The sequence below is a fragment of the Melozone crissalis genome, unplaced genomic scaffold (assembly GCF_028551555.1).
Source record: "Melozone crissalis strain CALT ecotype California unplaced genomic scaffold, PUWL_Pcris_2 ptg000023l_1, whole genome shotgun sequence".
In the NCBI taxonomy this organism is placed as follows: domain Eukaryota; kingdom Metazoa; phylum Chordata; class Aves; order Passeriformes; family Passerellidae; genus Melozone; species Melozone crissalis.
In genome coordinates, this window is record NW_026535801.1 from 17,437,252 (window position 1) to 17,725,609 (window position 288,358).

The following is a 288,358-nucleotide window of genomic DNA, read 5'->3' on the forward strand; positions in this document are numbered from 1 at the left end:
TGGGTGAAGGTAAAATAAGATTTGCCCCAGGAACACACACTGCTTTCCAGCTCTAAATGGTGGTTGATCCAAGGGACAGGGTCAGTGCTCCTCTGGGGTAAATCCCTCTGACACACATGGAAAAGAGGCATCATGCCCTCAGCTCCATAGAGTTACTCCTATTGCAATCCGTTGAGTAATTAACTGAGCTGGGAGTTGACTGGGGTAAAAATCCATGTTTCCCAGGAGAATAACTCTGAACAGGGCACTTTCCGTGGAAAAAAAGAAAGGAACTGATGCAGCAAGTGGATATTCACTGTTTTATTGAGAGCGTGCTCTAACAAGTTACTGAGAATTATGAAAATGTCACAATATTCAAATTTTCTAGTAATATATTAGTATAACATTTTATAATTCATGTCCTTTATTTTATACTGTGTCTACTGTGGACTTAGGCCTAAGGGCTTGCCTGCTGGTTTGATGAAATGAAATACTTAAATTGTAAGAAAAAACTCATCTAATTTTCTTACCTTGGTCTGCATTAAGCAGGATGCAGATCAGAAATTCTGTGTCCATCACAGTTTCCAAAGGTTTTGAATGAAGGCAATGGAAGGAGCTTTTCAGAATGTGCACTTCATGGCCCGGCTATATCTGGCAGACTTGGATGACATGAAATATTACAAGGGGGAAAGGTTTATTTAGGCTGAGGTGGAAGGGACCCCAAAGTGCACTGGATAAGCCTTGGTAATGAGAGCAGAAGGGAACAGTTTTTCTGTGGTTTTGGAGTTTGTTTTTTTTTTCCCCAGTAAAATACTGTTCTTTAGGGGCCAGTGAAAGCATTTGAGTATGATGCAAGCTGTAATGAGGTGCAAGAGCAGTGCAGTAGCAGAACCCCTCATGTTCCTGGTGAAATCAGCCTTTGCTGATGGCAGGAGAGGCTACAGGAACTCTGCTGCAACTGTGTCCCTTTTAGACTCAAAAAATGTGGTTTTCATTTAAAACTCATGCTTGCTCTACTTCAGGGAAAAGAAACCTCTTGAAGTAAAATACCTCTTGTGAGAGTCAACCTTGGGAGCTTTTGCTTGGATCCATCTTGTAAACAGAATCTGTATGTTTACATGGAGTTTTGTGGCCCTCAATTTGACCTGGCCTGGACCTACTTGTAACAGCAGTGGATCAGTTAGTGGGGAACAAAAAGATGAAAAGCAGGAAGAAAATGTGATGTAACTCAGACAACTAAAACAGGCATACAAAAATAAACGTTTAAGGTATGTCTCAAGATATACTTGAGGTGCATAATATATGAAGATATAATGCAATATAATTGCAACTTTAATTGCCAAAGTATAACTGCCTTAACCTTAGAATGTTTTGATATTTTTAGAGGCCCATGTAAGGCATAAAACTTTGGATATTTTAAAACTGTTATTGCAGTGATGGACTATGAATGTTTATTTACTTGAAAAGAAACTGAGCTTAGTTAGGAATCCAAGTGTATTGCAATAGTTCTAGCTGGATGTACACCTTTTCACTTATGTCAAAAGAACTGTTTACACAGATGAAAATATTTGTTCAGTTAAGTACTATTTTAGAATTTATGGGCAGCTGAGTTTGGAAAACATTATTGCAGAGGCAATATGAAGTGTTAGAACATCATCAGCAAAAGTCTTTGTAAAGGACTACACAGTGTTTTAACTAGCCATAAGGAGCAAAGTGCTCTTTAGCAGATGGGGCAGCTGAGTTTTTCTTGAGAAAGATTTGTTTTGTTTTGTTCCTTTCACATCCAGCTATGATGAGGGTTTGCAGGAGTGTTTCCAGATCCTCCATGTGAGCTATACCGTGTGTGCAGCTTGGAAAGTCCAATGTCTGCAAGTGTGTCTGAGTGTTCCAGACAATGCTGGATTGGCTTTGCTGTGGGATTCTCTTGGAGGGACACAGATTGAATTACAATGAGTGAGACAGGAACTTGGAAAAACTTGGGACAATCTGAACATAGGGAGTCTTCAGATTTTTAGGACTAGGGATTGAAAAACCCCAGAGAAACCAAAAAGCAGACAACCCCCTCTGCACCCCCCAAAAAACTCCCCCCCCACCCAAGAAACTGAAAAACAGCATCAAAATCCGCTCCAGATGTTATGCATACCAGATAGCTGCAAAAATGCCTTTACTGGTTGTTTTGGCATCCTGATTTCCCTCTCCCTCTTTAAAAAACTTGCCAAGGAAGGGATAAAAATGTTAAATACTACACCAGCAAACCTATGATGGGACACATGCTTTGTCTTCGCTTCCTGAAGGGAAGTCTCAGGCATGGGGAAACTGAGTTAGGCAAGGCCATACAGGCAGTGCATGACCAAAATAAATCCTCCAGATTCTCAGGTTGGTGTTCTTAGGGTGACACTTAATTCCACTGTGCTCATTACTAAATACATTTCTCTGAGAAAATGGTATCACTGGTAATGTGTAAAAATTAAAAGATTAAGTATTTCAGGAGGCTCTTAAAAAAACTCATGGTAAGTTAATTGTATTTCTGTAACAAATTGTGTTCAGAGACCAGAGTATTAATTAAGTTCTAGGAAAAGTTACATCCTCAGTATATAAATAAAACCAACTACACATAAAATGGTACTTTTTTCTTTTAAACCTAGCAGATCTGACCAACTTACTAAGTGTAATCTAATATAACACTGTAATATCAATATAATACTTTCAGAAAAATTAATCACAGCAATTCCAAGTTCAGGTCTCTATATCAGGGAGTATAAAGGAAATTTTATGAAAAATAGTTGGAATATATTCTTAGGATATCACATCTATTCAGCAAATGATTTTGAAAACTCCTTTGTGTATGTTTGCATTTAATTAGACTAGTTCATAAATGCACAGTTAATGTGATACTGAATTTTCATCTGCCAAAGCTATACTTTAAGATACCTTTTCTAAAAAATAAAAAAAAGCAGTTTGCTCTTCTTAGCTCTTACTCAGTGTTGCTCCAAGTGTAAACTCACCTTGATTAGAACCTTCAGTACATTTCCTGTATTCATGTAGTTCAGAACAAACTGTATGATGTGACATGTTATGTCATTAATAAATCTGTGAAGCTAATAAATCCAGTTTGTGGTTTGGAAAGGAGAACACTGCACTTCTTTCATAGAGCATGTTTTTGTCAATGGAAGATAGATACAGAACTATCAGAATGTTTAAAGGATAAGAATTATTAAACTTGTAGTGTTATTTGCATGGCTGATGTCCATGGAGACAAGTGGTTACAAAATCAGTTTTCTTACAAAATCACTTGATTTGAGTATTATAAAAAGTGATTAAGAATAAAGAGGGGTAGTCTTTCATGTTCTGTCAAGTAGACACAGGGGTTATTTTAAATTTTTGTCACAGGCTTAACATTCACACAGATGTCCTTATGCCAAATTTCTGTGTGCCAGAGTGAATTCTTAGTGAAGTATGTGTGGCTTGTGTGGATATGTGATAGAATAGATTATTTGAAATTAATAGTTTTTCTCATTTTATACAGTACATCACAATAAAAAATGTACTTAAAAATAAGAGACTTGGGCAGAACATGCCTTTGTGCACAATTTAACAAAAAACCAGGAAAATTCTATTTTTGCAGATTGCAAGTAGTTTTGGGATGATGGAGTGCAAGCAATTTCTAACAGGGGCTTGGGGTTTGTATTTACAGAAGCCAAGAGCTGGACTCGGTCATCCTTGTGGGCCCCTTCCAGCTCAGGAACTCATAGGATTCCAAGGCTACATATCACACCTCTTTAAATAAATAGGTGACCAAGCAGACAACAATGCACAATTAAGTCTTGAAACATTAGTGCCCCATTACGTCCATGTCCTTTTAAATGCTACATTTTGGGTTATGTAATTCAGAGAGTGCTCTGCAGCTAGCTGACAGAGAATATGGAATATACAAATGACTTTAGAGGATATGTTTTATTATTTGTGCTACCTTGCTTAAGTCAAGTTTTGCTCTCTGCAGCTGTTTATGATTTTAGACTTTATTTCCTTTGTCAGATTGACTTTCTTGGACAGTATAAAAATGCTGCCAAATTACTTTTGCTGGTGAACAAAGTATCTGATGGTTTGTTAGGAAGAGTAATTCATCTTAGCTTTGCTTTGCAGTTATATTTTTATGGCAGGGACAGGGTGTTAGTACAAGTCACATTTCTGTGTACTATGTACAAAGAAAATAGCACATGGGTGATTTCTTGTCCCTCACTGTCATTTCTTACAGGATTGTATCATCACTGAGTGATCACTTAGCATTAGTTTGTTCCCTTTTAAATTGTCAAATGAGTATTAAATGTCTCCTTTCATTAAACCTGAACAGCGTTGTGTTAACTAGTCAGAAGGACATTACAACTCTAATGTGCTGGTTCTGGTGAGTTCCTGTATATCCTTGGCTGGATCTGCTGTGAAGTCTTTTAGGATTTTGGTCTGCACATTCATTGAACTTCCATGCTGTCTTTAAAGGAAAAAGAAGCCTCTTGGAATTTTATCCACTGGAACTTCTTTTAAAAGCTACTTATTTTAAGACAAAATGAACAGTGTGCCAACACGTTGATTATTAAATAGTCTTCTCTGCAATAAAGTGTGAGCAAATGGTATTCCCATCTGTGGTCTTCACTGAAGACTAAATAAGGGACAACTTACATCTAAGAACATTTTATGGTGCATTTGCTTTTGAAAAGGCTGAGTTTATGGAACTTTGGTATTGCACCATTAGTATTTGGAAAACATGGAGATTGTAGTGAATCACGTAAATGAGACTGCAGATAAGAATGACTGGCAACTCTGAGTAAAATAAATTTGAATATCAGTGTCCCATTGCTATGCTAAAATGTTTTTCATTTAATAGCTCTAAATCCCAAAGGTTATCTGTAGGATACAGGTACATTGAATATATCCCATGCATTACTGTAATTTTGTTCCAAGGATTCCTCTCCTGTGTTCATTCCCATTTTTAAATTCTATGTGACAAAAAGATGATCTATTTATTTCTATATGGAAAAACAAAAAAGCAGAAGTATAGGGTCTAATTTTCATGGCTCTCAGAAGCATAAAGCATCCTCAGTGATACCTAAAATCAGTGAGATTTTATTGGTAATTCCCACAGTCAATGGCTTAGCTAAGGAGCCAGATTGCTGTAACTTGTACTAACATAAAATGTTTGGTTTTTATATAGGAATTTTAAGAAGCAGAATGTATGTGCTGCATTTTCCATATAATAAAATTTTAGGAAATATTTTTTGTTCTATGCCAACTTAAGAAACTCCCAAGGTAGCTTCAAGTTCACTCTGCCTTACCTTGAACTGGGACCACATCTATGCTTTTCTAAGCTTCAGTTTGTATTTCATGCGTGTTTCCAACAAGAAACATTTCCATCAGCTGATGAAAAATCTGAAATATATGTTCTAAAACTTATTTGCCTGTTTACACTTTTTGTTCAGAAAAAGGATTCTTGGCCTGGGACCAAATAAGTGGTTTTTATGTAATTAAATCCTAAATGCACTTATGTAAGAAGGACAAAAATCAAATGAGTAGGAGGATAAAATGCAAAGATCTAATTTCTTTGAGGTCTCAGTTTGTAAGTTCAGCATTATTCTTGATGTTCTTGCTTTTAGAAAATGCCCAGTTTGATTAGGAACTCATTATTTAGAGAGTACAAGTTCTTTGTTGGAACGCTCTTTCTAGATTTAAACTCCATGGGGTTTTTTTTTGATTTTGAAAACAGGATTTTTTTTTCCTTTTTGAAGACACTATTTTACCCAAAAAACTATCTATGTTAGTGTGATCAGAGTGATGAATGTTTTGGTTTTGTGTCCTGTTGTTTGTTTTCTTTGTCATTGTCAGCTTATTTTTGCTTTGTTTCTTTTCAATTGGATCTTCCCAGCATCTCTGTACATTTATTGCAGCATCCTTTGGGATGCCATTGGCTTAAAGTGATTTTTGGATTTGTCCACTTTTACTTATGCTGAATTTGCAGCAAGAATTTTGAACATAAACCTTTCAGACCTTTCAGGGCTTTTTTTCCCTTTCAGTTTTAGTGCATTACAAAAGATCTCTTTAAGCTGCTGTCTTCATCCAAGTGGCAGAAACCTTGTACACAAAATAAAACAAAAAGCTGCTTTGGAAAATACATAGAGATTATGAGAAACTTGAGATACTACATACTTTTACATTTTTAAATCAAAAATATTCAGTTTAATCCACCAGATACTTTCTATTAAAAGCATCTAGAGAATAGGGACAATCAGAAATTCTGGACTAAATGGATTCCACAGAACAAAATACATGTTTTTATAAAATGCCACATTTTGTTTGAAACTTAGAGCAGCTCTAAGCATAATTTTATTGGTATAGCCCTTGGTGCCTTGGCCTGGTATTAGGTTATTTTGTAGGTTATAGAGTGAAAGTTGGTCTTTATTTCTTCTCTTCTGCATAACTTTGTGCCAGAAGCACAGCCCTTTTATCACATGCTGTAATCTGTTACTTTTTCCTGAGTTTGACATAGACTATGTGATACCAAGTATTTCACATCTGTGAAGATTCAGGCTGAATTAAAACTTTCACCTACAATGATTGATATAAAAATGTGTTAGAAAAGGTTTTAAAAGGATGTAGTTATGCTAACTACCTGTTCTGACCTGTGTCTCGCCAGATACACAAAGAAGCAATAAATTATATATGGATGTATATATAATTTGAGCATATATAATTTGGAAATATATATGAAAAATTATCAAATAGGCTGAGGTTGTCCCTGGCCTTTCTTGGCTTCTCCCGTTATGGGCTGGCACTGTCCCCTGTGTGCTGCTCCCGCCTCTCCTCCCGTCAGCAAACACTGCCCCACGAGCCTCCAGCTGCCCAGAAACCCTCAAAGGGTGGGACCTGCCCTCATTCCACATCCTTACAACTCCAAATCCACGACTTTTAAAGGAGATCGATTGCTTCGTGTCTGACATGGCTGAGCTTTGGTATCTGACAAAGTAATTTGGGAGAGACTTTCTGGTGTTCATTTGCATTGAATGAAGACTATAGCCTGCTTTATAAAACAGTTCTGACCAAGCAGATCAGGCTTGTTTTTGAAACTCAGTCTCAGTTATCACCTTCCTAAAGTTCATAATTACCTCAGGAAATCTAAATCTGTGTGTTTGATCTTCTTTTTATTCTCCTTCTTTTAAGAAATGTCCTCCTCTCCTCCCCCCAGAAAATTCAAACAACCAGAGAAAGCACCTCAACCAAAATGCAACCAACAAACACACAGAAAACAAGGAAAACAAACCCCACTCAGGTTATTAGGGCTATTGGTAAGGTAATATAGAATAAAAACCTATTGAGACTGAAGATCCACATTTAGGAATTTGGTGTCATGTAGGAAGAATTGCTTTTATCTGATAGTAATTGTACAGGGCAATGTTCGGAGATTATGTTGATTCTGTTAAGAAAAGAAAAAGGTGTTTGCCTTCTCTGTACTCAGTGTAACTGTGTTCAGTGACTTTGTTAACATAGGGTATATTCATAGTCCACAAAGGGATTGAATGTATCTGTTTTTGTGTCTTTTAGATGTTTCCTTCTAAAATACCATATTGTAGTATACAGTCAGCTATGGTGTTCTTACACACAGAAATTTAATTTGAAGGTTTTTATTGATGGTAAAACTAAGGAAACACTTGTAAGCAGGTTTTTCACCGATGAGCTCTTTCTTTTTTCAATGATCAGCTTGGAGGCTGTGGGTGTGTTGAAGAACCTGATGCACCGAGTGAATTAGCAAAGTTTGCGGTTTTTTTGCGTGATCTCCAAGCTTCTATCTCTAAGGAGTAGAGAAGAATTTCTAAAAGTTCCTAGAATTGGATTTTATCTTTAAAGTTTTATTTTGGGGTGTACTTATTTGTTTAGCAATTGTTCCTATGAAGGATGAAGTTGAGGAACTGAGAAGAGAATGAAGAAGGAGAAGAGTTTTATTATTATGTCCTTGGCACCTTTGTGACATGTTTTTAAGTGCTATAATTTAAAAAAATAGAAAATAATAGAGCATGTGTACGTTTCATTACAAATGAAAAGTATTTACCCTTTCAGATACTGACAAGTAGATATCATAGGAACTATACAAATGCATACTAAAGAGGGTTAATGAGCTGTTATCTAAGTTAGTATTTAATTGATTTGGCTAAATATCAGTCTGTAGGAAGAAATGCAATTTTTTTTTTCATGCAAGTAATGGTTTTTGCATATGCAAATGTATGTGATTGGAGCTGTGTCAATCCCCAGCAAATTCCAGTGTGGTCTTTTGTAAGATTATAGAAACCTCTGCCAAGTGTTCTTTCAGTTAATTTTTCTGAGTGAATTTGGAACCTAAGATTACCCAAGAAAGCTTCAACTCATGCAATTTCCTGCCAATTTTGTGAAGTCAGTAACAGGGATAAGCTAAGTCCCCTTTGACATCTGTCATTAAAAGTAGTAAAATACTTTTTTATAATAATACTTACCTTGGAGGCAGATTTTTTGGGTAAAAAGTTACTACATTGATGTGATCAAAGTGATGAATCTTCCTTTTACAGTTGTCACAAGTTTAAAACATTGCTAAATGTCATGGCAGTAGGCCTTGGCAGAGAATTTCCTCAGCTTGTATTTTCTTTATTTCTCTGCCTTGCTTATGTCGTACATCTCTCTTTAGTAGTAAGTACACTTTCACCTCAGCAAAATATCAGAATTCATCAAATTTTGACACACAGGTGCCTGTCTAAAAAAAAAAAAAAGCCATCTAAAGAACTTTGAACTCTCTGCTGATACTACTAGGAAGGGCACAAGCCATGCTCATAGTAAGCAACATCCAATAGAATGCTGTTCCAACGCAATTAAAGATATATTTTTCCTATCCTTAAAGCTGTGTACAGAACCCATATTTGGTTAAGTTACTTTTTATTGTTGTCAGTAGATAAGTTCAGTCAGATGGGTCAGAATCTGCAGAAGGCATTACTTTTACTAAAGCTTCATCGAAATTAAATTTGGAGTTTGAATCAATGCCCAGGAATGATGTCAGCTATAGCAGATTAAATTTGCTAACGTCTCTTCATTTTAATTGTGTTTTTAAAACAAAGCAGATAATTCTTCCAGGCTTTTGCCTTTTAATGTTTTCAGCCTTTGTTTGGGCTGAATATTTTGGAGCATTGATTATTAAATTTTAAATCTATTTTGCAGTGCCTCTGCATACAAAAACATTGATTTAGTAGACACGTTTCAACAATAATTTGTAAGTAGTAAAATATTCAATATTTTGTCAGTCTTTTGCATACTGTCTTAGTTGTTGTTTTATATTATGGAGGAATGAGTAAAGGGAAAGGCAGAGAAATAATTACTGATGTGCAGTATTGTCTGTTACTTATGCTGAAAAATCAAATACACAAAATAGTTCTTTAAATCCTATAATATTAAAACAAATATATAACCTGTAGGAAAATAGTTAAATAATTCAATTTTCTGTCTCTGATAGTATTGTGTATTATTTTGTATTATTGTAACAAGATAATTTTGCTTTTGTTCTATCTGGTGATATGCATATGGTCTGACTACAGCCTGAGAATTGCTAGCCTTTTTATTTGTGTCCTATGTCACATTAATAACGATTGGAATTATTTTTATACTTAATCTGCTAAAAATCTTAATAACATAATTAAATCAATTGCATCCTGCAGCAATGAATTCTGCAGGTAAATTGTATTGTCTATATCCTGCTGCTGGAAACAATGTGAAGTGTTCAAATTTCAAGTAATTGGAAATGAAAAATCCTAATTTACTGGAGTAAGCTTTCTCCACAGTGGCAGTATGTTAGAATCCTAGAGCCCCAATTTTAACTGCTAGGGAGTTCTGGAGGTCCTGTAGTCAGACACGATAAAGGTACTTGGGGATGTGTCCGGCTGAGCCTTCAACACTCGCAGAATGGCAATTCCACAGCCCCAGTACTTAATTGCTCATAATGAAAGTTCTTTTCAAAATATTGGATTTTCCAGGGGTGAATTCTTCCCCCAGATGCTGGAATTTCTCATGTTTCTACTTGCCTATTACCTCTTGTCTTGTCAATGTGCACCTTTGTGGATTATCTGCCTCCATCTCATCTCTCTCCTTTGACGAGGTGCCTGTAGCTGTAGCTGGGGAGCAGCAAGGGCTCCCCTGAGCCTCCTCTGCTATGGGCTCTCCAGTTCCCTCAGTATTTCATAGGTGGCAGAGAGCAGCTTCACAAGGACCTTGTCTGTCTCCTTCAGCGCCTTTGGATGACTCCAATCTCATGGATTCGCTTATGTCCAAATTAGTTAAGGGATTCCTTGCCTTCATCTCTCTACAGCAAGTACTGCTGTACTCCCACAGCTTGTGCTGGGAGGCTTAGGGGCTCAGAAACCCTCAGGACAAGCCATTACATGGAAAAGTAAAGTATTCTTTTTATTATTTTTAAATGCCTTCCACATAACGTACTTGGGAATCTTTACCATCCCTTCTTTTCCGCTTTTCCAGATCCTATCTTCGCCTCTGTGTGCACTTTTCTTTCACTAGTGCTAGTAACCATCCCAATACTATGTTAATTTCTTGGCTGAGACCAGTCAGTAAGGCAAGGGGAATAGGTTGCCATTCTTGCAGAAACCCTGGTTGCCTAGGTTGCACCTATGGAACTTCAGTCTCTTTTTTTCTGTGGGATATTGACAGGTGAGGATTCACTGGTGTGTATAATGTTGAAATAAGGAAGTACAAAGACAGCCTTCATCCTCCTGTTGCATCTTTCTCTCTCCAGACTTCCCATTATGAAATAGTCTTTATGTGATTTGAGCTATTATTTAGTAAAAAAATTAGACATAATGGGGCTTTCTGGTGTGAAAAATATCAAGCAGTATGTTGTTGATGCCAGAAAAATGTTTGTTAGGTTTCCTAATGCAATTAATCTTTGATCTCAGAAATGGTACATGAATACCGTTTCACTCTCTTAGAAAAGCAGGAGCAATGTTGGTCTGACATCTAAAGACAAGTATAAGATGAAATCTTTGTCTTGTTCTGTTCTTAAACTTGCACTGCTACTTTTTTGTCTTGTGTACTTGTCACAGCACTTGGATAACCTACATTTCTTCTTGTTTATCTATTTTTCTTCTGTTTGCCTCATGGTTTAATATAACTTCCCACACCAAGAAACTAGTTATGAAATTCAGAACATCAGGTACAAAGTTCTCAGTTAAATTCTAGCTGTTTTTTATACAAGGTGAGTATATATTAGAACTGTCTTAGAAATTATGTTATCCCCTACTGCTCAATTTCTCTGGTTTTCTTTATCAAGACTTTCAAGAGACAGGGAAAGTGATACTAAAGAAATGTTCCTGTGTACATAAAAATTGTGTAAACCTCTTCTAATTTTAGCAACTCTCTTGAGCAATCAGCCTCTCTAGCCCCAGAAGCTCTTTCTTCTTCAGAACTCATTAGTCATATAACTTGGTCAAGTTTTAACTGGTTTGGAAAGATGCCATAACACAGCAAAGTTCATGGTGAGGAAATTTTACTCTGAACACAGCATTTGCATGGCACTTGAGCAAGATTTTAGCACTGGACATCTGCAGAGGGGATGTTTCTTTACCTGCTTTTTGTGCTCTGCTGCAGCTTACATTTTGAGCCCAGAAGTGGTCTCGCTTTCCCTGAGAGTGAGTTGTAACCTTTTTGCTTCTGACTGCATACTCTTCTGTGAGTGGCAAGCAGGATTTGTGGAGAACTCCTTTACTGGACAGGTGAATGGGAGAAGGATAACACTTTACCCGAGTGGGAGGTGCTGGAAAGCATTGCTGCTCAGGGTCCTGTGTCACCAAACAGAGCCATGTCAGGCACTTGCCTTTTGAAATGTCCTGAGGACTCATAAACTGCTTGCAGCTTCCCAGTGACAGTCTCACTCCTGAGCTGTGTAATTTTAAAATACCCATACTATTGACAGAAAAGGATCACTTGGTAATTTGAGAGGTTTAGGCTTCCTCCTAAAAATCCACTAAGCCAGTATTTTTTTTATGAAACTGCATAGTTTGGCTTCAGTTACATTCACTAGTATACTTCTATCTTCACAGAATGCAACTCAAACTTTTTGAATGCATCTAATGATTTTGCAAAATTATTTTCTCTATGAAATGCGATCTTTCACTGAAAACTTTGTTGCATAACTATGGGAAAGCATAATTTCTAAAATTCTATGAATAATGCAGCAATGATTCAGACAGGTCTGTAATGGCTGATCAGTGTTTAGGAATAGACCTATCTTCTAATACTGCAACGATAAGCAGATTTCAGTTTAAGATAGGCCACAGGGACCAATCAATGTTTTCCAAATTTGAGGACCAATATGTAATATGTAGTTTAGGTACTGGGAAGGTCTTTGGTAAGCAAAATGAAAAAAAAAATACTCATGCTGCTGATTTTCTCTATCAGCTTAATAATCCACTCAATGTTTAAGGTGTTTAAAAGCCAAAACATGGAAAACATCTTGCTGAAATTAAGGTTAAAATCCAGAATATATTAAGAAAGGGCTTTTCCAGCTGCCCTTAGATTTCAGATTCTGCAGCAATTTGCTGAAGTGTGGAGGTTTGAGCAGACTAATTCTGAATCAGGTATTATTGTGCATATTCCAACATGTACAGAACTGCACCAAAAGTCAGGGCAATACTTGGGGTTGTGATGTGTCTTTGTCTCAAAGAGGGTGAGACTCTGCCATTCTATCCTGAAAGCTCAGATCGGCAATTAAGATTTTGAAGGAATCCTGTGTGGGGTGGGATGATTTGATTCCTCCTCTTTGGGATAGCTACTAGTGGAAAGTTTCTGTACAGTAAAAATAGCTATAGTCAGGGTAGCTTCCCAAGTTGATCTCTTTAGTTTGAGATGAAAATAATTTTTTCTCTGCTGGCATCTGCTTGATATTATAAATATCAAGAAACATTTTCTTGTTGCTGTGGTCCTTGTGTCAGTAGTGTTTAGCAAAAGGAAATTATTTTCTGGTTTTCTTTGTGGAGTGGCTCAAAATGATTGCTAGAAAAATCTCTTTTAGACAATTATTAGCTGGAATGACTCCATGTTGTTCTATATCTGCACTTATTTCCAGCATGAATTAGATATTTTCTTTATAGCTGGTGTAGTTCAGTAGGATATACTGGTAAATACTTTGTCATATCTAGATTTACCATTTCCCATTGTTTGGTATTCCCTATTCTTTCTTTTCCAGTTACGTGCAGGTACCATTAACTTGGCAGTTAGAGTTTTTCACACTTAACCACAGCTTTTGTGTTCAAATGACTTTTATACCTTACCACTACCTCTTCTGTACACGATTATCAAAGGTATAACACCTCCTAGAGGATTAATTGAATGCATCCAAATTGTGAGGAAATAGGCAATGGGCTCTGATAAAAGGAGCCTAATTAGTTTGAAACATCTGTATTTATTCTACAACTGTTTGTGCTTCACTATGGGAGTAGTCTTGCCTTTCTGACATTGTTAGGTATCAATCTCATGTTATTATGAAGTACAACATCACCCTTGCGATTGTGGCAATTTCAGTCCCTCTTATTTCAATGCTGACGGCAGTTCTAGATCAGTCTCCTCTCTTTGCAAAAATTAGCACATTAGTTTTGTAGCTAAGTTGTTTCCTAAGGAGTTCTTAAAACCCTCTGTTTGTTCCATGAATGTCACTCCTCCATTTCAATTCATGCTTTTCAATACCAGCCAATTCATTCCAAATAAAGAAGTTAAAAGTCACTAAGCCTTACAAAAATCTGTAATCTCTTTTCTTCAGTTGTGCTGATTGCCCTCTGATACTGTATGAGCTATGTGCAATTGTTGTTTTCAGAAAATGTATTCCAATTGTCATAGCTCTCTATAGTAGTCTTTTATTTCCTGAAGTACTGCAATTAAATACTAAGAAGTTATAAAATAGTCACTTTTGAAGGGAATAAGAGTGAAGAAAATCTCAAAGCTGGTTTGTACCGACTGTGCTTTGCTCATTTTACATCTGTTTTTTCCCCCTGTGTGTGAAATAATTATCTTTTAGCTCAAATTACTAGTGAATTTCTGCTGACCAGTTTAAACATACCTGGAGAAGATGTAGATGCCAACTGAGCATCTGTCTTACAAAGCAGGTCAAGATGTTTAATCACCCTGCCGTGAACCACTTTTGTTTCATTTCATTCACTGATATGCAATACACTTTCTACTGAACATTTGGTTTCTTCTTGATTGACTGCAGTCTCTTTTGAAACTTTGGTTCTAAAGCCTCTTTCCAGGTCCAGCTGCTCAAGACACACTGTTTATCTTATTCTGTTTTTTCTGCTCAGGGTGCAGTAGCAAGTTTTCATCTGCAGTTCTTTTTTTTTCAGATTATCCGTAACACATCTCTCATGTATTATGTATCTTGGCAATTACTCATTTTTTGCTCTCTCTCCATCTTCTTGAATTTGTCAGATTGTTTGGTTCACTGAAATCAATGAATGATTCTATGGTTCTAAATTGAGTGTAAGGTCATATTCAAAGTATACTTAAAGATTGATGTGCTTAACAGGGTGCCTGAACAACTAAATTCTGTGGACTGCGGTGAGGTCCAGCATGGGTGCAGATTTCAGACATTTCCCTTAATAAACCTGACTTTACCTGGCACTGAATTGGTCTGTGAACACCCACACAGTTGTGAGAGGCTCTTGGTGCTGGTTGCTTCTAGTAAGGGGCAGTATTGAACAATCAAATGTGATAAGGTCTTTATGTGTCATAGGTAGACTTGCAGATATATATCTCTTTGTGCCCTGAGCTTTTTAGCTAATTTGCTTGCAAGCCTTTGTGGGTATTTGTTTTCATTTTTAATTGCCTAAAAGCTTTGATAAATCTGACACCATGTTTGTTACCAATATGATAGGATGTGCACGTAACAAACAAAAAGGTGTTTTTTCTCATAGCTAAACTTAAAGTTGATACTTGAAGGACACATAAATGAAAATACATATTTTAGTAATTATATAAACAAGCCTAAAATATGGTAAATCAGATGTTGCAAAAAATACTAAAGTAAAAATAAAGGGGAAAATGTTTCCTATTTGGTCTCCTTATATAGGTCATCTAAGTAAGCACTGTTAATGTATCAAACCCAGCTCTTTTGCCTACTTAATTGAGTCAATGCCAATACACTGAGTAGACCATATGCATAACTTTATCAAGTTGCTATTCCTCAATTATGTAACTGTACTAATTTTGTTAATATATTCTGTGGAGAATCCAATAGAATCTTGGAGAGTCCAAGATTACTGTAACATCAATATTTTTCCATTGGCAGATTGCTGGAGACCTATGTATTTAAATAAAGTCAATGAACTTTAATAAGACCAAATATTTCTTCTTCCTCTGCTGTGCTTCCTATTGAATAATAATTCAGATATTTGGACATTGCAAGCGAGAGGGAAACTCTGCTTGTGCAAAAGAGGATTGTATATCACAAATGAAAATACATTTTATTTTCATGTGGAGGGCAAAAGGAGAACACTGACTAACAAACCATTCCTTTTCTGCAAGGATGGAATTTGAGTGATGAGATGTCTCTGCTATCTTAGGTTCTGTTCACAAAGCACCCTGTAGCACTCGAGTCCACTGGCAGGCACTTCTTCAGTGGTTTAACTGTTATTTACAGTGCTGTTGAACCCTGTCTTACCCAGCAAATGCATGCAATGCTTTACCTGCTAAAAATTAAATGTGTATTAGTGCTTGGCAGAGCAGGGCCAGGACATACAGTGTGCAAATCTAATACCTGCTGTCACAATTACAATAAACCTATCTTATCTTTTTGAGGATTTGTTTTGTTTTGTTTTTTTCCCCTATGTTTTCAGATTTCTTAATTGGTTCATGGCTCTCCTGCGGTTCCACCACAGGGAGGTTTGTGTTGTCACGTTTGGAAGCATGGGTATTAGCTTGACAAGTCACCCTGCAGGTCTCTTGATACTTTCTTATTTTCCATGTGTCATGAATTAGATGTTTTGAAGATTAATTTCAAACAAAACAGCAAACAGCGTATTTAATTTCCCTTCAGGAGCAGAGAATGTCTTTAAAATAAAGCTCTTATTCTCCTCATCAAAATCTGCATGATCCCTTTCCTCTTCTTATAGCTAATTAACTGGTGGAACTGCAGGATTTTCCCAGTTTCAAGGTAAGTTTTTTTCATTGCAACTGTTTGATTTTAGCATAACTGTAAGTGTCTGTCAGTAGTCAATATTGAAAAGACAATCTGATTTCTTTACTGGTGCATATATTTTAAAATGATTTATTTGCATTGATATTACTACTGGAGTGTATTACATCTAGATGAAAAAAAATCTTAGTTTAAATTTCCATTAAGTGTAGCTTCTTATCTGAGGATTATATGTCACTGGGAGAGTTTTCTTATCACCATAATTAAGGGTGAAGAAGTCAATTATTCCTGTTTTAATGTGTCTCCATATTGAGTAATAGAGGTGTGTGTTGACTTTATAATGGAAGTTTTAAACTGAAATCTAAAAATAACAGAAAAAACTGTGGACAAAGTACAAAAAAGAGGAAAAACATGGAGTACATGGAACTACATAGCAACTACATGTTGCTACATGGACTGTAGCAACAACTTGCTGGCACTGTAGCACAAATGATGAGTTAGGTAAGGCAAGAACAGAAAACTGGTTCAAGAATAGGAAGTGGGAAGAAGAAAACTGAAGGATAATTTTTAATTTCAGATACTAGCCCTCTTGACTGGCCTTGCTTTCTAAGGTAGCTGCTCACAGTTTAGTGTTCTGTACCTTTTGAGCTGCTCGTGCTGCAGGGCAGGGGTCAGTGTGTCTGGGCAGGCAGGGCTGGCTGTGGCTGCAGGAGCTGGGGAGGCACTGCCTTGGCCCTCTCATTCTCAGCCTCGTGTGCCCTGCACTGAGCCAGGGGAAGGATGCAGGCTCAGCTGCTTCTTTCTCTGAGCCTTATTCACTGAAGCTAAAGGGAGGAAAGGTCTCTCCTTTCCCAGTGTTTCCACGGGGGCTTTTTGCTCGTGTTTTCCAGATAACTTAAAAGTTGCTCTTTTGTTTTAGATAGTTTGTTTCTGTCTCGCTAGGGAACTACAGGACACGTTCTGGTAAATTTCTTGGTTTCAAATCCCTTATCTATCTGGTTTTTTGTTTCCTGCTCTTTAACTTTAAAAGATACAATTTCATCCTTTAGTGTCTTCTCTGGTGGCTTGCTCTATCAATTCTCAGGACAAACCTTTGGAGCAAAGGCTGCTGTGTTTGTCTTTTGCTTAAGCCATGCTGGGTGCTTCTGCTCTTGGAATTTCTGTTGTAGTAGTGGCAGGGTCCTTCAGGGAGCAGAGGTTTTACAATTTTCCTTTGTGGAGTTCTGGTGACATTGGCAGGTGTCTCCATTTACAGGGATACTGTTTGGGTAGTTTGCACCTTCCTTCCAGGAGGATATCGCCTTCTCATTATAGTGTTCTCCAGTAAATCAAAGCAATGTATCATCAACTACTGAATTCCTTTTGAGGGAGGGAGAACAGCTTGCAAACCACTGTTTTTTCATTGTAGAGTTGGACAACAAGAGCTGGAAATACTTGTAGAGGCCCTTAAAATTCCACACTGTCCCCGGAGGTTTATGTGGTTTCTATAAATACTTAATTTCTTTGCTTTTCTTCAGATATTTGGCAGTTAGAAGGCAGGGAAGAGCCCAGATTAGTGTGAGATGTTCTTATTAATTATTCCATGGAAGAATATTTATGCTCTTTTCTACAAACTTCGGTTGGACTCCATGCAAAAGAGGAGTGGAAACTTTGGAAGGTTTTAAATTGTTCAAAGGTACTGCTGCTGCATTTGACCAATTAAATGCCTTACAGCTGTTGAAAATACATATTTGCATTTCTTCATTTTTGTCCTAATGTTTGAAAATTCTAAGTGATTTTAGTCATCCAGTGACTGCTTTTCAGAAATTATTAGTGAATTTTATGGGATTGACTCTTAGCATGCAAAAGATGCAACTCAAAGTGGTTTATCACTCTCATAGGGTGTAATTTATCTCTATAACATGCATAAAGGTTGCCATAGAGGAAAAAAATTGATTAGGAAACTGTGAAATGTTCATATTATTTCAAAGCTGTGAGCCCCTTTTTTTATTTTCCTGTGAGAACCTGAGAACTTAGTAGTAATATCCATTTCTGCCAATTGCATCAGACAGGAATGCTCGTTATCTCACTCTATTGCAGAATTTAACACAGATAAAGCTGTTTAGTTATAACCATACTGAAATATTCCTCCCTCGCCCTTAGGCTTCTTCCAGTCACCATCTGAGGACTCTCATCCTGACTTCTCCAGTGTGGACCCAAAGCTCCTTTTCCCAACTGGCAGTGGCACCAGTAGCTGACAAAGCTGACACATTTACTCCCTCTTGGCACACTGCTCTTGCCTGGCTTCTTGCACTGCTCTTAGTCTGATTGAAACAAACATGATCACTGAGACAAGTCTGGGGTATATTTGATTATTTGGCTGCTGATTCAGAACTGAAAATTTTTTACTCACCAACCAAGACAGGTGCTGTTTTCAGAGTAGAGAAGCGCTGTGCAAACTCAAGTCTGTGACTGAGCAAGCAGCAGGGAAATCTCCTCCTTTGCCCTCTCCCAGCCCTGACTTCGGCTGTACAGACAGGTTCTCAGGTTTGCACTTGGAAGGCAGAGCAGGCAATCTGCTGCATGGCTCATGTACTGATTAATCCTCAACCCTTTTGCTGTTTGTATGCACTTAATTGTTTTTCTGCTGGCAGACACACAGAGTTCAGCATCAGATTTTGACACACACATGCTGCTGTCCCGGAGGACTCGCAGAGTGGGCTGTCTTGCAGCTGCTGCATTTTCCACCAGTAAAATTGACAGTTACCTACTGAGTGGAGTTGCTAGGAGAAGGTGAACAGTCATCATTACAGCATATTCCTTCAATAACAACCTGTAGCGCTCGCTGATTTCTCTTCTGCAGGGATTTAGACGTGCCTTGCTACTGACTTAGCATTTGTGCAGTCATATTTTTATTGACAGGCTGGTAGATATTTATTCAATAAGAAACAACTCAGGATCAGCTAAAGAGAGGAAAGCTCTGGCATTTGAATATACACTCTTTTTCTAGGGTGATGTGGCTGATACTGGCATCTACCATCTGCTTTCCTATTGCAGCCTGTTTCTCCAACCTGCAAAGCAGAAACCAGCCTTTCTTTCCTTCTGGATTGTTAAAGCCATTCACATTTATTCTGCATGGCAATGAATTATAGTCCATTTTAAGGACTCTTTTGTGCTTCTGTGTGTATTCCTACAGCAGAAAAAGTGCATGAGAAAGGAGCTTGAGCAGTCAGTAGTATAAGTAGCTGGCTCTCCCGTATGGATTAGACTTGTGAGGTCAGAGGAGCTGTGTGTACTTGCTCTGTGCTTGGGGGGGAAGAGTGGATTTGTCTGTCAAAGTGAATAGCGATTCAGGCAGGATCGTCCCTCAGCTGTTGTAATTCTGATGTGTTTTGCCATGACAGCAGCTACTGTCTAACATGCGTGGATCTTCTGACATTTGTAGTGGACTAAGGACTGCTTTTACTTGCTGCTGAGCCTGACTGTAACTGTATCGCTGTAGGACAATAACGATGGGGGCTCGAGCGACAGAAACAACTCGGGAACTGGAAAGCGCCTCTGTACAGTACCAAATAGGAGGGCATGCAGAGAAAATGTGGCAACGACTCAAAGGAATGTGAGTAGCTTGTCTCCTTGGCTTTTTTTCTGTTCCTTGGGAAAGATAATTTTCTTCTGTTTGTTAAAATGTCTAATTAGCGAATGGGAGAGTTATCTTTAAGCTGTGAACAGTATTTGCTCCCACAATACAGTACATCGTTCTGCTTTACAATGGTGCTTAGATTAATGTCAGACTCTCTATTAGGTTCAGTCATCTCATTTAAAAGATGTATGATAAGTGAGAGTTATTATCCAAACTGAAATGCAGGTAAGTCCTTCCAAGTTAGCACTTCCATATCTCTGATATGATTTTGTAAATGTTATCTTCAGAATCAGCATTTCTGGAGCTGTTTCATCATTGTTGTCAGTATGTATGGGTAAGTATATTATTGCAATTCTATAGGAGGAACTAATACTTTCTCTTTAAGACTGAAGGTAAAGAAGTCAATATTAAAAGGTGCTTAGCTATTAGAAAGCTGCTCTGTCTGGGTTTTGTCAATTATTTTGGTGTTCAATAATGCTAGAAACTATCTCAAGGAGTATTTGAGGGCATCACTGTGTACCTGCTGTGTCTAATTCACTGCTCTCAAATGCAATTTTCATTTCAGTGCAAATGATCAGTAAATAAACATCTGCAACCTGTCAGAGTAAACTCTATCAAACTAGTGCATTCTAAACCCCTCAAATGTCAAAATCTCCTTTTCAGTATTTGCCAGGTTTTTGATCTGAAAGCTGATGTCAGGATGTTACAAATAAATGCATGTTACGCTTGTTGAAGCAAAGAAATGGCACTGTTATTTTTGCTGGGAAGATTTGTAATCCTGGATTTCTAAAGATATTCCACAGATGCTAAATAGTGCTTCAGCTGTTGAAGGTGAACAGGTTATTTTAGTGTGGAGGATTAGATGTGTCAGCTATGGCACTGCCTGTTTCCCTTGTGCATTGGGTAGAGACTCAAAGTGGCTGTGGGGAAGGGGATTTCCACCATCTGCTTTCTTTAAGGAGAAATTGGTTTGCTTGATTGGAAAGTCACTTTTCAGGTGTGCCCAGGGATTTATCATAACTTCTCTGTGATATGCATTTGAATATTTGCTCCGAATCCTATCATCACTCTGTTTATCGCATTTTTGGGAAAAATGTCCCCATAAAATCTCCAAAGTGTACACAGCAGAGCAAATATTTTGATTGTTTGATGATGTCACACATTTTGCCCCTGAGTTTCTGCTGCCAAAGGCCTCCATCAATTTGTGTTGATTTCCATTAGTGTAGGGTCTTAGCTGCTGTTTTTGCTCTGTAAGTTCTCTGTTACCACTAGACTCTTGGGTTAAAGCGTTTCCTTTCAGCTGCCTCTGGAATGGTACCATTCAACAAACTAATGCAAATAACTAAATATTGGTGACACAGTACAAGACCTCCAGGAAATAAGGTTTATGCTTTTTTAGGAGTAGTTAAGATGATATTTACATTTTGTAGTGTGTCAATAAAAAAAGAAACTTACCTGTTTGGAAACTCTGCACCTTTCACAGGCAACCTCATGAATGTTGCGACAAGATGATGCTAAAATAAATACGTGCATTTAAAAAGCAAGCAGGTTATATTATTAGATATGTGCTCAGCTGACTGTTTTTCAGACTTACCGATATTCCATTTTAATTATTCACTAGTCAATTGGAAATCACTGACTAGTCGATATTATGAACATTATATGGGGAAATTTCAAAGAATTGAAATTTCCGGAGAAGATATCTGGGCTCACTTTATACTATAAGCATCAATCATTAAGGAAAAGGATTAATTTTTTTTGTGGGCAGATATCAAAGCAGAAGCATGTTTATATATGGTAGGGGAGAGGGACAGATAAGTGGAACTGCCAGATAATCTGACTTGGGAGGAATTCTTTTATAAACAGTTGGGAGAATTGTTTCATCTTAGAGATGGGAACTGTTAATGTAACTAGATATGATGACAAATTATTGAGCTTTTAAAGTAGTGTGCAGTAGTATTTTTACACTGAAGTCAGGATTTCGTGGTTTGAATTATGAAGCTGAATCTGTTCTTGCTGATAGAGTCCATAGACCTACATAATGTTCATGTGATTTCAACACAGTTTTACAGTATTTTGCCAGTCAAGAGTGCTGATTATCCTCTTGCAAGCAGGTCATTATTTCTGAAAGAACATTGGATTTAACTTAGGTAACTATCTGAATAGTGTTCAAAAGCTGTACAATAGACCCTTATTAAAAATCAGCTTTAATTTTCTGCTAGCATTACATCTTTTTTTCATAGTAGACTTTTAATTAAAAATTTGGCAGCAGAAGTCCATTTAACCTTGTATGTCTTGGAGTATTTTTGTTGTTAGCTTGTTGGCTTTTTTTTAATTCATTTTTATGAAATAGAGGCTATTCTAGAAGATAGGTGAGTTGAATGCACTTAAAGCTAAATGAAAATCCTTATTTGAATGCCCAGTAAGAAAAGCTGTCCACTGTGGAAGCTTGAGTGAAAGAACTTTTTATAGGTTCTCTATTCTATAGGCTTTCATAGATCTTGCTAGCCTAAGTGTTGCAATAAAGACTGGGATGTTTGGAATAAAATTAAAATGATAAATAACTTTTATTTGGTTTATGATGCTTTACAGCCAAGTTCTTACTTTCAGATGGCAAGTAAAAATCCCACTCTGTTTTCCTTACACTGGAATTGCAGCAGTGCTGCAACCAAGGACATTATCTGTCAGAGAAGATATTTGAATTTCATAACTTGATCCTTAGCATTGGTGCTGATTTTATTGATGCCTGAATATAAAACACAAGCTCAGTGAAACAAGAAGTGTGAAAGAGTCGTGTAAATTTGTCTTGACTGTAGCTTCTGGTTTTTGAATTGAGATATTTTCAGTATGCAGACTGCAAGCTTCTAATGTTTTGTAGTTCATGGAGAAAGCAAAAACAAATAACAAGGAGCAGCTAAATAACTTATGTAATAGTGTGGCTTTTATAATTCTCTGCTATGCAGAAGAATAAAACCAAAAGCCATTCAAGCCACTGCAGGAACTCCAGCTGCCTGACTGAAGGGGAGTGTTGTATATCTTCCACTTCAAAAAACACCTTGTCACAGCCCAGCCAAGGGGTTCCTTTTCAGCCTGTTTAAATGCCACCAGTTACACCTTTTCTCCCACAAACACTTATTCTCCATTGGATTGAATCTTTCTTTAGACAGTAAATAAACTGCCAGCTTAAATGTATTATGGTGTCAATAGATCCAGATGATTTGCTGCCTAGGAGAGTTTGTCTTCCGCTGCTAGGGAGCTCAGAAAAAAAAGCTGCTTTTTAAAAGCATTTTGATTTGGAATGCAGAGAACCAGGAATAAAGCAGATGTCTTTATGCCTACTGGCCTTGCAGTGTTTGGTATTCTCCTTAATCTGCACGTAGACTTGACTTAAGTCTGTATTGCTCCTTGGTGTGTGAAATCGTGTGCTGTCTGTTTTGTCTTTTTGCCACTTCACTCAATGCTAATGCAGAACAGGCAGACATCCCCCCCACCATCTTTTTTTTATTTTGCAAGTAGACATCTTAGGCACCTTTGCAAGCAGGTTCTGCTATCCTCAACACTGATGGACATAGTATTAGGGGTGGGCTCCCTTTCTGAGCTTTGAATTCATTAGTGAGTAATAAACTTGATTTTCATAAATATCTGTATTTGCTAGAACTGTCTCTAATTGGCCAGAAAAATGTCTGAATGAGAAAAGTTAAAGTCCAAGATTCCAGGAACTTGGGGACTGGAAGTTCACATGTGGTTGGTATAGACTACTTTATGAAATTTTTACTGCTTTAAAATGAGAATGTGTTATTGCCATCACTGATTAAAACTAATTTGTGATAACCTCTGCGGCAAAACGGATTTGAAAAACAGTCATAAGCTTCTTTCCTTACCTTGTTCCCTTTCTTTTCCTCAACATTCAACATTAAGAAACCCTGATTTCTGCAGGAAGGAGAGTCTAAGTTGTCTTAGGTACTGAAAGGGACAGGCATGTACACCCAGTTTGTTGATCCTGCAATGCTGCAGTGACAAATTGCATGCATACACATTTTGTTGAGACAAAAAAGGAGCCCTAGTCACTCATTTGGGGAAATTTGGCTTGATGTCAAAGAAAGTAGAAAAATGGCTTCCCATGCACCTGCTGAATTATCAGAAGATAGCATTCTTTTAAAGACATTGAATAGAATCCAGATTAGCAGCCTAGTTAGGTCTAAAACAGATTAGAATGGGTAATTTTATTTAGAGAACAGTCTTTCCTTCACTAGGTCCATGGATACTAGTGGAACAGCAGTAGAACAGTTTCCAGATATGACAGAAGTCTTTCTTTTTTCAAGCTGCTTGTTTACAATTTATTTTATACTGTATTTCATGTTTGCTTATTGCCCTTGTTTCTGTGGTCTATTTACTTCAACTATAGTAGTTCAGTATAGCTTAACTGAAGAGATTACCAAAACAGAAAATATTATGATACAAAAATGTATAAATTTGTGAGTACTGAATAAACAAAAAGAGGAGAAGAGACAGAATTACAGGTGCATACCTATGGTAAAAAGTAGTGAGACAGATTTTCACTTACTGCTGACTACTTCAGGAACAAATGGGTATATAGTTCAAGTACTTTTTACTTGTCATGTTACCTATTTTTACTTTCTTGTAATATGAAAACTTTCCTATGAAGTCATAAGCTCTTAAAAGTAATCAAAATTACAGGTATTTCTAAGGGGTCTTTAAGTAAAATTAAAATTGATTTCAGAAATGCTCTAAAAAGAAAATGGAAGTTATATGATGATATGATATGTTGATTGATATGCATTAATTGCTATAAATAATAAATATTGATATGCATATGATTGCTATAATTACCTAAGAATAGTTTCATTATAAATTGTGAACATCTTCTTTTGCTTTTGAAAGCAGAGTGTGTTTCTGCACCAGAGCAGTCAGGTTAACAATTTATAATTATAATTTTGTAGCTTATAAACATGTATCTAATTAAACATAATATGAAAAATTTCAAATTTTCAATAAGTCTAGATGTTAAGCTACTTAACATTAGAAATTTAGAGAACTTTTGTATCCAGTCTTATTATTTTACTGTTAGAAAGGTATTTCCATTATTATAATATAGATAATAGGCTTAGAATTAATTTTCAGGTTCATACTAAGTTCTTCTTTCAATTTCTGGCTTGTACCAATGCTGCTGATGGTTTAGAATAAATGCTGATCTTCCAGTTTACTGTGAGTAGGTGAATTGCTGTGCCCATAGGAAGCTGTACTAGAAATGATTGCAAATTGAAGAATTGTGCACAAATGTGTGCACAAACCATATTTTGCCTATGATACCAGTAAGAACAGCAGCAGTGTTTTTACAGGTGTCTCTGAATAATACAATAAAATACTGAGATTCCCCATTAGAGCTTTAAATGAACATGTTTATACATCCCTCACATTGGTGTCCAATTAAAATTAAGTATTATATCTAAGGACAATGAAAAGGAAATTAAAGATAACTTTTTACGAAGCTGACTACTAAACTACAATTAAATCTATATATTCTCTATTTTTTTTTAGCTTAGACATCTGACTGTACTTATGTTACAACTGAGACTGCTAAAATTTCCTAAAAGATACTTTCTGTGGCAATTCGCCTTATAAGTGTTCTATTCAGATCTCTGCTTAGAGAGAGATTGCGTGTAGCTGACTACACAAATAATGACTTTCCTCTTGAGCTCCTGCCAACTCCTTGTGCAGGGGTCCTTGATTGCTGTCCAATTTTTACAAGCATTTCTTTAAAAACTTCATTCTCTAATTTAGCTGTTGCCCACTGAGGCCTGCCACAGTTTCTCAGAGCTATGGGTCAAAACCTCAGAGCTCCTACTGCCCTCCCACATGTAACTCCCGGGTTCTGCTCCACCTCCACAACAGAGTGAAGTCAAAATATCTGGATAGGAGAAAAAAAGGCCTTTTGTCTTGCTAATTATATAGAGGTAGAAAAATGCAAATGCCTAAATACTGAAATTACATAGTTACCAGTGGAAGCTATAATAAAAATAGGCATTCACTTCATACATCTAAAAGAGAAACATAACCTCAGGTTTATCAAAATTGTGCTTGACAGAATTTTTCCTGTAAGATGTCAAAATAATCCTTTAGGAGTGAACCCATTTAGTACTGTTCCATTTTGTTTGTGTTTTCTCTCTGATCTGGCTTGCTCCTGGTATAATCTCTGGAGAAGGGCTAGAACAAAACAGTTGCAATTATTTCTGCTACCGTTTACTGGAGACTATTTGACAAATAAGACTGCAAAAAAGGTGTAAGACCTACTCTGGTAGCAAGTCCTCCAGTACTACTGTATTGTATCTAACATGAAAGGTTTATTTTTGTCAAAACCCCCTCCAGACATTCAAAGCCTTCCAAAAGGAAGAGAAATAACCAACTAACCAGCTAAGGGGCAAATGGACTAGGCTTGGTCCACAGACTGCACAGTGACAGAGTTCTTTACACCTTCTCAGACAACTGCAGGTCTTTGGATTGATTTTTTTCCTTTACTGCCTTCCCATACAATTTCATTTCATACTTGAGGTCACCAATGCAATTTGTGGAACTTTTAAAACAAGGCCTCATGAAGAGGCTCTATAGAGGCAGTCAGAACTTCATACAAAGTAAATCCTTTCATTTTACTAGGGAGATGGGGAAAACTGAGCAGTTGTGACTAAATGGAGAGAAAATTGCACTCTGCTGTGGTTAAGGAAAGCTAAACAGAAATTGGGTACATCACTTACAAAGTTACAGCTGACAATGAAATGACTCAGTTTTCACAGTCCATAAAGCTTTGCAATTAGTCAGGCAGTGCTGCAGACTGAAGAAGCCAGCATCTCCCTGACCTCTCTTTTCTCTTACAAAGATGCTTAGATTTGTAAAGAACTACTACATCCAGTTTCTGTTAAAGGCTGCAGCTGGTCACAGCACAGACACACATTTCCTGAACACATACATGCAAGGAATAGTGATTTTAAAGGAGTATGTGACTTGCTCCTAAAAGCTTCTGTGATTCGGACTGTTGGCCAGCTGATGTAATTTTATTTGTGAAGTCAAATGCTGTTAACATGGTATTTTACTTATTCCTGTGGATTTTGCTAGAAATGTGATTTCCAAAGTGGTTGGTTTTCTGTGAGTGGAGTGAGCTTTTCAGATGCAATATCCATAAAAGGTGACCATTTTCTGCAGTTACTGTGGGTTAAGTTGTCTCCCACAATACATTCTTGATTCCCAACTCTCATTGCTTACTCCATGCTCTTGTGGGTTTTTTGTTAGCTGTTCTAGTGTGACTGGTAGTGATACCACCCAGGGATTTCTTCTGTGGTAAGAACGGCAATAGCTTTTCTTTTTTTTTTTTTTTTTTTTTTTTATTGGCTCCTGGGCTGGATTCCCTCTGTGTTTTCATACCTAGTTGCATCCTTACAATGGAGAGAGTTGTCTGGGTTGGAGAGAGTTGGCTGGGACTACCTGAAGTTAAAGAAGATGGTCTCACTTAAGCAGCTCTCTAAGAAAACTATAATGGTCTTGCATTTGTTATGTTTCAAGTCCTTGATTCTATGGTATTGTCAATCTCGTCCTAGGGTACCTAATATTGTAACAAAACATGACAGAAGATGTTGATCCAATGTGAACTTCTTCTGAGGGTTCAATTTTGTTCTGGTGTTTTTGAAAGGTTAACTTTGAACTAGCAGGTTTTATGAAGATCAAGCAGTGCCCACGTCACTGCACAGTTATGATGCACAGATAACATCTGTGCTTTTGTAGCCTACAAATAGCTGGCCTGAAAGAAGGCCAGGATAAACATCCGTGTTGTGTGCTTGGGCTAATTCAGGACAATTGCAATCATTTATTTGCACCTCAGCTGAATCAGTGAAACACTGCTGGGTAACCTATAACCAGGCTGTTTGCCTTGGCTATAAGGCTTTTTGCCACTGCTGGCAATATCTCGTGAATCTGCAAATCAAAAAAAAAAAAAATTGAAAAGTGCTTAATTAGAATTTTTATTCTTGAAGTGAATGATCTGAGAATGAATACTCATTAGCTACAATTGTGCTGCTTATGGTCTGTACACAAAGCTGGACTGTAATGAGATTTAGTGTGGTTTATTTTGAATGAGTAAGAGAAGTGTGCTCATCTGAGTCAGTGTCGTGAAATGACAAAAAGCATTCCCAAATTGCTTGTCTCTTTGACAATTTATGCAAATATGTCTGATTTTAGATGTTCCAGAAAAGCCATTATACCTTGAGGTATCATGTGCTGGAAAACATTAAAATAACATGGATGTTAAAGCTTTGCTTTTTTTCAGGATTAGCAGTGCTATAAATATCACTCCAACATTAAAAAAAAAGAAAAGTGCTTTTTCTTGTCTTCACTGATCTCATGTTTGTAGTCATTATCATTTAGCATTTTTGCATGATTGTGTTGCTATGTATTTAGTAAGTTTCTCAGAATGAGACAGTTGAATTCTAGCTGTTCAACCCTCCAAGCATAATGCAGATATTATTTGAAGCAGTGTTATTTAACTAGGAGCGACCTCAAGGAAGATGTTTGTCTGTACAAGTGCTTATGCTCCTTTATCTATTGTTTGACATTGGCTGCAGTTTGTTTGACCTAAACGTTCTCCAGACTTTTGGCGCCCCAGGAAAACAAGTAGCCTTCATAAATATTATGGAGACATTTAATTGTTGTGAATTTCTCTGATAAATAGTGTTTGAAGGCAGCTACATTTGAATTGTTCACTGTTAGTGTAATTTACACCAGAGTAAAGAACAAACTGCTGGGTAGAATTTACTTCTTTATTCAATTGTTCTACTATATAGAACTGTTCTACCTGGGAAATTTGAAATGAAATAAGTTTTTTTTCCTTCTGTGTTGTCGGCAGAATTTATTAAAGAATTAACACCTAACATCTTGCTTACCTGCCATTATATATTTTGTATTTTTATTTACTGTGTTTTGAATAGTTTATTTTTTTGGTTTGTTTTTATTTTGCAATACCTTGGACACCTCTTAGTAGAATTCTGTAGCAGTTTCTTTTGCCATTTTTACTAAAGGCTTGATGAAGGTTTGAGTATTTTTCTTCTAAACTGAAGATTTTTTTATTTTTATCACTGTATTTCCTAATCTCAAATACATTAGCTTAAGGGAACTCAGGTACCTGCTTGGCAGAAATGCCAGATATACCAGGCTCAGCTGGAGATGCGAATTGTTGTCTCTTTTGACAGTTCCTTTATATCTTCAGTGTGTGATTTTCTGATGCACAGGTAACTGCACTGCAAAAAGCATTACACCATTGGCATTAATTTCCATCGGGCTGGGCTGGAATGCAGAATTCCTGCTCTGAAGAATATATAAAAAAACCTTGGAAAAGGCCACCAAGATTAAAAGCTCAGAAGAATGAGTAATCTGAATACTTTAAATGAGTATCTCTTTCTGCCTTTTCAACTTCCAAACCCTTAAACTGCTGCAGCCTGTTTACTTGAAAGCCGCTTGTCCTAGTCCCTGTGCTGCAAAGATGTCCTTATCTGTGAGAAATCTAGAGAAACAGTTACCTACAGTCAAGAAATCTCTGAGATAGATATAATTTTATAAGCAAAGTTAGTTGTGCGTGAAATCTGAAATTTTCCACTGAAGAAGTTAAATTATAAAATTACTGACCAACTCTGATTTACTTGTTTTCAGCGTAACTAGAAAGACCTTGGATTTTATAGGTGATTGAAAATGAGATGCTTCAGCAGTTTTCTATGAAAGAGAAGCATCAAAGAAGGTTCTATGTTTCAATAGCTACCAGGACATGCTCGCCAGCCATGATTCAGTTAAAGTTGACAGGCCAGGTTTATGGGATAAATCTGTAACAGTCAATGGCAGTAAGACACAGATAACATTTTCCCTGGCATATGCTGCTGTGACAAGAAATCCCCTATCTTAGTATTGTATCTTTCTTGATACATGAATGAAGACATTATGGGTCTTCATTCTAAATAATTGGAACAAAGATGAGACTTCAAATTAATTTACCTGTGAGTATTTGAAATTTGTCTCCATCTCTTAATGCAATGCATGTATTTTGTGCCTTTACCACGTTTTATGTATATGGCACATTATTATACTATGCTGGAAAGTGTTGAGTCCTTGTTTCTGTCCTGAAGACTCCTCAAAACTACCAAACTATCTTGATTTATTGAGTGAAATAGCACACTTGCCTCTGGAAGGAACACTGCAAGCATTGAATGATAGTATCACAGTAGTGTGTGTCTATGTAAAAGGAGTGAAAAAAATTTATGATCTTCAGAATAAGTTTATTTCTACTGCATCTGATTGGTATAAATTTTGTTCTTAACTTAAAATGCGAGAAATAGAAAATTTGGCTTATTTTGACCTTTTGATTTTGAAGTTCCTTTCTAAGCAGATTGATTTAATACTGCTTGTTTCTCTAAAATATTAAAAAAATTTGTCAAAGACATGTCAAAATGAAGAGTTGTAATAACATACACATGTAAATAGCAATAATTGTGAGGAGGCTTTGCCTTCAAGAGGGAAATATTTGATTCTGTTTGTAGTTATTTTCTTGGGTAGTTATTATCTTTAGTTATTTTCTTCAGTTAGCCATTTTCTACTTTGTGTGAGCTATACTACGAAATGGGATTCCCTCTCCACTTGATTGATAGAAATTCCCTACTGTTCCAGAAACATTTAAATATGTAATGTTTGGAAATAACTAGACATGAAAGTGTTAAAATGTTTGTTTCCATACACTCATAAACCTATATGGGTAATTGTATTCCTGGCTTTGTAGTTAAAAAAAAAGCTTGATGAATACCTGGAGACTGCTTGGTAAGAAATAAAAAATTGGCAATAATGTTTCTGTGCAAGAGAAATTACCTTTCCAAGAATGCCAAATGGACAACTCATGAACACTTGGGGCTTAGACCTTATGATCCTTAATTTTAGTTTATTATACCAAACCTTTCCCTTTTCCTTCTCCACTGATGTACTAAATGTGGTTCATATGCTGTATGAAAGTGAACATTATCTAGAAGTAAAATGGTTTGCATTTATAGCAGATAGGGACAAACCATTTTGAATCTGATCATACAAAAACTGCAAATCTGTTTCTAGAGCTGGATACAAGGTAAACACAGGATATGAGGATCCCAAATGGTTATGGGATTTGTGAGAGTTTATAGCTCCATCCAAACTTTGAGTTGCTTCTATCACTGTGAGAGCCCAAGCCAAAGTTTGTGTTAAAACAAGTGGAGCCTTTTAGAAGACTAAATTGTGATAGATGTAATACAATTTGATCATTATGTCTACTGATATACAAAGAAAAAATAAGTATGGTACTAGAATTCTTAAAGAAAATCTTGCTTTGATTTAATGCTTTAACAAGAGCAAACATGCCCTAGGATTTTAATATTATCAATTCCTGAAAAAAATAGTTGGCTCTCGTGGACATAAACAAATGGAGCCATCTATTTTCCTGTCTTGACTTATAATCAGCTTTGACAATATAAATTCTTGATACAGGAGAGAGTGAACCTTGTCTTAGAATGAGGTCATATTTAGCCTTCTCGTACTGTGCTCATCTTTTCTGTAAGACAAAGAGCTGCATCCAAAACGCTGTGTTTGTGATATGAAAGGATCCTTATGTTCCTGCGGAAGTTCAAAGCAAAATGTAGAGTGGAGAACTAGTTGCTGAAAGTATATAATTTCCTATGAGTTTTAACTAAAACTATTTAGTTAAAAAGTTTGGAATATTCTCATCATCAGTTCAGTCTTAAAATCATCTTGGTTTCAGTTCAATCCTAATATCATCTTGGTTTAAGGGAAGACTCAGGAGTTGCAGAATTCTTGAATTGTGTTACAATTTGGGAAAACATTGTTATTAACAGAATTTAATTTTTAAATCCCTTTCAATGTTTATGTATCAAATGCATTTTTAGGTTGAATGATCAAGGGAATAGCATGAAACTTTGTGCTTCAATTTCTATATCAGCTTCGATAGAGGAAAGCAAAGAATCTCAGGAAAAGGAAGAATTCATAGTGGTTTTAGAGATTAACTGTAATCTTTTCATTCCCAGTAATGAAAAATGGTATTGCAACTTTACATATGGTAACTGAATTGAAATAGACTCAAAAAATCCTGTGTAAAGCTCTATAATGGCAATGTAAAGTGACAACAGATGTGATTTCTCACACTAAAATGCATTCTTATCGTTTGACAATGATTCTCATTATGATGATACTCCTGGCATGGAACTAAAATTTTTCTACATTGTACAAGCTATATTAAATCTGTCTTTAGCTGGCACCCATGCCTTACTGAAGTTGGCAGAGTACCACATGTATGGGATAAATTCTAGCTTTCTATATGGGTGTGATTACAAAAATCTACATATGATGCTTCACTTCTGAAAATTATTTGTTTTTTCACAAAAGGGCTGCTGCATATTGTAATTCTGAATCTCAGCAAGAAGTACTTCATGGTCGGGGTATGGCTCTATTTGTTTAGTCATCTGCTTTTATTCAGTCTATTATGATCTAATAATATTTAAATGCACTCCAGTTCCTGGCTGTATTGGGGTTTTGTGGTTCAGTCTGAAAATCCTTTAGATTTACAAGACTGCAGTTCAGAGATGTAAGAAAATTTCAAGATCCAACAATCAATTTTTCCTTTAGGTACAATGTATGTTTTACTACAGGTTTTTCTGAAATGAACAGCATGAAAATGGTTTGGGGTCTTTGAATGAATAATAGAAAAGATATGTAGTAGTTTTTGAGGAATTAAGATAGTAATGTTCAAATTGTGCCTGTAGACCATAGAACTTCAGCCTGTGATTTCTCAATCCAGTCAATAATCAAATAAAATTAGCCTGGTTCTGGTCTCACTTAAACCAGCATAATTGGACACTATTGAATTACAACACAATAAATGAGACCTCAAAACAGATTTACTTTATTGTGACAAAAGAGCACAGCATTTCATGGATGCTGTGAAATTTGGCTAAGGTAATTCCTTTTTATGAACACTGGGCTATGTCAGGCATGTTATAGTTTTCAGTGTTAGTTCTTATTGGATATGATTCTTATTTTCTTAATTGGTAAGTGAACAAATCACCTGATAGAAGGATTCCCTGAATTACCTTTTTTTCCCTTTCCCCTTCTCCCAAAGGAAAGAACCATGTTTACCTCCCTTTGTCTATCACTTGGCTGCAGCTATAGTAGTAACACAGAAACAGATTGCACTGAATTTGCTATTTATTGCTCTGATTTTGGATTTTTGCCACTCTCACTAATGAGCTATGTTTTTGCAGATAGACAAATTAAGGATGGGCTCCTCAGCTCACATGCATTCAATTGTATCCCAGTTTGTCATTAAATTTATTTTTAACAATAAAATCAGCAGATTGTAATTTGTATTACGATTATCACAAAAAGATCTCACCACATTTAATGGAACTGTGAAGCTTTAACAGTTCAGATGAGGGGAGTTAGACCTTGAAAGAAAAAACCAGTTGCAAAGCATCATCTAAAATTTTATGTTGGCAGTTTATCTGTAGTGATTTGGGGAATGGGAACAGCAGGAAAGGGAGGGGCCAACTTTATCTAATAACATCCTCACTCAAACCAAATAATTACACTGCATTCCTTTCTATTAGCATGGCAGGCACAAGATTGGACAGTATTTGGTATAGAAGTAGAGGTATCCACCACATTAAGTGATGAAGTCTTAAATGTTGTGCTTGCATTTTTACGGGTAGCTGAAGGATTCTCTGTATACACTCATCACTTCTAAAAGTGTTTAATGGAAGTTAGAAGTTTTGTTTTTTCTTTGTTGAGTTGCCTCAGAAGAAAATGGCAGAAGCACAAAAGCCTTTGTTGCTTCACTTCATGATTAAATACAGCCTTCCCTATTGAAAGAACTCTTTTATTTTGCATTATTATCCTTTACAAAATGTCTATTCCCATCACAAATATTTCAGTTTCCCCATTCTTCCCTTCATAATTAACACTGAAAGCCTAACGTTGTGAGGCTAGAAGCTGCCATTTCTTCATGTGCAAAGATTTAAGCTCAGCATTTGCATATGTAAAAAAGGTGTTTTACTCAGTAAACTATCACATTACCAAAAGTAGACTACTAATAAGCAAATGTAGGCTACTATTTTTAATTTAAATTTTATTGTCCATAAGGCATCAAGTAATACACAGGTAATTACAACTACCCAGATTGCCTTATCTTTGTACATGGATTACGAAATTGAAAATGAGGTAAGGTGTTATCTGGGAAACAATATATTTCCAATTATAGTGAAGTGACTACACAACTGTAACGCTTCTATTCAGGCCTTTGTACTTCAATGGAAGGTAGCTTTTATTCTGTTCACATTAACACTTTCTTAAAAGATTAAGTAATCTTAAAAAGGTCACGTTTATACTGTTGGAAAAATTAACACCAGAAATTATCCCACTCATCTGTGGCAGCTTCAGTTCATAGCCTTGAATTCAAAGACATGTGCTTGCTTCAATAGTCAAGCTCTTTGCTTCTCACTTACTTCTGCAGTCTTTTTTGGCAAGGAGAGTTACCTTTAATCCAGATTGTTTGTAGGAATCCATGTAATTTCAAGGATCTGCCTTATTAGCATGGTTAAATGGATAATGGATGTGGCATGGAATAGGAATGAACTATCAGAGCTGGGGTGTTAGTATTAATTCACAGTCATAACTGGTGTGCTGAGAAATGAAATGCCTAAATTGTATCAAGAAGATTTTCCCTCAGTGAAGCTGAAAAACACAAGGAAATGTTATGCCAGTACTGTTCATGGCAAAGCCAGTGCTGAAGCACTGTTAACAAAACCATGAGATTGCTTCCCTCCCCCAGCACAACTGGAACAATGGAAAACACAGAATCCAAGATGCAGTGCTTTATATTTGCTTGGCACCATGCTAACTTAATCAAGAATGAACTTGCTCAAGGATTTTTTCCATAGAAATAGGACAACAAGCCGTTCTGGTACCACTCCCAGAGTGTGACTCACAAAGAGAAAGCAGCAGAGAAAGACAGCGGTTTTTTTTCCTTTCATGAAACCACTCACTTCCCTGCAAGGTTATGCACTTGTTTTGTTTTTAAATGTGTTACTTTGATTCTTTTCCTACTGATGTTTGAAAAATTAGTCTTAAACATAGATTATGTCAGTGTTGATGGAGCAGGTTGTCATCCCCCTCCATTTTTTCTGAAAGATGGATGCTACATTCTGTGTTTAGTCACTTCAATGCAATGTGAAATCCTGACAAGAATGCAAGTTCCTGTGGCTCCTTACCAATTTGTTTGTTCAAGCAAAACAGACCAAATGATACCAATAAATTTTCTCTCATCATTCATTCATTAGCCTTAAGAAGAACTGTGATACTTTTGGAGTGGATGGCTCTTCGCTCCGTCCTCCAAACAAAAGTCTGGATAATGGCCAGACTTGGAAAGTAAGTCTATAGGGCTCACAAAAATAGTATTTTAGTCTGATATTTCCTGATCTGCTTACAAAGACAGTCTTTGCAGTAGGGAGTTTTTGTAGTGGTTATATGTGGGTGCACCACAACCTTCCACCCTCTGCATACTCACGTAGACTTCCATCTCATTACTGTCTAGCTATTAATTGTATGTGTCTGTGAACAATGATGGCTTCAAGCACTCAGCTGTCAATATGACTTTCCCAGATGAACATCTGAGTAGGCGTAAATGTCATGATAAGCATGCTGCCTTCATGGATCGCACAAAGTTATTACCTCCTTTTTGCTGATTCTTATGTAACTATACTTTTGGCTGATAAAGTAAAATAAATAGGTTTTCGTTTTCATAATGAGCTATGTTAAACATATATATATATATATACACACATACAAGATCTGTCAAAATTCCTCTTACTGATAGTGGTATTTTTTCCTTCCAAATACTTGTCAAATCTGACGGATACTTTCTCATATTCTTACTTAGATGAACTTGAATGCTGTCAAGAATTTTGGTTATATACACCAATATCAATTCAAGTCACCAACACCAATTTGCCCTCAGAAACCATGGAAAAAGAAATTAATTGAATAATTCAATTTACTTAAAAATAATCTTTAGGGGCAGCATCACTGCATGCCCCTGAAAAAAATGTATCTGAGGGGCTGGATGCATCCATGCTTTTGGATAAATTTATATAGATTTTTTTTTTTTTTTTTTTTTTTTTTTACTGTGGGTTTTCCAAAGTGAAATAGTGCTGGAACTATAATAAATAGCAGGAAAATAATATAAAATTATGACATGGAATTGCTACTTTAGACAAAACTGACAATGCCCTTCAGAAGTAGAGCAATGCAATCTCCACAGTTAAGACAGGTCTTGTTAATGGAGAACAGCACAGAAAGATATTTTGTAGCAAAAAAAACCCCAAAACCCAAACCAAAACCAGCATGATCAGAAAGCTCCTGTAAAAGCACATGTTATTATTAATTACAGTAGAGCATGCAAAAAGATTTGAGTTTCTAGGGCTCTGTCCTCTGGGCTGTTTGGGTTCCAGGCTGCTGGTGCAGCTGATAGGCTGCTCTGTTAGTGGTGCTTCTCCCTGTGAGTCCAAGTCTGACATATGTGATGAAATGCAGAATACTGATAACCAGAAAAGAAAACCAAACCCAGAGCTTAAATGCAAGATGTTTGAGGAATTCATATGTGAATATACAGGCTGCCAGTACTCATTTTATTTAGCATTTACTGCTACTCCAAGCAGACACTTCTAAAATAAATTCTTTATTGCAGTTTTGTGAGGGGTATTTGTGTCAGGGTCAGGAGCTTGAAATTTCTAATTTCTTGTTAGACCAGTGCAAGAAAAAAACCAAGCAATGTTGCCTGCTACTTTTAAGCCTTTCAGGGAGCTGCTTTTCAGTGGCAGTTGCAGAACGTGAATGTGAAAATGTTTAAACCAAATGTTCCCTAGGCATCTCTCAGTGTCTGTATGATCCTCAAGTGCTTCAAAGCTTTCAGAAAAAGCATGGAAACAAAAATATTTCTTATATATTAATCCTTTGTAAAAGGTGGCACTGATTTTGTCTATTAATGCAGTTGAATTAAATAGAAAATGCTCCTTTGCTTCCATTTAACTGTTCTAAATCAAAGTTTCTGAACATTCTTCTCTTGATCTACCTCAGTGAAGAGCATAGTTGTGTGCAGGGCATAAGAAACTGTGCTTGGGAGTGACTGATGGTTGTTGTTGACATCTCAGACAAAATAGAGAAGTGAAGGTTGAGCTTCTAGGAAGTAATTAGAATGTTTAAGTGCCTGGACCTGAACTTTTGATGGACTTTAATGAGGCTTTTAATAAGACTTTTGATAGTCTTGCCTCAATATGTAGTGCTAATAAATTCCACCATTTAAGATTCTGTTTGGATAATGGACATAACACGAATTATGTTACTGGAGTAGCCATTTGTCACAAGAAACAAATGCAATCTGCTGTTGTCTTCTTACCCATTCCCCTCTTCTTAGCTCCATTTACATGTGTCTGTGTTTCTGCAGATCTTTCATCATAACTCATAGCTTAAAACTCCTCTGAGTTCTTGTTCAGCAGTTTTTTCCTAGCGTTTTATTTCAAGTTTTCTCCCATACCAGTGTGGAAAGTTTAACAGTCTGGCAGTTAAAGCAGAGTCTCATTTTTCTGTGTCTGTTTTAACCCTTGGTCTGGAAAAAAATGCTGCAGCTTTTTGGGCATGTGCCAAAATAAAGAAGGAAAAGTGCCAAGTTCTTAGTTTTAAAATAAGACCAGCAAAAGTGTATGAAATGATTCATCACTTCCTGGCAAGTGTAATTATCACTGCAGTCACCAATCTCTATCTACTTGCATCCTTGAAAGATGTGCTAAATGTTACTGTAAGTTCCAAAAGTTATTGTTTCAACTGAATCAACTTAAAAGAATCAAGAGCATCACAGGTGTGTGCTTTAAACAGGAAATGATGCTGATCTCTGGGACTCTCAGAGCTGCCTTCCTTTAGATTGGCCTGCAAGAAATGTGTCACATTTCACATCAGTGTAAAGGTGGAATATGCTGAGTTTACAGTAGCAGCTATACAAGGGAAAGGATTTCAACTGGTTTAGCTATTGTTTGTCATTGTTGGAAGCTGACTGCTCAAATTTGAAACCAGTTCCACCTCTTACCTGGGCATTTATTCTTTGCCTGGACTTGGACATTGGAGATACAGTAATTATGTTTAGTATTCAGCTCATGTACTTTTTTTACACAGTTTAAGAAAATCACTTGTAGCTTCACTCCTATAGGTGCTCCCTGGCCATTACCTATAACAAAAGAATCTTATTTTGACAAGGTATAGTTGTAATTTCTCTGTGCTTTGAACCTCGTAAAAATGACTCAAAGCATAATTGATTCTGCCTATAAGTAAATTGGGATGTGGGATGCATTCTCACCAGTCACTGCCTGAAGTCTAAAACAAAAATCAGACTTGGTAACATACCAATGTACTCATTTCTCACATAACATATGTTGTGAGAGCTTTGGGGTAGCAATGAGCTTTTTTGTTCAGTTTGTATAGCAACTACACAGATGGTCTTTATCTACCACTGGCAAATTTGGGTAGTATCACAGCAAACAAATGTTTAAAATACATTGTTTAAAAGTTTTACAGTACAGGAAAAATTTTTCCAAGTTGTTATGAATGATTTCTGTGTTAGTGAAAAGTTTTTGCCTAACAAATAATGCTGTTATTTAGTATTTTAGCACTTATTTTTTGCATGTCACCTAACCTCAGCTCATAACTAGGGGACTGGTGCAAAGAGCTGCCTTTATTCTCCAGATTCTGTGGCATTCAACTCTAGCTGAGGGTCTCTCCTGTGACCTTGTGTTGTTGTATGTTAGAATCAAAGCCTTCCCAAATGTATCTCATCCTGGAATGCTGCTCAAAATGGAGGAATCCAATGGTGTGTAACAAAAGAAATATTAAGAGCAGCAGAAAGGGAGGGGGGAATTACTTCAGTGGAAGTAGCAAGGGAGGGAAAAATCCGCAGAAGTAATAGCTGTGGAATGGCCACGACTCACACTATCTGAATTCCTTCCATCACTTTGCCCAGCTGGGACAAAACAGAATTTCAAAGTAGGTTTCAGCTTTAGAATGACTGAATTTATTTTCTGCCTAGGACTGTCAATGTGTGCATACTTTTCAATACTTTTACATCAGGAGAATGAATGGATATTTTGTGTATTGTGATATTCTATTTAGAATCTTGGATTTACCTTTTAAAATTTCATGGTATCAGAAAGTGCTAGAGCTGGAAGTAGATTTAATTTCTAGATTTACATTAGAGTAATTAGGTAGCCGGGAAGGATGCCAAACACCTCCTATGTATCCACATATTCTTTAGAGTCCAGATTAGTTATCTTTGACTCCTTCAGGAAACCTGTATGAAGCTGACTTGGGAAATTCCAGTACTCTTTTTACTAACTCTTCCCTCAGTCAAAGATGAAGAGTCCTTTAAGAGGCTGAAACAGGATACCCTGCTTTAGTTCTGTGCTTGTAACTTAAGGGGAGTTACTCACAGATGCATTCTTGCATTATAATGTTGCTTAACTTGAAAGATTGCATTGTGCTGAAGAGAAAGGGTAAGTAGGTTTGCTGAACTCCAGATTGGACTGAAGATTTTTTTTCCCCTAAAACTAGGATTATGTGTATGCAACAAATTACATGTATCCCTATGATTTAGTCAGTCAGACTGGTCAAGTGTAGTGGCCTTTTCCAAGGTTCTTTAGTATTTCTCACTGTGATTTGAAGGTTTATTTGCATTCCTTGACTGAGCAAGTGTCTGATATTGTCAATAGAGTTTGTCAGCAAGTTGGCAGAACGTAAGTTTTCCTTTCTTGGCACAGATAACATTAAGAAGTTTATCAGGGAATATTATGCAGACTCAAAATCTGTCAAAAACATGAATGACAGTGTGACAGAAACCACCTGCACAGCTCATGATATTCTTGGATCAAAGTACCAGCAGGAAATCACTGCAGTATTCCAAATAGTAAGTATGGTTTTGTAACAAGGCAGAAATCTTGAGAAAAAAGTAGATATTTACTTTTTGTCACTTGCAAGCAGTTCCTTAAAGCTTGTACAAAAGGACATACTTCCATGTGTGGCAAGTGCTAGTAAGAAATAGTGAGTTACATATCCACAAACTAACAAGCTCTGTCTGAAACTAGGACACCTGCTATATAACAGGTACAAGAAAAGATGCTACTAGAAATGACTGCATAGGAAAGGGGTTTTAGAAAAAGCTGTTGCTACTTGAGTCACTGAAATGAAAGTTTGCTTCATATAGGAAAAGAAACAAAGGTAGAAAAAATACCTAGTGTTGGCAAATACTTTTAGTCCATAAAGTAAAACAGCTTTTGAAGGGAAGAAATTTCACGAGAAAGTTCAGTGCTGAACTTAGGCAGTCTGAGTTGAAAGTGACCTGTCCAAGATCACGTCCATGGACTCATGAAAAGCTCAGGGCTCTTAGATCCCAACACAGAGTCTTATCTGTCAGTCCATGCTGTTTAAATTTGTATAAAAAGGAAAAATAACCAGGTTATTTTTGCCATTAATCTACTTTAAATGCCACTCACATCACTTAACAAAGGACATTCTGTGAAGTGATCAGCTTCCACCATCAATATGGCATGAGTGTGCAAGGCTTTATATAATATTAGCAATAACAAGCTCAATTTCGTTAAGTTAAAATTGAAGCTGCCTAGTATGTATTTAGATGTCAGTTCAATGTCACAACTTTAGATAAATGTAAGAAAAATTGTGAGGATGATTTACTTACCAGTTATAATGTGTGTAAGTTACCAAGGTGGCTTCATAGTTGGGAAATATCCAATCTATATTTAAATTTTAGTTGTCAACATCACTTTGGATAGATAGATCCAAGGAAGGATCATTCCTTAAAATAGTTATCAACAGAAGGATATTTTCCTGCAAATTTGAAGGTATGATTTTGATACTAGTTGGTTGAAATTAGAGTACAAGGGTGAACTGTTTGCTGGGTGGTGGCTTTGCCTTTAAGACATAGTTTTTCACAGCTGTGGTCTCTGTGAGTAAATACAGTGACTTGCTTCATCACCTCTGTTTTTCTCTGATTCCTTGAGATACATATCCATATAATTGGTTTTAGGGCTCAGAACAACTTTCTAAGAATCATACACTGGCTGTAAAGTGTATTTGGCAAAGAATTATCAAAGAGGTTTTTTTGTCAGAAAAGAAAGATGTTTCCATGGCTCTGAAGACCTCTGACATGGGTGCATTTTTCTTCTTTGGAATAACATTAACTTATAGAAAGACCTGTAAATAGAGTGAGAGACAAATTAGAAATCAAAATTATCCTAAAACACGATAAAATTGTCATCCCTTTGCCATGTTTATGTGGCAGTAATCAGCTGTACAAATATATGATGGGGTTAAACCAGCTGCACTGCAATATCATGGAAAAGGATCAGGGAGGAAATCAAAAACTTGAACAATAGTGAAGTGTCCTGCTGTTATGAAAACAAGTAAAACATCATGCTGGGAGATATAATCTCTGCTAGCACTTGTGAAAACTGACACAGGCATCTGGCTTGTGCAGCTCATGCTTCTCTTTCCAAACACTGATCATTGTCTTGGATTGTATTTTTTCTCTTGGTTGCAAAACGCTATTTATGTATCCCATTTAGAGCTCTACATGTCCATCACAGTGCTGTTCTTGAAAGGTTTTGTACCCTTTTTAGTGTTTACAATGTCAACCTGAAATGCAGAGTGTTTTTTATTTGCAGATCAAACTTGTGAAGAGCAAATGCAGTATTTCAGCCTATAATTCTGAAATATTTGTCCCAGATTATCATAGTATTTTGTTTGGTTGGGGTTTTTTTTGGTTTGTTTAGTTTTTTGTTGTTGTTGGGTTTTTTTTTTTTGTTTGCTTTCAGGGAACTGGACTACATGTTTGTGTTGAGTGATTGGATCTTCCCATTTTTATCCTTTTCAGGAATATGTGTTTTCAGTTTTGAAATTTTCAGTCTTAGATGGAATGAAATTTTCTTCAGCATCTGCAAATGCAGTTTCATAGTGTCATATTTGATCTAACAGGAACATGCTGAGATGTGAAGTGTATCAGACCCAGTTATTCTGAGAACTAAACTTAATTTCTGTCTTATTTCCTCATGGCTGGCAGCCATTGCTGGAAGAGACCAATGAGGACACCAGATTATGTAAATCTGCAATTATTCCTGGTGTTTCCAGAAAGCTGCAGGTCTCTGAGTTTTCAGTGGCTCCCTCCTTACAGTCATGTTTCTAGCTTTTGATACCCTGAGTCACTTGGAAGCTCACTTCATCATTATGCCAGATCATTATTCCTCCAAGGCTATGTAACATGAGCTTCTGCATAGCACAGTCACTGACTGTCCTGTGAATCCCTCCCTGAAGATATGGTTCCCCAAACCAGAAACATCCAAATCACCAAAACAATGATTTCCACACGGGACACGAAAGACAGATATTATCAGAAATAGAAAGCAACATGGTTTTATATAGAGATGTTACTGGCATTTCCTTGGTCTTCCCTTAATTTTCTTTTCTAAAAATGTTCACACCAAACTACCTTAGCAGAGTTGACCTGAGTAGCCCGTGAAATTTTCCTTGAGCTATATATTTTTGAGAAATGGTTTTCTTAACCGTGGTTTATGAGCTGGTCTGTATAACAACATTAAAAGAATAATTTCCTTAAGATTAAAGAGTGTCATGGAAGAATTCATATAACTAATCTCGATAAGGGGATAATTAAATTGCATTGATCCAAGTGAAAAAAAGTTTGTAGTTGTAATGGAAATTTTACTGACAAATGTCCTGTGCACACAGATGCTCAGCTGTATAGAATCAGAGTAAAAACCAAACTCATAAGTGCCTCACACTTTAAGAAAGGCTGCTAAATGGACAATTATATTTTAGCACCTGTCATACAGCCATTATTTATAACAAGCTCATTTCATTTTACATGCTACTTAAGTGCTTACCATTGTTAAATACTTTCTTGTTTATATATATCTTTAGGGTAAAGTCTCTCCACTGAACCAAACCAGAATCATTCTATATCATTGAATTTAAAGTCTTTAATGCACTATAGTGGCCTTGCAATAAATATTGTGGGTTACCTCAAATAAAACTGAGGAACAAGAGCAGTTGTTTCAATCTGAACACAAACAATTAACTGAACACAAGAAGTTCAAGCAATGAGCATCAAGAGAGCAGAATCAAGGAAAAGGGTGCAAGCTCAGTCTGCCCTGTTTGTAGTAAGTCACAGGGAGGGGAGCATTGGCCTCTAAAGGGTTGCTTGGACCCATACCTGGTTATCTCGGTCTAAGGCTTGCAGAAGATTCTGTGCTAAGGCCCTTGATCAGGGCTCTTCTCTAACATTTGGGTTTCTGAGCTGTGCTAGTGCTGCCATCAGGCTATGTGGAGACATGTTTAGCATCATCATGGCTGATACAGCTGTTGCTTGAAAGGGTGCAATTCCTCACTTGGGAAATTGCAGTACATTTTGATAATATATCTAGAAGAGTATCTGACAGGTAATACCCAAATTCAGGACTCTTGGGCATGAAAAGTTTTAAAATTCAGTGGAAAGTATGTTTTCCCTTAATTTCAAGAGCTCCAAAACCTGTTTGTTTAAAGAAATAGTTTCTTCCTAAGTCTATCTCAAAGCGCACATTTTATTTGCTACTGCAGTTGTCCTGATTAGTTAAGACCTATCATAGCTTGATAGGTCTGTTAGTTGGGAGCATGATTTACCACGTAAAACAAATTTAATGAATATTGCTCCATCTGCTCCTTGAGGATCACACTGATTGTGAGTTAGTCATAGTGAATGCTACTGACATTGGTGGGACTGATGTTACAACTTCTCTCCAATGTGAATGAAAGATGGTCTGTTTTTCAAAAGTCCAAAATGAGACTTCTGCAACTCATGATGGGAAATGCTGAAGTAATTACGTTTTGTTTAACTGTTTTGATTATTCTTAATGAACAACAGTTACACCCCCTGGCAGTGCTACAGGCTGGGAGTAGTGGCTGGAAAGCTGCCCAGCAGAAAAGGACCTGAGGGTGCTGGTTGGCAACAGATGAACATGAGCCAGTGTGTGCCCAGGTGGCTGGGAAGGCCAGTGCCATCCTGGCATGTATCAAGAATACTGTGGCCAGCAGGACCAGGGCAGTGATTGTCCCCCTCTACCCAGCACTGGTGGCGCCACACCTCGAGTTCTGAGTTCAGTTTTGGGCCCCTCGCTACAAGGAAGACATTGAGGTGTGGGAGTGAGTCCAGAGAAGGGCAGCAGAGCTGCTGGAGGGGCTGGAAATGAAGTCTGGTGAAGAATGGCTGGAGGAGGTGGGGCTGTTTAGCCAGGGGAAAAGGAGGGTCAGGAGAGACTTTATCTCTCTCTACAATTGCTTGAAAGGAAATAGGGTGATGAGGTGGGTTTTGTTCTCTCCCCCAAGTAACAAGCCTAGTACTTGATCAGATGAAATGGCCTCAGGTTGTGTCAGGGGTGGTTTAGATTGAATGTTATGAAAAGTTTCTTCACTGAAAGGATTATCCAGCTTTGGAATACCCTGCCCAGGGAAATGGTAGAATCACCATCCTTGGAAGAATCAAAAGACATGAAGATGCAGTGTTTATTGACATTGTTTAATGCTGGACTTGGCAGTGTTAAGCTTGCAGGTGGAGTCAATGACCTTTAAGGTCTTTTCCTACCTAAACTGTTCTATGATTACTTCATGGATTTATGGTGTTACCTGTGCTCAGCTGCAGCCATCACCACTGGTTGGGGCTGCTTTCATCACCAGTATGTCTTATATTGTTTTTTTCTATATGCATAAGTTTGCCTCTTTTACCAAGTGGTCTGCTCTGAATATTCAAAAGCATAGAGCAGTGGAAAAAATAAGAGACTGATAATAGCAGAGCTGCTAAATGCTTGACATTCCCTATAGCATCCTGCTGGGCTTCAGAGAAAACATCAGTTTGTGATACACAGGGTAGTATGTGTTACACACTGTTTGACTGGATAGGATGTTGTTATCCTGGATAAAATAATTCCACTTCTACCTCGTCTTGTCAAGATAGAGGCAGATAACTTTAATCAATGTATGGATCTCCCTACTTATAAATAAGTTCTGCAACAATTTAATTAAAAATCTGCTGTTTGGCAATTTATATAATTAATTTTAAATTAGTCTCATTATACTTCTTGACAATAATCGCATAACAAAGGAGACTTACTGTGCTTATGGAAATGGTATTCAAAAGCTGTTGTGTATATGTGGTTTATAGTAACAGGAAAATATTAAATATTTGGGGAGAGCTGATTTTATTACTCATAAAAGTTAATTATTATGGTCAAAAATTTGATAGGTAGAAGAAAGTAAACAAATACTGGTGTGAAATGTACTTGCTAAAGAAGAAATTAATGTCAAAATGACCACTGTATTACACAGTGAAGTGGCAACTTTTTATTTTGTCATGAGAATTTGTAAAGAGTAAATCATGGAAGTGCACAATATTTCAGTGTGCTGACAGAGGAACCTTGAATCTCCTGGGACACAACAAAAGAATCTTGCGCCTTTGTATTAATGATATTCATCTGAATTGTGGTTCAGTGGTTTAGTTCAAATTTCTGCTCACTTGTATATGATTGTAGTCAGGAGGTACCCACATAACATAGCTTCATAGAATCATAGAATCAGAACAAATAACACAACTTAGCATGTTTTTTGTTAAGTTTCAGAGGAAAAGCTGAGACGGGGTGTGAAGAAAATCAGTTTATCTTTCCATTAGGTAATGAGAGGAATTGAATGACAAAATTCTAAAAAGAGTTACAAAATTGACACCTTCTGAAGGGACAAAAACTACACACAGTCTTCAGATAACATAAAGCATTATACAGCAGTCATTTTTTCAAATCTACGTCTTATTAAAATTTATTTTTCAGCTGTTGCCAAGATGTGATTACACACTGGAAAGCCTTTTTCTTACTGAATATTGTGGTTTAGCTTGCCGTTCAAGAGTAACTCACAAGAAGTTTAATAGTTCTACAAAAGACATCATTGCACAGATTATATTAAAGTTTCTTTGTTGCTTTTAGTTCAATTTTGAGATTTAGTATTAAAAATGGCAACTCATTATTTGGTCTAGGTAGACACAGACAATACATGAGGAGTTTAACAATGCCCTGGTGACTACCTTGTTTCTTTAGTAGATAATGGCAACAGCTCATTCTCTGGGGCTGGGAGCATAGCCATTACCTGTACACCAAATTAATAGGGAAATAATTGCATTGGTAATGAAGTCAGCTACATTGTACCCACATTCAAACATCTTGGAGAATTTAAGTAGCAAAATTACTCTGCCTCAGCCTTGAGTTCAGACAGAGTATGGTATAAAATGAATGCATATTCAAGTTTTGGTTAGGCTTGTAGCTCTAATAAAGCTTTGAGATTAATTTTTCTGAAATGGGATTTCTAATGTATGAATAAAAAAGAGGTGTTTCCATGAAGAGGGGAAAGTGCAAAAAATCTAGGCAGACAGTAGGAAATCATGAGTCATTTCTTGTTTATAAACTGTAATGTTTGGTGTGTTTCACATTCTCTCAGGTTCTTTTTGTTTTATATCTCTGACTAACTTTTTACCCTTGATGAAAAGTGTGAGCATTGAGCTACTTTTAAGCACCATTTTTTATTTTTAAAATTTGTTGACTAAACAAGGGATATACTCACATATTCATTGTAGATTATCTGACTATCAAAATTTATCCCACAGAGTCCTGAACTTGAGCACACTAGGGAACCTTTCCTGAGGATAATTACCAGTTCATTTGAAATAATTTCAGAGTTTTTCTCATGCCTAGACTACAATTAGCAGGAGAGCCTTGTTTTAGTTAATTTGATCATCCTAAGCATTAAATAAATGGGGTGGAGAGAGAGAAAACTCTTTGATATATACAATTCTACGTTTCTCCTTTGCTTGTTGCTTTTCTTCTCTGGAAATGCTGTTGCCAAATAACAGAGTGAGTTTTTTTCTTAGTCTCCAAAAAGTTTTGCTAGAAAAGATAAACTTCCTGCTAATCTCCTCTCATGAGTACACATATACTTGGCATGTTTGGAAGAATGTCATCACAGTGAGTAGACTTGGGAAGAAGTGTGTGGGATGCTGGGGGGATGGTGAGCTGGGATAAGGAGGAAAATAATATAGGTAATATAGTAAAAGGAGAATAAAAAATTGTGTGTCTTTCTATCTTAGGAAGACAGTACTGTGTATTGCAAAGGCCATAATAGAATCTAGATAGGAAGAAAAAAAATAGATCATTGCTGTGTACATTAAATTTTATGAGTATCTTTGTAACAGAAAGATAAGAATGATCAAAATGTTATTGTCTTAGAATAATAGATTTCTGAGTCATGCATGAGATGTTTCTTGTCTATGGCCATATTAGATATCTGAGGATAGAGCTGAACCCAGAATTTCATTTATCACTATTTGTAAGACTTAAAAATTATGAATGTCAGATTTCACGACATCTATGGAGAAACTGTTGTTTAAAAGCAATTTTTCATAATCTGAATGCAAAGACAAACAGTTTTATAAGATGATTTGTTATCACCTGTAGCATTTTTGCTGTGCCATCTTTTTTTGTACCTATCCAATGGCAATGTGAGCAAAGAACAATTAGCTGATTGAAGAGATACTGCAACAAGTCTCAGATACTGCAGATACTGCTGCTTTTCCCTAGGAAGTGCAAGGGTTTGTACTTCCAGATAGTTTCTGTGTCAGTCAAACTGGGTGCCAGTAATCTGATGATGAAAACCAGAAAATCTCAATATGCACAGACCAGGGTGTTTTAACCAATTTTAATGAAGCAGGTTTCAGAAAACTTTGAAATACATAATCTTGGAGACCATGATGAAAGACAGAGCAAAATATTTTCAAAACCTAAAATTAAAAAAAAAAAAGGTTTTCAAACTCTGCCACCTACACAGATTTGATTGTGACTTACAAAGAAAAAACTGTAGTGAAGAGGTAGCTAATGATAGATTCTTGCCTCTTTGTTCCAGACATTCAGATGAGAACTGTTGTATATAGAGAAAATTGATGGAGTCTATCATATACCTTCTAATTCCTTTTAGAATAGCCTCTTCCTACTAAGTGCCCATATATTTTCAATTCAGCAGAAATTCTTTTGGTCATGATTTTAACATTGTCCAATAGCCACGCTTAACAAATGGCACAGTTAGTCATGTTTTCCTTTCTGGACAATCTTGGATTTCAAAACTTTCTTTTTCAATCTGTAAGTATTGTAGCAAACAGTTATCCTGACATATATTTTAATCATTACCTTTAAAGTGTTTAGCAGTTATCTTTTGTTTGATTTTATGCAGCCCATCTGTACTAAGTTCTGAGGGTTTTATTACCCTTTTCCACCCTAAAGAGCAACAGTGAGCTGCATCAGTTGCTCAATTGTCAGTGTATAGTTGCCACTATATGTATACATTTAGAAAACACATGGCACATCAATTACAGTGTTTTCTGATAGAGACTGGAATTCCATCAACTGTGGCCAATGATAATATTGCACTGGCTCAAAACCAAAGAATGCCATGTTTTGACTTGTGTATCTCAGTGCTAGTTTAGCATCATATATCCCAAAGGAATTTCTTTCTTCTCATTTCCCCTCCCTTGCTTTCCTTCTCATCCCCCTCTTTCCCTTAACTGGAGATGCAGAGTAGAAAGTCCTAATAGGTAGAATCCAATAAAACACAGCTATGATACTGGTCACATTCTTCAGAAGAGTTTTATTAATCAGGAAAATTAATGTTCCCAAAAGGCATTGGTATTTGTATTTTTTTTGTATTTCTACTTATTTGCTTGAGTTTTACTCGAACTTTGATGATGCAGTAAAATATAAAAGCACAAGTAAAGCACTGGGAAGCTTCTTAAGCCAAGTTCCTGTGCTCCAGTCTGAGCAGGAAAGTCTTAGCAGGGAAATTAATCTCCTGCATGACGGCATTGACGTAAGTCTCTGCTCAGTTTGTGTGTGCATGTAAACAGGGAAAGTAAGAGAGAATAAGACTATTTTATTTAGGATTTAATTTACAATTCGTTTTACTTTGGGAAGGTAAAAAGGGAAAGCAGAACTTAAAGGCCTACAGAACTCTTTTCACAGAGCTTTAGCAAGCATACTACAGTAGATCTAGTGACATTTGCAAACTCTTGTATCTGCATTCTGAATGAGTCACAATTCTCTTTAGTTCTGTCTGGTTTCTCAAGCTTGGAGCAGTCATTAGGTGAAGTTTTAGAGTGGGTTTTGCTGACGTCAACGTGAGGAAACCAATTGAGACTGTCCTACACTGCTCAGAGTGCAGTAAGATTAATGCAAACCTGGTATAACAGCTGGGTGACAAACCACTCAGCCTGATCCTTAACAGGATCAATTGTGCCAAGGAATATGAAGAATGGGGTAACTATAATTCAGCCCTTAAACTATTACACAAACACAGTTCTAGTAGGTGGTATTATTTATCAAGCATGACATGCTTGTGATAAAATTACCTTTTGCATGGCAGGCAGTCACAGCATCTCCTTTAGCAATTAACCTGTTCCTGGGGACATCAGACACCTGAACAATTTTATTACCTTGCTATAGATAGATTTGGAGACCGTGCATGGAGATTGGAAGCTGGTAAAAGGCATGCTGAGAGGCTTATCCCTCTCATTTTAAGGGAAGGGAAGGTTCTGGAAGCTATTCTGTCTTGTAAAGAGCCTTGGAAGACCTTGCTGAACTGACACTGATGGTATAGATGGATTTCACATAATCCCCTCTGGTTTCTTATGCACCAAGTTTGAATCTTTATTCTGTACACAGCCTTTATTGAGTGAATTTATTCCAACAAGCTTAGAAATACTTGAATAAAAATGTTGTTTGAACATTTGGGGATTGGTTGAACAAAGTATGTTGCCTTTTTACTATATAGTTTTTTCTTCATGCATTACTTGGTCATTTAATTACATTACAAATTTCCTAACCAGTAAACTGGTGCAAGGTATTGTACTGTAAAGTAAGACAGCATTCTTTTCACAAGTTCTGCTTTAGATTTTTATGTTTCAAGCCCATAAGAAGAGAAACGTGTAGAAATATGCTGCCTTTTTTTTTAAAAACTTCATTAGTGCAGAAAATGGATGTACAAAACTTAGCTCTTCACTTGTTCTCTTGTTGCTTGTGAACAATATGGGAAAACATCTGACCCCTTACATAGGGAAGCAAAACAAAAATGGTGTTTAATGGAATAAAGCTTTAAGTGACACTCTTTGTTGCCAGAATTAAGGATGTAAGTTCAAAATTTAGATTGTGGCAAACAAGTGAAAGATTGAAAAGTCCAAGTGCTACTGATAAATGGTTTAATGCACACTAAAATCCAAAACTAATTAGCAGCTTAAGTTAGAAGCTGATAATAGCAGTTGGTTACCAAAGAATTTTAGAACTATGAGATTGGATGATGTATTTAGAAATTATTTGATCTATATGCGCATCCAAGTCAAGTCTGATAATTTCTGACACATGTTATATAGCCTTTTAAAAATGCATGCTTAGGAAGCCACTCATGTTTCCAAGAACAGATTCCCTTAGCAATTAATGTCCTTATTACTTTCCTTTAAAAAGTATTTTTTCACCACTGAATCTTTATTACCACAATTTACAAGACCATGAGCTATTTTGTTATTTCTTGACCACAGAGGTAGGAAAAACAGTTTGTTTTCATAAATTGCACAACTATATTTATGTTCTGGAATATTTTTAATTAGGCTCTCTTTTCCTTTTCCTTAGGCTACATTGTGTGACCTTCTGTCTTTACTCATGAGATGTTTTCTAAATTTCTGTTTCGTCAGGGTTTAGTCCCGTGTCTGCTGAACTGTGTTGTCCCAAAGCAAGAAACAATGCTTCAGGTGAGCCTTGGGAACACAGAGAGTGGCAGGTTGCTCTTCTCGACAATACTCCTTTTATATCTTCCAGAATCAGGCTTGTTTTTGCCTGAGACTGTGATTGTTTAGTGTGTTATTCACTGCTGCTTCCCATGCATTTTCCAAAGAAATGCTGCTGAGCCAATGGCCCCTTGTCCTGCAGATTATTCCCATGTGTATGTAGAGCTTGGTATTTTTTATATCCTCTTTTTTTTTTTCTGAACATTTCTGCAGTTTGCCAAGGACATTCAGAAAATATTACTGGCTTAATATCATTTTGGAATAAGAATAACTCCTTTCTCCATCCAAACCATTGAAGAAAATATTGAATAGTGCTGGCCTTGAGACAGCAAGCTTAGATAAATTATCTTTCTACTTTGACAGAATTACTACTCTTACAGAACAGTTTGCCAGTTATTTTTCTCACTGATATTCCAGCATTTTTATAAAGGTAATTTCTTTTTCACATATATGGTTCATAGTTTTTTTGTCTCCCCTTTCTGTTGATTCTCTCACCTGTATGTCTTTCTACACAAGTTGAAGAGGTCTTAACCCCAACCAGCAATGTTTACACATATCCTCATGGCCAGAAGGTGTTTTAGCTAGAAAGTAGAAAGCATCAAGTGCCTGGCACATACAGATTACTGGTTCTTAATTTTACCATCTTAATTGCCCACAGCTTTGAAATCAAAGCAGGAGAAATAATTGCATTTCCACACTTCTGGCAAAGAGCTACAGATGAATAAGAAATATGTGGCATTACAACAAGCAGATTGGAAGGTTTTGAGTTCTACCTCATATGTAGTCTTTTGCCCTGAGACGTAGTATTAAATGTCAAATTACTTAAATATTGCTATAGATATTGAAGTTTGGAAAGCTCAGGTTCTGTGAGTAAAGGATTACAAGGTTTTGGTCCAAAAAGTCTTTGTTCGCATTAACATATGCATAGGATGTGAAATACAATAATTTGCATCATGTGCAGTCAAGGGCAGTGGTCATTGGTTCAGATGGGCAAACAATAACAGCAATAATTGGAAAATGAATTGAAAAAAAATAATTTAGATATTTTCTACTTGATGTTTTATTTTGTTGTTTTCCAATGTTGGAAAATTAAATAAGATATCTCTAGAGTATAATTTAAATAGATTTTTACCATTCTAATTAATCCTAAAAAGATTAGCTTGAAATAAGAAATATGATGAAGCTTGTCTAAAGAGGACTTTTAAAAATTATAATAATGCTTTCAAGGAAAAACTCATTATAATTACACTTCCTCATTATGATTAATGTGCACCTCTTCAGTGCGTTCTGTGTATCAGGTCCAGCATAGCCTACAATTTGGAGTACTTACAGCCTACAGATTGGAGTAGTATTACTCCAATATGCTCCAATTCTGCTATCTGCAGAGTGGTGAAACTTATACATGTTATTTTTCCAGGGGGACTCGGGCTTCAGGCCTCAGTCTAGTTAATCTAGCACATGTTTCTGAAATGCCCTCTATCAAAGGGCTTGTGTGAATACTTATTTAACATGGATAAAAATGATTTTTGAATATTATAAACAAGTCAGTGGGTAGTTGCTGTGTTGAATGAAAAAAATGGTCAAAAATGTCTCTTTGCAAGATCAAACTAATGCCATTAAAGTAATGTTAGCATTTCCTATTAACAGTACTTTTTTTCAAACCATTCTTGAATGAAAGTCCCATGAATAACAATGTACATAGAAACTGCCCAGAAAAATTTAATTTTAAGATGTTTGCTACTTTCAGAACCAATAAAACTGTTAGATAAAAGGTTTGGGAGTTCAGTGGAAACATATTTGGTAGAGCTTTCATTGAGAGTTTGGAGAAATATTTTTTTTTCTTGTAGCTTTCTAGATTTTTACCCTGAGCTACAGAAAATCCCTCTAAATAACAGAAGTATAGCAATATATGCATATAATGTGGAACAGAAAGAAAAGGGAGATTTCTTTGTGATTTTTAGCTTTGTGTACTATCAGTGAGTGAGCACACTTCAAAAAGTAGCAAATTATTTTTAAATTCTGAAACCCAGAGCAAGAAAACTATATGAAGGAAATAGTAAATCTTGGCAGACAAGAATGAATGAGATGATGACTAGATGAAGGTCTTTAAAAATATGACAGCGCTCTGAATGCTGCATATTGTTGAATAAAGATCTTCAGATCCTTCAAGATCTTTCAGTCTGACACAGGTATTTTTTTCCTGGTGAAGATGTATTTCTCTCTACTTCTCAGAGGAATAGAAATAGTGGGGGAGATGAAACTGAACTACACAAAATAACTGCTGATGACAGTCTGATAATTTTTTGTTTAGATAGCTCCTCCATGGCTGTGTCAAGAAAATAGTTTTATATGGTGTGGGAATCACTTACTGGGTCCTTTCAGGCTAACTAAACTTGACACCATCACTCTGTTTTAAAAGCAGTATATTTTACCTCTAGGAAGAGACTTTACCTATTTCAATAAAACCCACCCAACTCCTAGGTTTTCCTTTGTGAAAATACATGTTAATAGAATATGTGTTATCTCTGCTATATAGATTTAGTTCATGAAAATATTGTTAATTGAATAATAGTTTCTGCATAAAGTAATGGGATCTTTCACGGTTATATACAATCTAAGACACATCTTACTTCCTTATCTTGCTTCAAACTTTGATATTGCCGGTGTTATGCACTAAACTCTGTAAATCTGCCCCTCTTCTCCTCTCTGCCCAAGCACAAATGCGATTGCAGAGGAATCCCAGCCATCCTGGTCCTGCTTGGCCCGTGTCAGGAGCTCCACCTCGCCCACACCGAGGGCTTTGCCGGAAGGGAGCGCAGGGCAGCTGCAGTGCTGGGTGCAGGGCAGGGCTGTGGCAGGACCGTCCCTCCCTGGCAGGAGGGGGCACACGGCTCTGGGTGTGCAGCTGCAGATGTGCTGCTGCCCTGCTGCTGGTTTGCCGCTCCTCTGGCTGGGCTCCATGTTTCCCATCAGGACCTGTGCCAGCACAGGTTAGTTATGAGCCCTCTGACGTGTGTGGGTGATTGTGTCTCACCTGAAGCCCTCCTGATTCAGTTCACTGAGAACCACAGTCAGCCGCTTCTGCTTTATGGCTTTGTTTACAGCCTGTGCTCGCTGCGGTTGAATTCTTCCTGATTTATGTCAGCGTGATGTCAGAGCAAGACTTTCAGTTTGGATCTATGTTGAAGTCTTATCTTGCAAACAGTAACAGTTTGCTACTGACACTATCTGAACTTGGTCATTTTGTTTTCCTCACTGATGTAGATTTGCTTTGGTTCATGTAGTTGTGGTCCTACCAGCTGCAAACACCATATTCTGCTTCAGCCAATTCTAGGTCATTAGGTTATGTGTGCTAAAAATTATGAGCAGCGCTTTAATTTGCATAGTTATATCCACACATCATCCAGAGTGAATAAAAGCCAGATTGTAAAATAATTACAATCTCTTGAAGTAGAGCCAGCCTTACAGACCAGATCCATCCGTCTTCATTAATTTGTATACAGTTTTTTTTTTACCAGAGCAAATTTTCTGAAGGTACTCGCATGGGAATGCTGAAACAGCTGCACAACTTTTATTTTGAAGAAAAAAAAGTTGAGCCTCGGAACAGTGTGTTTTGGAGAGAGAGAGAGAGAGTGACTCTGCATTTAAGACTTTGACCAGTGTGTGTAAGAAGTGCTCTCATGGCTGGGATAATCTAACAGATTTTTACCTGGGTAGCGCTTGGCAGAGCTCCCCCCTTTTCTTGCACAGTTGAAAGGAATCCAGTGCAGTTCTGCGCCTCGATCAACTTGACTCCAGTTGTGCTCAGCCTGCCCGGTTTGGTAGCGCACGGCTGTGCCTGGCTTCTGTGGCCTCTATGGCCCTTTTCTGCTCCACTGTCAGAAAGAGGGAGGGAGGCTTCCCCCAGCACCAAAATACCATTCTGTGTGCTCTCTGCAGCACAGTAGCTAAGAACAAATTTCCTGATTACTCCCTGGGTTTTTTTGGAGTTATTTGCTGGAAGAAGTCTTTTCCCCCACTTTAAATGGATGATTGTGTTACAATCAAGAAAAAGCATCTCCAAAGACCAATCTTTAGGTAAGTGATGCTATTATTACTTTGAACTGAAAATGTTATGAACTTTACTCTCTAGTTCTATTTGTTAACTTGAAGCTTGTATGCAAGCGCACAAAAAGTTGTTGAAGATATAGGATTTAATGTTGCATAGCCTAGTAACATATTAGGTGATTTTGGTTCTCCGAATTTATTTTTTTACCACTTTTATTGAGACTTTATAAAAGTTATTTTTCTTCTCCTCTCTGTCCTCTGCATTCTCTAAAGTTTTGTGTGGGATTGTCTTTATTATGAAAGAGAGGCGGAGTAGCTTTTGAAAACTTTTTTGTGTGTTCTGTTTTCCTACATCTCCAAAGCCCCTCAGTGTATTCTGGAATTATAAAACTTTAAAAGTGGAACACGGTTCTTGGCTGGTTTTGTCTGGATGGCAGAGTTTTAATACTTGAAATGATACACCTTTCAGAGTAAAGTAGCCTGCTTGCTGGGATGTGCAGACAAGTGCTTAAAGTCTAAATGATCTGTAAGACACTTCTGATAGTAAGGGTTCAAGTCTAAAGAATAAGAAGTTGGAATTTTACTGAGGTGATCCTTCAAAGCATCTTCTATATATTAATTTGATCTCTGAAACATCTTTCTGATTATTTTATATTTTAAAGTAAATTGTAGAGTTCCTTTACAGATCAGAATTAGATCTAGTTTACTCGCGCTTTCTACCACAGGGGACCCCCTTTTTTTCTCTTATCAAGTCCTAGCTTCAGGCCAAAGGACCTTGAGTGGGAAATAATATTTCTCAAACTGCTAGGAATAAGGCTGGAAGATTAAACAAATCTTCAATAGTTCACACTTCTGTTTATGGCTGGTGACAACTTTAACAAAATCACAACTCTTACTGGGTGACATCAGTAGGATATTGTAACCACAGTGTTGATATGACAAGTAAATATAAGGTTAAACATGGTCCCAGAGTAAATACAGGATTTTTATTTATTGGATCGCCACTACTGATGTCATAAATGATGGGAGTGCAGTAACAGTTGGCATTGCAGCTCCAGAGTAAGTTCAGACAGGTAGTCATGCCAGGATTATGTCTTACTAACCTTAAATGTGGAGAAATCTTCCAGTACTACTACAGTTACAGGGCAGAAGGAGAATCTGGACACTAAAAGGTTACTATGGAATTGAAATGACATAACTATTAACCTTAAGTTTGAATCGCCAGTGTGTATCTGCTATGCAATTTATATCATAAAAAATCAAGCATTTTGCACTTCAATAAAAAGGAGCTAAAAAGTTCTTTCACAGAAAGCTTTTGACTGACAATCAAGAGATGTTTGATATTTTCCAAGTGATGTATTTTTATTTAAGTTAATAGTTTAATGGAATATAATTGTTTGAATATCAGTAACTATTTCCAAGGATCTGTGATAATTATCCTATAAGCTGCAATTTAAAAAAAAAATTCAAAATGCGCATTCTTCGCAGTCTTTTGGGGCCATTAGAATTGTGGGTGAATAAATGCATATTTCCTGATGTTTGGTAGTGTGCTATTGAAATCTGCTGTAGCTGGTGTAGTACTGGATGTCTGCAACAGCTTTCTTAATGGATGTTTCCCTAAATTGTCTTGTGGGAGTGAACTTAAGTCAATGAAATACAAGAAGTTTCAACATTTCTTACCAAAATCCATTCCATCAAATCAGTTCTAAATACAGAACGGCAACTAAATACTGTTGGCATGCTTAATCCAGAGTGAGAAAACCCCTAATATGGAAAGCCCCCAAAGAGTCCGTGGCTCTGCAGTGACTCTTCTGGCAAAAGATCCCTGTAATACTACAGTAAATGCTCAAGAAATGTTTCCAAGGTCGAGACCAGCATAATATTTTAGGTGGCTCAAACAGAAAAACAATCTCCGTATGTCATAAAGATTGTATCATGTACAGTAAATACAGATGCTATCCTGTATTAAAGAGCTGGTTTTTTAATGCATGTTCTTTTTCCTTATGACTTTGGAAAATATTTCTCTAGTGAAAAAGTGTTCTCATGCAAGAATTGTGAAGATTTAATCTCAGTCCTTTGAATCCTGTGGCTTTTTTGTCCATATAAGCGAAATGGTTTTACTGGGTACAAATCTCACATTAAGGTAACTGAATCAGCAGTCTATCCAATTTTTTCCTTGAAAAGAAGAGAAAAAATATCCAAAATTTGATATATATTTATATTTACCAATGTTTTGCTGACAAACAACACTAACTATAGTTACACTTCAAAAATACATCTTTCTTGGGAATTAAGTTGCAACTCAATAAGTACCTATGAGTATCTTCCTACTTAGCAAAGTTGCATTTACAGTGGATCTGAACTTTTACTTGTTGCTTTTCCAGTAATGTAGAAATTAAATATCTATTCAAAATTATCCTTTCAATATTGCCAATACTCTACATAAGAGTGGGATGGGTGTTATGTGTCAAGATGTGAAACTCAATGACAAGATATTTCTGACTTAGTTACAATTTTTTTGCAAGTTCTAAATTCATGAAGTAATAAAAATAAAAAAATAGTGGGAACTAATGTAATGTTTGGTACTTGCTACCCAGCAGGGCTTGGAAATAACTAAATTAATTCAGAAAGATAACTTTGTAAAAAAAAGCCAAGCTTATGAATCACATTCAACTGATTACTAAAGTACTAAAGCACATCAATTAGGATAAAAATTTTAATTGCATCAGAAAAGATTGCCAAATACTTACAGATTCCTGCATTCATTAATATCAAAGGAAGAATCTACTGCATGCAAAGATATATTTCAACAGAATGTGTAGCCTGGATATTCACTGTCTATTTTAATGCTAACATAAATTTCTGAGGACATTCCATGTTTTTATTAAGAACAACATCTTGAGCATATTTGCTGTGACTGGATACAGTGAAATTAATTCAAACAATAAACAAATCAACTTTCTCAAAGAAAGCAATGTGAGCCTCATGGCTCCTAAATTTAAAATGAAACTGAATAAAGCCATATAAAATATACTTTATGAACAAATTTGTCTCTGTCAATCTAGTATGCCTAGATTAGATGACATAATAGGTGTTCTAGTGCTCAAATTTCTATGAATTCTGTTAAAATATGAATCTACACGGTCATTAATCAAAACTTTTACTGAAGCTAACATTTTTCTGCACTCTCTTTCAGTCTTTAGGGAGTGGGTTGGGTTGTATGACTTTGGCTTTCCTGCTCTTGTCTGTAAATGGAAGCAAAAGGATCAGGGTGTCACAAGATAAGTTGTTCTTTGGGTGTCTTTGCCTTGTTAGGGTCCACAAAAGCCTGGAAATAGTTCAAGAAACCCATGGGCTTTGAGATTTCCAGATCAAAGACAGCTGGATAATAACAAAGAATTTGTCCTTGCTGTGTAATGTCTTTGATTTAAGGCTCGTAGTGTGCTTAAGAAGTATTAATGCGTTTGCTTCAAAATTTTGTTCCGCACATTTTCTCTTTTGTTCTGCACATTTTCTGTGGTTTCATGCAATATTGGATCAAGGGTTTTCCCTTTGAGTAAGAGGAACAGGAAAATAGGGGCTGACAGTGCTGAGAGCCAGAGAGAGAATAAGGTGAAACCCATCAGTTTTCGTGCTCCGTAGGGAGCTCTGGTGTCACCTTCTCTCTGGTGTCACCTTCTCTCTGGTATCTGCACATGAGAGGAGCTCCTCGCACTGTTGCTGCTGTTCCAGTGCCTTTGCTCATTTATGTTTACAAATGCTGTATTAACTGCAGTTAACTGGACTGGATCTCTCTGGATCTTGGAATTCTTCTTCACTAAGAAATGCCCCAGTCCAGTCCTTTGGTCTCTAGTCCCTCAGAATATATGTAGCTGATTCATTATTTTATTTTACACTAAGATTGGATTTAAATACTATGTGCTGTTGTCTACTGTTATCAATTGGTAGAAGCTATTCTGCCATAGAGCACATAGGTAATTATATACTGTACAGAATATTCTTTACAGACACCTGATTTCCAGAAGATGTTTATACTGCTGTAATTTGTGGAGTAAGAGGAATCCATATCAGTAATATCAGTTATGTTTGAGTTTTAATTATAAATACAGTAAATAATTATAAAGTATTCTGCAAATTCTAGACATTTAAAGTTTTTGCCAGAGACTCTTTTCTTCTTGAAAAAAATATACTAACGTGTCATTTTTAGCAAAAAAAACCAACCATCAGAGTAATACCCTTACTTGGCTTCTCCTTCTTTCCCTTTTAAAAATTATTTCCTCTCCTGAATGCTCGAAATATTCAGGAGTTTTACCAAGTGCAAGATATGCATCTTTATACTGTGGTTCTATTTGTGAGTTTTATCTTACTCTCGTTATACTCTGGTGTCAATATAGCATGCACTGAAGAGGCATATTTATGTTTTGCATGGGTATAGCTGCTGTTGGCACCTTTTCAGTTTGTGTCTGTGGAAAGGTACCAAATCAGAATAACAGATGAATAAGAAGCAACTTAGTAAACAAGTACCTGTGGGTAGCATATGAAGTTGTAGACTTTAGCTGCCTGGAAGTTTACAAAAAAACTTTCTTGGTGAACCTTGCAGACACTCCCAGGTCTGCAGATGAAAGTCAGAATTTTAAATATAGGATGTCAGCATTAGAATTGAACTTGATGATGACTATGGCGGTGAATATGTAAATATGAAAATCAGTGGCTTTAGTGGCAGAGTAGCACTGAGAAGTTGGGTAGGAGTTTTTGGAATTGAGAAAGAGAGAATGATGAGAAACTTTATAGAAATAATCTGAAGCAAAAAAAAAAAAAGCGGTGAGAAAAAAGGAAAAGAGAAAAATGAAATTAAAGGAAAATTAAAAGAAGAAGAGAATGAGTAACAGAATATAATGAGTAATGTGGAAATGTAAAGAAAAGCAAGGTGGTAAGCTGACAAAGAAATTAATGAGCATTTGGTCATGTTCAGTTTTACATTCTTACTCATTACTTAATACACTAAAACATAAATTGTGCTAATTACTCCACGTTATCTGTAGGTAGACTACAGAGAGTGACACTGTTGAAATTTATGGAATATTTAATGTTGGCTTGATGATCTGTTTGGGACACTGCTGATGCGCTGTTTTGTAATATTCCTAAGCAAACTTTTCTAGAGTTAACGATGAATTCAAGAGGCATTACAAGATCAGTTGCTGAGACATTTCTCAATTGGCATGAGTGAGCTTTGTAATATTTTTTATTGTCAAAAATGTCTGATTTTCAAGGTACTTTAGGGGATCTGGAAAATCCATTTACTACGTGGATTCTGGTGGGGTTGTGGGGTTTTTTTTCAGCTTGCAAAAATTAGGTAAAACAATTTCCTGATCACCAGAAATGATGATAGATGCCTTTCATCCAGATCTTCATCTAGTATTTGAAACATTGCCCAACACAGAAATTAAGCCTGAATCTGAAATTGTGGCACTTGGGACATGGTGTAGCGGCACTTGGCAGTGTTATGTTTAAAATTAGACTCAATGATCTTAAAGATCTTTTCTAACCTAAATGATTATTTTCTTCTATGATACTGTTCTCGAGTGCTGCCATTCTGCTTGCTGGAGCTCAAAAGCTTTCAGCCAATGATCAGACCTTAAAGAATGTTCCTCTTGCTATGTCATGGTGATTGTTATGGGATTTATGTGTAAATGTTTGTACTTTTGGAGAAAATCAGTTTGATTTCCTGGTGGCACCAACTGAGAAACATTTTGTGCTGAGCTCATCTTTCTTAAATTATGAATCTCCTAACTTTAGGAAATTTACCTTTCACAACTAGAACAGGTCCTGTTAACATCTCATTTGTAAACTAGATGTGTGGCTTTGCACAGACAAAGACTGGAACTTTTGTTTCATGTAAAACAGGTAAAATGCATTGGTGTAAAACTAAGGTATTGCAGTAATTTTTTCTATTAATAATGGACAATTACAAGGGGTTTTTAAAATGTCGTTGTAAAGCAAATATTGGCTTCCTTAATGCTGGAGAAAAGATTTCAGTGCTGTAACATGTTTTATTAAAATTAAATTAATATAATACCTCACTAATTGGGATATTATTTCCAAATAATTATCAGTATGTTGGTGTTGTTCTGAGCAGAAATAAATTACCAAGTTCCCATAAAAATGTATAGAGATTTTAAACTATTTTCAAGATGACTGATCTAGCCAGAATGATTGTCCCTTCAGGGCCTAAATTAAAATTTACTGTTGTGTTGCCAGGTCTCCCTTTTTACATTCCATCCTCCTGGAATGTGAAAAACAACTTTAATGATTCTATTACCTGATGTAAAACCAGGCTACATAAAGGTTTCCTTAGGAATCCTGAAGTCTGTCTTGGCACAGGCTGAACTCCTCTGCTACTGACTGCTTCTACCTCCTGACTCAGCTTCTCTGCATATTCTCTGTGTGTGCACTGCAGTGAGGCAGGCTGAAAAACATGCCCAGTTTGAAATGTTTGTTTCCTCAGTGCATGAAGGAGTGGTTTCTCATCAACTTCTTAGTAAGAGCTTTTTCCTTGTGTACCTCTCTGCCTTCAGTCATCTCTTTGCTTGAGAAAACGAATCCTTCAGTACTCTCCATGGGACAGGGCAGCCCTGGCTGTAGGGACAGACAGCCAAGTGAGAGGCTGGAGAGCAGCACCACGGAAAAGGGACCTGGGGGTCCTGATTGATGGCAGCCAGGAGGGACAAGTGTGTCCTGGCGGACACCAGGGACATCAGCATCTCCAGCCAGGCAAGGGAGGGGATTGTCCCTCTCTGCTCTGCTCTGCACTGGGGTGGCCTCACCACCACAATATAAAGTAGGTGCAAAGCTGTTAGTGTCCAAAGGAGGGCTGTGAGGATGGGGAAGGGTCCAGAGCAGAAGCTGGATGAGCAGTGACTGAGGTCACTTGGTGTGTTCAGCCTGGAAGAGTCTGAGGGGAGACCTCACTGCAGCTACAGCTTCCTTGTGAGGGGAAGAGGAAGGCAGGCACTGATCTCTGCTCTGTGGTGACCATGACAGGACCTGAGAGAATGGCCTGAAGTTGTGTTGGATTGGATATTAGAAAAAAGTTCTTCGCTCAGAGTGTTTGGGCAAACAAATTATTTAGGGCATATATATTGGAAAAACGGTATGTGCTGTTGTGTACACAGCTCTTTCTTAGATCATGTTGCTAAGACTTTCAGTTTTGTGTTATCATCAATTCTTACTCATGTTATCATTCTGAATATACTTTCCACATTGTTTTCTGCATTGTTGCTGCCTCATCCATTGCCTCCATCTCCTTTTTAAAACATTTTTAAATTGTCTATATTAAATGTTTTGTTGTGTGACGAAGAGCATTACTCTAGATGAAATATTTACCTAACCTCCTATATACTTGCAACTTTATATATTCTACTATCCATAATCCCTTACCACTGAGCTTTATTTCTTTAAGAGAATATGCAATGGATCTGAGCTGGTTCTTATGATACCCAGCTTCTTCTTAGGCAGTAAACAATTGATAATTACTTATTCAACCACAGTCATATCCTTATCTTAGGTAATTTCATCAAGTTGTATTTCTTTTCTTTCTTTATGAGAGAGTTAGTTAGGACAGCCGGAAAGACTTTATTGAAATCAATATATTTCATAAGCACTTCCTCCTTACACATTAGACCAGTTAGTCTAGCAAAGAAGAAAATAGAAGCATTTTGACATGATTTGCTTTGGGCAAATTCATTTTGGCTGTATTTTATTATGTTTTAAATGTGTATGCTCTTATAAATGGATTTATTAGCTGTGAGGTTTTTTTCTTTCAGTGAATCACAGGAAAGAGAGAGATCTGTTTCCCATGTACTACTTTACCTCCCCAAAGACATGTGCCTTTCCTCAGCCCTCTAATACACTCTCCCCATTAGCTTGTGAAGCTCTAACTAATGACAGAGCAACACTCAGCTAATTCATCAATTATGTCATAGTGAATTTCATCAGGCTTTTGCCTATGCAATTCCATGTTAGTTTCATTCATTTTATGCCTCAGCTTTTTTGTTTTAATTCCCATTCTCACTCTGTTTCTTCTGCTCCTTGCTTTCTCCTTCCTTTTCCTATAACTTTAGGCTCCAAGATTTCATCATTTTAAGCAGAATTTGTTTGCACTTTCCTATCATGTTTTTATTATTGTGCATAAAACTGAAATAATGGCCCATCATTTCTCTCCCTCTGTAATTATCTCTACTTCTTGAAACAGCTAGTTGTCTCCAACAATGTGCTCTGCCACGTTATTTTATTGAAAAAATCCTCAGAGCTCTGGTCTCATTATCTTTCTGTGCTTTTGGCATTTTCTGTACTTCCTCATCTTGGGAGTGCTCTGTAAATTTACTTCATTATTTGGTCTCTGCTGTAGTGACTCTGTATATCTCTATTCTCTTTGCCTGACACCATTTGTCTGCATATTTATCTATCTCTTGTGGGCCTTTAGTAGGAGATAGAATGCTTGCTGTGCTGCTGATTGCTTCATGGCTTTAAGGATTGTGTCTGGCAGTGCCAGCAGCAGGGACCAGGGGGGAGCAGCACCATGTGAGAATGGATCACGTGCCTCAGGCAGAAGAACGTTTTGACCACTATCTTGTACTGACTCCTCCTAGCAGGAGAGTGAGGTGTGAATTTTCTCACCAGCGGGAATTACTCCTCTTGCTAGAAGATCTGGGGTTTGGGTGTTCTGACTTGCAGTGAAGGCAGAGCACTGGCATGAGTAGGCAGTCTGTGTGGCTGCTGGTTTAACTGCAGCCTTCACTAGTTGGCTAATTTCCTCAATCCATGCTCTATATTCGTCTTGATGAAGTCCATTGTTCCGGGAAATGTCACACTGGAACAGGCCCTCCTGCTGCTCTCCTGGACTGTGCAGGGACATCTTTGGCAGACATTTCCCAGACTGAGTGGCAGTTCTGGCCAGCTTTCTTGGGCAGGAGCACAGAGTCTGGCTGTTAACATCAGGGCGGATGTCCACAGCATCAAGATGGTTTTATGGGCTAAGACTTACCAGATGCAAACTGAAAGGACGGTGGTGTTGGTACCATTTTGCTTTCCACCCACTGTGGTTTTACTCTGTAGCATGTGAAATAGCAATGGAAAGACCTGCCTCTGTGACTATTATCCATAGGTGAATTCAGCAGGCCATCTCAGTTTGTCTCTCAGATTCATTAGATTCCTACTGCATGCCAGATTACTATGACCTGTAGACCACAGTAATGTCTAAGTATACCTTATATCCCACATTATGTATGTGCTAAATCTCACCATCTAGATGGAGAAAATAAATTAGGGCTGCAGTACTGATCAAAAGGTAAAAGGTAGAACCAATTCTCCAGTCAAAAGACTGGGAGGACAATATGGTGGTTGCTGTGTCTTTGCCGTTAGGAATTATCTCCCAGAGGGAACCCAGTCGCAGCAGTAAGTTCTCCTTCAATATAGTGCAGTCAAATAAATTAGTTTAAATACTTGCCAAAGGAGGTTGAAATTAATGTTTGACTTGGCTCTGGAAGAACTGCTCACATGGGCAATGAAGCCAGGAGTTACCACCTCTCATTTAAAGATGGAATGTGATTCCAGCTAAACTTAGTGTGGGGTAACACACTAATTGCAAATTTGCATCTCTTCTGCTGGTAAATAAGCTGTGATTAAATTCAGAAGTGAAAGCAAAATTAATTAACCATGCTGAAGACAATCTGGAAAAGTGTCTTATGAAATTAAGTGAAATACAATCTAGTAGAGAAACAGCATAGATTACATACATTGCAAATTCTTCATGTTTAGATGTTTAAAAGCACACCTGCTGTTCTGCATGGGCTGGTTTAAAACAAGAGGAAGGGAGGTGCTCATATGTGAAACACTCCTTATTTTGTATAGTGAATATTCACAGAATATAAAGTGACTGAATTAACTGGATTGCTATCATCACCATACCAAGATGCTGTGTAGGTCCTGAACAGATCCATTAATGTATTTTGTAGGCTGCAGCACAGATGTCTGAAACTTTATGTGAAATGGCCTTCAGAGATTGCCAAATAAGCTCTTATAGAAACTTGCACACCGGTTTGGTAAAGAGGTTTGATTTCTCTATAATCATATTTTTTTCCTTCAAGGTGTTTCTTTACTTAAATAAAAATGTGGTTCTACAAATACTGTGCCCATTAGAAGTAATTATAAGTGTTGTGAAATTGAGGAAACTGTGCATAAGGAAACTTAGGGTTGAAAACGGTCGACACAGGGTTTCACAGTATCAGTTAATGTAAGGTAAATAAACATTTTGTCCAACGCTGAATTGGATTGAACACAGAGTTATTTTTACTTTTGATTCTCCTACCAATGAAAAAATAAAAACATTAAGATATCTGTCGTAGATGGAATGATAATCTAATTACATTTAAATATAAAAAAGTGTAGTGGTTTTAGTTCTAGAATTTGAGGTTTCTTGGCCGATGCACTAATTAATGTCACATTTGTAAAGAAGTTTGAAGGAAGTTAGTTAGCAACCTGGACATATTCATAAACAGTTCTCTTTAAGGCCATGTCATCAAAAGTTTGAATAAGTGTGGTATATGCAACAGTTGTTGAATCAATTTGCAAAATAACATTTCTTTAATGTGAATACTTTACTTTTAAAGCTCTACCATGTAGCTCTGCAGAAGCTTTAGCCCAGATTCTGGGACATATGCTGCTCTGTGTGAAGACCAATTGAGAAATAATGCACTATTGTTAATATTACCTTTGTAATATACATGATGCAGTACTTCAATATCAGATTATATACTGCAGATGGAATCTGAATGTTAAAATTTCACAGTGTGCAGTAATTTTAAAAAAATTTGAGTTTTTGCCCCCTAGCTAGACAATGCAGACTTCTGTATTTTATATATGTATATATACATATATATGTGTGTGTGTGTAGACACATATATATATCTCTCTCAAGAAATTTTACTCTAAGGCATTCAGAACCTTATATTCATGGATTTTCTCTCCTGTTGTGTAGCCAGTTTTCAAAATCTTCCTTCAATTATGAGCAGCTGGTTGGATACTGGTGTTCAGTGTTGATGCCCCCAGGGTCAGATGCAGAGGTATAGCACTTCTACATCTTCTTCATTCCCTTGTTATATGTCCAAAATAGTACTTGATTCCCTTTAAGTACAATATTCAGATGATTCATTTTTGCATGGCATCCCTCATGATACTTATGGAAGACTACATGTGTATATCTGTTTAATTGAAAGCTTAAAAAAAATAGATCTACTAAATTTATTGAATTAAACAAAATGACTTTGTTCAAATGATTTGACCTGAAATGACACAGCTCCCATGCTGATGTCTCAATCATTGGCCAAATAACTTAGCTTTGTGATTCTTTCAGGAGTCAGCAACAGATGAAAAATTGTAAACTTTAATGATCAGGTGGAGTTTAAACTGCGTTGATTGTTCTAAGTATTTATGAAATCTCGTGTCATTTTAATGATGTGAATTTTGACACATTTTAGGAATCAAAATAGCTATTAAAATCATCTTATTAGTTAAAAGCAAATGCATACTTGTCAGTAAATAGTTTTAATTGAATTTATTATCCAGCCTTCTAACCGTATGTGGCAGTCAAAACAGATTTGTAAGACAAAGTGACATTGCACTCCCTTCTGCAGTTCCTTGCTGTCTACCTTGATGCTTTGCAAAAGAACTAGGTTTATTGCAATACTCATCGGATTTGCAAGGCAACAGAGAGACTTTACACTTCAAACCACATGGATCCTGTCTCTCTGAAGTTCCCTGACACAGACATGTTTAATTTCCTGCTTACAGGGAACCTTCTGTCTGGGCCTCAGCTCTTCAAGTGGGATATCTCAAAACTCCATAAGGTTTCACCACAAAGACCATGAAAGACATATTTATTCCCCCTATTGCTCAGTCTGTTACTGATCTGGTTCCCTTGGATAAGAATTTTCAGGAGGAGGTAGAGCAGATGCCAGTATATCTGTCAGCACCAGCTGAGCCAGCCATCCTTTAATCATACTCTTTTATCCCAGATGATTAAAAATCCTTCCAAAATCTCACAAGAAAAGTTGCTTGACATCTACGTGGAAGCTGTCCAGGAAAATCCTTACAATGCTGGATGTATTGCACACAGCTGTACCTACATGGATAGCTTTACCCATTGGTGAAGAATTCTTGAACATGGAGAAACTTGGTTGGCAAGCAACAGCTTCCTTTCCAGCAATCTCCAAGAGAGCAGCTTCTCATTAGTGTGGGCCTTCATGTGAGCAGTTCTTATATTTGTCCTCTGATGGAGTATTTGGTGGAAGAAGCAATGAGAAGGAAGTCTAACCAAAGTAGTTTAAATCCCATCCGTATGTAAAAGTCCAAATGTAATTGTTCTGTAAACTCCAAAACTGGATCCACAGACTAATTTCATGAGGGCTTGAGGGAATTTTAAGCTCTTTATGAATAATGCTCAGCTTGTAAACAGAACATCACTCAAGAGCCTTTGTGCTGATTCAGTAGATTGTCACATCCATTGCAACACTTATCTGACATTCTTCAGCATTTGAGACAGCTCCTTGAGGATTGCAGTTTTACTGAAAATAATACAAATGTTCATGATTAACTTTAAAGATTCCAAAGTGATGGCAAGGATGTTGAGAGTCAGATCTTCATCATCACAGGGAACATGATGTCAAAAATACTTAGGCAGGCTCTGCAGTTGTCCTTGTGTGAGAGCTACTTTGATCCACAATCATCTCATGGCCCTTCACTGGAACAGTCTTGCTGCACTGCTGTGGAAATACCAGGCACCTTCTGAGCTCAGTGGTGTGGGTACCAATTCCTGTGCCCACAATTCCAATATGTCATTTGCCAGATATTAACTGTATCTGATACAAATCCATATGAAATACTTCTGGAAAAGTAATAAAAGACCTCCTATAAGGATTGCCATTCTATCAGTTTCGTAGAACTTTATGAAAATCCAGAATGTTCTCATATTACCAAACCTGAAATTTGACCAGAGAGACCCAAATTGCATCAGGAAATACCATATGTGGAATATCAGGTCCAAATAGGAACATGTTTTGTTTTACTTAGTTTTTTTGCAAATATGCAAACAATGGTTTATGGGAAGTAAAACTGTCTTTGGTCCCATACTTCTGTCTGACAGCATGAAACAGGCCATTGCAGCTTCACAAATATTTTTTTTTTAGCTCTAGCTTGATAAACATGCTGTCAATTGTAGAAAGAGTGATTTGTGGTTCTGTTTGTTTATTTGTTTTTAATTTGTTCAATGTTCAAGATGTGAATTAATGCTGGGCAGCATTGTGTCAGACTTTCTTTTCTGCAAAGTGATCATTAAAGATGTCTAGTGGCTTGCAGTTTCAGGAGCAGTATGTTTGCTGTGAAATCTTATAAAAGTGGTCCATTTTTCTGTAATTTAATATTTGTCAATGAAGTTTTGATATATAAGACCTGCAGTTAAAAGTGTTCCTTAATTTGAGCAGAAACCAACAAAATTATAGATGTTGGAAAGTAAAGTTGCCTTTTAGGGTAAAAGGAAGTTATAAATTTGCAAGACTAAATGATAAAAGCTAAGCTAGGAATTGATATATCAGGCTTACAAACGTGTGCTTCACTTTGTGTAAAATGCACTTCCTAACTTTTTGAAGTTCTTTCCATTTTCTGTGTTGAGAATATTTGGCTTATTTCAAACATCTGGTACTAATGTTTCTATTGAGCATACTGGAATCATAAACTCTAGGAATACCAGAGGAAGCTGACAGGTGGTTTCTGTGAGGATGTTCTGACTATTGAATATATTTCACATTTCCTTCCAGAATAAGCCCTTCAGCAACTCCTACAAAAATTTGTGTCCCTGGCAGTAAATAAAAACAGTAAAATATCCTCACAAAGGAGGTGTAGAGACATTTAGAACATGCTCAGAACTTGAAATTTTTATACCTATATGTATTATTGAGAATCATAGATTTTTTTTTCACTGTATTTTAATTTAAAATGTGTCAACTCATAATTAAAATATTTAATCTCTCTCTGGAGGACATACAGACTTTGTTAGGGATGCCTTTAGCCTATCTTATCAGAACTTTTTTTCTTTTGAATACCTCTTCACACAAATAAATAATGTCCCATTTTTATTGCCCTTTTGGAGAAGAGCATCTCAAAATACTTTTGGTTTTTAAGCTGGAATCACAATATGGAAATCTTTGATAGTATCTGACCTTGAGTAAAGTGAGGTTTTTTTTTGATGTGGTGAGTGAATATATAAAAAATAGTTTCTTATATGTTAAGCATTGTAAGTTCTTTTTTTCCTGGGAAGTATTTTATCCTTGGGTTCTGGGTACATTACAGATATCCAAAAGTTGGGATTTCTTTCCCAATATTTATGGAACCTTATGCAGAGTACAGTGATTGCTGGCTGTTATAAACTGATTGAGGTGGACAGAAAAACTTTGTCTCATTTCAAGTGTATGCAGTCTACTGTTTCTATTCTGCTTTAGAGATGAGGTGCTCTATCTTCTAATCAAAATATTTCACAATAAAATATTGAGTGGGATTCAAAAATTCAACAAACTGGAGAGCATTTGCAGAAACAAATTGCTAATGTGAGTATAACTTGAAATAGCACAGGACAGCTACCTGTAAGAAAATGGTATTTAAAAGGAAAAGAAAAAAGTCTTAATTTGAAACAAATTTATATCCTTCGGATAACATTTCTCAAATGGGAGGTCATGATCTTCTAACACAATGATGCCTGATCTGTAGCCCTAATAGGAGCCAGTGCTGTGTTCAGTGCTCCTGCAATATTTTTAACATCTGCTGCAGTAGGTCACTGCAGGAGATGGGGGGACTGAGCATTTCTGAAAGAAAAACAACTTTGGATGCAGACAGAACTCTGGGCAGTAATGCAATTCAAGTGGGAAATGAAGACAATAAGATATAAATATAGTAGAAGTAATAGAAATTGCAAAATGCAGTTGGGTCAACGTTACCCAATACTTTGCACTTTGGTTACAAAGATCTGCTTCCTTCATTCATAACCTTGCCTAACCCACTTTGAAATCCTGGTGATTTTACTTGAAAGTGGTTTTTAGATTTCTTCGTACTTGAAATGTGACAGAGAGGTCATTTTGTCATCTGTTTTGTGTCTTTTATTGGCTTCATGAAGTTTTATGTCTATTTGATAGTGAAAACCTTCTATAAAATTTTCTGTTAATAGACTGGGTTTTTAGCTTGGTACGGTTGTTAAGCCCAGTCCCCAGGGGATTCTGTCTAACTCAGGGAGAGACTCTGTCTTCACAGCTCCTCTGTGCCAACTGGGTTGGATTTGAAATTCCAAAGTAGCTATGCTAAGGGGCTTTCCAAGCCAGTCACATTGTTCTCCAGAGTGCTTTTGTTAGCAATTTTGCTATGAGATTCCTGCAGACCTGAAGCTCAGGGCAAAAAATCAAGGTTGTCAAAAGAATTAAAACTACAACTGCTCTATAAAGCTGAGTAAGAATCTGCTCAGTAAACCATATCAAAAGCACTTACAGATTCTGGGTTTTATTTACATTCATGAGAAAAAAAAGTAAAACAAAAAACATCTAAATTTTGATGCCAGCGCAATATCAGCATATGTTCTGGTTGCTTTCTTCCTGACAGCTCAATGTACAATATAATACAGTTAGACCAGAAAGCTGAAATGCTGGCCCATTTTTTGTGCCAGATTTTTCTTTGTTGATACTCTAAAACTGAAGTCCTGCCATGCACAGCTTTCATAAAAGGGTAGTTACCTAATTACTTTTCTGCATAAGAAAACATCCCCTTTCCTCTCCCTCTTCCCCCCAGAAACCTTTGTAGAAATAGAACAAAGTGAAACATAAACCAGTGCTGTTGAATATTTCCACGATCTGTTCTGGCCATGAATTAAAAAGTATTAAAAAATTTGCTGTTAAAGAGGAACAAAAAAGGAACGTAAATTTTACCTATTTTTACCTTTTATTTTCACTAAACAATAAAAATATGATGCATTCTCAGGAAGTACATAAATCAGAAATACACCAATAAATATTTGATACTGCTTTTAGTATTTGTTTTAGTTATGCTTCTCTTGATACAAGTTCATTAAATTCTTTCTTCTCTCTCAAGAGTTACTGCAAAGCAAACTTCTAAAATCTGTTTTACTATGAGAACGCAGTACCGTCATCAAGGCAACGCGAGTGCATAAACAGTGTCATTGCTTGGCAAAGTCCCCTACTGTCCTACCCCCAGCTCACTTGGTAATTTTTGGTATGATGTGACCATCTGAGTTTTCTCAGATGAGAAGGTTTATAGCATGCAGAGAGCAAAAAGCTCATGGGAAAATTCCTTTAGTTTTCTCTGTTATTCTTCTTGACTTCTTCTCAGTCCTCCATTCTCATCTGTGTAAATGTGTCTGCCATAGTACAACTCTTATTTATTTAGTTGCTGTGAAAGTAGAGTAGAATTCTTCATAAAATTAATTCAGTAATGCTTCTGTTTGATGAAAAGGGGAACTTGAATTTCTTTTAAAAAATCTAATAGAAAAGGGATATGATCTTAAGATAGTTTAGCCTTGTAATTTGGGACTTAATTTCTGTCTGACACAGAACAGGTGGTCAGCCTACAGTTTGTTTAGATGATCTTACTTTTTTTGATATTAAAAAAATATTTAATTTTACTTCCTTCCACTAAAAGAATCTTACACCACATTCTATAAAAAGGTTTTGATTGACTGATGTATACCATTCTGTTAAACTGCAAATTTTAAATAGCAATCAAAAAGCTTCTGAATCTTTGGCTTGTTCCTCACCATTTTTATATTGTGTTTATTTTTGAGTGTGTCCACAGCCTCCTAGGATTCTCATGCATTTTGAAAAAGGAGACAAAGACTTTCATTTTGTGGGTTCAAAGTAGCACTTCACTAGGATTATAATTTCATTCAAAGCTGATGATTGCTCAGGTCCCAGTCAAGGCAGACTTGAAAAGCAGTGATGAACTCTTTTGGAGTGTGGGCTCTCTGTTAAGTCTTACCCTGTCTGGACTAAGGTTATGATCTAAAAATTTATTATCCTGAAAAAAGGCCTGAAGATTTCTCCTTTGCTTCTTATTCTGCTTTGAACATGGATGTGCATGCTCAGTGAACACTGATGTCTTCAAGTGTTGATCATATCTTCAGATATGCTTTTAGAAATAAATAAGGGCTGTCATTCACTATATTGTGAACAACATTATGGTAAACAATGTAAAAAAGAGATTTTTTTTTACTTAAAAGAATTTTCTGAAGAGTTTTCATGTTTTCTGGAGAGTTTCCTTCTTCCTTCACCTTTCTTCTTTTTATGTTTAAACTAATATTTGATCATGAAGGGTGAAAGGTTACAAATAGTTTCTGTAACATACCAAGTTGCCTCTATGTTATGCAACCCTCTTCAGAGAGATGTGGGCAAGAACTGTGTTTGATCATTAGTGCATGCACAGGTAAGGAAACAGTTACATGGGAAACTGTACTAAGTCATGGTTTTCCATGCTGGGCCTGTCAGCAGTTTTGAAATTTTCCCAGGATAGAGGAGAAAGGTACAAAATGGGTAAAGAAGCAGATTCACTTGTAGATTTACCAGTGCTTCAAAACACACTCACCCCATGCCACTTGGTTTGGAGAGTCCTTATACTGAAAAGACTAATGGGAAAATCTGGGCTGCAGCCTACCTCTGCTGTTTCTTACATAATTTATATAAAATTTGCTGAAGGTGTCCTTTTGATCTCATTGATTTTAATCAGTTTAATGCTTATATTTTAAGCCCTTGTTGCTCTGCTTAATTAAAGTGATGTAGATTCTCTCAATATCAAGCTTTTTCCCTTGCAGTTAATTTATTTACTAGCTTCTCTTTTGCCACAACTTTGTCAATCTGTTATATTTCTGTGTTACCTTTTTTCCAGGCAGAATTTGCTTTGTAGCTAATCTGAGCTACAACATACACAGAGTCAGTCCTGCACATCTCAAGGCTCTAATGTTTAGTTAAACAATCTTTCTACAAATATAGGTACAGAAAAGAAATATTTCAAGACTAGCACTGAAAACATTCACTGCAAGGTTCTCCTCTACTGGGATCAGAAAATTTACTCGGCTAATACAGTGTTTTCTCATTCTGACGTTAGGTATGACCTTGTGCAAAGGTTTCCAAACTGTTGATTTTCTTTCAAAATACAGTTTCTGGCTACATCTAAACTTACTGGTGTCTCTTGTCTCAGTCCTTGTGTAAAGACCACCTGAACAAAAAAACATAGTAATTCAGATCTGCTGCTGGAAGTAAACAGAGTTCTGAGAGTTTGTACAGAGTTGCTCTAATGTGTAAAGGTGAAGGTGATGAGGCATCAAACTGGGTGGCCTGTAAGCCAGAAACACCTCTCAGTTTCTTAGTGTGTTGGTTTGTACTGTCATAGGAATTCAGAAGGTACATAATTCTCCAAAAGAAAACAAGTATTTGGTTGCAGCAGCCATGGGACTCTCATTGTACAACACACACTAAGGATGCCAAGTGAGCTTCTTACTTGTGATGTCATTAAAGGTCAGAAAAACACAGCCTGTGTGCTCTTATAGGCATAGCTTTGGTAAGGAGCAGCCTATCTTGTGTTCCACTGAGACTGGAATAACAGCCTGCAGTGTCATTGGGAGTGAAGCCTTGGCCTGCAGCTCCTCTTCACTGCGGTGCCCTTGGCTGCGTTTCCCTCCCCTCCCTGCCACAGCAGGATGCAGCAGCAGCCAAGAGGTGAGTCAGTGTAGGCAGGTGAGCTGGGGAGAGCCCCGTCCCTTTTTTGTTTACTCAGATTTTGAAGAGTGCTTTCATTTCCCTCAGGCTGCTGAAGTGACTCAGCTTGTGGCCACCCCAGCAAGTCCCTTCTGGAGAAAATCAAAGTAGCACGTGGAGGATGGGAGAATACACTACGGTCACTGCACTGGGTGTCATGTCAGGCACTTTTACCCTCATTTGGTGGAATGGGAGGTTAGGTCTGTTTGAATGGGTGAAGAACAGTTCTGTGTAAAATAAATGGGCAAAAGTTGGCCCTGATATACCAGATTTATCACTGTAATCAATAGTTCACACAGATGCACTACATTCTTAATAGTCAAGGCCAGGAAATTATCTCAAGGATGGGTGCCTTTCAATATATTTTATCACTTCTGTGTCACTAATTTAACTTCCCTTGTATATTTAATTATGCTGATAATGCTGAAATTCCAGTCTGCAGTGAAATTAAGGTCAGTAGTAGACCTATGACCATTTAAATTCCACTTTCACCCCTAAATGACAGGCGAAGTTTATTTTGCCTTGTGCAGAGAGGTGCATGTCTGTTGTACAGCAAAAGAAATCTGGACAATGGCCTTCACATCTCTTGGCCATTCTGGGGACATGACCCTGTAATGGCTGTGTCACAGAATCATTGTTCACAGTATAGCCTGTTCCTCTCTGGTTCCATTACTGCATGTTTTTTTTAGCTGAAGCAAGTTTGCATAGTGTATTGGAAATATAAACAGAGCTCTAAAAGCCACAAGGCATCCTTAACTACAGAGCCATCAAACCTTCTGCTTCACAAATAAGTATCATGTTTTCTTTGGACTTATTAGCACTTTCTCACTATTACTTTTTCCACCAGTGATACTATTTTAGTACATCAGAGTGAATTTCAACAGTTTTAAAAGGTACAAAATCACTGTATTGCAGCAATACTCTTCTTCCTAATTGTCCTCAGAATGAAAAGCTCTTTCTTATTTAATAACTTTTTAAAAAAGGAATATTTCTTCCTGTTATGTGATTTGTTTTCTCTGTAATCCTTTTTCATGATAGTTGCTGAACACTGCTTTAAATATTTTGCCAGTTCAGATTTGTTTCTCAAACAAACAGGAGGTTTTTATAACTCACCCTGAATCAACCAACTAATTTTGGAAAGCAAAACATTTCCATGTTACAAAGATTAGTCGGTAAATGAACATTAACTTTTGTTTCTCTGTGACATAAATTACAGGCAGAACAACTTTGTTCTGGGCATTTTTTTTCACGTTTAGGACATAAAGGGTAAGATTTTTTTTTTAGTGGTTAAAAATTAAATTAGGAAAGTATCTGCAAAGACATATTGATAAGCTGTGCAACTTGTTAAAACATTCTGGTTTGGGACAATCACGGTATTTGATGGCATCTTATTACATAGCATGGTTCTTAACTCACTGTGCCTGCCTTGCTGCTCTGTGGAAGTCACACCTGTGCATTTGTGTTAATGTCAGTCAGGTTTATATGGAAGTTAAGCAAGATCAGTAATTGGCACTAAACATGAAATATTCTGTTTGAAAAGAAAATAATGGGTGCAGGAAGGAATGAGTATCAAGAGGGTTTGAAAAATTTTGGCATATTAAGAGGAAATAGTTGGCAATAGGATTAAACTTTAAGTTAAAAACATTTTTCCACTGGCTTTATTAAAAATATCTCTTTAGATTTTAAATGAGAAAAAGACACCTATAGACCAACTGTAGTCACCATGACAACAACTTAAACTCGCAAAACACATAGCAGAATTACTTGGCAGCATAGTTACTTACAAGCTAATACATCAAATCAGCAGAACATAGGCTAACACTCCACCTAAAATAATTTCTTTTTTTTTTTCTTTCTGTTTTATATGGGAACAAACTGTAGAGCACAACAAACATGAGCTCCAGCTCTGTCTTATTTTTGGAATGATTTTTGTGAATTTCTTTTGAATAACTAAAATATTTTCTTTCAAACGCAGTGGAGTTTTTTGCTTTGGTTTGGGGTTTTTTTGGTGTTTTTTTTTTTGTTTTTTATTTTTTTATCTGTGATCATCTACAGGGGGGATTTATTTATTTCAACCAGAGATGGCAATGGCCTACCAGTATCAAGTAATATATCTTTTGCCAATACAAAAACATTCCCCTACACTGATTGTTATTGTCTAGTCTAGTTTTAAAAGTTTGAAGCTATGTGGATTCCATTGTTTCCCCTGGGAGTCCAGTTTGTTTCGCTGCCAGGAAGCTTTCCTGATACTCAGTCTCAGTTTTTCCATGTTTAATTTCAGGCTATTAATATGAGAGTCTTATACTGAATAACTGCTCTAGTTTTTGTTATGATCTTAAAATACTTGTAGATGCTGTTAGTCCAGTCAAATGTGAACCAATCTATACTTAATTATTTTTAACTTTCCTCAACCGAGTATTTAAAGCTCCCAGTTAATGCTCTCTTTGAGCAATTTCTACTTTCCATGGATTTTCTTTGTTATAGGAAAATTTAATTCCATTTATTTTCTTATACCAAAGTAATATGAGAAATAATGCCCTCTTTCTTTTCCAAGATGTAGTTAAATATATCCAGATTGCAGAATTATTTTTAATTACACACTAGCATGAATATTGGTCTCCTGAAATCTATCTCAATAGTATTCATTTTCATCTCTCCCCTTGAAATGCATATTGAAATATATTCTTTCACCTTTTTGTCTGCTTCCAGTGCTATGAGATTATTTTCTTAACATTGTTTTCTGTGCATTTGCAATATCTTTAAAATTGTCTTTGTTACCACCTGACTTGAAAACCTGAAAATTCCATTAATGTTTTTCCATTATTGAAAAATAAGTAAAAGAAAAAGGTTTTAGTCCTGAATATTACCAAAGACACAAAACCTCATCCTGATGTTACTGCGTTTATGATTTTCATGCCAATTTGTAATTCTCAAAAATACCTCCCTTTGTGAGCCAATTTGAATTACATTACCACGTATTCAAGTGTCTAAATCTTTCTGAGAAATTGGTGATATAATTTCTACTCTACTTAATCAATCTACTTGTTTTACTGTTACATCAAGAAGACACTTGAGATTACTTGGTTCAGTCCTTATAAAAAGCAGAAAGTTAAATTGCTCACAATTCCATTATTCCCCAACTAATCAGCATGTTATTCTCTTACTCTATGTTCTGAATTACTAGGGACATGCAAATTCAAATTACTCATTGATAGCCAGCAATGTTACAGTTTACTTCCTTTGGCTATCACTTTGTTGTTGTTGTTGCTAGTTTTCTTTTCCCTTTTTTTGTTAGGACTCATTGGTATGTATGAAACTCTTTCCTATGTAAACCTGTTCATGATGGTTATTGTGATTAACTACAAAAATCTCAAGACCTTGCTTTTAGCAAGTGCTTATAATGAGGGTGACTTCAATTGTCAACACAGTTTAAAAGTAGGGGTGGGTTTTTTAATATTTGGATATAATTGTTTGTATCCTGGCAAATTCGTAACAGTCAGTTATATAAGACATTGCCTTTGCCAGCTACATTTGGACCACCTCAGTGCCTAGAAAACCTTTGTAAATCTTCCCTTCAGAGCATACAGAGAAGTTAGTTATCTCAATACTGGAGTAATTCAAGCAGCTGTGCTGTGGGATTTGCTCTCTGCATAGCTTTTGGACCTAGTGAGCTTAATAAACGAACTTAGGGTTTATGCAACTCTCTATCTGATGTATTAGCTCAGTTCTGATTTGACAGATCCCTTTACCCCACTCCTCAGTCAGTGCTGCCTTGGATGCAGATGGAGTTCCCTCTGAGCAGATCCCTGCTTCCTAACCTGATGGAAATGGTGACACAGGGGGATTTCCTTAGCAGGGCTGTAGCAGTCACCAGAGTGCCAGTATGGACAACAAAAAAGTTTCTTCAAGAAGATGGCAGCTGCAGAAAGTATCAGGGAACTATTTTGGGACTAAAGGAAGTAGTCAAATGAAAGGCAGACTTAAAAGATCAACTAGATCTTTGTGGAAGAGGCATTCCTGACACACGTGAAACAGATAAAGATAAGAACTTTGTTTTTTAAGAGTATCTTAACATACTTCTTGTGCTGGAAAGGAACATAACATCTTCTGATAGGAATCCACTTTAACATATAGTACAGGGAGCTTTATACTCCCAAAGCAAGATGTTAAACCAAAGAGCAACCTTCTTGAATATATTGCACACAGTTTTGTATTCTGTAGACAAAACCTTTTGGTGACTTGCACAAGTGGCTGTGGGTTAAAGTGGACTAGTATTTTGCTGCTGCATGTAGTGCCAACAGGGTTTCAAAATGTGAATAATAAATATGTTCAGAATAAATAGGAACAAGAAACAAAATTACCAAGAAACAAAAAGAGAGATCATCATGACATTTTATGAATAAATGATAAATGGTTCTCTGCACATCACAATATACTGAGGGATTCCTTGACAAAGGACATTGTGGATGCCAGGAATGTATAAGAGTGCAGAAAGAGACTGAGAAACTTCATAGAAGAGTTATTTATTTCTAGACACATAGAAAACACCTCTGTATCAGGGAGTCCTTTACCCCCACATGGCCAGAGGCTGGCATGCTGGCAGTCCAGTATCACTGTACATTATTTCTGCTCTTTTTCTCTTCCCTGGACATCTGTTTTTGCCATTCTCAAATGTATATGACATTGGACATTTTCAAAACTGTATATGAATGAGATGGACTTTCATTGTGACCTAGTGTAGATGTGCTTATGTTATCAGGAACAAAAATAAAAGCGTTGGAGATCAGCTTTGCTGCTAAGTTCATAAATGAATAATATTTCATTAGAAATGCTCAAGAAAGGTAAATGGAAAGGGAAAAGACCAATATTGCTTGAATTAGGAAAATACATTTGATCTAACATGTAAAACTCATAAAGACTCAAGATATTTACCCAGCAGCATAATCAAGTGAGCAAAATTAACACTTTTTTTTTAAGTATGCAGAAGCCAGTAAGAACCGCAGGGTGATTAAAGGAGCTCCGCTGTGATTAATAACTAAAAGGTAACCCATGTGATAAGGTATGAGTAGTTATCACATCTTTAACTTCATTGAATTAAGTGGATAAATAGCTGTTTAGTATTTTCTTTTTCAAGGTCCCAAGCTTGCTCTAGTTATTGCAGCTTATTGTAATGATTTTTCTTCAGTAAAGGTAACTTTACAGTGTGAGAAAGGAAAATGTAGTCCTGATTTGATAATCAGGAAGAATGAGTTTTTTTGCAATAGCCTTTACTAGATCATAGGGGTGTAGAATAAATTAAGTTGGAAGGAACCTCCCCAGTCTGATTTGATTTTTGCAGGATATTATTAAGCTGAGTTTGGAAGAGCTGGGTCTATTCTTGGAGTTCAAGGATGGAGATAACGTAATCTAGGATTATTCTTTTTAAAATATCTGTCAATAGCTAAAGAACTCTGGCTTTATCACCTGTTCCACAATTAATGCACGTACTTCAGCTGAGATGTTGCCATGAAACATGTTTATCAGAGAGCAAACATCATGCCTACTGAATTCTGGGCCATGAACTTCTGGGACAAGTACCCTGGTTCTCTTTATGGAGAATAATGTAACATTGTGTTGAGAAAGCTTGGCTATTTCTCATGAAGTAATAAAAAACACAATTGGACAAAAGCTATTGCACCATAAAGCATAAATCAACGAAGTTTAAAGAAAACTTTTTAAAGTTTTTGGAATAAATCCTCCAGAAGTTTAAGTAGTACAAAAAACCCCTTGAAGAATTACAAATATTTCAATCTCTGCATATAGTTGCCCTTATATATTCTGAATAATCTATTCTAATATTGTACCAGCTACAGCATGATATTTAAAGTTCAGAAAGGGGTGTAAAGCAGCAATCACCACAGGGTTTTTTTGGTAATTCTCAAGATCAAGAGACTTGTGTCACACTACTGTGTTCTGTAAGTCCTTTTATGTGGGGATCTCGTGAGAGGACACTGAGGCACAGTTCTGATATGCAAATGAAAAGCAGACAGACACAGTTTTCTGTGACGTTCTCCTGATGTGACACCAGGTACGTGTGTGCCTGTGGTCAGCAGCTGATGGGGCTCTGTGCTCTGCCTGCCAGGGCTCTGCAGAAAGTCACCAAGAAAATCCAAGGCATATCCCTGCTTGGAAAAAATGCTGGGGAGTGGGGAGGAAGCAGGCTGGAAAGGGTTGGTGATCACTGTTAACTTTGGGTAAGAGCAGCTCCAAAACCTTGTGCAAGTTGTCAGAGTAGGTGGGTTCAGCTGTGTGTTCTAACACCCAGACCTGTGAAGTTTAAACATGGAAATAGGCTGTTAGCTGAAATGGGCTGGGCACGACCTTACAGCCACACTTATGCTTAAATAGCCTGCGGGTGGAAGGGCTAATTCTGTCTTTTGCTTGCTGATAGCTGCCCTGGTCTGCACGTCAGAGAAAGCTAAGAATTTAAGTAGAACATTTGGTTATCAAGCACTTGAACTCTGTCAAGCAATATGCATCTCTGAAATAGCAGGGAAAATGTGTTTAGCATCTGGGCAGACTGGATTAGAGAGAAGAAGGCAAGAGGCATCTGCTTGAAAGTACTGTGCCTGCCTGTGATGGCTGCCCACATCCCTAGGCATGTGGGACACTTCTGATAGTTTCAGGAAGCTACTTCTTCCACTAGCAGCTTCATGTGCCTTTACCATTGCTTGTGGGTGGAGTTTCCCCATCTGTATAGCAGATGAAAATTTTGGACAAGCAGTCAGCACAGGAGATCTTAACTGAGCTGAAAAATATCTTATTTTGGAGTACAAAAACTTTTCAAGATCATAGTGAAATAAGGTATATATTTCAGTTTGATTCTGAGGAATTTCTTTGTAAATGGGAACAAAACCTGAGGCAAATTGTGGAGCCTTTTCAAAAGAAAAATGTAGCTAAATAATCTGAGTTTCTTCATCACTACCTTTCAGTGGCATGTAAATGCTAAAAGGAAATTAAATGTTTTTAAAAGTATGACTTATGAATGTTCCTGGGATTAGTAGTAAATAATTTAAAATATTGTAAATATTGCACATGAGAAACACCATCCCTCCATTCTCTGCTGTAGAATTGTTTCTTCAGTAAACTGGCTCAGAAATGTTGTCATATTAAAATGTGCTCTCTCTCCCAGTGGCTTACAAAGCAGTTCTGTTTCTACATAACAAAATTGCTTTTTATGTTATGAAATCTTCGCATCAATACATCTCTGAACATCTACCCCAAAATATGGCAACTGATTTTAGTACTGAATAAATAATAGGCAGTAATAGTCCCCTAGAGTGGCTGTTTTCTAAGAAGCAGTAGAACTGGCAATGGGGAATTCAATCACTGTGTATCAGAGACAAATTTAGAAAAGATGAAACAAATTTAGGATATGTGTCATTTAATGATACTGGAGTATGTATCTCATCCTGTGGGAGAACTTTGGAAACATTACACAATTATTCTCATGTGGTTTGAGCAAAATAAAATGTTATGCATTATTGTGGTTTTGAGCATAAGACTTATAAATGATTTGTGGATGAAGAAAACCCCATTATTCTTGCTTATTTTAAAAGCAAAAACCAGTCATTTTGGTAACAAATAGCAGCACTGAGTTTCACAGCTAAAGGTCGCTTGGAAACAAGGATGTTTTCCAAATGGGCTTCCAATGAGCCCAGCTTTCATGAATGTAATTTGAATTTTACAATATTGAAGAGTTACCATTAGTTCCACAAATTTGTCAAGAACTGAAGCACAACCTCATGATCATTTTGAACAGGATGCAACTGAAAATCAATACTTTTTTGATCTGACTGATTATGGGTTTTGACACTCTAGAATCCTCTTTCTTTAATTTAAGATTTAGATAAAATAATGAAGGTATTTTTCTTTACAGTGGGAGATTGACTTCATAGATTTATGACAGATTCTCCAATATTAGGAATATATTGGATAGAAATATACCATAGTGTCTGATGTGATTATTGTCATGTACTTTTGCTATTCTTCAAATTTCCTCATTTAATACTCAAATGTTGAGTATTAAATTTGCCTTACCTGGGCTACTAGTACTTCTGCACTTTGAAAAAATAATTTAAAAAAAAAGAGGAAAGTCAAAATAAAAATGACAGGTTTAAAGCTTGCAAGATTTGCAAGTTGATGCACTTTTTCTGTTTATTAATCTTTGATTTAATTGGGAGAAATCTGCATTAAGCAGCACCATAGAATGTAGCAGGAAACATGAAATTATTGCTTTAATCGAGTACCTTACTGAAAACTTCAACTTTTTTTTTTCCTTTTTTTTCATAACTGATATTAATATTGTAGTTTGTTAAACAAATCAGTTATTTGCCTGCAAATATGCATCCATTGTATTGTAAGAGTTGCAATATGACCTCATTTTATCATTTACCTATGCAGCAAGGAAAGAGGAGAGGTAAAATATGTAACTTTCCAAAGTAATGGAATGTTTGCATTTTAAAATGACTCAGGGCATTTTAAGTGGTCTCTTTATTCCCATTTAACCATCTCATAGATTTGGAGCAATAAACTCATCTGAAACCATTATCTGTGGTTTTTAAGCTAGACAATCTTATGACCGTGTTAAATAAAACAGAATTCAGCAGAATGAGGAATGCAAACATCAGGACTGGAACCTGTAGGAAAAGCCTTGACCTTGGTTTAGAAGCTAGGTTTGGCCAGGCAGGTGTTTCCAGTCACTGTGGAGCCTTGAGGCTGGAGATCTGGGCAATGGAACTAATCCCTGCTGGATTTTCAGCATGCAGGAGAAACACCAGGCACGGAGTGGCAGGAATTAGCCTGGGAGCCAAGAGAATCTTGTCCTGTTTCCCATGACCCCTGGTACCTATCTTCTCATGTTCCTCAGGATCCCTATTTGTAGAACAGAGATAAAATTTGGTGTGCAAGTCTCAGCTTGTTTATAAAATGTCACAATATCCTTGGATAGAAAGTGCTATGAAAATATAATCTATTCTACTAAATACAACCCCACATTACCAGGCTCTTTTGCTTTGTCTTAACATTTTAGCCCAGCTAATTTTTATGGAAATAAAACATGATAGAAAAAACAAAGTTAATTCACAAGATATTAAGTACTTTGTCATAAATTGCCATAATGATGGAAATTCCTGTGTCTCTGACAAACAGCTTTATAGGTAAGTTTGCTCCTAGCTTTGAGTGCATGCCTTGGGATTGAAACACATTTAGTGGATAGATTTTTATTTTTAAATTTTCAGCAATTAAAGGAAAACATGAGGAAAGCCTAGATAACCTACTGGTTATATTTATTCAGCATAGAAACTCTAAATCATGTATTCATTATAAAATATGAAGAACCACTTATTACTGCATTTATTTATATGAATTGCTGTCTTTTGCTCAAGACTGAGTAGAGAAGCAAGGTAGATATAGAAGCTTGAATTTGCAGGAAGATAACAGAATCTCCTTCTTTACACAAGTACAAGAAATTGGTTGGAATCCATTAAATTTATAGTAGATTATTAATGGAGTCAGCTTTTCACATTACATTGACAATAAAGCAGCCCTTTCCAAGGTGGCAATTTAGGGTGAGGACAGAGTAGAATACACAGGTTATAAAAGAAAATCAAATAGCTTGATTCTGTAGAGCTTTTAGCTTCTAATTCTAAATGATAAAATGTGACAAATTACAGATTACTTCTAAATGTATTTCTTTCAAGGCATTTGATGTTTGATAGATTTCTATTTTTATGATTGTTTTCAACAAAATGGTTTCTTTTGCATAGCATATGTTTTATTTGTGAGAATGGGCTTGCATTTTTTTTAATCCCCTCTTTTAAGTTGAATCTTACTTTTGATTTTGGAAAATTCAAAAATGAGATTTTACATTTTCCATAAAATTATCGACTATTTCTAAAAGTGCTAAGTAACCTAAAATCACCATATTTTTATCTCTGTTTTTCAAATTAACATTAATACTTTCTAAATTAAAACTAAGCATAAAGCAGGTTTTTGTCTTTCTCTTTGAAAGTCATCAGGTCAGATTCATAGTTTTAATGTCACAACCTCTCCTTGTTCAAACTGATGAAAATTGCAAGATGTGAAGACAAGAAGGATAAAAAATTTCCCTTGCACTGAATGTCCTTGCTTAGTAACTGCAAAACATGAATGTTAGGGTTATTTTTCCTTGTTCCTGACGTAATTTTTTGTATTTTACCTTCCTGTTACAAAATTCTTTGTGCTGGGGAATGTGCAGGGTATGACTGTCCCTGACCTGGGAGGGAATTCCTTTCAGGACTCATGAGACTTCAGCCCTTCAAGGCCTTTGCAGCTGCCCTGTCCCAGCTGAATTGAAGATTTTCTGGGCAGCCCAACAGGCTCAGTCACAGTAAATAAGTAAATGCATCTTTCAGCAGAAAGTGTGCCAGAAGTGGCAGGGCAGTTAACAATTAAATGGTGCTGGTTTCTCCTGTGTCAGGAAACAGCTGGTTTTTCTTTCTCTTTTTCAGGTACCTGTTATTATGACAAAATTTCAGTAATGCCAATAGTATCTGGTACATATGCAAAGCTGTAATAACATGAATATGCCCTGGTGGGTGAGCCCTGAATGAGCCCTTTGGTCTTATCTGACTAACAAATGACTTTTTAACCTCTAGAAAGACGCTCAGAGATATATTGCTGTGGAGAATCTTTTCAGAGGTCACTGAGTGGTAAGATGGATTTGTACAGCCTTTGGGAGTTTGTTGACAAGGCAGAATCACAAGTGAAAAAAGAATGTCCTCTTAACCTTTAGGTCTCTCAGCTGGCACTCAGTGAGCTACAGCTCATGTGATGCACAGAGAAAGCATGTTGTTCCATGTTGTTTCTTATATTTATCCCAAACATACAACCTTTTCCAAATTCAGTGTGACTATAGGGGCTAATAGCCAAATTTAGATAAAAACATTTGCTTGGAATAACTTTGGAACTTCTTAAAATTAGCATTATAGGGCACTTGGGTTTCTGGGAAGGTTTTATTTTAGGCTCCAGTGACGTGATATGGTGTGCTGTGCAATTCTACAGCAAAATAACGGGCATTATTTGAAAGGTTTAGTAGTATTTTCCATTGTTCACAAATGAGGCTTCCTGATTTAGCAAATAGGGCTTCCTTCCTTTGCAGAACTGCAAATATTCCAATTACAAATTTGCACCAGAGCAAAGTGTTCTCAGAAGCGCGGGCTGAACAATTTTGTCTCAGTGCTGTCACAACTGTGTTCAGGTGTCTGCTGTGCAGCTGCCCCCCTGTGTGGGGCCAGGGGCTCTTCTGTTGTCTTAGGTGGGTAAGAAATCTCAGAAAATCATTGGGATTTTAAGAGTTGAAACAGTTATTGACAGGCCAGCTTTTTTTCTCAGTTTTATAGACTCTTAATATGTTTGGATAGTTTCCTCAAAAATAAAGCAAGTAGTCTGATTTTAGTAGAATAGATTGTATAAAAATAGAAGTATTTATTTGTATTACTTTTATGATGAGTTTTTAGGAGAAAACTTCTATATGGCAATAGTTGTGCCATAGGCCAGAACCAAGTCAAATAACTTCTAGTAGCTGGATTCTCTCTAAAGCAGCCTAAGATAGTTGTATCTCACTTTTTACAGTGCTGAGTGAATGGAGGTGAAAGAACAGAATTGCCATCTTCTTTGATGAGAATCTCAAAACCAGCTTTGTGTGGGCATATAAAGCTGCTACATTAAACACTTGCATAGATATCACAGATGTTTTCCACAGCCTGGACACATTTGTTTTCTAGTTTGTAGTGGATGAAGTGAAATTGTGTTGACAAATGCTGTTTTCTTTAAAAAAGGGGGAGATACTAAGTCTTTATGCATCGGGATGTTGTATGCAATGGTATACCTGTTCATACCTGCATAATGATTTTCAGAACATTGGGAAATGGGAAAGTCATAAGCATTGCTGGTCATCCCTTAAAGAATGGTACTTGTACCATGGTCATGGCATATAGCAGGGAGAATGTTGAGGTGGCTCTAAATTCTACATTAAAAAGATCTTAGGAAAGTTACTGCAACTGGTTTAGTAAGTTCCTCTTATTGGCCTGTGGTATAAAGTATCCTACAGAAATTATTGTCTGTAAATGGAACTGGAGCTAAGGAAAGTTAAGCATGTACCTCCTGTCAGATAGACTCTTCAAATCCCTGTGGTCCTAGTTAGAATAGGAATTCAGATGCAGTGTCATTAAGTCCAGGCAGAATTTTGGTAATTAGCCATTTAAATGACCATTCAGTTGTTTGGGTTTTTTTTTTTTGTCAGATGCTGATTCTTTTCATAGACCTAAAAATTGCAGTTGTTAATGATAAACTGTTTTTCCATTATTTTTGGGTTATTTTAATATAGGTTACGTTGATAAACTATCTTTTAAGATACTCTCATTTTTTGTAGCATTTTATTATTAGCTCATTTCTGAAAACTGGCTTTGAGATAACCATCACATTTAAACAAGTTTGTCCTTTAGTTCCTTTTCTGCCGTCACGTGAAAGTAGATGGGTATTATTTGGAAGGATTTTAAGGTCAAATGAACAAGAGAAGGAGAGGTGAAAGGCTGAATTCCAGCTTTGTGTGTGATAAGCAGTGATGTCAGTCGTGTTGGAGGGGTCAGGTACCATCTCACACAGCTGACTGTGGAAAAAAATCTCAGCTGGTCTCTCCCCAGGGAACCACAGTGTGTGTCCCTCCTTTTGGAAGGGAGAGGGAAGCAGCTGGGAAGATTCAGTACTGGGAGACAGGAAAGAGGAGGTGGGAGCTGTTACACTGGAGCAGTCACATGTTCCCTGGGTAACCTGGTAGTCAGACCTAGTAACTAATAAACTGGATACAAAATAGAGCCCAAGATCGGAGAACAGAGATGATTTGAGAAAATGAAAACATTGCCATAGATTTTATCTCATTGGTTTGGTTCCCATTTATGTTATGGCCAGTATGTTATTTGCCCAGCAGTGGAGATGGACTAAATCTCTGCTCCTTTAGTACCATTCTGGTGGTGTAAAAATGTATGTGGTGTTAAGAATGTATGTTGCTTTCCTATTCAGATTACTTAGGCATCACACTTGACTGAGAAGTGGAGTAAAACCTGGGCATGGTGGTAGGGGTGGTAAGTCCTTTGCTAAATCAGGTTGTAATCAGTCACAGAAGGTGAGGAACTGTACAAAAAAGGGGTAACTGTGCTCCTGACATGTCAGAAGACTGCAGTATCTATGTGCTTGCTCTGTCTGTGGCTTTCTCTCTTTTTCTGTTCTCCTCACGACACATGTACGAGACCAGGCTTTTTATGTCATACTGCAGCAGTGGCACCATCCCACACACTCTCTGTCTCTGAGAAGTGTAACCCTTCTCTCGCTTGTCTTCAAGTAGATTTCTGAACTGAGTATCTTCTGCCTGAAGGAGTGTGTCTGCTTACCTGTACAGAGCTGACAGCCTAGGCTTGCATCAGTGGCTCAGATACAGTATCTAGTGCCATTTGAGACACCCGGGGTGCCTGAGACATCCACCCAGGGCTGGCAGATATGACCCAGGACCAGCAGGACACCTGCGCTCTTCTGGAGCAGCAGCTGGCGACCAGGTGAGATACCCCAGGGCATCTCCACTGCAGCAAGATGCCTGTCTTAGGGAACTGATTTGAGCCTCCTGTTTCTGGGCATGCTGTATGATAAGTATGTAAAATGACTAATTAAGCTCCTGGTTTTGTTTTTGTTTTGTTCTGAGGCCAAGTTGCACAAATCTGTAATTACATCGTCTTCCTCTGGCTGCTAATGGAACTGCTTGTACACGTAATTGCTGACTGCTGAGGGTAAAATGTACAGAGCTGAGCTCTCCCTCTCTGAGTGCTCTGCCTAGGCAGCTGCTCCTCTTGACAGGAACTTTTATAAATGACAGACCATTCCAAATTTGTCTTGTTCACAATATTACGGAAACAAAGCCACACAACTTCTTAAGCTGATAACTAAAAATGAGCATGTGTATTTTTGCACAGAAGGCTTTGCACTTTAGGGATTGTAAAATCTTCTGTCAATTCTGGCAGCATACAATTTGAAAGAAGCAAAAGACTAGATTATACAGCATCTCTTTCTGAGACCAGATTTATGTTTTGTGTGCCAGAACTACATTAAGCAAATCCTCTTCTTCCTTCTAAAGGAGCTAGCCAGCTTGTAGCTCTCAAGAATTTTCTTTTTTCAGGGATAAACATTACTTTGAAAACTTTTCCATGCACCTGGGTGGTGACCAAAGACAACAAATAATGGAACAGGAAACCATAATTCAATTCTTTACTATATAGAAAGCCTTTCAGATGACCTAACCAGCTTTTTAAAGAGATTGATTTGGTTTTTTGGCTGCTGGAAATGAAAAATCTGTCTCTTTTATTGTATTGTGTGTGCATTTAATCAGTTTGTAATCCTCTCCTTAGTTCTGTGCCTACACTGCTTTTCTTTCTAGTTCAGAAAACGAGACAGAAAACCAGGCTAGAGCATTCCCAGTGAGATGGCTTTTGAACATACAAAAGTTGCAGGCTGAACTGGTGGCATGGCTTTAGATGCTGAGGATTTATAGCAAAATCAGTAGAAGAGGGAGATTTCTGTTATTCCTTAAGCATTTCCTGGCTTGAGAAGTGTATTGGTAGCAGTTGTGGTATATAATAGCTTTATTATGAATGCTGCTTCCCCCCCATCTACAGGTAATTATCTATGTTGTTAATACTTTTTCAAGTCTCATTTAAGGTTTTGTTATAACATAATACCAAGAACTGAAATGTGTGCCAACCCTCAAACCTGAAGACAGACTGGATTGCCCTTTAAGTTGGCTCCTTTCCTTTGACCTCACTTGAGAAATCAGACAGGCAGCAAAGTGATTTCTGGCACTGTTTGTTAGGTCACAGGAGGAAGCCAATTCCTCCAGTACGCCAGGTATAGGCAATGCCTTAAAGAAAAGGCATTTTAAAAAATTTAGATTTACTGTGGCAGTGGGTTTTATTCTTTGTTGGTGGTTTGGTTTGGTTTTGGTTTTGTCCCAGATATTTCCATCTTTGTGAGCTCTGCAGCTGGTGCCAATGGCCAGCCCTCTGTATCAATAGACAGGTTAATGTTCAATGGAGCTTTTGGCTTCATGCCAGTTGTGATTCTTCAAGCAATTTAACATAGTGTTTCTTCCTTTCTGATATTTATAGATATTTTCAATTGATGTCTGCCTCTCTGGAGAGAAATAACTGAACTGAAATTTTCTGTCATTCTATCAAAAATGACTGAACAAAGCAGGAACAAAAATCTGTACTCTGTCTTTAGGAACCTTTACAATTTCTACATAGTAGATGCACTATGGTTCAGTTCTCCAGAACCTTTACTTTTTTTAACACATCCAATAACCTCATCTAGAATATTTGCCTTTTAAACATACATTGGCAATATAGGAAAAATATTTGCTAAATATAGTAATTAGTATTTATTGTATTTCTGTGAAAGAGGTATAAAATGCAGAAATCTGAATCTGTTGGGTTGAGCAGATCTTTCAATCAGGTATTTTTGTACAAGACAAAAGTCTCCAGCACAAGACATCTGTCCTGAGATGGCAATTTTGTGTCTTGTATAGTTGGCTCCATAGAGTCAAATGCAGCATTAAGATTAAACTTTGAAGGAGATAATTATTCTTTTCTCTTAGAAATTGAACTAGCTGAGGTATTATAGTTGTAATGCATATATGTTCTTTTGTAAATAGCTCTTTTTTAGGTGGTCTGAGCTTAAAAAATATGGAATTTGTAATCCTTTTTTGGAGCTGAAAACATGTTCACAGTGGTTTAAAATAATGTTAATAGTAATTTATTACTTAGCTGTAAGAGGAAATTTAATTTTATTAAAAGAAACATAAATGGGAACTTTCTATGTTCATTTCTTTTCCTTGTCAATTCTTACATATATGATTTCTGTTCCTCCTTCTCTGTCAGTGCTTTACTCTCTGAAAAGATGGGTAAATTGCCTTAATTATGTGCATGAAGAAGGTACAGAATTGTGAATTCATATGCTTATTTTCATAGCTGGACACCCTGGCTCTTATTCCATTCTGGTGTCCTGGTCTGAGAGTCCCTGGGGCAGATTACCAGATCAGTAAGGCAGGGAGCTGGGAGCAGACTGGGGGCTGATGTTTGTCTGCTGAGAGTTCTCCTGATAAAGCAGATATTCAGGAATTGGCTGATCTGTATTACGTCAGCTGAGCAGAGGTCTCTGCACTCAGTGATGTAGCGCAACAGAACAGTCCTTATCAGATGGTCCTTATCAGATGATCCATGTGAGAATCAGCTGCTGAAGGCATAAAGTGGTTCTTGTGTCAAATACCACTCTGAACATTCAGAAAAAAAGTAAAGTGACTGCAAAAGGCTTCCACTTTCTGTGCTCTGCTGATAAGTTTTTTGCCAATATACATGCTTAGTTTCCATAAGGAAATGCTAATTACTCAAACCCAGAAGCTTTTCTGATACTGTACGATTTTCAGTGAAATTTTGCTTGAGAAAAACATCCATTCTCGTCCTAGCCTACTTGATGAAATCTATATTATTTGGAAATAGCTTTTTTGTTTTCTTCCAGGGATTTATTGAAAGGTCTGCAAAACTTTTGTGCTTTTGTTTTCTGTATTAAGTTATATGAATGCCTATAGCCTTAATTGTAAACATAAATGTCAAATACTACAATTGTGTCAAATCTGAATGTGGAATGGAACAGGTAACTTTAGGAGAACCACTGTAACATTAGTACAAAATTAGACATTCTCATTTTAAATTTTAGAAGGACAGCAAAATCCAGTAGCTAAATAAAAGTAGTCCTGTTCTATAGGAGGCTGCTGTAAATGTTCTTACAGATCACATAATTGCATTGTGTAATCCAACAGTAGAGTAACTGCTGAGACTTTTTTGTTATTGTTAGAGAAAACACAACACCATTAATCCATCTTACAGCAGTGTTTATATTTTTAATAATTATGAGCTGCTAGTCAAATGTAATGACAGGTCTACCAAATAGAAAATCCATAAGCATAATGAATAGGATTATCATGATATTTTTATCTTATCTTCTTTTTAAAATTCAAAATGTCTAAAAGGTCTGAAAATTCTCTTAAATGACTTTTATGGAGCTCCTATAATCCTATTTGTAAAAGAAAAGATTCCAAGTTCATTCCCTGATGTAGGTCTGCAAAATACTGTTTAAAGATTTTTCTGTTTAAATAAGATTTAGGAGACAGTATGTTTTGGAAAAGTGCCACACTTGTACAAATGTGGCATTGGGAAGTGCTGACAAGATTCAGAAAGGCAGCTCAAAACTAACCTTATTTATCACAAGAAGACATTGGAGCAAACCTAAAGAAAAAGTAATTATAATTTCCAAAGCAGATCTAGGCCTAACATGTATTAAATTTACACTGTTATAAGAGATGCTACTGAAAAACACAGTGAGGCTTAAGGTAGCATTTATTCCACCACCAATGAATGGAAAATTTGATTGCTTTATGAGACACATAAAACTGATAGTTTAAGACATGTTTTTTTAAACCTTCTGCTAGTAGATATCTGTTGGAGTTAAATGGTGCATGCATTAAAAGATTACAAAATCAAATTATTATTTTGTTAAAGATTATGTGTTTTTCTCTAAGGACATTTCATGTAATTTCAAAATCATTCTGGCATGTACCAAATGTAGAACTTGGAGCTTGTAAGAGGCTCTCCAGCATTTCAACAGAAACCAACTATCCTGGTCAAATTGGTTCTTGGGATGTAACAAGAGGAAAAGGGAGGTACTTCCCAATGAAGGTTAGTGCTAAGTCACAAGTTCCAAGAGTCTGGATGTGTAGATGTGGGTATAGTAAGAGACAGTTTGGTGCTTGTGTTGTTTGAGGAATACTTGTGTAATGAATCCCTCCTCTGTGTGTGGGAGAGCTGTTGTGTCTTGCAAGTCCCAGAGTCCTGCCTTACTGGCACCAGTCACTTGGCTCAGCTGCTTTGGGTATTTTCAGGAGTGAAATGCTTCTGAAAAGCACTGCAAATTAGTTTGGTGCATTTGAAGCACGAACTGTGCGTCACTGGTGACAACAGTAAAATGTCCCTCATGAACTGTTAATCCATGCATCTTTATCATATGCATGAGGTATTAATGAATTCTCTCTCTGATGACTCTTACCTGTCTTCATAACTGAAGTTGTTAATAGCTTTGTAATGAAACTTTTATATATAAAAAAAGTGCAGGTACTCTTCACTTAGAAAATATTAATTTTGTTTTTTCATGCCATTATACCAAAATGTGATCGAAGGCGCACGTGCTTGTGTGAAGTAATTGAACTCCTCTGTGTGCTGTGAGATTCATGCCACCTAAAATGCTGATCTGTGATGCCTAACAGAAAAACCTGTATCATTGCTAGAGCTGGACTCAGCAGACTGATCTGTAGCAAGCTGCCCTGCCTAGTGACCTGACTGCTATATACTTTCAAGGGTGTTTCTTGTAGATAAATATGGGAAAAAAATAGATCTTAAAAACTTACAGTGAAGATGTGTATTAATAAAATTCCTCACTGTGGGAGCTATGCAGCTCTGTGTAGGATATTTTGTAGTTGAAAGGCAAGGTGAATGAAAATGCCAACTTAGTGATGCTGCTCTTCAGTTCACCACTTTGGCATGACTGTGTGAGTGCAGAGAGTTGAATGGCAGGAAAAAATCTCAGCCAGACACGAAGAAATGAAAATAGAAAAGGTCAGGCTCAGTTTAGAGCAAAAGGAACACAAGTGAGGAAGGCCTATAGGGGCAAAGTCAGTATTTCCCATGTCTGGCCCCAGGATTAAAAGGAATGCTGAAGAGGTTAAGGAGGTTTTCATGACTGGAACACGAAAATGCAGTGTGCATTCATGAGTCCTGGCAGGAACATGTGGAGAGAAGAGGGAGCTGCCTATGCCCCATCAGAGCTGGAGGCAGCTGGGAAGGAATGAAAAGATGAATGGCAAAGCAGATGAAGATACAGATTTTGTTGCTCTAATCTTTGAACTTGTATTTATGTGTCCTTAGGATAAATGGAACAATGATCATTGGTATTTTCCTCCTATTAAAAAAATGTCCATCTCTTAACATCTTTCATAGGCTTCAGAAGAAAAGGGACTGTAGGTGCACGGTGCAGTTAGACTTGTGAGGTTGGTGCAGTTAATGAAAAAGAATCACAGGCTGGATTTTTAGCCTGAAATCGTTAGGACAGTCTGGTTTGTAGTCAGAGGGGATAAATCACTAGGGTACAAGTCAGAAGTCTACCTCATAAAGGAATGATTTGCATGATTAAATTGTATGTTGTCATATTTGGGGGCTAACATCATGTGTAATCAAATATGTATCTGCATGTCAAGCTATGCTGCCTCTGAAATTAATTAATGTCATTTCTGTAAGCATGTTTGGGGTGGAGGTGCCCAGATCTCTTTTTTCAATATATCAGAATCTAGCAGAGTCCTTGTGGTTGAGTAAGAGCAGAAATTAATTGAATTTTATTTTGATTAATCCTCTTTAAGAGTTATTGTAATTTCTGAGATCATTTTGATAAGGTTTATTTCTTTTAACTGTAAGAATATTTTACTCTGCTCTTTTGTGTCCTTTTAATGGTGCTCCAATATGAATTTTATTAAGGATATTCCAGAAAAGAGTCTGAGATTAACTATTATGGATTAAAATTTAAACTAAGTACCGTGATGTGACATCAAAATAATAGTCATTCAATAATGAATGAAAATCCTAAGAGTAGACAACAGTTATTTTATGGCAAAGCATATTTTAAATACTCCCTGGATTAACTTCACATTAAATGTGATTCACCATGATACAAATACCTTTCCTTAATACCTGATTTAGGATATACTGGGGGAAAAATTATTGTATTGTTTTTTACTTACATTTCTTCTCCATGTGAAATACTAACATGTATCCAACAGTAGAATATTAGAAGATTTTAAGATATAGGCTGATGTATGCAGAGTTAGGATCACATTTGTCAGAAAGCAAATTGCAAAGATTAAGAGAACTGAAGATTAATACAAACATTACAGAAAATACTAAAAGTCCTTTGATCTCCAAACAGTTAATGCCATGGACTATATGTTTTTCTTTGGGTGCTCCTATGCCTACTTTTTTGTCACTGTTAGTTGTTCCTGCATATATCACTCTAATTGAATGTTTCTGGGCCTTTAGCAAATTTCTTCATAAAAATACATTTTTGCTAGTGTAGTTACTGTATGAAATGCTAATGTCTATAATTTGTCTTGTTCACGGTTCCTTCATGTTCCTTGGGTTTTTATTTTAGAGGGGATCTTTTACATTATTTTTTTGTATGCTCTCAGTTAATTAATCAGGCATTTCAAACAGCTCTCCTAGAAAGGATGCAAATACATGTTTTAACAGCTTTTGCATCTGCCTTAGATCTTAAAAAGATAGATATAGATCTCTCCATTGCTTGATCCCACAGCCCCATGGGGAGAGCACTTTTTCTACTTCAATTTATATGTAATGTATTTTTATATGGGAATACTTCTAATAAGTTTTTTTGCTATGAAGTTTTTAATAAGCTGGAGCAAAGTTTTCAGCTGTATATTTACCTTTCATTTGAGAGTTTTACTATATCTTTGTTTTTCTGTACTTTTTTTAGGTGTATCCTCTCAATGTTAAGTTGAGAGGGTTTTTTTCCCTTTCTTTGTGCATATCACTGCACAAGATGGAAACCCTTGATTACCATTGACACTGAAATCTCACACATTTTTCAGAATCATGTCCTTGAATCTTTAAATCCATTTAAAAACCACAGAGTCCACAGAAATGAGTGTTGAATAACTGAATCCCTAGTTATCAGTTGTGAAATATGCCATTAAGAAAACCTCAAACCCCACAGAAATAATGAGCTGAGATATACATAAAATGGCTTAGAAGGCTCACTTGCTGGAAGGGTCAAATACAGGGAATATTCTGAGCACTGCAGAGGAGATGGCCAGGCCCTGCCCTGCGGGTCCAAGCCAAACAAGCACAGCAGCCACTGCCATTTGCTGACCTAGGAAAGTGTGGTGACTGACCAAAAACATGATATCCATCTGATTCATCATCATAATTTTCACATTGTCTTTCCAGAGTGAAATTGCAGAGAGGCTGTAAACTCTCTCACTAGCCCTGAGCTCTTACTTTTGAGCTGTGCTTGGCTAAGGCATAGCTGTGAGCCCGCATTGGCCAGAACTGAGCTGTTCATTAGCCTTGCACTTGGGTCCCTTGCTCCACCATCCATCCAAGAACATCCTGCATTGCATATTCATGGCATCATGTAGGTATCTGCAGGTGAAACCAATGTGTTGGTAGGAGACTACTGAACAAGGCACTTTCTCATTTGCATTAATTTTAGGAAATTTAACTGCTGCAGACTTTGCTGTACTCTTTGTCTCTGGTCTTTCCTCAAGCACTCCCTTGTGATCAATGCCTGGACTGTTTGCTGCTGTATTCAAACTGGCCTATACTCCTCGAAACAGGCTTACTTCTCTGAGTATTTTAGATTGAAGTGAATAGCTTGATTTCAAAACTGAGAATTCCAATTAAAAATATGCTGCAGTAAATGATCTGAAAAGTAATGGAAAACAAAACAATGTATTGTTTGAGAATATGATAGGCAAAAAGTGTATGTAGTTACACTTTCTAAGAAACTGTTTTATTACCTATTTTGCTTTTGTACACGCAGACTTCTTCCTTAGTAAGTGTGTAAACAAACATTATAATATTGAGTCAAGAACTGACTAGTTTTCTATTTTAAAATTAAACTATAACTATTAACTTGAAAGGAATGGCAATGCTTTGTAGAGAACTGAAGGATAGTGATTCATTCAGTAGAGTTATGAAAAATGAAGCAAAATTTGGGAATGTTGTTAGTCATGACAGTGAGTTGAGCCTTTCAGGTTAGATTTCACACCCATTGAGAAGAACATTTAGGGATGTTGTACTGTCATCACTTTGAAAAAGTCACATTTTAATTTCTGCATTCTCAAAAGAGACAGACATTAAGGATAGAAGGTGGGTTCATTAGAAGGTGGGTTTGAAATTTTCTTATCAACAAATTCTTGCTAGACTCCCAGTAATTTTCCAGCTGAAAGCTCTTTCTGGTAAACAGAACATTTTCAAGCCATTTCACAAGTAATTAAACATAGCTGGATATATTAGTTCTGTGGTTAATTTTGAGACCAGTTTAGGACTTCTTTTAGAAAGTAATGGGGCAGTGTATCATTTAGCAACTAAGATGCTCCATGTTGATTACATCATGAGTATTCTATGATCAGTTTGAGAACTAGGTTCTAAATTTTCAATTGAATCTGCTTATAATATGTGTAAAGTGTATATGAAAGGGCAAATTTAAGTTGTCTAGGTATGCTAGATTTTCTCATTTTAAACAAAACAAGAAAAATAACACTTTTGCTGATAGGTTCTGGACTACACCTTCTGAGGGATGCTGTATTTCAAACCTGGAACATCAACAAACTGGAAACTATGAAAATATGATCCCTATTTAGTCAATAGGTCAATAATCAGGTTGCTTTAAAAGCATATCAGGAAAGCCAATGTGATTAGCCTGTGAGGTTAGTACATCTTGTTGAAGCAGAGGAGTTGAAGTGCTTTGTGGAGTGTGTATGAGCACAATCTCATCCAAGTCCTGAGCACAGTATGGAAAACAAAGGCAGTTCTGGTAAGGATAGCTGCCTGTCCCTTCTTGGAGTCCTCTAGATTAGAGCCATGTAGGAGAAACTCTTAGATGTTGTGTGACTTAAGGCAAAAAAATACCCTGCAAGAACTAAGGGATGGCCTCTAATCCCATCTGCCTTCCAGGCCTACAAACCTGAACCCTTTATACTGAAGTGCCAGGCACTCTGCAGGCTGAGGAGAATGGCAGCTGTACACCAGCATTGGCCACAAATGATATTCTATATGGTTTGATACACTTCCTGTCACAACTGTGTCCAGAACAAAAAAACAGTGTGCATACAGACCATACATACTTTCCACTTGATAATTGATTTAGTGTGATATTCTTCAGGAATTACTTTTTAGGAAATATTTTTTTCTGATGAAGTCCAGGGTCTTTTATCTGATTAAGGCAACTAATCCTGAAGTATTCAAAGATGGAGCTATTCAAGAACAGTGAATTTCAGTTTCTTATCTTCCCCTGATTCAAATTTAGTATCCCATGTACAAATCCTAAATCAGGGTCCCATGTATAAAGAAGAATGGCCATGTTACATTTCATCCTATTTATGACCATTCTTACAAAATGTAGGAAAAAGGTTCACCCCCTTGATTCTTTCCTCTTTGAAACATTTATATTGCTCTCAAGTGTTTAAGCTAATCTGATGTTCTACTTCTCATTACCAAGACCTGCTTTGAAGTACTTTATTTGGCAATTCTTCAGCAGAACATTTATTTTTAACAATTCCAAATGCCAGGAGTTAGTTTCACACATAACATAGAGTGCTGAATTCTAGCATCTCCTATTTTTTCCCTACATTTTAATTGCAGTATTGAAGTTTTAAATAAAAACCCTATTCATATTTTTACGTTGCCATATACATTACATGTACTTTATTCTTTCTTCAGAACCACTGAGATGGTAATGACTTTACAGCAAAATTGTACTGTAATTACTACAGCTGTTGTGCTAAAGCATTTATGTCTTGCTCTGTCTTTTGAATGAAAAATTCTTTTAGTGAAAATAGATTTGTTGAAGCTGTTAATTATTAAGTAGAAAAGACAACTCAATAAAGGTGGTGATATTTTTCTACAATAGTTTAGGCAGACTAAGATAACTCTTAAATGATTTCATGCAATAGTCTGTAATAGTTCATAATGCAAATATTTGCAACTTCTACATTTAACAATTTTATTCCAGAGATACAGGTCTGTACTTGGTTCCTCAGAACTCATGATACATATTAAAAATAAAATTCAAGATAAATTGGCTCTGTCGTCCCATCTGGAAGGTGTGATGTTATATTAAAAGTAAAACTTTCGTACTTTAGTATTTCAAGTATTTAAGTTTAGTTATAAGTAAAAAAGGAGGACTTTCAAATCCACTGAAAAGGGAGAGCTTGGATCAAAGTAGGATTATCTTGGTGATTATGTTGCTCTGTTAGTACAGCAGAACCAGCTACCCTGGTTCACCTGATAGCACAGCTGCACGTGCATGGGACTCCCATCCTATCGTGCAGACAGACTTCAGTAGAACTGATGTGAAGGACCTTGAAGGTAAACTGGATTGTTTTGACAGCATCAGGTTGAAGAGATATTGTTACCCATACCTTTGTGCTATCAGATATGGGAGCGGTGGGGCAATTTTTCCCAGAAAAAGGAGATGGAACGGATCATGCAGCTATGGCTGGGACATCACATCTGACCTTTTCTTAGACCAAGTATGGGGGACTGCCATTTCAAAAAACTCTTCTTCTCTACTGCATTTTTATAGAGGCCTTTAGGTAACCTCTGTTCACTTGATATATTATCAGCTGTCAGCTCTGTGTGTGTTGAGAGACATGCAAGTTGGCAAGAAACAACTGGACCAGGCACTTGGTGCTATGGTTTAGTTGGCAGTGTGGTGTTGGGCCAAAGGTTGAGCTTGATGACCTTGGAGGTCTTTTCCAGCCTTAATGATTTTTCCAGCCTTAATGATTCTGTGATTCTATTGCATACTGGGCAACAAAATACTTCATGCTCTGTCCAAAGAAGTCAGCAGGTCAGAAACAAATATAAAATACTTTATAAAGAGGTGCAGAGTCCCCATATTACTTACTAGGATAAAGGTTCCACAGTTGCAGGTTTTTGATGTCTCAAAAAATCTGTAACTATTAAGCAACAAATTTAAGAGTTACCAGAAGTGTTACCTGTTAGGATTTAGCCACATTTATAAAAGTTGACCTGTGGTTTGCAGCAAGGATATTCTGTCCTGGCTCTAATTTCTTTCTCAGGAAAATTAAGATGTTAATTATATACAGATTACATAGTATTCACTGTAGTTTGATTCCACATAGAAATCATAGAACAAACTGTCATTATTTTCATGTTTCTGTATTATTTGCTCATATGTTATTTTATCAAGTAGAGGGAAGGATACTTGTGCTGTCATAGTTGAAGATTCTTTGATCATGGCTGAAGATTCTTTAATCATTGGGCAATGACATTATTTTACTGTTGAACACTTACCAATCTTGTCTCCTTAATGGCTGCAGAAATTGCACCAAAAAGGCTTTCAAAAGCAATGACAGCAATATATTTTCTAAGTATTAGCATACAAAATATTTTCAGTACAAAGTTACCAGTTCTGTTTAATGCAGTTTTAAATCAAAGAGCTTCAGTTGGGTTTTTATATGGTAGCTTGTTATCAATATTTTTAGAAGGGCTTTTTTACTTCTTTGCATGCCCTTTTCAAAGGATGAGTATCAACATTTATCAACCCACATTTTCTGGTCCCATGGTCTGAAGGAGATAATCTGCCTTTTAGCAGCTTTGATCACTGTGCTCAAAGCTGCCGTCTGCAGGAAAAATAAAGCTTTTTAAAGCACTATTGGAAATAAGGGCTTTGTGCCTTTTCTATGTGCTTATCATATTAGCTCCAACAAGTTAAACATACCAAAGGTTGGCCATCATCTTCAAGCATGATTTTTTGATAGATGATGAGTTTGCATTTGATTTTCCAGCTTGTTAGTGAATTCAGCAAGTACATGATGAAGATATTGAGACATCTTGTAGCATTTGGCAACTTCAAGGTGAAATAGCTTTGGCTAGGACCCTATATAATGTATAGAGAATTCGGGAAAACCTTGTGGATTTAATGTCAATCTTCAGACAAAACATAAATATTCAGCAAAAGCCATTAGAAGAATAATTTGAAATTTCCAAATCACTCCTGTGTATTTTGATTGCCTTTGATTTCATGGATTGATTGTGAAATAGAAATGTCAAATAATGGAAATAGTAATTGAGACAATAGAAAGAGTTAAAGTGTTTAGGGTAAGGAGACTAGTTGGTTACTTGTTGGATCTAACAAAAGACAGAGAAAATGCCCAAATGTTTGTACATACTAAGTAATTTGAAGTTTGAAGATTTTTGATTAAGCTTCAACCCAGAAAGGAATTGAATAGCAGAATCAAATAAATATTAGAGATGGTTCTTTAGCAGAAGTGAGAGAAAAATTTGAAAGACATTTAAAGCTTGGCTAAGTTCATTCTGTAGCTTGGGTGTGCACAAAGGATGGTCAGAGAAATTCAAATGTGTGAGAATTCGTGATCATGAGATATAATGAATCTAACGGTGAAAGTGACTTTTGGGAAAGGATGAGTAACTTGGGGAGGCGTGAGACAGCAGGGAAGAGCAGCAGGACCAGGGCCCCAGATGAGCCTCCTCCTCTGGGGTGTCTCAGGGGAGCCAGAGATGATGATGGAGGATGGTGAAAAGTTCCAGCGCTGCAAATAGCAGATTTTTGGTATCACTGGGGTCAGGACACTGTGGCTTCTCAGGCACTTGACATTTGTTTTATTAGGTTTGTTGAGAATTATGCAAAAGTTAAAAAATGCCTTGAATTGGTTTATGGTTTCAGGTGGAAAACCTGTGGAGTTTCCATGGTGTTCTGTGATTTCAGCTGGGTGCTAAAGCAAATGTGGGAATTTCGACTAAATGTTTTAAAAAATGTTACTAAATGAGACACAAAAGATAATATTTATGTACTGTTAGAGTGGTATATATTATATTTATAGGATAAGGTAAAAGGAATTGAAGCCTAATAGAGAATTCCTGTTTGAGGGAAAACCATTTCATCTTGCATAAAAATAATATTTGAACAACCAAGACAATTAGATCATCATGAAAAAGCAGAGTATCATCATTAAGAAAATGTAAAATTCAGTGTTGCTATATAGCTGCACAACTTCTATTTCAATTCTTCAATATGGGATTGAAGTTTTGGTATATTAAAATGTTGTCTGAATTACCAGCATGATCAATATTGATTTTCTAATGACTGAATCATAATTACAGATCAGCGTGTACCACTTAAATGCTTAAAATAATCATGAAATACATGTGATTCATGAAACCCTTAGCAACCACAAGACTTCCTGTGCATAAGCTCAGACACAGCAGTGGCTGAGAATTAAGTTCATAAGACACATTTGCAGCAGTGAAAACACTTTTTTGTATTTCTCCACTGAAGGGTTTATTGAGAGCCTCTCTAATCAGAAGACATATTAACTGCATTCGGAACTGCATTTTTTATGATTTCAAGGAAGTGAAACACGAGCTCTGTGTCAAGAGCTGCCAGTTCTAACCCTTAGTCCCTATTGATATACTGGCCTTGCCTTGCTGGGCAAAATATTTCAATATCAGCTTTTGTTTCCCTGACATTAAGTAAAATACCTTTACTTCAAGGTTAGCCATCTTGAAGTTGTGATAACTGGCCGCTTTGTAACTGCAGGTAGGAGCAGGGAAAGAGGAGTGGCAGCCCAAAGGGGTCACTCCTGAATCTTTGCTACCATATTGTGTATATTTCTTCAGCATCTCTCATCTATTTGAATTTGTTGGATGGAATGGTGTATTTATACAAAGATTTATTTTATACATGCATGTTCTTAATAGAAAGATGTAAAATTCCAATTCTACCAATTCACATAAAAATAATTGGAATCTGGGCAATTCCTATAGGGGTTTGGAATTGTTGGATATTGACCCTTTTTAAGAGCATTCATGTTTGAGCGAGGATGTAATTTCTGCCTTGGAAAGCTGAGGAACTCCTGAGTGATGCTTTCTACAGGTGAAAATTATTCAACAGATTCTTACAAGAATCACTACAGGCAGTAGAACTGGTTTGTGGTTTAATTACAGATAACTTTAGAGGAAAATGTCCCCCTTCTCCAAAGTTTTGAGAAACTAGTGGTGTTTAACTGTCCATATTGTCAGGATATTGTTACCCTCCTCTTCTTTAGTTTTAATTTCACATTACACATCAATCCAGTTTTACTTTGTGATGTTCATTTAGAGGGTCAAATCACTTTTATAATAAAGTTGACAATAATCCACCTAATTTTATTGTTCAATATTAAATAGCCCAAACAGAACATGAAACATTTGTTTACAGAAAAAAATATCTTTTTTCTGTCCTTAGACTTTTTCACACATTGTCACAATTGTCTCAGCTAGGCTTTTCTCAATTAGTTCATGGGAAGGTAATGATTTACAACTGGGAGTTGATCCAAACAACACAGATAATTGTTTTTACAGCACTGTGAATATGAATATCAATAATAATTTCCCTTTAATTGACAATAGCCTCTGTCTATTATTTTCAAAGAATTGCCAATGTGTTCATTGCCCCTCTTCAACAGTGATTTTCACTAATTTCAAAATGTAGAAGGAAGCAAGGTTAGTTTATAGTTTACTTTTTACAGTTTATTTCACTTCCCCTTTAATAGGATCTGTGGCAAAAGCCAGCTTTTTTTTTTTGTTCAAAGTTTCCAAAACAGTTTTAAGTGAAGTCCAGATGTGTAAGCTAGAAAGTTGTTTCTCTGCAATTCTCAGTGGTGGGGAGACTTATGAGGAAAATAAAGGCGGTTTAAGGAAAGCAGGCAGAGGGTCTTTCTCTCAGGTTCAGAAGTTAACTTCAGGCTGAATTTTCCTCTTCTGGTTCTTTAAGACTCTTAAACTGGGCCTTTAACACTGATTTATTCTCAGTGATTGCTAGTAATTTATTTTATCTTGGAAATAAAAGTGGCAGTTTAATCTGAAATTGAAATTGTCCAACTTGTCTGCCTCTCTACTTTAAAATACCCCTTCTTAAGTAATGCCATCATTGCACCTTTCCTTGTTAGCACTTCAGCCTATGTTTAGGACTGTTATTCAGTATCTCCAAACATACTTCTCTCATTGGAATTTCTCCTTGGTTCCATAGAAAAGACTTTCTCATGAGGACATCGAAAAAAGTCATATTTGATCACTGATTTCTTACCTTTTAAAAATTTTTCTTCTTTTTCCTTTTTGTAGTAACTGAAAATGTCATAGGAAGCTTTTTGAAATAACATCATAGCATCACAAAACTATCCTCAGTTATTTGGTATAACCCCAGAAAGCTACAGTAGATGTAACAAAACTTTAGTTCAAACATGGGAGAATTTTAGTGGGGCAATTGGAAGCAAGTGAGTTGTGGTTTTGATATTGTTAATCAAGAAATGATTCTTCATCTCCCAATAAAGTCCTTGCTTCCTCTGGTTCTGCTGGGTGGGCCTCAGGGGTTTTTGCCCACAGCAGGACAGTGGCATCAGCTGCACAGAGAGGTGAGGGCTGGGGAAACACAGGCCCCAGCAACATCACAGCCCTATTATTGAAGAGAGACGGGTGCAGAGTGCATTTGGATTGTCCACAAGAGCATTTAATCCCACAGCACTGTTAATGATGTTTACCCAAGATGACAGAAGATGGTTCTCCACCCACTGCTTTTATTAATTGCAGATGTCTCTTTTCTCCCTTACAAACTGGGGCTGCTAGTTTTTATAATGCAGTTTTCAGGTGTCCTCAGATGCATAAACTTTTTTTCATGTTTTTTATCACATTAGTTCTGCAATTATACAATTTTCTTTGCATCTTAAACCAGCTCAAATAGTCCTTTTTTCTCTTTCACAAAATAGCTCCTCCAGTTTTTTCTCTTTGCTGTCTATTATTTCTTAGTAGCACTGTTCACAGGCTGGGTGTGAACACAATTACTTCGTTTTAAGTGACACTTCAGGTTTTCAAATAGTATTTCTAATGTTCATTTTCAATTTATGACAATTGAAAGAGAACAAACAAATAAAAATCCTCCCAATACAGCTGAAGAAATAATTATTTTTAATTACCTTTCCTTGTCCTTTTCACAAGTTTCTTTGTCTTGTTGAATGGTGGGCTACAGGTGTGTTAATTCTTGTTACTTAGTCTTATAAACTGATGTTTATTGTTTGCTAAATTATTAGTTTCATTACTAAAATGTCAGCTCCTGTGGCTATTCACTTTAATGCAGAAGATATTGAGTGTGCTCAGACTGTCCATATGCTGCTATAAACCACTTAATTATGCTGTGTTGAATATCAGTTTTTCTAACTTCTGGGGTAGCCTTCATTAGTGTCACATGAGAAGTGTCTGATCAGTGACAAAATGGAAGGATTTTATTGCTGTGTCCAGCTTCCTAGTGGGAAGCTGTACCATAGGCAGAGGCAGGTTTTTCTTGGAACTGCACAGCAAAGTTTGGGCACGCAGATTGCCACAAAGGACACTCCAGTTAGATGTTGTGAAAACGTGATGCACCATGAGGCTGATTGACCATTTAAACTGGTTTTTTTCCAAGAATTTTTGAAATCTCCATGCATTCAAAGCTTGAGCACAAATACTGTGAGTAATTTTATCTAACTTTTTGAAGTTATCCCTATCTTTGAGGTTAGCCCTGTCTTGAGCAAGAGCTTGTACCTGGTGGAGGTCCCTTTAACCAAATTATCTCTTGATACTATGATAGATCTGCACTGGGAGAGCTAAGGACTCCTGAGGACATCTTCCCAAAGAGTCATGCATGAGAAAAGGTCACTTGTGTCCTTCTGTGAATCTGCAACATCTTCAGAATCACTTCAGATTTGCCTGAGCAGTGTTTCCAAATCATCTGGTCTGTTACTGTGTTCTGCATTCCTCCTGAGCATGAGCTATACCCACAGGGCAGGTTACCTCTGTTGGCTGTCACCTGTGCAGCGAGACATTGCAAGATCATTGTGCCTTAAAGGCTCCCCCAGGGACTCATTTACATCTACAAGCATAAAAATTGTTCCAAATACCTGTCATCTGATCTATTGCCTCAGATAATGAGGAACCACTGGAAATGGTAGGATTTGAAGCTGCTTTAAGCTGATATTGTTCTACCAGAGCCTGGCCCCCTGCTGTGCAGTGTTAAAAATTTATTTTTGTGTATTTGAAAACAAGTTTTCAAATTTATTTATGCTCCCACTTTGGAAAGCGTGATTTGGAGATGTGCTCAGTCAAATATGGAGGGAGCAGTGGAAGTGCCAGAAACACCCTACAGCTATTTGCAAGCAGTGGCACTGAGGCTGCCAGCCCCACCTGGGCATTTTGGCACTGGTGCTTAGTGTGTGTTTGTGTGCAGTAGCGAGGAGCACACACCCCAGGAGATACCTGTGTTGGGTTCTGGGAGCTGCCTGTGAATAACCTTCTGCAGCTACAGGTTCCTCTGAAGTGGAAGAAGTTATGTACTGGAAATGTCTCCCATGCATATGGTTATTTCTGTGTAGGAGATGAGCTCCCAGAGTATTTCATCTGCCCACTTCATTTCTCCAAGAAAATTTCTTAACGCTGCGTTTTCCATTCCACTGATATGCAATGCACTGTGTAAAATACCAAGTAAATATGGTTGCTAAGAGCCTTATTTATTGCATGTGCTAGGCTAATTTGAATTGAATTAAGGCTTTAGAGAACTGAGGAGGTTGGTCTTAAAACCCCATTTGCTAAAATTACCTTTACACGCTTGAACATAACTGTACTTAGGCCAAAGAAATATGTAGAAAAACATGAAAATGATTTTATGATAGAACAGTATTTCCAAGTCTATGATTTTTTAAAAATATCACTTTAATTTTGTTTTTTATATATTTTAATTAGATCCAATGAAATAATATACGCACACAATGAAAATAATTTATAGTATATATATATGAAATATATTATTATCATAGAATCAGAGTAAGGTGAGTTGGAAGGGACACACAAGGGTTATTGAGTCCAGCTCATGGCCCTGCACAGGACATCCCCAAGAGTCACACCATGTGCATGAGTGTGTTGATCAAACACATCTTGAACTCTGCCAGTCTTGGTGCTGGGACTATTTCCCTGGGCAGCCCATTCCAGTGCCCAAACACTCCCTGGTTTAAGGATCTTTATCTGATATCCAACCTAAACCTCCCCTGACACAACTTCAGGCCATTCCCTTGGGTCCTGTCCCTGTCAGCACAGAAGAGATCAGTGCCTTCCCCTCCTCTTTCCCTCATGGGGAAGTTGTGACTGCAGTGAGGTGTCCCTTCAGTCTTCTCTTCATATAATATTTGCATATTTTATGTATGCTGGTGTATGTCACAAATATGATCTTTTCCTGAAAGCAATTGTCTTAATGCTGAATCAATTTTATTGCACTTTTTATCTAAATGGCCATTTCACAATTTTTCCTGCATGTAAAGAGGATTATTTACTGGAAGTTATGTAACAATAGATATATCCTTAGTTACAGAAATCTTTATCTTACTTGTTACAAAACGGTAGATTATTTCTACTCAGAGATAGGGCACAGGAAGAAGGAAAATACCTTTACTTTAAGCATCCATTTAGTCACACCTCTAAGGTTTTAATTTCACTCTAGTGCTTTATCTACTCTGTATGGTTAAATTGAGCAGTGTCAGAAGTGTTCTTGTCAGCAGTTTAGGAAAAATCTAGTATTCAAGGAGTGTGTCTGTGGAAGTGTACTGCTGCAGAGACATGAGTTGGTGCATTACAAAATCCCCTTTGGGCGTATCCATATTTGTACTGTAAAATAAAATCCTCAAAACTAAAAGTTTAAAGCACACTTGGGAATATTTGGATTTTTCTACTGCCATGGTATAAGCACAGACACAACAGACTTCCATATTATCTCACACTAATAAGAGTATAAATTCTGCAGCAAAAACATACTGGAGGCCTAAATAAAAACTAAAGACATTTAAGTGAAGAAAAAGCAGTATACCATGGTTATAAAAATGTAATTAACCACCTAAGCATGGAAAAATTATAGTGAGACAACACCCTAATTTAATTTTTTTTTTTTTTTTTACACATCAGAGACTGAGGCATAATAGTAATGTCATAAATAAATAGGAAATTGCTTTGATGATGGTTAAAATGTCCTCTCTGACTTTCCGGAATGTATAAGCCATTTTTTAGTACACCTTATGAATTTAGCGAGCTATAAAAATATAAAACCAGTCAGTGTTAAGTGCATTCTAAAGCAAGATTTCCTTAAACCAAGACAAGAGATGGAGTGATAGCCCTTGGCTCTACATTGTTTTGTTGGTTCCAATGTTTCAATTAGAAAATGAAGTCACTAAATTTGATAGAATTATCATACTGATGTTTTTATTTTATTTTTTTCCCTACAGATTAAGATGCTTGGTAAAGCAGCTGGAGAAGGGTGACATTAATGTGGTGGACTTAAAAAAGAATATTGAATATGCGGCGTCCGTGCTGGAGGCAGTTTATATTGATGAAACCAGGTAAGTCTGAGGGGAAAACAAAATGAAAGAATGTTGCAAATTGTATTTTAGAACTTTCGTCTTTGCATGCAATTGTCGCTGACATGAGCTGAAGGTCTGTGCACATCAGAAGAAGCGTATGTAGCTCTTGGGTCCTTTATGACAAAGTTAAAGCAAGTAAGATTCCAAAGGTCAGATGTAACTGTTGTCTGGAAAGAAATGCTCACAGAAATGAGTCAGACTAGCTGGTCAGTAAATACACAAATGAATGAAAAGCTGTGATTTATTTTATAACGTTTGATGCTTGGTTTCTGTTTATTGTTGGCAGTATTACTGGCAATCATGTGGGTTAATTCCAAGTAAAATAGAAGTTCTAAGTATTTGGTTTCTTGAAAGAGTTTTAAGATATGGACTGTATTGAAATTAGCTGGCCAACTCACTGGTTTTATTTCTGCATGCTGGCCTTTCTAAGTTTTTTTTCTAAGCAGAATGGTCTCACAAAGATGTCTGTCCAAACTTCCTCGGTACCACTGGAGTGTGCAGCACATGTCTCAGTTCTACATTTGAGAATTATTTCATGGACCTAGCACTCTCTCTGTGGCATGTGCCTTCCCCTTGCAAATCTGCACAGATGATACAGAGCTTGAAGTCTTGCTTCAGAGATAAAGCACTGGTTATTCCTCCATACACCTCCCAAACACTGGGACTAAATGGGTGTAGTATTCATGGCTCTGTCTGAGCAGTAGTGCCAGGACCAGGAAAATAAATTGAGATTTACTTAGTTTCTAAACTGAGGCAGCTTCTGTGCAGATGAACAGTAGTGTCACAATGAGGAATCCAGTCTTTCTGGCTCTGTGTGGGAATATCAAGACAAATAGCAGGCATTTCATGCTCAGAGAAAACAGCTACCACTGAATATACATAGGCTCTGGCAGCAACAGGTGCATTGCTTTTGCTGTAAGCAAATCTTTAAATTAGCTAATTGCCCTCATAGAACTTGACATCAAGATTATTAAAATACCCTGAAGAAAACAAACACATGTAATTTTATAGTGATTGGAAAAATTTTCATAATCCTCTGATTATTTTCTTAATTCTAGGACCACTATGTCCTCGTAATGGTGACTGTTTTCAAAAATGCTAGTTCAGTGTATGAATAAAGTTTTTCTGTTCTGGAGCTCACTGCACAACGATGTCTAATCATATTTATTTATTGCATCCAGTATTTTACAGAATATTCTGATTTTTCAATGTACTAAGGATACACTTGAGACAGGTATCTTGTTTTGTTCTTATTTGTTGAATACCTGTGTTCACCAAAGAAACTTGAGAGTTTGTGGACCTACCAAATTTTGGTAGCATCACTCATATAGATATGCATTAAGCATACATTTTATGTATATCTTTCCGTACCTGTGTCTGCATTTATGACGTATATATGTAGACATATAAATCTAATTCTGCTCTAAATAATAGTTAAAAGTGACACTATAATGAAACCTACTTTTCCGCTTTTATTATTTTAATTTTAGTGGTTTGCACTTCACTGTTTTACCTCTATATTGTTCCTTTTGGTTTACAGTATTTGATTTTGGTTTTGATTTCTCTTCCTTGGACTAATGCAGTCTCCATGAAATTCAGAATCAGTATGATGGGGTTTTTTAACCTGGTGGTTTTTGTGTTAATTTTATCCTATAAATGTAGACTGACCCTCCATATCTTAGTTGGACATGGGTTAAGTATGGGTCTATTTTAAATTTTGACACTTCCCCATTAAAAACAATTGTAAATGGTAATCTGTAAAATTTATAATTTACTGACAATTGCAAATAGTAAATTTATTGTGAGGCTGGAAAGCACCATAGTTGTGACTGGTACTTTCACAGTAGCACTCTTTTCCATGGCAAGCTGCAAAGTTAATTATGTTTTAAATAGCATGGCCGTTATTCTGTAACCTAAGTCACTCAAAAATGTAAGCACACAAAAAGGGTCTCTTGAGTTCCTGGGAAGCCAATCCTTAAGGAACAAAGCAGTGTATGTATCACTGAGTCAAATGGAGTTAGCTGAGTTACCTTGTGGGGTTGCATTTGTCCTTGTTCCCACCAAAGAATACAGGTTCTTTGTTTTGCACAGAGCTACTTCTGTGGGAGTCTGGAATTGAGTTAATTGCACTCATTAGTAGATTAGAAATAATAGTTTAGATCATAAGCAAAAGGGCCTGTTCCTGCTGAGCCTGAACATGCAATTTTATACATCACAAAGTTCAAATAACTTCAGTAAGTTTCTTACATATTAATTTCTGTTCAGTGTTTGCAACTCATGTGAAAATACCTGTGCTGTTTTAAGACAAGTATTGATCCCTGGATTTTGTCCTGATGAATTTACTGACCCATTGCTAAAGCATCCAAGGAGAGGAAGACCTCAGCTTCAACCAGCAATCTAAAATGGCATCCTGTTTGTGGTCTCTTCTTCCCCACTTTTTTGGGCAACAGACCTCAATATCAGCTGAGGGAAAGGTCATTTAGATATCTTTGTAGACAGGAATAGCAACCTCTACAGATTAAGAATAGCATTAAACACAGAGTTTGTTACTTGAATCCTCTTATTTCATCTTTCTGTTCTGATATATATGCTATGAAACAGGATGATAAAATGCTCCTGACAGTGGTCCCCCACCTATTGCTGAAGGACCTTCTGCAATTCTTCACAGGCACAGAGAAGAAAACAGCAAAAGGAAAAGCCAAAGCAAAGGTCAATAAAGAGGTCCAAGTATGACATATCTCACAGAACTTGGTCAGTAAGGTAGCCAAGGATCAAGGAAGAGCCTTGTCTGTTCCACAGCTCCAGGAAACCACCACTACTTAAAAAATGAATCCCTGGCATTATTCTGGCAAAAACATCTTTCTCCTTATAAGACTGAGGGTTTTTTCAGTGATCAGTTCCAATTTCTTTCAGTAGAAGATACCCATTTCCCCCCCATATATCGTTACTTCATTTGAGTTTTTTGAAAAACCTGTATCATATTATAAAGTTGTGTGTGAACATGGAAGAACATTCAAACATGAATGTTGATGACATATTGAATCTTTATTTAAAGTGCAACAATCAGGTTCAAATAGCTGTAGAATTCACACCATTTAGCAGAGGATGAAACATTTTTTCAGGTCCCCTGACTTTCCCTTTGTCTGTTCCTTTGTTTCTTTACACTATAGCCATTTATCTGAGCATTTTTTGTAACTATTTGCCAATACTCATTTCCATTCTTGAGCTTTCTAAAGCTCTGTGGATTTGGGTTAGGGCAAAAGCAGAGAAACAATACAACAGATTTTATTTAAGAAGTTCTGAGAGTAGACTTCTTAGAAACAGGGATAGGCACTAGGGATAACCTTCCAAAATGAGGAAAAATTGGTTTGGGGCAGTGACTGTCGATATCTCTATAAAAGGTTCTGAGCTGATGGCAAGTTGTAAAGCCCAGACACCAGGCATCAAGTAAGTGCTGCTTTCCTATGAGCTCCATTATCTGTGGCCCCAAGTCACTCAATTAGCTTGTTTAACAAGCTCCTTTTTGACTGCTGCATCTTTCAGTGCTGCACCAAATTCTTCCTCGAAAGAGATCAAACACTCTGGTAGCTGAAGCTGAGATCCATCATCAGCTGAAAATAACCAGGAGACTCTCACTGTTCCAGCCCCTTAGATTTGCTCTGTGGAAGAAGTTCAAACTTAATAGATATTATAAATAATTCTGACAAATCTTGCAGAATTTTCTCCATTAGTACCTGCCACTTGGCTCAAGGCAATGGAAGAAGGATATTTAGAGTCAAACAGGAAATAAATACAGCCTGATAATTCAGTCATGACAGATGTTCTGTTCCTTGTAAATGCAGCTCTTCATTCATGCTAACTGAAAAGAAAATAAGTCAAATTAAATCTAGATAAGCATTACAAGATGAAAGGGAAAAAATGTATTCCAAAGCTAAATAATAAAAGTAGCAATAGTAATAGTAAAAATAAGAAAAAATCCGTATTGTGGAGACTACTTTTATGCTGTTCAGTATAAAATCAGAATAGTTTATTCCAATTATGTTTTATTTTTATATGCCTCAGTATGTTAGAAAATAGACTTGATTTCAGGGGCACATTTATCTATTCAGTTGCAGTTCCATACAGGATTTTTGCTTGTTTCAGACTGTATAATGCCCTTTTAATAAGGCTTTAACTACTTGAGAACTTTTGACTTAGAAGAGACTGCATTTCTGTAATGCATGAAGTAGCTCTGTATTATATACTGGCAGGATCTTTTAGCATCTTTGAGTCAACAAGGCATAATAACAAATACAGGTTCATGAAGAAAAAGGTGATGTCATTAAGGGTGACATTGTAGCAATATATATTTGCATGAGAGCTCTGGAAATAATATTTCAATGACACTACAATGGCAGACACAGTTCTTGTACTGTGCCTGAACATTGTATTGTAAGGCTTGAACAGAGCATTGTAAGGCTCTGAGCTAGCAGGAAACTCCCAGCAGGAAACTGTTCCTTGACATTGCAGGACCACTGGCACTCTGTTCTCACCTGTGGCACACCAGATGGAGCTGACTGCGAGTCAGAGAGTTTCACTGGCCCTAAGGCTCTGGTTATGGAAGGAATTATGCCAGTTCAGGCACCAATAGCTATTCAGGGACACCAGCAGAGGTGGTCACACCAGCAAAGTGTCTTTGATGGTGCAAGGTCGAGAAACTTAAATTTTCTTACATCAAAGAGATGTACATATTTTTAAAAACATTTATCCCATATCTCTCAATCTGAAAAGACAGATTAATTTGCTCATTTATACATGAAGGTGAATGTATCATTCACAGAACAGTAAGGCATTCAGTCAATAATGTAATTTCTTTTGAAAGATCTAGAACATATTTATCCTGAAAATTACCTTTTTGAGAAAAATCTATGAATATTAAAGAACATAATCTGCCTAATGCCAAGGACAGAACAGGTGGAATGGGGTGCTCTATTTGGTAATTATTTACCAGATGAAAAATACGGTCTGTGATTTCTCTCTCAACTGGCCTAGCTGGGGAGATATTTGAAGAGGCAATTATTTAAGCATGAAGTTAAATTTTAATCTTGAATATTCAGTCAAGTTTGCTGAGCATGTATTGCTGTCCTCCCTTGCCAACCCATGGTTAAATGTACTTTGCCCAAACAACAAAATGTACCATTTGAAGTGAATCATTCAGTTTATCCACTAAGGGAATCTACAATTGATACTTTTGCAAAAGCTGCTATTGAGAAAAAGCTTATTGTGTTGAGATGAATTCAGTACATTCCACCCTTATAAAAGTTTAAAATAAGCCTTTGAAATCTTTTGTACTAACCTAACGTGGTTTGCTTTTTTGGGGGTTTTTTGTGTTTTTTTCTGAGAGGAAAGCTTACAAGAGCATTCAAGTTGCATAAAACAAATGCATTTAAAATCACTGAAAATCTATTAAATTCTGACTAAGCTTCTCAGTTCAGTTAGGGTATTTAATAAATAGCCAGCATCCCTTTTCCAAAGTTATTGAATTTTTCTGTTTCAAAGTTTTTGCTGTTAATTTCTAAATCATGCCCTGAATTAGTTCTTGCCCTATAGAATTCCCAGAATACTGTATCAAAGGGAAAGGAAAGGAAAAAGAGAAAAGACAGTGGCTCACATCTGTAATCTGAAAAATGACATTTTTAAATCATGATTAGCCTGAGCCAAACCTTAAGATTGTTGTTTGCCTTTGGTGTATATCTCTGCATTTCTGAGTAGGTAGCACATATCAACAAGTGAAAATTTCAGTAACAGTGGTTCTTCCTACATTGCTTCTCTTCTGTTGTATTTCCTGCATTTATTCCAAATTATTTTCAGTTTATTTTATTTAATTGGTAATTCTTCATATGTGGACAATACTTCTAAGAATGTGCCAATTTTATGACTACAACAAGTTGGTAAAAATCATAATTTCCTTTGGAAAGACCTTTATGTACTAAAAATGCCCCTCATTTGTTTTTGCAGTTTGTTTATCCTTATTGGGAGTCAAGAGAACCTTTTAGTGGATGTAAGTGGAAGTTGTAATGGACTATAGAGGATGGAAATATTGATTGAATATATTGATTCATGCTTATTCAGGAAGATAGGAGGATAATAGAACTAAATAATTGGTAAAAATGTGAACTGACTATTTAGACTGTAAATTCTCCTGCATTCTAGGCATAGGAGAGGACTTTAATTCACTCTTAAGGGCTTGAATAATTCAGTAATTAGAGCAAAGAGCTAGTACCACCTTCTCAACCTCTTCTCTGGAAATCTTCCACTACCTCTGCTCGGCAGCATGACTGATCAACAAAGATGGAATTTTTTTCCCCATAGCCATTATCTAATTTTAATTTTTTTCATTTTCTTTTCTTTCTTCTCCTCCATAGTACATCTGATATATTCCTAAGGGAAAAGAAATACACTTCTGACTAGTGCATTACTATATTTAAAATTCTGATTAAATGAAAAGAGAGCTAGAAATTATCACTACTTGAATTTTGAAAAATTATTCTTGGCAAAAAACACAGTACTGCGACAAAAAAGATCAGGTTATTAGTTACTATGACTGCAGTATTAATTGATTGCTAAGCTGAAATGCCAAGGGCCATGTCTTACTTATTCCCACAACTGTCAATGAAAGTTCTACTCATGGAATGAATAGAATTAAATAACCCAAGCCTCCCCCTCTCCTTCCCACGCATATCTCTTCCTCGTATTGCATCTACTTAGCAGGCTGATGATACATGAGCAAAATAAGTGTATGCAACCCTGAAATCCTGATTATGTGTTGGAAAAAAAAAGTATTTTCTGTGGCACGTTTTAGTAGAGCTCTTTTTGTTGTTTTGTTTTTTAGCATTTTAGGGTGTTCCTTTGCTTTATGGAAGAAAAATTAAAATATGTGCCTTGGCATCTATTAGTATAATTATGTAATTCAATTGGGATATTTGAGTTCATGCCTCCTGGTTCAATGAAATTTATCTCAGCAGAGTTTTACTCAAGACTGATTATGGAACAACTATCTAGCTTTAAAGTACCCACAATATCTTATCTTCAGGTTGGTTGATTAGGAGCATGAGGCTTTGAGCCTTTTAGTCACTACATGCCAAATACTTGCTAAGCCAAAGGCTGTAGCCTTCTGTTTGACAGCCATAGCCACATGTCTATTACTTTTCCCATTAATTTTTCCATGAAATTTTTGAACCTATGTGGTAGTTTAAATGTTTTGAAATGTCACAAAATTCTATTACAGTTTACAATTTATAATTACAATTTAGGTTGCAAAATCTTGCAAAAAACCCTGTAATATTTCATAGGAAGTTAAGTGTTTGAATGTGTGCCTTTGTTTTGAACCTGTCATTTGATTTTATTTGATCTTCATCTTTTTTTTTTAAAGGCATAAAGTGCTAGAATGGGTTTGAGTGAGATGAATGACTAGCCTTTGTTTCCTCTCCTTAAATGTTGTTTCAATTAGGCACCTGAAAGAAACTAATCCTTTTTGAAAAGTTATTAATCTTACATGATGAGGGATCAATAAGATTTTGTGCTTGCAAATTAATTCTGTGTTGCAGTTGCTTTTCTTGATATTTAAGTTAGAAGCAGATCCACTGAAACTCTCTCTTCCCTGGCAAGTTATTCAGCCATCTCTCATCAGAGAGCAGTGGCCTCATGAAAATGACAGATAAATGAACACTTATTTCAAATACTACCTTCTCTGTTCCATCTTCATGAAATAACTCCTGCTTACTGTCATTTACAGACTGAATAGTTCTCCTACTTTACAGATGAATGGTTAAAAAGATGAGAGAGACTGCAGTGTGTTTTTCTAGTCTTAATTTGTACTCCAGTGGCTCATATCTGCAGAGCTCAGATCCCAAATTTAGATCTGCATCTTATCATAGCAAACTGATGTAGAACCCTGCTTCCTGCTGCACAGGTGATGTGGAATATCCTGGCTGCAAACTCTGAGGTAGCCTAATGCCCATGGCCCTCTAACTGTGGGAATATTTGCATCTCATTTGAATAAACGTTGCAATAGTTACAAAAATATGTTTTAGGGATTGTAAGGTTTTTTCCCTTGTTATACAAAAAACATATCAAATGTCAAATATTCCTCAGAAATATAAATGTACTGATTTCTCCAGGAATATTTAATGACAGTGTTAGACTAGTATGGATTTAAGTGGACTATAACATAGGTTTTAGTGTGGGCAATAAAGCCAACTTGTAGCCTTTGACCTTTGGCCAGTCTCAGCCTTGGTTCAGTTTTGCAAGATAATTTGCTCAAATCCTTTCCTCCACACAAGTTCTCCTCTTCCAAATTAAGTTTCTGATTTTTGGCTGTTGTCCCACTGCCAGAAAATTTCATAATCCTTGTTCATTCTGCCCTTCTTTTACTCTATTTTAAGAAGCCTTCCTAGCCTGATAATTCTATGCCTCTGAAAAAATAAGAATTTTTCTACTGTTCTTTCAGTAAACCAAGGAAGGACAAGGAGCACATTTATATTTTTTAAACCCCAGTTGAAGAATCTCAGAAAATATACTGTCAATCAGATGGGCTACTGAAACAGCACAAATATGCTATGCTCACAGTTCACCAATAATTAATATGATTCTTCTGACATGTTTCCTATTACTATAATCCCTCAGAGAGGATTAAATTTATGTGGAGATTCTTTTGAACTACACCACACTCAGGCTTTCTTTATTCATCCATGTTTCAGAAACGCAGCACAATAGAAATAGACCTATGCAATCAAATAATGCCTGCAATTCAATTGGTATCACTTTCAAGAAAATATTTTGAAAGGGTGGCATGCTGTATATATATTCAGGTCACCCTACTCTGGGGTTTCTTGCATAACTGAATGAAAGGAAAATTGATATCAGACAAAATAAGGGATTTGTTTCCTGGAAACCCCAGCACTCTGAGTGATAAGGGCAAATAACTGTAAGAAAAAGATTTATAGAAGTGTGGAACGGGAGTGTTGAGTCTGTTTAAAGACAGTATTTAGTTAAAAGTTTCTTCTAAGTAAACTGATGACCTCTAATTCACTTTTATTGAAGTGAAGATTCTTTTTAATACTTCTATTTTGCAAGAGTTATATATAACTTTTCTAGCTGTTTGATCTGCTAACAAGTTTGAAAGCTGACTTGCAATACAATCTTGTATAATATCTTTACTGCTATGACTTTTTTACCCTGCCTTCAATAGGAATAGAGATCTCTACATAGAAGGAATTAATTCTTTTCAATAAAGGAATTAATTCTCTTTAATGCTTTTATTATGCTGCAATAGCAGGATGAGCATGTGTACGGGGCATTCACTGACATGCACACCACATCATTGCTATGTAACATCATTTACTTTTGTTTGTAAGCATCAAAACACTTCTTGTACCATTTTGAGGTACAGATCAATAGACTAATGGGGCTCTCACTTATAGCAGCAACCCTGCTGACAGTTCTGTCAGTTACTGTTTTAGAGGTGGTCTTGGGATTTTACAGCTCATTGATTACTCTTCAATCCACCACTGCTCTGACAACTTGGTAAAAAAATCTTTTCTTGTCTTCAGTTGAATAAATTGCATTTTATTGTCTTTTAACTTCTGGAATGTGAGCAGTGGGAGAGAGAGATGATATCTGCTGTGCACAGCTTCCCCTTGGTGTCAGTCCATCTGCCAGAGAAGACATTTTGTGATGTGCTGAGTTGCTCCTACAGTCAACCTCGGCTCCTCTTAAATCAAGTTTTTTAGCTGTTCACGTGTGAGTACTTCCTCTTGTTAGGTCCAAGGTCTTGTTGGTTACCTTGTATTATTTTTTTTTTGTAGGAAACTTTTGGACACTGAAGATGAACTCTCTGACATCCAGTCGGATTCGGTCCCGCTGGAAGTGCGGGACTGGTTAGCTTCTACATTCACGAGGGAGATGGGAATAGTGAAGAGGAGACCTGAGGAAAAGCCCAAATTCCGAAGCATTGTGCATGCTGTACAGGCTGGGATTTTTGTAGAAAGGTGAGAGCTTTGTTTTCTTGTTACTGCAAGCACTGCATTTAACCACCATCTGCCATCCTTTAAATGGTGGAGTGAACCTGGAGCAAATCTTTGAGCCAGAATTTATGCTTCATTTTCTGCAACCACTCCATTTTTCTCTACAGAATTCCAGATGAAACCTTTCATTTTTAAAATTTCTTAAGCCTTGGAAAATTCTGGGGATGAACTCAATGTCTTTGTAACTTCTACACTAAATTGCACCAATGGCTGTTCTAATATTACAGAGTAATATACTTGCAAAGGGGATTGTCTCATAGCTTCATAAAAGATTACATAAATCTTTGGGGTCAGAACCTTAAATAGATTCGTGTTACTTCACAAACTCTGAAAGAAAAATTAAAAGATAAACTTTTTCAGTATGTTTTTGAAGAAGAGCTATTTCTTAATATTTTATTTGTTCTTTTAGGATGTACCGGAAAACTTCAAGCATGGTTGGTTTGGCTTATCCAGCAGAAGTGATAGTCACATTTAAGGTGAAAGAAGTTTAATCATTGTGGAAGTTGAATGTATTTGCACTTATGTTTAGTGACTTTTAGGGTCCAATTAATATTTTTCTACTGAAGGTGCCCTAACCATAGTTAGTACTACAGAACTGAGCACAAAGTACAGAGAAACGAATAGTTAAAAATTCAGAAATAACATATGATTCTGATTAATTCTGACTTAATTTAGATCCTATTAGAGTAATAGAATGAAATTTGTATAGAAGTTCTTATCGAAATGTGAGACAGTTTTACCAGCTCCCAGTGGTATCCTAATCAGTGTCTCAGACAGCAGCATTTGTTTCCTTTTTAGGCAAGAAAAAGGAGATAGTATTGGGATAGAACTAACAAAAGAAGCTGAAGCTTATGGAACAAGTACAGTATTTGCTGTATATTTAAAGTATTACTCTAGTTCAGCCAAAAGATGATCTTTTATAGTAAGCTGAGTTCCTATGTCTATTAATGCAATTATAAACTGAGATTTCTTGAGAATTAAGTACCTCCACTTTTCCCCTGAAAGCCAAACAATTATGTTATTCTCAAGTTGCTTTATGTTTAATGACATCAGTGTTAATGACCTTGCATAATAGCCTGTTTGAAGGGTGATATTCAGAGTATCTTCATGAGGTTGTATAGACAGTTTGTACTGAGCAAGTTAAACTTGGAAGTTTGATTCAAAGCGTGCAAATGGCCTTGATCAAGTTGCAAGTATTTTATTAATAACTGACAGAATTGTTCCCATCATCAATATTGTAGTAGCCATTAATATGTTATCTACATTAGGAATTTGAAAGAGTTGGGTAATAAAACCACCAAACTCTCCCACTTCCCTCTAGATACAACCCAAATGGATGGAAATGTAATATTTTTTTTTCTTTTGTTTTTTGTTGTTTTCCTTTTCCCTCATCTACAGGATGTTGATAAGTGGTCTTTTGACGTATTTGCCCTTAATGAAGCAAGTGGAGAGCACAGTCTGAAATTTATGATGTATGAGCTGTTAACCCGATACGACCTTTTGAGCCGTTTCAAGGTCAGGAACTAAACATAAAGAAAAATATGGATGCAAAAATACATGTGTCGGGTTTAAAATACAAGAAAACCAGCATTGAAATGTTTTTTTATTGTATGATGCAGTGTAGAATTTCAAAGAATATGGCAAATGAAATATTGAAAAATGCCAATTGTTCTACCAAATGAAACTTCACCCAGAACATGCAAATTTTTCTGCAAGCCAAAAAATGGAAAGATATGTAGACCCTTGTCATGCCTTTTGTGTTACATAAATAGATACAGGCTATTTACTCAGCAGATCTGAACCAGTGTCCCACCATTATAGACCAAAAATTACCAAAAAGGCACAAAACCATAGTTAGTCCTAAATACTTTTTTCATGGTCTGGATCACGCTGTTGATCACCAATGTGCAGGGGGTTCAGTTGAACCTTCCTCTCCTGAACAACCTGGGGGATATATAAGGAGAAAAATTGCTTTTCCAAGGTCTTTGTAGGGTTTTTTCAATACTATATGTATTGATATGGAGTCATTATAGCCAACTTTGAAAAGCTGAGATAAAAAAATGAATCAAAAGATAAATTTATTCTTATAGTACCAAATGAAAGTTTTCTGATAGTTTCAAAATCTCTTCACTGCAAAAACTCTGTGTTCCTTTTGAAGAGGATGTCTCATCCTGAAGTTTCTTGAATATTTTAATTTTAGGCTGGCAACCCATCTTTTCCCAACAGGCTTCGTTTGCTTGAAGAACCACACCAGGACCACCATTATAACACAGACATGAAGTACATAATGCTACTGGCAGAGTAGGCTTGAGCCCATTCTCAGTCCCATTGTTTATGTTTCAGGGTTTTTAAATAAAGAAAAAATTATTAAGGGATATGTAATTTTATTAAAGTGGGTGAAGTGGTTTATCCCCAGGCAGCAAACAAGCACCACACTGCCACTCACTTGCTCACTCCTCTCCCCAGAAGGATGGGGGGAAAGAGAATTGGAGGCGGAAAAGTGAGAAAACTTGTGGGTTGAGATATGTACAGTTTAATAATGATGGTGGTAATAATAATATAGAAAATCAATATTTAAGAGAGGAATCAAACCCAGGGAGAAAGGCTGCAGATGAAAGCAATTGCTCAGCAGCAGCAGCTGAGTGCTGCCCAGGCAGTCCCCGGCAGCAGTGCCCAGCCAGGCTCCCCCAGCCCGGGGCTGCAGCCACGAGGCCGTGTGGAGCATTGTCCCCTGGTCAGCAGGGCCAGCTGTCCCAGCTGTGTCCCTGCCCCCCTTCCCGTGCACCCCAGGCTGCCCAGGGTGGGTGGGATGGGAGCAGAAAAGGCCTGGACTCTGTGCAGTCTCTGCTCAGCAGTGACTAAAACATCCTGGAGTTACCAGCTCTGTTCACTGCACAAATCCAAAACATTGGCCCATACCAGCTACTATGAAGGAAATTAACTCTATCCCTGCCAAAACGAGCACAATGCAAAAATGAGTGGGACCAGATAGTACCTGTAGTTCACACAATGTCTGGAGGAAGGGAAGTTGTACTGTGACATTAAAGCAGACCTTGTCTGAAGCAAGGTAAAAGCAGTGAAGAAACGGAGATAATCCTATTGTTAGACTCCTATCTGCCATGCCTGTGTTATACGTGCAACCTCTGCATCCCTGGTGCAGACAGACATACCTTGAAAACCATTTAGCTAAAAGCTCTGCAGTGTCTTGTGCATGGTGTATGAAGAGAGATACAACACTTACGGAATTTGTGTAGAGGCTCATTGGTGTATGTATGATACCAGGTCTTCATATTTTAAATTTTTCTTTTATTGTTTGCCCACTAGATCCCATGGTATATTATTTGTGATTCATTTATTGCATGCTTGACTTTGCAGCTGTTGCAGGAAAAAACAATTATTTTAATGTTTTCTTGTCTGTAGATCCCTGTTCCCAATCTTATTTCTTTTGCTGAAGCTCTTGAAGTTGGTTACAGCAAATACAAAAATCCCTATCACAATTTGATCCATGCAGCTGATGTTACTCAAACTGTGCATTACATAATGATTCACACTGGCATCATGGTAAGAAGTATTGTGAAATTCAACTTCTTTTCTCAGACTCTGCTGTTTTGAATAAATGTGTACATGTTTCTTTTCTAATGGAAAAAGCTCAGCTGAAAATTTTTGCAGAGAGAGATTCAAGGCTGTTCAGGCTGTGAACTTTATTTCATTTTAACAGTTCTTCCAGGCTGAACTTCTCTTAATGCAGAGGGAAAAAGGAAGAAAAAAAAAAATGTTTAAATCCTTTTTGCTTTTCATCGCCTGAATTTAGGTATTTCATATCGTATTTAATGAGATAGATTTGCAGGAGTGGGCAGGTGAGAATTTTTTTACTTTCACATCAGAGCATGGGAGGTGTGATCAGGCAGGGAAGCTTTGGTATCTGCAGAGGTCCTGGCTGTTGAAAAATGTACTGAATCAGTGCAGGCTTAGAATTATATCATCACCTGAATCAGTGCAGGCTTAGAATGATATCATTGTGGAATGGCTTGGGTTGGAAGGGACCTTAAAGACAACTCAGTTCCAGCCACCCTGCCATAGGCAAGGACACCTTCCTCCAGACCAGGCTGCTCAAGGCCCCATCCAGCCTGGCCTTAAACTCTGAAACTGCTTTTTCTTTCCGTTTTTAACCTTCTTTAGCATTGCTCTTGAATACTCTATGTGCCCGTGGTGGGCAGGCTATTGCATTTGCCTTGAAACATCACAATATTTTAAATTATTTATTTGGGAACTGAAATGAATCTGTGCAAGCATTTTTATTTCTTAACACTTAAATTAAATACCAGCAGTGGAATTCTCCTCACTATCAGCTTACTAGGCAAAAGTAAATACTGACTGAAAGAAAATGGAGTTTGCTGTCAATGGCTTTTTGATAATTTGTCTTCACTGTGAATGCAGTTGTTTAAAAAAAACCCCAGCAAACCAAAACCCAAACAACAAATGAAACAGCTGGGAAGAAATAATGTCTGATTTCTGTTTGCAGAACTGTGAGACAATTCCAGAAGACTTTGGATAGAAAAAATTTAGAACTGACTCTGGATGGTTTTGCTGCTATATATACACAATAAATGGCAGTCAATCACTTATGTTAAGCCTTTTCTCACTTAAAATGCCCTTGGCTTCAGGGTGGGCAAGGAAAGGTCTCCAGGCACTGCCTGCTTTTATTCTACTGTTTGAAGGAAGTATTTTGCTTGTAAGTGTTCAAGGCTATATTTTAACTCTAATACTACTTAAGTGAAACCTGGAGTCTTCAACAGCCAAGGTTCCTTTTCAGATTGAGAAGTTTTCTTGAGAAAGCACTTCCATATCAGACTGAAGAGGCTAGACAGCTCTTGCCAAGAGAAGTCCAAACCAAAGTTGTTGTATGCAAAATACTTATGAAAATACTTTTTTAGTAAAGGAAAATTCTTGAGAATATTAGATTAATTGCAAGAGTTAAGTGATGTGAGCCATTTCTTTGTTGCAGGTATACACCTGGATCTTACCAGGAGGAAAATCCTTTTGTTTTATTATAAACATCCCTCTGGCCCGTTGTATCTGCCCTGCTGCCCTTCAAAAAAACAGTAACATTCAGATTTTTCTTGTGATGCCGGGACAAAGTTCCAACTTCCAGAACTGTCCTAGTAATTTTGGGACATTTAGCCATTGTTTAAACCACTTTGACAGACACTTTGTGTATCTCTGAACACTGAATAACTTTGTGTATCTCTGAACACTGAATAAAGAAATCTGTTTAATATTTGAATATCTGCTATTTCACTGCATGCAATGCCATGAGAAAGGCCTTTCCATCCTTATCAGCATCTTAACCTTCTGCCTTAGATGTGATTTGGAAAATGATTTTTAAAAAAGTTTAGACTTTACCACTGCAGAATCTCATTAGTGTTGCAACACTGCTACAAAATATTTTTATAAAATTAGCCCAGGTTTAATTCACATTGTAATTGCCAAATTGAGACATTGAATTGTGATATTTCTCTGCCTGTGGCAGGGGGAATTGGAATTAGATCATCTTTAAGGTCCCTTCTAACCCTAACCATTCTATGATTCTATGGTGCTATGATACTGGAAAGTTCTTGGAAAGAAATCTAACTAGGACACCACTTAGTCAAGAGTGCCTTCAAACAGATGTACTTGCCAGGCAGAAGGAACATTTATGGAAATCAGTGTTTGAAAGAGGGCCTAGTGATTCTGCAGCTTGCAAAGTATTTCTCTCCCAAATGTCACTTGCAATTTGAGAAAGTATCAGTAGAATGAAAATGTTCTATTTAACTTGCTGGATTTTTTTTCCTGTTGCCTGGTTAACCCTCCAGTACCTTACTCAATAACAATTTGGAGTTTGCTTCTCAAGCCAACCGTTTTCAGACATGTTCATTGTAATCCTTTTTTAAAACTCTGCTCTATTTCTAATACCTGGATTAGAGTAAATATGATGCAATTCTAGATCAAATTCCTGTGGTTTATAATTTGTTTGTTTTTTTTTATTTTTTTCCAGATTGGTTTGCAATTTGAGGTTTTTCTGCTTTCATTTTCTCTTAAGGACCTGGTACTCACTCCAAATCTTGCAGAGTTGCTGTCTTCCTTGTTTATTTCTGAAACACATACTGAAGCAAATGTTTCCAAAAGCTGGGATTTAGGAAATCTTTTGCATGATTCCTGTTGTTGAGGTCATATGTTTTGTACCTTTTACAGGAATCTTCAAAACAGCCCTATTTCCACATTTGCCAAAAAATTTTGGCTAATCAGAGCTTATGCTTCTCCACAAGCCCCTAGAGAAATTCTGGTGAAGAATAAGACATATCCAGAGCTGCTGTTAAAAAATGAAATAATCATTATATTTTTCAAAATTTGCTGTCTATGTAAAGAAAGAAGATCCAGCCACCTCAGATCAATGTGTTAGAATGTTAAGTATCACAGATGGCAGACAGTCTATTAACCTTCCCAAGAGACTAAATCCCAGATGATGCAACTGAAATGTATAAGTCAAGCTTACATTCATGAAGTTTTCATCTTTATAAAGGTTTAAGAATCCAAGTCCCAGGGAATATCTCTTGTAAAGAACTTCTGAGTCATCGATCATCTTCCCACCATCCCTTTTCTCCTCCCACGTACCTGTATTGCTCAAAGTAAAGGAAAAAATGCCTTTACTGCCAATAAGTGCATTGTGAGACTCCATTTCTTGCTCGGTTTTTTATCCATCACTGTAAAAAAAGTTTCAAACAGAACTCATAAGTTGCCATGTATCTCTTTAGATATAAGGAATACATAATACTTCCATAGAAGACATAATTTATATTATCCGTGACACCCACAAGACATAATATCTTTCAGGAGGGAAGCATGTTTCAGCTCTTCTCAGTCTTGCAGACCCCCAGATACTTGTTTTTCCCTCTCACTTTCAAAGCACACTTATTAACTGTCTCTGTAAGAGTATTTTTCTACTTCCTTAGAAATCTTTTAGCTAAAGAAGTTCTCTGGTTCTCCAATTTGATTACTGATCTCAATTTTGACTATACCAGTGTGTGTAGAATACTTGCTCTTCTCTCTTACTGTATGAAGTCTCTGTGTAGCCCATAGATATTGTCTGTGAGGAATGTTCTTCTGCTTATGAATGCATTGTCTAGCAACTATTTTATTTGCTACAAAAGCTGACCTTTGAAAAGGCATCTTAAAGAACAGTTTATGTTTAGCTTTCATTACACTTTCTGTGTTTCTGTTCTGTTTGGTATGTTGAAAACATTGTGAGAGCCAAGACTGGTCATGGCCTGGTTTCTTGTGACACACAATATGATGAAGGTCATGGTTTCCATTTTTAGAACTGCTTACAGTACATTCTCATTCCTCTGCCTGTGACCTTTCTAAACCTATACTGCTTCACCAGCAGCTAGTACTTGTTCCTCAGCAGCCCTATTGTGTCACTGAATGACCTATTTAATTAATTATTCTTACATTGCTAATGAATCTTGGCTCTTTCCTTTCTTCTTCTTTGAAAGATGAACTACTATTGGCAACTTTTACTACATCTGAGAACTTATGCATTTCATATCCATTCATGCACACACATGCACATTCATCTGTGCATATTGGGGTGTGTGAAGTTGAAATCATTCTTTGATCCTTTAGTACAGAAGCTTACTTGTACACCAAAACCATCCAAAATATGTGTGGAAATGCTTGACTGGCATTTGACTTAATCAGTCCTATGACTGTGGGGGTTAATTATCATATGATTTTTCTGCCCCCATCTTTAGATGGAGTAAGTTTTCTCCTCAAGGACTTTTTGTCATTCAAGAAATAGAACTCGAAAGAAGATAACAGAGGTTATTTTACAAGCTGTGCTATACAGAACAGCCTCATTTAGCAAGAGTTATAAAAGGCCTCAAAACTCCAGGGTCTACATTATTTTGTATACATGACCTATGTTACCTTTTGTTCTGTGTAACTGTATACTAGCCTTCTGCACTTTTTAAAAGTTTTTTGGTTTTCATCAGTACAAAGTACGATCAAATTTAGAACAGAGAAATCTCCCATGGGCCTAATTTTAGTGCTATGTACGCTGGTAAAATATAGATAATACTAATTTTGTACCTTCAACTTATAATTAACTGTATATATAGTTTACTAAAAGACAAATTATAACCTAAACTTCATATAAGACTTTGGATTAATATACTGTAATTTGGCGAGTGCCACATGTGAGCTAACAGAGTAGATACTCAAAGGAGTCGTAAAGTGAACTGTGTAATTCTTTTGATAACTTCTTATATTTTTGGCTGCAAATATTTACTTTGCTAGTGGCCATAAGGATTTTAACTTGGTCTCGGAGAAATCATAAGTACAAGGACATATTTTATTGTATAGTACTGAAGTGTTATGGATATATAGTTATCTGGAGTTAGAGGAAAGTTTGTTTAAGTTGAAAATAATGCATTGAAGGTAAAACATTTTCAGTACTGTAGGGTTTAATCTGAGCTAGGCTATTATTGAAAATGTGACTATGATTTGTTTTTCATTTCCCAGCACTGGCTCACAGAACTGGAAATTTTAGCAATGATCTTTGCAGCTGCCGTCCATGACTATGAACATACTGGGACCACAAATAATTTTCATATTCAGACAAGGTAAGTGATGCAGTCTCATAAGAGTCATATCTGGAGTTTGCATTTTATTCGGTTCATTGCTGAACTGTTTAATAACTCTTTCTTATAAAGCCAGGAAGCAGCCAGGTCAGTCCTGGTTTTACAAATTGCTTCATCAACTTCTGTCCAGTTAATGGGATCAGTCACATGGTCAAAAAACTGTGGAAAAGTACTAAGACAGCTCCATAATGTCTGAAATAATTCCATTTTGGAGCTGATATGTCAAGAGGAAGTTTGAAAATATTCAGAACATGCAGAACATGGACTTGAAAACCGTTCACCCCCTATTGTTCTCTAAAATTCTGATACTACTGACTCAAAAACTTCTTTTACTGTATCCCCATAAAAATGCCTTGTCACTTACAGCAATGTGCTTACATCTTGTTTCACTTTGTATATTGAACTTAGAGGGTCCTGGTGTAGAGGGAGAAACTTTCAAGTAGAGCTTTAGAAACATCTACCATAAGCCATCTCCTAGCATGTTTTGAAAGCAACATCTCTAGAAATGAAAAAGAAATCTAGGAAGGAATCCAGCTTGAAAGTTAGGCTAGCTGTGTTCTCCTGCAGGTGCAGCATATCATTCTAGCTACTGCTCCTGTACAACAGCATATAGGTCTCTCCCTTAAAATATTTTCATCTTATCACAGGAAAATCCCTGACCAATCCATTACTGAGTGAAAAGTGGTATATCTGATACTTAACCTACTACAAACCATCTTATTTTTCTCGTACACTGAGCTATACATTGTTTTTAGTATCCTCAGTTGAGGAGTTTGCTTTGGCTGCTCTTTAAAAAAACTCAGCATAGCACTGGCATATTCTAGTAAAACAGTTCAGTGCTAGAAATATTATTACTTTGGACACAAACATCCTCACACTCACTTATATGGATCAACTGAACAATGATTACATTTAAATTAAATCTATAACATCGTTTTTCTCCAAGATGTGGCTTTCAGTGATGAAAAATGCTAGATTTGCAGCTAAAATAAGGACACAATTCTTTTCTCCTTCAGCATAGTCTGGCTAAAAATAAACTTCAGTTAGTAGTTCCAAGTTTATATTAATTTTCTATTTTTGTCCTTAATATTTTGCTATGAAGTACTGCAAGAGTGGAAAAGTAATTAAGCTGATAGCCTTTGAGTTTTACTCAGGCATACTTGCAAACAGGTATTTGTTATGTGATATAGCTTGTTCTTCTCTCCTTGTGTAACTTGGCCCTGATGTGGCATCCCAGACTGTGATTCCAAGTGTCTTTTGCCTGAGGAAAATGGATAGAATGGCTGCCAAAATCATAGCAAATTTTAGCACTGCTTAAACATAGTCATAAGTGGCTTTGTTGATCAAAGTGTGCTTCATAAACATATGTGATTGGCATAACACAGATTTCCCCATGATTTCAGTTTGATTATGGATGTAAACATATTGATTATTTAGGCTGGCTATGGTTTGTTTCCTCTAAATAACCTTTCCAATCCTATTTAAATTATTTATATTCCTTGGTACCATACATGGCAATATTTACTGTTGCTCAACCGAACAAGAGGTTTATTTAGCTTATTGATGTCAGAGTGAGCTGCACTGCTAAAGCAACACACCTTTCTTCTAGTACAGACTTGTCACTGGACCAAATTGAAATATTCAGAAATAGTTTTATCAGAACAAAATTGCAGCAGAGAGGTGTCTCCTGAGATTGATTGCCTAGCAGGTTAGATCAGGTCTCGGGGGAACAAATTTCCCAAGAATTAATGATGTTTGAAGCTAAGTATGATAAATCCACACCGCATCCAAATGTGTGAGTGTCTCAGTGTAATTTTGGAATTGTACTTTAGTCTTTGATTAAGAAGGAAAGGAGTTTAAGTTTGTTAAGTTTGCTAACATTATGGTACGAGTCTGTCTTTAGGAAACGCTTGAGTGCTTCCAAATTGCAGCTTAGCATCTCTGCCATCCCACTGTGATGAGGCTCAAGGTTTCTCTGTTTTTCTGAGAAAATATGGTGGCTGTTCAAAACATATGAAATTTTAATACCTTATTTTTTTACAGCATTTTCTGATAATGAGTAGCATGGGCCAAAGCACATCTCTTAGAGCAGGGGGGGTAACTTCCTAATACCCAAGCTATGTGTGGACCCCCGCTGTTGGTGAACACATTGAATTTTAAATGGGTGCATCATGTAAGTGTACTCTTGTAGGCTAATTGGAGCATTCTGATGCTCTGTGATCCTGTCTGCAGTCAAGAAGCTCAAAGATCTCATGAGTTTTTGCCACAGTTAGGTCATATAAATGAAACATCGCACATTTTAAAATATTACTTTCCCACAAACAGCGTATGCAATGGTATAATGATAATTTTTAATGCATTTAAGATGGAAAATTTATCAGTATTTGATAGAATATGAACAAATAAACATCATTTGATATATCTATCTCTATATATGTACATATAGTCAATATTTCTGATAGAGAGCACATACTACCTTTCCCAGTGCCATCATTGGAACACTATTACAAAATCTGCCTCTTTTTCCCTACACTAGGTCAGATGTTGCTATATTGTACAACGATCGTTCTGTTCTTGAAAATCATCATGTAAGTGCTGCTTATAGACTCATGCAGGAAGAAGAGATGAACATCCTGGCTAATCTAAACAAAGATGACTGGAGGTAAGACTTGCTGTGACATTAAAAAATACTCCCAGCATTTAAAAATAATAAAAGCCACCAGGCCTTCCCTGAGGAGTCTATTTTAAGAGTTCAAATTACAGGAAGTTGACAGTGGAAAGAGTGATGGATGTTTAGAGCCTAGGGAAGGCTGCTGTGGTGTTAAGAAGTACTGTTTGGGAGATTCTGTGTAATTTTCCAAGTGAGGCTGTGCATTTAGGAGGCACAGTGCTGGAGTGTGTGGACAGAGTTTCAGGTGAAATAGCTCTTCAGGAAAACCACAATGCTGCCTGAGCTGGGTTGCCTTTGTCCAGCATAAGCAGTGGGCTGAAATCACAGTGCAGAGTCACACTCTGCTGCCAGCTTGGGCACTGCTGCTCCTGGGATCTCAGCAGGGTCACGTCTTGGTTAAGCATTAAAAAATGAATTGTGTGGACAGTCCAAAAATAACAAAGGGCCAGAAGTGCTACAGAGCCCTTTTCTTTTTCTTCTTAATTTTAGTGTAATTCCTGAAGAAAATTTGACCAGCTGAAAGATTAAGTATCATAATTGATATATCACAAATAATAAGACCTGTAAGGCTAAAATTCTAGTGTTAGAGTCTCTCTGTTATTAAAAAGGGAATATCATCTTTGTGTCTCATTGATGGATACATAATGTATTTAAAATATGAATCTTCTGTGTTTCTGTAAACACAGATATTATTCAATGGCCCTAAAAAAACCCCTTGGAGACAGGTGGACTGTGAAGTTCAGAGAAGTATGTTCTGCTAGGGGAAAGTCTCCCACTGTGAATGGTGCTACCATTAATAACAAAGCTAAACTCTGCTTTATTTGTATTTTCACAAAATTATACATTTATGAAGGAATATGTGAACATCAGGTCATATTTTGTTGAGGTGTATATTTACAGATGGACTGTTTTACATGGTAGATTTACATGTCTTAATTCATTTGCATGATGAGAAAACCCCTAAATAAAGCATTTATTAAATGTGAGTCTGCTGGCCCTTCTGGGTTTCAATTAATTATTATTCTGTACCTGTTTTAAAAAAATATTTTAAAATCTATAATTTTTAAATGTAATACAAAGTGAGAGAGGAAGCATACCATTTTTAGTTCTCTTAAAAGAATTCTTCCCAGAGGATACTCATTTAGATTTAGTTATCAGAAGGTTTGTGTTGTACATTTTGTTCTGGAGAAATTTCTCCAGAAGTAATTTGTAAACTTCATTGATAACTGTCTATACACCTAGATTTTCAATGCCAACAAGAGCCAGCCTTGCTCCTTGTGAAGCTGTTTTGGGGCTGATAGATCTCTGTGACCCTGTTTTTGCTTGTTCTAGCTATTGAGTATGAAGAAGATTATTGTGCCAGTATGCAGCTATCAGAAACTCATATTCTGTCTTTTAAAGCCATAAATTTACAGGGAAAATTATTTTCAAATCTTCAGACATGTTGCCTTGAGTTTATTTTTTTTGAAGTGGTGTTGTTTCATATTGCATCCTACCAGAGGATGCTTCCAAGTAGAAAGGAGCTGAAATTCTTCAGCTGAATTTCAATCCAGGAGTGTTCCAAGGATGGCTTGAAGACACTTCTGTTCATCCCCAGTCCAGGCTTCTTCATCACTGGACACCACCATAAATCAGTGTAGTCTGGGAATCCCTGCAGCAACATAGAGTGGCTCCAGCTGATAGAAATCTGGCTGCCAGCTAGTGCAGTTTATCCCAGTCATTCCCTTCTGTTATCCACTGAGAAAAGGAATGTCAGGGTGAAACCCAAATATTTGTGAGGGGAAAGAGAGACCTGTGATTTCCAGGTTGTGATGTTCATCTATACTGCTCTGCTGGACTGCAAACAAAAGAAAGGGGGGAATGTGATAGGCTCTCTTCTGAAGCACACTCTTCTCTGCATAGATTGTTTGGGAAGGTCTTCCCACAGTTCTTTGTCCAGTTCAGTTGTGGAGCATTTTGTCTAACTTTAGCTGCATTTTATTTCTCTGTGGTTTTTGAACCTGTGATAAGCTGCCACATTCTTTTGGAACTGGCACAATCACACTCTGGCTCGGCTTACACTTCCTTTCCAATCTCTTCTCTCTGTAACACAATTATGTTTTCCTAGAAGATCTTACTTTAGTTTTGCAAATTTTGCTTGTGTAGATTACACAGATTCTATATGCAGCCAGTTTGAAGCTGGTGAGTTTTGGCAACCAGAGAAAAGTAGAATTTATCATCTCTTTTTGAGTATATTCAGTAAAATGCAGAAGAAATGTATGAATTGACTAATAAGCTCAAGAATCTAAACTAGGACATTCAGTTCCATGTTTTGTCACTCAGCTCAGCAATTACATTCTGTTCTTTGAAGCAAGCAGTAAATTCCAAAGTGCCTGTCTGTGCCAACCTGCACAACCTGTTGCAATGTGATACTTCAATTTAGAGGGTCATTCATGGAAATGACAGTTTCCTGGTATTCATTTCTAATACCCAGAAATTCTTGTTACCCTGCCTTTTCATTGGTGCAATGATGGATCTGGTAGCCACTTAACAGACACAATTTTCTTATTATTGCTGGAGTGATTTTCTTGGATCTATACTGACATTCATGCTGTTAAACTAACAGTTTTGAAGGGGTTGCATTGAATCAAGTTGTCAGTAAATTGAAATGATAATCTGCTCAACTTTTCAATGTACTTCCTGGCACTGATTAATTTCTTTACTTCTGTCACATCTATTTTCTTTAGTTGCAGCAGTTTCATTTTTCAAAAATTTAACACTGCTGACTATTTAAACTGAGGTTCTGCTAATTATTCTAGCAAAATGAAGCAAAATGACTGAAATTACTTTATAGTATTCAATTTTCTCTTCTACATGTTAACTTTAAGAAGATAAATGTGCTAATAAACTGCCAGCTTCAATTAAGTTTAAAACTTAGCCTTCTAGTCTGAGCTGGGGAGCACTGCCAACATTCTGAGGATGATGTCCTTTGTGGATAGTGCATGTGACATTCATAGCAATTTTTCACTCTTTTCTTGACTCTGAAAATTTGTTCCAATCTTTGATATTGTTTTGTTTCTTTCACTTTGTGCCCTTAAATAACTAAAGAGGGATCCTTGTTTGCCCCCTTTTCTCCTTTGATTTAGCAGGTTCCCAGTGTTCCAGCACCCCATGCATAATGTCACTGTAGGTGGTGGGGCAGTATTAATGTCTCAAACCACCCCAGTCATAAGGCATACAGTGATTTATTCCCTGATTATCAAAAAAAGAGACAGAACAGTATGTGTTATGTATAATGCAGAATGAACAACATTCTTTCACAGAGCCCCTTGAGATTCTTCTGTCTAAGGATTCCTATAACCTGAAGATGAGGCTTATGTCTTCAGTTCTCACCTTGCCTTTGCTCATCTTAGTCTGTTCCTGCATTTTTTTGATTAGTTTCTAGCTGACTAGATGTCTTTGTCATGGACAAATCCAGGTAAAGCTAGTTTCTATTTCTTGGCTAACTACTTTTTCAAGAAATAATTGTGTCACTCCTTGTCTCTTTATTACAGCATTGTTCATGTAATTTTTTCACATAGTCTTGCATCTATGTTTTTTACAGTATCCTATCTGTAGGACTTGTGTAGAGAAGATGGCTTATAAAGGATGCCAGCATAGAAGATGACAATTTACTTAAGTAAAGTGGAGATGGTGGACTCAAACCCAGTAATTTTCTGATATGGGGCCTGAAAGATTGCCATGTGCTGTATGTGAATATTGTTACCACTCCCCTTCAAGTATGACAGCATCTGTGTCTGTTTGGGTGGTAGCAGGTGCCTGTATTATCCTGAGTCTGGTAGCTGGGGACTGCCTAGTGAGGGCTGGGAGAGATTTCTGCCCAGGAGTCACCCATGAGACAGACTGAGGTCTCATGGTGTGGAAGTTGAGACAGTCTTTTATCCCTGGGAAGCAATTTGGTGATGGGATCTGCCCAAGATCAACCTTCTGTGCAATGATAGCAGATGAAGCATTTGTAGCTCCAGTAGAGCTTTACCTACCATTTCCCCATCAGGATTCAATTCTATCCTCTGATTGTGGTGGGTATGGGCACAGGAGTCTCTCTTTTGCTGTTAAGCAGATTTTTAGCATCCTGAAATTTTCAGGAGTGCATGACAGGACAGTGCTATACTTCTTGATCCTAATTCAGATGTTGTAGGTAAGAATTAGGGGTTTTTTCCTCCTGCCATCACAATATGAATAAACTCAAAATGTGGTTTTGCTTCTCTGTGTGTCTTGCATAGTAGGGGTGAGGTATCTTGTGAGTAAGGGTGAACTTATTTCTGATTTTTCTGATTACTCTGAAAAGTTCAGACATTGAATGTTCCTAAGAAAATCTCCCATGGAAAGGAAAAGTGATAATTATCTCAGTCTCAAAAACAACAGGGTTTAACAATGCAGAGCCCTCATTTCTCTTGTAGTGTTAGCTGGGTTTTTTGTTTTGTTTTGTTGGGTTTTTTGTTTTGCTTTTTTTTCTTTAATGGCTTTGACTGTTTTTGAAGGGTACACTTTCAAAGCAATGTGGAGGAGGAACAGTTGGGATGCAAAACAATTAGTAGCTTATTATGAGGTCAGATAAGGTAAGGCATTTTCTAAACACAAGTTGCTATGGCTGCATATTATTGAGTAGAAGTGAGAGCATTGAGTCTTTATCCAGTTACATTAAAGCATGTCAGGAATATATACATAAAAATCAGCAACAAATGTATGCTTGAATATGTAATTTATTTGGATCAAAAAAGTCTTGATAGTCTTTATAACAAAGTATTCTAATAGCCCTAAAGAAAACTGCTAATTACCTCTTTAAAGCATAGTCCTTTGAACACGCCTGCATGTTTTTTGATTTACTTAAGTCAAACATATGAATATGGTATGAAAGATCAGTAAGAATTACTAAGGTAGGATTTTACTGTTTTATTTGATACTTGGACGTCTTTAAGATTGCGAATGTGTTCATGAAGATATATGGTACATAATGAAAGGATTAATGTGGGAAATTCCCCATGTACATGTAAGCACCGCTTGTCCTCCTAGGCCATTTAAAAAGCATGTAAAGAAAGACCTACTGGACTCCTACATGGCCTATATATGATCCTTCTACATCAAGGAGACAGAATTTTCTAAGCCAGTAATTATTGTTGATAAAATTAATTACATTTTTTATTTACAATCAGAATAAAGTTTCTTTACATGATTCATGTTTTATTAGTTTCATATGGATTTAATAGAAAGATGGACAAGCCAACATCTCTAATCATAAACACCAAGACAGAGATAGATTACTAATCCCAAACTTGTTCTGATTCATTAAATAGGTATTACAATACTTTTGGACTGAAAGGTAGATAGTCATAATGATCTTATATTGGTGAAATGTTGATAGTATTTCAGATGTAATACCTCTTGCTCTTCTGACTGTTTCCACAGCCTTCTTCCTAGGCTTAGTGTTATGCACACTCTTCACTAACATGAGGGCAGTAAAAATGTATGCTGTTGTGTGGTGGTAAGCCTAGAGAACAACTTGTTTTTTGAATACTCTGCTGCTGGAAAAAATAAGGAATGACTTATAATGGGCGAGAGAACTGCATGTAATATTAGTTTATGCACTAGGAAATAGGATTTACAAAATAGTGTGGCTCTGAAATAATGACTACAGAGTACATTTTCTGAGGTACACTGCTTTCTCAGAATCCCTCTAGGATACAATATTCAAGTTGTTAATAATTTATTTAAATGCTTTTTAAAACGTAATAAAACCCATGATGTTGTTTTGAAAGTTATAAATTAACAAATACCGCTTAAACAAATGTACCATACAGAGAATAAATGAATTTTAATCAGTCATTTTGCTTTTAATTGTTCTTAGGGAGTTGCGTAGCTTGGTCATTGAGATGGTCTTATCTACAGACATGTCGGGTCATTTCCAACAAATTAAAACAATGCGGCACACTCTGCAGCAGGCACAGGGGTAGGTTGTTTTTCATTCTCTTCATTATCTGTAGCCTTTCAATGAGCTCATATTCAAGAAAAGAATTTAAATAGTTGCCTTTGTTTTGAGATAATTGGAGCATGTCCTTGAATTGACAGGGTAGACAAAGCCAAAGCCATGTCTTTGATTCTACATGCAGCAGACATAAGCCATCCAGCAAAATCCTGGGAGCTGCACTACCGGTGGACCATGGCCCTGATGGAAGAATTTTTTCGACAGGTGCCATTTTTAAAATCCTTTAATACATCTAGTTCAAGAAGCAATGGTTACATGATTGAATATTTTATTAAGTCTGCCAACAAGGTTGCTGTTGGTTGTGATTGACAGGCACAGTCAGTAGTATATATTCTTTATTCTTCATACATACCACTGACATTGATTCAACTTTTATGTGTGTGAATAAGACAAAATGGTTATAGTTCTCCATCTATTTCAGCTGATATCAGTATTCTGAGTGTTGTAGTAGGTTTTTTTCCTTTCAATTATAATATAGCTTGTCAAGCTGTTTTCGTTCTGTAGACAGAGATTTATATATGCTTTGAATTATAAAGAAGCACCAGAAGGGTAGGATGAGAGAAAATAGGAAGAATTCATGTTCAGCAAAGAAGGCAAAAAGTTTTCTTCATTTCAGAAAGCCCTTCTATTTCTTTTCCTTGCTAGTATTTGCCATGCATATGCCACATAGATCTGAAGGTGTTGCTTTCATAACAGCCTGATCCAAAGCCAGAGATTAGACATTACCATCCTATTAATGCTGTGACCATATACCCTAAACCAAAAATGAAGTCATACCATTGTGAAAGCCTTTTTATTTCTGTGAGGTACTGAATTCCAGGAGATGTTGGTGTCAGTGCTGTCATTTTTTGACTCACCTCAACAGGTGAAAGAAAAAAGCCTTTCTCCAGTGGGAAAATACTCTCTTTGTAATCAATATTTGTGACCATGCACATTGTCAGCATAACAGTTATTGAAGTACAATTGATAATCAAAGTCCAGTTTAGGTATGACAATTTCTAGAGTTATGCACAGATTTTAAATCAGGGAACACTCAATGTCTTTCTCAGCTTGGTTGTCTTAATTTTGCTATATGTTGACATTTTCAAATCAGAAGGGTCACGCTGGAAAAAGGGATCAGAGAATAAGAAAGGAAGCATGTTAAACCATGAGGTTGTTAGACCCATCTGCCATATATAAGGTTCCTGTTCAGATCCTGGAGATTCTTCATGTGAATTCTCAGTAAGGAGCATCGGGCATCCTTGACTCTAGACTGCACTGAGAAGGCAGACTGGAGAGCTGGTGCCTTAATATAAATAATGGATGGATTGACTTTTATGGAAATAATGAGCAGTCATGAGTTTGTGTCTACCTCTGTCAAGGGAAATTTTGAGGATTTTGAACTTGAGAGCGAAAAGGAGGAGCAGATTGCCCAAGAAAAAGTCATAAAATGACCAACTGTAATAACATTTAAGACACAGATAGACAGACTAGACAGGGCCCTTGGGACAGTGAGGCAACGTGTCCAGCCAAGTGGAGGTAGCATTAGCAGTAAACAGTACCACACTGGTCACTGAATGCATAGGACCAGCTAATGTTTTAGTTATTCCTTTATCCATCCATTAGAAGAAGTAACTGGATCCCAAAAATGCTGCTCAAGAACTTGAAAAGGCATTTAACAATAGCAAATAAAAAGGAACATGCAACTCAGCAGTAAAAATACCAAAGTCTTCCAGGCTGCAGAGGAGTGTATCAGAAACAGAATTCTTTCCATGTACTGCTAAGGACAATGTGTGTGGAGTAGTTCCAGCACTTTTAAAATGTGATGAAGTGTCAGCACATACATAAATGCAGTGAGCAGTGCAGACACAGTAGGTCTCCTACTCGCTGCATGCACTGGCTTTTTGTGCATGCTCTGGTCTGTTGAGTTGAGCCTGTGTGATAGAAATCTCTGGGACTTCCAAATCCATGACTACCAAGATGAAGTAGCCCAAATGTATATGAAACCCCTTAATTCCTCCTTTTCTTGTCTTTAAAGATTCAGCTACTTCTGTGCCTTATGGGAGAGGCAGTAGATTCTGAAAGAAGCTGATGCAAATCCAATGCTTTCACAAGCAGCTTTCAAAGCTCACCAGCAAAAAAATGAACATTCACCTTGACAAAAACTTTGTTAACTCCAGCTAATGTTTAAGATAGGTGCCAGTGTTAACTTCAGGGGAAAAAAAGCCCAACAACACTTTAAGTTTAATAGCAAAAGCTACAGAAGGTGTATTGCAATACCAAGGAAAATCTGAGTTACTTGTTTAAAATAGAAAAACAGCCACCCATCTCAAATCCTTAAAAGTAAAGAAATACATAGTTCCAGTAACTCAAAGAAGTACCACAGTGCCTGTAGTACTCTAGTCTCAGTCTGAACAGATGCAGAGACATTAAAAGAGAGTTAAAAAGTGAGTCTGTGGCCTGGACAAAGAATTTTTTTACTGTTTGACTTGTATCTTGTTTTTAGATTTCATCAAATTCTAACTGGTTTAAATGTCAGTTTTGTGTCCATTATTACAATTTACAGTCTTAGATTTAAATGACTTAAGTATTAATTGATATTATGTTGATTGCAAAGTAATTCATAACTCAGAACTACTTGAAAACAAACAAAAAAAAATCCAGTGGGGTAGTTAGAACTACCCCAGTTTATATGATATTGCAATCTGGCCCCTGTATTTACATGGAAATGCCACTCCCACTGCTCCTAGTAGCAATTGTTCATGTGTTCTTCCATGCTCTGAGTTCAAATTATTAACACTTCAGTATAAAATGTAATGACCTTAGTGATAAAGCTCTCCACTTTCACATGAAATGCAATCTGTGAGTTGCATCTGTTTCTGTGGCTGCATTGTTTTTCCTGCCTTTATGGTTTTAAATCTTTCCCAAATATACTTCAGTGATACATGACAAAAAGACTAAGGAAGGTTAATACTGCCCCCTTCATCCATCAGTTTAGGTTTTCCCAGTTTTCCTTGTGAGAATGGTGTGTTCATGCAGTGCTCTCCACTAAATGATCATCTAACAGCGCTCTCCATGACAAATATGTAGGTTTATTTGACTTGCAAGGCTAGGTTTTCCTATATCTGTAATATCAGTGCTTCTGGCAGCCAGGTTTGTCCAGCAACACCAATTATAACCTCCTTTGAAAGATGTCTCTTCAGTTTTTTTTGTTGTTGTTGGTTTTGGTTGGTTGGTTGGTTTGTTTGTTTGTTTGTTTGTTTTTTGTGCCACTGGTCTTTTCTTTTGAGGTTTTGTAAATCAGTTGGTCTACCATGCTGAAAATGGAGATACACCCTCCTGCCTGTTAATACTGTTGCAACAAAAAAGACTCTTCTAATCTGCTGAGTGCTGAAAAAACTTCAGAGCTAGGTTGTACAAATCATCCTTGTAATGAAGCTGAATTTGTATTTTTTGTGGCTTCAGCAGCAGAGAGGCATACCTGCTAGTGAGAACAAGTTCAAGTTGGTTCATACACTTGACATGAGTAAATCCATTGAAGGAGTTTTACATGCTGGATGAACCAGTGTAATAGAAGGAAGCACTCAGCATTTGGCATACTATTACAAACATGTCTCAGTATCTCTAGTCCCATTACATCTGGATCAGCAGAACTAAATTATGAATACAAGGACTTCATATATTTTAAATCTCATTGGCAGATGCCTTGCTGAGGAGAACTTGCAGTAAACTTCTTTACATAAAAATGCCAAAGTCAGAATTTAGACACTTAATCAAAATTCGAAGATTTGTCTCTGACATGTTTTTATTTAAGAATATTAATTAATGAAGTCATCTTGAATAAATACTGAGAATATTCAGATTCCTTTGTCTTTCTGTCTCTCCATCAAATATATGCTTATAATATTAAACACTGTTGTTTGCAGGGAGACAAGGAGGCTGCTTTAGGTCTTCAATTTTCCCCACTTTGTGACCGCAAGTCCACTTTGGTAGCTCAGTCTCAAATAGGTAATGACAAACTGTGTTTTTCTCTTTTTTGTCTGTGTAGGAGCATGTAAATTCACAGGGACATTTCATTTACCCATTTTGAATTTTGAATGTTCAAAATTCCATCATGTGGAAGGTATTTCTTTGCACCTATCTGTTCACCAAATTCCTGTGCTTTTGCAGCAGAATGATGCTGGTCTCAAAAGAACATGATGTAATTTCACCATATGTGAGGGAGGGGTAGAAGAGGGATTAACCAAGATACTGGACATAAGCCCAGCTTCTACTGTACACACTTTAGAGTCTGGAAAATCATGTCCTCAAACTGCTTATCTCTTGCTTAAGAACTCACAAGTCTCTCTCTATTATAATCTCAAAGTACCAGTTTTGAGTTGCATCTCAACTTAAAGCTAATGAATAAATCAGCCCTCTGGACTGCAAGTAAGCCTATCAGTGTCTCAGGGTCAAACTACAGAGGGTCAAGCCTCCCTGGGTCACTCACTTTTTGTATCCTTTGTTCCATTTCACTGGGAGTTTGAAGCCAATGTACTTAAGCATCATATTTACTGCAGGAGAGAAGTTGGATTATAGACTGACTCCCTGTTGCTCATCTTCATGCTGCGTTGCATGGTTAGAGCAGGAAGACATCTGGAAATCCATTGCTAGCTCATGTTTTAACATATTTTTTTCTGTTAAACGCTCAGTAGAGAATAATGCTTCATTCTCTCACTGTGTCATTCCATACCACGATGAGCACTTTAGAATGTAAAAGACATTGTTCAGAGCTGACATCTCAGAACTGTGGGATGAATGCTGTCTCCGAAGGATATTACTTGTTCTCTTCACTGATTTGACAGAACCCTCCTACACACTGTGAAATAACACTTTACCTCCACAGAATAATAAACAGCAATTTGAAATATTAACTCCTTGGCAAGAAGCTCCAAATGGTAAAAGAGACAGCATGGCTTGTAGCACTTTGGCTCAACAGTAGCTTCCCTTCTATTCAATAATTAATACTCATTTCAAATGGTAGGTGTGTTCAGCAGTGCATAAAATTTACAAGAAAAAGAATGAAAAGCTGTAATTTTTAATATCCACTTATATCTATACAGCTTCAGGTGTTTTTTGTTTCAATTGTGCTTTTTTCTTCAAGATTATACTAATGGTATCTAGTATATTGAATTGGGACTGCAGTTAGAAAATCAGCCCAATAGCAAGTATTCATTTTTAGTTTTGACACTTGTGGAAATAGAAAACCTGATTTTCTCTCTTTTTCTTCTTTAGGTTTCATTGATTTCATAGTAGAACCAACATTTTCTCTTCTTACTGATTCAATGGAGAAAATTGTTATGCCTCTTATAGAGGAAGCGACAAAATCGGAAAGTCCTGCATTTGGGACCCCCAGGTATGAACACACTGCTTTGTTATTGAACTAACATAAGCTCACATAGTAATCCTAATAATGTGATGCTCAGAGTGATCTCGGTTATTTGAAGCTGGGGAGGTAACAAACAGCTGTGCAGTATTGCCACCCTGTGGGGCTGCGTTGTATTTGCAATGTCCTATTTTGCCCCATTGACTGAACAATTGTACAGATAAAAAGGCAAAATCCCAGTAATGATCAGAATAAACACATACAAACCATGAAATTTAGTTCTACATTTTAAATATAATCTTTCCAATAGGCTATTGAAATTCCTGTACCGATAAGGCAAAGTAGCTACAACAGTGTAATTTGAGTGGCTTCTTGCTGAAAGTGTTATTGAATAATCAGATACTGCCTTTACAAATACTGCCTCTGTTATCATATTTATATTTCATTTTAAAACTGTAATTTGAACTTTCACTGAGGTTGCTAAGTGATAATTCTGCAAGGCAATTTTTTATTTGCTGGGCATTAGTTAGATTTCAGTAACAAAAGGGTGAACCTAGTGCTTTCCTAGATTTTGCTTACTGGAAGCAAGTAGGAGTTACTAGAAGTAGGTATTTATGATAGTGTTCTTAGTGTTTGGGGAAACAGTGCTAAACTAAGGAATTACTGATAACACATTTGTTTACATATTCCTTCACAAATGAGTGATTAGCAGCTGCAAATGATTAGCAGCTTCAGGCTTCATTTTTGGTTGATGTTCATTACTGAGGGGCGAATGAAAAAACACTTATGATCCAGCAAAACTTCGTCATGTGAGGTGGAGGATAAAGGGATTTTTTCTTTGAATGGAACCAAGTGGCACAGTTTTGAGGGGAGTGGAGAGCCTGTGGCACGATACAGAAAAGTCTGAGCCAGAGAATTGCACACACGCTACTGCGTGGACACCATGAGATGGTGCCTGAAAAACACCAGAATTGTGGCTTATTCTTTCCATTCTATCCCATTCAACATCTCTGGAGCACATGGAAGTTACAGTTAACTCTTCTTGTGAAGTTCTTGTTGGTATGTTCACTGCAACTATTTTCTGATTAATGGAAACCCATTTATATGTCTATTAGCATCTGTCTGTGGTACCAAGGAGATAAACCATGCAGCAAAATTGAGTAAACAAAACCTACTAAGTCATGAGTACCTGCAAAAGGTTGGAAATAGGTCTTATTTTTTAATTCTAAGAAAAAAAGAGCATTCATTCTTTTTTCCCCACCTTTTCCACCATATACATATATGGATAATTTCACTTCTACTCACCTGTAGATGTAGCTGCAGTCTCTATTTAGTGAATTTTAAAGCCACTCACATCTTTCTTTGTCTGTACTTGGAACTTTGTAACTTGAAGAGACTTTTCAGCTTAAGCAAAACTTACCTGTTATACATGTCTTCCTTTTTATTTTTAATGGGTCAAAAGATAATGATCAGATGTCTTTCCTGTGAGAGCCAAAGATACCATTCGTCATGCAAAAACACAGCTAAGAAGCTGCTCCAAAATGTCTGTGTAAAAATTCTTTTAAGAATTGGATTGCAAGTAATGTATTTTTCAGTTGTCACTTTTTTTTTTCAAGAATTCCCTGAAAAATGGTCAGCAAGACATCTTGCATTTTAGGCACACTCTGGTAAAAACTATTTTTTCAAGTTAGTTCCTAAGCAACTTGATTGACATGAACTGTTTGTGTATTATTAAAATTGCCTGACTGTTTTTGTAATTTGGGGTTTTTTTCCCTTGTCCAGTCAAAATAGTTTGGGAGCAGTAAGCAATGCTGAAGCACAAAGACGACCTGGGTTTAAAAGTACAGGTGATGGAGGGACTCACACAGAAAATTCTCTAGCAACTGTAGACCTAAGGGCCTTCAAGGACAACTTGATGAAGATCATTCAAGCAAACAAAGAAAGATGGAAAGAATTAGCAGCAGAAGGTATGACATGTTAAGGTAGAATGTTTTTATAGGTTACTTCCTAAGACCTCACGTACGCTCGTTTTTTAATTTCTATCAACCTGTAAAAAGGCATAGTTGTGTTGTACTCATATATTTTATGTCTTAATGTTTGTTTTAGATGCTCCTGTTTTGCTCTCCCAGGGGGTCTAAAGAGGTGTAGGTGGTTAGGGGATGGGAATAAATCTCTTAGCCTGTGCAATGAGGCTCTGTGCTGCACAGCTTATCTTTAGAGGTCCAGTTTAGAAATGTGCATTCTTGCACTTTTAATTGTAACTGATACTGACATCTGCTTTAAATGCCAAAATCAACAATTCAAAGTGGCGTGTGCTGCCACATTTCTTCAGAAATGTGAAAGTTGTACTTTGCTATTAGAAATGCTATTTGTTCCCCACTGTATATAACAGAATTCTGTATCGCAGGCTTCTTGGGATTATGCTGTAGGCAATTATTTAAATGACCCAGTGGATCTAAAGATTTGGGCAATCACTGCATGCATTAGGCCCAAGAAAGCCAAAAGTGACTCTTCATTTGCCAGTAGATAGTTGATAAAGCCAAACCTGCACAGAGTATCTCAGTTCATAAGCCATACCTGAAAATTGCCTGAAATTACAGTTACTTGAGTGAAATGCTTTTCAATCACCTGTGTTAATTGTTGAGAAGACTTTATAGCTTCAATCTAGATTAAGTGAATGCCATTTGGGAATATTTAGTCCACAGTCTGTGTTATTTCCTAGCAAGTACCTGGAATATTTCAGCATAGCATTTCACTGCTGAGGCTGGTCTTGCTGTACATGACCTGACACTGACAGCTGGGAATGATATCCTGGAACCCAGTGCCAGCTTTGTTTTTATCCCATCATCCAAATCAATGTCTTTTTTCCCAAAGAGGTGTCAGACAAGACAGAAAAAGAGTGCTGAACAGTGATAAAATCTAATTTAGTGCTAAATTGCAAATGAATATTCTCATTAGAAGGATATTAAGAATAAGCTTCCACACATCTTCTGTGACAAAGGTTTGAAAGAGTCAGGTGGAAGGGGCATCTGAGCAGAGGATTCCATTAATATTGTCTCTTCTTCCTGAGAAGCTTTATATAACCAATTGCTTCCTTTGGTGTTGCCCAACTAATAATGGCTGGTCAAAGGAAAAAACTTCTAATTTGCAGTGGTCAGTAATAGTAGAACACCATCACAGTGCCCAAGGCCACTTAGCTACACTGCAGAAATCAGGCAGCCCTGAGCTGGTGACATGAAAGGTCCTTCAATGTGGAATAATGGAGAACTGTTCTGGAAGTTTGCCATTTCCAGTTACACAGAACTAACCAGCTTGATTCTGGTGCATCAGCTTTTTGGTCTGCAGTTCTGGAGGGGTACAGTGCTGTCAAAGGGCAGTTTCCACTTCATTCCCAGGGCTTGGTTGGGCTCTATAAATTAATGATATATGTAGCCTAGTTTTACTGGACTGTTGACAGGCATTGAAAACACAAGGCTACTTGCAGCAAGAGATTTATAAATTACTTTGAGTAAGGTTGCAGTCAATATCAATGAGGGGCCAAGCAAAATCCAGGAAACTGGGCATGCTTCGTACTCTGACAACCAGAGATGTTAATGTTCAAAGCTGGATGGATTTTGTTGAGATTGGTGTTGTCCTAACCTCCTTTTCTTCCATCAACTTGAGTAATGAAGCATGTCTAAGTACTTCCTGAACAGAATTATGGAGTTGCAGTAAAACATACATTAGGGAAGCTGATGGGTAAGTGAAAATAGCTGGTGTTGGGGCCAGGGCATGATGAATGATATTGTCTCTGTATGATTGTGGCTGAATCTGTTTTTTGAGCTACTCTGTGAGGAAAAGATTTATAGAAATCTGCTGCCACAAAGAGGCTACTTGCTGCAACATCTGCAATTGATTGGAGTATGGCATAGAGACCTTCATGCCTGTAGAGGAAACCTTGTGAATAATGCAAATACTTTTGAGTACACATTTATATTTTGTTAGTAAACAGATAGTAAGGTGTTTTTATTAATTAACAGCTGTGGGGTGGATTCTATAGGTTTTGTGGAACTTATATGTTCCATTCATTTGAAATGGAATGTCTGCATCCACAGTCCATACGTCGGCCCTGAGGACTGCTGTAGAAGAGTTTTTTGTTAAGTAACAATAGCTTTCTGTAGAGGACTTTCTGAGATAGCACGTAATCCTTGCCACTAAATGGAAAAGGGAGTCTTCAACTGGTCCAGTATATCTGCTCTGAAGCTGTACCCTGCAATGACTGAAAATCCTTAATCAGGCTGTGCAAAATTAACATCTAGTAAAGAATAAAAAATACTGCAATACATCCCCCTTCCCTTTAAATTATTTTCAGATTAACCAAGTTTGACTAAGCTTATAAGTCAATAACCTGAGCCCTTGAACTTCAGCTGGTTAGTCTCTTCTTGTCTAGATCTCATGCTACCTTCTCTGATTCCATGCTTGATGAAAAATCTTTGGGCTGCTTTGGGCATGTTTATGAAGTTGTATTTTATTTGTGTGTTAGTAGGAGCATGTACTGAGAGAAGAGATGTAAGAGAAAAGTCACTGCCAGGTGAAAGTGGTGCTGTCATTGCTCCTAGGTAGATAATTTATGACAAGTCACAAATTGCTGAATGCCCTGAGGAGGTCACACGTTTGAGGACCGTGTTGTGGTAGTAAACAGGCTGGCTCTCCATGCAGATCCTCAAACACGCTTCCTGAGCTGACTATGACAAACAGAGCTTGTGCTGTTAAAGGAACCATCTGCATTCTTGTCAATGGGCTCTGCAAACATTGTTCCCAGTTTAGTTCACAGGCTCAGGAGAAGTTGTCTCTATAAAATATAGTACTACAGATGCCCAAGGAGTACAGAAAGGAAACTAGCAACATTCCATAAAATTTCCTGAGGATGACCTGAACTCATGCCAGCTTTTCAGGATAAGGTTACACGTGTAGCACCTGTGGGAGGCAGTTCAGCTGGAGCAAGGGCTGCTTTAGCAAGAGCCAGAGGAGATGGTCTGACTCCTGTGCCAGGCTGTCCAGAGGAAAAGACTCATTCTCAGTGACAGTGCTGTTGACAGGAAAGTTCTCCTGAAGATGCTGGCACTACGTCTCCCTGAAAAGACAGAAAGACAGTTGCTGTGGAGGCTTGATTCAGAGCAAGCAGCTTGTGCAAGGAACAGTGTGCTTTTTGGAAAGGCCTCTGTTAGAAAGGGAAGTTCTTATCTACCTAGAGCACTGAGCTGTTTGAAAGCCTCCTTAACAGAAGGCCCAGTAAATAGGATGGCTCCACTCTGCTAAAAAGTCCATGTCTTGTGTAATTGATGCAGGGGAGCTCAGTGCTCTATAGCCTAAGGGTCTTCAACCTTTCACCACTGGAGAATTAGAGGAATGTTCTCCAGGCCTTTCCGGGAGTGCTGTTAACAGGGAATTACCATAATGATCAAACATCTGGGATTCTAATTTGAAAGCCTTGATGTTTAATTAATATTCCAAGCCCCAATCACCAGATAATCTGTCTCTGTTTCAACTCAACACAGTGATGAAGATACTATTCCATCCTGAGCTTTTTTCAACACATATTGTTGATGGCTGCTGCTGTTTGCAATTATTGTATAGTAGCAAATGGACAGTAAATGTGCTCAGATGTATCTGAGAGGTTCTTTCATTAGAGAATATGTGTTCTAAGTGGATTTTAAGGTCTGAAAGTTATTGACCAACTGAGAAAGCCATAAGAAGCACAAAACTTATCAGGAAAGATTTAAATACCATGTAAGATCCTTAATGGTGCCCTTCTTAGAACGTAATTGTAAAAGATTATTTAATATTTTAAAAATACAGTTTATTCCTTTATTCATACTTGTTCTATAAAAATGTTCCAAAGATTTAATAATAAAGTTGGTCTGTGCTTGGCAAGCTCAGGTACTCTTAACAGAATGTAAGGGTACAGACTAATAATCATGCTTGCTGGTATACATGCTTTAATCTCTTCAGTAGGTATCATTGTAAATAAAGTTACAGGGATAAAAAAGTATCATTAATTTCTGTTTATAATGAAAAGAGGCGCAGGCAGCTCAGGACACTCCCCTGAGGTCATGTGACAACACAAGGATATGCAGAACAGCACACCGAAAGTCCAGCTGCCAATCAAATGGGCCCACCTTCAGGGTAATACAACAGCAGTTGTGTTACAACCTTATTGTTTTCATCTCATGCTTATGTAACTCTTCTAAAGAATTCAGTGGTACAGAACCTGAACCAAGTTTGCATTATCTGTGTGGAAAGACATCAGTGACAAACGTTGTCCTCAACACTTTTGGCAGTGCACTGGGCTGCTTGGCTTGAAAGTGTGTGCTGGGGATTGCTGACCTCATCAAGGTGGGATGACAAATAAGTGAGGTTGAATGAGTCTCTCACACTGGCCTCTGCTTAATTTTGATGCTAAAAATGTGACAAAATAACAAGTATTGCACCTTTGGAGCAGAGATCAGCTTTTTTCCCCCCCATGGGCAGCAATTTTTAATGACAAATGTTTCTTCTGAAAGACCTGTGCATGGTACCTGCAGGCTCCCCTCGGGCACTTTCAGTTCTGCATACTTCCAGTCACAATAACCACAGGGCTCAGTTCCATTTTGTCTGAAAGATTTTCTCTCCAGACTCACTAACAAGAAGAGAGTAGCAGCTGCTGAAATGTGAAAATCTGAGAGTGATGATCTGATAGCATGTTAATGTGACTTAGCAGCCGCTAGGAAGGGCGGGCCGTGGGAGGATGTGTGTGACAGTCACAGAAACTGACTGACAGTTTGGCACATGAAATCTACCCTAATGGACGGTTTTATTCTGTTGGAAACTAATCAATTCAGGAGGCTAAAGGAGTCCCATCTAGTATCAGTGACAGTGATTTTAATTGCAGTGCTAAAATGCTTAGGTCATAAACGGTTTCTGAACTAATTCAGAAACGCGTTAAGTGGGAAAAGAAGAATTTTTCAGCATGGTCTGAGTAAGTGCAAGGAGTGGGATGAGCTAAGAGTAGGAAGAAATGGTTGGTATTGGCAATACCTGGTAAATCACAGACAAAGGAATGGTAACTGACCTAATAATGGAACCTGTTTTAGATCTCTCTGGAGTACACATCAGAAAGCTGGCCCATCTCTGCACATGACAGTCTGCATCGCTCTAAGAACCTTTTCTCTCTAGCAGGATCACAGCAGCATGTCCCTTCCACTCCCTGTCCCAAAATTTCCAGCATTCAATCCCCTGTGCTTACAGCTAAACAGAAGTAGAAAGTGGAGGTAGCAACTCTAGGAAGCCATAAACTCACAAATTATATTTAACCAAGTCCTACAGTGAAAAGTTTTGATTCAATTAGCTAATTTAGTCTTTGATACTTTTTCTATATGACATAATGCTATAAATGCTATAACAATAAGTGCCACTGGATTACATGGTTTGCAGTGGTTTTATATACTCCCATAACTGTGATGAAATTGGTGTGATGAGTAGAAAGTGGAAGGAGTCAGTACCTAAATAACTCTGTACATTATTGCAATATTTTCGTGGATTTGAAAATGATAGGTTGGTTGGGGATAATCATAGTTGTTTGGGAACTTTTGAACACATCTTTAAACTTACTTGGTAGTTCCAGAGACACCAGGATCAGTCTTCTCCTTCTCTGCAGAATTTTGATGCTCTGTCCTGGTCTTTTAATTTTCTCTTTAAAATGGCTGATGTGAGAACATGTCTCTGAGAAAGGTACATTTCCTTCCCACGTTGTCCTGGTTTGAGTGTTTTGTCACTGCTTTCTGGAATTTCATTTTACAGTAAAAAAAGGCAGACAAACCTAGAAATCAAAGTTTGTCATAGTATACAGAGAGATTCCATTACATCCAGCAGCATTCTTCATTACAGAGTCCTCAAATAATTTAATTCTTAGTGAAGATTAACAACTTTCCTCTCTAATTCAGTAGTTTCCTGATTGTTAAAACTCTTGTGTCATCATGTCTTTCCGTAAGGGTTAAGAATTGTAGCTTATTTTCAACACAATAGCAGTGTGATTAAGCAGATATTTGTTTTACTGGGATTTACAGGCACTGCCGTTAGCTGGTTTGAGATGTCCTGCTTGCCCATGGCTCTTGTATTTTTGCTCTCTATTCCTGTTAAATCAAGACATGCTCAAGTGATGCAGTTGCTGTAAAGAGGAAGATGTTTTACAAGCCATGTACTGTGCAGGTCACAGCAGCTGAATCCTCTTTTGTGTGCTACAGAAAGGTGAGAAAAGAAAGCTGATGGACAAACACAGAAGAGAAAGTTCCAAAATGTAGCAAAGCTTCCTCACCACTTGGGCCATGTCCTGAAAGTGTTGCTGCACACATTGGCAGTGACAAACAGGGCTGGTGGAAAGCAGTGTGGTAGCTGATGGTACAGAACCTCCAGGGCATCTGGGGTTCTCTGGGGACACCACAGACTGCTACAGCTGGGGGCTAGAGATTGAGTCTTGTGGCAGTTTTAGTGTTCCATGGACATTGCAGTCTTTCATTGGACTGATAGGGATTCAGTGCTCCCATTCACTATAGCAAACAATAAAAAAAAAAAAGAACTTAAAGAAATCAATTAATTTTTCTGACACCTATTAAGTGAAAAACAAAACAAAAAATCCTAGTGGCTTAATGAAAAAAGTGTATAATCTGATTAAAACAAGAGAGGAAAGAAGTTGCCTTCACTAGTTAATGCATTTTCTGCAAATACAAAATTACTGAGTACCAGAATTTTTCAGCTATTCTGAAATTTGGCTATTGCCTTACAAGTCCTGCCAGTTTTCCAAACAAAATATTGTATTACAGTTATTTTACCAACAGCCTGAGCACAATGGAGGAAGGACACCCTTTCTATCATGTTTGTGTCAAATGCCACTATTGCTTCCCATAAAGGACTGTTCTGCATTTCTGTGCTCTTTCCTGCCTTGAAGCACAGTCCTTTATGAGAAGGGTTAATAGAATCCTTTTATTTTATAGAGGAATTCACACAAATTTTGCTGAATAACACTTGGATTCTTGTAAGGAAAACAAACTCAACAGCTGAAAAATGCATAAACAGGCCTGGTTCCTGGCACTTTTGCCAAGTTAAAGCAGAGAGAGCAAAACCAGTAGCAACATCAACAACACATACCCTGAGCTGACTGCACTGCACAATGTTCTCCTGCCTGCCTTTATCTGAATGGCTGTGACAGTCCCTGAGCTCCTCAGTGCCTAACAGACACACCTCAAAAGACAAAAACTGAGGGCCAAGATGGGTGGCTGTTTAATATTTTATATCTTATTAATCTATTTATTTGTATTGATTATTGAGACTGCTCAAATGCCAGATTACCTGGTTCATTTAGCACACTCCATTTCCATCTCTGGCTGGCCATGGTAATGTGCCCATAGGAAGGGGGAGCTTGCTTTTCCCAGAAGCCCAGTGCAGGGTGAGGGTCCTGGCATTTTGGGGCTGACTGGAGGCAGAGACTGCCACAGTGTTTATTACAATTCCTCCTGCACAGCACTGGGGGTCAGACATCATGCCAGCTCCATTTCTCTTACACCAGTAGGATTAATTTAGCATTGCCCTCCTTGAATTCTACCTATTTGGTCACTGTCCCGGTCTCAGCCTCATTTAGACTGCTAGATAATTCTGTTTCATCAGAGTGATATAGGACAACAGAAATTATAGAGAATTCCAAATATTATATGCACTATAAAGGTCCCATGTATTATAGAGTACAATTATTAGCTGTTATAGAAAGCAGAAATCTACATTTTCCCAGCACATTTAGCATATTCCACAAGTGGCTGACACACCATAAGAACACAGCGTTTTTCATCTTTCTAGCCGTGGATCAAAGCTGAGGGGAGCAAAGCAAGTCAGAACATAGAGTCAGACATCCAGCAGGTGACAGACTTAATACTAAGAAAACAAGGGGGGCTTCTAGTGACACTTGTGACAGCATCATAGAGAATTTTGTACTTGAGGCTTCTCAGTCTCAGTCACTCCAAGCAGCCGCTCCTGGTGGTGGTCCTGTAGTCTTACACCAGCTTAACTGCAGAAGGCTTCACTTTTATCTGGCATATAACCAAGTGTATCTTGGTGCAGAGATACTTCATTTCAAAGCTCCATCCATCAGTTAGTCCCAAATTAGAAATTGGCTCTGGTTTAGGTATCCTTAAACTGACAAATTTGAGATCATGTCAAGGACTGTCATAGAAATTGGAGACCATAATGACTTAAATGAGGAACAAACCATCAGAGTTGTTATAATTAAACTTTTAACCTTCATTTGCCAGTTTAAGATTGCTAGGGAGTGAAGAAGAACAATTTTTAGTTTGGATATTCAGCTTTATGAACCAAAAACAACGGTGAATTTTGCATGTATGAATATTCTGAACTTTCTTATTTGAGAATAAAATGGTCAGCCATCCAGTTACACCAAGACACATCTGAATTCTGGCTAGAATAGTCCTAAAACAACATTCAGTGAGAAAAATGCTCTCTTCTTACTAGGTTTTTGGTTAAAAAAATCTCACCAATATGAGCTACATTAATATTACGGTTTCATGTGTGTTCATAGTTCAGCTTTGCTTTTTTTAACTTACTGATGCATCTGAACAGCATGTGAAATATTTTATCTTTGAATTTTCTTGTGTTTTTTTATGAAGCTAAGGAAAAATACTGTAGTTGTTCCATTTGGAGGCGAATGTGGCACATAAATCACTTTCGTAGGAAAAAAGCTTTATGTAGGTAGGTTATATCATGAGTGACAGGTGCTTTAAATAATGTCTCTAGATTGAACATAAGTTGCATCAAGTTCCACATACATATTTTTCAATGGCTTTAACTCAACCTCTTCTTTGTTAGAGCTACATTGAAGTCTGTAAAAAAAGACTACCTGTCCTTGTTTCAGAAGATTTGGAATGTAAACCAAGCAGGACACTAAAGTTTTGGAAAAAATGGTTTAAAATGTAGAAATTGATCAAATTTTGAAGTTCTTGATTTCTAAAAGAAGTGCACTAGAAAGCATAAATGACAAAAAAGGAAATTATTCATTCCATGCTTCTGCACATTGGGTTTGAAGATACTCCCTTCCATCCCATTTCACAGACCAAATTGTACTTCAGGGGGAACTTTTATCTGGATTTAGAAAAGTGAGGTGGTGCAAAATGCTGACAGCAATAAAAATGTGCTTACAGTCTGGGTTATCTTTCAGTTGTCATGTGCAATCCCTTGTGGCCTGCATTTGGACTGGTCACTCAAAATCAGAGTTTCTGGGAGTTGCCCGTTGAACTCCATCAGTATCTCAATGCTTGGTTTCCTTCCTTAGTAATTTCTAACATCCAAATTAGAAATTTTGTGCAATATCATGCAGCTGTTTTATGCCCGTGTTGTTCAAACTGCAATGCTAACTTTTTAAATTGATAGTATTTTGTATCTTCTATACTAGTGTACAGATCCTAAAATCTAAATTTATGAAATGCACATTACAATAGCAAGAAAATAGGCCTTCCATGAACATGGTACATTTATTTTTTGTTGGACACTTCACCTGCCATCACAAGTTTTCCATTCTCTGTTTCTTTTTCATCTAGTTATTCCTGGTGCCACCTCTCTGTACTGTTCTGTTCTTTCTCCTTTTATTCTGGGCCATTACATTTGTACTGTTCTCTGGGTCTATGCAATAAAGTAAGGAGTCAAGCCTTCCACAAACATTATTTTTTCTTGTTGCTGCTGTCCCCTGAAGCACAGTTTCCCCCATATCTGTCCCTTCCCATTCTAGATGTGCCTTTAGCCAAAATGGCAGTGGTACAGGACAGCACATACATAACTCCCAATAGCTTGTTCCAGCTTGTTCCCAACTGGGTGGTTTGGACTTTTCCAGGTTGATAGGCCAATTTCCTTCAGGGCTTCCCCTTAGTTCTGATGCCTGCCCCATCCCCAGGAGGGCATTCTCCTCTATGCCCTCTCTGTCTTGCAGAACTGATGAGCTCTGCTCTTCCAATTCCTGTGTCAGTAAACACCCCTGCAGAGGGACATGCCTGCAGAAGGGGTCCTCCTGCTCCCATCCTTCAGGTTACTGTTGTCTGATGATGCTCCTTGCTCTGTATTTTGGCCAAAAAAGAGACACATATTAGACACCAAACCAGAAAGAGGACCACTATGGTTCAGCTGCAGTCGTGCAATCAGGAGCAGAATCTGACCCTTATTAAACACTGGGCATGGCCTCATGCAGAAAGTGATGTTCACAGTATTCCTGTGTGCAGCTCTATATGTCACTACTCTGAAATAAAAAAATTGTGGCATATCCTTCTTATCTAATTCACCTATTTTGTTCCCTCTTTGTAGAAGAACTTGTGAACAATGTTGGTGAACAGGAAAAAGACCAAAGCAGAAATTCCACAGATGCACAGTTACAGGAAGAGGCAACAAGGACACAAAATGAGAGTAGTCAGGGGAGTGATGGTACAGCCTGTCCTCCCAGATCCATCGTCCTACAAGTAGTCTCTTTGGACACTCCTCTGAGTGATGAATCCAGCTCAGAAAAATGCACTAACTCTGATCCGAACCAGAAAGATCTCAGCGATGCCCAGCAAGAGACCCAGAATACAGCCCCACTGAATGGTAATGCTTCATCACAGAGCACAAGCCAGTCTCCTGGAGCTGTCCAGGGTGAAGCTGCAGCAGTGTCTGGTATCTCCCTGTCAAACATCAACAGCAATGTAAAATACTGAAATAAGGTGTTGGACAAACCACCAGCACAGGACAGTTTGTTCAGGCCTGTGTAAAAGTGGTAGTATCCTAAAACATCAAATAGAAGCATATGAAAAAATACCAACTTCTTGATATCAGCTATTTGGGATCTACTGGAAAATTCTTTAGAGAATATACTTTAGTTGAACTTGAAGAATGGTTTTAGAATAATTTAAAGAATAAGGTGATCTTATTCAGAACAGATCTATTTAACATTTTCTTTTTGAAAAGAAAAAGTAATTACACTATTAATATCTGTTCCCCTTAGTTTGGGTACCTAATATGACTGTTATTTTGTAAACCACATCCTATATACCAAACATAGCGTGAATCCAAGAGTTAAGCTTAAGTAGATGGAATTTGCCAACTGTAGTAGTCATGGGACTGTGCCATTCACTTAATCAGGAGGATCAGTCTCTTGACTGTAGCTGCTAGACAAGTGGAGCAGCCAGAACATCGCTGAAACGTTAGAATATGTTTTTTAGAGCATAAGTATTTTATCCCAAGATGACCATGTCTAGTATCTAAAGATTGCAACACAGTGTCAAGGGCAACATGCCCAAGCCATGAGGAATAGATGTTATCAAAGGAAGAGGAAGACACTGTACATCTTCGTTTTATTTTCTAAGTTTGCTTATAGTTAGAATAAGCTTTGAGGTGTTAGGGTAATGAGAAGAATCAAGGATATAATGACACTTCTTTTCCTCACTTTTACTTAAAATGTGAAACTCATTAATGCTTTAATGACAGCAAGCCTTGCAATATTGTGCCAGAAGTATGGCATTGTCTGAGCAGCAGCATTGAAGTGCTTATAATGCTTAGCTTAGACATGAGTATATGACTTGGCATATTTCTCAAAAAACCTTTTTATGGAGAACTCCCACCTACTCTAGATTTCCACATTCCATGGCTCCATGCTTTTATTGTTGACAGGTTTTTTCCATCAGAAATAACAGATGGTTAATTTAGGGCCCTAAATCAAAATATTTACACTAAAATTACTTTCACAGCATTTGACGTTGTCTAATAACTGACATTTTATCTTTTGACATGTATTTTTTACAACAGGTTTGTATTAAAGCTCAGCTTAAAATTTAAGTGCCTTAGAGAAGTCCTCCATCTCCTGGATAAGGAATGCTGTAGGAAAAGCTGCATCTTTTGTCTTTCAAACTTGGCAGAAGGCAGCTGTGGTGTAGCTGTACTTGTGGGTCTTCAGATGGCTGACCAACAGAAATGATGTTTGAAAGATCAGATACAACTCAGTATGCAGTTAGCTCACACTGTTGCGTGAACTTTACATTCCACCTTTCTATCTTTACATTCCACCTTTCTATCTTTACATTCCACCTTTCCAATGAGAACAGAGATTTCTCATCTTATAGCATGCTAATCACATTTGTTTTCTAAAGCAGCAAATTTTTTAGAGAATGCATTTTACTTTGTAACTTCAAACTGAGAAATTTATTAAATGAGTAAGAAGCCATTAGGTTTTCAATACTGTTTTTGCACCTCTGTTGATGTCCAGTGGATCCAGACAGGACTCTTTTAACCAAGGTCAGACATTTTCAATGGAATGCTGCTTCAAGCAAGCAGAGGGTAGCAAACACCTGACCTTTCTCTGTTTCACAAATTAGACTTATTTGGGTATTCTAAGAGACACCATCTGTCAGGACACTCTCCATGTTTCTTCCAAGAAGGCTTCTCTACTTCTGTAGTTTCTGTCCTGAGGACTGGGGGGTAGAAGGCTAAGGGGATGTCCAGAGTGCTTGCTGACTCCTGGGATGAAGAAGTGAGCACCTGTGGGTGCTAGGGCTGGGAGGGTGAGATAGAAAGGAAAAAGAAAAGCAACATGGTTATTCAGGTTGAAATTTCATATGTTAGCTGTCATTGTTCTGTCTTTTATAAAAAGCAGAAAATCCAGTCAAGTTTTCTGTGATTCAATTACAGCAGTTGGGGAACACTGGACTATGATGTGTGTGCATTCTTGGGAGCTGTCAATGAATGTTTGGGTGTGCTATGATGTGGGGGTTCCCCATTAAAAAAATTAAAAAGTGGCTGTTTTCTGCTTTTCGTGTCACATCTCATTCTAGGTGTAGTTCTTGTAGACCATCACATTTTAGTGGCAGGAGTAGCTCTGCCCTGGGTCCAGGTTGGCGCAAAGGGAAGACTGGAGGGTCGCTTTTACAACCACTGCAGTCGAGACTGAATGTTGTTTTTCTCCACAAACACCTTTTTTCCTTTCCATCATCTCACTTTAATTTAATTGAATGATACAAGATTAAATGAAACTATTATAAGATGATTTTTTAAGTGATGATTTTCCTTTTCTCCTGAGTGATTTATTAATTAGAACATTAATTTTAAAAACTGCTTATGTTTAATTAAACGACTCCACATTTCAATGATTTATAAATGCTAATTGGCAAACTTAACTCCTCACTTGTGATGATAGCCACATTAATCCTTAATATCAAAATGCAAGGGAGATAATAAATCTGTGATAAAACGGATTGCCAGTAGCTCCACTCCCTGTGACAGGGGAGGACTGCCCAGTCCCACCGAGTGTGCAGCACATTCCACATCACCAGCAGTGAGCCTGTGAGAGCCTCTGGAGAGCAGCCAGGCTAAACAGCAGTGGGCAGATCCACGCCATGCACATGCCAGTTAGGTTTATGGTGCTGCAGGTGGCACCAGGGGATCACCTGTGCCAGGCAAATGCTTGGTGACCGCTCAGTGCAGCGGTGGCTCAGCGAGTGTGGAACCTCTGTGTCCCAGCAGAGCGGGAGCAGATTGCTGTGCTGCCTGCTTCCTTGGGTACACCAGGAGCCTGGGACTAAGGGAAGGCAGCCCTGATCAGGCATGGGATAAGGATGGAGGGAAGGTTAGATTTAAAAAGCAAATAATGTGTTTATAAAAAAGATAGGGTTTAGAAGATAACAGCCATTAGCAATCTCATTTTTTTAATCACATAAAAAAACTTGATGTACAAACAGAAAACTATATACACCTTAGAAGTTACTGTTTAGTTTTTTAAATTTATACCACAATATATGAAAAATATTAAGCTATTAGGGACCTTCCAGAGGAGGCCACAGGATGGGAAGGGTCTGGAGTAGAAGCCATATGAGGAGCAGCTGAGGTTACTTGGTCTGTTCAGCCTGGAGAAGAAGAGACTGAGGGGAGACCCAATTGCAGCTACAACTTCCTCATGAGGGAAAGAGAAGGGGCAGGCACTGATCTCTTCTGTGGTGGCAGCGACAGGACCTGAGGGAGTGGCCTGAAGTTATGCTGGGGAGGTTTAGCTGGGGTATTAGAGAAAGGTTCTTCACCCAGAGGGTGGTTGGGTGCCAGAACAGGCTCCCTGGGGCAGTGGTCACAGCACCAAGGCTGACAGAGTTCAAGAAGCTTTTGGATAAGGCTCTCAGGCACAGGGTTGTGGTTCTTGGAAGTGGTGCTGAGTGAGACCAGGAGCTGGACACGATGATCCTTGGGGGTCCTTTGCAACTCAGCATCTTCTGTAATTCCATGAATTGTCTTGTTTTAAGGCTTCAACAAACTCAAGTGTTAAATTTAAAATCAGAATATTTAGATAAAATAGCTTTTACTTTCATACTTCTTTTCACCCCCCCCTTTTTTTTTTTTTGTTTTTACAAATAATAATGCTAATAAAATTTTGCTAAATTCCTCCAAAAAGAGCCACAGGCTGAAGGATCTGTAGACATCCTTGTTCTAATTAATGTTATTCCAGTTTTGAGATGTTAAAAGCCTTTGAAGTATTGGTTGTCTGTATTCCACCTACATTAAATTGATTGAAAATAAAGGGTGGTGTAGGATGCAGTTTGTGGGAATGTGGTCCATCTGCTTGTGTCTGCATTACAGAGTGGGCAGCACACACTCTGCCACCATTCAAGGTAGTGAAACAAAGGTGAAATCAGTAGCAATTCTTATTTGTTTACAGTGAAGCCATGGCAGATTTGTAGGTATTAATTTTCTTCTTTCTTCATGCCTGTTCACCTGAGTTTTCTTTCCTCTCTTCCTATTCTCTTTTCTAAACAGTGCCTCTTCAACTCGCCATCATCTTTCAATTTTCCTTTCGGATCATGCATCATCTGCTTTCTCTTTCAGCTACTTCTACCTTAGTTTTCTGGCTTTCAAAAATATTCCCCTCACTATTTTTATAACTTTTAAACTTCTCCCAGATCATCTTCTCCACTTTTGAGACTTCTATGCTTTTTCTTTCTGACATTTTCAAGTCAGTGTTCTTCCTGGTGGGATCTCTCTATCAAGTGGATAAAACTCAGAAGTTATTACATGTGTTAGTAAATAACACTGTGAGTTTGCTAATTGTACCCTGCCTCCCATCTCAGTGTATAAATCCCTCAGCTGTACTCATTCAAAGCTACTGAAGGAATAGTTTAAGTAACAGTTTAATTCTATGATTGTCTACTTGAGATTCATGTTCTATCACTTAGTTTGAAAGCTGCTTGTGTTACTCTGTGTCATTTCTCCTATCTGATTGAATTTAGTTCTTAGAACCTGACACTGGCATCTTTCATTATCTGGGAGGAACTCAGACTCTGACTTGAAAGCCTACGGTAAAGAGGATTTAAACAGTGCTTTGCAGAGGGTGAATTTTGACTTTCAATAAGCTGGAACAAAAAAATGAACCAAACCCACTTTATTCACACTCATGTAAAAGTCTTCAGAGTTTTGTTTCATGCTGTGATCTATTGCTTTCATTCTATCTTTTGCCTTGTGGATTAACCATAATGATTATTTAATCCAAGCTGATGATTATTCTGGTGAGAAAGCAATTAAAGGAAGCAGTGACTGAAACCTCATTTTATCCTTAAAATATCTTGAGGAACTAGATTCTGTCTGTCTATGGCTGTGCAGATTCTCTTGACTTGGTTAACTGCCCCATTCAGGTTGCCAATCACATCTGTTTGTCTTCCAGGGGAGCCTAAACACTGTAAGTCAGAAGATATTGTGAAAGCCACGGAGCAGACAGAAGCACTGGTACAGAACTAGATCTGCTATTTCTCATAAGCTTCTGACATTTCAGGCAGGACAGGTAATTTGGTGATTTCTTTCTTTTAATGGGGAGTGTTTTATACCATAAAGGCTCGCTTAGTGCTATTTTTAATCTCTTTGTTCCATCCTAGTTGTCCTTATATTACAAAATGTTGAAATGAGGACACAGAATACCCCACTTTCAATGTCACCTTAAAAAAAAATCCAGTATAAAGAAAGGAAAACCAATACTTTTAAATCTGAATCCTTAGTGTCAGACTAAATGATCATGTGAAAAATCATCCTCAATTCAAGTATATGGAATATTGGAAGTAGAAGTATCAGAAATCTCTTGTTTATGAATTTTCATTTGACCTCTGTTGCAGGAGAAAAGAACTCTAACTGTTCCTACCTCATGATCTCAGAGGCTGTTATCTGTCAACTTGTTCTTGGATCATCCTATTTCTGTGGAGAGTGATTGAACAAAATGTTCAAAACTGTAAAATGTAAAACCCTGAGCTGGTAACTCAAGGCACTTAAAAATTTGCAAGATTTCAGTTGTTTTTGTGTTGCTATTTCCTCTTCTATTCTGCTTTCTTAAACTAGCCAAAATAATCTTTTCAGCCAAAGTTGGACCTTGCTTTATTGCATCACTGGTACCAGACATTTCCAGTTAATCATGAGACATGTGAAAACATGATGTTTGTCATCTGCCTGGGATTGCTGTTACGTGTCACTGCTGCTGGTGTCCACTGAAAATGGAAAATCAAAACAAAATGTGTTTCTAGATACTTGTTCATGCAATCATGCTGCATGCACCATAAAAGTCCTACTTGTTAGCTTCCTTAAAATATCTGGAAATAAATGTTTGTAGACTGTACAGGGAAGTTGCAAAGTTACGCTGACCAGCCTGCATGAATGAAGATTCTTCCCCCCTGCAGTGGCTGCCATATGGACAGAACTGGTATTGAACAAATTTGAAAGGTTTTGAAATATCTCTTAAAAATTAATTGAATAGCATCTGGCATTAAAGATTAAAACATTCTGAATCCTGTAATATTTTGAACAACAACACTACTGGTGTCAGCCCTTCCATGAAGCTGGTACTTATTGTTTTATTGGGTGGAAGAGACAGCAACAGAAATACATGAAAATTGCTTCACTTCAGCAAAATGTTGTGTTGCCTCTCAGACAGAATTGGAAGGCGACACAGAGGCCTTGTGTCATGGTTTATCTCAAATGCAAAGGTGACAACATGCATCCAGCAACATCTTTCCTAGAGTTTGTTTCTTTTTGAGGGGCAGCAAAAACAGCAGCACACAGGCAGTTACCTCTGCAAGAAGCCTCAGAATGAGCCCTCCAGCCCAAACTGTGCCCATAAAGGAACTCCATTTTCATCTCTTCTTCCCTTGAGCTGCACATGACCCCTCCTGATTTGCCTGGGTGTCTTACACAGCTGCAGCCAACTTCATTTCCCTCTGCTGGAACCTGCCAGGAAATTCTAGGCTCCCGTTCAGGTTGTAGGCACTCAGGTGGCTCCCGACGCTCCCTGTTCTCCTTTTTGGACCCTGTGGTTATTACCTCACTGAAGAAAAAGTTTCTAATCAGCCATGGTCCGCTCTGAAGGGGACTTGTGGGGGCAGTGGCACTCTCCTCTGTGCCAGGGGTGATTGGGACCTGTGTGCTGTTCATGTGGTGCTTCAGGGACCCAACAACCAGAGCTCAGCAGGCATCAGGCTCCACCTCCACAAGGGCACGCTTGGTCCGACTGAAGAAGGAATCACCAAACAATGCCCTTTGCTGACCCCTACATGTCCATACCTGTTGACTGTCTCTTTTCTGACAGCAGAGCAGTCAAAGTTGAGCTGGGAACAGTGTAAGCTCTGAGCCCTGGGACAAGGGCATGCCAAGAGGTGGAATTCCTGTCGTTCAATATGTAAGCCATATATGTGCTATGCATAAGTAGTATGCATAGTTTTAACTTAAGAAATGTTTGTGCATATAGGATGTAAAAAATACATTTAAATTGTTTTGTGTATCTGGTCCAAGGCTTGTATTTAGCATGGACAAATTTCTGTACAGTGCCGTTAACGAATGAAAATGTTAACAGATGAAATTGTATCATAGATGTTATAACGCAATCAATATTTTTTGCTAAGAGTTAAGAATTTATATATATTCTCTGCTGGTGTTTGAGCAAATTATTAGTAGCCTGGACCGCTCTGTGCACCTTTGCATCCTTTTTGGGAATGTTGGACTCTTTTTCTTCCTTTGTAATAAAATGTAAACCATCTTATAGCTTCTTATTGTCCTTATGACAAGAGAAGAAATTTAATGGTCATATCAGACTTTTTTTAATTGTAAGTTGCCATATGCTGTGGCAGTGGAAAATCTTTTTGATTAAGATCTGAGAAGTCAGGAACTTATTTTAGATAAGTGAACAATCTGTAGTTCCCACCAAATTTGAAAAGAACAAAAGACAACTACTATCTTTAAAAACTTGGCCAGTTAGATATTTGCTACTGACTGTTTTTCAACATGATAATTTATGATTCATTGAGCCTGAAAGTCTGAAGCAATCAGAATTTAATCTTTATATTGTATTTTCGCTTTCGGACTTTAAACTTAAAGTTTTTTCCTGTGTCTCTATCCCGTTGACATTTATTACACTGCAAAAATTTTCCCCTGGAAATACAAGCAGAAAATATAACAGATTCTGCAGAGAACTTGGGGCACCCTGTGGGGCTCTCAGTGTCCTGCTGTCATAGTGAGCACCAAGATCTCCCTCTGCAGAAGCTAGAAGGAGATCCTGGTCTCACAGGAGGTGCTCATTGCCTGCAGATCTCATTCATTAGGATAGAAGAGTGATTTTTCTATAAATGATCCTATTGCTCATTTGTATTCAGATTTTATCACTGTGGTAGATGTTACTGAAATACAAGAAGAGTCTTTAGTTTTTTGTTAATGTCAGCTGACTCTCTTTCTTTTTTCCTTCCTTTATTCTTAGAAAGATTTTGCCTGGACATGACCCAAAGCTTGGTGTGTTGTTTGGATGAGGAGAAATTTTCTGTGATGGAAAAGACCAATAGAACCAACACATGCTGGTTAAGGCTTTGGGCTGGGTGAAATTTGGGTTCATTTGGGAGAAAGGCTTCTTGAGAGAGCCTCTCCCAGAAGAGTAGTTTTATCTCTGAAACCTGTAAGGCTGCGCTACCAAAACACTGCATGGGGCCCTAAGAAATGGTGTTTGTATCTGCATCTCTCCCACAGCATTCTGGGCATGTACCCTGCATCGAGCACACCGACCAGCTGTAGCTATAAATGAGCCCTCAAGAGTTTTATTTTGTACTTTTATCTTGAGATATATGACAGATATATTATGTAATATTGTTATGGGTTATGATCTAGCCAGTTTTTTTTTTTAATTTAATTTTCAAGAAGGCAATCTACAACTGTGTGTTTTTATTCTGCTGTATTTGTCCATATTTCCTATGATGATATTCCCAAATAAATCTGATTTGAGGGCAAGGATTGTGAAGCTCCTGAGTGTTAGTTACATATTTGATTTCCTGGAGCATTTTTGCTCCTTTGTGTATGACTGACTTTGAGCAGTGACAGTGTGTATATATGGTTGTTTCCAACCCTTTCACCCATTTGGCACTCCACAGTTTTCCCATTATTGTCCCAGTTTGCCACACAAAACTCACTCACATCCTCATGGCACATTTGAAAACAATTTTTTTAAGCTAGCCTTGCCTTCTTAGCCTTTATGGCTAAAACAGCCCTCACATGAAGAAAATCATAACAAATAAAATATTTTTTATACAAAAAAATTCATACTATAGTTGAAATTGAAGGAGCCACTGGGACTGTACTTGTTAGCAACAATTCTTCAGGAAGGGTATGATTTTGAGGGATACCTCCATGGCATGGTGTAAATTTTATAATCCAAGTTCAGTGTGAATGGAATTAAACAGGGCCCCTATCTACTTGGATTGAAAATGAATGGAAAGATTCCCATAGGCTCAAACATGTATCAAATCCTGACTAGGTACATGATGAAAATAAATCAAGACAACTACTTTATACCACATTCTTTGCAGTTCATCTTTTCCAGGTGCCATGTGAGCTACATGCACAAAGGACCTTCTTCTTGTAGAGATGCCAGAAGTCAAACAAGCCACTACTGTGATAAAAATAGTTTCAAATTAACAAATCAAGATCATTAGTGGTAAGTGCCTAAAATGTGTATTTTGAACAGACTGTACAGTTATTGTATGAGAAAGAGGAAAATGTAAGTATGACTAACATTCTCCAGCAGCAGATTGGAGATTTCTGTGTAGAGTACTTTAGCAGAAAAAGGTTTGTCTGAAAGGGGAGTACATCCTTTTAAAATAATTTTTAAAAAAATCTCTTCCTTGAAAAACAGTATGGAAAAATGAGTGGAATTGAATTTAATGCTATGAGTAAAAGAAATTGTCCTCTGTCAAACACTATGCAAACATTTATGCTACTTCCCTGGAATAATTTTACTTTCCTGCTCATTTAAGTATTTAATGTGTCTCCAGAGACTCCTTTTCCATGTCCCAGGGCAAACATTCAGAAGTTTTATCAAACTGTGAATATCTAAGTTTTCTCCTGGGAACAAAGAAAGTCATAACTGTGGAGTTATAAATGGAAAAAATCTGTTATAAAAAATGGGAAAAAATCCCTTATAAAACTTCTGGGATGAACTTTGCTTCAAAATACATTCTTTGTGCTTAGGCCAGTCCTTTGCTTGTGACTTTTGAGTGGAGAATTGTTGGGGAACTTTACATTAGCTGAACTTGGACAGATAATATCTTAACAAAATCAGCTATTCTGAGATTACATAGTATATGAACTTTAAAGCTGTTGAGTTTTATGCATTTGCAACATCCTGTATAGGTCATTATTACAAACCAGAAGTAATGGAGTTGTGGCCAAATAAGGGGGTAAAAATCAAAATGGTAGGTGCACTCTTTACTTTAGGAGGGAAGTTAAGCAGAAACAGAAGTTTCTTCATTTTTATTTGGACTGTAGTTTTAAAGCTTTCTCTTCACCACATAGGACCTAATGCTGGTGCACCTACAAGCAAAAGTCCTGAACCTGCAAGAAAGACTGTGGGACTTGTATCATAATACCATGAATAAACTTAAAGTTACATGAAAGTATTGGTAATTATTTGTACAAAGTCAGATATGATTATCTCAATCAAAATTCAATGAGCCAAAGGGTCAAATTCACCTATGATGCATTTCCATAAAATCCAAGAGAGATGGTGTCATTACACCAGAAATTAATTTGTTAATTGGATAGTAATTGGTTGTTTCTTGCTTTCTCTGTATTCAACTGGCTTACAGATTTTGTTTTCTGTGGTGCAGGGTACTCTGAGGGCCTAATGTCTCTGTACAAAGCATGTGTTTAAGTTTAGGCCATCTTGAATTCTTTTATTGAAATTGTCCTTCTTTATCTTTGAGACTGCTCGACTTAGAGAGAAGTGTATTTTTCTTACTTGTCAGAAATTAACATTCACCTTTACTTTTTGGGGTTCAGCAGGACTTCACAACTGGAAATAATGGCAGCATATTTGGGTCACATTTTAATACATGATGCATCTTTATTTTAGTGTTCCCACCCGGGGAAGACTCCTAATCTGCTAGGCTCAAGGTGGTTTGGGGTAGGGCAGAACTGTGACTGCAGCCAGAGTAGCTCTGGAGGACATGTGTGTGGTTTCAAGTAAATAGCAGATACAGGACCATGACTACAGAGTTGATATTTCCCGTAAATTAGAGAATAAAAATGTCATGAGCAATTTAAATATTATTTATAGTTGACCTTCATGTCTGTTTTTAATATTCAATCTGCTGAGTGTTTAAAAAAGCAATTAAAAGTCCCATATAATGTTAAAACCCTTGATAAATGTAATAAACAAATGACATATTCAAAAGAGAGAATCTATGTCCCATTAGGAGAGAAAAAGAAAGATGAGAGCAACATATGGCAGTATAATTAGAATGATTAGGGAAGCACATCAACAGAATTTATGCTGCAGGGAAAATGTAATAAGAAACCAACACACTTTCCTCACTGCCTTGAAAACTGCAAATATCGCTCTCTGAAAGGGAGAAGATGCAGAAAGGGTCCCTGGCATTTAAAGCTGTAACTTGTGTTCTTCTGTCATTATTAAAGATGCACACAGCCATCTGCAAACCATTTATTTTTTGCAGAGTTCACATTGTCCCATTGCTTTGATTAATAAGGAGCAATATTACACCTCAGCTGCTTTTCAGAAAGATGCTATTTTGGAAACCTAATTAATACTCATTCCACAGTTAGCTTGAGGTGTTCGTTAGTGCCAGATACTGAGTTCTTATTTGTTTCTCATTATGTGGAGAGTATTGCCTCTCAATGCCAGCCTTCTTGTTTTGCATTTTGGAATAACCTTTCGACACTCCTGCTTCCCACAGCCCTCCCCTTCAGAAGAGCTAATAACACCTGCCATCATTATTTTCACGTGCCTGTTAATGTCTGTTGAAGACATTGTGGGCTATTTACATAGATAGACTATCCTGATGCACAGCAAATATTCCTGCTATTTTCTGAACAGTTGGGCCAAAGAGAAAAGCAAAATTTAGGAACTTGGAAATGCAATTAAAATCTCAGTTTACCACTAAGGGTCAGTATATACTAGGCAAATGAATCATTACAAAATTGAGAGTGTATGGCCTAGCAGAATACCAAATAATTTTTCTGCCCTAATCCCCCCAGATTATTTAATGAAACCACAAAAACTCTGCAGCAGAATATAGACACTGAACTTGTTTAAACCCCATCAGCCCACTTTGATGAAACAGCCTGAGGTTTAGCAGAGGGTGCACAAATATCTTGCTTGAGATTTGCTCCAAGTGCTGCTATCCTCAGTGGAGGATAAAGGAGGGAATGCAGCAAAGCAGACGGCATTTAGCATCCACCCAGCTGCCAAGCATAATGCTGTGCATGAAAAGGTTAAATGTAATTGCACATGTCAGGAATCAACAGAACAACTGAGGCCCTTTCTGGAGCTCACTCTTGCGCTGAGCTGCTATAGAAAAAAATAATAAAAAGAATGAAAGAAGAACATCTGTGGGCCTGGGTACTAGCATGGATGCAATAGGAGAGGAAGAAAGGGGAGTTTGAGGGACAGCATATTTTAAATGTGCCCTTACATTGTCCCCCCAGGGTTAGTGGACAGACAATGCCTTATTTTCTGCAGGAATAAGGTCCCTCATGAAAAAAAACTTGTCTCAAGAGAAAAGAAATGAGGAGGGGAGCCCTGCACCAAGCAGGACATTTTGTTGTACAGTGCCAGCTGTACAGAAGCAGAGCTGCAGCCTGCAGGAGCCCTGCTTGGGTCCCTCCCCAACCATCACAGCCAACCCAGGCCAGCTCTGGAGAGAGCCCCCAATGCTTCACCTTCTGGAGTAAGAGAAATGCTTTTTTTTAAAGAGTGAAAGCCACCACCAGCCTGGCCCCTGGTGCTACAGGAGGTGCAGATGAACTGGAAGCCCCTTCCTTACTGAGTGCCTGGACCCTGGACACCATGGGAGGCCTTTGCCCAAGCACAGGCAATAGAACCTCTTCTGCAGCCCTGCCTCAGAGTCACTGTTGGATGTGATACTTTTGGTAAAATAACACCAACAGTGCAAGAACTAATGGTGATTTTTCAGTTTACATTACTGGGGAGAAATAATGGTGCTATGAGAAGACAGTGGGTAAATCCTTGAAGACTTTAGCAGAATTTATAGCAATCTTAAAAAAGAAAAAGCAAGAAATCCAGTAATTAAATTGATAGCAGGATAATAGAAGCTTTCCTGTATACTCCACATCATATTTCCCCAAAGGAAAGTATGTTTCAGCCAAAATCTATGGTCTTTCTCAAGCAAAATTCCTCTGACTTCAGGGGAAAGCATGCTTTAGAAAACATACTTCAGAATGCTTTAGAAAGAAATTTTAAATCTTAATGTCTACTTAAGTATGATCTGATTTTGCACTGGAGAATAGACAACATATACCATTCTGAAAGTCAAATACAGTTCAAACTAAATCTGGGTGGGTTTTTTCCCTTATTATTTATAAAGTGTAATTAAACTCCAGTCCAACTGTCAGCCTGAAACAGGATGTTCAGAGGTGAATTCTCCAAGCTCCCGTCAGGTGTTTTGGGTGTTGCCTTTGAAATGCTGAGATTCCACAGTGTTCAATACCTTGTCCTGGTCTCCAGTTCTGTAAATCATGTCCATCCTTTTCTTTGCTCACAGGTCCTGCACAGTTCTCATCTGCAGCCTGTGGGTACCAATAACCAGCAGAAAGCCATTGACATCCAAAGTGCTTCATTAGCTAGCAGCACAGAGAGATGGTGTGAGGTGAAACGCCAGTGACTGATACACAGACTCTGGCAACAAGAAATTTTGTGAAGAGCCTGGTGCTGTGTGAAAGCAAAGCCATGGCAGAGCTGGGACCAGAGCCCAGCTCTTCTTGCTGCCATTCCAGACCTGACTGGGGCCATTCAAACTGTTTCTGAAGGATCATTTCCTTCTTTTTTTGTTTGGGACATAAAAAGCTCTTAGTCCTGTAAGTCTTGTAGTGGCTCCTGTATAATTGCAGAGTCCTTCTTTAGTCTTTCTTGCACACCCTTGCTGAGCTGGAGTCATGGATCCTGTCTGCAGTGTTTCTTCAGAAAATGGAACCAAAGAGGACAGGATAGAGAGATACAGATGGAAGGAAATAATGACTTTTAAATATAAAGAAACACTAGTTGACAGATCCTGTTCTCAGCAGGTCTTCGTGGAAGACCTGAGATTGTGAAATCAGTGAAATCACCATGCAAGGCATAGACAAAAGTCTCTGTGTTTTCCTATATGTAATAGATTTTATTATTTTGTTTGTTTGTTTGTTATTTTTGTTTGTTTGGGGTTTTTTGCTAGCTCAACCCTTTAAAAGAGACTTGCATCAGTGGAATATTAAAGTGAGGATAAAACCTAAGTATCAAACAGTTAATACAAAATGACAGTGAATTCATTTAAAAATCTGCCATTGATTGAAAAATTGAAATAATCTGTAAAGTGTGACTTTCAAGAAACATTTTTTTCCTTCTCCACCTTATTCCATTTTATGCCATAGAATTTTTGTGGTCTAAAAAACAAAAGGATGGTATGAACCATGCTGACCTCAGCCAAAGCCCTGGGACTCATTCCCAAGGTGAGTTTGTGCAGCTAGCAGTGCTGTCACTCGCTGGCTCAGCTGAGCCAAACACAGGGGGCAGGAAGGCTGTGACCCGTCCTGCCTGCAGGTGACAGAGGGGAATGTGGCACTTTACCAACAATGGTAAAACTGTCCTTAACTGAAAGGGTCATGTTATATGAACATTTCTCTCTAGCAAGACAAACCCTCTGTACAACAGACAATCTTGTCTAAATTAATGTATTATTTATTTTGTACCTTTTAAATAACTTTTATTTACAACAAGCCTTAGATACAGCTCACACGCAGCAGTTAAGCTCTGGCAGTACTGACCTCGGGGAGCTAACACATTTGCGAATTACATTTCTAAGTCATAGAAAATAAAAGAAAAAAAACCCGAGTTTAAAATATCAGTTTTGTCTCCGGGAAGGAGGGCGGCAGGACCCGTGTGCGGTGCCTGCGGGCCCGGGCGCTGCCGGGGCAGGACACGGCGGGGCCGGGCAGGGCTCCGGGCAGGGCTCCGGGCAGGGCTCCGGGATGGGCTCCGGGATGGGCTCCGGGATGGGCTGGCTAATGGCCCCACTCCTCCTCCCGCTCGCCAAGCGCCTCTTCTTCTTCGGGAAACACTGACTCATTCTGGCTCTTCAGGTGCTTGATCCCTGAAAACACAGAAGTCATGGTTAAGGTTGTGTTTGACAGGCATCAGGTATTTTTTTGTGGAGGAAGGAACAGAAAACCAAAATAAGGGCAAGTTTAATGCTCATATTTGCTCCTTTTTTAAACAAGCCTCTTAGTTCAAGTCATACAATGGTAGAGATATTCTCTTCCTTGAATAAAGATTCTGAACAGTATTTGCTTCTTTTTTCCTTGGTAAGCCTTGGTCAGGTTTGTGTTGAGCACCATAGCAAAGCTGTCCTGAGCCAAGGAGAGCCTGACAGAGACTGTCCTGGCAGAGAGGAGACTGCTGGCACCAAAGCTGTGACAACACTGGACCATTTCTTACATGGATCATTTCTGTGACAACACTGGATCATTTCTTACATGGAGAATGTGTTCTTTTGACCTCCAAATACCACGAGGGGCTGGATGAAAAGGGTAAATACCTATCACAGGATATTTGGAAGTTCAAATATCCTGGTTTTGGTTATATCAAGTTTTTAGTTTGAGGGAAGTTATGCAGTGGGTACTGCTGGCTGGTTTCAGCCAACAAGTGAAGTAGACTTTATGAAAATGAATCAAATTACAGATATTTTCCTGTCTTATGTTCAGTACAAGAAAGCAAATTTCAATCAATGGGAAAATCCCATCTTCTCAGCTCTGCCTTGGTGTGGTAGAATTCAAGATGGAAAAGGAAGCAACATCACGACAAAAAGATGACAGAGAGATCAGAGAGGACATGTTATTTTCAAAAAACCTAAGGAGCAAATGTGCAAGATTAGTCTCGGGGTCCCCCAGTTTATGAGAAGCAAAGTGGGAACATAACTATTGATCAAAACTGCATGATTTGAACAAAACATAAGCCTGAATTAGGCTATTATCTGATGCTGCTACTGTCATTGCATAAAAATATTTTTTACTTCATTAAAGATCATACATAGTTCTAGTAACCATCTCTAACTGTCAGGAAAAATGCTTCCCTTTTGTATCACTTCCTCTCTATAATGACGAGAAGCAACACCCCAGCTGCTTTATATTATCACTGCTGTAATCACACACCCCAATGTGCAACCTGCAAGTCATAGCACTTTTAGGAGAACATTTTTCAAAAAGGCTTCACTCTTGAGGGGTGAGGGCAAGATCCTGATTACTGCTAATTGTGAGTAAGAAGAATTGATGATGGTCTGAGAGCTTTGGCCCCAGTGCCTCTTATTCTGGAAGTTCCTACACCTCACTGTTTATGTCCACACCACTCCAAAATACAGGATAGATTTTTTCCAAATACATAAGTTGAAAAAAATCTCAGCATAAGCTATTTCAGTTCCACAAAGTTACAAATAGCTGAAAACAGTAGCACTTCTAACAGGAGTCCATCACTCTGTGCTGGGCCCTGGGCTCCTCTCTCTCTTTTCTTCCACACAAATGACAGCACACAGTTCCTGGGAAGCTGTTGTCCTGACATAAACCAAGCAAACACATTAATGCTCCAAAGCCACAGTTCTTGTAAGTGTGCCCTGCAATAATCCAGCCATTTCCAATTAAGAACTGTGATACATGAAGATGCTCAGCTACTACCAAGCTCTTTAGCAACACCCTTTAGTAAGACAAACACTTTAAATATGATTTCACCTAAGTGCAGGTTAATGGACATTTGTTTCCAAATTATGTTTTGTTTTTAAGGTAAATTTTTCTCCTGTTGTTTCTTCTGCACTTACAGAGCCATTTCTTGCACAATTGACAGTGCTCATCTAACAGCTGCTGTTCAATTCTGTCAGGAATTACTAGAGCCAGAAGGAATAATTTCTTTAGGGAGCTTTTCAAAGATGAGGAGGGCAAAGTTATGGACAGAAAATAAGGCATGTCATGCATGGTATGATGAAACCATGGAACTGTATTTTTTGTAGGGGTGAAGACTTTTGGCCATGTGGTTTAATTGCAATATTAAATATGAAAATTGTAGGAAATTGAGAGAAATTACATCACTGAGCATTACCCATTGATTTTTGCATGGCAAGTAGCTATTGATCTTATTTAATGATTTTTTGATAAACTCCATTCTGCAGCCAGCCTTCACCTCTGCCAGTCATTTTATGCTACAGTGTCCCTTGGAAGTTTCCTCCTCTGACCAGTAAGTGCACAAGACTTCATGCAGTTATATATAAGCCTCAAGATGTTCTCACACATCAGGTTGTCAGAATGAGCTGACCCTTGGTGTGGCATTACAAAATAAGATGCTCATCTACACAATGGAATAAACCAGTGTGAACTGACATAGAGGTAATGAAATTCCTGTCAGTAACATATGAACATGTATGACAGGAAATGCTGGTAACTGCCCTGAAAAGACACATTTCCTGCACAAAGCTGCCAACTTTTACAGTGCAAAAAATGGCCTGGAGTAAAAAAACTACTGAGTTAAGTTACAGCAATCAAACTCCTGGATTAAAAGCATATCTAGCCACATTACATTGCAGCAGCCCACAGTGGCTGCGAAGGAGGGTCAGGAGGCACCAGAGCTGGGCAGGTGCACACTGGCACATTCAGGCACATTCAGGCACAGCTCAAGAGCAGAGGCTGGGACAGTGGCTCTCCAGGGTGGCTCCAGAGGGGTTATCCAGGCTGTGCCCTACCCTTTGTCAATTTGAGCCATGTGACAAGCAGGTAGCGGGGTGAAGCTCTACCCACAGAGTGCATTGCTGGATCAGTTCAGCATCTTTGCTTAGCAATATCTATTATCTATTTATCTTTGCAATATATATTGTTTGCCGAAAGGTTAGATTCTTTTAGAGACTGAATAAAAATTCATTACTCAGGTCACCTCAGCCAGTTTTACAACCATGACTATGGCAACGCTAATTTATGAGACAGGATATTTCCTTCTCATATTTCCAATCTTTGTACCAGTGACACAGCTCGTGCCCTCAGCTTTCTCAGCTAGTAACCAAGAAGGACCAAAATGCTGTAGTTTGGGGGTTATTTCTGTTCACTGATTGAACACAATGTAAAGATGAGCATGAAATACAGACTGTAAGATTTTACATGTGGCAAAAAAAAACAAAACAAAGCCAGGATATTTTATAAGAAATTGTTTGCGTGTAAGAGCACATCCAAGTTAGAAACATCAAGTTACTGATTCCACATAAACTGCACAAGCTTTACAATGTCAGTAGCAAATAGGGAGGACTAAATGCTGATCCATACAGTGACCCAGTCCCATCAATGTCCCTTTTTCCAAGCAAGGAATTTGTGGGCACTCAGCTCCCTGAATTGCTGTGCCTGCACTGTCCTGATGCTGCTCTGTTTCTCTCACTGGGTGCCCTGCCCTGCTGTGCCCTTTCCTGGGGATGGGGCTCACAGGGTGCCACCCATCCCCTGTCCCCATGGGTTCCCAATCCCCTCTGCACCCGACCCAGCCCCTGCTTCAGTGTCACCCCCTGCCTGGGGCTCTGCTCTTCACCTGGGATGTCTGGCAGCAAAAACCCCTCCAGACCAAACACTGCCCCTTCTCACCAGCACCCACAATGTCTTCACACTCATCCTTATGCTGCTTTAGAGCAAGGACACTGAACACTGCTAAAGAACTGTTTTTTCTCAAAGGGCTTATATTTCACTGCAGGTAATTTAATACATTTAATGTTGATAAACAAACCGATAATTCCAAACCAGATTGAGAAGCCATATACAAATATAATTTGAACTGGCAATTCCTTTTTAGATGAAGTCATTGTTTCAAAGAATATTCGTAGAATTCTAGATTCTTTTAAATTATGAATGAGAATGGGACAATTTTGTGTCATTTTTGTAGTCACATCACATCCATGCTGCTTTATCAGCAGCTGTCTTTTAGCTTCTCTCCATCTAACCAAAGTACCAGCTTAGAAAGCTAAGTAGGGTCACAAGATTTGAAACAACCAAGTGTTCCTGAATTAAATGTCTCCTGAAAAAAATTTTAAAAATATTCAAGTAATTAAGGCAGCTCCCTATCCTATTTAACACTTCTTCCTTCACTCCACTGCCCAAGGAAGGGTGTTGACATTTACCAAACTCAGGATTGAAGTCTGGTTGGCAGCTTGAATTCCCTAAAGTTTGAAGGGTTATTTAGTTTTATGATTTGGAGCTGATCCTCTCTCTAGCAAAAACACATTTCCAGATTTGCAGAAAGCAGTGAAAGGCACAGATAAAACAGGCTCATTTTCAGTGTTTCAGAACTCAAATCACTTTGAAATGATTATGCAAACAGACCTGGCCAAAGAGGATAACAGCAAAATAAAAACATCTCAGCCAGTGTTTAATTGTTTTCTATTTTCCTTTGAAAAAATGAGAATATCAAAAGCAATATTATAGGCTCATACCTCTAAACAGGAAAAATGACTATTCTTTGTAATGGTATATTCTGGTTTGCATTTAACAGTTAAATACGTTTCAATTATGTTTCTCCAATGTGTCTTCCTCATAATGGTTTTTTCCCAATTCAAGTTTTGATTTAAAATATGCCAACAAAACAAACAGACAGAGAACACAAATTCCAAACAAGCAACAACAACAAAAAAACAACCAGAAAAAACACCTCAAATTAATGTCATTAAATCCAGGATCCACCACAGGTCTTTGGCTGGGCTGGGTGCAAAGGAAAGCCCTTGTGAAGAGCCAAAGGAAGCTGGCAGTTCTTCCAGGGCAGGCTCTTCCATGTGCAGGGATGGCCCCACAGTTACAGGAGATAACAGCTGCTGTTATCAGGTCAGGGGCACCCCTGGGGCACCTAACAGCAGCCTGCCTGTACCCAGGAAAGGAGCCCAGAGGGGGAAGGTGTCTGGCTGTGAATTGGAAGAGAATATTTTCTGACTGGATATAAGGAAGAAATTATTCCTTAGAGTGTATTTAAGCACTGGTGTGATTTCACAGTGAAAATGTGATTTGTCTCTTCAATGAGATTTTCAGTACTGAACTAGACAAAGCACTGGACAACCTTGTTAAACTTGGTGCTAATTCTGATTTATGCATCAGGTTGAAGTATGGACTTTCCCAAGGTTCCTTGCAACCTAAATGACTGTATGATTTTATGAAATCAAAACTCAGTAAATGCATCCTACAGTTCACAACAATGTACTAACATTAACTACATGGGCTATATATTGATCTGCCTGGGAGCTTCAAATGACTCCTTTCTCTGGAAAAGTGATGAAGTGTCTAAGTGCACCAGTCAGGCTTATTTGAGGAACAAGATTCCTCTTCTCTCCTCAAAACTGTGGGGCCAGACTGAATCAATATTTCTGTGCTGATTTTGGAAAGCATACAAACTCTTAATTATGTGCTCCACTGTGACTTATATATATATGTGTGTGTGAGCCTCGTATTCCTCAAACACAGGGGATAAAAATAATGGGATTAAAGTCAGTGAACCTGGAGCATCTCTTGCATGTGACAGATACACCCATGAGATCCCCAAAATCTCACATAGAAATCACACCCCAGTTGTGGCCCAGTGTGTGGAACTGCAACAGAAAAACGTGATTCCTGAGAGGGAGGCACAGCAGAGCTGCTCCTCTGGGTGCTGGCACTGCTGCTGAAATGGCTCATCTCCCCTTGGGGCCTCAGGGGCACATCATTGTCTCAGGCACTACCAGGCTGTGGTGCCTGGGGGTGCTGACGGCCGTTGCAAATAAAAGAATATGCTCAGCTGCCTGCAGGTGTAACAGGTTAAAGAACCACACTGTGCTAATAAAACCAAGGCCTGTGCACCCTGTTTCACAAGAAATGCCTTTCTTGCTCAGTTAGGCATCTGCTCAATGGGAGTAACACGGACTCTCTACACTTCACAAGATGTTTTGCCAGATGTTTCCAGAAACACCTGGTGCTCCCTGGCATGGAACGTGCTCCTTTCTGCTGGTCAGTGCCAGTGGGAGAGTCCAGAGCCTGTCCCTGCCGCGAGCACCACAATCCAGCTCTGACAGGCACAGGACAGAGTCTCAGCTCTGAAAAGCATCAGTGCTTCCTGCTCTTCCCACCTCCAGCAGGAGCTGAGGACCATCAGAGCCTGCAGGAGCAGCTGCCTGGCAGAAACCTTCTTTGACAAAAGCTGAATGATTATTAAAAACTTTTCCTCTCTGACTTTCAGTTCAACAGAATACAGCTTCACTAGCCTCCATTCTTGGGACTTTATGCTTCATAGAAGTTTAGAAAAATCCAGTTTCATCATCTTCAAATGTTCACTGTCAGGTACACGCCAGCTATGCTGTCCAATTTATTCAAATGCAAGAAATACATGTCTTGTATTTTCTCTGCCCCATCTGGAGAAGATATCAGAAACACAGCTGTCATTACTGGTCATGGAGAAACTCAAACTTACCCCTGCACATACATCTCCTAGGCATTTTGACTTTCTTGATCAAAAAACTGGTTCTTTGGCTGGAAAGAAATTAAATCCTACTGTATTTTTCTTTTTTTTTTTTAACAGCTGAAATACAGGAGGGATTATATAGAGCATGCAAGAGCAGAACAGTAAGAAAAATGCTATAGTTTCCCAAAAATCTATTTTGAGCTTTCTCTTGTTTCCTCTTTGCATCAATGACCTGTTGTCTCTCTCCTTCATCTGTACAATCAGTTCCTGAAACCTTTAATCCATTTTTACTTCATTGAGTGGTTTAGATAAGCTCAACCTGCATACAAGTCAGAGTTCAGCGCTTAGGCTTTCATTAGTAACTCTTAAAAACCTTTAACCCTATCCTTAACCCTACCTGTCTCCCCTTCTTCTCTCTCTACCATGCAGCTCACCAAAAATGATGCTCACTGGTTCCACCTTGTCAGCCCTCTCTGCCCCCCTCCTCCATTTCCTCTGATCCAGTTGCCCTTGGACCCGGTCTCAGCTTTCTGGCCAAGTGCCCAGTGACCTCTCTCTCCATCCTTTCCAGCTTGCTGATATCTTTGCCTCTGACAATTTTTGCCTTGGTTCTCCTTCCTCTGCTGATATCAGAGGCAAAGATATCAGCAAGCTGGTTCTTCTGCTGTTGTAATCCTTTCTCCTTGCCATTCTCTGAGAGTCATTTTCCCTTCTGCCCAAGTTAAAACTCTAGAGCGCATCTTCTGTGCAAGCTGGTGGAAGCCTAACACAGCACTTCAAAGTGGTCAAAATCAAGCTCTTGATGGGAAGTCCTGTCCAAAACATTCATCTACCATGAACAACACTGTCATTTTTTTCCTAATATTTAGGTTTACGCATTTCTGATTTCCACTCCTCTCTAGATCCCCATATCCAATTGTCATTTGAGTCTTGCATGTTTTTTCTTGCTTAATGTGTCTCATATAGTTTTTACTATTTATCCAGACTTCGAAACTCTCCTTTTTCTGGGGTGTTCACTACTACCACATCTCCTTCTCCTAGCTTTATAAATGTACCTTTTCTCCTGCCACTACTTTTCCCCTTGAGTTCCCTCCATTTACTCCCTCCAATATATTTCAGACTAATGGTGGCTATTTATGCTTTCAAGGAAAATTGAATTTCATCATATATTATGGGCATCATTTCCACTCATCTCAAATCAGGAAATGATACAGCTTTGCTTCTCAGATTGCTAGGCTTTTAGATTAGCATTTTCATTCCTTCTCCTAAAGTTCTGGCGAGGTACAACTATCTGCCTCCATAGCTATATCCAAATCCTCAAAACCCTCAGTTATGGAATTTCAGAAACACACTGAGAACATTTTTGTTGCCAACCTGCTGAGACAAAGACTGTTCCTTTCCTCCCCAACATTCTCTATCTGTTCCTGGGCTGGATTGCTATACCCTAGCTGGGAGTTCCCTGGTGCAACAACCACCTTCTGTTAAATGTTTGAACAAGGTTTATGTGGCATGGACGGAATTCCTGGTGTGGGTTCCTGGATGCTTCATTAACCTCAGTATGATATGACAAGAATTGTTGTGTGCAGTGATCAGTGGATGTTACTGAGTATGAACAGAGAGCCAGACAATGGCTGATGTCTGTATGCAAACACAAGATGCATTTTACACATCTCTCCTTGTGCTTCTTCACAACCACCCAGTAGAATGGCTTCAGTCCGGCAAGCTGGCAGCTATTATTTCATCTGCTGTGTTCAGGTTCAATAATCAAACCAGATGACCTGTGGCAAGAGGTTAATCCTGCTGCCAAGAAGATCTGGCAACAAGAGCCCAGGCTGCGTGTCCCAAGGCAGCCACTCTCTTGGGTGGTCTCTAAGCTGCTGGTGGTTCAAAGAGTATCAAAAAGTTACCTATGCCAGGACAGCAATAAAACACAACAAAACACAGTCCCAGGCCTTGGCCACTCCCACGTGTATGAGTGAGTGAACGGAAAAAACACGAGGGAGGGAAGGCAAAATAAAAATAAAGGGATGTGGAAAATTTTGCTTTATAGATGTTGGTAACTGTGAACAGTTTGCTTGATACAGCCTTTGAAATTTTTTTAAAATTTGGGTTGTACGTTTTGGAGAAAGATTGAAAAATGATGCACAGTGCAGCAGTCCCAAGGGACTCTGAGTGGTACCCACACCTGTGAGTTGCTGTTAAGCAAGGGTTCACAGAAGCTTGATAACCAACATGCAAGGGTGGCCCTTGGTCCTGTGGCCAATGAGTTTGAGCATAACCAGGTCTTTTCTTTATTATACAGATCTTAGTCCCATTCCTCCGGAAATTAATGAGATTTTCTCTTATTATTGTTAAAGAAAGAAGAGTCAACACATGTCATTGATGTTAAGTTCCAGTTATAAAGACAAAACCCCAGCTTACTGATTATCTGCAATGAATTTATATAAAATACTGTAAATTACTGTTTTATGTGGCTTCAAAGTTTGAGATATGAGACAAATGAGTTGATACAGAAAGTAGGTGCACTAGATATTCTCAAACTCCTGTTTAGATTAGCCTACAAAAAGCAAAGTCAGGCTGTCACTCTGTGATTTACCATTGATGTAAATGGTAAATCAACATTCAAAGAGGAGCAGATATGGGGGACCGCCAACATTTAGAATGAAAAGAATCTGGAGCAGCAATGTGGCAGTTTAAACTAGGCTGGCATTATAGCAATATATAAATAATAAAAAAACCTCCTCCATGTGTTGTATTATTTTACATCTCAGCTCAAAATGAAGAGAAAAAAATTCTCATGCGTTGTCATTATGAGACCAAGACATTATTCAGCCTTGCAAGTTCATTTACTTTTTTTTCCTCTCTAATATGCATGACTAAACCAAAACAAATGATCTGAGGCATTGGCAAATATGATGGGTTTATGTAGGTCACATATCTGATCTGGAGCAGATCAGATCATCAGCATATTCCGCAGGTCACCATGGCCCCGTAGAGGTTTGTGAATGATCATTCAGAAACCCAGCAACAAAGTATGACTAATTTTCTAAATGTCTGCTGGTTGTTGCTAACTCTTCTCTTAGCTCAAGTCATACCATCCTCAGTTGTCATGGTGAGCCTTTTAAATGACAAATCTTGAGGCTCATTTGAGGCTACTTTCAGTCAAAAGGCTCACTGTTAAACTATCACAATGAAGACTGTATGAGAGCAGCAAAAATCATGTTGCAAATGCCTGGCCACTTTCCAGTTTGTTCTCTGAGACATTGCCTTCCACTTTCCATTTTTCCCTCTCAGGATGGCTTGAAGCAGCACTGGCCCCTTACGAGTCACGTGAAGGAGCTCCTTGCACAGAAAGGCTTTTGTTGGCCCTCCAGAGGCTGGCCAGAACCTGCTCTGGAGAGAGGGGTCAGTTTTGCCATGGCTGAAGGGACTGCATCTCCCACATACAGTGGCCTAAAGAGTAAACAGAGAGGTTTCTGTTGCCCCAGAAAACCTCTCCTGGTATGGAACCATCTATGGAACCATCTTGTTCTGCTGGTCCTTCCTTGCCTTGCCGGCCCTCAGACTGCAGAAGGCAGCCAGTCTTCAGAGCTCACATGAAGAGCAGGAGCTCCTGCAGTCAGCCATCAAGGGGTGGCTTTACCTTTTGGAAAACCAGAAAATATTTCTTAGCTGATTCTGTGGAGGATGGCTCTTGGTCAAATACCCCAGAAACTTGATCAGAAAAACATGCAAATGTGGCTTCCATGGCAGTAATGAATCCAGGCAGCACTGCAAAGCTCTCCTCCTCACGGCCCCTGTGCTGCTCTGACCAGGCAGCTGGGGCCAGCAATCAGGAGAGGATTAGAGCTTTCCAGCCGACACTTTTCCATCCCAATTTTTCACAGCTAAAAGACAGGCTTAGAACTGCCGGTAAGTGTGCTTGAATCAGTGCAGGCAGACCTTCAAAGGTGCTGTGCTTTGGCAGGTCCTGGGAAGCCTGTTAGATGGTCAGAGTCTCCTCTGAAAAAGCACTTGTCTGGAAACCAAACCTTACTGGGCAGTGTGTTCATTTGCTGGAGTTGCTAAGCCCTCACTTTTGACATCAGCACCACTTTCAGTCAGGCAGCTGTCTGCCTGAGAGTAGGTCAAAATCAGAGCACTGGCAGAATTGTTCCCTTATGTCAAAGGATTACAGTAATTCCACCAAATTAAAGGCCACATTTTCAAACCTCTAATCAGCTGCTCCATAATAACAGAAGTCAAAAGCTCTGCTACTGTCACAAACTATGTCTTAGAACTCACTGGCCTTAAAAGTTAGTGAGTAGCATTTTCTAAACGCAGCTTCTTTAAATTAAACTATCTTACACTTTCACAGGCAACTTCTGTCATTCTTAGGATTAACCACATGCTTCTCCAGCCCATGTGTCCAGTTGGAGCCACTCAGTAGCCTGCCTATCTTAAAATAAGCTAAGAGGCTAAAAGTGGGAAGTTTTACAGCTAGAAAATCACATCAGCAAAGACTTATGAAAGCTGATGCTAAAGACAGCATGGAACAATGCTCAGTATTTCAGCTACAGAAGGTAAGTCTGTTTAGAGGTAGGGACAAGCCAAATTTTAGTTTTACAGACTCAGTATACTCAATTTAATTGGGGAAAATATAGACAAAATATAGAAAAGGTAGGCTCTCCTCTAAAGGTTTAGACACATTCAGATCACAGTAATAGATTCTGTAAAAATTAGTTTTTACACTTCTTACTTTAGCTCTTGCTAAGAGTGAGTTGAAATAAAAGTCAGGCTCTAACCACTCATGGGACGTGGGGAATACTGCTGGAAGTCAGGTGAAATGTAGCAATGTAGCAACCTCACAGGTTTTAAGTTGAAATTAGTCAGATTTAATATCATTCCACTCCTTGCAATTGTTCTTTCCATCCAGCAGTGGAGCTGCATTAGGAGTCACCAGAGGGAGCCTGCATGCCAAAAATCCCACTGTTTTTTAAAAAACTCTGTACTTTCAGATTGCAAGGACGTTGAAAACTGAATTTACATAATTTCTCCTCATTGCTGAAAAACCAAGGCTGCTTCCTCCCTCTGGCCCTGTGGGAGCTGGCCAGCCCCTGGGTGCCTGGTGCTGGGGCAGAGGCAGCCCCTCTCCCTGCTGCTCTCTGGCAGTGTCTCTGCCTCCCCTGCTCTCCCTTCCACTCCTTCCGTGGGGCTCACGGCTGCCCCCAGTCCCAGCTGAGCCTGTGGGTGTCCTGCACCTCACCAGGTGTGCCCTGTGTCCCTGTCACCTGGAAAGGTGCCACTGCAGGGAGTAGCCCACAAACCTGCAGCATTCCCAGGATTTGCCAGATGTGTGCACATTTTCTGCTTGCTGTGTGCCAGCATGAGCTGGGACAGCCACAGCAAACACTTCAGGGGAGTGATTTCCTTCTAGATCCCACAACTCTTTATTGTATTGTCAGAAATAGTTACTCTATAAATTGTTCAGAGCCTGCTAATCATCTCCTCTATAAAAGATCTGTGGAATAACACTGCTTGTTCTCAGGTTGTGTGAGAACTGAAAAGCCTGAAGTATCCTCCCTCCTTCCGTTTCAAGAAAAACCAGCAGCTCCATCAGATGAGAGCTTTTAAACAACATCCTGCTGGCCTGTGCAGCTCACAGGAAAATGAATCCCTTTGCAGATCCATATGCTAGCTGCAGTACTTCCTGTGTTTTTCTGGTCACAGTCACACACATAATTCATGTGAGCACTCAGTGCTAGCTGCAGGCCTGAAAGGATGTGGTTGAAATCTTCAGGCTGCTCGTGTTCTTGTCTCCATGCCAAAGCTCTGGAGGATGGTTTTGGGAACTCTGTGTTCTTGCTATACTGGGCAATGTTGCATCTCAAGGGGTGAAGGAAGGGAGAAATTATGGAGGGGAGAAGAACCACATGGCCTTCTGTAGAAAATTTTTGGTTTTTGATAAATTCAAATAGGCATCCACTTCAAAAGGAAAAAAAATCAAATACTAACAACCCAGAAAACATCCCCACCACAAGAAACCCAGCACAGATGGTCCCTAAAAATCAGAAGCATGGTTTCTCTATGTTTCTCTTAGCTTAACCACAGAAATAAGGACCAGGTTGTTCAGAAACAGAGATGTCACAAAGCTAATGTGCTACTGGGACCTTGGCTCGGGTCAGGGTGAAACCTGAAGCAAAGAGCTAATGGCAAGCTACTGTCCCTGGAAGAGCAGCTTGTGGCCAGCAGCCACTCTCATGGAAATCATTGCCCTGGTCCCAGGAGGAGCAGAGCAGGTGGTGAGAGCTGGGCTGATGGCTGTGAGCCTGCGCACCCTTGCACATGCCCACAAGGAGCAGCACAGCTGATGGAATTGTAGCTGGAAGGTCGTGGGATGATTTTGCTGTGTCAGGCTGATGCCACTGCTCAATGCGCAGTGCTGCCTTTCATGTTATACAAATTCACTATTAACCTTGAGCCTGCCTGCAGTCATTCTGTCTTCTGAAAGCTTTGCCTTTTGGAGGGGTGGGGATTTTTATATCTGAAATTTGACTACATGGGGAGGAGCCATTAATAGACAAAGAGGGGCTGTAGAAATATGCAGTGAGGTACAAAATGCAGGGAAGGCTTTTCTTTTTGAGGGTAAATTACATGAGACAGCAGCCCACATACTGTGGGGGCTTTTTAGAAGTACACTACTTAGAGAGTATTTCTGTATGTACACAATGAACCTACCTCCAGAACACCCCAATATGGCCTGAGCAAGCTCCCCCAGGCCCCCAGCCATGGCCCTGGCAGTGCTGCAGGAGGAGCGTGCTCTCCCCACTGAGCCAGGGGAGTGATGCCCTGAGAGATGCACTTGCCCTCACTGCGTGCACAATCCTGCCCCGCCTGCCTGGGAGATGTCAAACACTGAACAGGAGCAGCGATGTGCAATCTAGGCCTTCATCCTGCCATCTTGCTTGGGATCAAATTCCAGATTTACAAAGCTTTAGATGAAACAGAGGGGCAATTATTATTTATTACAGTAGGGCTGGCTGCAGTCAGTGTCTGCCATGTGGCTTGGTTGTTAACCTCCAGCATAGAACATACAGCAAGGAAATAAAATTTAATGCCCTGTCAAATGGCTGGCTTCATAAGAATCTTACATGTTCTCCTATAAAAACATTATCTTTTCTTCAAAAGCTGCTTCAATTCAGAACACAGCACTGCCAAAATCCTTGTAATTTCACTATAAATACATCTTGTAAAAAAAGTAACCAGAACAACACATGCTGCCCTTCCTGGGATTTCTACTTTACATTTTAAAACATGTACTATGTCTCCCATATTTTTGTTCTACAGTATTTTATGTTGCTAGCTCTTAAAAGGTTTTTAATGTTGTCTGTTACTGCTTAGAAACAGTATGATATTTACACTACCTTGTATTTAATACAACAATGCTTCATAACACTATTTTCAAGTCATAAATGCTGTTCCACAGCACTTTTCTAAAATTATTTTCTATCATAAAAATAAAGTTTTACCTTTAGAAGGAGGCCCCTTTAGCATTCATTGCACAAGATTAGAAGGAACTATATCAGATATGTGGATTTCACACTGAGCCAGATGAGGCCAGCAGAAATACTCCCCCAGAATTTGGTCTGTGCTGGACCACACGTGGTAATTTAGGGACTGACATTAGTGCTCAGCACAGCCCTTTTTTCTTCACTCCAGGTAATGGTGGCTGTAACACAAACATCCCAGTTTTACTCTGGAACAGATGTCATGCTTAGTCTCCACTGGACACCTTGGTCTCTCTATAGGTGCTGCAGTATTTGTTGCAGCCAAGGCCAGAGCCATTTTGAAGCAGGAGCTGCCAGCTGTGGGAAATGAAATGTATTCAAAGCTGCCAACAGTAGGAAATTAAATACAGACTGCAGCAGTGTCTGCCAACGTGTTGGGCAGTACCATAGCAGTGGCAGCCAGCTGAACTTGAGATGGCAGCAATCTGATGTATCCCCATCACCAACTCAGTGATTCACTAATTAATTTCACTTTTTTTTTTTTCCTTAATTGTATCTACTGTCACCATCCTACAGTTCAAGTCTGAGGAAGGAGAGAGGAGGGTAGAGAGAGGGGGAAAGACACCAGGCACTAGAAGGTAACATCTGTGTAAAGATAGCCAGGAAATTCATTCAAGGCCATTCTGCATCAAGTGGTGTGGCTGTATCGAGGGGCACTGACACAGATGTGAATAAGAACAGTATTTAAATGATGAGAACAAGTAGAACAAGTAGTTTGGGAAACAAAGCTGCATCTCTTGTGACCAATTTAGGGACAAGGAAAAAACACAGTGATACAAAACTGCAGCATAAATCTTCTATTCCCTGTTCTTCAGCAGGTCCAGACAGCTGTGGGCCTTCCACCCAGGAAATGAAGTGCATTGATGGCATTTTGTCCCATCACAACACATGAACAAACCAGAGCAGTGCACATGAAAACAAGGCAGAGCTCAGCCTTCTCTTACCCAAGAAACAACTTACTGAGACATTTTCTACTTAAAAGGAATGTGGTGGAGAGCTGGTACTACCAGGCTAAAGAACAGATGTTCCACCAGGGACATGGCAGCTCTGCTAAGGCGTTAGAGGAAAGAATCAACCTCAGGAACTGCTCCAGCCACTGGACATTGCCTGGTTTTGTGCAGTAGTCCTTGTCCCCTGCCCAGCAGTTATCACAGCCATTTAGCCTACTGGAAAAGGAAAGAGGTCCAAAATACCACTCAGCACTGAGAGGATAATGGAAAACCATCTCCATCTCCTGTTCTGGCCATGTGACTGATGTGCAGCACAATCATCTTTGAAAAAGGATCATCATTGGAGAATTGGAAAAATGCAATAGGCTGAGTCAAAGTGACTCACCCACATAAGAAAAGTTTGACTGGGCTCCAGCTCAATTTGTGAGCCTGGACTTGATGTTCAGAAGACTGTGTAAGATGCCTGATGTTACAGCTAACATTAATTTCTTAAAATTAAATTTAAGTCCATGTATGAAGCAGAAGCAAAAAAAGACATGGTATTTTTCTTTCTAGAATAGTGGGATGTTTTGTGTTCTTGCACTGCTGTGCTTAGTTGACACTGGAAGCTCTTTGCAGAGTTTGCCATGTAAAAAGATACAAGTTTTTGTAGTGACTGCTAAAGCCTTAGAAACTTCATTCTTGTGCCACTTGAAGTAAATTTAGCCTGAGATTTTTGTTCCACAATGATTCTCATGGGCTCCAAACTCCAAACTTACCATACTAACAATAATCTTGAATGTCTCCAGACTCTACCCACGTTCGTTGTTAACCTTCAGTCACAAAGTAATGAGATGCATCAGACATCGTCAGGCTGGCCTAAGGGGTTGCAAATTTGGATGAGGGCCACACACTGTACTAATTGCTTCTAATAAATTACATATTTCAGGAGGGACATCATGATTTTAATCATTTATTCTGCATGTTGTTTCCTTTGGAGAGAAGAACAAGCAGGCACTAAACAAGCAGAGCATCTGAAATTCATGGCAGGAGCTAGAAAGAGCTCATTTAATATCAACCATCATTGTAAGTACTAGAATTATGCATGTATCAAATCCCTGGGTCTGAACACTTTGGGAAAAGCCAGTGAGTTCTGGTTGTTTTAATGACTCAAACCAAAATAACGTCTTTGAATGTTCCTTAGATTTATAAGAGCTCTGATTTAATCCCATTTCAAATCTTGTAGCTGGGGCCTAGCTCAGGAAAAGACCTTTGTTTTTATGCAAAGAAAAATACATTAGGAGAGGAATTTAAAGCATTTATTTCCCAAAAGGCTGAGAAAGAAAACAGTAAAATGTATCTCTTACTTGTGTGGGAATGACTTTAATTATGATTTGATGTCTCCTCATTGCAAAGGTGGTCCAGTGAACACAGACAGCTACAGTAACTTTCTTTAAAGCCTGCTGAAGTTAGCAGGATCTTGATCTGATCTAAACAGCCTCTAGCAGAGTGAACTAAGATGAGTGAAGTTTTCCTATTTCCCTGCCCTCTAGCACATCCAGGCTAGTAGACTCACTGCTAATGAAATCCTCAAATCACTTGGGAACCTGCACTTCCTTCACAGGGGTTGTTTAAATAGCCACTAGTATTAATAGCAATAGCTGGGAGATAATGTGGGATTTGGGACCTCCAGGGAGCAATGCAGGTTTGGGAACAGCTCAGGCTGTCTCCTGTTATTCTTTGTAAACCTTGCTTCCTGCCACTGCCCTCTGCATTTCCTTCCAAGAATGAGCTGAGCTACCAAAGCAAACATGACTGCCTGGGTGAAAGGAAACCTGCCTGAGCACAAAGCATGCCCTGGCATGGAGAGCTGCAGCTCTGAGACTCAAATGTGCTCTTCTGATTTTCAAGTGGTAATGAGACACCAAGGAAGCACCTTTACCTGGGGTGAGTGCAATCCTGCACTTCTGCCTTGGCAGTCTAAGATGCCTTCCCTTGGTCCCTCTCTATCTGGAAGGGTTATCATCCCATTTTAGACTTCTCTGGCAAGTGTGAAGGTAAAAAATAAGCCTCCAGCAAGACTTCCAGGGGCTTCTCTAGCCCACCAAGCAGAACGATGAAGGCATTTCTAAAGATGCTGTTTGTGCTTTGAGGGGTGGATGGACCTTTGTGCTAAAACAACTTGACATCTACTTTGGAAAAGGATCAAAGGATTCTTCTTGGTTTTGTCATACAGAAGAAGAACAAGAAGTAGATTAGTAAATAGGAAAAAAAGGCCTTACACATTGAGAACTGACTGGAAAAGATTGCCCAAGGCAAAAGTGGTGACTATTCAAATTGCAAAACATTCCTGTGGTTGTTTTTATGGTATTTTTCATAGGGAGGTTCAAGCCAACCTTCACACTTGAAGAAGACCTTAAAGGATGAGAAAATTTGAAGTTCAGACATAAAAGCACATGAGTAACAGAAGAAAAATTGATGCAAAGAGGGGAACTACAGGTGATGAATCCTCAGTTAAGATTGCTACTTAACATAGAAAAAAAACTATGACAAGAGGTGAATCACAACATACAGAAAATAGAATGGAGTCATTTGATGCAATCTTCAGATACTGACTTTTGCAACATTGTATGCTACATACCAGCATGGAATTCAACACTAGTGAGGCAGGTTAGGAAAGAAATATTCATGAAAGCAAAATGGAAAACCTCTTTGACATCCATTAGGTTTGGTAATATAACACTAAGAAGCACACCGTGCCCAGCTGTTACCTGGTTGGCTGGCTGAGTCCCTCTCCAGATTACTACTTAAATCAATAGCTCTCACATTGATTTTTCCAGCACACTGTATTCCAGTAAAAAGAACAATGCTCTGAGATGAGTCAGCTATTTACTCTGTCTGTAGGAACTCTGGTGTGCTTTTGTTTAGGAAAATAAAAGCAGGAGCCAAAGTACACAGAGATATACAGTAATAAGAACCTGCCTGTTGCACCACGTTTGCTACAGCTTGCTGCAGCAGCCACAACCCAGCCTGGAGCTAGAGGAAGCTTCTATAATGATGAAACTGAAATATTTGGGGATGGTCTTAGACAGAAAATGTTGATTTTTAGTTTAACAAGTGCAATGGCAGAAGGAAAAAATATGCCCCCATATATATCAAAGAATAGAATCACAGAATCATAGAATGGTTTGGGTTGGAAAAGACATTAAAGATCCACTCATTCCAGTCCCCCTTCCATGGACAGGGACACCACTCACTAGACCAGGTTTTCCAGAGGCCCAACCAATCTGGGACACATCCAGGGATGCTGAGGCATGCAGAGAGGAGAGGAGCCATGGGGACCTGTTTTACACTGCACTTCATTTGCACAGCACTTAGTTTAGGCTTGCAGAGCAGAATAATACAGCAGTGAGATCAATAGGTATTGCTATCCATGCAAAGCATTTTCCTTCCAGAAAAAATATTGAAATTGAACGTCATAAGATTATTTCTAATATCCAGTATACAAACTTCAGCCTATTTTGGCAAACAGAGTCTTGTGTGGCAGCTGTGATATTGAGTGATATTTTATTCGAGGACAAGTACTAGAGAGCTGCAGCTACAGAATGAGATACATAGAACTGGCTGATGTGGTAGATTGCCTCGTGACAGCAGCAGTATTTCACACAACTAATCAGATATCCCAGGTAATAAACTGTGTTAAGCAGACAAATGGAAATTTACATATTCATTGTCTATCAAGAGACACCTGGCAGGATGGCCTTTAGACTGCAGTCTGAAAATAATCCTGCTCTGAAAAGTGTCAGTCAGAAGTGCTGGTGAATCACCTCAGATCTTGCTTCACTGCAATCACCATCCAGTCAAGTTCTGTTCAGAACTACATAAGAAGCAAGGTCTAAATGTAGCTATTTTGATGCCAGGTGATATTCCTGCTGCTTTTGAACATATTCCTTAAAAGCATCCCTCAAAACTTTTATCAAGACTACTCATTTTTCCTTATTTCCCAAGAAAGTCTTCACACACCCTACTGTCACATACCCAGACCACGGTGTTGGTTGTTCTCCTTTTCACAGCTGCCTGGAAATGAGAGGCAGAATATGGGGGAGTGGTTGCAAATAAGAAACAGAAAACTCTACAGGGCCAGCACCAATAGAATTTACATATTCAAGAAGCTCTGTTCATAGCTTGGCATTGAATTGTCTGTTATAGCAAACTAATCAAAGCATAAAAACTCTTTTTTTTTCCCCTCGCACAAATAAATTTGCAACTGCAGCAGGATTCAGTGCTGAGGCTGGAGGGCTGGTCAGCCCCAGGCAGTGGGCAGTGCCGGGCAGTGAGAGCAGAGGGCGAGGGCAGTGATGGCCGGGCAGGAGCCTGTGGCACTGCCCTGGTCCCCCAGCAGGGCAGCCCCGAGGCAGGGCAGGGCAGGGCCGGGGGGAGCTGACAGTACCTTTGAGGGCAGGAGGGGTGAAGACGCTCTGCTTCCTCTGCTTGGGAGAGGCGCTCTGCGACTGCAGGGACAGACAGAGAGGACAGTGAGACACGGCACAGACAGAGATTTCTGCTCCTGGCAGCTCCCTGTGCACCCACCTGGGTGATCTCACAGAGCTTCTGAGAAAAACACACCGTGTACAACTGATGCCAGCTCCTGGGCTGTCACGTACACAGGATAACTAAGACAAAAACATGTGTTTAATGGACAACCTTTATGACTCGCAGGCAAAACAGACCCAATACTACTGAAAATTACCCTTCACTCCATACAAATATTGTTAAACATAAAATTAGGATAGCCTGTGCTTTTAACAGCCTGTGTAATTTATTCTCTTACGGTAAATTAATGTATATATATTAAAATAGTTGCAAGGTTTTCATTAGCCAACATTCCAATTACAGTGAAATCAGTGATTATGTGCATGTGTAAGGGTAAGGTACTACTGAAATATTACTATACACATTTTAATATAAATAAGTGGAAAATCCCTTCCCCTGTACCTTTTCAATGTGTTCTATTAAACCCAAGATAATAATTTCAGCAGCCAATCACTCAGCCTTAAATGCTGAGCCTCATTTAAATGCTGTATTAAGTTAAACTTTTTGTGGCCCCAAAATTGCATCTATGCACAAAAGATAAATTATTCCAAAATAATGACAGTAAAATTCACATAGAGCAATAATAGTACTATTTTATTATACCAATACACATAGAGTAATAATGGTATTACTACATTATATCAATGTTTAGTTAACAAAAACTAACAGGAGTATATTCAGTGCTAAAGCAGAGCAGCTTTTGCAAAATGAAAGCAGCTAAATTGGTGTCAATATTATACCAACATGAATTATGTCTACATAAAAAGGACAAAAATCCTCATAGAGTACACCCTCTGCTAGCTTTGGAAGACATAAGCACCATAACACACTCCTAACCAAAAAGTTAAGGAAAAACTGTGTTTAACCAAGCTTTTTTTCCCCCTCTCATTTTATCAATTTCTAGTTGTAGTAATGTTGTTGCCTTTACCCAAACATTTGCTAAAAATGCCTAATATATACACCATGAATTTTAATCAGATCTATTTCTTCATGGAACATTTGAGACATGTTTCACACAAGTAGGGCTAATCCTATTAACTTAGCTTATAACAGTGGATAAATGATAACATTTATAAATAAAATATTTTCTTCTTTGGAAAGAGAAAGCTATTTATAAACACTATGGGATAGCTTGGTGAACCTCATGCCAGTAAATCTTTACATGTTTGCATTGGAGTTCAAATTTGAACCAATCAATACCTCCTGCTGCTATTTAAGGTGCTGCCCGCTGCTCTGAGCAGGGGGTGAAGGAGAAAGAGATCAGGGAATTGCAGGAACCATGCAAGGGGAGGTTAGAAAATGAGATCAGAGGAGCCAGCTTTCAACTCTTGTGCAGACAACATGACTGCACTGCCTGCTGTAGGCTTGACAAGTGATGGGCAGAGTGGAGAGGAGTTTGTGCCCAGCAGTGAGCTGCAGATCCACAGCATCGGTTGGGTGGGGTGAGCTGGCCGGGCCACCTTGGCTTTGCTGTGCTTTGACAGGGCATGGCAGCGGGCAGAGGGGAAGCTGGCCTCTCCCAGGTCCCTGCTACAGCTTTACACAGCCCTGCTTTGAAAATGATGGTTCTTAAAAGGCTGTGTTACTGCAGATGGCATGACAATGTAAATAAAAGTGTCCACCAAGATGAATCAGTGAGTTTCCAAGAGTTTTTAACCATCGAACTATTTTAACAAAAAGTATGTTTAAAAAAATAATTAAATCACTTACCTCTGCCTGTGAGATGTTTGTTCTCTTCTCATCTTTTTCTAGAGAAAAACGTATGAAAAGAGAAAAGTTAGTACAGAAGCATTTCTCAGGGCTAACATTTGTAACTCTGCCATGAACCTACAGCACTGCTGTAAATAAGAACTTGACCTTCTAATTTACAGCTTTTCTTTCTCATTTGTGTGTCTCAGAAAGCCAGAGGCCCTGATTAGCATTTAGACATAAGCACTGCATGTGAAGCACTTAACTCCCATTTTTGTCTGTGAATAACAGTGAGCAATGGAGCTCCTTCAGCAGCAGGTCCTTTGTCCTGGCTGGCAGCAGGGCCCTGCAGCTGGGGCTGTATCAGGGTACAGAACTGCTTTGCCCAGGCACTGAGCTTTCTTCTACGGTTGGCAAATGGTGTGGAGCAAACCCACAAAGGGTTCTACTGCTCCCAAATAATAAAAAGAACCTCACCTCAGGTAAGCTATTAATATACCAATACTGGTGCTGAAAAGTGCCTTGCAGTAATATGTAGAATTAACAAAACAAAGCTTAACAAAGAGCGATCTTTCACCTTAAAAAATTTATGACATTACCAGACTGAAACTTTTCCTAAAACATTTTACTTTTGTTGCCTTAATTTGCTTTAGACTACATGTATGGCAGAATTGGCAGAACTTGAGGCTTCTATTAAAAATAAGTGCCTCTGAGAATCTGTATGAACAACTATGATTGTATGACACAGAGGAGGCTCAAGGTTCTTCCTAACCATGGCACATAACCAATTTTTGTATGAGCTAAATTATTTGGATGCTGTTGTCTTCATGTGGTTAATGGCCAGAATGTATCTGTCTTCTGCTGATGATTTCACAAATATTTGACAAAGATCATGCAGGATATTTAATACACAATATTTTGGAGTCCTAAAATAAAATGTCATTAAAAACATAGACAACAATCTCTCACTGTTGCAATGGGCCTTCTAAAATTTTCCACTGGCAGGTATCTGTGTAATTTTATGTGTAATAAACCGAGGTGGGACCTCAGATCTGTAACCACAGGTCTAAGCAAAGAATTAGGCCTAGGCAATATAATTTCATCTGACTTATTCTCTAGATATTGGCCTCTTGTGGTGTGCTGTGTATGAGGGGACAAGCCAGTCCATGCAGCTGGATCAATCGCATTTTCTATTGCATTCTTTACCATTGTCTCTGTGCATCTTGCAAACATTAATTGATTAACCAGATTTTTCAATATAAGTATTTCCCATTATCTCTCTCTGAAAGATATTCAAATCACTAATACTCAGGGTTAAAAAGTGTAGTTGAAAACAGGGCTGATTACTAAAGCATGATCCCACAGATACAGAATTAGACAAGACAATCAGGAGTTTCCTGCCATTGACATTTGCGTGAACTTTGGCAAGGTCGCTGATCTCCTCCTGGACTTCCCTATCTGTAAATAAGTATAGTAATGTCTATTTCAGTATAGAAGTGTCTCTTCCAGCCCATAAAACCCTTTGGGCTATGAAGTCAGGCTGGTTAAATGGGTGATTATTCATGTGCTTGCAGCCTTTCTTACTGGTTGCATACCAACACATCAATTAGTCAACATTAGACTTTTTTTATTATTCAGGATACTGGATTTAGCTTAAATGCTGAAATTTGAATAAATCAGGGTCTTTCAGCAAAGAACAATGAAGACTAAGTTACGTCCCATTCCTTCCTGAAAATCTAAATTTGCCCAGATTAAAAATATATTTTGTGAACCCAAGCTGATTCTTGCATAAGGAACAAAAACTGACATCAGTAGCTTTGTTGTGTTTCAGGTCTCAAACCTGAGAATGTGCACAACTCCAACCCTTTGGGCTCTCGCATTTAGTGTTCTGAGTGATGTGACATTAAAATTGTCAGAACTGCAACATTTACAGCCTTTCCCTTCACCCAGCAGCCTTTAGAAGACAGGCAGCTTTGGGAATAAGGATTGGTCCTGTATGGAGTTAGAGAGACCATTCATATCCACAGGGCAAATAGCGCCAATGAGAAGCATCAGATAATATGGACAACCTGTAAAATCACATAAACAAACTATTTTCCAAATCAGTAAACAGAGATTGGAAAGCAACCTGAGGGACTGAAAGATACAAACTCCAGGCAGGAGCCATGAAGTGTTTCAGGTGAGTTGTGGGATGAAGGAAAGCTGGTTGGAGATGAAGTTTGGCCAATGGCACATTTTGGCACCAGTTTCTTTTTGAGGACAGAAGGAGAATCACATGCTAATTTTTGACAGGTGTTTTGATGGATAAGACTCAATCAAGAATGTAGATTTTTAAGGAGAGGTGACAAGGAATGGGAACAAGGGAAGCCTAAATCTCAGAATGCCATACAGAATGCCATAGACTGAGGCAGAGAGGATAAACAAACAAACCCTCTATGTATAGAGGGTGAGGAGGAAAAGAAAGGCAAGGGGAACATGGGAGGAAGATAGAAGAGCTTGTGAGTAACTGAAGTAGTAATAAGAGACAGGAACATTGTACTCAGAGTAAAAGGGGAAATTTAGGGATGACAGAGAGCAGAATTGGAGCGCAGTGTGGGCTGGACCACAGTCAGGAGTTCTCTGACTGGCCATAAACTTGGAGGCATCTTCATCTAACTGAAGGATTACATTAATAATTGTGTGAACACTCTTCCTTGGACAAAGAGGCATTTTCCAGTGTAACTTATAATGCTTTATAATGTTACCTTATAACACAGTTTAAATTAGTTAAAGAAAGCATGTTTTTACAGCAGTCTTACTAGGCACATCCCCCAGCCCAGCTGGTCTAAGAGCTGAGCTCCTGTCCTCATCTGAAGGCAGAGAGGAGCCCAGAGGAAGGAGGCTGATTGTGGCTGGAATGAAATCTGCTTGGTGGTGCAGATGCCTCCTTCCACGGATCTTCCCTGCTGTGCAAACATCGTGTCCGTGCTGGGGGAAGCTCTGTGGTTGTTTTAGAGTGAGATCAAAATTCATCTGCCCTGCTTGTCCCCCTGGACAATGTTAATGCACTCAGAGCAGCCACGCAGGGTGAGAGGTGACCTGTTTGAAAGGAGCTGCCCTCTGATGTCACCCGTGGGCTCTGCAGAGGTCTCATCCAGCAAAGGCTTACCTCATCCAGCTAAGTACCCTGCTTGCTGTCCCCTCAGCAAGAGCAAATAAAAGCCTTTTCTATGGGGATTCAGTCAGGCACTGGAGAAACAGAACGGGTCAGAGAGGCCAGTTTTGACACAAAAGAAACTCAGTAAGAGGCTGGTATAATTGTTGGAGAAAGTTTCTTGTAGAGAGTTTGGAATTTTCTTTGGGAAAACATAGCTGAGCAGATAAAAATCACATGGGGTTGATAGATTTGGACTCAGGCAATTTTAGAAACTAAAACCAGAAAATAATCCTTCATTCTCCTGCCATTTTGTGGCAGAAGAAGATGAAATTTTCTAAAAATTATCTTTCAGCCATTTCACATTTCAATTTTTCCATCAGTAAAAGAAAATAAATATTTTTTGATCTTTCAGTTTACCTCACTGGTGTTTGACCACCACGATCTGTATTAGTCATTGGTATTTGTAAAACAAGCTCGCTGAACTCTGATTTAGAAATTGACTGACATAATATTTGTTTTTTCTGCTATCACAACCACTTTTTCTTTCTTCTAGAAGACATAACAAGATCAAACAGTATTTAATGCTTTCTTTTTGCCAGACTCCTAACTACATATTGCCACATCAGCTAGCATCTCATTGCTTTTTACTAAACCGCTGAGGTAGGAAAAGGAAAAAAATTCAGAAAAGACCATCATACAAATGCTCACATAGCTAATTGTTTGATTTTCACTTGCTGGCTTTTATTTGCCAGTGTTTATCAATGTGAACTTGACTACAGGTTTAGATGTCATTACATTTAATTACAAAGAAATATCCTGGTAAGCCCTCCTGGAGTGAGTTTGTGTTTCTGAGAATATTCCCATTGCAGAGCAGCTCATTAGCTGCCGAGTGCAGCTGCTGTGGCAGCTCTGCTCCCTCCTCTCTGCAGTGCTGACAGGAGAGAGCTGCTGCTGCTGCATCCCACTCGCTCATCAGCATCTAAATTACTGCCTGCCCCTTCAGGGAGCACTAATAACAGGATTTGTACAGCAAGCATTAATGAAAACATAGGGCAGAGAGGAATTTGCCATCCACAGAGGCATTTGCCTGCCTATCTGCCCTGTCAGGAGCTTGCAGCTCAGGTGTGTAGCTTGGGCAAGGTCCCACACTGTGCTGACAGTGCTGTCACCAAGGGACCTCCTGTCCCTCTGTCCCAGAGATCATAGCACAGCTTTTCCCAGCTAGCTCCTGTCTGTAACCAGCCCCTCATACTTCATTAAAATACTGCAGGCCAAATGAATCTGCTCTTTGGACATTTACATTTCTTTTCCCAGGTAAATCAGCTTTCTAAACAACCCTGTATTTCCCACCTTCAATATTCAAGTAGTAATTACTAGTACTGAGAGTAGGGGCTGCAATCTCCTTTGTTAGACCAAATCCTTCCTCATGGTGCTCAAAGTCAGCCACTAAATGAGAAGAACAATCACTGTTTTCCTCCGGATGCACACAGCAGCATCTGATTCAAACATCTCTGATCATACAGACTATAAGAACCCACCTTAGGCTGCACAGCCATAAGAATATGAAATAAAACCACCTTTCACAAGCTACACAGATAAAAAATTCTTTAAAACTTGCATTCTGGTAAACATAATCTATTTTGGAAGAAGCTGGAGACATTACAAACCCCAAATGTGAATCTGAATGTATTTGTTTACATCACATGATTCTCAGAAAGGAATAATACTGCCTGATTCACCACCTTGTTATTCCAGCTTCATGCCAGACTCATGGAAATCAGTCTCATTTCACTGGCATGAAACTAGAATACAAGAGTGATGAATAAGGTCTGCAGTCTTACCACAGAGCAATCATGAATTATTACAACAAGCAAAAAAAATCATCCTTCTCCTAAGTATTTTTGTTCCAAATTTTTCATACTCCCTCCCTAAGATACATGATAAATACCAACATAAGTCAAATTCTAAACAAGTACCATAAATCAAGTATAGCTTCTCAAAATATATTTAAAAAGAGAATTAAAATTTGATTGTTTTCTCCCTTCTTAAAAAAAGGACTTACTTTTCTGCCTCATGTCTTGGTGTTGCATTTCTGCCTGACTTTGTGGCCTTCCAGTTGCTGCCAGCTCTGTAAGGCTTTATCCTGGCTTTGAATGGCCAGACATAAAATGGGTTTTGTGGGAAAAGCTGTCATGAAAAGAATAGTTCCATGCAGAATCCTCTTTTTCTGAAACACAAGAGGCTCTGTCCTGCTCCATGAGAAAGGGTCAGGTGAGCAAGGCACTGGGAACAGAGCTCCTGATGTGAAGTCCTGGATATGTGGACAATTCCAGAGCTGGCAGGCCTTCCCAGAGAGATAATCAACATGCATGAAATAAACATTCTGTTTGGACAACTAATGTAAAGATTTGCTTTAATTCACAATATAAACAGTGCTTGAAGATATTTTCTTCTAGTTGCTTTCTAAGCAGCACAAACTCCTCTTTGGTGAAGGAAATGGAGACAGCTTCCAAAGAATGACTGACTAAATAAGATTAACTAGGAGGAGGTAAGTACTTAGTTTTCTCTTTTGATCTCTCAGATGAGACATTTTCTGGCCCAAACAAAATTCTCTGACTAACTTTCCAGGAGTGACTCTGAGCCAGACTTTTCATGCGGTTTGCAGCTGACCAGTGTGGACTCCTGGCATCAGAGCTGGGAGGGGCCCCTGGCAGGACCACAGGGGGTCACTGAGGGCAGGAGCTCTGCATCAGGGTTTGCCTCCACACTGCTTCCAAACTCCCTAAAATTTACTCATCCCAAAGAGATACCACTTATTTAACAGCCAAGTATTTCTGTTTCCAGCAGGACAGAGTTGAGCTCAATCAGGAATCTGGGGTGTCTGCTATGGCCTGAGCCTTGGCAAAGAGGAGCTCATCAGTGCCTGCTTCTGTGGGTGTTAAGGGGAGCTGAGGGGTGTTACAGGCACAATGAGTACCACGGGAATTCAACGCATGCTCAGTGCAAATCCTGCACCAGCAAAGCAAACTGGGCAAAGGGGAATGTTGGAGAGAAGTGAAAGGCAATCATTTCATCACTGACTTTATTAGCTCATAAGCAACAGCAAGTTTTGCCATTGACTTAAAAGTCAGTGTTTTATCCTATATATAAAGCATGAACTGGTAAAAAAAAATAAAAAAAGAGAGAAAAGGCAAAATACTTTCTCATTTACTAAACAGTTCTGGAGTTAGTGCAACTGGGAAAGAACTTCAGCTGTACATAAACTGCCTCCGAGTCAAACCTCTTGCTCATTTTCTAAACTAAGTAATAACAGTCATCTCAATATTCACTACAGAGTTGAAGGGCCAGGTTGATACATTCAAATAGGTAAAAGTAAATGAGACAAACTGAAGAAAACTGCTGAGATTACTGATGTGAAATTTAAAGTCCTCAGTCTATGAGGAAAGCTATTGGTAAACTCAGGTCTCAAAATGAGTAAAGTAAGACTTAAAAGATACATGATGGTCTACATATGACCCTTTTATGAACAGCTACTTAGAATGATTAAAATCTCCCATTTAGATTGAAACACACATCAGAAAAAAAAAAATCCCTTATTCTTGCATTTATAAATGTAAACCAGGATGATACAGATGAATTTTCTGGCATGAACCAGAAAGGAACTGGACAGCCATCATTTCTGGGTGCCCCAAGCAGTGCTGGAGAGCCAAACTAAACCACAAGGAAACCTTAGAAAATTAGACTTCACAGACATACAGAATGAGGCAAAGGACAAAGACTGCAAAGTAGACCTAAATCACAAAATGCTGTCTCAAAGCTGTCCAGCTGTCTAGAAGGAGAACTCACCTCATTGTCAGGGGGTTGTGAGCTTACATTGGCTATTCTGACAGGACAGACATCAATAAAGATTTCATCTTTGCTGTATGGACCAAGGGCAGCTTCCATACTCACAGCACACTCTCACCTGGCCTGAAGCCTGGCAGTGAGAGACAAGAATCACCTGAAGGAAATAGGAGAGCAGTGGAGATAAGAAAGGTTTCAGAGAGGTTGGAGGCCAGAGCTGTCGAGCAGCTGCTAGCAAATACTCAGAGAAACAGGTTCAAAGAACAGAAACGTGAGTCTGCCATGAGTGTCCCCAAGTAAAGCAAACTGCCAGACTACTAAATTTCTTGTTAATGATTGCTACTGTTTAACAAATGTACCCAACGCTCATGCTCAAAAAACTTCTCAAGCAACTTGCAATTGTTTTTGTACATTAATGAAGTCACAAAAATGTTATTAGTTTGTGAAAAGACTTAACAGTGTCATGAATTACTTTCAAATACAGAAGGAAGTGCCTTGAGCAGACACCTGCCCAGGGCTGTGAGTCCATCAGTAACACTGCACAGTATTAGTGAAGGGCTGCTTTCCATCTGCTTCCTTGCTTTAGCTTCAGTCTGTGCTCAAATGACTGAAGAGGCTGAAGATCTAAATACAATACTGAGGCAAAGATCATGAAGTAAAATTCATTATTATCAGAAATATAGTGCTAGCAAATCCCAGGATAAACTTTTAAAACATTTTCTAATAGCTTCATGTGCAGGAATCAGTTGTGATGGAAAATGGCTCAGAAGTGTCCTACCCATTGCAGTCCTTGTATCAGTGTTACAGCTGCAAATGCCATCACTGTGAGTGGTTCCTTTCTTGGCTAGGAGCTGTAGGAATATTCTAAGCTCTAAAATAAAAACCTGCAGCAGCCAAAACCAAAGAAAGCCCAGCCAAATATTTCTTAGCATGCTATAGCTCATAAAACCATTCAAAATGTATCCTATCTGATTGTGTTTGTACATTCTGGAAAGTGACATTTGCCATGGGAGAAGAAAACCAACAAAACAATAAAATTTTTCCTTAGCCAGTGATTATTATTGCTGTCTTAGCAATTTCCTTCCTTTTGGAATAATACCTCTAGGATTTCAGTAAGAATGCTTTGTAAAGCTAGTCCTGGCCAACTGCTTGTGGCTTGCTTGTGGTTAGAATGCACATGCAGAGAGTTCCTCACATACATGCATCATCTTACACGGGAATCAAGTCAGCTGCTAATAATAGCTCTTCTTGGGGGTTAGGACCCTTTATTTTATAAAAAAAAGAGATGCAAATATCAGTTTTGTAAGGCCATTTCTGGGTTTTCCAGGCTTTCAAAGAGTCAGCAAAGCCAGGTTCCATAATCTCATTCTTGCCTTAAGCACAACTAGGTGGGCTGGAACAGCCCAGGGCAATCATTGTTAGCTCAGAATAAGTCAGCTGTCGTTTCCAAAGGCATTTTTCAGAATTTCCACTAACATTACTACATACCACAGACAGAGGGGACAGTGGCTTCTGTTTTATACATCTCCATCTGTACTGTCACAGTCAGAAACACCTTGCTGTGATTCCTTTGGAAGGAGCCTCCTGCTCCTATGGGATATGCTGCACACATTAAAGCCTGAGTCACGCACCAGCACCAGCACTTCAGGGGCTTGAAAGCACACCTCCTACCAATAACAGCCTGCTTGCTGTCTACTGTATCTCAAAAAGAGAAAAAACAGACAGTAAAAGCCTAATATTTGTGAGCGTCAAAAATCTTGCTGGTCACAATTCTTCAAAGGAAAAAATCTTTTTTCTCCCCTACCCCCATTCCTCTCTTCCCCGTACAAACTAGAATTTAGTGATACAAAGGTGTTGCTCTCAAACCAACCTGGCTTTTAGGTTAAATGGCTTCCTGACTGTGCAGCTGCCCTGCAGATCCTAACACAAAAGGGAAAAGGCAGAACAAGCACTGCAGCTGATCCCAGAGAAGCTACCCTGTGGAGGTGGCCAGGGAAAGAGCAGGACAGGCTCATCCCAATCTTTGCTTTCTGCCACTACCTGGGAACAGCTATGGCAGGAACCCCAGCAAGGCTTGACGGGAATGCCATCCCTCCATGTCACTGGGTGGTGCAGGCTCACGCAGGAATGTGCAGGGTATGGGGTGTCCAGGTCCCAGGATAAGCCATTGCAGGGTGCAATGGAGCTCACTGCTGCACTGAACTTTCAATCTGCCTTGCTCACGTTCATTTTCTGTGTGACTTTGCTTGTCTTATCAGAATGAGGGACATGGCCTCAGGTGAAAAACACAACCTTTACAATGCACCTTCATCTCCTTAACACTGCTGACTCTGTTGGTGTAGTTTGGTTCGACAAGAATAATACCAAGACATCAATTCTCTGTGGGACATCTGCATGCTGGGTATCCCATGGGAAACATGAACAAAGAAGGAGCAGGTCACTGTGCTTCCTTCTGCTACTCTGATAGTCTCTTGATCCTCCAGTAAAGACATTTGAGAAAAAAATCAGAAATGATTTTAGATACAGACACAAAAATCAGAAGTTTTGAAGGGGAGAAGGAGAAAACAGAGGTCCTTTCAATAGACATAAAGCTTAATTCTACCCCAGAAGTGCTTTGGTTACTGTAAAATGAGACTTGACTGGTCCATCAGATCTTGTTTCCACCAGCTGGTGACACAGGCAGCTCAGGCTCACAGGAAAGCAAAGCTAAGCTCTGCAGCTCCCTGCACTCTCACTGAGTTTCTGCAGCCTTGTGCAGTTGGCAGAGCCTTCCAGGACTGATAGGTTCAATTTCTTTAGTCTCTGCCAGCTTTAGGTCCAGATTCAAAAAATTCCCACTTTTAATGTATTTTGAAATGAAGTTTTAACTTCAGTTACGCCATATAAAGAGTTAAATTCTGTCTCTAAAAGCTCAATAAATGGGTGGGCTACCTTGATTGATGCTTTAAGTGCAACCCCTTCCCAATATTCTGAACATAATGAGGTTAGTGCTAAAAGCTGGATTCTCTCTCATCTATCTGCATTATCTATTTATTCTGCACACGTCACCATGGTAAATGAGGGCTGCATTAAGTGCTAAATAGCAGAGGTCAGAAAAACCCTGTGTTGTAGTCTTTTCGCCTCAGCAAGGCTGAAATATCTATTAATGGATTTTAGTTTATTACTTTATGTGAACTAAAAAATACATTGAAAATATCAATATTAGCATGTTATTGAAGTTTCATTTAAACGTAATCTGAAAAAAAACACCTATCTTGATATTCTTATTTAAAAAATTAATCTTATAATGTTTAAATAGACTCAATTTCAAATATTTTCTGAATTTTTTTACCATTAAACACCCCTCCCCACAGAAAAAACAGAATCTTTGCCACAGGCTAAACTAGACATACTTTGATCCAAAGTCTTTTTTTAAAATACCATCAACACCCCAAACTGTATGCTCATGTAGTTGTATTAAATACAGCTTAAGTATTTTGACTGTAAGAAACAAGAAGTAATTACACCTAGGCTGTTCATTTTTTAACTAGGAAGCTCACCATCTATTCCGAATTCTCAGCAAAACAAACTATATGAGGTGAGTAAGTATTTGGCACAGTGCAAATCTGTGAAGAGCTCCTCTTTAGAGAGAGCAAAATATTTATCCTTCTGAAAGCAATGAATTTAGAATCTGTCCAGCTGACTTCCTCAGCTCGTCAGGCATCCCTGCCCGTGGCTATTCCCTCCCAGGGCACGGCTCTGCTGTTGTGCTGTACTCACAGAGGTGATAACAAATGTAAACATTCCAAGCGCTTATCAGCCCTGACCCTGAGTGATCACGCAGCTGGAGAGCTGTAATGTGAAGCCATGTATATTAAAAATAATTTGCAAATAATCTCCTGGGGTGGAAGAAGGCTGTTTCTATGGTGCTTTTGTATAAGGAACAAGGAAAACAGATGAAGAGTACAAAGTTCAGCCTCTAAAAATACCCCATTCACTCTCAGATAGTTCCACGGACATTGACCCTTCCAACACAAAACCAATGGGAGGCAGGGAGCAGGAGGAACAAGTGAAATCACTGTACACATTAGGAGTTTAGCTGCACTTGTAAACAAAAAAATATTTCAATTCATTTCTTGGGTACTCAAGACTGGAACAAGAGTATGGATTCATGCAATTCCATCCATATTGGGAGCAAGTAAAGCTTTGGAGTTTTAGCTTCATGCCCTCTCAGCTGCACCACTTCTCTGATGTAGGCACAAATCTGAGTCCTGGTTGTGAATATCCAACCTCTATTTCCATCCCCAGAGCTTCCCCAGGCGGTGTTTGCATCCTGGAGTGCCCCATCTCACAGAGGGTCAGTAGGCTCTGGTAAACGTGAGCGACTCATTCTTGTTTTGACTAAATTTACTCGCCTCAGCCAACTAGGATAAACTAGCTTATATGGGTCATGTAAAATGTACCTGTACAGTCAATCAGTAAACACTGAAAATGAAGGAAGCATGGATAAAAATAAACAAAAAATTCAGTAAAATAAGTGAATTTTGACCAGAACAGGCAAAGCAGCTTTTTGTTTTGACTGTCCCTTTGTAGCTGTCAGACCCTTCACTGTTTACTGACTGAAGAGACAGCCCAGACTCTATTTGGCCTCTATATGAAATAGCACAAGTTTCCTACTGTTTCACACTATATGGTTTACACAACTGTTAAAATATTCACAGGGAATGTTTATATTTGTGAATTACTGTGTTCAGGATCACAAAAATTGTGAAAATCCAGCTGGCTGCTTTGGTGATAACCCTCAGTCTAGGCACAGCACTGCTCATTGCATCCCATGCAACCCGGGCTTTGTCCTCCAGCCTGCTGCGCTCGCTGCACTGCAGGGAGCATGACAACTCTTCTACAAGTGGTGACAGTGACATACAAAATCCTCACCCTCTCATGAAAATGGAGCATCTTCATGAAATGGAACGTTTTCATGAATGATGAAAAAATCCCTTTTTAAAATTCATGGTTTCTTTCTGGAGCCTGTGAGCTGCTCCTTCTGGGCTGAATAAAGAACAGCTCGAGCACAGGCTCCTGATGCTTTTTTCTTTTTTTCAAGTTCTTGAGCTTTCCTTTTAGATTTCATGGAGTCTGTATTCACACTGCATATGAGTGAGGAACTTTTGCTGTACCTTGTCCCAGGGAATTCTGTGGGTCTAAACAGCAGCATAAATTCAGAGTAACCCAAATGAAGAAGCATGTGAGCATAGTGTATACAGGTAAGAAGAAGGGATCCTGTCTGCCACTGAGCATTTGCAGTCACACGTCATGCAAATAGCAGGATAATTTCAATCACAGACATTTTTATCTCTGTTCTGGAGCCCCTATCACCTGTCTCTCTTACACAAAGTTTACTTTACATATTTCATTGTTTGCCTGTGTCAGATAGTCCTTTCCAGCACGGCCTGAGAGCACAGGGAGGCCCTCACTGCCTTGACAAGACATGCTGATCTCTGAACATCCTGGTGCCATCAGGAATGTACACTGGGCTGTACCAGCCCTCTGCTGTCAGGGGACACAAATGTTATCATTGCTTACTGAAATGCCTCCACAGACTCCTGGGCTGATATAAAAAGAGACAGAATACTTAAATGGCATGTACATTTAGCATATAGAAAGACCAACTGGTTTGGAAAAAAAGATACAGCTAATGACAGTTTTTATTCATGTACTGCTTTTCTGACTGCTCTATTACCACATTAGAAGCCTAAATTTGCAATTGAAAACAGCTGCTATTTGGCTTACTCACTCTCTAGTTCTTGGACCAAAGTAAGCAGTGTGTCCTACCAGAATCTCAATAGCTTGAAAAACATATCAGTTTCCATGAACTCTGAGACCAAGAGTTTTCTGCTGAGATTTTTCCCTGAGAAAGTAGAGCAGAACTGCTTGACAATGCTCAGAAACACCTGCCTCTTACTAAGTAGGTCTTTTCTTGAGCTCAGTTTATTTTGTCTTGGAAGAAAAAAAAAAAGGTGATCATTAGATCTAAATCCAAACACATTCATTCACCTAGAAGCATGATCCAACTAATATTAGTCACCAACCTTAATGCTGGGCAAAGTGACTCACATTAATCCCATCAAGAATGTGCTGCTGGTACTGTTTGCATCAGCAGAAAAGCACATCTGTCTGTGGTAATGAGATTTATTGTGCAGGCAAAGTCCAGGAGTGTCTAAAACCAATTTAGCACTAAAACCTCAACTACTTTGGGTTGTCATGGAATTGACAAAGGTGTAAGGACAGATTTTCCTCCACCACTCACCTGGCTGTGTTGTTTGCTGCTGCACTAAATACTGAGACTGCCCCTGAGGCATCTCAGCAGAGCTCTGGGGAAGTGACACTAAGCTGAAAGGCAAGGATCCTTTCTGGAAAACCAAAAATCAGCTAGGAAGAATGAGAAAGCAAAACTGCTAATGCCCAAACACAAGCTGGAAGCACCTTCCTTGTTCAGAGACAGGTACAGATTGCTTTTCTTCAAGTTATGATTTCCAGCATTCAGGAAGCTCAGATGTACTGTGTTATACTGGGAAGGTATGTTTTATATTGCATTTGCAGTGATAATATATCCTTACTGCTTTGAAATGAGGTCTGCAAAGCCCAAAAAGGCAGCTGTATTTCTAAACACAGAGTACCATTTACATTACAAGCAAGGATGTCAACACAGGCAACAAGGCAGAAAGGGGAGTTGGAAATAGCAAATACACAAAAAATTTAGATACACAGAAGTGTGTCCTAATGTTTACCCATATTCCAATGCTTCAAGAAGACTGAACACTTTGACATAATCTGAAGAGCCTTTGCCAGCCAGACTGTTTGATGTTGTGTTGGCTCTGTGACAAAGCCAGTCTGTGCAGGAACGCTGGCATTGTTTTCTGATCAAAGCAGCCCTAATGGCATTAAACCTGAGTTGTGGTCTGACGTGCTTTCTTCGCTCAGCCATCAGTTCTCTACTCTGCCACCAACTTTTTCTTGAGCTGTTGCATTATGATATTCTGCTGTTTTAAAGCATTCTCAGATGTTTATTTCAGCTAATAAGAATTGATATTCCCATATTTTCTGCTACGCTAGGCATGGAGACAGGAGGTTGTGCATACACAGAAAAGGCTGCTTGTGATGGTGATACTCAGTTTCTATTGACTCCAAGGACATTGCAAGGGGAAAAGGAAGCAGGAGAGCTTTAACAATTTTTGGATTAGACACTTGTGCAGCATAATAGTGAAATATGTCTTTAAAACTAAGCATGTGCTTATTTTCCTTTTACAAAAGGCAGGTGTAGAGCAACTGTGGCTATAGCAGGATGTGAATGGGTTACCCCAGTAACCCATGCACCACCCTCACAGGATGAGATGCTGCCCATTCATGCAGCTCTCTCACTTTATACTTGTCTTTGCCTTCACAGATAGCAAAAGGGTCTTACAATTTCAAATGAAAGTAGACTACTTTGCTGTTACAAAATCAAACATCAGATGCTCAGAAAATACAGCTCCACTGGTGGCAACCAAAGCACAATAGATTAAAGTGACTTCATAACTTAAGTCTCAGTTTGCTAGTACTAGTTTCTCTGCTCAAATGTGACACAACCCATCTAAGAGCACTTTACACAGAACTTACAGGTAGAGTTAAGGGTTTCTTCATTGCTATGCTGCTTCCCAAGTTCATATTGTCCACTGCAATCACTGTTGCTGCTGCAACTCAAATTTCTCTTTTGTTGACTGTGATTGCACCAGAGAGAGCATGAGGGAACGTGAGAGTCAGTGATGCTACAGGCTGGATATGAGCTCCTGTAGTCACATTTATCACCTGACTTTAAAACATTCAGTGTGGCCTAACACTGCCTCCTTGAAAGCAAGGGAGTCAAGCTGACTCTTCATTCTCTTATAGTTTTTGAGCAGCTGTCATTGGTTTAAAATGAGTTAGGTTTAGTAGATATTCCATCTCCACTTTATAGCACAATTGACCTGACCTAAATAGGTGAAGACATATCCCTACCAAAGCTGTAACAGGCATCAGGGATGGATGAAAAGACTTAATAGAAAACAACTTTTAGACTTTTTACAGAAGAACTCAAGCTGAATGTATTATGAAGTTCTTAAATGTCCAAACACATTTTATTGCCTTCTGGTTTCCAGATGGGTGTGCATCCAGAACACCAGAATACCACAAATATGCTACTTTTTTTTTTTTTTTCCCCCAGCTGCAATCAGAAGCAGCTGTAACAGAAGGCTATAGAAAAGCCTGATTCTTAGAGTATGCCTGTCTCTGGTTTTCAAAAAATGAGAAGTTTAGATAATTTGAGTAAACTTTGTACGGACATCCAATTATTTAGGATTGCATTAGGACACATATTTCAAACTCTTGGAAGCATATCCTTCACTAGCTCCTTGCTCCTAATGAAGGAAGTGGAATACTCCAGTGGGTAAAATTCAAGGGACAGGACTCTTGTTTAGCCCAGCTCTAATAAAAAAGGCTGGTTCTGCCAGTATTACTGGAATTCTCTACTGCTCAATTTTCCCATTATTCTAGGGAATCAAACTTCTAAAGCAATTTGTTGGATTGTCAGATTACCACCCCTACTTTTGTTGTTTTTTTAATTAACTGCATCCATTTGCAGTGATGAATTTACTATTTTTTTCAGCATCCCCCTGAATTCTATTCAAAATCCAGTAACTGATCAGCATTTTGGGGTTTAATCAGAAAGGTGTCAAGAGGCCCTAGGACCAGCTGGCTCTGAAAGTTGAAGGCACACAACCATCTGAGAAGCTGTACAGCACCTTGCAAGATGAAGACCACAAAGGCCGTATTTAGTATTTGCATATCAATTTTAAACCCATTGTATGCCTTTCCAAGCTGGCTGTACTGTCCTTTTACTCAGCAGGCTTACAGAGCTACCTGCACACACCCTGTCCAAAACATTTGCCCATATTAAGCAAGTGATCTCCTATCGAAATCTGCATGAACCTTGTGGTGAAGGGCAGGAAAATGAAGCTGCTTTTAAAGTTCTAATTTTTATCCAGCTTTATGGAAAAATTTAAATCAGAAAAGGTCATAATTTAGCCAAATAATAAATTCATTAATATTAGTTCCCAGTATCTAGAAAGAATAAATAATATCTAAATAAACAAATCTAAGTAAGTGAAGACAAATACTAACTCATGGGCTTATATGGAAGTTGGCTGAAACCTGCAGCAATCCTGACTCATAATAAAAATGATTTATTTAGAGACTTATTATGAACATTGCAGGAAAGGTGATAACAGACATGTACCACTTTGTTTACAGTAAAATTTCCTGTAAATTAAATAGTTCTTATTCTTTGTTTGGTTTTGATTTGGTATTGTACCAAGTATCTGTTTATAAAAGGAAATATGACAGTACAAAGTGTACAAAGGGAATTGAAGAAGAGATTAACAGTTAGGGTGAACTTGCTTTAAATTAAGTCCTAGCAACACAGACAGTATATATCCCATTATTATCTTATATAGGTAAAGAAAGTCAGTTCAAAGCAGATCTTTCATGAACCATTTCTGAGAGCTGAACTACTGAAATTCAGGACAGAAAGCTACTCTCCCAAAAGATTTTAAAAAAATACTCAGGTGACTAAGAGATATGGCAGGAAAAAAATGTTGCAGAGCACAACAAAGGAAAAGTTTGATATAAAGTAGGCACTGTGTTCCAAGGGATTAAGTATTGAGGATTTTCTCCTTTTTGTGGATTATTTTGTTTATAACACTCCCTAAACAGCTTATTAAGGAATCTTTCTGAAGTCATATTTATATGACAAAGTATGTCTCAACCTCAAATCATCCCATCCCACAGGGAATCTTCTGGGGGCACTCCTGGATGAAGATAATGATTTCACAGTTGAAAAAGAATAATGAAGAAACACATTATATGTTTTATCAGGAAACCAGAAGAGAATCTGTTTTGTAGAAACAACTCCTTGGGTTGGATTAACATTGGATCCAGCCTGGTATCTCCAGAGATCAGACTTCATGGGTCTCCAAGGTCTCCACCCGGGGAAAGAAAATACTTGTGGATGGAAGAACTGGATCTGGGTCATATTAATTCTCCTTCTACATATAACCAAGATTGACATGGAGGATAGAATTGTGAAATCAGTGCCATTATCTGAAGGCCAGGAGTTACCTGTGTTCACAGGGTTTACTCCAAACAGTCCTAAGATCCGTTGTTTGATATTTAGAGCTAAAAAATTAATGCTGGATTTTTCAACTCATGTAGTTAATCAAACCAGTTTGCAGCCAGTCCTGTGCATACAAGCTCAGTGGTTTAGAAGGTATGCCAGCACTCACCTGGGGGCATGTGTTCATTCATGATGACAAGTGATGCTGGCGTCGGCCTTCTTTTCCTGATCTGGAACAGATACAAACCAAGGGCAGTCAGTAGGGTCCATCAGCTGCCACACACACAAGGCAAAGCTAAAAATCTGTCTGGTGTCCTCCAGAGTATAGACCAGGCAAAGTTAAAAAGGAAACTATTTAAAGAACAGCAGCACTTCACTGCCTTAGTGACAGCCTGTCTGCTCTGACAGCAATCAGGGTCATGCCGCTGCTTGTCCAGGGAGACCAAAGGCATGGGGAGAGCTGTCCAAAATACCTTTGGGATTTGTAATCATCTTGAATTCAGTTTGTTGGATATGTATTGCTGAAAAATATCAGTCACAGCTTAAAATATTGACATTTAGCTTTGCATCAGGAAGATGATTTCATAGTTTCTGAGCCTGCATGTACAAATACCTGGTACTGCCATAGTTCTCTCAAGTAATAATAATATCTTTCAAGTGCATTTCAGAGTTTTGCAGGTATGCCTTCCAATGAGCTCATGTTTCTAAACTGTTGTCAGAGGTGTTACTTCAGTAAGAGTTCCTTAACTAAAAATATTCCTGTATTTAAGATCCTTAAAAAGAGTATTTCCAATATAGCAGATTTTACATACCAGTACATACTCCTGAATTGTATGCAATTCTTCAGAGTTTATCTGGGTAACTACTTTTGTTCCACTAACAGTGGCTGAACTACATGGTATTGGCATGCCCTCTTATAATGCACACATTTGCACTGAAAGCTTTGTATTGCTTCACAAAAGCCTCCAGGCCTGATATTCTATTGAATTTAAGACAGGGACCAGGAGCATTTAAGCTAGAAACCTTCTGACACAAAACCTCAATGTCAGTGCATTTGTTCTTTTTTATTTGCTGAGCCAACATCTGTATTTAGCTAGGTTCAAATTTTGCTTTCAGAGGTGTAAATGGAAAGTTACATCATCAGGGTTAATGGGTTTATTCTAGATTAGTGTAACTGTAGCTGACTGTAGAATTTACTATTTTAATTTCATCACACACCCACAGTGAAACTGTATAGCACTTGGAATCAAACTCACAACGCACACACACACACACAAAAAAGGGACTGCCCATAAATACCAGGCAGAAAATAGGCTACAGCATTTCAACAGCTATGGGAATTCCAGGAAATCCTAATCCTATGGTTCTCACAGATTGCAGAAAAACACCAGAACACATTCTGCTTGAATTCACTGCAGAACTGTTCTGTGAGGGCTGGATAGTTTCACAGCTCAGAAGTGCCTACCGACAAAATGGGGATCCACAACAATTCTTTTCTGCACCCTTCTAATATTTCGCATTCAGTGATCACTCCCAACTCATCACTTTCTGGAAAAGCTCTCTGCCTTTTAAGAGACACAACATCAGTGCATTCAGGAAACCAGGTACAAATTATTTCATGGCTACTGGTATGGAACTTTCAAGGTTATAATATTCCCCTGGTATCATCTAAAATCAGATGTACCCAAATAGAAGCAAATGTTGAGGACAACTTGCACAGAGAGAAATATACTGGGTCACCTAATTAAGATTTATACAGTTTTCTCACAAAACTGCCTGTGACCTTTTATTAGGCACATCTACACATATCTGTACACAGTAATGGGTATCTTTTCCTCCTTAGACATCAGTACTGAGATACATATATATATCAGTACTATATATATATATATATGTATGCATATTTATATATATATATTATTATGTGTATCTTTTGGGAGTGAGTTAAAACTTAAAATAGCACACATATTATTCCAGCAAGGACATAAGTACGGCGTATTTCTACATGTATATATTTTTCAGGCACGTAAAACATTGTAAAAATGACTTGAAGACTGTAAAAAATCATGAGAAATATAGGAACTAACTGAAATGATGACTATTGTGCAAAAAATTAATTGTATTTTCTCATGTTAAAATGAAAGGTAAGCTGTTTTCCCAATACTTCTGTTAGGTACCTATTATGCTTTGCTTTATGTACATATAATACACTTGAATTGATTTGTTGAGAATGCATTCGTTGAGTGTATTTATGTGAAATGTAAGTATTAGGGTAAAAGTGCAGTTACAGAAAAAGCACAACAAATATACATTAATAAACCTACCCAAGGTGAAGAAGCCTTATTCTGGCTAGAGGACATATCCTTCTCCCTCTTTAAGCATATCAAACATCACTATCACCTCTGGAGTATTTAATCTACAGTTTCACTAACATAAGCTAGGAAAGCCTTTAGGCCACAAGTATCACCCACATCCTGCCCCATTCCCTGGAAACAGTGAAGGAAACTCATCCTGCTTACCTGCTCAGCTGCCTCAGGGTCTATTTGGCTCTGAAACAGGGGCACAGCAAACTGTATTTTTTTGGGGCTGTTGGGCTCCATGGCGATGCTGAGGTGGGGCAGAGGAGAGCAGAGCCTGGAGCTGGAGCTGGAGCTGGGTCTGTGCTGAGCCCCGGCGCCGCGGCCGGGCTGGAGCTCCGCAGGAACAGCTGTAACTCCCGACTTAGCCCGGGAATCTGCGCCAGCCCAGCGGCTCCCGTACTCCACATCCACAGAGATGCCACTGGCTTGGCTATTTTCTTTTTTTTTTTTTCCCCTCTCCCCTCTCTTCAGCAGCCCTTCAGATCCTCTCAGCAGAAAGCTGGAAGGAACAATAAGCTAATTGTGTACCGGCTCACTTCCACATATGCCAAGCATTCACTCAGGGGCTAATTGAAAATGCAATACTAGCACTGCACGGCCTGGAGCCTTGGGATTTGAAAAAGAGGATCTCTCCACCGTATATTACTAACTGGCTGCTCAGAAGTGCAATGCAAGCTCCCTCTGAGTATTGCTGATGGGCTCTTAATTATTGATGAACACAAATCAGGAAGTTTTCAGATTTTGGGGGTGGAGGTAGCAGAAGGGGTGGATTCAAAAATTCGATCTCTGCTACAGTGTGCCAGAACCGCTCTCCTCTTTGCACATATCAAACAATTCCCTTTGCTCTTTCAAATATTTTTTTAATCCTACAATTTTAGACTCTACTGAATCTTACAGGAAGATTTTTGATGATGATTCTACAGAGTTGTCCACAATTTCATGACACTTCACTGGTGGGTTTGCACCTTAGGCCTGGTTTTCATACTTAGACTGTGATTTATTTTGGTGGGCTCCATTTCACGTGATTCCAGATACTGACAACACTCACATTTGTGCCAGCTCTCTGGGCTCCCTCCCTGTGCTAAGCACATCAACAGGCCTCTCACTCTGTCCAAGTCAAGTAGGATATAGTGTTTACTCAAGATTACATTTTCTCTCTGTTAACTCTAGAAAAAGGAAAGATGATTCAGACTAGTTAAACCACTTTTGGATGACTAAAATTCAGAGGCTAAATCCTACTTAAAATCTGTGCCTTATTCCAAGATCAGGAAAATAATTTGGTCAATCATATCAATAGTACTCCTTCATGCATATAATTGATTTTCATTTGTAATTTCATGTTATTTCAAAAGCGTGTGAAACAACATCCAGCAATCACTGATCTAGCCTGCCTCTTTGCAAAACTCAGAGGAATTTGAAAATGTTCAGGCCGCTGAGAGTACTAAGGATTTTCACAGCTCACCACAAGCTTATTGAGTCACTGAGTACTTTCCCACATGTGCCAGAGGAGGAGGCAGGGAAGGAGTGAGGATTGAGGGTGAGAGCAATGCACTGGCCATACACACAGCACAAACCAGCAAGTCAGACATGAAATACTTGTTTGGCTTTGATTTTTGCAAATTAAAACCATGACACATTAGGAACACCAGGCTGTTTCTGAGCAGAGGCAAGCACACAAGCTAGCTGGTTTGGGAAGAACCTGATAAAGCTTAGGAGGGGAGGATAAACTTTAATCTAAGGATCCAGTTGGCTCAATGATCAAAAATTAACTCTCCATGAGGGCCAAAATTCCCCTCTTCGTCCAAATCAAAGCTACTGTGAACCATAGTTGTTCCCAGCTGACAACTAGTAGCTGGCAACTTTACTGTTTGATTTCTTATGATAGTTTAAGTGGCATTAACTTAGACTTTTGAATCACAAAAGAATCTGATTGGTCAGGACCTTCTGCAGATACTTGGTCCCACCACCCCTGCTCGAAGTAGGGCATGAGACCAGCTTATTCTGGGACCTCTTAGTCTGAATTCTCAATGTTTTTGGTGCTTAAGTGAAATGCTTAGCTTCATTTAACACAACAAATGAAAGAGATGCACAAAACACTGATATTCAGTGTTTCATATGCCCATTTTTAAGCCTTCACTGCTCCCACAAAGACAAAATATAATTTGTTTTATAGACTTCCTCAGTTAGAGCAAGAGTGCAATTGTTGTGGTGGCACAAGGAAGTCTAAGGCACTAAAGTAAGAGAGCCACACTCTGCTTTCAACAGGACAATTAGAGAATTGTTTTCAGGACAGTCTGATTATCCAGTTTCACAGTTCCTTCATGCACAGATGTGCCATTATCTTCAATGACAGCTTCAGAGACATACCAGGGATATACACACACACATACACAGGGTTACACCTGGGGGGGGACATAAGCAGGGATCTGAAGTAGCTTTCCTCTTGAGCTTTGATACTTGAAAGAAAATAATGTTTGCTGTGTTTTTGCTGTGAGATACTGTGAGAAAAATGTTTTCCAGATACATTGATACCATAACTATTAATAAATTGCATATTTTAAATATCAAGTTTCTCTAGAAAATACCTGTTTTCCATAAAATATTTATTATAGATGTCTATGAAACTTCATGTATTAAGTTGTACAATTACAATTCTAATATATGCTACTGATCACAGGAGCTATAGTTTCACTGCAAAGGCTTAACATTTCTTATGTCAATGATAAAGTAATTTTATAAACCATATTCAGACAGTAAAAACTTATTAAAACATTAAGTGCTGAAAGGATTATAACGGTGTGTTTCAGCTCTAGATTGCTGGACATTGCTGTCCAAAGGAATCATGTCTCAAATGCATCTTTATTAATGGTATATAAGAAACAAGCTGAGCAACCTTACAAAGAACCCAAACCAACAAAGCCACTTTTTGGCAGCTTCTGAAGGGAGACAGACAACAGGACAGACCAGAACACAAGGACTAATCCTTAATGGGGCTGGCTAGATTGGGAGAGAGGCCCCCCAAGAATGTGATGTGGAAGCATTTGCTCCCTGCTGCTTTTCTCCCTGTGCCTATTTGGAGCTGGCAGCCCAACAATCTTCACATGCACTAATACAATACCAGTATTTTTAAAATAGTATAAGAGGCATAGTGAGAGAGCACTCAGCTATAGCATTTCAGGATGCCTACCTTGGCTCCCTCTCACACCAATTTGCAGCATTAGAAGCCTGCAGGCAAAGTGTGCTGGCATTTTCTATAGACTGCATCATAGTCTGGGGACAGCTGAAACACTTAAGTACTGACACATCCTTGTAGTTCATCTTCTGTTTTTAGTGCACTCCCCACAACTTCAGTTTCAGATGCCTTCATGATTCAGCTAAAACTGTAATGGAATTAAAAATAATAAGAACTGTCCAAGATCTTTCCTTCCTACATCATTCACTATGTTCTGGTATGAAGCCTTTTAGAATATCCTGGTGTAGGGATGAGCTGTGGAAGCACTCGTGGCATAGTTCCTGCTTGAGCTATTTCCCCTGGTGTCTAGGAAAGGTTTCTATCTTGTTTCCAGCCAAAGACAAGGCTTCTAGGGTGGCAATTCAAGGGTGTTGGTTCTGCACTCTTTGCACAAGTTTTGTTGTGGCCCTGATCTGCCTCAGCTCCTCTAGTGTGGTCAGAGACTACTGCAGCATCACTCTGGAGAGGAGAGCTGGAGCTCCTTGTAAAACAAACCTGCTTAGGGCTTTGGCTCCTAAACTCACCAGTGCAGATGCAGAGAAGCACTAAGTTGCAGCACGCTGATCCAACAGGGGCCTTTGCAGAGCAAGTTTAGACGTGGCAATTCTTCCAGTGTGTCTCAGACACAACTTTAGTACCCATTTTAGCCACTGATATGTGAGAGATTTAACAAAGGTATGTTGCCCTGTGCTTTCCCTGGGCTCTCCAGCTGGCCCCTCTCCTCACAGCAATGCATCCTCAGCATGGGAGCCCCAGCAGCATCAGAGGGAGAACACTGCAGAGCATTCTGGCTCTCTGCTACAGCCAAAAGGGCTTCCATGTGCCTCTTCCTTCTGCCTTTTTCTAAAAACTGATGAACAGCTTCTTCCCTGCCTTTGCCCAGACAGGGGCATCGGTTTGCCCTTTGGGGCTCTGCACTGTGCCTCACTCATGGGTGCTAAAATCAGACAGAAGCCTTCCAAGAATAAAAAAATTACATATTCAAAATGACACTGAAATTTTCCTTTCCAAACAGCATTGCAAACAGGGTGACTCCCACTGAGCTGCTGGAAACACAGTCTGCTATTTATATATAGAAAATGCAAAGAATTTCATATTTGCCAGGGAGGTAGAATGGAGAGCAGATCTCATCTGCCTCATGAGTACCAAGTGCTGCCACAGCCAGGTCAAGAAGAAGAACAGAAAGTCTTTCTGAGCAGTGACAGAGTCAGTGGGACATTCAGAGAGAGCTGTTGGCCTGGTAACAGTCTAACCCAAATTTCCATTGCCAGCTCTTATCCACAGAGTATCAGGTTTGGACTTGTTTATGTACTAACTATATATGCGGATACATAAAGCCTAGATAAGTAAAGAGATACAGCTATTTCTATTTATACAAGCTCTTTAGTTAAGATAATAAATAATTCCTCAGCAGTATGGTTTTAATCAGAATCAGTTAAAAGTTATTTTATCTGAGCACAGAAGAACTTACACTGTCTATTCCAGTCTTCCTCTGAAATTCATAGCTCTCCACACTTTGAAGTAATGTACAAACATTTACTGCTAGATCCCATCCACTACCATCAGTAGAATACACACATCTAAAACACAGGAAAGGAGCTGGATTAATGGGACATGACCTGAGCAGACAGTCAAAAGATTCTTGCCTAATATGGACTATAGTTCAATAGTGCAGGAAGCAAAACTCTGGTACTGATTTTAGGAGGGTATTTCAGCAGGAAAAGATGCTACAATTTGCTTCCTTACCAAGAATAGGATAAATCTAATACATCTTTCAATAAACAAAACTGTGTAGTGTAACATAGGTTTTAGAATAAATTTATATTACGTTATTTCCATATTAAATCTTTAATGAAAAAGTTGCCTGACTATATCACTGAATTAAACAACTGAAATATAAAATTCAGTTGTTACTGTAAATTTCTTTAAACACAAGTTAAAATATAGAACACGTAGAAGATAAACCAAAGAATAAACTTCCACAGTTTCAGAATCTGAGTTAGAAAACCCCTGTGCAAACACATATTCCCAGGCAGAAAATGAAAAGTCACCAAGTACCTGTAAAAGCTCAGTATGCCAATTTCAGAACATGTTCTTAAAATTCTGATTTTTGAATTTGAGACTTCAGATGGCCCTTCTTTCTTGCCTCCTCCTCCTCTCCCTCTAAGAACATGCTAGACCAAAAGATGTCAAAACAATCATCAAGGTCCTGCCTGTAGCATCTGCAAGGGAGGGACTGAGACACACCTGGAGGAGAGGATCTGGGTTTTGGTGAACTGGGCAGGTTGGCTGGGGCACAGTTGTTTGCTATTTCCTATACAGGTGTTGGGAGTAGCAGGAATGGGGCTGCTCCATGAGTAGGGACAAGCCAGGAGCCAAGGCTAAGTGCGCTACCTGGTATGCAAATATCACACTGCCTAAGCAGGACCTACCTTTCCTAAATCCATGCTGCTGGGCTTGATGCTTTGGCTGTCCTCTATGTGTCATGAGATTGAACTCAGCTTAATCTGATCCATAACCTTCTCTGGCACTGAGGTCAGGCTGACAGGCCTCTCCTTCCCAGGATTCTCCTTCCAACGCTTCTGGCAGCTGGGTGTCACATTGGGCAGTCTCCAGCTGGGACTTTTCTGGTTAACCACAACTGCTGATGGAGATCGGCTTGGCAAGCTCTTCCACCAGCTCCCTCAGTACCCTCGAGTGTCTTAGTTATTAAGGACTGATTCCCACTGACACTCTGAACCAGTGTCCTGAACAGGCCAAAGTCCTAGGTAGAGGTTCTGTTGATCCCTCTCCTTAGTTCACCAAGAATCAGAAACTTTCATTTTGTGGTTCTGTGGTTGAAGGCTGCCTTGAGCACAGCATCTCCCACCAGCCCCTCTTTGTTTGTAAACAGATCTAGTGGGGCACCACCCCTTGTAGCCTTACTTACCAGTTGCCTCAGGAAGTTCTCTTCTGCTCACTCCAGGACTGCCCCCTCTCCTCTGCTGGAGTTTCCTGGAGATATCTGGGAAGATAAAGCCTCCCACAAGAACATGGGCCAACAATCATGAAATACCAGCCAGGCACTTATCAAACAGTTCATCTGCTGCCTCATCCTGGGTGGTCTGTAACAGACTCCCACCAAGATTTTTGCCTTGCTGGTCTTCCCCCCCCCCCCCCCCCCCCCCGATTCTCACCCACAGGCACTCACCCTTATCATCACTATCCTCGGCTCTGCACAGAATAAACACTCCCTAATGTGCAGGGCCACCCCGCTGCCTCTGCCTCCTCGAAGAGCTTACAGCCATCACTGCAGCACTCCAGTCACACAAGTCATCCCAGCACTTTTCTGTGACGGGCACTATGTCATGGCTGTCCTGCTGCACAATGGCTTCCAGTTCCTCCTGCTGTTTGTCACTGACACTGTGCATTGCTGCAGAAGCACATCAGCTGAGCTGCTGATTCCACCCCAGCACTGGCATGCTGCCCCTAGGCCCACCTCTACTGAGCCAAGCCTTATCTCCCTCCCCCTGCCAAGCTAGCTTAAAGCCCTTTCAAATCACCACCACCAAGCCACAGTCTAGAATCCTTTACCCCTTTTAGCCAGCGAACACAATCTGTCTCCAACAAGTCTGGTGCCACATGGACCAACCCATGACTGAAAAAGCCAAAATGCCACCAATGGTACAAATCTTTAAGCCACAGGATCAGGTGGGTTCTCCTGTTACTCCTACAGCAAACAGGCAATGATAAAGGTCACTGTCACAGCAAAATTTAGAAATGCATGCAAAATATCTCTGGCAATACAGTCTGGCTTCATTCACTGCAAATTTAGTTGACCAGTATTAATCAGCCACTAATAAAGCTGTCTGAATCTGCATAGAATCCATACCAAATTCCAGGCTGGCAGAAAAAAACACAACACTAATTTGCAAGGAAAGTAGCAGTTTGAATCATTAAATAAAATTAAAACTGTCCATGCTCAGAAAACCATTATGCTAAGTCACTCAGGATAGGCACCAATAATGATGGCTTTTCCTAAGGCACAAACAATTGTCAGCAGAAGTTGACACCAGCTCAACTTAGCCTATATGACAGAACCACTAAAATAATTTTTTAAACAGTTTATAGGCATTCCATATATAAGTATCATTCAGAAAATATTATCTGGAAGTGTGTTTAAGAATGGCAAAAATTTGTTAACCAGACTATGGAAAAAAGGTGCTTTTATATCCATTTGTTTTAGTACAGTTTTTATAAACATCTTTTTGAAATGTCTTTATTTTAAATTATAGCCAAACCTCAGAAATATGACTTCCACCAGTTGGATGAAAATTTGGCAGTACTTTTCATTTCTCAGGATATATTAAACATTAGGATTTGTACTGCTGAGATCAAATGTTCTTACAAGCTACAAGATGAAGTACCTCAGATACTCTGGGACGTTACCAGCAAGTGACTTTTCTTGGTGGAGTAGCAGGAAGTCAGGCTGCTGTCTCCATGGAAGATGCTCCTGCTCAACTGCCACCAGCTCCCAAAGTGCTTTCCTCCAGCACTCCCTGAGAGCTGCAGCTGTCACCTTTCTTGGAAAGCCGCTTTGAGCAGCTCAAAGGCACAGGACCTACATAAGTGGTCAAGAGTGTTAATTGATCTGACAAGGGGAGCAGGTTGAGTATGCTTTGGGTTTCTGCATTTGCAAAGGAAGGTTGCGGACACGTGGCTCTGGCTGGCTGATCTCCTGCGGTGTTCTGGAATGGAGCTGCATGCTCATGCAAGCTGCAAAGCAAGGCAGAAATCTACTGCAACTACCACCTTGTATGGATTGCCACGTATCAGTGCTGCCAGAGTTTGTATTTCAGCTTTTCAATGCGCACAATAAGGTTTTCAAGAAAGCCCTGCCTTTACTTACAGGGACAAACTCTGATGAGAGGTCACCTCATCAACTTCTTGGACCAGCAGCAGAAGCCAACAACTTTAAGACAGTGGTTTTAAGTGCCAAAACTGCTCTCACATTCCAGGGTCCCTGAATATCTGAAACCTTTTTGGAAAGCCAAGTCCCAGGCTTTCCTGCTGTTCCCCATTCTGTGTACTCTTTGATCAAATCTATCATATTCTGCTTAAGAGTAAACCATGCACAATACAAAACACTGACACAAATTATAGGCAAAATAAATATTTTATTGGTTTAATATACAGTTTTTTAAAGAAATCAGCCCTTGTGTGTCTTCCTAACACAATTTAAAATTTTATAAACTTTTTCATATAATGTAATATTTGAAACTATTTTTGATTAAAGACCTTGACATACTGTGAAGAGTTTTAGTAGATGGAAAAGGCAAAGGAGTAAAGAGAGTTCAAGCACAGTCAAAAGGGATATTACATATCCACTAAATGTCTATTTGACCACAGAAAAACTCCAATGACTTCCAATTTTCTCCATTGGAACAATCAGATATTCACCAGGCTGACTGCAAATACACTCTGTGAGGGATGGAGAAGGAAAAGAGATTTTTTCCATTTTCCCCATAATATAAGCAAGGTCATTCATGCATTCCAAGTTGCAAATCCTAATTGCTTTTAGAAGATAGCATTTTTATTGCATTTTGGTTAATATGAAGCAGAACTTCTCTTGGTATGACTGCAAGTAGTCAATACCAAAAAAAAAAAACACCCCAGTGCTTAAATAAGGCACTTTCCTATAAAGGGATGAGCAAACAGCAAGGAAGCAAATAAAATTAGTTAAAAGTTGTCTTCTACACAAAGATAAGGCTTTCAGTGTCAGAACTTTAAGTAGTTTTAAGAGTAACCTCATGTCATTCTACCACTCTGCTAATAGTAACCGCCTCAAGAATTAACAGCAATTTGTGTAAGAGGGTTGTTTCCTTCTTTTGAAGTGGCACTAAGTAACAGCAGTGGAAACCATTATTGGTTATTTCAAGCTCTTAAAGTGGATCAGTTATTGCACAATAAATACCTCATAGAGGTCAGTGTTTTGGGAGGGGTTGTTGTGGGTTTTTTCTATTTTTTTTTAAAAAAAGCTAGGCTGAATGTGTACATGTTATTTATAAATTGGTTACGTGTGGAAATCTTCAAGTTTCATGATGCATCATTAGACAAAGAAATTAGCTACATAAAAATTTACAACAGGGACATACAAATAAATACAAAACCTTTCAGAGTGACACAATTTTGCTGATGCTTTAAGGAAAGTAATGTTAAAGTGTCTAAGTCCTTACAGATGAACTCAAGGAAAGGTCCACATCGTAGAGCCCAGCGCCAAACACAGTAGCCCATCTCAGCAGCTTTAACACTTCCTGAAGCCAAACCGACTTGGCACTTCCACCACTGGGTGCTGCCCAGAGCAGAATCCCACAGCACTTCCAACTACATCCAACCTTAGGAAAAAAAAAAGGAAGATGAAGACCTAAATTAGATTTTTGGAAGTCTGTTTGTTATGTTTAGGTATGTGTTTTGAAACTATTCACATCTAAGGCAGGCAAACTGCAGAAATCCTCTTGCATGATGCATTCACATAAAAAGTCATCATAGAGCACACTGAAACTAAAACTCAAGGACCACTCTATGAAAGCTGACAGTAGAATGGGCCAAACTACAAACCAGCTGACTTTCTAAATCTATCCAGGATTATCAGTATTCTCTGTATTCAATGAACTTCAAATTTGATAACTTACGTTTCAAGGAGAAAATGCAAACAAAGCAAGGTATAAGTTAGCAATGATATATAACACAATTAGAATAAAAATAAAATCTGGTTCTTGCAGATCCCCAAAGATTACCTGTAGTACCAGTTTCACGGCTGTGTATCTTGTTTTGTAGTTGCAGATCTGCTTTGGGGTGATACAGCTGCTAACAATCCACTTACTATTTCTCTTCTTATTTCACCAACAATAGATTCCTTGATCTGAAAGGGATTAGCCAAAGTTTAAAGGTCAGTAATTTATATAAACAATTGATAAAACTAAATGATATTGCAGATATGTTTGACACTACCAACATGCACCACTAAAATTCAACTTTCAAAACTGTGACTGGAAAAACATTAGAAGGATGAAAAAATAACTGTAAGTCATTTTGAAGTTCTTGCAAATTATATAAATGAAAACCAAACTAGTTCTATATTTCCAGATGGCAAATACATTTACGTTTTACACTTCTAACTACTTAGAATATCTGGTTTTATGCTAAGAAAAGAATACATTTCAACTATGAAAAGTTCTGAAGAAAAACATTTTAGGATATATACATCATAGGCATCCCAAATGCACTACTTTTTGACAAGCTGTTATTCTCTTGAAAAGGAAGGATTGATCTCTCTCACAAATGGATTACACAGTAGAACAGGTCCAAGTCCGTGAACATAAGCTGTTGTTTTCAAATTACTGAAAAGGAGACAAATCCTAATTGCATACTTTCAGCAGGAAAGACAAAGAATTTCAGCAGTTGCTCACATCATCAATGGGCCAACAGAGGTTTAATCTATGCCAGTGAAAGCTATTTTTCACAGGATTGTGACAAAGGAATTACTCATTAAGTTTTATATAAAACACACCTAAGAGTTTCCAGTAGCAGGCATGTGAATGTGGCTGAGGCTACAACAAAAAAGAGCAGAGCACTGACTGCTACAGTAAAGAAAACAAAGGAGAAAAGGAGGCAAAATACAGTTCCACAAGAGCATATTATGCTGGAAAAGAGCAGGGAATGACAAAGAAAAACAGTGTGGGCTTCTTGCAAGTACAAGAAATCATTGGCACCAACTTATTTTTTTGGATGGTCTTCATGAGGGACAAGTTAGATACAGTTCCAAGGACACAGGAGGACAACAACTGTGAGAAGGTGCAGGGGGGTGAGAGCCAGAGTCTGGCCTAAGGTCACACAGAAGCACTCAGCATCCCAGTTAAGCAATACATTTTTCTTTTTCATGTTAGTCTCCCCTTTTCCTGGTGCGTCAAAAGGATTAAGCAACAACGTCAGAAGGGTGGCAGCAGCATTAGCAGCAGGTTATTTATCCCTTGTTCTCTTTGGCAGGCAATTCAATCCCTAAACCATTAGTGTGGCAAAGTTCCTCATTTCATTACTACTTTGCATCAAGCAGAAATTCAGACTGCCTTGACTACGATATTGTTGGGAAATGGGTTCCAGTTGGGTTGTTTGCTGATTAACAGACAAAAGAAAAGCCACTGTGCAACAGGGCCTGTTTCACCAACAGCTGAAAGCCCAGAGGATGTCTATGCTGATGCACACACTGATGTACAAAGCTTTAGAAACACTGACAGCACAGTAAGGGCTTTGGGATTTAGAAATGTAGGCACAGGGAAACCCGCACACAGCACCCCAACTATCCAGTAGGCATAAGAGAGCCCCCAGTGCTCTCTCTGCCTTTCTTCTTCAGTATCTGATGGGGTGGGTCTAAGTATGCTACAGAACAGTCATTTTGTACCCTTCTCTCAACAGACAGACAAAAATAAACCTCACTTTCCAAAAAAAGCTCATAAAAGCTTCCCAAATTAGCAAGTAAATGATCTAGTACGACAGACAGTCTTGTAAAAAAGTAGAGACTGGAAGCAAAGCAGCTCCTGTTCTATTCTCAGCTCTTCCAACAGCTTCTGGCTTGACCTTGATTATTTGAGCCCTCTGCTTCTCACCTTCCTGTCTGGACGACAACAAGGCCACCCTCCACTGCCTCTTTTCACAGGCTCTGCTTCCTCCCCCTCCAGACTCAGCAAGGTCACTCCAGTGTGGTGAGCCAGCACTGGCTCCTGCAGTGACTCATGTGTCATGACCCATGGCCAATATTTGCCTTTTTCATTATAAATTAGTTAGGGCAAGGTGCACCTTCTATTTGCTCTGCAGAGGGCACAGCCCCCTGCCAAGGCTTCCTCTGTACAGAAGACAGAAAAGCAGTCAATGAATGCTCCATCAATTACTTTTTAGCAAGTGAATGAAAAATTGATCATTTGAAAAATGAGAAAACCACTCATTTATGCTACATTTACTACACTGATACAACACCAACACAATATTGCACTGAAAACACAGTATCACTCCCATTTTAACAACAGTAAACCAATGACCTCTCCTCCTAGAAAAGAATTACCATTACTGCAGTATTCTGTTGCTGCTAAAGAACTGATTGAGAGTGAAGTGCACCACTTATGGCAATCTGGAGATAGGTGTTCTTCACCAACCAACAAGAAATGGGAACAAGGCTTTTCACAGTGCTTATACTTCTGATCTTGAAGTAAAGAATTGCTTCCTACTCTGTTTTCTTCCCATGCCACTCCTTCATGGCAGCAGCTGGTGAGATTTTATGCTCAAAATAATAAGATGAGGAATCCCAACACCTGCACACATGTACAACCTACATTTTGAGGGATGTTGAGCTAACACGGATTTGAATGGAAAATGGAAAAGGGATGATTCTCTGCCAGACCATCTCTGTCCCATTAAGACTCATTACAGCCTCTTAAAGCAGATGATGACAGGAAAATCATACATTTCCTTAAAGTGTAGCTTCATTAAGTGTCATTTATAATGAAGAACTGTTAGCAAAATCAGAATTTCCACTCTCATAAGCAGAAAGATCTTTAAACCAGCACATCTTTTAAACTGGAGAAGAGCAGAGTGAGAGGGCCTGGTGGCCCTCCTAGTGACCCTGTGACTTATTCAAGTCAAGCAGTAACTACTTCATGTGATAATCCTGTGGAGACCAGGCTGCATTGCATCAAGAGAGCTACTGTTTGCTATTTTAACACTCCATGTTGCTGAATGTTTTTCCAAGGGAGTTAGTCCATTAATGCCAAAAGTTAACACCGTGGGTTTTTTTCACAGAACAAATAGTTACAGGTCAAAGTTCACATGCATTACAGCCCACCCAGGCATATCACACCCACTGCCTGGCTTCTCCCTCCCCTAAACACAAGGTCAGCTACAGAGAATGGGAGGAATGAACAAGGGTTTAATATTTCTGAGTGCATACGTCAAGAATGCATCCTACCAGATCTCTTTCTTTTGACAATGAAACTGGAATTCCTTTGCTAACAACAGGGCTATTTAAGCAAGGCATCATTTCAGTTTATGCTCTGTTTTAACTCTTAGGAAATAATAAAGATTTTCCTGATATGTGTTTAATAGCATGTTCTGGCTCTGCAAAATCCACCAAGTGCTGTGAGCCAATGCATCTCCACTCTGACCTGCAAAGATCCTCATGCTGAGAATCTTGAGTTGATCCAGAACCCACTGCCAATGAAGTTAAACTGAGGGACAATCTTTCTGTGTGCTCAAATATTCACAAAGTGAGTCAAGCTCAGCTATTTGCTGACTACTCCTCTTTGAATAGTAGCCTCTCAGTTCAGTGTGGATTCTTTCAGCATTACAATGTCCTCAGTGCCACACAACCCAAATAACAATCTCTGTGCAAAGAGTACACAACTTTATTTGCTGTCAACTAATGAAGCTAAAGAGGAACTTTCACAGAGGCTAACCTCAGAAAAAAATATTGACTGAAATAATCCTGTCCTTTGACTTCAGCTCACTGTTTTTTGTCTAAGCTGCTTTTGCAGTACTTTTGAATTACAGCTCTCCTTCCTATCTCAGTTTCTCCTTTAGCAGCCTTCCACCATGACACCACTGACATGTGGATTTTTACAGACAGCCTGGATACACAGGCCATATTGGTTTTGCTGCAGAATCAGAAGCACGTGCAAGTGCAAGGTGTGCTAAATAACTCATGGACTACTCTTCTGATGAGTGGCATGCATCTCATCCATTTCACAGACAAAGATAAGGTAAAGCTGCTTCCAATTATCCACAGCTTCAACTCACACAGACCTGGAAAGTACCATGGCATTACAGTCTGGTCTGTTGTACATTTCTAAGCATGACATCTTACCTAGTCCTCAGTGGTCTATGGCAGAGCCATACAAAAGCTTCAAGAGACAAGCTAAAGGCTAAGTGGACCTTCTCTTGTGAAGAAGAGGGAATAAAATCTACAAGTTCTCGATTCCCATTTCTGTATTCAGAGCAAAGTTTGCTCCACTTTTTCACAGGCACTTCATTTCAGAACAAGTAGTTTCTCTGGCTTCCTTTCTCCATTTATACTGCTTGCCAGAGAGCTTTTCTGTCATGCCACTAACAAAACACATAGTTTTAGTTATGTTTCTTAACTTGGCCCACAGGAAAAATAACCAAGCACTCCTCACTTTCATTGACTGCCAATAAAACTAGTCCAGTAAAATTGGTCCAAAATCACTCAAACTCTGAAATAACTTCCCACCTGCCTCCAGCTTGTTTCATTTACATTCCTATAGTCCTTAGTGGTTGGGGTAGAGGGACTAGAAAGTACACTTAGCATTTACTACAGCGTTGTTTCAGAAATATTATTTCACCACTCAATGAACTCCAGTTTGGCATTTTAACAAGCAAACATGACAGAAATTTTCACTTGGGAATCGAAAACACTGCTGCTTAACCAAGTAGTAGAGACAGCAAATTCTTTCCCAGCCATACTTAACTATTAATTTACATGCTAACCACTACCACTGAAGAAAACGTCCACTGCTTTGCACATAAACAGAGCTGAGGCTCCAACACCTAGTGACATGTTCTGAGCTTTCAGACACAGCACATGAACAGGATGGAGCCTTGGCTGGAGAGGAAAGAGAAAACCTTGATGGACAGGAGTTACAGCCAGCCTTGTCCTCAGGTTTCAGGAAACTCAGTTCAAACATCCCAGATCTCAGCCCCTCCTTCCTCACCTCCCGTATGACTTGTTGTAGCTCCTCCTGCTCCACTGCTTTGTGGATTTCATCAACTGAAGGCATGAGAGGGATTTTTTCAAGTTTGTGCTCCACCTCTGGCTTGGAGTCTGCAAGCTCCTCAGAGCTTTCCACTGGCTGTCCAGTGCCTGCTCTCAGGGGAGGAGTTGGTGTTAAGGCAACAGAGGCTCGGTACAACTTCTTGCTTTGACTCTTGGCTCTTCTACCTGTGTGACCAGAGCACACTGAAGAGGAATCCGAGTTTCCATGGGAGAATACCGACTCTGCACCCTCTGCTGGGAGAGTTTCCAGTCCAAGCTCTCCCAGTCCTAAACCCAGTTCAGATTTCAGAAATGACTGCTCTCGAATAAGCTCAGAGACCTAAGGATTCAGAAAAGAAACAGTCCCGAATAAGCAAACAAAAAAGTCACACACAGACATAACTATGTTTTCTTGCTATTTATTTAATCACTTACTCATTCCCTCCATGTAACAAATACAGCTATAGAATAAATATATCCTTTGCCTTTATTACTGCACGAAAGAGAATCATGAAAAGGAATGTGCCTTTTCTAAAGCCAACATAAATAAAAATTGTGGCTCTTCCCCGAGCCACCGACTTTTGCAACATGAATACATCTTGCCAGAGCCATAGACAGGCATACACGTAAGGGCTTGATTTTCATTTGTTTGTTCTTTCCTTTCTGCAGTTTTTGAACTACTTATTTTCAGTAGCAGAAAATGTGCAGAAATATAAAAAAATAATTTTCCCTAGAAAATTAATGAGGTAGTACCACCATTTGTATCAACCAAATGAAAAAATATCTCGCGTCTACATATTCCTCTTAAAAGCCAACAAGACTCTACAGGCACTTTGACCTACAGCTAAATCTGCTTAAGGAAAATTGCATCAACAAAGCTATTTAAGGGAGTTAAAGTATTCCTAGAATTATGTGTCAAATTAATCTCCCGCAACCTATTTTAAAGTAAAGTCTTCCTGGTTCTTTTCATCTGAAAAACACAGAGTAAACACTTACTGGTTCAATGACGTTCAGTGGAGAAGGACATGACAGATTATCAGCACTTCTGCTTCCATACATACCCTGAAAAATTAAGTTAAGTTAATGCACTTATGAATTTCTTAGAGCTCTCAGAAGCTAGTATATAAACATGCTGCATGTCAGAAAACTTTCTGTAAAACCAGAAAGTTGGAAACCGGAACTGGAGCTGGTTGGAGAAAGTTAATTTCAGTCATTTTTAAAGCTGGCCCTCTTCTATAAAAGGATTTACAAATAAAAAGTTATTTATACAGTTCAAAGAATGCAAGTTTGGCTTGAGATCACAGTAATACCATATTTTCCTGTTCTTGGGTTTCAATGTTTTTCCCCATGACAAAATACTGAAGAGGAAGATGTGGCCTGTGCCTGTGCTGCTTCTACAGAAGATGACTGGCTAAGAAAGAGAAATGAAACCCAGGAAGAGCATATGACACTTTTTGTCTGTGCTTCTTTTGTTTGGCTGATGGCAGAACTGCAGCACAAAAAGAGAGGAACAGTCCTTCGCTGAGTGAAAAATAGGAGAAAGTATATTGCCATGCCATCAATAAACACAGACAAAGTCTCTTCTCCCCCTTCTTGCACTTTTGGGGAGTGTTTGTGGGAGCAGAGCTTCGCCCACTGTTTGTCAGGCAGCCATGTCTTCATCTGAAGGAGCGACAAAAGGCAACGGAGGAAAAAACTCATGACAATGGGATTTTCCCCTTTTTTTTGTTTTGTTTTTTTGCATGTGTGGAGTTGTTTTTTTTTTTTTGGTGTGGGGGGGTTTTTTGTTGTTGTTTTTGTTTTGGTTTTTGCTTTTGTTTTTGTCTAAGGAGGAGTTCCCAAGGATTGGCAGAGCTAGAGAGAAAGCACAGTCTGTTTCTTGGGAGGGAAACATTGTGAATGTTTCAGCTCTCTGCCCTCATCTGTCAAGAAAATCAGTGTAGAACTCCAGAAAGCCCATCACCATGCTCCAAGGATTTTAGACATAAGCCCTAGCTACCAAAACTGTGAAAATTCAGGGTCATGAAGAGGAAAAAGAAAGCACTAACAGAAGAGGTCTGTCTTTCTCAGCCCTAAAACCCCCCAAGGTATGTATTGATATGTATGAACACCAAGAAAGTCACACACCTTTTCCCCAAGGTGAAACAGTGACTGAAAATGAGAAAATATGACCCCTGATACACATGGAATCATTAGATTCCATCCCATTCTAAGAGTTATAACAGTTATGAGTTATTATTTGTCCCCGCTCATTGCAGGTTGGACTAGATAACCTTCAAAGGTCCCTTCCAACCCAAACTATTCTACAATTCTCTAAGGAACATTACATTGAGAAGAAACATGATGCTGTTGCAAAACTAATACTTACTATGTGTGCCTGAGGTCTGTAAGGTGAAGACATGTGCAGACTTCTGAGCTGGTCCTCCAAGGCAAGCAGACGTTCTTCCAGCTGCATCTCCAACTCCTGCAGCTCCATGCGGACAGACTTCCTCAGGCTCTGCAGCTGGTCAGCTTCAAATCTACGGCAAGGACGCCACAGAAAGAACAAAAGCAGTCACTGCACCCAGCTGCAAAGAGGTGACTGAGCAAGACAGTGCCACAAGTAAAGGACTTCGTACAAGGGAATTCAAAGCAGGACACAGCAATGTTAGCTGAATGCCTACGTGGCACAGAAGTCTTTTTCCGTTTATAGAAAAGATGTATCAGTCCACAGAAAAAACAAAACCACATAGTGTACCACAGAACATTCTCCAAAAATTTTAGCTTTAAATGCAGAAGAAATCAGTATTTCTACATATATCTAATCAAATTAAATTTAAAGCTGATAAGAACAAGCACCACAGAGTAATGCAGTAATCACATGTTACTTCTCCTGTGTGGTTATAGCTTCCCCAGCACTCAGAGCTACATTTTGGCCAGGAAGCCACAGTCTAAGGCAGCCAACTGATTTCAAATGTGTTTACTTTTAAAGTGATAGGCCAAGAGCTGATTCAACTAAACTAAATATATAATCAGTTTCAAAAATTGTTCCAGATCTGCTGCTACTACAACTCCTGGCGAGCACAACCACTCAGAGCCAGAATATGAATGCCATCTGTAGCTCACTGAGTAGCCACTGAAAGGTGGAAAAGCATCTGAATGCTACAGTTTTCATTCTTTATTTACATCTACGAAGATGGGAGTGATCTAAAATCAAATCTTGAAGATTTCTTTCCCCTGCAATATCCTATGTTCAATTATCCTATGATAACAACCCTTAATATCTGCAGCTGTTGAATCACTTTGGAGAAAGGATGCAGAAAAAAAACAATTAGTGAGAAATAGGGATTGGAAAAGACAAAGAGTAAAAAAATCTAGAATGAAGATGTATAAAGAAAAGATTAAATAAGATTTTGGCAAAAAAACCTCATCTCCAACCCTGTTAAAATTGAAATGAATAGATTTCTTGCTGATGTCAAGAGCAGTAACACATTTTCTGATATGCCAAGGTATTTTCTCTTTTTTTGTTTTTTAAAAAAGGTAATTTTACCTTTCCTCCTCTGTCATGTGCTGATAAACTGTGGTCTGTTGACGCAACATAGTCAATTCCAAATCCATCATTTGGGTTCTGAATAAATTTAGATTTCTCCTCACCACTTGTAGCTCCTGGAAAGTATTCTGGGGAAATAAAAATATAATAATGAATTACATGGGAAAATGATTCAAGTAAGTTTGGATCCTGTAGCCACATTTGCCCAGATGAGCCCTTTGAGTTAACAGCACCTCAGCCACTTCAGCACATGATGGAAGCTGCATGTTGTGCCATCACAATGACTCAAGAAAACAACATTTTCAGCTGTATCATACAAGCAAACACATGAAAGTGTATTTAGATTAATTCCTTTTAAACATTATTTGCAGGAAGCTCTCTCTTGAGAACAAAGACAAGGAACTGCCCAAAGTGAGCACAATCTGTGACACATTTAGGATGTTTCCTTGTATTTTATTTTGACTGAGTACCACTCCATAAATAGGGTCACTTACCTCATAGAGAGGTAGAATGGATGATCTCTGAGTAGTGTAACCAGTGGCAGCTGAAAAGTCCTGTCCCCTCATCACTGGGTACTAGGGGGAAGAAACAAACAATTTGAAATGGGAAAGGCACCCTCTGGAAGGCACAGCCACTCCAAAAGCAGCCCCTAAAACACAAACTTTCTGGCATTGAGATTTCTGCAATCCATGGAAATACTGTGTTGCAAATAGGCAACCTTACAAAACGTCAGCACCACTTCTTAACTGACACATGTGCAAAAATTTATGCTTGAAAACTCAGTAGTCTCAATTGTCTCAGCTAATTATAAAAACAACAATTCCAAAACTGTAACTGAGCAAATTAAACTGTGCCCCATTTTGAAATCATGGTTGTAGTCAAATATGTCATGGGATTTTCTTCAGTTCTTAGTTTGGGGAATTTCTGTTCATTTTGGTTTTTAATCTCACTATGTTGCCTTCATCCAAAGACCCCAGCTTGCTAATGATCTCTCACGAAAACAAGATTGAAGAATTTCTATTTGCATGTTGCAGCAACATATGGAGCAAAAAGATAAAATCCAGAGGTTTGTTACATGTAAAGACACAGCACAACAAAGAACAGTGGAAACAGCAAAAATGTTTACCTTCTCAAACATGAAAGACAGCTTGTCCAATATAATTTTGAAAGAATTCAAAGGACTACTGATATGTCATGGAAAATCTGAAGCATGTTCATTCATATAGAGAAGCTTTGCTCCAACAGGATCACATCAAGGGGATGGGTTTATCTTTCCTCTGCCAGCTTTCTCTGTTCCCTGTTCTATCAGCAACTTATCTATTCCTCCTAATTTCCTCTTAAAATCAGAATTGTTTAATGTTTAAGCATCGTAACTTTTTCTTTGGTCATTGAGTATGCTATGTGTCAAACTCAATCTCTACTGTAGGAAACCAATCTCTGCTGTGAGAAGGACCAAGCCCCCAAAATGAAACTAATTTAGACAAAATATGCTTGAAGAAGAACAAGTGGGCTAAACGTTATTATCCCCTCCAATGTCCTTCTCTCTTTTTTTTTTTTTTAGATTTCTTTTTCAGCAGGTTCAGTTAGCATGGTATGTGTGGTAGAAGCACTGAGCACACTGTAACCTTACACAGATCAAGGCTGCAAGTGGTACACATGAGAGAATTGAAAGAATTGAATTCTCCAGAGAAGGTTAAGTTCTGCAAACACTTTCTCCCAGGCACACCATGAACACCACCTTGAGCAATAGTTGACTTAATACACAGGTTATCACAGCTTCCTGCTGCAGAGCTGGTCACCAAATCTTGCTCTGAGAAGCAAGGCCAGCTGATAGAACCAAAGGAAGACTGGACTCACCTCTAACTTCTGACAAGTGGCAAAGTCAATAAAATAAGAGGGCCCCAAAAGAGGCCACTACAGCCTCCCACCTGCAATATGGTGCAGGCAGGTGCATGTTTGCTCTTGGGTAAAATGCACAGAAATTTTAGGTCTAAAACTGCATAGTATTCACATATTCATACATAAACGAGTAGAGTCTGTAGCTACCTTGCCCACACAGCCTCCTGCAGGAGCTTGCAAGATCCTAAGTTGGATCACTACCTAAGAAAACAGCAGAACCAGGATGGCAGCTGGCAATCAGGAGAGGAGGAGCAGAAGGTGTGGCAGAAATCAGTAAAATTTACGTGCTCACATTCTCAAGCTTTTCTTCTCTGAGTGATGAGATGGATAAAATTTCACATGCTCTGACAAAATCAATTCTTAATAAAAGACTGATGGTATCAAGAACATGTTGGCTAGCACCAGAGTTGCAAGTGGAAAAGATTGGCATGAAACAGTACAGAAACACATGGAGATCAATCACTGACATCATTATTGAAGTTTTGCGACTATAAGGAAAAATATGCACTTTTAACAGCTGGATGAGAAGTATGTCAAAGAGAAGAGAAATCAAAGGATTGACCAGACTATTCTGTGATTCTACAAATATGCATTTTTAAATCTAAATCTAATGATTCTCATCTTAAAATAAAATAATAGCTGATAAAGAGTATGCTGTTCCTCCCTCCCATCCAAGAATATCCATAAAAACTAAAAAATACTGGAAAAAAATCACTCTGGATCAACTGGAACAAGAAAACATTGAATGCAAAAAAGTGGAGCATTGAAAAGATGATCACAGAATCACAGAATATACTGATTGGAAGGGACCCACAAGGGTCTTCAAAGTCCAACTCCTGGCCCTGCACAGGACAGCTGCAAGAGTGATCCCATGTGCCTGACAGCATTGCCCAAATGCTTCCTGAACTCCACCAGGCTTGGTGCTGTGACTTCTGTGGGGAGCCTGTTCCAGTGACCAACCACTCTCTGGGTGGAAAAACTTTTCCTAATATCGAACCTAAAACTCCCATCTTTGAACGCTTCAAACTTGCCTGTTTAAACAAAAGCTCCTAAAACAGTAGCAAATCAGACTTGGACAAAATATCTTTTTTTTCCTGATCTGCTGAACTACACAAAGGAATATTCAGGTTATCACCTTGGTTTGGTAAGGATAAAATAAGGAGCCCCTTTGACCAGGGGCAAAGCCAGGCTTCCTCTTACCTGCGAGAGGTTCTGCAGAGAGTTTCTGATGTCATGGAGGACCCTGCGGAGCTGCATCTCCACAGTGGAGGGTGGGTTCATGGCAGGAGGACGATGAGGAACTCCATGCCTTGGAAAGAAGGGGCAGCTGAAGGGGGAAAGCATGGCATTGAAGGAAGAGCCAGAGATGCTTGGGATGCTGTGGGTGCTGAGCGTCCTCATGTGCTCGCACAGCGGCCTGTCCTGCCACTCCGTGGGGAGGGAATGGAGGGAGCACGTGGAGCGGGACATGGCTGCTGGCATGTGCAGGGGGCAGCTCTGTACCCTGGTGGGACTGAGCTCCTCAGACAGCCTGCTGGGCCCTGCCTGGGGCACCTCTTTCTTGGAGGACGAAGGTGCAATAAACAGTGTGGATTTGCACACAGGATGGCCGGAGGCTGCCTCCTCCTCACTTCTGTCATTCTCAGATGCTGCTTCCTTGTCCTCCTCCACCTGTGTGTACTTGTAGGTGAAGGAAGGAGGACTGCAGAGAGTCTCTTTTCCTGGAGTTAACTGAACATTCACAGAGGACACCACTTTCACTGGATTCAGCAATGCAGTTGGGAGAGACTGAGACCGCCTTAGAGGATAGCCCGATTCAGCAAACCAGAGTCTCTGCTTCCTCAGAAGATCTTTTGACTTAAGCAGAGTGCACCTGGCCTTGGAGTCAGGTGAGTTGATGATCCTCATCTCAGCTCTTTGCAAGGCAACCTGAACTCTGTCCACAGATGATGTGGAGGAGCCATCACCTTCCAGAGACTGCATCGACTTGAGGATATGGTGTGTGTGATACTGAGGAAACTCAAACACGCTGCCTTCCTCCAGCAGGTCTGATTCTTTTTGCTCACTGGAAATGTCTTCCTCTTTGGAGCTGACCTCTCCTTGGACTGTCTCTGATATATGAGATGACTTGCTTTCTTGTCCTTGATTTTGTTCAGTTTTACAGTCACTAGTTTTTCTGTCTTCACTCCTTCTGCTATCAGAAGATTTTCGTCTCTCTACTTGAGAGATAATATCCTCTTCATCATCATCATAATCCTCCTCCTCATCATCTTCCTCCTCCTCCTCCTCAAACTTATCAAAACAGGGCAGTTCCTTGGCTACCGGTGTCTTCTGTTCCTCACTGTGCGATGTCACAGTTGTTTCACTGTCACAGCTGTCAGCACTGCTTCCCATGCCCTGCAAAGACTCCTGAACCTAGGAAAGATATGAGACAGCAAAGGAGTGAATGTACTGGACACAACTACTGCCTTCTCAAGGGTCAGGCCATGAGTCCAAGAACACCTTCACAGGGCATTGGGGTGGGCAGCAGAAAGAATAACGCACTTAATGTGCAAGAGAAATGGTGAAGGAGAACAAAGAAACTGTAATATCAGATACATTGGGAGTACAATGAAGTATGGCACCAAAAGGAGGTTTTTATTTTTCTAAAGAGAAAATTCTCCACACATTCCTTTGATTTGACAACAAATTCAATACTGTAAGAAGAACAGAAGTGGCAAAAGAGTAAGAGCAAGAAGAATACAATGCTAGTATTTTAGGTGGTGATGACAAACAGATAGCTGGGTCATGGAACAAAGCATTTCCCATTTATAAAGGTTTACAACAGTGAAATGAAGGGTAGCATTAGGAAATGTATACAGAGAAGCGAGGAGAACTACAGACTGTAGTGAAACTGTGTTACAGGACAACACCAAGAATGGGAAAGCCAGTCTGCCCATAAACTAAGCCTGTTTAAATAAAGAATCATTGAAGACTGAGAATATCACATCAGGATGTTAATCTCAGTTGGAGACCACATCTGGTACTATTAGCCCATCCCTCCTTTCTCCTGAATCTTCTTCCCCTATTTATTTCATTCTAAATAACAATTTAAACCAGAGTACATAGATGAGGGAGTTGCTAATTTAATAGGTAACAAATGGCAGGAAAAGCATTTAAGAGAAAGGAACAAAGAAGAGAGCTATTCATTGTAAAGGACATTCTTGAAGCTGGCCTGACTGACTGCTGTATTTACAAGTGCACAAGACATTTCCCTAAGAGTATGTGGTATAAAGTACACTCTCGGAAATTTACCATAGTTGATGCATGAACTAGAAATTTTCCTATCTCTACTTTCTGCAGTTCTTGCTGCCATTAGGATATTAATTATTAGTTCCTTCTAAAGAGATTATGTTTTTCAGGCAATAGTTCCTTCTCCAACCATCTAGAAGATTTCAGACATGAATGTCATCTTCACAAGTACATATCTAACATTGCACGCACTGGCACAGCCACAAATTATTGTGAAAGAATGTGCACATTCAGATGGTTTTCAAGTTAAAGGTACTAAATGAGCAAAAGATTATAATGTTTAGGTGAAATCATATGTGCTACATGTGTGTCTATCTGTGTCCTAATCCTCCATCACATTGTTCAATTATGAGTAAAGCATAAGAACTTGGATGGAGAATTCTGGCTTCTTTACTAACACAAAACCCCTCCGCAGAATACCCTATCTCAATATCAAAACCTCCCTCAGAAATCTTAATTAAGGAAGTCAGAGATGAAAGGCAATATGGGTTAAATTTTGAGTTCTCTCCTGAGTTTCAGAGGAAGGCTATGGGTGCTAGAGTCAATAATTTAACAGTAGATGGCACTAAATTACCATACTTTTAAGAAACAATATATACTCCTCTGTATCCCCTTCATTTTTTCACAGGTTCTCTTCACCAGCTGCCAAGTTCTCATTTCCCCTAGCTGCATCATTCACCCATATTTTCTGAATTCAGCTCAGCACTTGGTCAGAATTAAGGATTGAAGGGGGTAGAGGAGAGCCTAGGAACTCCATGGCACAAACCTCATGCAGCCTCAAAATACCTTTTCAAAACAGCAGAACAGAAAACAGAAATCTCTTCCCTTTACAGCCAACACAGATAAACTCCAGCAATATTCCAGTGAAAGGGTGCTTAGCTGCAACATACTTTTAGTGGGCTCTTAATCAGGTTGTAACCAACATAAAAATCAGGAGTGACCAACTCTCCTCTGAGTCACCTTCTAACATGCCTGTCAACTTCAGTGCACTTACAGCTCTGTAGAGAGCTGAACAAGTATGTCAGATGATCATGCTCTTTGCAGGAACTCAGGATCATTTTTCCCTTTACTCATTATTACTCCTTTTCTTGCTCTTGAAAAGCACTAAGCTGATGTTTAAGGGAAACAAAGACCAACACTATCATGGCTTTTATTTTGGCACTCAGTTGAAGAACTACTAAATCGGAAAACCCAGAATTCCAGTACCAAAATGAAAAAGCAACACTGATGGGTGAAGAGGGTAAAAAACTCTTCCCAGCAACTGCCAAACAGCTTTTAAAGTGCTTGTTGCGCCACAAGGGAGAAACACATGGTAGCATAAGAAACAAGTCAGCAGATACAAGCTATAGAGATGAAATTGCTGGAGATACCCAGAATCCCATTTATTCATTTGGGCTGTGGTCTAGGTCTCAGGAATAGCTGGCCTTGAGAGCAGGATCCAACTCAAGGCCTTTCACTGGCTGACTGACAGGCCAATCAAATCATGGCTATTACTGTGTGAATGTTTTAGGAGAACCAGGAGAACAGCTCTCCAAAATATCAGATACAATGCAGTCAAGTATGTGTATTGAGCACACACCTAAACACCAGGCTGGAACAAAAATTTTCCCTAAGACATGAGGTCTCTCTGGTCAGCATCACAGCAATTTCTGGGACTAAGATCAAAGAAACCAGAACAAGAAAGAGCATGGAAGGTCAAAATCAACTAAAATTAGTCCATCTTCACAGTAAAGCTAGTGTGAAATTGTTTTCACTTTCTGTCAGTTGGTAATTAAAAAAAAAGAAAAAAAAGAAAAAATGCAGGGGGCAGGGGGGAGAAGTACATGGGCAGTGGGAAGGCAAAAATGATAAAAACATTAAACAATCACCAGATTAGCTTTAATCTTTCAAGACCTTAATCTCTACCCACTACTGAGAGGAATCAACAGTGAGAAAAGATACACCAGTAACAGCAAACAGAACATACTGAATTTAGACCTTATTCCAGTCCCAAGTATACCCAGATTAACCTACCAGAAAGGCTTTCAAATCTGAACACAGGGACTTGGCAGGTCCAGCTCTGAAAACTATGATTTTATAGACCTAGACTGACAGTCACAGTAGCAGTCAAACACTGTTTCACACTAATCAGGAGTATTTCAACCACAAGATGAGAACCTTACCTGAAGCTGATTGAATGGAGAACAGTCTGTAGAGTCCTCAGCAAAGCCACTGCTATCAGAGTGCTGACTTGCTGTCCTTAAGAGCTGATCTGTTTGAAACAACCAAAACCCAACTGGAATTACTTTACAAATCACAGCCTTTCAAGACCAATCTCACTGAATGCAAACCTTCCTTTTACAGCAAGAAACATGAAATGGGTAATACAATTGCTTTTCAGTTTCCACTTTGAACAAAACAGAGAAACAACTTTTTTGTGTCAAGCAAAATCTCTCTCACCCAAAGCCCTACTTGTGAAACTTCAAGCAACCATTTTTTACATTTTTTCCTTCCTGTGCTGTGGAAAAAAAAACCTCTGCAGATATTGCCCCTGTTGGAGTTGTCCTTTCACAAAACTGCATCATGGATTAATTCACACACAGGCAGTGGAAGAGTTGCTTTTGTGTTGAAAAGTACAGATTTGACACCTCTCCTGATCATGGAGATACTGAAGATCACTGGTCTCTCACCAGCCTAGACCACCCCACACACCCAGGACAGCATCACATGGGCAGAGAGGGCCATGTGGAGGACTCTGCCAGCTGCTGGAGAGGATCCTGCACTGGCTTAGCAGACAAATGCCAAACATCCCTTACACATCAATGGGCAATCTGCCAAAGCACATTCCCAATGCTCATTTTATACACCAGAGATAAGATCCTCCTGCTTGTTCCTTTCTACTCTCATTAGGTAAGCATTAAAATAGCCTAAAGAGGCTCTAAAACCCTAAGTGCTTCCCAGGAGTGATTTCCCCTGGTGCAAGCACTGCACTCACTAAGCAGCTTTGCAGGGAGATCTCAGCAAGCTCTACAGCACACTATTGCATGTATATTTTTCCTGACTGGACACAGGAAGCACTCACCAAGTGCAATGCTTCTGGTGCAATAAGGCACCAGAAACATTTTACCCAGCCTGAGGTGGGCAACAACCTTATCTCACCTTTAGAGCACAGCAGAAGTATAAAATCTTGGAGATGGAAACTACAGTGGCCTGCCACCTTCTCCTCTACCAGGCCCCTGCCACCTTCTCCTCTGGAGCCTTAGGCAAGAGCTTGCTGCTGTCTCCTCAAAGACTCAATGCAGAATTTTGCCCCAGTTAAATGTAGTCATATAATTAATCCCAGCTCACAGCTCAATGCATTGGCATGCATTATGAAAACTGTTGGATATTCACAACTAATTTTTTTATTATTCATTTTGATAAACACTTTACTAACACAGAAATAAGTAAGAGCCTGCACAGCCTGTGAACACCAGTAGAGGCAAACTGCCCACTCAGCTTCTGTTTCAGTGATGTCACACAGCTTTTAGGGAGTGCCTTTCAAATTGTGCTGCTGCTCTGTTATCATACTAGCCACAATATCCTGCGATGACAAACAACTTTTCTACCTCAAGACAGACATCCCCACCCAACTCCCAGCAAGGACAATGGAAATTACTTCCCTGAGAACTGGATCTTATTAACTGACTAATTCACTTAATACAGCTGAAAGAGCATGCCATGATCAGCTTGCCACTACAGCTGAAGCTGGGGGGAAGCTGTTACCTTCTTCATGGTGAAGAGTTATCTAATTTTGTTGCCAGACATTGAGCCTCCTCTGTCTCTTTTCTTATCTGGTGAATTTTAATAGAAGAGGAAAAAAACCCACTACTGGTGAAAGCCTTAGCCTCTCTTAGTGAAGAGATCCCAAGTAGTTCAGATAAAGCAATTCACCAGTGCATGTACTTCATTACTGTTCAACAGAACACTGACCTGCCCTTCTGCTTCCTTCTCCGTCAGTATTTCCTTTTCAGCTATAGAAAGGAAAATTACATCTATATGTTTTCTGAAATCAATTCTTGGGCTTCTCAGAGACACAGTACTGAAGTTAAAATGAGTCTTTCAGATAATCTTCCATAGCACTGGTTATTTATGGACATGCTTTGACAGTCTCACAGGACAGAAACCACCAGGCAAAGGATCAGCCTAGAGCAGTCATTCACACTGGCCTCATTTATCCATGGCAAGTGACTGGCACAGTGTGAACAGATTCAAACTGCCTTGGTTCAACCTAAGGAGACCAAGTCCCTTTCTACAGGTATCCCTTGCTTTCAGTGCTACAGAGCTGCTAGGATTTTTTAATGTTCTAAAGCAAATCAGAAAATATGTTTTCTGAGTAGTCATCTGCTACCACACCTTACCCTGGTCCTTTGCAAGTTCTTAGGGCTCTCCACAACATCACTATGATGTAAATGCAGTAAAAAATTGTAAAGAGCTGGAATCTCTACTAAATCAGTAGTGAAATGACAAGGTTTGGTTCTGTAAAGACTGGAAATACCAACTAGTACACTGAGATATACAGATACATAATGATATCCACCCTCTTGACAAGACTGATCCAGCTATGTAGCCTGCTCTGGATATCTCTCAGATTCAAGCAAACAAGGGGAAAATAGGAACACACTTCAAAAAAAGCCACAGAGTTACATCTGGCTCTTGACTAAAGGTCCTCCTGGCAAAGGAGAATCTTAGGACAAGGAGTTTGCAGTGAGATATGGGTCCCCTCTCTTCACCTTGAGTGCAGAAAACTCAGCACTAAAGGTTGATTTTATAGGCTGGGATCATCCCTTGCCCTGTGCAACCCCAGGAAGGCAAATATACCTTCTGCAAAAAGGTACCACTGCACAACACTGACTCTGCCACTCAAAGCTACTGTCAACACTACACACAGGAAATCTTCTGAACTACTGGGAGGAGGCCAGTGGCAGGATAATAACGAAAGTGTGGAAGAAGGAACCAGCTACAACAAAGAAAACCACCAGGAACAATCAAACTCCCATCCCAGTTTAACAGAGCACAAATAAAAAGGCTTATTGGATTGTTGTATTAAACTATATATTAAAAAAAATCAAAGTGTATTTGGGCACTGAATATATGTTAAGAAAATTGTGTATTCATAAATAATCTAAATAAACTGAAAAAGTTCTAAACAAAGAACACATTATGAAGAAACAAGTCTGTGGTTTACAAAACATGAGGGCAGATTCAGCAGAGCATCCCTGTCAGGGAAATGATTAGTTCATCTATTGCAACATCATAATGAGCTACCAGTGTCAGTCTCACCTCTTCTGTGTCATTCAACTGCTCACACAGAAGAGGAGAAGAAATATGTGGAAACTGTTCATAAAGTTTTAACATTTTTTTCTTGTATCTGCACTTTTGGAAAAGTTCAAATGCACTTTGTATTTTATAAGATAATAATTAAATTAACATTCCCAATTTAACTGTGAGGTATTTTATTATAGGATTAAATATCAATTGTCCCTTCTTTACATACTGATCACACCATGCACCCCAGCACTAACAAAACCAGCCCAATAGGAGCCCTGTTGCAAAAACTCTGAGTCCCTGGGGATTTCCTTGCATCTGGACAGATAAGCACAGACTCCCACAAATACTAAATCTGTTCCAGATGTTTTCTTCTCACTCCCCCATCTCCAATCTCCTGTGGAGCTGCACCCACAGAGAGCTATAAATACAATAATATATTAAGGACAGGAAGTGCTGATGATGTGCTTTCTTCCCTTTCAAGAATTAAACTTGCAAAACCAATAACCTTAATGCCTTAAAAGAAACAGGTCTGTGGCTACTCAAAATTTCACAGAGGCATGTTGATGCCAACAACCAGAGACTCATGATTTGCGGTGTCCTGAGAATACTTTTTCCTCTAGGCATTGTACCTGCATTTGTCTTTCTTTTGGGGCATTTTTTTGGAATGGAAGGTGCTGCTGTATGATATGTCAATAAGAATTTTGGTTTTGCACTAACAAACCTTTCTACCAGATAACTTTGCAGGACGCTTTTTTTATAGTGGACATTCAGCAGTGCTGTGTGTTTGCAAACTAGCTGAAGCTTTTCATTCTTGTGTTCCTAAAACAACTGAGATAAGACACATGCTTTAGTTAGGAGTCTAAACAGCAGTAGACTGTGTTGTTCAACCATAATAGTCAACAGTCAGCCAGACTATTTCAGTAAGAAAAGAGAATATCTTTTTATTTGAATAGTTCACTTCTTATTAAAAGCCCTCTTAATATGCCTTACAAATCGCTGTAAATTTCAGAGAAAGCATCCACAGCCCTCTGTGCAGATGTAAAATGACACTGTAAGGTTTCTAATAACCTGTACCAGAGAACACCAACCCTACTAACTGACAAAGAAATACCACCACATAGAAAAAGAGGTACAGAAGTATTCCTTCAGGGAAGTATTCATCTGGAACAAATCTTTATGTGTGCTTATGCACCACAGAGAAAAAGCCACTGGAAAAGGTGGGTTTGTATAAGGATTGTCAACTGAAATCACACTGCAACAGAGGACCTGTGGTTGAATTTCATGCTGATCCCACCTCATGAGATTGCTAGCGAGAGTGGAGTTTCACATTCAGACAACGGCCAGAATTTTTTGTAAGTGACCACTAACTTTGTATGCCTTCTAACTTGGTGAACATCCCCCCTCTGAGAAAGCAGGCTGAAAGGCCATGTTGTCTCATGTTGGACAACTTGCAAAAAGAAAAGTCGGCTACAGTTTTTCTACATTTTGGGTTAGTTCTCCATCAATGTTCGCCCTCTTGGCAACTTGACTGAAATCCACACAGAACAAAGTCCTACATTCTTTGTGTCTCCCAGGTGAAATAAAATGCTGGTCTCAGACTAACTTTTAGTGAAAGTTCGGGTATTGCTATCCTTGTCAGATAAGTCATAGAAAACTCTAGGCAATGCCTGCCTGTTAATAAAGTGTCACCACTAATCTGTGTGAAGTGTATTCAGAAATAGGAGAGACATAGTGCCTGGGAAACATGACCTGGCCTACTTCAGTCAGACTGAAGTCCCACTGCCAGAACTGTTGGTAGCTTTCAGCAAGTACACACAGGACCATCTCACTTTTCTTTCTTGTGTGGTGGAAGAAGAACATAAAATAACTACTGGGAGGAGAAAAGATGAAAAAAATTATTTTGTCTCCTCCCTGACTGCAGCTCCTGGTTCCTTAACTTGGTTTTCTCTGAAAAGCTCTCCCTGAAGCTGGAGAGGCCGGCAAACAGGAGAGCCCTGCCCTATAAAGACTGCACCTCTTTTCATGTAGTCATGTAAAGCAGGTGGAGGAAAGAGGAAGCATGTAAGGAGGAAGTACTAGGAACAGTCAGAGATTCAGTTTCTGGCAATCCTTAGTGGCCTATGTTTGTACCAGAGGAAGCTTAGTGAGCACCAGGCTGTGTTGTGCAGAACACTGATGAACAAGCAGCACAAGCTATCACCACTAACCAGGCACTACTCTCCCACACTTAGTCCAGGGCACTCTCAACCACGTTCATGCAATTCAGCTGACAGGTCACACAACTGTCAATTCATTTGTGCAAATGCAAATAAGATTATCTGTGTTTCTTTAGAGAGGTTTTTCTGCCTCTCTTAAATATCTAGAGATGCTATTCAAGTTTCACCAAAAAATTGCACGCATCTAAGCACCTCCCTAAGTGCAACAAGCTCCAGTTCCTCTTTAATTAAATGTATCAACTAGAGAATGACCTTCACTTGCCCACACTGGGCAAAGTAACAATCACAAAATAAACGTAAAAATCAGCTTTAACCCCCTCCAAGCCATAAAACACATAAATAAGAATTTGAGATGAAAGCACAAACTAAGTGAACCACAACAGCCAGTGCACAGCATTCTCCACGTGAGAGACTACAGTTTCCACGTGGGTGTAGAGACACTAGTTTTCTGTGCAGGCAGCCTGCAGACAGAGCAGTAGTGCATAGGAAAAAGCTGCATGTATCATGCAATTTAGGTTTAAAACAATGTAATTTCAGTTTAAATGGGTATCTCAAATTACAGGACCTACTAAGGAAAAAAAAAATCCCACACAATCTGAATTAGCGTTTCAAGCCATCTGAACTACCATCAATTACACAAAAGTGAAAACAGCCAGTGAGGTTATAGGGCTGTTGTCTTGCCTGTAATTTGGTTGCCACTTTGTAGTAATGTTCTGTGATTTAGCTAAAAAAGAAACCCAGATCCTTTTTATTTCTAGAGAGAAAAGAAACTTTAGAAGCTTAAAATATCTGAATCAGCCTTTCAGATATGGAAGAACACTCAGCAGCCTGCTGTCCTCACAGAAGCTGCAGTCTACTCACCTTTCCTTGACTTGGTCACTGCTAGCTGATGTGTAGCTGAAACGTGAGGTAGATCCCCCTCTGTACTCTGGATCTATCAGGAAGAGGAGATGAATATTTTGTCAGGCCAACTGGAATATATTCCTGTGCTTAGGAATGCCTAAGCTATACACACTGCACATGCAGGAGGAGGTTTTGGTGGCTTTTTCCTTCAATTGAACAACCTATACTGGTGGAAGGAGCAAATTGTGATCTCCTTGAACCAACTTTCACCAGGCACTCAGCAATGCTCCTGGAGGAGAACAGTGATCCTTGGGCAGCACCTCCCACACAGAGCACAGACCTCCCCTCTGGCTACCCTCTGCACACAAAAGACCTGGAAATCACATCCTGTGACAACACAGAGCTCTCAGTTCCTCTTTGAAAAAACACTAAAATTACTGTGTGAAAACACCTCTGACCACCTTTACACTACTGTCTTTTTCCAGTCAGAACTCTTGGCCCTTCATTTGAATTTAAAGAACAAGTACAATACTTGTAGAAAACTGTATCAGGAGGTCAGCACTCATGGACTGTCATCTGCTGCCCTACCAACTATTTCCTACAAGCCACCAAACCTCCAGCAGAAGGACCCAGACCCAGCCAGAACCTACTCCAGACTTCACCATGCCACTGCTTAGGGAAATAATTGCTATGTCTTCCAGCACAGAAAAGGAAGATAATGTATTCAGATCCATGCACATTTCAACTGGGAAATGTAAAACTACATAAAAATGAATCCTTTCACTCAGTAACTTTGTGAAACACAGTCTTATTAAGAAAGCAGTTCTCAGGCAAATGTTCAAACAATGAAAACAATATGCCTAAAATCTCAACAGGGAGGTCTTTGTTTGGTTCAAAACCTAGAATATGTTCTCTCTTTTTGCATGTGATCCAGAAAAAATCCTAATGGATCACACGCAAGTCTACATGCACAACCTCCCTGTCCAACTCTCCCCAACCCTCCCCTCTAATGGGCTGCCAGCCCAGTTTCAAAATTATAACACAATGAATTTATCTCAATTTTTTATCAACTTAAAAATGTAAAAATCAAGATACTGATGTTGATAAGCCAAAATTCGTATTTGGCTAAAGAAGAGGTTATATTTGCATTGATCTCATGTGTATAGCAACCATATTTATATTTAATTACTTTTACACAATAAACCTTACTTTTACACAATAAACCTTGTGGCTTCTGTTCTTTTAGGAGATGAAGGCTGTAACAAAGGGGTAAATCCTTATTTCATCCAAGTGCAGGGGAGTCTAGAAGGGGCTCACCATTTAAGATTAGGAAAAAACTAGCTTGGTATTTTTATTTTAACAAAGAACAACAAGTAATCTTACAGACACTTTAATAAAACTGGCCTTCGAGGAAGGTGACTTGATTCTCTCAAACCTCCCAGTTTCTGATGGCTAAATTTGCAGCCTTCCAAAAGCTAAGGTTCTTCTCATTTAAATACCATCCACCTCCTGTCCTTGGCTGGGAGACAGCATTCCATTCCAACCGTGTCCGCAGCACGGTGCAGCTCCTCAAGCACACAGAAGCTCCTTCTCCATCCCTCCAGCCAATATTCCTGCTGGTAAGTGACCTTCAGCACTGTCATTGGCCACCTCAGGAGTGGGTGTTTGGGGGAAATCCTGTCCTGACTCACTCCCACACTAGCTATCTTCACAGCCACAGACTTCCGAAGGGCACGCAAACCTCCAAGGCATTTGTAAGCCTTGGAAAGAACTTCCTTGATATATCTGTCATCTTTCTTATGCATAAGAATGCACTCCATGCCAAGCTAGGAAAACAGGGGGAGGAGTTACTGTCACTAAGACAGTTTATTGTTCATTACACCCTGCTTAGAGATGCACAAAAATAAAATCCCACTGCCAGGAATTGTTCTGAAATGTCTTCAGCAAAACTGAATCCATCCCTCCCAGGGATCTGCAGCCAGTTGATAAGTATATACTATATTGCATAAACAAAAAATCCACCAAAATCCCATCCCACATCATATGCTGTCTTGCCAAAACAGCTGCGTTTATGCCTGGCATCACTGCACAAAGTGTGCAACCAAAACTCTGCAAACACATCACACTTGAGCAGAATTCAGCGAGCCTTTCCAGCCAGCTTACTCTGAAGGAAAATTCCACACCTCTTTTTAATATAAACACATGTATATACATGTATATAAAATACATTAATTGTTTCAGTTTTGCCCAAGGGTACCAAAAATGGATTTCTCCTCTGAAATATACGGCAAAATGCATTGCTGCTCAGTCCCATCCAATTGTGCCAATGCAAACATTTTTGTAGCTACACAACAAGCTGTATCAAGAAAATTATCTGGCTGAAAACTAAGCCAGGAAAAAGAAATAAATCAAAATACACTGAGTTTCTTTTTCCCCTCTCAATTGGACTAGTCCTTTGTTCTGGTTCAGTAGATGGCCACCAATATGTGGGTAGGACACACTGGAATAAACAAGTGCTAGGAAGCACAAGAGGCTTGATTACTTTTTTTTTTGCTTAATGAGTGCCTTCAGCTACAACATTAGATGATCTAGAAGAACTTGTCATGACAATATGACACCAGACACAGTATCTTCTAAATCATCACTTCATCATTCACTGTAAAATTCTGTGGCTTTTCTATTCACTTGCTTTCTTCATTTTACCAATGAAATCACAATATCCTTCATTTTATGTATCTATTTCACATAGACAAAAAACTTAACTGCTGAACTTTTAACAGTCACATTGAAATGTGTCCACAAAAGCATCTACTAATTTAAGAATATTGAGACAGTTATTACAATTTGAGCATTAAGTCTATGCAAAAATTGCATTCTTGAATCAGTAGGCTGCATGTTTACTAGCCTAATAAACAAATCACTTACAGGAACCTGGGAATTAAAATTCCTTTGGGACAATTTTCAATATGAAAATGGGTATCCGCATATATGAAGATGTTAAAAGACACCTAGCACAGACTGTGCAATTAAGCCTTGCCAAAAGTCATGTCACAGCGACCTTCAATGTGCTAATTTCCAGAGAACAAATAAATCAACTTAGAGTAGATTGTAATCAAAACCGAAAGTTGCAAAAGATGAGCACCTCACGCTACATGAAAGTCCCTCCTCTGTTTCACTGCAACAAAACTCTTGCTTTATTCACGAATTTATCTTTAATAAACATCAATTAATAAACTGAATTTACTTTTGGTAACGAAAGTAATGATTTCTACTTAACAATTTAAGTAAAGTAAAAACTAAACACACAAAGTTTTGCTGCGTACAAAGCCTAACCTAGATTTACTTACATAGGGAAACCTTCCCAGGAGTTATCCCAGTGATAGCAATTACCTGAATTTGATTTTAAAAAAAAGAATGAGAACTTTCCCAGTGACTTAGGAACAACAGCAGCAGCAGCACCAAGTTACGTTATTCAGAGGATCAATTAGAGCAGCCTGCAACTGCTGAGAAAGCACAACACTCAGAGAATTTCAAGTATTCCTGGAGAAAACACTGTCAACTGCACAGGAGGGAACATTCCTGTGCTGGCAGACAGGGAGTTATGTAAACTGTATGCACAAAGAAAGTCATGTATCTTCACCCACCTCCTCCATCTCAAAGGAGTCCTTCTGCTGCAGCATTAGGTTCACGATGGACGGGTTTGCGAGGGGAGCGCAGGAGTCTCTCGCTGGCGATGCTGTGCACAGTCTCTGTGTCAGGACACTGCTTTCAGAGGTGCTGGAGCTGCTGCTGAGGCCTGGAGAGTCCAAAAGCCCAGGTTCTTCACATGGTCTATCCTGAGCACTTGCCAGCCTGCCACCCTGCCCATCTGCTGGAGGCACAGAACCCTCCTGTGCTCCGTCAGCCACAGCAGGGAGGTGTGTGGGTCTCTCTGCTCTTGCAGCCTTTGTCTGACTGCCGGCTATCTCCTCCTTTACAGGAGCCAAAAAAGAGGGACAGTCTTTCTTTTTAGGATGTTTTGGCAATTTAGATTCACTTTTTCCATCATTCTCCTCACTCCCTACTTCAGCTGGACTTTTCCCTTTTTCAACAGGCGAAGGACTGGAGGAGCTGCTGCCATCAGCTTGCTGTGTGCCACACAGATTGAGTTTTGACAAGGTCTTCATTAAGCGACTGGCTGTGTTGCTGCGATTCAAAGGGGGAGGGCTGGATGCTTCTTTGCTGGAAGACACTGAATTCATACTACCAATTTTCTGCAAAGGAGTCCCAGAGACTTGAGAATACAAAGAAGAAAAAGCATTGGCCACAGTAGTAAGCACTTCAATCTGACGAAAACGACCTGCACAGGAATGAAACACAAGGCATATCTGAAGAGGGAATTTTGATCATAATCTCTGCCCAACCCCACAAACCTACTCCTACTTTTATCAGGTGCCTCTAAGGCTGAATGAACACTTCCTAGACCTGTAAGATGAAAGTCATACCCTACTATGGAAAAAAGGAATCTCTACTAAATGCACAAGAACAGCACACAAAGTTCTCCCAAATTAAATCAGTGGCATGTGTGTGTGACACAAGTTTATTTACAAAATGCTAGAAAGGAAGTGCTACTCACATTGCTCTCTCCAGCTACAACTACAAAAGGACAGCTATGCCCTCATTTCAGCAGCGCTCATTACTGATCCAACAAAGCTCTTGTCCAAGTCCATAGAAATACTGCCCCAGATTTCAACAATGGCAAAAATAGGTCACTGCCACCCAGAAAAAAAATCCCACCCAGCAACTGAAGAACACCAGAAACAGAAGGATATTGCTATTTGTTTCAGTGCTCTACAGCTGCATCAGAAGAAAAGATGAGAATGATACAAACCAGAAGGCAGCATACTTTAGAGGATGCCTTTTATTTCCCTCCCTCACTAAAATCCTTCCACTCACCCCAAGGTGACCACCCCTGGTGGTCACCTCTTGCCTATTTAAGACCAAGCAAGAGTTTTATTATGAATTCTGAATGGAATCTTGGCCTTTAGGCTGTAACAGAGTTTTGCCAGAATATTAGATACACACCTCTTTTGGGGTTGTTTACATAGTTAATAAATTAATAAATAAACTGTGTTTCAAAAACATACTTACTTGTTAAAGCAAAACTTGGATTTTCCACTTCCATGCGCTGTATTTGGGCATTCAAAAACACTTTGATATCTATCCCTCTGGCAAACGATGATGAATTAAAAAATCTCGCTGGAATTTTTGAAGCAATATCTGGTTCATCTCTCCCAAACCCAAGGTTATAGAGCACTTCTTCAGGATCTTCCTCATAAAGCTCCAGTAATTCAGAAACACTAAACAAATGAAAGATGTTAACCACCTACATGTCTCCCTTCAAGATCCAGTCCCTTCTATCAAACTGCTAACTCAGCCCAGTAACCACTTTGGTTTATTGAACTTTTGACTCCTACAGCTCAGACTAGTTTTGGAAATAATTGTGGAGATCTTTGCATCTAAAATTTTCGTTCCCATTATGAGAGCCACTGACCCAGACACATGACAGATCCAATCCCATAATTTCTAAAATCAGTCTTATTCTGCAGAGCCTAAATTTAAAATGCCATTAAAAGTTCTGGAATTTTTAATGTTTAGGTCCATTTGTTAGCATTTACTGAAAACCACAACAAAAGACAAACAGAAGTGTTCCAAGCAACCAAATGAAAATTCCTTTCTCAGCTACTAAATGCAGCAAGGCACATAAACAAGCCAAGTCCATGTAACTGAGGAACAGACCTTTTAAGCAGAGTTTTACCTTGAAACAGTCGCACTGCTTTTTCCAGAGCCGGTGGAGTTCATACTTCTCCCCTTCTGATGGAACTGCAGCCTCCTGTCCTTTGCCAGTACACCATTGCTGTCAACACAAACAGAGAGGAACCCTGTGATAAACCTCTTCTGTTCAGGGACTTAATTCTCTGTCTCACTGGAGAGCTAACCCGCCAGCACTGCTGGATTTCTCTTTTTCCCTTCAGCGTTCTCTGGTTTATATTATCCATGTCATTTATTGAAATACAGAAACAAAAGCAAACCCTGGGCTATCTCAGTAAAAATGTACATAGACAGTACGACTTTGAAGGCAAATGCGAGCTGAGAAAACAACCCCAGATCTGCCCTTGCTGCCCCACCTTCCCTGTTCCCACCCTCCTCCAGTAAGGAAGCCCAGCCTCGGGTGAGCTGTCCTTGCCCGGCCTTTTCCTGCCTCTCCTGGGCTGCTGCCTCCTCCAGCAGTACCACCTCTCCATGCAAGGCCACCCTCTCCACGCCCTGGGTACCCTGCTCCTCCCAGGTGCCACCTGCCCAGAGCTGGCTGGGGAAACTGAACAGGCTCCCAGGGAAATGAAGCAAGATGAGCCCCAGCCCACACTGCTGGCCAGCCTCTTTCCCAATCCCAAACTATTTCTTCCCTGCATCTGGAGAAGCTGCCTGAGCATTAGGTGGTATCCTGGGTTCAAACATTTCTGGTTAATCTCTCTGAGGAACAAAATGCTCCCTCCCCCAACAGCCACCAAGAAACCAAAGGTGGCAGATGATTCACCTAAGAGTGTGTATTTATTTATGGTGCCCAACTCAGAAGGAATAGAGAGGATGCTTTCCACAGGGGCTGTGCAGTATTCCACTGAAGTCTCAGTGGAGTTTTAGTTTCAGCACATTTTATTTAGAAGCTCTAATCATCTCTCCTCTCTCAAAGTCTTTTTTCCCTGTTCCCAAAACACATCTGCTGTGACAGGCAAAACCAATTTTCCCTCGAAATTTCTGAAACAGTGAGGAATCAGTGAGGCAAAGAAGGTTAATCATGCTACATTGCTAAGATTTGTCATTTTTCTGTTTTCCTCCTGCTACTCCAAAATCTATGTCAGGTCTGCTGAAAGAACATAAAATCTTAATTTTTTTTTTTTTCTGCACCTCCTAACAGCTCTTTCTGTGTTATCTGGATCACTTTCTTCACTCTCATGTAAACAGACACAAGCAGAAGAGCTTTAGCTCTGTGGTAGCCCCCATGACTTCCACTGCCCATTCTCCCCCCTGCCCTTCAGTATAAATATTCCTCTGAAGTAAACAAACACAGAAAAAGATGTTTACCATGTTTCTGTTTGGGCATCACTCCGTAGTTGATTAGCTGTAGAGAAAGAAAAAGAAGTTATATGCAGACCTCTTCAGAACTACACTTCTCACAACCAGTATGAAGAAGCAGACAGTGAGCATGTTTACCAACAGTCCTGCATAAACCAGATTTTACTTTTTCCATATAAATGATTGTCAAGGGTTTCTAATATATGGCTAATATAAAATGATCTGGTTTATTAAAGCTCTGTTTAAAATTAAATCTCATATGGACACACGTTTACATCCTGTCATTAATCTCATTACTTGAAATTTCAATTGCGATAAGCTGGTAATTGTTATATAAACCATTTATTGCTTTGCAACTGAAGACATGATTACCAGCTGCAGGGCTGTTCCTGGGTGGGAAGGGGAGGAGGATAAGCAGGCATGCAAAGATTGCTCCAGGTGAGAAAGGAAAGAATATAAGAAAGGCAGCTGGCCCCACAGCCAGGTGCAGAGACTATTTGTTCATCTTTCCATCAGCAAAGTGGGGCAGGGCCCTGGCTGTCTGAGCTGGACCACAGCTCAGTGAAGCCCCCAGTGCTGATGGGGCCAGCAGACATTGATAGGGGCAGGAGGGATAGTTGATAGGGCTCAGAGTTGATAACCTCAGGAGAGAGGCTGTCTCCCAGGTACCAAACACCTGGTCACCAGGCTGACAGGGAAGTCAGCACTTTCTACAGCTGGATCATATGGGAATGTTCCAGGCAGCATTATTCTTTCAGAACTGAACTTCGGACTTAAATTATGGGTTCCTCAAAGAGGCAACTCAGCACTAACAACTTGCCCCAGGAGACAGGCAAGGAGCACGTGTCTGTCACAGCAGCCCTCAGAATCAGCTATGAAAAGAGTGATGTCACACACTGCCAGGAAAACTCTGCATCTCGACCAGCTGTGCCAGCAGGGTAAAGTCAGCAACCATTAGTAAAACATGGAAACCTCTCAGCCTCTCTCTTTGTTTTGGAGACATCACAAAGAAATGTATGCAAAACACAGATCCCACATCTCCTCTTTTCAATATTCTTGCCTATAATAGGAAGGTAAGCCTATCTGTAAGGATTATCCAGTGACTAAGTTGAACAGCTGAACCATGGTTTTACCAGCTCAGCAGCGGGCTGGGGTTACAGGTCCTGCCCAATGCCCTCTGTACCATTCACACAGCGCTCTGCCTTGCATCTGGACTCAGGCAGTCGTGGCTGCACAAGGGCAGGCCATTCATCCCAGCCTCAAAGGGACTGTCTGTCTGGCAGGGCATGCAGCCCTGCTCCAGGCACCTCTGTTGTCCCCTTGTTCTTGGATGGGAAGCAAAGCCCAGCAGAAACATCCACATTATTAGCCAGAAAAATCAACCAGCAGTTCTAGTACTGGGATCCTTTCATCTGAACAAGCTAAATCATGCTAAAGACCCACAAAAACCAGCAGTCCTTAGAAATTATAGGGAGAAAAACTGAAAAGAAAAAAGTGACATGTATTAAAATCCATTGATTCTTGTCTTCTTGGTCATAGGCTCAGACCCTTGGATTATCATTACACAGAAACTTTTTCTATGAAATCTTTGTGCTGCAGGCAATCTAAAAAGTCGAAAAGATTGTCAACAGGAAAATGTAATCCTATTTAATCTGCTGCAATAGGAGACTCATTTACTACTTTTCCATCATTATCAGATCAAAATCATTACCAGATAAACTTTTTTCCCTTAGAAGTCTTAAATCTTTAAAAATTAAAGATATTTCCTTCCTCCAGGCCTTGTCCCACTACTCTGACACTACTGGCAAGACTAACATGGAAGAAAAGGGCTTTCTACTGCATCAGTTCTGGCACTTAGCAAAAGCTGTAATTCAAAAACATTAAAAGCTAAACTGGGAATTTTCCCTTTTTGTTTCTAAACACTGAAAGCAGATAATGTCTTATATCCTCTGTCTGACAGATAACCCCAGGACATGGTTTGTGAGAATTTTTTTTTTGCTATTTTACAAGATGCTTCTGTTAGAACAGCATCCACAGTGCTTTTGCTAGCTGGTTTATGGATACCTCTGATCTATGATCAACATCAAGGCTAGAAGACTTTTTTACGAAGTCCATGGGGAACAGCCACATCTCCTTCCCCTTAAAAAAGGGAAGAGAAAGAAAAGGCAAGCAGCTAGCAACAGAAGAGCGTATATTGTGGTTGATCCAAAATACTTACTCAGCTTTGGTGCTTTTCACTTTTAAAAGCGCTTGGCTCTTAATGAGTTTGCCTCGTGGCTGACAGAATTTCACTCCTCCTTTCAGAAGCTTGCACAGCCACTCCCAAGGGATTCAGTGCAAGTGGGGCATGCATGGCTGCCAAGAGTAACCCATGGACAAGAAGAGCAAGTAGGAGAAATCATTTTCTCACAGCCTTGGTAAGTGCTCCAGGCTGTCCTGTCATAGTGGGTATTAAAATGAGAGGGCAGAAGCAGATTCAGGACTGCCTCTGGCCTTTGGGTCAGAGACTCAGAGTGTTTAATTCTAGCAATAGTCTAAATAACTTCAAAAAGTGAATCTTCCTGCATTTTTTGTGTGCTTCATCCTGCTTTTCTAGCCAATGCTGTCCTTCAAAATAAAAATCAGATGACTGAGTATAATTTTCTTTGCTAGAAAAAGAGTCATAATCTGCCGCACCCACCTTCGGCTCCCAGGGATAAGTCATCTTCAAAACTTCCTCCATTTCTCACCAGCATGCCTGAAAACATACATGAAGTTAGCACTTCAACAACTACAATGCTCCAATGTTTTCCTTCCAGCTGCTTATCTAAAGATATTAGCAAGACACTTCATTTGATACAAGAAATAACTCGACTTTATTTACAAACCCTGCATTACTCATGCAGTTAAAATGCATTAAGAAGCAAGAAGTCACATTTCAGAACATAGCAAAATGATTTTGAAAGGAAACAACTATGACACTGCTTTGGTTTTGCACTCAGAAACACTTTCAACTCAATGTGTGAGCAAATTAACTTCAAGTGGGAACCTGGAGGTACCACTCAGCCCATCTGTGCCTTTGGCTGCTGCATTATCTGTTCTCCAGACATCTTACCAGGAGAATCCAGAGTCTGAGTCCAGCTGGGGCATTCCCCTCTCACCTTCTTGTACCAGATTAGGAGCTGAAGTGAAGACTCCAGGCACAACAAGTAATTCTTCTTCACTGTCACTACCTGCCCATTCCCACTGTACTTTGAACTTTAGTATTCAGACCTGCTCGGATAGTAAAATTTTCAGGTGTGGCAACCACAGTTATTAGAGGCAGAGACTGCTTAATGCTCTCCAGTTTGGAGACAAAATCACCTCCCTGTTTTGCACATCTGGGAGTTTTTTTAGAGCTTACTAAGATCTCCAGAAAGACTTATTCAGGTTCTTTTCCCCCTTCTCCAGTTCCTCAGGCACAATTGCTCTGCTGTGAGAATAACTCTGCAATACTGACCTGGCTTTGGTTTGCTACTAAAGACACCAAGTCTCACATGAATGTCCTTGAAAACAGTTTCCAGCAAAAGAGATTTCAGTAGGTAAAGCCCTTCCTTACCCTTCAACAGAGGATTGCTTTGCTCATCCAGGGAGGCTCCCAGAGGCGTTCTGAAACCACAGAAGAGATTAACACAGCTTAAAAACTTGCTGCTTCATGTCCTTCCTTACAGCATGTAACAAGCTTGTGATAACAGCAGTTGTCCCTCCCTCCCTCCGCCCCCAGAAAGCACAAACATCTGACGACTGGCAATAACTTCCTAAACAACCCCCAGCCCTCTAAATAAATACACCTTGCAGAGAAAAACAACAAAAAATAATAACTGCATAACTGCAAAGCTCAAACACCTTCAGGAGCAGCAGCCCCTGATGAGGAAAATCATGGGCTTCTCAGCAAAACACCCAGAAAAAACAAGCATGAATTTTTGAATGGATTAATTCAATCTCATTTAAGCAGCAAAAACTGTTGCCATTTTTCTACACATTTAAAACTTTTTGGAGAGAGGGGTGAAAAGCTGTATTTGATGATCAGGAAGAATCAAGATAAAAAATCTTGACAGCTATGTTAGCTGTCACTTGCCAGTTCTGATGCCTTACAGGCTGTTCACACTAGTTCTTTTTTGGATGATCCCTCTCATAGCTGCTGCCTGAAGGGCAGGGGATCTGCCGAACCTCATGGTGCCTCAAAGGAGCAGCAGAAGCCTCACAAGTGACAGGTCCAATCCCACTCTGGGTTCACACTGTATTTGTTGACACTGGCTAGATGTTTCCACATCTTGTCTCTCTGTCATGTTTAACCAAAGCCTTGTCACTTCTAAGTAGCACAGCATTAACTTTAAATGCTCAAAACAAATTCAGAAATACAATACTCATAAAGAAGGGAAAAGCAGATTATTTATCCACCTACATTATGTATGTTTCATTTGGATTTTTAATTAGACAAACACATAAACCTGCCCGAAGACCTGAAAGTAAACAGTGCTCTGATACAGTATTTATTTTGGTGCCATAGCCAAATTAAGGAAGGAAAGTTTGCATCTGCTTTCTAACCGACCTTACACTTCACAACTTTATTTTTCTTTCCCCTCTGAAAAGAGCTCACTCTCTCCAGATGCAGCCTGCTGATACAGGGCAAGCTCACTTCAACACGCCTTCTGCAAAGCAAAGCAAAGCAAAGCAAAGCCCCACCGTGGTGGGACTCCAAGGCAAACAGCCAGAGCATCCAGTGCATAAGCACATTCCAGGTGACAGGACACACTCTGCTGAGGCTCAGATCTCCTGCATTTCTGGATGTCTGTCCAGTCAGAGTCTGAAAAAACTTAGGCTATATTGTCTAAACCTGTCAAGCTACAAGAAGCCTTATGTTCTGAGGTAATAACTATGCTGGATGTTTACTCCCTGGCCCTGCTGGGTGCACTCCCAATCTTCTCCCCCTCCTTCCCTGGTGACTCCCATGCCTCTATGTTTTCAATGTAGAAACTTGCTGGCATTGACTCTGACAGCCAAGGTCAGTGCTGCATGCAGTGGCTGGCAGAGAGCAGTAAAAGCATCCATCAAAGCTGGCATTTTCCTTTTGAAATGAAATCTGTCACCACTACAGCACATTAGCAGCTACCAGAAAAGCATCCTTTCAACCACCCCTTGCTGCCCTACCTGCACAGCTGCACACAGCTGCCCCTGCCTTTGAAACACTTGCTCTTAAGAACTAGGCAAAACATGAGTTTAAACAATGGAGAAGTACCACACAAAAATCCTTTCGGAAAACAGCACGATTGCTCTGCCTGTCTGCACCAGGCTGTTTTCCACCACCATGTCTCTGTCTCAGAGCAGCCCTGTGCACCTGGGAATGTCAGGGCCGCGGGACCCTTCCCCTTGCTGTGCCCTCAGGATGGGGTCTGCCTGCCTCACACAGCCTCAAGGCTTCCTCTCATCCCATCTGAACTTTGTTCAGCTCCCAGTTGTGGTCAGGTGGTCTCTCAGAACAAGACAAGGGTTTTGCACTGTGCTGTGGAAGTGTTTAAATCACAGCTTTTAAAACCTTATCTGGGCAGAAGCCATGTTTATTTTAAACTTGAAGCAAAAAATCTCTTCTTTCTGAGGCATTTCAAGAACTCACTTCCTGCATATCTACAGGAGATGGCTCCTAGATACCTCCCACATCCCCTGTATTACTGGCAGAGTTTAAATATATTCAATCAAAATAATACATACGTCATCATAATAGTTGACAAAAATTTCTTTTCATCTATCAGTATAATACCAACACTTGTGTTTTAACTTTTATGAGCTTTCTTATTACTTCAAGGTGCCTTTTCAAAGTACTGCGGAGAGAGAAAAAGAGGCCTTTTTCAAAGGCATGTGATTCCCAAAATGTAAATGAATCAGAGACTTTGAGTAACATCTGACATTTTTTATGCCTCCATAATTCTAATCACAGTATGATAAATGCTTGCTTTTTTGCTTTTGGGGTTTGCTGCTAGTTATTTCTTTACAAAAATCCCAAAACAACAAAAAGGGGATCTATCAACGTAAATAACATGGGAAATTAGGAACCCTCATCTCCTGTAAAGCAGATGTGAAACAGAGATGCCAAGTAATAAAAGCCCCAAACCACTAACATAAGTATCAAAGGACAGCTAGTAATTCTTTTTATCCATATTAGAACACTATTGATGCCTTTAGAAACAAACAAAGGAATAAAACTTATAAGAAGATCTATTTATGCAGTGGGTTGATATTAAGGTTTTTTGTGCTGCTGCCAACTCAAACCAGAAAATGAGATTTTAGAAGTGCCAGTTTTCTTCTGATTTCACAAACACGCACAGAAACTCAGAAAATGTGAAGGACTACTTTTAGAAAACATGTAACAGAAAAAATATTGCATGCAGCTACTTAATCTTCATTCGTAGTAATAGCTACATGGTAACTTGTATGGAGCTAACTTTTAAGAATAAGGTCGCGCCATGAACCAGAAACAGCAGCTCCGTTTGTGTATGCTCACACTTTTTAGCAACCAAAGCTTGACAGCAAAACCAGTGTTATTAAACAAGCAAGAAATTTCAGGGAAAACAACTTACGAATTGTAAATTTCACAATCGTTATTTTTAAACAAAACACTGTAGTATCTGCAGGGCTATTCTGTTGTCCTCTGTTAACGCTGTGCTCTTTTCCTATGTACACTGTCATCTAGGTTTCTATACATCACTTATCTATAAATCACTTATAACACTGCAAATTGAATTATCACTTTACTGCACATGCTAGCAATTGCTTGCATGTACATTAGGCACAAAAAATTAAACAATTCTGCAGTTAAAACACAAGGAACTGTGCAGCCCTTCACAGGCAGCTGGGATTGCATCTTCCAGCCATGAACCACAGGTGCTGGCACCCTGCACGCCACAGAGCAGAGGCTAACTCCTGCCTGAATAGCATTGTGTAGGAAATCTGGCTTTAAAAGTCCTTCTGAGCAGAACACAAGAGTCCTCTGAAAATACTTACAATAGTAAACAACTGTACTTTAAAAGGCTACTGTGCAAGGAGAGCAACAGGTTTCACAAACAAGAATTACCTAAATTTGTGTTTCTGTATTAGCAAAAAAAGAAGTTAACTTGGGCTTCATTTGTTATTTGTAAAACAAGATTCCCTTATTTTGGGAATCAACAGCCAGAGACGCAAACACATTCCACAGAAATGTGTGGTGCCAGTTTTAACAACAGATAGTTACCAAAGCATGGGTATGAAACTGCAAGCTTTGTGTTAGTACTCAAGATTTTAGGCCATTTACTAGATGTTCATGTTGTCAGTTTAGCTTTGTGCTATTCCTTAAATTCTGTATGGAAATGTTAAGGACTACAGGGCCAAGGAAGGTTCTAGACAGAAATCCTGCAATTTAGATATAGTGGCAGTGCAGCATGAGGAAGAATATCACCCCCAATGGCCTCTTTCCCCTCCAGTCCTTACATTTTTTGCCCTCCCCACTCAAAAAATACTTCCAATAAAGCACTGAATTCGTAATACTGATTTTAAGAAAACCTTTTAGTAGACCAGCAGGACACCAGATCTGAGGTAAAGTCAGAAAAATCTCCAATTCTAGCATTTTGGAAGAATGGTAGGTCAGATCTGAACATTATATTTCAGGGATTAGTATGGTTTCAAGCCTGTAGCTGCCAACACCCTATCCAAGGCACAGCCTGTAAAGATCTGAGGAAAACTATATGGAGGATCCTGTAGCTGTAAAACAACCCACACTTCAGTTACAGAGTAAGATCAGTCAGTTGCTTACTGGATCAAAAGATCACAAAGGCACAACTAATCTCAGTGGTAAATTCTTGCCTTCATGTAGCTGCTCTTAAAAGGAGAAAGAAACCAGAAATATCAAATAGCAGAGGTCTTGAAATGTCATTGTCAGCTACTGGAAAGTTAATTGTTAGCTTCTCCCCATCAACTCTGCCTCCAAGGACTGAATAGAGAAAAAGGACAAAAGCAGATGCTACTGATGTAGCATTTGTGCTTTTATGTGACTGAGGATGAAGAAAAAGTAATTCCATCAATACCTGTTCTAAACACCAAAGATTATTTTGCAACAGTAATAGAAATGCAGAATACATATACCATGCCTTAAGTTAAGGATAGAAGACATTAAGAGAGACAGATAAATCTAGTTAGTCTAAACTGTGGCATCCCTCCTGAAGGCCCGTAAGCACAGAGGCCATGCCGCGGAAGCACCGTTTCTTGAAACCTGCACCAAAAACCAGCAAGGAAACAGTGGAAGCTTTAAACAGGAGCCTCTCGGTGAGAACCACTGCAGCTTCCAAAGTAACGCTGCCTTCCTGACGCTCTGCTGCGTTCCTCCCCCGGCGGCTGGAAGCATTAATGAGACGCCAAGGAGAGGAGAGGAGCGGCGCCGAGCGCCAGCTCCCCTGTGGCCACGCGGGCTCCCGGCGCACCCGGCCGGAGGAGTGGCGGTGCCAGCGTCGGTGCCCGCTCCGCGGCGCGGCCGTGCCCGCCTCCCTGCCTCCCTGCCTGCGCTGCCGCAGCGACCCGCCGGCGGGAGCACCCACCTGCAGTCCTTCAGCCATATCGCGATCTTCTCGTTGGGAACGCTGTGGCAGCCTTAGGGCAGAGCGGGAGAGAGAAGCCGACAGTCAGCAACAGCGAGGCCGCCCCGCGGGGTCCCAGTGGCCCTCGGGCTGCTGCCCCAGCACTGACCTGCTCCAGCGGCCAGCGGCAGCTCGCCGCCGCCGGGATCCTCCTCCTCCTCCTCCTCTTCCTCCTCTTCTTCTTCTTCCTCCTCCTCCTCCTCCTCGCCGCGGGCCAGCGCCGCTGCCGCGAAATCCTCCGCTTCCGACGCCTGCCAGGAGTCGCGGCTCTTGGCCCAGGCCTTCCTCTTCTGGGTCGCCCCTTGCCACTCCTCCGCCGGCGGGGGCTGCTCCATCGGGGCGGCGGCGCCGGCGGGGGCTTCACGCCGGGAGGCGAGTGCCGGACAGAGCCAGCCTGCCGGGAGAGCGGAGATGTGCCGTCCGTCCGGCTGTCCGTCCGCCCGTCCGGGGGGCGCGGGGCCGCCGCCCGAGCAGCCCCCGGGAGGCGGCCGCCCCTCCCGGCGCTCACACGCTGCCCCGGCCCGCCCCAGCCCCGGCCACCGCCGCCCCCCGGCTGCTCCCGGCCCCGCAGGTGTCCGCCCCGGCCCGCCGGCGTCCGGGGGCAGCGGGCGGGCAGAGCTGGGGAGGGCACAGCTCGGGCGGCCCGGCTGCCCTCGGTACTCACATGTCGCGCCGCGACGAGGCGACGGAGGAGGCTGCGCCCGCCCGGGCTGCGGGCGGCGGCGGCGGCGGCTCTGACTTCCTCATACCGCTGCGGGATGAGAAAACTCGGCGGCCACGTGACGGCGGCGGGGCCGGCGGCAGAGCGGGGCCTCCTGCCGGGGCCGGGCCGCCGTCACGGGCAGAGATGCGGGGCAGGGATGCGGGGTCGGGCAGCGCGGCCCCTCGGGCCTGGGCTGGCTCGGAAGGGCCGCCCGTGGCCTGGGCCCGGAAAGAACGTTTCCAAACTAAAAACCATGCAGAGCAGCGAAGAGGGACTTTGCAGGCTTTTATCTGGGGGAGCGGGAGTGGGGAGGGGAGAGTAGGCACAAGGAAAGATACAGCATGTGTGCTGGGTACACACAGCCTTCGGCCTCGCTTCCAGGAGTGTGAAATTAGATCAGTGTCTGCTCGGGCACAGGCTGGAGGCTGCGGGGACACCAGGAGCACCAAAACTGGCCTCTTAAAAATCTTAGCTTTATCATCTCCTTCAGGATGTACTTAGGCCACCAGAATCAACTGATCAAACCCAGCAAAAGACAAACGAGTCCTCATATAGGGGAAGGAGGTGTCGACAAAAGGCTACTTTTCACTGCTGGTGCCCACCCTGGCTGGGTCAGTCACTGAGGGCACAATGGGGCAGCTGGTGCCCACCCTGGCTGGGGAGCAGGGCACTCCCGTCCTGTGTGGGGTCAGACTTCACATCCCAGACACTGCCAGAGGAGCCCTGCATGCCTAGAGAGCTCACCTGCACCCATGGAGCCTGAGAGAAATAAGCTTTTGAAAAAGGTCTTTTACAACATTTTCATGAAAAGATGCTGAATTAGTAAGCACAAGCAGCAAAATTAACACATGTTTTCTGGAGTTGTAAAACTGGTGTTGACAGCCAGGCATATGACGTACTTCATGTTTAAAGACAAATCTGCCTTTGGAAGAAAAAAATTAATGGTACCAAATCAATATTCTTTCATTATCTAATTTTATAGTTAAAATCTTTCAAGAAATTTCTTGCTTTTCCTAAATCCCTCTAGCCGACCCACTACTTTATGCATATACAGCCTTAGTAAATTTCCCCTCACCACAAGTCAATTTCCTAAATACACTCTAATTTTCTGAATGGTTTGTCTTGAAATAAAACCAGAAGAGCAGTCTCACAAAGGACAAACAAAGTGTATTTGTATTTAATTTGACCCTGAAAGTACATATCATTTCTGTGTATGTTTTGAGATGGTATTTTTGAATTTCTTAAAAAAAGAGCAAACTACATTTGAATCTTTCTCGTTGATCCTCAAAATAATCAAATAATTTTCTCAGCAGGGCATGTGTCACACAGTGCACGATTTGCATAAACTAATATGGAACGTGTCCTGAACCACGGGTGTCCCAAGTGGTGAGTCAAAGGGTCAGCTCAGGTCCTGCACCCTCCACCACTGTGCTGGGGCTTGGACTTCAGCTGAGGCTCCTACAGGCGCATTTATAGTACTGGTATCTTAAAATCTGATTTTTTCTGGCTTTGTTGCAAGTGCATAGCACAGTATTTCTTCAACATAATGGCGTATATTTCCATTTTATGTGTATGCATAAATATATGTACCTATTAAAAAGCAGCCCTTTGAGGTTGAGCTGCCTGCATGAGAGCTGTAGGAGTGGCAGGGAGGGCCTAGAAAAGTTTAACCCCTGCCATTGTTTGCTGCCTAAAAGGGAGCACAATTTCTTCTTGAAAGTTTCAGCTTCACTGGCACAGCCAAGGGTGAACAGTTGCAAGCTAAAAGCAGCTACTGTCTGACCGTGCCAATACATCCTTAAGGAGTTCCTAATCCACAAATTACTGACATTATTGTCTATAATTGCTTGTCTGTTGTGACAACACTTACTCAGAGAATGTCAGAAATGTAAATAGCAGCCAATAGCTTTTTGCAGTGAAGTCCTGCCAGTACAGCACTGGGCTCTGTCTTGCACCTTCATCCCATACCAGGAAAATCCCTTTTGTCTCTATATGAGTAAGGATTGCACAATCAAATCCTATATTAAGCAGAACATTTTTCAAGGAAAATATGTGGCTTGTTATTTCTTTTAATACTTGTCATCAAAAAGTCAGTTTGTTCTGTAATAAAAGTTTCTCTTGCATCAGAATGTAATTTGGTAATTGTACTTCAAAGCACAAATTGGGGAAAAAATCGTGTCATCTGGTCACTTAAATTAGACCAACTTTTTTTTTCTCCTAAATTATTTTGAAACTATTCAAATAAAACATTGTGTAGGCATTAATTAAATCAGGGATAAATTGAACTTTACATTATGTTGTAAATTTCTAAAGGAAGATTTAAAACCACAGAACCATTAGCAGTACTACTAAGTACTACCAAGTAAAAAGCATACAGATACACACATTTTTCACATTTCTCACATTTTTCATCTGGGCCCTGAGTATATAAATATGTGTGTAAATACACACACAGAGAAATACAATTTAGCTGAGAAATACCACTAAGTCACTTTTTTCTTAAAAGAACAAAAACCTTTGAATGGACTTTGTGCAATTTTTGCCTGCAGAGAATTCTTTCAGATGCAGTATTGTGTGAAAAAATACAGTCCTACATAACTCAAAGATACAAATTAGGTGCTTCCACCAGTTCCCATGGGCACTTGTTCCCATGTCTGAGTGCACTGTAAGGAGCATTTTCCTGCCACAGTTGGGCTAGGCTTCCCCATGCTTTTAAGCACATTGTGTCCCTGCTAGTTGTGTACATCAGGAGAGCCTCCAGTGTTCAGGAAGGATTACACAATTTATCTGTATCCCTCCATACAGTATGGGGAGATAGGGATAAGCCTCTGGAAACCAAAGAAATATTTCCAGGCTGCAAATCTGGGCCCTTGGTAGCATGGTCAAAGCCTATGCTTTGTCCTCTGCAGCCTTCCTGGGAACTGCAGGCATCCATGCTGGAGGAGGATTGGAGGAAATGAGATCAAAATGTGCTAGTAAGATCTGGGCTGGTCAGATTTGGAATTTGTTTCCTCTGTTTTCCAGCTCAGCTGAGAGCTAAGCCCACCTTCTTGGGATTACCATCTACAGGAGGACCAGCCATCAAAGCCCCATTGGCAGATCTTGCCACAGAGAAGATATCTGACAAATGGGTTATACATACAGAAGCTACGAGACTGAGTAATTAGGAATAGGTTTATAGACAAAAAAGAAGAAAAATAAAATTTAACAAAAAATTAAAAACCCCAAAAAACTGAAAAAAACCCCAAAAACTCCCCTCCCCAAAAAAACCCAGAAAGAAAAAAACACCAAAACCCCCCAAAACTCTCTCTGTTGCTTGTGTCTTCCTTTGACAGGAGTAATGGGAGTTATTTCATAGGTGTGCATTCAGAGATGTAGTGCAATATGACAAAAACCTTCTGTTGGTCTTTCACGTGGCAGTAGAACCGGTTCTTGACAGGGGGAGAAACTCCATGCCGCTGCCTAATGTGGTTTGGTCCTGGGACTTGCAGCTCCGAGTCAGCAATGTTTCATGACCACAATTGGATTTCCATATTATTGGCAGACAGAAGAGAGGAGGAGCTAACAAATAGTTCACCTTTGTAAGCATTGTTACAAAAAAAATATTCCTACATAGTAACAAAACTATGATAAATACTGTGCAGTTATTTGCTTTGGCAGGGTCTGTGTTTGAGAGCTGGAGAATGCATGAAGAAACACACAACCCACTGTCATGCACATCTTTAAAAGTTTCCACAGCTCCATTTTAGTAAACCTGCTTTGTTAAATTAAGCAATTTCTTTCTAAGCCAAGATTATTTAAATAAAAAAATTTAAAAGTCTACTGAGGACTCTGCTATGCTGTAAATGAGAAAGACAACCTGGTCAGACATGGGTAGTACGTATTCCCAGTCAAGAGAAAGGGCCCACCAGTGCCTTTTGCAATCTTCTGTTCAGATGGCTCGCCACACGGGTGGGCAGTTTTGTCTCCTGGCTTTTGCACCCTGCATCTGCAAAGGACAGCAAAAGGCTGGAATTCAGTCCTTGCAGAGCTTCTCCAGGGTGTTGGCAGCTGGGAAGGTGCTGCTGTCTTTCTTCAAGCAGATTTGGCAACTTCCCAGATTCTCCATGTATATCTCACCTCCCTGGTCCTTCTAGGTAGGAGCCCAACCAGCACCTCCGTCTTCTGCACAGCATCTGAAGTCTTCTCTCTACCAATTGAAATGCCTCTTTTTTTTCTTTTTTTTTTCTTTTTTTTTTTGGCCTTTTAAGCCATGGTCTGTTATTTTAGGCCTTTTGAAGGCCTTGCCTCTCTCACAGTGCTGACACCAAGCACATCCATTATATCTGCCATTTCAGACCTTTGGGGAATTTTCTTAACATACTTAAAAATGAGAACCTTACTTGTTTTCATACCATCCTGTCTCGCCAGAACCAAACTGAGTAACCAGAGTACTATATTGCTAATAAAGTACTGCTAAGGCAGAACAGACTATCTCTTTTCATCCTATAAAATATATTTAACATAAGATGATAAATAATCAAAACTGTGCTGTGAAACAATAATAATATGCATATCAAATTTTTTCCTAAATTTTCATTTTTAAAATTACAAATTTAAAGGGAACTGCTGCAAGTGAAAGATAATTACATCTAGAATATCATTCAGATATCTTTCTCTGTGAAGAAAAGAAATCATATACTTGACTTGGAACAATTACTGTTGCGAGACAGATGTTCTCTCTCAAATATGTAGAGTAGAAAGGATGGAAAGTAACCTGGCAGTTTTACTGTAATAAATTAAAGTGTTAGAACAGTGTCTACAGCTTCCACAGCTTTGCCAGTCATTTTGTTTAAACATGAATGATATGCATGATGTTTCTATAAGGTAAGAAAAAAAAAAGCATTAAAGTTTATGCAAACTACATCTCTTCAGGCTCTTTTCAAACCAAATGTTGTCTGGTTCATTAAGCCACTTGTACTTCTGGGACCTCTTGCAGGAGTAGGAAGGAGGAAAAAGCCACTTCCGCCAGGGCGTTTACAAGAGCTATAGCATAGCGAGAGGAAGTTTCTAAAGGAAGAGCCGGATATCTGTACTGAAGTGGATTACAGCTGCACCACCAACTCAGATGGACAGAGCTGAGGCCAAGTACACATGAATGTGTGAAAACAAGCAGCATGGGGAAGAGTGAAAAGCAGCTTTAAATCTCTCAAGAAGTAAATGCACTTCATGTCACTGAATTATGTCAGTGGGTAGCTGTAATTTTTGATGTCCATATTTTTACCATGAGATCAGGAAAAAGAAATAAATCCACTGGTTCAGGAAAGTAAGGCTTTTGGTAATTTTAAAGCCAATTCTGTGCATTTTCTCATTCAATGCTGTCTTTCTTTAAATTTAGCGACTGTGTTCATTCCCTTTCTGAGCACTGCCCATTCAAGACTATGCACTGGGGCGATGTCCATTTATGCATCTGTCTCCTCTACTGTAGGATTCTGTTCTCTGCTTTTACAGTAGAAGTACATTAAGATGATAATTTCAAGTACTGTTACTGCTCATATGTTTTAAATCTTATGTGTTCCAAAAGGCTGATAAAGGAACTACACATAAAAAATAAAGGGGAGAGATATTTCTCTGCACTTAAAAGATCTTTCTTTATCTTATCTTTCAAAAGCACTCAGCTGATATTTTGTCGTGTTTCTGCTCTCACTGGGATCCCTGATAAAGCTGTGTGTGTTTAGGGTAATTAAGCTTTCTAACATGCATTGAGCTAGGGAGTAGGCATTACACTGTCCACATTCATAGCAACCTGCAGGAATACAAAACAAGGGAACACAGCATATCCAGATCTGACCAACTTACTCTACATTTCCTTCCAAATCCGTTTAATCAATTCACTGAATCAATTTGGGTTTTTGCAATGAATCAGTGAAATAAAATCTCATCAGCTCCAGAATGAATACAGTCATATTTTCTATGGATTTGGATTGGATATTTTTGCTTCCATTAAGTCTTTCATCACTGGACCATTTGTAATCTGTCTCTTCTATATATTGCCTACTGTCAGATAATGAGCAACTTCATGGTGGTTCAACCTTTGCACCAGATCTCAGTTCTCCAATCATCTATATCATGAAGTATAATGAATACTTAGCATCATTGAGTCCTCTTCCCTCTCTAGATCTGGGCTGAAAGTGGCCAGTGAGATCAGGAATTATGACAGGAGGAGGAGAAGAAAAGAATCCACCCTGTTTTCATAGCAAATGAGATTAACAAACAAATGCAGAAAGCTGGCACAAAGGCTGTCCATAAGCCAGCCCAGAGGACATGTCCCTTCCTTGGCATCTGCTCAGGGTGCGTGACTAGTTACTTTTAAAAATGTGCTGTCAGATATTTACCCAATGTACTAATTCATTTCTGGGCTTGACTCAGCTCTAAAATTAATGCATTTCCTTTCCCTGGGCAGTACAAGGAGTTCCAGAGTGATAATAGTATTGACTTTTGGGTGTTGACCAAGTTATCCTATAGCTGCGACAAGCAGTAGAACAAAAAGCATCAGGAGAAAATTCTAAACAGAAACTAGTAAGAGTTCCCAAGCAAAACCACAGCTAAGGTGGGCTAGACAGTCTTAAAAATTCACATTATTTCCTATAAATCTCATTCACTCAGTGCTGAGACATCAGTTTAAATGACTGAGCTCAGAAGGGCATTGGTACCCCTTTGACCCATGGCAGCAGTAGCATGGGAAGGAGAGAGGGAGGGAGGGGATCCAGGTGCTACAGCTCCTTTGAGATAACCTTTGGCCAGCAGCAGACTCACAATTAAAAACTATTGTAGCACACAACAGAAGAAATTTGTTTCTGCACTTAAAAGGCCAGTCTATAATCCCATTAAAATGAAGCTGGAATAAAAGGAAGAAAATAGTGGTTTTCTCTTGCAGGATGCATTAACATAACTACTCTGAATTTGGGATTAGTCACAGAATTGGGTAAAGGCCAAATTTCCTGCATGAAGCTGCCTAAAAACAAAGAAGCATGTTTGACTTCACAAGCTCTTCCACACCAATCAATAAATTCTAAAGAAAGATTTATTTACACAATTCAATAAGTCCTTGATGAGATACTAAGCTATTTCAACTCCTCAGACATTTAATGGTCAGATGGTATCATGCTAAAGAGGATTTTCCAGTCTGACAACTCTATTTCACTGTATGTATTTTTATACGTTTTTAAATGGATAGTCCAGTGTTTGAAGCACAGGATATTTCTTTAGCTGACTGGTCAGAAGCTGGTCTGATCCAGTAACAACCAACAGCCATTCCTGGCCTGCAGTTCTTTGGTGGCTTATATGAATTCATTTGATGTGCTCAGCAGAAGTAGCTGCCACTGGGCAGGAGGCCAAGTGGTGAAAGCGTCACATTTTGCACTAATCAGGCACTTCATTGCTCTCTGCAGTTATGGCTGGCCAGCCCTTTGTGCAAGAAGCCCCATTAACTTTAAACTTAGTTCCCTAAAGGGCATAGCAGGGGCTGGAGCGGTAAACCTGACACCAAAAATAAATGGGAGCAAAATTTGTCCTGTCTAGAGAAATTGTTCTGTTACAAGGAAGTTCAAGCCTTCTGGTGTTACATTATCAGAGGGCTTTATCTGTTCAGCTCCCTTTAGAGTATTAATTAATTCAAACTCACATAGTTCCAGTCCCTGAATTCTGCCATCAATTGTCCATATCCATTTGATATAACTGGAATTCCAAGTGCAGTGTATAAAAATATAAACACATCTCCTGAAAATTAGCTGTCAGCCAGAGGAAAATCCTCCTTCCGTGCTGTGTACTGGGAAGAGTCAGTGACTGCATGTTCCCCAGGAAGCTGGTTAAACCCACAGAGCTCTTGCTGCAGTTTCTCACTTCCCTGCAGTCAGGCAGCACTCCCACACTTTGGTACCTGGGCCTCCCTCCAAGTACACACTACTTTACTATGGGAATGGTTCAATTATCACAGGTAGAAAATGCAGGCTGGTAGATATGGAAGGGCGAGAAAGAAACCTGTCCAGCTAAAGATGAGGACTCCACCTTTTGTGTAAATAAGTTAGGAGTTGGTTTGAATAGAGGAGATGCTACAGAACGCACTAGCTGCAGGATAAGAATGACATAATTTTCTCAAGGCTCCTACCTGTGCTGCTATAGCAGGACACACCGGACTGTGGTGGTGTGTTTTGTGCACAACCCTCATTTCAACAAATTTCTAATCTCACTATGGGAAGGAATGGATTAGTGCATCTTGAATTGGGGCTTCCTGACAGGAACAAGAATTTGATTTTAAAACACTGTTCATATATCAGTTAGGCTTCACTAGCACTGGAGAACATGAATTACAAAGTCATTATTAATGTTGAAGATTATTTTGACCCCTCCATGAATGGAGGCAGCTGTTTTTTACCTCAAAACATGCCATTTGTGGTCCTCCCTTCCTCTGTACCATACTCTGTAGAGATGAGAGGTGTTGTACATCAATGTCTAACATGTATTGAGTGTCACTGCTGTCATGCTGATGCCTATGGATCCTGTCCTGGCAATGCAGACCTTTCAGAGCTTTTGACTAATGCAAAGCTGGAAGAGGGATGTGTTTCTTTCTGTTCTCCTACAGAAAACGTGCTCTGCACTCCTCAAAACACCCTGGGACACAGCAAGTGTGTGTCTGGGTGTACCCTGAAGGGAGCACAGGACACACTGCAGTAGGGTCTTCCTCCCAGAAGCAGGAGGAGGTGCCTCTGAAGCCTGACATGGCACTCTGCAGCTTCAAGGAAAGGCTGAAGTTTTCCGTTGTCAGGAATTGCTCCCAAAGTGGTCAGATGAAGGTAAGAAAGGCTGATGGGGGATGAGAGAGAATCCCTTCCTCTACCTTCCATCCTCTGAAGGAAGTTCCCCAAGACCATCCAGGTGGTTTGGTGATGCCACGGTGCTAAGTAACATGGCAATAAATTTTTCTTTGTGGCAACAGTTTTTTGAGAAACATTTGAATGGCATCACCAAAATATTCCTAAACTGATCAAAGGTTCAGAAAAATGCCAGAGTGGCCTGACATTTTAAGCCATATCAGCACCCTTTTAGGAACTGATATGCAAAGATCTGGACATTTTTCCCCTTGGTTGTTAGAATAAGCATGTGAGCAGTGCACTACCACAGCTGAACCCAGATGTTAAAGCTGAGATTGCCAAAACTATATCTTGGGATCTCATGGATACAGAATTTCACAAGGTGGATTTGATCAGAGTGGCAAGGCTTACCATGTAGGGAAACTCATAATTTTAATCACCATTACTGAATATATTGAAATCTACACTTTACACAAAACAATGGCGTCTCTAATGAGAATGCTCCAGCACCTCAGTTTCACTGCTAGCTTTATCATCCATTCTTTCTCATGCGTGTTTTTTTTTTAGTGGCCGAGTGCCCTTGTGCATACAGGAGAAGATCACATTCACACAGAAAGACTTATCTGTGAAATGCTGAGGTCATTAATCTCATGAAGCCAGCAGAGCACCACAGGAAACCTGTCTCCTTGCTGTAAGATGGTCTTGTTTTTGTGCAGACAAAAAAAAAATAAAAATACTGTCCCAGCATTTTCTGATATGTAGCTCTTTGTTTTAAAGATTACATGTGAAGGAATAAGTATCCTGGCACTGGTAAGCACACCATAGGCTAGGAGGTTTTTATTTGCTAGTTATTGTTTGTCTTATAAATGCTAAAGTGAAATGACGCAAGTGCCCTTTTTGTTGTCATATTGTTTGTTTTAGCTTTCATTGGATGCAATCCAATGGTACCTTTACGTAGGCTCCTGTATAATTAAGATAGTGTGCACATTCTCTGAAAGGAAATCATTAAGAGCCTCTCACAGAGAATGCACTGATTTCCCTGTCTGTGCCTTTTAAGTGGGTATTGCTCACACTCCATCAATTAACTTCTTGATAGTCCAGGCAGACTTCAAAAATTAATCCCATGTTAAGCTTCCAAAGCAGCTTTCAGCTGAAAACATTCAAGCTACTTTGCAGGCTATAATTCACTTGCTACAAACATTAATTTCTTGTTTTTTTCCCAATTATAAGATGTTCTTCTCAGGAAAAAAAAAAAACAAAAAACAAAAAAACCCCCAAAAAACAAACAAGAAACAAAAAACCAAAAACTCCACCAACAAAAACCCCAGCTTTTTTTTCCTCAGAAACACTTTAGAATCTGGGAGTTTTTGAGTTTTTAGTTTGTTTGTTTTTAAAGTAACAAAACCAAAAAAGCAGCTCTATAAATCCTCAGATTAATTGATGGGTTCCTGGTTATAGATGTTAAATCAAAAAATCAAGAGAAACAGGTATGATTCTTGGGAAAGGAATCTGGGGGTTTAACAACTGAACAAAGAGGATAAAGTACAATTTCACTGTATATTTACTCAACTGAAACTGCAAACACAAGGCATAAACTTTCCCATTGCCTATAAATAACAACCTTCCATTGCTAGAAACTCTCTGTAGCTGTGTGTGTGCTCCCAGTGGGTGAGGTGTGCCCTGATACCAGGCTGTCCCTGCTGAGAACCTGCCAGGCTGCTGTGCAGCTCAGAACCTGCTCACCTGTGAGCTCCCCTTGGGTGCTCCTGCTCTCAAACTGCCCTGTCCCCACTACACATCACAATGGAAGATCTTCCTCCTCTTGACCTAAGGGGAAAGTCAAGAAAAAAGCCTTTAAAACTAAACCATGCTTGTGACACTAGAGAGGGAAAAGCTCTGCTACTGCTGTGCTCACCTGCCTTTATTGGCAGCTCAAGCTGAGGATTGAATTTTCTCATCTTGAAAGCCTACCCAGAAATTTAGTAGACTTCAGGGGAGATTTGACATCTAAAACTGTCTTCCTAAGTAAAAACAAATGAAAACACAATGTACAGTTACTGCAGGCATACTTGTAGATGATCAGTGTGCAATGGTAAAAAATGATTATTGAATTGGTGTTTGGTATATTCTGAAAGCTGCAACTGAAGTCGAAACAGTGTGTGCATTACAGCAGGAGCTGCTTGACTGAACACGCTGCAGCTAAAATTGTATCAAAGTAGTTACAAAACCTGATTAAACAGGGCTTCATTCCCACATGCAACTCCACCTTGCTGCCTTGGCAGAGTCATTCACTGGTAACACCCTGTTGCTGGGTTTCACAGAGCTCATTAGCAGTTAATAATAGCAGAGCAAAGGAGTTCAGTTTGTTTCCATCACACTGATGGTGTTTAGGGAATCGATGCCCTCTGACAAAGGGTGATGGTTCAAAAAACACACTTTGCATCAGCTCCTGTTTTCTGTCGGACTCCAAAGGCAGCAGAGTCAGCCAGCACTGAGGATCTGTGCCGCCTGCAGTGACAGAATTCAACCACCCTGCTCATCCACTTCCACCAGGGGAAAGCTGATTTGCTTCAAAAAGAGGTCCCAGAGCACTCAGCAGTAAAGACTGATAAAGCATCCCCACTTCAGAAATCTGTCAGAAGAGGAAATTAATGGCTCTAAATACAGATCCCTATTTTTTGCAACATACAAACTGCAGCCCCTTACAAGTCTTTTGTGCATTAATGTGTTTCTTAATATGTCACTTCTTGAAAACTAATGCTGTGACAGCACTTACATTGTGGATATATACATCAGCTGAGCTTACTGTTTGCTGGAAAGTTAGATACTCAGCTTCCAACTGTGGGGCCTTCCAGCTAAGCTCCTATTCACCTCTAAATACAGTGCATAAGGTCTCAAAAACTGTGATTAAGACGATTGAAATGAAGTAGTGAAGAACTCCATCCAAACAAGCTTCTTCTCTACATCAATGACATGTAAAAAATGTAATTGCAATTGTATTTCAACCTCTCGCCCACTTTTGGAAAACAGAAAACATTTCTTCCACCCCCATTCTTTGCAAAATTTCTATGCTGCTTCTATTTAAATGAAGAAAGAAGAATGTGCAACATTTTTTCAGACCAGTCAGAGTATTCCAGCCTCAGGAATTTGTCTTCATATAAAATCACCACAGCTGCAGTGCAGGACCCAAGTATTTTTTACCCTTTGCTAAGATGATAGACAGCAATTCTCCCTCCTAAGCATCACAAAAATAAGAGACTGTCAAATAATCCTTGCAAAAGTATAATAAACACTGCTAGATTCTTGACTCTCCTGCTCTTCCTTGACTGCACCAGTTTGCTGTATAAAGGGATTTTAGGTAGTTTAGCCTTTCCAAACTGTTTGCCCTGGAGAGAGCATTCTGTACTATTCCAAGCATTGCAGGGACTGTCCCCTCCAGTTTCCATGGCATATTTTGCATGCTGACACTCCAGAAAGACTTTGGGAAGGAGTTCTTGTCCTTGGGCACAGCCAAACGTTACTATTGGAAGGAGTGGGGACAAAAAGACACCTCAGAGCTCTGGGCACCCTCCTCACAGGATGATAAAGCAGCTTCAGAGAAAATACACGAAACTTGTTCAGCTTGGGCCATTACCCAGAGCTTACAAAAATTTTTTACAAGTCCAGACATCTTAAAACCAGTGAACTGCTATGGGAGAGGCAGTGCTGCTCCTGACTAGAAGTGGCAAGCTGCTGTTCCCACCTGCTGGGGGTGGTTTTAGCAGATGCAAAATGTACCTGGTAACTTGGCTTCTGTTGTTGCTTTCCTCTAAGAAATATGAAAATCATTTTTAAAAAAATGCAAGCAATTTCTTCCAGATCTGCTAAATAAATAATGTAATAATAAATAAATAAATGGAATCAGCTAAATTCCTGCAGGTAGGTTTTCTCCCCAGAGAGAATGGTATATATGTGTGCTTGCTTCTTCTGAATTTTAAGCTATCTGATAAGCACTAAAAAACCTGTCCTTTATATAAATTTACAATCTGTTTTCCCATAAAGCATTGATCCAAAAGGAAGGAGGAAATAAAGCACAGTCCCTTTAAGACTGGTACAGCATTCACTTCCTCAGGCACTGGATATGGGCAGAAATCTGGCAGATCTCCCCAGGCTGGTCAGAAGATCAGATCTGCTGACACTTGGGACCAGAGCTGCTGCCAGTGCCCCCATCTAGATTTGCACACAGTGTCTTGTGTGGGCACTGGCAGCAGCTCTAGTCCCAGGTGTCAGCAAAGATGGTCCTGTGACCACAAACACTCAAGGCTTTGAAAGGAGAAAGCAGCTGGTTTTAAATACCTGATAAGTTGTGCCAGAAGAAAAAGAGAGTGGTGCTCAAAATTCACCCATTTTTTTTTCCTTTTATCATAAGCCAAAACATTGCCATAAATATGCATTATTTGAGAAAAACCATTAACTTTGCTTTGTCTGATTAGCTATTTCCATTGATGCAAATTTTCATTGGTAAATCTTCAGTAATAAATTGCTGAAATCTGAAGTCAGATGCACACTTAGAAAAGGTGTTTAACTTAGCTTATTATCTCATGTTAGTAAAAATAGAGAAAACAACCTCTTAATTCAAAAGTATTGCCCATGTAAGCAATGCAGTTCAGCTCTAGTCATGCAGTTTACAACATTAAGTAGAAATCAACTGATTATCATTTTCATACTAACTTTGGAGAATCAATTTACATAATCTACTGACACAACCATTTTCTTCTCAGGTGGAAGATGCTTTGTGACTCATGGACTGCAGCGCAGCTGCTTTTTGTCCTGTTCTGTGACCTGCCTGGGATATAAAGTAGTTGTTGGAGCAACAGGCACAGCTGCACTTCGTCTGAATGCTCCCACTGTGAACTCCAAAGCTGTCTGACAGCTATGCAGCAGAAAAAACACAGAACATGAAAATCTTTGGCACAGGGCAAGTCCATCAGCCAGAGAGCAGGTTGGACACCACTCCTGACAGTGTGTGAAAGCATCTGCAAGCGGATATTCCTGAGTCTCCAACTTCTCCTGCTCTTTGGACATTTTTTAAGTAAACCCTTTTCAGTTTGCCATTCTTAGGCAAAGGGAAGGAGTTGATATTGCGGGGTCTTTGTGAGGATTATCTGGTGGTCGCATGCAAGAGTCATTAAATTGCAGCTCTGCCATGAGCAAACCTGTACAGCTCTACCTACAGCTGTGAGGAGAAGCTGCCCTGCCAAGTGGGAATTGCACTTATTTTCTTTCACATTTTTGGTAACTCAGTCTAAAGCTTTTCTTTTGGTTTGGTGATAGGACACCAAAGACCTATCTCCGTATACTGAAGAAGAACATTGAATATTCTCCATTTCATGTATGACCTTCTCTTCCTAGCAGAACTTTTTATGGGCAGAAAATCCCAAGAAACAAGCCTGAAGTGCAATAATTCTGAAAGTTCAGGTTTCTGAGTATTTCCAGCTAGTTCCTGTGTTTGTACTGGTGATTGTTCCTTTATGGGCTGAGTATAGGGGATGCACCATCCAGTGCTCATGAGATCACAGCATCCTGCCAGGCAGGCAAACAAAACCTCATGTTTTATAACTGAGGAGGTGAAATGTGCCAAGAGCATGAAACCAGGCTGCTGAGCTTAATCTTGCTTTCATGGTTACTCTTATACCTTCAACCTCTGAAAGTTCCTCCAACTTGGACAAATCCAAAAATACTTCAAGCTGAGTACAGCAGCTGCTGGGCACAAGGACAGCATCTCTGTGGCTGCCCAAACCAAGATAAAAACATCATCAAGTGTGCAGCTAGGAGAAAAGGAGCAGAGGACATTTTCCACTACTATTCTGGAAACAGGGTCTTAGGGCTGCCAGTGCTATTAGTGCTCCATCAATCACTGATATACTGTGGGCTCATTTTAGTAAAAAAATATCTTAGAGAACAAATGGATCCTCCTTCCTTTTGCTAGTTTACCCAGATGAAATATTACATAATAAAACATTAAGAATGCTGTGGTAGTAAGGACAGGAGCACATAGTCAGAAAAATATGATATGGTGTTAAAAGGAAACCTCCAACCCCTTCTTGCATCCTGAAGGAAAGAGTGATAAAAGTGGATTTTAATTATTAACTTGGATTAGCTATCACACTACCTGAGAAATTGCCATATGGAACATATTCCAGTATAGCTTTTACTCTTAATGGCCTCGAGCCTTCCAAGAAACAAAATCTGTGTTACATAAACCAATATCAAAGTGGCCTTGCTTTTCCTTCCCCTAGAGCTACAAATACATCAGCTATGCAAGAGCCATTAGTGTGCAGTTAATGTGTCCAGTAAAAATTTTAGTGAAACATACTGTGGTTGCTTGAAATAAGTGTTTGGATCGAATAAAGTTATAGTACTGGGAGACTTGAAGCAGAAATTCCAGCTATGTTACCCTTTCACTTTTATTTGTTCTCAAAAAAGTTCCTGCTGTAATTATGGCTGTGCTTTAGAGCAGAGTGTGAAGGATGTAAGGCATGAAGAACTGTGCTATTCAGCCCTTTAATTAAAGTCAGCCATCCCTAAAATATCAACTAGTAATATCCATGAAAAGATGACACCTCCTTTATATTTTGCACAGATAGAAGAATCAGAACCAATGAAAGGGACATCAACAACAGTGGCATTGCCTTACAGTCTCTATGAGGCAGTATCAAGTTCCCATCACTATTTTTCAGATAAATGTTTTGTACTGGAGACACAATTTTTGGTGCTTGTAAACATATTTTTCCTTCCGCAAAGTTGTTAAAAATAATAGCACATATTTATATAAAAGCACCAGGATTAAAATAGCACAAGCTGATTTCCTGTTTCTCCAAAAAGCAGTGAGTATGGTCAAACCAAGGCAGGGCTTCCAGAAGTGCTTGTGAAAGGTTAAAGGTCAGTGTCCTCTGATTTTGAGAGAGATGGGCTTGAGAAGAGGAGAGAAAGGAGAGCTCAAGTGAAATTATTCTTCAGGTTGTGGCCTAGCTGCAGGAGATCTGCTTTGAAACCTTCTTCCATATTCCTTCAGTGAAACAAGCAAGGACCCGCCACAGGCAGAGAGAGGACAGGTATACAGCCACACATGCAATTTTGGTCAGTAGAAGGGGAGAGTGGATGAAGTGGATCCAAACTCCAGGTGCTGAGCTCTGGGCTAGTGAATGTGCAGAGCCATGGGGAACAGTGTGGCTCTGTGCCTTTCAGTCAGTTACAGCACTAACAAATGCAAGAGCTCACTGTTTCTTCAACCTCTTTTTGCTTACAAAAGGACAACATTCCTCACTATTTTTCTCTTCAAAGCAAGTAAAGGCATTTCAGAAAAAAAACCCCAAAACTTAAATGGATGTTCCAGAATATGCAAATGTCATTATGAGACTGACTCTAAGAAAGGCATGTTGTATATCAAATGCATCCTGGGTGAGGCCAGTGTTTGCCTTTGAATGATGGCATACAGTGAATTCATTGACAGGCCCAGCAAGCCCACACTTCTTTCTGAAATAATCACAATCTGAGAAAAAGCTAAGATAGAGCACAGCAGTAATCCTCAAAGGTTCACACACTTGCACATGTGCACAAGAAGACACAATGGCAAACAAATCTCAAACAGAATAGCCTGGCTTTTATTTTTTTCACAGAGCTCTTACCTCTTCACAACCAGACACTTCTCAGTGTTCTCTTCCTCCTCCTAAGAAAGCATCTGCATCAGTTCATCCTAGAGTGGAGGAGGGGGTGAATAAGGGAAAAAAAACCCCATGTAATTTTGGCATTTGAATAAATATGAACATTGTTTCTGCTGTTTCATTTCTATCAGATTTGGCTTCTCTCTTTGTTGGGTGGTTTTAACAGCTGTTTATTTGCACACAGTTGTGCAAGCTATTTTACAGCTTGTTGAGTTAGACTTGAGACACAGCATGTGGTTCCCTTCAGGCATAACTAACTTAAAATAACAAAGCCCAAGAATTCCTTCTTAAGAAGCTCAAGGCCATTTGTTTAAAGTTTGAAAAGAATTAGGATCCTGTAATTTCAGGCTTTGTTATGAAAGGGGTGAAAAGTTTCTTTCACATTACCTGGCTGGATGCACTCTGCAGCTGTATCCCACTGCAGAACCACCAAAAAGTCATCTTGCTCTGTGTGTGCTGGTTCCAGAGAAAATTCTGGCTACAAACATGTTACAGCCACATGTAACATACCTTAGAGGAGGGGTGACTGCATGAAAAATAGTAGCTGAAACTTGATGGCTTTAAGAAAAAGACAAACCAACCTGTAAACAAGTGAACAACAGAATAATTTTCATAGCCCTTTTCATTCTCATAGTTTAAGGAATTGTCAAAACTGGAAGAAAATGTAATTTTACTTATGTTAAGTACAGTAAAGAGACAGAAATGCCACGGAGGTGACAGCAATAAGAGCAAACATTTTCTCAGAAGCCCCTGAAGGGCTGTGCTGTAGCCAAAGGTTGAGAACAACTGTATACACCATACACAGGGGTCAGCAATAGCCAAGTGCCAACCAGAAAAAGAAAACAGCTGAGACAAGAGATATTTGCAGGAGTGATAAGAAGTTTTTGCTGTAACAAAGGGCAGCTTTGTTCTATGTAGCTGATAGAACAATATTGGTCTTGGAGATCCTTAGGTTTAAAAACAGTTCCTTGCTAGGCAAGGATACATTTTTTGCTACTCAAGTGTAGGCAGGCATTAAGAGAAAGAGGTACAGGGATGTGTGAATTACTGCTCCCTGGCCTGGGAGAATAAGTCATCTTGAAGATAGCAGAGTAAGAACAAGCACTTCTGAGAAGTCTGACAAGCAAAAGATCAAAAGGCTTCTGCTTCTACTTACTGTTTCCCTTTAATGGCTGTAGGCTGGATGCTTGATTCCCAATCAGTCCCTCATGCTTTTTTACCCCCTTGTATGGGCATTACATCTCTTCTCTTCAATCCAGACCTTTGGAGGTTTTCCCAGCACTGTGAAGGGACAGAGTATATTACACTTTTTACATTTAGCTACTGTAGGTTCAAATCAAATGTGTCTAATTCTTAATAATGGATACCTCGAGCCCACAAGCAAGCTGCTGGAAAATTACTTTGGTTACATAGAAAACCAGTAAACACTAATACTAATACAAAGGGCATATCTGACTAACAGATTGTTGGAGGAACACAAAACATGAGAATTTAATCCTATAGCTTGGACAGAATATTAAAAACATTTGCTTTTTGAAGAGTGAACTTGTGGTTTGATAATGCAAGGAAGGGAATTTCAGCTGAGTTGTCCAGTAGCTTCTAATTTAAAGAAGAGATACAGCTTATAGACAGCTCCAATTACAATGAAGTATTGATAAAAAGGATTTTCAGGCCCAAATTCATCTCTCAGGAGTGCCAAGTTGCAATGTTTATAAAATGCCAAGAATGCTCTTCCATTTTATAGCAGGTAACTACATTATCTTGCAAATCACATCTCCTAAAGCCTACTGTATTACAGCCTTAACCCATCCCACAGTTTATCTGAGCATTGTGATGACAGCCCCAGCTGTACTGGGCTGAGGCTTGTGGGATGGCTGCTCCATTTGATGGTGCAGGGGGTGTTCAGCTGCAGGAATGGAATTTGCAAACGTGAGTTCAGTCCCCACATCCTCTGTGCAGTGAAAGTCTTCGATGCTTACAGTTAGCATGTAAAGCATCCTCATGGAAGAACACCTGAAAAACTTCTTCAGGTGTTAGCACCATCCAAATGCCAGATTATAGACCAAATCTGCTTTGTAGTGAAATGTCTCTATCATTCTCCTGGGAGCAAGCTCACCCCACTCAAGGCCCAAGACAGGGACTCTGAGTCTGCTCTTTTAAAAATACCTTTGCTTTCCCAGCATCCACGCAAAATATAACAGCAGCTCCTGTCTGAGCAACCAGGAACAAAACTTTTATGAGCTCTAAAGGTAAATCTTTCTTATGATGAGAACACAGTGCCAGGCCCTCCTGGCGCCATGCATATCTTATTGGAACACTATGGCTTCATGCTCTTCCAGAGAAGGGTGAAAGGGTCCCTTTAGCAGAGGAGCTGCAGAGTTTAATGGTTTCCTGTCTAGCAAGAATGTGAACTGCAGTTCTTTTTGTCTGCAAATGGGGCGGAGCTCATTTCTCACATCCCAGCAAAGGCCTCCAGGTTGTTCAATAACAATGCTCCCTTCTGCGGCCTACTGTAATTTTCAGTGACAGTAGGGATGCAAGTTCTGTGCTTTTTGCTGACCTCCTTTTAATCACTGAATCCTACTAATCCTCACATGACATTTCACAAATCAGCCCCAGAGGCAGGCTCTGCATGAGGGATCCCAGGTGGCAGAGAGGCTTATCTATAAATGCAGTGGCTCTGACCAGGCTGAGTGCAACTCCCAGAGCTACGCAGCTTGTCTGGCACAAATATGGGTACCCGTGGATGTCTGGCTGTGTGTAACTACAGGAGCTCTTGGAGGCTCATCTAAGATGCAGGTGAATACATCTGGCCTTAATTTGCATTTTAGCTCTCTAGACCCCGATTTTTGAAAATCTGGCCTGACATTCTCTAACATAAACTCTGTTGAGCTAATTCTCCAGATCATCCAGGATAAAGTCTGCTGAAAGTTAAATCGTCTTCTTCTAAGAGTAATTGGTACAGAGCACTGTACATTACAAAAAGACAGGAAGCCTAGACCCTCCAAAAGGCATTAAGACATGGAATGGTGAAGGTTGGCATGCTTCTCACTAGGCCAAACAAAATACATGGCTAAGGCAGATTGTAAAACTCTTCAAACTGAATGCTTCCAATGGAAACTTCTGCTGCTGTCAGTGCTGAAAATGCAGGTAGCAGCAAAGGCCAGAGATGCCACAAGCCAGAGGCAAGGTGAGCCTCTCCTGCTCTGCAGGCATCAGCCCCAGGGCCTCCGTCTGGAGCAGGGACACGGCTGCAGGGCCCTGGGAGAGGCAGCAGGGCAGCTTGGTGACAGCCACCAGCCCAGGCCATCAGGCATCACCACCAGGATGAGGTGGGGTAGGCTGAGTGCAGGGACAGGGAAAGGTTCCTTGCTGACCCCGCATTCCTCAGCACCGAGACTGCCGGGTGAGCTTCTGCTCCACCCTGAGCTGAGAGCCCAGCACCTCCAGAAGCTGCAACCCTGAGCTGAGGTACAGAATTCCAGAGCACAGGCACCTGGAGCAGCTTGAGCAGCAAGCTGGTAGACTGGAAGTAGGAAGGTGAGACATTTGCGATGGAAACAAACAGCTGGAAATACAAGAAGGCATGGATGACTGACAAAAGTGATGACTGCAATTTAATGAACAAATAGCTCAATGACAAAGTGGAAAATACCATAAAAAGCACACCACATCAGAAAAGGTTATCAAGCATCTATCATCCATTCTAAACATTCATAGCTCAAAGTTAATCATAATTCTTGGCTTGTTAGTCTTATGAGTTAAAGATTCCGGATTTCCTGGCCCATTTTATGTCAGGAAAAGGGCAACAAGACATCACAATCACTGGCATCAGGAAGCAAACTCACAAAGTATAACTACAGCACTCAGACAACATGAACAGAATTTTTCACAGTACCTGGCAGCCAGCTTGGAATGGATTTATTATGAGTCTATTAAAACTTTCTGACAGCAATCTTCACTTACATATGTATCTTCCCTTCTTTTCATCATGAAAATCTAATTCCCTTCCTGAAGGTATAAAGTCATTGGCAGAACTGCAGTGTTCTCTTTAAATGTTCAACATGTTTGAACATCGGCTGTTGCCCACTGGTGCTCTGTATCCTTTAGTGGAGCTGAGCTCACGCCACTCCTGTCAGGGGAAGCTTGGTCACCAGAACACCAACTTCCCAAACCCTGCAGGAGAGCAGGAGGATGCTGAGGCTGTGAGCACAACTCTGCATTCTTGAAGAAAGCTGTCTGTTTCTTGGCAACTGGAAAAACAATCTCTCTCAATTCACGTAGTCTAGTCCACAGCTGCTGTTCAAACATTGGAGGGAATATTTGAGCCCTTTCAAATTGTTGATAATGAAATTACACAGACAAGAGATTAGATTGTTCATTTGGAAATGGGTTTAATTAATAGCCTGGACATTTTATTTGTACCCTTTCTAAAGTTCATGATTCAAGTTTCATTTCCTTCCCCTTCTGTAGCATCTCTTGCTGCAAAGTTATGAAAAAGAAAGGAGGAAAAGACATGTTTTTTTGGGGTTTTTTTCCAAGTAATTCAAGGCAGAGTATTGGAACTTCTGTTTAAATATACCTGCTCACTTTATGGTTCAGCAAAAGTCACATGCAACAGGAGGGTTTGGAAGGTCATTTGACAGTCTTGTGTCCAAGGCTCATTCTGACCGCAGCATTGTGTTTCATCTCCAGTGGCTATGTTTTAACACATATATATTTATTCCTTTTCACATGTTCTTTGTGCTTTCTCCTCCTCACACTTGTGGAACACTAACACTTGTCAGAGTCCTGCCTTACAGTTCACAGGCAGCTCTCTCCATTTTAAGGCTTGAATCAAGCTGGTGGGAGCTTTGCCTTTTAGGCAAAGTTCAAAAGTTGGCAAATATCCTTTATGAGCTTGTAAACACATTTCTGTGACTAAAAGGAACTGTCAGACATTTCTAGCCATGAGAGGAATGCAATCCCCTCAGTCTACTTAGTGACTTTTATATTCTAAATCTCTTTCCTGCTATGATTTTCATGAACTTGATTTTTAAACTCTTACAGCACAAAGCAGTCAATGCTTAAGACAAAGTAAATATAATTCACAAGGTCATTACTTACTTAGAAAACAACATTAAGTAAATATCATTAAAAATATATACCTTGGGCACAGGAGCTCCAAACTTCTACAAGGAAATAAACCTAAACCAGGAGTCTCATGAAGGGGCTCCTCATAGAGCATTTCAGACATTATTACTGCTCTGCTCTATCCATGAACCTCCTTATTTTTTTATTATGTCATCAAGTAAAAAAATAATTCCTATCTTAAAAATAACTATTGCTTCCTACACTGCCTCTTTTGGAGTGAAAGCTAGAGAAAACTTTGATTACAAAGGTGTAGCTCTTTCTGAGACACTGTTTAGTGAAGCCACTTTCGTTTCCTATTGAACAGCCTTTCACACTTACATTTTGTTGAATGACAAACAATAGCCATGGAGAAATTAAACACTGAAATCTGCAGACACTCTGGAACAATATTTGTTTAACAGCTGCCGAACCCTGGAAGTAACAGCAAAGAGTATTATGTAAGAAAATCCTGTAACCCAAACATAATATTCTGGTTAACATCACTTTGAGGCTCTACTTGCTTCAAACACCAGTTGTTACAAGAAAACAATGTTCTGCTGAGGATCCTTGGTGCAGGACTCTTTGTTCAGTCCAGAAACGTAGCAACCTAGAAATGTTCAATCAATCAAATTCAGGTAAATGTATAATTGCTATGGCATTAAAAGGAAACAAATATATAATGCAACAGACGACTTGGTCTTGCTTTGCTTTGAAATAAATATTACTGGAATGATAGATTGTACACTAGTTTGTTCCAGTCTTCAGAGCTAAAATTGAATCCATAAAAATAGATCTGGAACCATCAAGAGCTGTAAATGTAGGCCTGGACAAAGAGTTGACAGAAATAAATGAACTAATTGGACCTATATTTCTTAGCAGAATGTACCAGATTTCATGCCATGATTGTTTTATGATAGTAAATGGAAAACAAACTGCTATTGTTTAAGCTTGGTAAATAAAAGATATTTTTATGAGCATTGACCCAGAAAAAAGTTGACAGTGTGCCAAATAGGTATGTTTTTCCAGTGCTACCAGACATTTTTAACTAAAATCTGAAGTTGGCCAGTAAATTAACATAGTTTTAAGTGACATCATAAATTATGTGTTTGTTTGGCTGTTACCAGAGATACTTCAAAAATAACAGTGAAGAATTACCATTTCAAGAGAGGCCATACAACCTTTATCAAATTAGTAATGCTACTTATTCATTCCAGATAGATGAGATTTCAAATAATTATCCAAACTACAAATAATTCAATTAAGTCAGTGCAACACTTCAAATCTGGTTATCAAGTTTTACTCAAACTGCTTCAGAGGGCTTTTAGATAGCCTTGTAGGAAATCAATTAGGTAGCAGAACACATGGTAGAAGTATATAATTTTTTAAATAAATCAGTGTAATCATCATCTCTGACAGTTAAGAATTCCTATTTAAAAAGTTGGGGTAGCTCCCTTATCTAGATTTATGGAGTTATATGGAGTTTCACCTAAGTACAACCAACTGTAAAGTTTGAATTCAAGAGATTTGATCATAAATATGCAACTAACGAAGACAAATGCTGAAGAAATCCTTGTCTTCCTCTTAAAAGAGTACAAAATAGTACCAGTGGGGAAAACAGAGTTTATTCCATTAAACCGAGAGTCACTTTTCCATCAGCCTTGTCAGAGTTATTGCATATTACAATGTCATCATCTTAGCTCACCCATTAGTTGATTTTACTGGGATTAAACATGTTAGTTTTATGCTGTTGTAGATGGATGTTGTAAAAAGAAAATCAAAGATCTTTTCCTGACACATTTTTCTTTCCAGCAGAAACATAGCTAAGGATAACTTCTTATTTAAAAATTCTATGACTGTCAATATTCATCTCACTCCAGCTCCTTGAAACTTTTTGGCCACAGCAAAAATGTTGATTTTTCCCCTTTGTGCTGTACTTAGGGGACTTTTTCCATCAGGACATGGTGTACATCCCCCACAGCACATTGTCTGCCACAGGTACACACTGTGCTAGCAGACATGGGGCCAGAGCAGCACAAGGTCCTGGCTTTGCCAGCAGCACATCCCTGGCACAAGGGAACAATGCAGGGACTAATTCAGTCCAGGGCAGAGTCAGATGGAACAGGCAGACAGAAAGGAGGCCCTTCAGCACTTTCTCCTGCCTTTATACCTGAGCACTCTTTCACAAACACCAATGCTCTGCCCTAGACAAGATTTTTATGCACTTTTTTATTTAATGTTTAACAACAGGTAGCTTGCCTTCAGCTAGAGACCTGAGTGCAGAGGATAAGGACAGGAAGTGTAGAGCTGACCATTCATGAAGGATAAAGCCAAAGATCAAGATGAAATATGTACAGTTCCAGCTGCCAACATTGAGGCTTGAGCAAGTAAAAAACCCCTCTGAACAGAGGGATAAGGAATGTCTGCTTTACTGACCTTAAAGGTCGCTTGAGTTGTCTCTGTGTTGTAGCACAGGAAATAAGGTCTGGACTGGGACTGCTAATTTCCCATTTGCTTTTAAGCTTCAAGAATATGACAAGTCTGATGCTCACAACACCAAACCAGCAAGAAACATGAGCTAATGCTGAGAAAAGACAGACAAAAGGATTAACCAAAAGCATCCCCCACACTCCTTGTTCTCTTAAAAATCTATTAATAGAGGTGTCTTTTCAATGCATTCTCTTCCTCTGACTGATTAGGTATTTCTGTCCTTACAGTTGTGTTAACATCTCAGGAATAGAATTTGGCCAGACGTTTAACTTTTAACGTTAAACATTTAATGCTACACCATGTTTTTATCAATTTTTAGCTTCTGCCATGTTGTCCTTTCAAAAGCTGCTCTTCCCATAGTACCAGTAGGGTCACTGGGAAGGATCTCTGTCTGTCCAGAAGCCCAGCAACACCAGACTTATGGAGTGTCCTAACATACCTCACGGGAAGTCAAATGCCCAGGCTCTATCTATGGCTCTGCCACTTTTGAAACGGATACACAGATTTGATGGATTGTCAGACTTTGCTTCCTTGGGAGCCCCAGTGCCCTGCTCACGCCCCACAGCTGAGGACCAGCTACCCCAAACCATCCCAGCACAAGGGATCCAGTGCCAGGGCTGCAGGCAGCTCCTGCTGGAGGAGCTCCTGCTCCTCACTTTCCTCCTTTGTGAGTCACTGCCTAGACACAGCTGCAAAGGGCATTAGTGGGAGAGATCCAGATGAACTTCACTTTGTTTATGGGACACTGCAGTTTCCAGTTAAGTTTATTTAGGGTAATAACGTGGCCTCTGATGAAGGCAATGTCTCAGTCACAGCCATGAGAGTGCTGCAGATGCAGTGAAAAGCTAACACTTACACTCAGTGTGTTATGAAAGATAATTTGAATTTCTGATGTGTTCTGACACAACCACTGTGCACCAGCTAATGCTTTTACACAGACATCTCCAGACAAGGGATAATTTTACACTGCCTTTGTTATTTATGTAGGTGGCACACCATGATCCATGGGATAGGTGATGCAAATGATGCAAGCTGCAATTGCATTTCATGTGGGTCCTGATTTCTGATGTACATTATCCTACTGTCTATGCTTGGAAGCAGAGCAGAAAGACTTGCTCCCTGCCCACATAGAAGTCTGGTTAACTTACTTCAGAGCATATCTTGGGTGTAAACCAACATATATACAGTGCAAATAATTCATAGGGACTTGAATCCCTTCATGAGAGAGGGAACTTGGCAAGGCAATTAAATAAATTTATGTGATTTTCTTTAGGTTCTTCTGCTTAATGTTATAGCTTAGACAGCAGTTTCACAGGTAGCCCATCAAGAACAATTCAGTCCAAGAACTGACTACAATAAAGATTTTAACCCTGGCTAATTTTTTGGTGAATGCAGATTGCCTTTCTGAGCAGTGAAAAATCTTGCTAAGGTAAAACCATGACAAAAAGTAGCAATACCTCTGTAAAAAGACAGCTCTAGGTACAGTTTGTATGGCTGATTGCAACATTAAATTTGCAACCTGGGCAGATTGACTTTGTGTATCTTGTGTATCCCACACCTCAATGAAATTCCTCACACAAGTCTAATTCCACTGAAATATTTCAATGAACCACATTCAGCACTGGTTTATACTAGAGATCCCACCTACTTACACAGCATGAAATCTCCCCCTTTTTGTAGTTTACCACACCACACATGTCAGAGTCCATACAAGGCTGCCCATGTTGCCAGTGCAAATTGAAGGCCTCCCCAGCCCATGCTGTGCACATTCCCATCCTTGTATGTATTTTTAGCAGCATGCCAATCTAACTTCAGGTACTGAAGTGTTTGCTTGTCACATGTTCCTCTGTTTCTTCTACTTCTTAAGATATAAAAATGAAGCTCTTAAAAGTTTTTAAATAAATATAAACTCCCATGTTATTACAGGCCATTCTCCATTTCAGGCAAAACCTGGGGTTCTCTAGAATCGTAGAATGGTTTGGGTTGGAGGGGACCCTAAAGGTCATCTAGGCCAATTCTCATGAAATGCGAGGGGCAACTTCAACTGGAACAGGTTCCTCAGAGCCCTGCCCAACCAGACCTTCAATGTTTCCAGGACTGGGGGCATCTCCCAGTTCTCTGCTAAGTTCTCTGGTTCCATTGTTTCATCGGCCTCCCTGTAAAAATGTCCCACTCATATCCAGTCTAATTCTACCCTCTCTCAGTTTAGAACCATTCCCCTATTCCTAACTCAATCCCAGTTGGAGAGAACCAATTTGCTCATCTGACTCTGTGTGCCAGAGGCCTCAAGGTCACGGCATGCAGAGCAGTGCAGGCTGGCTGTGCCAGCACAGCAGTGGCCCTGCTGTTCCAGGCTCCTCTCCCAGAAACAGCACATGCAGCAGCTTCTTTTGCAGCAGCTCCCAGCTAGCACAGCATTTCTGTACAATATCCATTTTTACTCTTGCGTGCCCAAAAATCTCAGCAGCAGCACAAAATGAATGCAGAACAACAGTGCTTTGATGATTCTAACCTAAGGAGGGAGACTGCCTCCCTTCCAAGGGGAGTGGACCCGTGTGTTCCCCCATTCCTGTGCTGAGGAGGGGGCTCACCAGGAAGGGAGGGCACCTCCAGGCAGCCCTTGCCAGCCCCCTGCCCTGGCACGGGAGGGCAGAGCTCGGGGAGGGCAGAGCTCGGCTTCCAGCGTTACTTGGTTACTTTCAGTGAAAGGAGCTGGGCTCTGCTCAATAGCCATTGAGTACATTCCTCAGATTCCTTTCTTCTGTGCTTTATAAAGCGGGGTTGGAAGTTATTGCTGAAAGCACAGGAAGTTTAAAAGCACCTTTTTCAGCCTCCTGTCACCTCAGGGTATTTTCGTGACAAACTGACCCGGGCTTGAAGGATGAAACTCCTTTTATAGCCCCAGTAACAAAACAATTTACAAAATAATGAATTACTGACCTTACCATGCTCTCAGCTGGCACCCTCAGGTTGATAAGTAGCCATGCCCATGAGCAGAAGCACAAGTTGTGCCCCTGGTAATAAGAGCCCAGCTGTCACAGGGGCCAAGGGCTCCTTTGTATCCCGTTGAAAGTGGCATTTTAAAAACCAACATGGTACATCTTATCCACTGAAATTAAACAAATGTTTTCCATGACTAGGAACTGCATTTTCAGTGCTCACCTCCCTACTAACAACACTAATTAAAGCTCCAAGAGGAATTTAAAATTGAAATCTGGATGACCAGGGCACAACTGCGTCCTGCAGGGATCCAGTGGGAAAATCCAGATGATAAAGGCAATTGTGATCCACAAGAAAAACGTTTAAAAATATTTACCCTATATTAAATATTTAACCATTAGCAAAATGAGGAATAGGTCAAGTGTTTACTACAACTCTCTTCCAGAATTATCTATTTAGGGACAGAACCACAGCCTAGGGTGGAGCACACTGGTCACTGCTATGATTCAATCCTGCCCCAGTGCAAAGGGTTGAGTTCAAGCAGCACCTCAGCAACATCCAAAGCCCCAGGATAAAGCCACCCTGCACTGCTGGCTGGCAGGCAGCTCCTCTCTGTGCAGCTTCAGACCTCTCCCCTCCATGGCAGAAGGACAGAAGGCCCTGGCAGGGACAGGTGACCCCGAGTGCAAACTGAGCAAAGCCAGCTCCCCAAGCACCAACTCCCCAAGAACCAACTCCCCAAGAACCAACTCCCCAAGGAACAGCTCCCCAAGGACCGGGCACCAACTCCGTGTCTGGGAGGGACTGCAGAGCCAGACTGAGCTCCACAAGGAGTCAATGCTAGGTCAGGCCAGCAAGCAGAAATCAGGATTCCTCCTGCCTCTCCTTGAATCAGACATCATCCTCCCAGAGCTTTCCAAGCTGGGGTAAGTATTTCAATTTATGGTTTGCAACATATATTTTTTTCTCCTCAATTTTTTCTTCCGACTGCATGTTTTTATAGGACTTCTTCCCTTACTTATTCAAATGCTGGCTTTAATTATCCCAGAAAATATTTGCTTTTGATTTTCTTGCAGATACTTAGAAAAGTGAATCTATAAAGGGACAAAACCCCAGAAAACTTTATTTTCACATTCATTTAAGGGTTTTCAGTTCAAAATTGGAGATAAAGGAAGAAGGTTTTATCCAAGCAAGTTTTTAACCAGAAAGCTGCTATAAATTATGAGAGGATTGCTAAAGGTCAGCATGCTATAACCAAATTCCAGCTGGTTAAATTACTGCTATACTGCGCTTCCAAGAAAATCTGTATTCAACATCTGTTTTCTTTACAGGAGATCATTAGGAACAGGCAGCCAGAGTCATAGTCTCATTCTGCACTTACCTCAGGTTTTGAAAGGACAGACCTGTCCCTCTCTAGACACAAGACAAGATTAAAACCTGGCCTTGTTGGACTTGATCACTACTGTGAAGTTTTAGAGTTGCTTTGGAGGCAGACATTACCCAAAAATCAGTATTAATGAGGAAAACAGGAAGGGGAGCTGGAGACCAGCCAGCTCTGCTTCTCATCATTTACACTTGCTGCTGCTCAGACTAATTTTTTATCAAGTCAGAGCACATTTGTCTTTATGACATAGCTGATGAAAAACTTCCTGAAAAAAAGAGAAATCTGTGGCTGATGGTCAAATTAGGAGTCAGTGTGGATCCCAACATCCTGCTGCTTCTGAAGAGGTCAGTACTCCAAAAAAACCCAAACCCGAACACATGCACATCTCAAAGAGCTCAGCAATTACTTAAAATTATGGAAAGCAACTGTTACTGCCTAGGATGTGCTAAAACAATTGTTTCCCAACACTCTCAATTTGTTTTTCCAAGACCAGCACATGAAGGATGGAGACATCTGGATATTTCAAGGTCAGTATGGTTATGGATACAAGTTCAACAGCAAAACGATGTTCTGCTCTGCAAAAGGACAGGCCTCTCTGGGCACAACCTGAAGCAACCAGGCCAGAAGCATTGCACATTTCTCCCACTTGTTTTGTTTCTATTCTCTTCCCATCCCTTCCAAATTATCACATTTCTTGTTTCCTTTATTCTTTCTACATGAGCATCATGTTGTTACAATGAAAATGAGAGTTAAATCTGGATCTAGTATAAGGAGAAGTTTATCTTACCATAGGATCTTTTTCATTGCTTGTTTTGTCTTTGAATTATTTATGACCTTTAAAAAATGTCCATTCTTCAGTTGACTCATATGCAGCATATTTACTTACCCTCTAAATGGCTATGGAGCTTATTATACCTAAGAATGTGTTTGTAGTAAGTTTTGAACTGTGCAAGACTATTGAAATTTTGAGCCCACATTTCAGTTCCTCAAGTGTTTTCAAGAAGAAATGCTAAGGAATAGTTTAGGTAGAATAGAGAGTGAACAGGTGGACTATTAAAATTTGGTAGGGCTTCATTAGAGATGAGGGAGAAGATATAAAGTAAAACTCAGAAAAGAGCAGGGAAGAAGAAAAATTCATTATACAGTGCTTTAAAGACCAGTGATAAGAAGGGGTACCCACAGCTGCACATGCCCACCAGGACGGGGCTTGGTTTATTTTTCAGGATTATCTGAAATGAGCAGATCAAAGAATCTCCTGCTGCTCAGCTGTGGCACAGCTACAACTATTTCATTAAGCAGCTGCTGAATTAGAGATGGTTCTACCCAAGGGTGGCCATGGTTTCCACACACTGCACTGGATATAAAGCAGCCTCCCAAGCAGCCCCAAACTTCCTTTTCAATTTGCTTTGTTTTGTACAATTCTTTGCTTTCTTTCTCCCTACAATGGAAAAGAGGGTTAAACAACTCCCTCCTTCATAAAACTAACATTTTAATAAGCTAAATGAAAAAAAAAAAGAAAAAAAAGAAAAGAAAAGAAAAAAAAATCAACCATAACCAAAAACCGCACCCCCTTTCTCTGCTTCTTCCAATCAAAAAGAGAGGTGAGATGTTACCTGGGTTTAAATAGAAGGACCACTGTTGTTTCCCCCCATAGCTCATCTTTATCTAAATGCTGAGGTAGCTTGCAGTCACACATCCCAAAAGCAGCATTAAGGCAAGTGCAGTACATTAGCTTTAGAGTTTAAAAGGTGTGTCCAAGGCAGGGTGGCACAGCAGTGCACACAGACAGGGACTTTCAGAGGCAAACAAGCATGGGGGCCTTGGGGACACGACAGTCACTCCTCACATCTCCTGGCAGGGCCCCTGCTCAGATCCTGGCCAGCAGTGAGTGACTGGCATTGCACTGACCACGCAGGCTCTTTCTGAAGGGGCTTTGGTGCCTTTACCTGGTTTGTGGTGTCAGTAGCAAAGCTGTGATGAGCAGAAAGCTTGACCCATCCTTCAGCCCTGGAGAGGCAGAGCTGGAGCCGCTGGGAAGGCAGGATGCAGAAGCACACTGTCAGAGCTGCTGTTTGGGAAAAGGAAAGCGCAATGCCACTGGAAGGACCTCACTTCTTTCATGTTACAGCGTGTTACTCTCCTCCTGACCTTTGAGGAGACATCCATCGGGAGACTTTTTATTTTCACACAGATGAAACAATCACAAGGAATAACCTTTTCTTTTATCCCTCAAGAAAGTTTCAAGCTTAGTTAGCAACAGTTATTCCTATGGCAACAGACAGATATAAACACAGGATTATAATGTTCAACAAAGGATCAAGGAAGGGAAGAAATAGGACTTGAAGAGGGAAGTGTCTGGAAGACCTGAAAAAGAAGGTAGAAAGTTATTGATTTTCTTAAGATGAATATTTATTCTTGCTCTCAACAGGACTCTTTTTGGTAGAAAATTGGAGTTAAAAAAGGGAAAATGGCACAGGTCTGTACACTGCTTTTTGCTGCAGGCATAAAGGAGTCCAGTAGCTGCAGTCACTGATACTTGGGACAGAGCATGAGAGTGCCTTGCTTGGATGGCACTTCTGCTCACAAAATTGACTTTATGCTAGAAAGAACATACTTTTATTCAGTGAATTCTGCAATAGAGATGGAATCTAAAGCACACACACACGAAAATTTAGAATTCTCACATACACTTCTGCACACTAAATGTAGATCAGCAGGTAACTCTAGTGTTGTCAATCCAAAACTGGTGTTTGAGGAAAAGCACAGATGATACCTTCTAGAGTTTACTTTGCTGTGAGCAAAGCCACCATTCCCTTCTACCTGTGCAGGCATTTGCACCACTCCCAGATGTGACCACTAATAACACAACAGCAGCAATTCTCTGGCTGCTTGTCCCAGCCTACAGAACTGCAAAAAGCATCACCCAGTGCTGAACCCAGTGCTGTATGAAAAGCAGGTATTCCTCTCTTGTTCCTCCCTCCTTTTTCATCAGCAGGGTCAGCTAGACCTCTTGGCAGGGGCAGCCAAGGGAGCAGCTGCCCCAAGGGTGCCCAAGGGCCCATCTCCATCACAGCATCACAGCCTGCCTGGGGAGCTCACCA

General features: G+C 39.1%; 3 protein-coding genes across 6 annotated transcripts; 1 reads left to right on the forward strand and 2 right to left on the reverse strand.

The window, feature by feature from the left end:
- The first annotated feature begins 18,776 nt into the window (after positions 1–18,776).
- On the forward strand, positions 18,777–158,995 carry PDE1A (phosphodiesterase 1A). 4 transcript variants are annotated; one of them, XM_054277490.1, is made up of 17 exons: positions 18,777–18,943; positions 19,653–19,766; positions 107,062–107,175; positions 117,042–117,224; positions 117,670–117,736; positions 118,659–118,775; positions 120,681–120,821; positions 125,820–125,920; positions 128,475–128,600; positions 134,494–134,595; positions 134,715–134,835; positions 138,537–138,618; positions 139,885–140,005; positions 141,758–141,942; positions 152,345–152,620; positions 157,707–157,823; positions 158,149–158,995. In XM_054277490.1, exons 1-16 carry the CDS (start codon positions 18,777–18,779, stop codon positions 157,778–157,780), a joined length of 2,091 nt encoding a protein of 696 aa, XP_054133465.1. In that variant the 3' UTR covers positions 157,781–157,823; positions 158,149–158,995. The 4 variants fall into 4 exon arrangements, with proteins under 4 accessions (XP_054133465.1, XP_054133466.1, XP_054133469.1 ...); XM_054277491.1 differs by lacking the exon at positions 18,777–18,943 and adding an exon at positions 18,965–19,426; XM_054277493.1 differs by lacking the exons at positions 18,777–18,943; positions 19,653–19,766 and adding an exon at positions 87,238–87,412.
- An 8,564-nt stretch (positions 158,996–167,559) lies between these two features.
- Positions 167,560–208,662, reverse strand: PPP1R1C (protein phosphatase 1 regulatory inhibitor subunit 1C). Its single transcript, XM_054278371.1, is given in 6 exon segments — positions 167,560–167,658; positions 186,920–186,980; positions 188,773–188,810; positions 206,065–206,125; positions 208,415–208,572; positions 208,575–208,662. Coding segments are annotated over 6 exon segments (495 nt in total). The 3' UTR covers positions 167,560–167,569.
- A 7,974-nt stretch (positions 208,663–216,636) lies between these two features.
- On the reverse strand, positions 216,637–256,794 carry ITPRID2 (ITPR interacting domain containing 2). The gene is made up of 19 exons (XM_054277907.1): positions 256,744–256,794; positions 256,189–256,473; positions 256,041–256,092; positions 251,039–251,088; positions 250,142–250,198; positions 247,471–247,507; positions 246,146–246,244; positions 245,479–245,687; positions 243,993–244,687; positions 240,367–240,439; positions 234,163–234,251; positions 229,910–231,124; positions 227,305–227,385; positions 226,811–226,938; positions 225,650–225,800; positions 224,278–224,343; positions 223,241–223,621; positions 218,264–218,388; positions 216,637–217,861 (listed from the first exon to the last, which is right to left on the reverse strand). Exons 2-18 carry the CDS (start codon positions 256,412–256,414, stop codon positions 218,278–218,280), a joined length of 3,720 nt encoding a protein of 1,239 aa, XP_054133882.1. The 5' UTR covers positions 256,415–256,473; positions 256,744–256,794; the 3' UTR covers positions 216,637–217,861; positions 218,264–218,277.
- Between the last annotated feature and the right edge of the window lie 31,564 nt (positions 256,795–288,358).

Bases quoted from the DNA above. Each gene is read 5' to 3' on its own strand.
- PDE1A (XM_054277490.1), top strand. From the start codon at position 18,777: ATGCACTTAATTGTTTTTCTGCTGGCAGACACACAGAGTTCAGCATCA. The intron at 18,944-19,652 runs GTGAACAGTCAT...GTATCGCTGTAG, and splicing joins AGTGGAGTTGCTAGGAGAAG to GACAATAACGATGGGGGCTC. The intron at 128,601-134,493 runs GTAAGACTTGCT...AATTGTTCTTAG, and splicing joins CTAAACAAAGATGACTGGAG to GGAGTTGCGTAGCTTGGTCA.
- ITPRID2 (XM_054277907.1), bottom strand. From the start codon at position 256,414: ATGGAGCAGCCCCCGCCGGCGGAGGAGTGGCAAGGGGCGACCCAGAAG. The intron at 247,508-250,141 runs GTGGGTGCGGCA...CTTTCTCTACAG, and splicing joins CTTATCCCTGGGAGCCGAAG to CTAATCAACTACGGAGTGAT. The intron at 226,939-227,304 runs GTAAGTGACCCT...TTATTTCCCCAG, and splicing joins CCATTCTACCTCTCTATGAG to AATACTTTCCAGGAGCTACA.